The sequence below is a fragment of the Perissodus microlepis genome, chromosome 7, assembly GCF_051167445.1.
Source record: "Perissodus microlepis isolate ML-2025 ecotype Zambia chromosome 7, ASM5116744v1, whole genome shotgun sequence".
In the NCBI taxonomy this organism is placed as follows: Eukaryota; Metazoa; Chordata; class Actinopteri; order Cichliformes; family Cichlidae; genus Perissodus; species Perissodus microlepis.
Window position 1 is genome coordinate 41,937,507 of NC_140467.1, and position 280,777 is coordinate 42,218,283.

Sequence of the window (280,777 nt, forward strand, 5' to 3'; positions counted from 1 at the left end):
AAGTATTTATAGACCCTTGGACTGAATATCAGGTGAATCTTGGAGGCAGGATGAACAACAGGAAATAAGCACACTGAGCATGATTCGTCCTGACCTCACTGGAAAGTTTGACCAGCATTTTTCAGGTGACTTTGATCTTTGAAATGGACTCATTTGGTTTTTGCAGTCTTTCTAACCACATACTCACCACATCCATTACATCTGACATCTGGATTTCATGGATTTTACTATCAAACACAGTTTTGCAGTTTCCTTGAAATTACTTGTTGGGTGAGTGGAAATAAGGACATGTGCTTATGTGCCCATTTCCAGTCAGCCACAACTGCATGAGAGAGGTGTTAATTCCTTTTCTTTCTTTCTTTTTTTTTAGCTTAAACTGCTTAATTTCCACCCACTCCGAAAACAGTTTCATCACAGTAAATGGAGGACTGGTGCAGTTCAATCAGTTTTTCCGTTAGCACGCTCAGCAAGTGGTTTTTGCTCTGAAGGTGAAAGTGGGATAAAACGTAAACCAACTCAGTGGGGATTTTTTTAAACCAATGAAATATAAACAAATGCACGAACTGTAGCAGCAGTTCAGTGAAATGTGAAGATTTTATGACCACGTTCTAAATTTTTATAAAATGGGAACATCAGAAAAGAATCCGAAATGAATGGTTTTAATGGCTATTGTTGGCTTTTATTACTTCAAAAAAAATATATCTCAGACATAAAAACAGCAGCACATAATGTATCTTGACTTCATGCCTTTCACATTTTATTTTGTTCCTTCGGCAGGATGGAGAAGTTTCATCGGTATCATTTTGCATGTTAGTGCTTCAGCTGTGAACTGCAGCAAAGCATAGTTGCATAAACGTGTTGGCTTAAAAGAAACAGATATTTTTGGGGTTATTCAATAGCTGCGAATTCAGAACACACTCCAAGTGATCTTGAATGTGCTTGTGCATCTTTTTCATGCTCCTCTGTTTCATTTCATCCTGTCTAGTTCCCAAAGAAATGTACTTGTCTGAATAGAAGAAAACATCAATTTTAATTATGATCTGCCAGCCTATAAGTGCACTCTAAAACATTAAGACATTAAGAAAAGTGATGCTAATTCTCTCCTGGAGAATGAAAAGTAAGACTCTGCAAAAGGATGATTTAAAAAAATATCCCTTGAACTAAAAGCTGTGAAGGTGCAGTGGCGATGATGGCGGATGTGATTGACTAGAGGCTGGCATGGTGAATTTGGGAGGTGGGGGTAGTTATGACGCATCAAGGACATAATAATAACCACGAGCGATTTATAGGAACACAGCGACCTACAGTATGATATCCTTCATACACCATCTCTGTGTGCTTACATAAGTGGAAATCATGACACACTTATATGCATTTTGTAAAGATTAATTACTGGAGCGCAGCAGAAAATAAAGTGATTCAGCTCCTTTTCAGCGCTGTAGGCACTCAAACCCAGCTCAGATTTTATTACGTTTGTGGTTATAACAAAGCCAGCGCGACCTTAAAGAACTTTAACATGCATGTGGTTTTGTTTTTTGGAGGCGCATTACTTTTGATTATTGCTGTTTTGCACATAGCACAGTCCAAATACTTTAATGCGTAACACCAGACATTACGGCTAAACTGGAGTAATATACTGGGGCGATCGTGGCCCAAGAGTTGGCAGTTCGTCTTGCAATCGGAAGGTTGCCGGTTCAAGCCCCGGCTCCGACAGTCTCGGTCGTTGTGTCCTTGGGCAAGACAGTTCACCCGTCGCCTACTGGTGGTGGTCAGAGGGCCCGGTGGCGCCAGTGTCCGGCAGCCTCGCCTCTGTCAGTGCGCCCCAGGGTGGCTGTGGCTACAATGTAGCGTGCCGTGAATGTGTGTGTGAATGGGTGGATGACTGAATGTAGTGTAAAGCACTTTGGGGTCCATAGGGACTAAGTAAAGCGCTATACAAATACAGGCCATTTACCATTCAATTGTATGTGCTTTTCTTAATTATGAAAATGTATTCTACATCTAAAACCCCAATTCCAAAGAAGTTGGGATGCAAAAACCTGAAAACATGTACAATGAGACATTTTACTATTTTGTGAATTCAAAAAAAAGCTAATAGCTCATTTGAAATTTGATTGCAGCAACATGTCTCAAAGGTTGGAAACAAAAGACTGTAAAACATTGTACTAAGAAGAAACAGCTGGAGGAACATTTAGGTTAATTGACAACAGGTCAGTAACATGTTTCTCAGAATTTCTCAGAAGTAAAGATGGGAAGAGGTTAAAGAAAAACCAAACTGTGTCTTCAAACTGTGGGACAATTTTTAAAAAACTTTGAATATCCCACCAACTACAGTACACAGTATTATCAAGAGATCAAGAGAACCTGGAGGAGACTGTGCACAGGGGACAAAGCTGCAAATCAGTACTGGATGTCCACGATCCTGAAGCAGGACTTCATTAAAAACAGGCATCATCCTGTCACGGAAACCACTGCAGGGGTCAGGAAGACTGTGAACACAGTTCACAGACATGTTTCCTGAAAAAGAGATCCACACCTCAACAACAGCATGAATGTGAACTTGCCAACATCATCGCTATAATCTCATGTCCATTTGACCAAACTAATGCCTGAATGAAAATGTAAAAGTAAATAAATAAATTAAATGTATGAAAATGTGTGAATGTGTCATCTTTGCTCAGTCATAGGAGTCTGGATTTTTATCTCTGAAAGCGTGCACACCATTTCCCCCTTGTGTTGAATGATAGCTGGCCCTTTGCTGCAGTGGCCATAATCATATGAGTGCTCTCTCAAACCATGCAATGTTCAGATCATGTCATATAAGACATACAAATATCTGCATATGTATTGCTCATTATAAATATCACTTGCACCTCTTCTTAAAGTCAATAAAGATTTCTTTTTACTGATGGCATGAAACTGGCTTTTATGTGAGTCATAAAATCTTGGGGTTGATATTGTTACAGCATCACCTTGATCACAAACTACACCACCATCGAACTAAAACACAAAATAAAATTCAATGAAATAGGAGGACGGGTGAAATGGAGACAAATAAATGATCTATATAACAAACAAAACATAACTTGCTGCCTGACCCATGCTTTGAGGCAGAAATAAGCACCTTACAGATACTTTTAAGAACCAACATGCAGTACAATAGTTCCTACATGAGAATTTCCACAATAAATGACCTAATGACATATAAAATATGCGTAGTGCAAAAAAAAAAATACATTAACTAAAAGTATGGCAGTAAAAATAATAATGATAACAGTAATCCAATAGCAGGAACAAACACACTCTCCCTTGGCTTGGGACTCATGGCTCCTGTGGTGCAGTGGCTCTTGCTCCACCTAAGAGTCAACACACAAGGCGGCGACAGTCGATGTCAGATTTTTTTTTTAATTTTGAGCCTTAATGAGTGACTGTCTCACCTGAGGTCACTAAACATACTGGAATCTGGTGACCCTCTTGCCATAATTTTTATTATACGCTTGTGCGCAGCGTCTTTGTTTGCTATTGTTGGACTTCACATCTGACTTCAGCTGATTATATCCCTGAACATACCAGCCCTCACTCCACTGTTGGCTCTTCTTCTTGACTTTACAGTAGCACTACCCACTCAACCAGAAAGCTGACTATAGTTACACATTTCATCAAGATTTGTGTTGCAGTTTCTGTAAACATGGTGTTTCACTTTCACTGTAACTGAGGCCTATGATTACTGATACTGCGGGTCTAAAGGGGGAAGGAGAGCTAACAAAGGAACTGGGCTGGAAAAAATCTCACAAACCGGTCTGATAGCTGTCTTGTAAAATATGAAAGAGAGCTTTATATGGGACCTTGTTTCTGCCACTGGAAAAAAAATACCTAGCATACCTAAGTCAATACATTTGGGTTACTATCTCAAAATTTGAACTTAATAACTTGAGACTTAAAGTTATTTTCTCAGTCTTGAGTTATTTTGTCAGAAGTTTGAGTTAGTAAGTCAAACTTTTGACAGAAACAAGGTTCCATACCTTTATGTATGTGTACTACTTTAAATATATCACATGACTTTGCCTGTTCCCTCCAAAGAGGGATCGTGTGCAGTTATCTCATGGATTATCAGGCTGAGCATGTGGTCGTCTGGTAGATTACCAGGTCTGCTCGGCAGAGAGGAAGAAATCCAGTCTTGTTCCTCGCTTCCACGGTGGCCAGCATGGTAGAAATGCAGTGATCCAGGGTGGAGTTTATACATCAGGTTTGTGAACAGACTGTCTGGGATGTTGGACAAACCACATGTTCCCTGTCTGGGTTTTTTCCACTTTTCACAGCTTAAGAATAGACTGGCCATCTGGTCATTTCATGTGCTGAAACAGCAAAAATATAAACAATGAAATCCCTGTTTACCTTTTCTGTAGAATGATGGAACCATGTAAGAAGCTAAGAATTAATCACATCTTGTCACTCTTTCTCTTTCACTTCAGAGACTTGGCTCTGGTAATTCTGATTCACATGTGCTGCAGGCTAGCTACGGTGCACCTCTACAACATTTCAAAAAGAGGGGAAAAAAACCTTAAGATGTTTTGGAGTTGAATGGGTAGCTATGCATGCATGAACAAAGAAATGAGACAACATTCAGAGCTTCACAATGACTCACAATAACTGTCAAAGTGAAATGACAATAAACGCTAATCCATGTCCTCTTGTTGTTTCTGTCTCAGTCCACTGAGCAATGACTTTCTGTCATTGCCACAAGTTTAGCCTACTGCAGGAAAAAAGTAAAAGGTACGCTATATTTCCAAAAGTATTTGCTTGTCTGCCTTTACATGATTATGAACTTGAGTGACATCCCATTCTTAATCCACAGGGTTTTATATGACGTTAGCCCACCCTTTACAAACAGCTTCGACTCTTCTGAGAAGGCTTTCTAAAAGGTTTAGGAGTTTGTTTATAGGAATTTTTGACCATTCTTCGAGAAGCCCATTTGTGAGGTCAGACAGTGATGTTGAACAAGAAGACCTAAATCGTAGTTTCCACTCTAATTCAACACAAAGGTTGAATTAGATTTGATTGAGGTCAGGACTGTGTGCACGCTAGTCAAGTTCTCCCACAAGAGACGCACTCATTCATGTCTTTACGGACCCTGTTTTTTGTGCACTGGTTTGCATGTTGGAACAAGATGAGACCATCCCCAAACTGTTTGCACAAAGTTAAGAGCTTTAACTTGTCCAGAATCTCTTGGTATTCTGAAGCAGTAAGAGTTCCTTTCACTGGAACTAAGGGGTTGAGCCCATCTCATGAAAAACACCTGAAAAAACTGCACCAAACTAACAAACTAATCCCCCCTCCGCCAAACTTGACACTTGGCACAAGCCAGACAATTAGTGTTCACCCAGCAACTGCCAAACCCAGACTCATCCATTGGATTGCAGGACAGAGAAGCTTGATTCATCACTGCAGAGAACATATCTCCACTTCTCTAGAGTCCAGTGGTAGGATGGTTTACACCATTGCATCCAACACTTTGCATTACGTAAGGCTTGTATGCAGCTGCTCACCATGGAAACCTGTTTCATGAAGCTCTCCACAAACTATTCTTGAGCTGATCTGACGGCCACATAAAGTTTGGATGTTTGTAGCAATTGACTCTGCAGAAAGTTGGACCTGTGCATATTATGTGCCTCAACACCTGCTGATTGTGATTTTACATGCCATACCCTCCCACACAGTTGCTATTGTTCCCAATCGCATCCACTGTGTTACAATACCACAAAAAACTAATATAAAAATATTAAGTAAAAAGGAAATTTCATGACTTGTTGCATGGCTGGCATCCTATCATGGGATTATGCTGGAATTCCTGAGAGCGACCCATTCTTTCTCAACCATTTGTAGAAGCAGTCTGCATGCCTATGCACTTCATTCTACGGCCCTGCGTCAGTGGAATTGATTGGAACACCTGAACTCAATCATTTGGATGGATGAGTGAATATTTTTGGCAATATGGTGTATGTGGATTTGTCCTGACATATCAGTTTAAATGTTTTTAAAGACATCTATTGGTAAAAAGTGGAAATCAAGGACAGTATTAGTGTTGGACACTTGTGAAATGTAAATGTGTTTTTTCACCTACCTCTGCAAATAATTTGAAAAACTTGTAAGTGGACATTTACTGGAAATTGATGTGGACAGGCTTGGGGATAGTGCATATTATTTTACATACATAATTAAAGGTTTTAGTGTTGAAGTCAGCAAGCCTGCTGGTGACTCACCATGAATCACTGATTCCCAGACTGGATTGGCTCTCACTGCAGAGCTCACTTCTCTCTCACTGTAGCTGTTGTGACTGCTTGCAGGAGTTGGAGACAGGTGTGATGGTGTGAGAGCAGAGCTTCCCAACCTGGAGATCAATCCTGTCTTCTTCTTTTTGTAGTTCTGTCTGCTCTAGCGACCCTTGAGCCTCCCTTCCTTCAGTAATGTATAACTCTTTAACACATTCACCAAATAAAAGATTATTGTATCTGGGCCATCTTACGTCAGTGGAAGATGGCCAATTTAAGAAGAAGGCTGCAATCATGCTGCAGACATCAGCACTCAGAACTCTCCGTCTTCTCTCCTCCCACTTTCTGTCTCTTACTTTCTGACTGGATTCCTTCTGTCTCTCTCTGTGTGACTGTTTTTCTCTATCTCTGCTCCAGCCCTCAGCCTCAGGCTCAAAACAATCAACCATGCCCATGCCAGTGTCACCAGGTGGAGGTGTTTTTAGTGGACTCCAACACACTGTCAGACCACCAGTTTTGCTCTGTGCATTGATCTTTTTGTTTGTTTGTTTTTTCCTTTCTTTTTGGGTTTGTTTTTGACTTTTATTTTATTTATTTGAAGTTAAAGTACAGACTTTCTTTACTTAAGTAGAAATACAGATACCTGTTGATGGGTCTGTCTAGCACAACCCTTCGCTGGAACAAAACAATCCTACTACAACAGCAAAAGGAAGATGCAAGTCATCAAAGTTATTTGTATTACTCGTGCACGAGGAAGAGAACTGTGACAAGCGTGTTCCTGTCGCTCACCCCAGTCGCTCTGCTCCCTCGTAACACTGCTCTTTATTGAGGTTACATGAATATGCATAAGTTCATTAACATATGGCATCTCAAAGAGTACCAGTCTGTGCATAGTGTAGGTGTGTGTGTGTGTGTGGGGGGGGGGGGGGACTCCTCAAAGCTGGTGCTAGGAGCGCAGCGGTCCACCTAAACAAAGGGCTCTTATACTTAACCAGATGACAATCAACAATATAAACCTAACACCTGTGTTTAAAAAAGTACTCCAGTAAATCTTGAAGTACTGACTCCACTTTACTCAAGTGAAAGTGAAAGTACAGACTCTGAAATATACTCAAACTAAGTAATTAAAAACTAGCTCTTTGAAGTAAAATTCTACTCACCATTTTTATACAAAGGTAACTGAACCTTGTGCTATATTAATGCAATAATAAAACAAAGATATATTTTGAAAAGTCGAAAGTCCACATATTTGTGTAAAGACGTAGGGAGCAAGGGCAAAAGGTTGTTTGAAAAATAAATACGTAAGTACAGAAACCTGAAAATTCTAGAGCATTACAGAGTAATGAAGTATTTGTACTTACTTCCCACCTTTACATGAGAACAATTGCAGACACCTATAATAAAATGAAATCAATAAAAAGACAATAAAATATCGAAAACTATCTAATGTTTGCGCAATGAAAATGAAAACAAGAACAGATTCCCAGTGATAATTTTTTTATTTAAAAAAAATGTTTATACGTCTTTTAAACTCTGTAAACAACTGAGAGAGCTTCGTAATGTCTCTCATGATGAGCCTTCTCTAAACGAACTGATAGATAAGGTGGAGGAAATGACGTCATGAGAAAGTAAACTATGAATAAACTGTTTACATAACATGTAATCTGATAAATAGGTGTTAGAGTTTTACTAATCTGAATGCTGTGGACTCCTTGAAAGTCATCCTTGTTTTGTTTTGTTGTTGTTGTGGTTTTGTTTATTTGTTTGGTTGGTTGGTTTTTGGTTTGGTTTTTATTTTGTTTTGGGGGTTTTTGTGTGTTTTTTGGTGCAAGGTTTTTCTTATTCACCGCCACAAACGGGAACAGAACCTCCCGTTCTTCAGAGATGTAAATCTATGTGTCCTATTTCCTGTCTCACAGTCTGTGCGCCCCTCGGTTCACTTTTTCTTGTAGACTCCTCGTGCGTAAAACCATGACAGCTTTTACGCACGGAGTTGTTCTGTGTTGCTGTTTAATTTGTCTTACAATGTCTTACCATCCAGAGGTCAGTTACGATGGCGCAATTAAAATAACAAGTGGGAGCCTGCTGTGGTCTTAATGCAGATGAGTTCAGCATCTGCGATATCTCTCTTTAAATACCCCAGTGTCACAGCTGGGTCGCTGACACAGAGTTCACCTCAGACAGTGTGGTGGATGTCTGACAGCAGGACACTAGTTTTTCACACACTGAGGGTCAGAGTGGGATGTTCTAGAGAGTGAGAGGGTACAAATTTCTTTTTAATGTCGCATCTTTAGATCATTTATCGACATTGACGTCACTGAGTCGAATGGAAATAACCCTGCATTTCCCGACTTGATTATTTCCCACCGTGGTCATAGCTAAGTCCCTCTTGAGATTTTAACATGACATAAGAAGGACAATTAAGGTTTAGTGGCATGCTGTAGTCATTGTACTACTCATCCGGTCCTATCTTCAGTTTCAGTTTAGCCATTTCTTAAAAGAGGCTGGTGGAGGCAGAGAGGGAGGTAATCCACGTTTGGATCATTGGGCAGACCTCGCTGAACGCGTGCGAGCACACTGAGTGGCAACAAGAACAAGTTCCTTCGGCGCAAATTTTCCCCCTCAGAAAGTCAAAATGGCCAAATATAAGCCCTGGGTGCTGTGGTGCTTTATTTTGATCGGTTTTATTTGCATCGTTACGCTCTTGTGCCTGTGCTTCACCTCGTTTCTGGACGTAAGATGTTCCAGCGACAGCTTCAAGCAAGCGGCGGTGGCCGCAGACTCTCAGATTTGCTCGGAGATTGGCAGGTACGTTTTTGTCTGTTAAAGTCCTCTTTATAGTGAAAAGCTAATCCGGGGAAGAAAAAGAAAGTATTGAATTCGACTGGATTTTGTCTTTTACACTAATTCTTTTTAGAAATAGTAAGGGATTTTTAATTATTATTTTATTGTGTGTTTATAGATCTTAGATACAGTATTTTCATTTTAAGCATGCTTTCATTCATGTTATATGCAGTAAGACTGTGCGTGCTTCCTTCTGAACCCAGCTGGCACTCCATGAGGAGCCAGTGTGCACCTTGTCCCACTCAGCAATCTGTCAGCCAACAGGAAAGAAAATAAATAAATAAATAAAAAATTTAAAAAAAAAATAGACTGTACAACTTGGACAGGAGGAGATGGTTAAACAGAAGAAAAACACCTCTATCGCCAAACCAAAACTACTCACTAGTAGCAGCAAAACAACTCCAGCCTCACAGTCAGAAGCTCAAACAACGCATACCACTGCAACTTTCTACCCTCAGGGTGCTTCACAACTGACCTGTAGCGCTTACCCAGTGCTGCATGGCAACAATTCACAATACTGTTTGACAGAACTATTAGACTGGACCTTCCAACTCTAAAGAAAAAAGCTGAACTGAGCAATGTGATAAGCTGTTTAAGAGATTTAATAGGCAGTGAAGAACAGAGATAAGACCTGCAGATCAGTAAGCATGCAGCACACTGTACCTCAGTACTTGTGCTTGTACCTGTAAAAGAAAAACTCAGTAACTGATATTAGCTTTTCTGACTGGGCAGTGAAGGTCTGAGCTGTTTCTCTAATGCACTCTGTGGTTGAGTTATTTGTTCTGCAGTGAGCAAGCCTTTAATCAATCAACACAGTAACTGCAAATAAAGCTCAGCAGATTATTTTATTATCCCCCCCATCCCACCCGACTAGATGTGAGCATACCCTTTCCTGCTTCCTGCAGATAGCTATATCTCTGTCTGTTCTCTGCCAAAGTTTAAAGAGGGTTCATTTCCCACTTCAAAGCCAACACACTAAATTTGTTCAGGCAGGTAAAACCACCAGGCACTGTGCCAACAGGACACAACTTCAAGTAATCAAAGAAACCTGAAACACATCAGCTTTTTGTTGTTTAATCATACTGACCCTGTTCTTCTACAGTAGATGGGCGACAAATAGAGCTCTTTATATGTCTGTGTGTGCACCAACACTCACTGCGGACAGATGGGCTATCAAGTTTCAGTTTGAGTTTTCAAACCTCCAAAATTCTTTAAGCTCCCCCACCCCGTGAACATCCCCAATTTTTCCCAACTCATGTTTCATTGTAAAGCTCCTTTGGTTGCCTGCTCTGTGTTACTTATGCTCACAGATTTGTAAGATAATCACTCATTCGGTCAGACCTTATTCACTGACCATCAGAAGCAAAACATTCCCAACAGTGCTTCCTCTTGTAGCTCAGTGACTACACTTGATCCCACGCCAGGCTACTGGTGAAAGGGCCCATTCAGGGCTTTTCAAATACGGTCCAGTCAGGATTAAGTTGTTTATGTCACAGCTAACTTAGATAATCCGAGTGAGAAATGTGAGTTACATTTCTTTTTTTAGTGCCAGGTTACCTTCTGAGTTAAATAAAAAAAAGAAGAGAAAGAAAAGAAAGAACACTACCACTATGGTCAGCGACTTCCTGGTATGTTACCTGAGGTCGACCTCAAACAGCAGGATGTGGTTTGAACATGCCCACTGGCAGCCGTCACCGTACTGTGTCATCTTCAAGTACTCAAACACCAGGTTCAATAATTAAAGCCATGTGTAAGTGGGAGCGTGTGCAATGAGTGTTTACACATTTCCCATAAATAAAATGAAACCCTCTTCCAGGAATATGCTTCAGCAGGGTGGATCAGCAGTAGATGGCGCCATTGCAGCTCTTCTGTGCACATCTGTGGTCAATCCTCAGAGCATGGGGATTGGAGGGGGCTCTATAATAACTATAAGAGATAAGAAAGGTAAGTCCCCTACTGACACGTGTTTCGTAAATTGTATTTCTCCACAGCAGTGATTGATTAGACCAACCAATTGGATTTCTCATCTATTTTAAGGCAACGTTAAAGTCTACAACTTCAGAGAAACTGTCCCACGGTCATTCAGACAGAACCTGTTAAAGGAGTGTCCCACTTCCTTCAGTTTTTCCACAGGTAGGTAGATTTACAGCACTTGTCAATATCCAGTTACAGATTTTGTCCTCATGGTTTCTCACTTTACAGAAATTTATTTATTTATTTATTTAATTTTAAAAGATGCCCTGTTTTTATCCACTTATGTACTTAGTATCACTATGTATTGTTTATACAGTGATTGTAGCTTAAGTTGTTAGTGCTCTAGTTGTGCTGGTAAGGTTAGATCTTCCTCATCAATTAACATTTTGTCATATTTTGCAAACAGTTTTCCACCATTAGTCTAATTGACCTGCACTACTTTTCTCATTTTTACATTGAAGGCAGCCAGTGGATCGGCGTTCCCGGAGAGCTGCGAGGCTATGAGGCAATTCACGAACAGTACGGGAAGCTGCCCTGGGCCAGGCTATTTGAACCAACAATTAAACTGGCTAGGGAGGGCATCCCTCTGTCACCCTATCTGGGAAAAATCGTGTCCTTTGTGAAAACAAACATACAAACATCGTCTCTCTGGTACAGCTTTTAATTACTCCTCTGTGACTTAAGATTTTTTTTTTTAATTAATAATGCTTGCAAAGAACAAATTGTGTTTTAAGTCACATGTTTGATGGCACCAATGAACTAAAAGCATTTGTAATCCTTGCTGGAGCCTATTTCATGCAGCTGTCACTGCAGAAATCCTGGAGCGAAGGCCTCTCCTGTAAATCCCTGGTTATACTAATTTTGTGATAGTTTTATGTAACATCTCAAAGAGAATTTAACTTTACACATTGCGTAATAGTTTAGGCCAGGCACCACGCTCATTGTTCTCAGTGAAGCATTGTTATCTTTAATGACATAAGAGTGCACATTGTTTTTCTTAACGTGACTCAGGACCAGGATTTACCAGCTCAGAGACAAAGGTAGCATTAACCTTCATCCAAAAAATGTTTGCGAGACGCAGCCAGGACTCAGGTATCATGGGGAATACCTGAAAGATTGCATTTCCTTTGGATGCCGGGCCAAAAGTGTGTGCACAAACAGAGTTTTTTAATGTTTACGATAGCGAAGGGAATCAGAGGAAAATAAGTGGTGATTAGAAAACCTATTGCACTTGGATCTTTAAAAAGTGCATCACTGTCAGGTGCAAATCTGGATTCCTGTGAGATTGAAGATAAAAAATTTTAGTAAACACCAAGTGACCCAATTCTACTGTAAGGTAATCTCAGAAAGCTTTTAAACTAATAGGTAAAATTATGGAGCACTGCATAGATGATCAGAGGCAAACCTGCTTCGACTCACTGCCCTCAGGGTAGATTTTAGCTGAGTCAGTCATTTAAAAAGGCGTGTTTGTTGAAAGGGAATGATTATCTTTGTGTTTGTCAGTGTCTCAATCTGTAAGAGGGTTGATGGATTGAGTACAATTTTGTGCGTGTGGGTGGTTGAGGCACACACTCGGCTCTAGGTTAAGGGTCAATGACGAGTCTTGTTTATCCAGAGTTTCTTTTGATTTGGGTCTCAGTGATATATGCTGCCTCAGCAGTGCTTTCAGGGCATTCACGTCAGGGCCATTTGATCAGCGTGTTGCATTCCCAATGCATTCAAGATCTAATGTGGTAACAAATATGGTGATTAGCCATTTTTCTGGAGCTCTTTTTTCAGAGTTAGAAATGCCTTGTCTAATCAGCTTTTAAACTGAAAATGGTTTTCTAATCAAGACCAGTGAAGAGGACATTTTGGGTGCAAGAATGAAAATGGCTGCTCCTAATGCCAAAGTGCAATCAGTTCTTCCAAATAGAGTCACCGACTTTATGATCCAGTTTTGTTTTTGTTTTCCTTTAATTATCAGCTTTGTCTTGTCTGAATCTCCCTCAACTTCCTGGCTCCTCTGTTGTGCTTGGATTGTTGTTTTTTTTATTTAGTTTAATATTCTGAATTTTCTGAGACCTAAGAGCATAAGAAAAAAACCTAAAAGAGACTTGATAAACTGTCAGCTATCAACCTGGCTTCAGTTTATACTGCAGTGAGTCTAACAAACCGTCTTCTCTGTCTGCCCAAAAATTAGATGCTCTCCATCTTTGTCACAAGTTTAAACAAGCACTTCATCTCAGTGGACTAAGAAGTAATTTTTTAAAATTTCCATCTTTATATCAAAACACTCACCATAAACATTTATAATCCTGGTAGGATTGGGTAATAAATAAGAAGTAGAAAAAGAGTTACTTAGTTCTAAAGCAAGTTACTTAGTTCTATAGCCGCAGATCCCACACAGGGCAGATCTCGATCCATTCTTCTTTGCAGAAGCGGTTTAGCTGTGCAATGTTGTTAGGATGCACAGGGTGTAGTGCTTTGACCCTTCATCAGTTTTTGGTTTTGACAGCTCTCTGTCTCTTTTTCTCAGCTCTCCTTTTTGCTTAGTTTGTGTTTTCTTTTCTTTTTTACAGTGAAATTTTTTGCCACAAGAACAAAACTGTTCTGAGCACAGGCAACATCGTAAAGTTTTCCAAACTTGCAGAAACCATGGAAACCATTGCAGAGAAAGGAGCAGAGGATTTCTACACTGGCGAGATAGGGCATGACTTAATCCAAGACATAACAGCTGCAGGTTGGTGCAATGTCAGCATTAGCAGCCTGAGGGTTTGTGTTTGAAAAGGAATTAAATGGAAAGGAAAAATGACTTTTACTCAGTGTTATGAAAAAAATTGAATCTAATTTAGGGCAAAGTTTGTTATATACGTTCTGTGTGTCTGTCTCAGGTGGGACCTTGACTATAGAGGATTTGAGGTCATTTGAGGTGCAGGTCCAAGATGCTTGGACTGTTCCTTTGGGAGATGCTAAACTCTACATCCCTCCACCCCCTGCTGGAGGCGCCCTGCTTGCCTTCATTCTCAAACTCATGGAAGGTGTCGTGTTTTGTCTGATTTTCTTTTTGGCTAAGCCGCTGTAACAGCTGGATGAAATTTCAATTTAAAGAAACAGTTAAACAGTTCTTAGCTCACAAAAGCTTAAAAAGATTATCACTGTCTTTTCTGCAGGGTTCTCGCTGACGCCAAACTCTCTGGTTGGTGACAAGAAGATTGAGATGTACCATCATTTTATAGAGGCAGTTAAATTTGCTAATGGACAGAAGAAGAGCATTTGTGATCCAAAGTTTAATAACGGCAAGGTTGGGATCTGAAATATTTTTTTCTTATTGGAACTGGGGACATTTTTAATACAGGGCAAAAAATTGAATTCTAAAGTCTAGCTATATATTATGTATTATTTCATGTATTTTATATTTTATTATATTATTTATATTCACTGCTCAAAAAACTCAAGATGGATATCTATAATATGTTAAGAATGATGGGACTTTGCATTGTTTGATGGAAATGAAAACAATCCATCTACAGAGGGTACAGAGGAACTGAGGAGCCCAGCAGCTGGTCTCCTCAGTTCCAGATGTTTGCAGATTGTTGATAAAAGAAGAAGTGGTAAACACGGCCCTCTCTGAACGTTTTTGAGACGTGTTACTGACATCAATTTCTAAATGACCTCTTTCTTTTTTTAATAATAGTAGATTTTCTCACTTTAAACATTTGACATGTGTTCTGCTGTGAACAAAATGTGGGTTTATGACATTTTCAATGTGTCTTTCGAAACATTTTATAAAGCATCCCAACTTTTAGGATGGGGTTTCTACATCTCAAACCAGTAATATCTGGGATATCTTAGAAATGTTTAATGATGCTCTCCTTTCAGTGTGCAGAACACTTGATTGATCCCACCTTCATTGATCGCATCAGGAAGATGATTTCTTCAAACATGACCCATGACAACTCTTACTACAACGTCGCACCTTCTTCAGATCACACTGGGACGACACACGTGTCTGTCCTGGATGAAGATGGCCTGGCCGTCTCTGCCACAAGCACCATAAACCAAGTGTGAGCAGGAAGAGTTGTGTTATAGGAAACATACTAATGTCGGGTGTATCCATCATCCCCTCAGCTGACTGAGTACCCTTTGTTCTGTAGATTTGGAGGAATGATTTACTCTCCACGTACAGGCATCATCCTCAACAATGAGCTGGCTGACTTTTGCGGGAGAGCAGACACACTGAGGGCAGGTGAAGTTACATACGACAACTAAATTACAGACGTTTCACGATCTCATCACCGAGTCTGATTTCCATCTGATGTTTTATTTTTACGTAGGCGAACGACCTCCATCCTCAATGAGTCCAGTGATACTGGAGTCAAAGTCTGGAGGTCTTCTTATAATTGGTGGATCGGGAGGAAGCCTGATTACGCCGGCAATGGCCTTGGTAATTCAATAATTAAAAACTCTATTTGTTTCCTTGTTTGTATACTTCTTTGTTTGTTTACTCACAGTTCTTTTATCCTTGCAGTCTATAATAAATCACCAGTGGCTGGGGATGAGCTTGAAAGATGCCATTACTGAGCGCATAATCTTCATCGACTCAAAGAACAACGTAAATTTTGAACCTGGTTTTGATGAGGTGAAGTACTTCCCTTTATCCTCGCTATCCATTAATGATATTCAAATTCACTAGACTGTCTATCAGAAAAAAATCATCTGTAATAATGGATTCTGAAGAAGATTAGCGGTCCATAATCCTACAAAGGCAGATTTAATTTTTCTGTAATCTCTTAAGGATAAGTAGTATTAATGTTTTGTCTGTGTGCGTGTTGTGTACCCTCAGTCTGTGTCAAAAGGCCTAAAGGAACAGCTTAAACACAAAACCGGGAACTGGCAATACTTTCTCAATGTGGTCAATGCTGTGGAAAAGGAGAACAACTGCATTGTTGCTGTGTCTGACAGCAGGAAGATGGGAATGTCAGCTGGATACTGACCACAAGGATGCGTGACCTTTCCACTTATCTCTGCCCTTTAGACTAACTGACCCTTCAGCATTAAAAGTAACCATATGTGCTGAAACACTGACAAATAAAAGGTGAACAAAAGGTGCTCTCGCTCCATCCAACTGGACCAATCAGGAAACTACTCACCTTAGAGGATAACTCCAATTTATAATTGTTTCAAATCCAATCACTCCAGGCTATAGAAACCCAATTTATGTTGAGGTGAAATCTGCACTAAATATATAAATATAAGGGTGTTTAAATTTCTATTCATCAACTACATCTATGTAGATATTAGGAAATAGGCACACACAGGTGGAGTTTGTTTCCAGTCGAGCACCATTGAGCTATTGCAGAAAAGTGCCCTGAGATGATGTAATAAATGTGACACACCGTTTCCAGTGAACTTTGCTTTCATCCATGTGTCAACCTTTCTACCTTCAGCGGGTGTTGACAAGTTTCTGTATGTTTCTTTTTTTATGCAGTCACTGAGAATTCCCACAAAAACAATGAGATAAGAAAATACAGTCGCTGTGTGTACCGGGAGCATGCACAGCTACAGAAAGTTCAGGACAATGTTCAGCTAGGAAAGCGGTCTCTAAAGTGTTGTGAATGTTTGAAATGCTCCGTCTTAAGTACATACGCTCTTGTTCGTTTTTATGGCACTAGCCTCGATGACAGTAGTCAAAGAGGACGATGGCTTTTATTGGTTTGTCAAAGTTTCTGTCACAAAATTCAGCCGACCACACTGACTGTTTGAAAACTGCTTTTGGTCGACCGCGCGGGCCGCCTGCCTCGTCAGAGCTACTTTTAGTGTTGCCTATGTGTGCTCAGCAAGAGTAGGGAGCTAAACTGAAATGTTAATATCTGACCAACGGATACACAAATGATCACTCCAGCCACAAAGGTGCTCGTATTTGATTTCATGCACTGTTGGAGAAATGTGCACTGAGTGTGTCTGCTAAATCAGTTATTGAAACATGTAATTCTTTGTAAGAAATATTAACTCAAGATGAGCCATATAACCTTTTTAAAGTGACATCCTGGCAGCTTCCTTAACAAGGAACTTTTACTGTGACCTTAAAGGTGTTACTCTATGTGAAATAACCTAATCCAAAAAAAGCCTCCCCCAAAAATGTACTTTATATATTTTAACACACCTTGAATATTTTGGTTTTTTATGTTTTATGAACATATTTTGTATTGTTTGTAATAAAAATCCTTCTAAACCACAAACTCTTTCTTTAAACACATATTCCTGGTTGTTAGTACAGTATGATGGGAATAATTCTATTTGGTGCTTTCCTCTTTTGCCTTATGCGTTTATACAGAGCAGCAGTGGAACAAAGAAAGCAGTAATGAGATACATTTCAGCAGAGAAACTTATGAATTAGTAATGATTTCTTAAGTGGATTCTGCTCCGTTCTCCTTTGAGGCTCTAGATGAGAGTTATGAGAACATGCAAATTTTACTCCGTGTGAAGCACCACTTTCTTTTGTTGTATGACAAATGAGTTAATCTGGATAAGTTGCAACTTCACGACTTTAGTGCCACGATCTTGCCCTCTTTGTATAAATAACAACCACTTAAAGTGAGCCATCACTTTAAAGGGTGCAGAAATAGTCTTTCTCGCTCAGAGCGGAGCGGTTAAATAATCCTGTGATGATTCAGCACACTTTCGCTCACAAAGTCCTTTGATGAGGCAAATTATCTTAACAGTAGTTTGATGCTTTTATTATGTCAGTTTTTGTGTCATTATATGCATTTGTCACAATGCCATTCGAGGCAATGAGTCAAATTAAAACTACATGTAGACTCTCATATACACAGAGAATTGCTAGCCTAGAGGGTTAGTCAATTGGTCTGAGTTGCATAACTTTGAATTTAATCATATGTGGAAGTGAGACTTTGCTTAATTGGGCCCTGAAGGAAAATTTTTAGATTTTTTATTTATTTTTTATTTTTTGCAGCTTCTTCTCAGAGCAGCTGTAAGCACAGGAGGTAGCAGCTCAGGATAATAAAAATAAAATAATTGTGAATTCAAATAAAATTGTGGTATGTTAAATGTAATATTGGCACACATGGTGGGATTGCACTTTCTCCCCAATTACTGTAACTCTACACCTGCTCCTGCCACTACTGGCAAAACCGCCAATGGATGGTAATGGTTCACAGGTGAGAGAGTGCCCAAACACCAGATAACAGACAGCGATAAAAGTCAAAAATACATATCTCAAATCTCAGGCGAGAGGTCATTACATCATAACATTATATAACAATCAAGACCAACTGTTCAGGTAAAACATAAAATGTACGTGGAATATCTGGAGTGGAAAAAACGAAGCAAAAAACCGTAGCACTGTCTTACTCGCCACAGTACACTAATCTACACATTTTTTATAGTTCTTCTATTTTTGTTGCTCTTCTTTTCTTTTAAAATATGTAAAAAAAAAAAAAAAAAAAACAGAAATTAGGTCAGGTTCAGTAAGAGCCTGTATGTGTAGGAAGATATCTTTGTGAAAAATGATCTTCTCTCTGAGGCTTACATCAAAGAATTCGAGCATCAACATGGATTTTGCAATGCGAATGAGTCTCACTTTAATAACGACACGCACACAGACATTAAATCATACCTCTCGGCAGGTAGTTCTCCCCCTATTTCCCCCTGCAGGAGACATTTGGCTTTATTTATGTAAAATAAAACCACTGGCTTTTATCCAGCCTTGAGCAACGTTGTGAAAAATAGCACTGCGTCCGAGGTTTGTTCCAGGAGCGGGAATATTTCAGCGGCGAAACATTTTTTCTGATGTAACTGTAACTGTCAGAATGGGGATATTAGCCTGCTTTGTGTGCCCATTGTAGTTTAATGAAAGTTAAAGACCTCACCTCCGCTGTACTGAAGCTGTAAGCTAGTGGTAGTCAATATGTTTGCATGCAGAGAAACAAGTACAAGCAAGTTACAGTTACAGGCAAGGACTTCAAACGGCCTCTTGAGGCTGGCTCCAAAAGCAGTTTTCACTTATACAAGTTGGCAAGTTTTGGTCCCTTTGTGAGAAGAGAGGATAGAGATGAATTTGTCTTTTAAATGTTTGAAGCTATGTGTTACCTTACAGGAGTATAGGCCCTTTGAACTTGTTCAGTGTCCTCATAAGTCATCCTAAAGACATCAGTATACCTGCCACGTTGGTCACGTTGTGTGCTGCCGCTAACGTCATGGCACACTCACATCCATGTATGCTCACCAATACACTACAGGTAGCACTTGCAGTATTCTCCTGAAGGATAGGTGCCGCAACTCAGACAGTACCGCAGAATGTCCTTGGGCAAGATGCTAGCCCCAAGTTCCTGTCCGATGGATCCATCAGCATATGAATGTGTTTGAATGTTAGATAGAAAGCACTTATGTAGATAAAGCATAGAAAGAAGCGCTTGTATGAGTCGGCAAGTCATGTAAAGTGGTCAGTTGGAGTACAAAGGTGTCATTTGCCATTACTAATCATTTACCCTGTCGACACAGAGGTGCAGCAGCTCTACTCTGAGCCCCTTTCAAATGACTAAACTCTTCAGCCTATCACTAAGAAAGATGTCAGCCACACTTCAGAGAAAGCTCATTTTCACCACTTCTATCTGTAGTCTCGTTCTTTCAGTCACTATCCAGAGCTCGTGACTATAAGGTAGGGACGTAAATCGACATGCTCCTCTCTCTTTTTACCACGATGGACCGGTACAGTGCGTGCATCACTGCAGATGCCGCCCCAGTCCGTCTGTCAATCACTTGCTCCCCTCTCCCCTCACTTGTGGCAGCATCTCATCACTGACCCAGAGTGAGCACTCCACCCTTCCCTGGCTGAGGACCATGGCATCAGACTTGGAGGTGCTAATTCTCGTTCCCGCCGCATCACTCTTGGCCGCAAACCGCTCCAGTGCGTGTGAACTGCTGAACTACATCATCTGCAATAAGCAGAGATGAAATTCTGGGAAGAAGAAAAAAGCAAAGATTTCCACTGCCAGTGTCACAGCTGGGGTCATGTTTACTGTAACTGTCTGCAAGTAGATCATGACAAAAGTGATTTATTCCTCTGGGGGTGAAAAGTGAAAAAGAGAAAAACAGAGGAAGGAAAAAAAGTAGCAGAAAAAGGATGTTTTCATGAGTAATTACAGTCTGGTATCATAAACATTCACTGACCGTGATGTTAGTTAAACATGAAAGTGGCCTTCATTTCACTCAGTGCATGACGAGGTTAGTTTACGTTGTGTGGAAACCACAGAAATCATGGCTGGAAACTTTATCTTTAGCTCACTAGTCTGTTCACAGCCTTACAAACAGCTCTGGTCATCACGTCTGATGTTACTGAATAACATTCATCGTTATATGAATGGTACTCGCACCATCGAGGCACCTCAATATTTGATGCAAGGAAATGGGCACTAATTTGGGAGTGGTTTTGTGTTTCACAATGGCTGTAATTGGGTTGGGTTCATTGATGACAGGTGTATTTGATTGCACTCACATGCAAAAAATTGTCTTGCTGAGCCTGGAGTGGTTGCTGGACTACTCTGTACAGGATGGGAGGACAACAGCTGATCCCTGTTGAGGTTATCAGCCTGTGGGGTGTAGCTGATTTGTGGCATAGCTATCCCTGGCCTTGGACTGTATTGTTTATCCCTTTTGAAAGTGGGAGATTCAACTTTAATATGATAAATATTGTAGCTGCTGGGATTGTTTCCCGTTAATCTCATTGATTTGACTAATGAATTATATTTTAGAATTAGTCTGAGATGGTCAGAGTTAGACTCTTGCTACACAAGTTAAACTGTAAATATGACTTGTTACTGATTAGGCTAGCAATGAAACGTTGCCATGGCTGTCTGAACTAAGGAAGTGCTAGTCACATATTAATGGGCTATCCTGTATTGACAGGTTGTCTCATTTTGTTTGTGGCTTGCATTGCCTCATTTTGAACACATCACATTAAGTTTTCCTACATACGTTTGTATTAAACTTGGTTGTTTTTTTGCCCTTGTTTTTTATGTAATAAAAAATATTTAGGCTTATGTTAAATTGGAATTGTTTTGCCCTTTTGTACAAAGTCAATAAAAATTGTTAACTTTATTTGTGTAACTTTTGTCTGCTGGTTTATTTTACTGCTTTCCTGCACGGTAGTACACCATGGTAATGGTTGTCTTAGATGCACAATTAACAATTAAATGAGGAGAATGGTTAATAATTAATGGTGCCATGTGGGGGGTAGGTGATGTGTTTAGCTGGGGCACCTAATAAAATTCTGCTTAGGGCTCCATAACACCTTGACCTGGCCCTGCACTTGATTTATGACCTCAGAAAACACTTGATGGTGTCAGTCGCTAGATTCACAACTTAAATTCAATACAGAATTATGTTCATTTGGTAAATTATGGTCCCAGCTCTAGTCTAATAAACTATATAACAGGGTAAGCTACTGGGCTGAATGTTGTGCAACGAGTTGTTGAGTGATAAGAGTGCACAGTCTTTGTCAGTTCCATCTTCACTTATTAGATCTGGTGTCAAAACACCAAGATGGATTCATGGTTTAACGTTGTAAACATAGTTAATGATCCAAGTAGTGATACAAAAAAATTAAAAGAGAGAACAAGATGGAAATAGCCAAACGACACAGCTCTGGGCTTCAAAAGTTGCAATTTCTTTATTTTTCAATAAATATATGGTAGGTGCAGAGAACAAGTCCCAGCTTTGTTTTGAAACATTGGTTCTATTACATATGATCCTCATAGCAAATCTATTTATTTCTATATATCTAATCTAACACTGTTATGTATTTAACTTATTATGTAACTCTAGCTGAATGAAAGGTGAAGATGGACGGCAACAGCTGTAATGTTTTTATGAGGTCATTAAAAGCCAATGAATTAGGGATTCCTGGATGTTGTTATGTGCAGTGTTTGAAAATGTTTGATCCTGAGGTGTTGCAGTTTCTTATTACAGTAGCAGATCTCAGTTTTGTGGATGCCATGTGTCAAAACAATAGCAGGAAACTGCTTTACACATCTACTAATCTGTGCTTCACAAATAGATTGAATCATAGGCGCTCGGTGTCTGAACAGTTTTGTTTGTTTTTACTGTTTAAATTTCTTTAATTTAAAAGTACATAACAAAAGATATCTTTTTTAAAAGATTTTATTCACTAGATTGATGTGATCATTAGAATGATGTGAAGTTAAGAAGACTCAGCCAAGGCACTCAGTGTTAAAGTATAGCTTGTACTGGTTAAAGGCTTGTACAGCTGGTACTAGCTGTTTTGTACAATCAGTACAAAACAACTGGTGCCCAAGACAAACGCCCATGTTGGCTGAATCTTTATCAACTTTCTAATCTTTGAGGTTGTCCCACTGGTGTCAAGGTTCACAAAACTACAGTATCTCTCCATAATCATAGGTGTGTTTATAACTTCAGTATCCTGCTGCATACCCCCCCTTGCGTGGATCGGACTGAGCATACACCTTGTCATCATGACACAGTACTGCCTGCACCACGGCTCCCGTCGATGTGAGGAGTTCTGTCTCATGGTTCTTCCTTGCCAAACCATCCAGGACATCCTGGAAACCAAAGCATGAGTGAAGACAGACTCTAAGCACAAAAACATGACTGACTAGGCGTGCCATGTAAACATGTGGGGAGGGGTTGTCTGTTCATTGTTTGTCCATTAACACTGCTGTTTTTGCATGAGAGTAGACAGGATTATTTTAATACTTTTTGCATTACACAGTACTTGTAAGCTGTACTTGTAAAGAGCACTTTTAATAAGAGAACTGGAGTGCTGGTCAGCAATCACCCCACATGTAATGGTGCAACCAAGTTAACTATGTAAGAATAAGAATATAAAACATGAACGATCTTTGGACCAGGAAGTCAGTGTCTGCTGTTAGAAAAAAACAGATGCAGAATTTAAAGGGGGTGGAAGTTTGAAATGATTCAAGCATAAAACTCAATTACTGAAACATTTTTTTCTTTTCAGGTATGGAAATTCATAATTGTAAACTGGTGCCAATAAAAAAAAAGTGTGCTACATTTTTTTTTTTTTTGCTTTTTAGTCAAACTGAATTAGAAAATTCAGAACAGCAATACTTATATTTTTGCATTAAAATATCGTTATGATTGGTGGATTAACTGTAACAGAAACAGAGAAATTTTGTAATTACCAATACTGCTAATTCAGAGTAGCTGTGGTAGTAAATTTACACCAGAAAAAATAAATTTGTCAAGCATTGTATTTGTGATGTACAAATATATCACCTAAAACCGTTCTTGTTTTCAGTTTTCTCTTCCTCTCTCCCTTCTTCTCCTCTCTGTGTAATCTGATTACAGAAGTATGGCTCTAGAATCATGAAATCATCTGTAATTGTTTCTTCTTGCAGTCCAGTTTTCAGCTCCACCACATCCCCAGATTATAAACTCAGTAAATATCAGCTTTGTTCCAGCCTTTTATAATTGTTCTATTCTGCTCCAGCCTAGCCTCTAAACTTCTCACCATGAATTAACACACATGTTATGAACACTCAGAGAGTCCTGGTCTGGTGTCTTGTTCAATTTTGTGAACAGAGGTGAAATGCCACAAATTAGACCATTAGCATAACCCTAGTACAACCATTTCCTCCCTTATTGTTACGCTGTTTTTACCCATGAAGCTAAAGATGAAACAGTGTTCCCAGTTCTAGTCATGACTTTGGTTTATACAGTGTTTCTTAGGGTTGTGAATAAAACATAGTTTCCCTGCACACCGCACCACCGCCCAGTTGTTGTTTACTGCTTGTGACACTCACTTTGTCAAAGCCAGGCTCCGCTACAGTGATGTTAGGACTCAGCTGGTTGTGGACCCTTGGATCTAACACAGCTTCTTTCAGATCATAGTTGAAGAACAGGGTGTTTAGAATCACCTAATAAGTATTAAATAGAAACCAAGTTATTAATTAGTTTCTACATTTAACGAGTAGAAATGAGTGTTTTACATAGGTATCGGTACGCATTTTACCTGAGCAACAGAGGTGGTGATTTTTGTTCCTCCTGAACCTCCGACCACCATCTTCACTTTGTTGCTTTTGTCAAAAAGGATTGTTGGACACATTGAAGACATTGGCCGTTTCCCTTTTTAAAATGATATGTTGATAATAATTACTTTCTGAATGTCTGAGTCAGAGCAGATTCATGTGCATGCACACAAGATATTATTCAGTAACCGTCAATAACCAGGCTGACATCTGCATGACTTTTAATCACTCTGTCATTAAAAAGCTCATCTGTCTTGCAGAGTCGCTGGTTTTAAGGCCCTCTTATGTGTGTTCTCAGTCTGTACGAGCGTGGTGGCCATAACCTTACCTGGCCTGATGAAGTTGTTCGGTGAAGGAGGCACACCGAAGCTGTTTGTGATATCAGGCGAGCTGAAGTCGTCCATCTCATTGTTGAGAATGATCCCTGTTGATGCTGACATAACTTTGGAGCCCAAACTGCAAAAAACAAACTCAATAACCAGTAAGAAATCACATAAGTTGTACACACATGAGTGATTAACTTCATGAAGTGTCAGTTAGGAAGTCGTACTATACGTTGATAGTGCTGGTGGCAGCCACAGCACTTCCATCTTCAGCTACTACCGAGAGGTGCGAGGTCCCGTAGTTTTCAGGCAGATAAAACTCCGGCTCGTAGTAGTTCATGTGATGTGTGGTTTCATCGGTAATCTTTTCACGGAGGGCATCGGCATACAATTGTGAAGTCATATTCTGGATGAGCTTTGGGGGAGAAATATTATAATTATACACATGCAAAACCTAAAAAGGTTTCCTATTATTCTGTCCTCAGGTTTTAAAAATTCTAGCCTAATCAGAATATGCAGGGTAATTTTGTTTTTCTCTTTTCAAACAGTGTCGAACAATGACTCTCATGGAGGACTAACATCAAATTTGGATTAATTTCAATTGTTTTTTAAATTTGTTTGATTTGTTTCATTATAGAAGTGATGTCAAAAACTCCTTTAATATTTAGATTAGTTTTTAGCAGAGATACTAATTGTATAATCTATAACCTTACATCTGTGATGTTGAGAAACTTCCGATCTCCGAGTATGGTTCTCTTTGCGTAAGCGAAACGATAGGCCTCCACCATGCGGTGGTAGGTTAGGATCTTTTTCTCAGTGCTTGCCACGCTATCTGAGGTGAAGTTGTAGCCTGCAGAAAATACAAGAATAAGTACCATTTCATTTAAAGCGCAGCCTTACCCACAAATGGTTGTTCAGGTAGGAAATGAGACACAAAATGCAGGCTGTTCCTGTGCTTTTCATTTAGTCTAAAAGGGAGCTGCGATCAGACCAGAGCTGACAGCCACATGAGGAAACAGGGAGATGGCTGAGAGAGCCAGAGTCTGGGTCTGATGGGTTTCAGCTGACAGCGGCAGGAGTCACGGTAAATCAGCCGGATGGAAGTTTTTGGACAGTGAAATGTGTGTGTGTGTGTGTGTGTGTGTGTGTGTGTGTGTGTGTGTGTGTGTGTGTGTGTGTGTGTGTGTGTGTGTGTGTGTGTGTGTGTGTGTGCGCGTGAAGCCTCCACCACTCAACTCTGTCCAATTAGAGATGAAATAGTGAGATTAATGTGAGTGTGTGGGAGGCAGGGAGGAAATAGTGAGGAAAGGAAAGATTAATATCTTTAAAAGGAAGATTTGGGATCTAATCGTTAGAAGAAGAGACTGTCTCTGACCTAAAAAGTTACTGAAGCAGGGAGACAGTGTCCTCCTAGGCAAATATTTTAGATATTATAGCATTCCCCAACCAACAAGGTCAAGGTCAACTTTATTTATATATCACACTGCCAACAGTCCATGCTGCACAAAGTGGAGCATGGAAATAGCATCACAGATGTAAAACAGACAATTATCTTTGGATCTTCACTACTTCAATAAAATTAAAGCTCTTTTAATCCAAATCCCCACATTTTCAACCTGGAGCACTAATTTTTATTTTTGGCATAGTTATCCCATATCTATATGATAGTTCACTGAAAATCATCCCAAAGGTAGATCTGTGCTTTATCCCGTCATTCCAGCTGCTCTTAGGTAGCAATAAGTCAAAGGTGCTTTTTATTGAAGTGAGACTGAAGAGATTTAGTGCACAGTAGATCAGCTTGTTGAGTCTTTTCTGTAAGACTGACTGGTAGTGTGAAGGCAGCTCACATAAAAGCTTATTCTCTCCCACTCGGGATGTTTTTTTGGACAAAGCATCAAGGCTTACCATTCAAGATGTTTAATATCAGCGAGAGCACAGGGCCGCTAGCGGGGGCATTGGGAACAACCATGGTGTACTCCCCCACGTTCACCCTTAAAGGGTTCTCATCCAAGACAGGCGTATAATCCTGCAGATCCTCCATTGTGATGATGCCGCCTAAACAGATTGACAAACACTGTGAACGCACACTTGGACAGAACTGCTGCGTTGCACAAATCCTCTTTATCCTGAAAATTAGATGTGCATAGAGGTGTATGTAGCTATTTAAAGACTAAATATAAAGACTTTTTATGGAAACTGTGTATATCGGGTTTTCTAGGTACAGAAACATGATTTTAATTGCAGAAACTGCTGTTCTCATAAGTCTAACCCTTTGACTGTAAATCTCAAAACTGGGAAGATAGTTGCGACTATCAGCACAGGAGAACTGAACGTTTGCTGCCAGACTCAAATCAGTTCAGTCCTGATGTTAAGTGCTGGTGAATTTCTATATATGTGACTCCAACTCATCTGTTTTCCCGTTTAATTAAAATGTCTGCTTATTAGTGTTAAAAACTATACTTTGTAAAATAAAAATAGTACCTGCTGCCTGGATATCTGCCACAAGCTTCTGAGCCAATTCTCCCTTGTAAAAAGCATCAGGACCCTCTTCGGCTATTTTTCTATAGGTTTCCGCGAGCTTGGTAAATTTAACGGTTTCATTTTCTTTTAGGACGTCGCTTTTCTCCCCGCAAAAAACTTGACTGAAAGAAGAGAAGATGATTTACAATGGCTTTAGTCACTGTCTAAATAATGTCACAGTTTTTATAGGTATAGTTCCCTTCTTCTCACCACAAGGTTGGGTCCTCCATGATGGTTTGCTTATTACTAGACAAAGCTGAGGCAAGTGCCTTTCCCAAAGGAAATCCTTTCTCTGCAAGTTCAATGCTTGGCAAAAACAAGTCTTTCCAAGGCAGTTTTCCATGTCGCTGGTGTGCCATCTGGTAACCTCGAATCTCCCCTGGCACAGCAATCGCCAACCCTCCTAATAACAATGAGGATCGGGCACAAGGAAGTCTTAAAGATTTTATTTTGGTACACTGAAGTTCTTTAGAGGTTTTTTAAATAATTTTTAATCTAAATGATTGTTTAATTATTTATTTCACAAGCAAATCTTTAAGAAATTACACTCTCTGACACTGATCACCCTTTTCTCCATCACAATCACAAAGTCATCAGCTTCCCTCAGTTTGTTGCCATGTCAGATAGTGCTGGTTAAACATTACCTTTCTGGGATAGATCTGTACTGTTCCCAAACATGTTTTCTGTTGCATTGTGTGGTGCCGTCTCCCTGGCATCAATGATCTCAACTCTCTCTGTGCAGGTCAGGAAAAGCATTTAGGGGCCCAATGACGTGGAAGCTTTATGGGTTTGTTGTGTTAGTGGGAAAGTGTAAGAACAGAGTATTTGAAGTAAAATGCATTTAAGATGGAAGGTGTACCAGTCTTTGCATTATAGATGGTGAAGAAAAGTCCTCCTCCGATACCCATACTATGAGCATTCATCAGTCCAGTACACAAAAAAGCAGCTATAGCAGCATCTACTGCAGAGCCCCCTCTCTTCAGCATGTCCCTGAGGTTTGAAAAAAAAGGAGACAAAGTGGGAAGGGAAGGTGCTGGAAGTTTTACAGTTAAGATCCTCAGAAGTATCTTGTGGACAGATCTTACCTGCCGATCTCTGAACATGGTCCAGCGTCTGCTGCCACAGCTGCCTTAGAGTACCCCCTCTCACTTTTTGTCTCCCTTCTCCCCACACCAAAGTAGATGCCCACAAAAGTAGCAGCTGCTGCCAGCAGCAGTATTGTCAGTGCCACAATTATTATCTTCTTTTTCATTTTTGTACCTCAAACACAACAAATAATTTCTTTAATACCTCAGAAGACTTGGCTTGTATTTTAAAAGTTGCAATGTTGAGCTAAAACAAAGCAGCAGGAACATGCAAAACACTGAGATTATACATCCTCTGACAGACATACAATACATGTTTAAATATGCAATTATAATGCCATACTTTGTGCAATGTGAAACCAAACATGACTGCTCGCACCTGTACCAGCTACATAAAGAGGTTGTAGATGAAATTAATTCAGCAGAGAGAAAACTAAAAATATATATCATGTCCAGTGGGTAAATAATTTAGAAATTTAGTCATCATTATACAGCTACGCTCATCATGTATTCCCATTTGATCCAGGTCAGCAATGCCAGTTTGAGGAAAAGATTTGTAGATTTGATAAGTCTGAGGCACAAGATTTCCAACGTTGTGTAATATTAACATAACCACAGTAAGAGCCCTAAGAGAATCCATTTCTAATACTTCCCTGAAAAAACGTCTTGGAAATTGTAGCCTGCAAAGCTTCACTACACGAATAAAACCAGAGAATGTGACGGGAAAGCAAATTAATAGCTGCGCAGCACATTTAATATTAGTGCACATCAGTATAAACTGACTAGTTATACAAAGCTGTCATCTGTTTTCACACCTCACACACAAAATAACTTCAATAAACTGAAAACGGCCCCGTTCTTCAATTTAAATTGAACATTTTGCTTTCACAGATATGAATCAATCACCTCTCTTACTTCAGTTCCTCTCGGGGTCTCAGCAGCAGGCTGCACGCTGTGCCACGGTCTGCAGGAGTTGAACGGTAAAACGCTCACTCAAGGTCTCGATGTGTGATTGTCACAGAGTAGTTAAACTTTAAACCATTCCACCATAAAACACCATACTTGTGTTTTTGATTGGGGTGAAAGATGCAGGCAGACGAAAGTAAAGAAAATGAAAAAAAAAAAAAACCTTAGACAGCTGCTTTCAAATAATTAGTTTTCTGTATTCAAGCAACTTTCTAATATCCACAGACAACTGCACAACCCTGGAGCTGAGAGTAAGAAATAATCGCCAGATGAAAGGCTCTTTATCTGTGGTAATACTTTATCTGTGAAAAAGATTAACCAGCAGTAGCCTCAGTTTGCTGATGGTTCACTTTAAATAAATGCCAAACGTTTTATAGTTAACACAGGACCTGTTTCCTTCTCTTAAGTAACGCAGCGCCTGCAGGAATGTCATTGAGTTTTATTTCTTTCTATGACTTCACACAAAACCTTTAATATTTAGGTTTTTAAATAAAGTGCCTCCTCATCGGAAAAGTGAAGGCTTTCTCGGCTGCGAGGGAGAAGATCTGCCATGAGGCGAGGAAACAAACTCTCTGAACAAACTGCAGGAGAACCATGTGAACGAGTGCAAAGCTGACTGAGGAAGGTCAGTTAAGTAAGCATTCAGGCCGAAAGCAGCAGGGACACGATGGATTACCTTCTTATGTAAGAAAAATTGTGTATGTTTCTGTTCTGTGTCCTGTGTACTGTTTGTTTGTATATGTGTCTTTTTGGCTGCTGTTACAACCAAATTTCCCCTTGTGGGACAATTAAAGGATTATTCTATTCTATTCTATTCTATTCTTATTTTTGACTGATTTGAACCTCAAAACTTGAATGAATCCAGGAACATCTTTACTTTAGCAAATACACTTCTAATAACTGAATTAAAATATGGTGCACCTGGTGTTGAATTATGCTAAACTATGGATTTTACATTCAAATACGTCCTTGTTTAAAAACCAAGGATTTTTTTGTTAGAAAATCTACCCACATACATGGGTTTTTGCAGTTTTTATGTGAGCAATAAACTGCATGATTGCCAGATGTAGCTAAAATGATAGGATTTTTAATTTATGATAAAATGACAAACTCATATATGCAAATTGATATATTTTTTATATATGTATTTATATTTCGGATGTCTATTTAGTATATTTGTGTGGATTTCTTAAATAAGCACTCCAGTTTTTTGTTTTTTGCTTTTTTAATTGAATTTTCTGGTAATTATTTAATGGTTCGGGCTTCACTGGGTTAAATTCTGTGTAAGCTTTCAGTGTAGCTCATCACAGAAAACACACACAGGTGGAAATGAGTGATGTAGCAGCTCCAACCTATTATAGAATAGAATCAAACAGAATGTGCTTTTTACTGATAAGAGGCTGATTCGTTTAAACTGCTGAATTTGATTAATCTGAATCTTTCCCCAGAGAGCAGGGCAAAGAATCAGTGATGTCCGGGTGGGTGTGATCCATTATTATACACCTGGCTTTCCACTGGAGTCAGGGTGTCGCGCTGACCACCACCTGCCCTCACCAGCTATGCAGCTGGCGAACCACACCACGCAGCAGAGGGTCCGAAGGCTCTCTGCTGTTGAATGATAGAAGCTGCTCAGCAGGTAGCAAGGGAGGTGAACGTGTTTTAGCTTCCTCAGGAAGCAAACGCCTCAGCTGGGCCTTCCCCACCTGACAGGAGATCTGTGGTTCAAATGAGGTCAACCTAAATGTGAACACCAAGGAAACTAAAACTATCTACCTGCTCTACTTCTTGAAGTCCACAATCATTTCCTTGGTTTTTGTAGTGTTTAAATCCAAATGATTGTGATAGCAATAACCTGTGAGAGGCCTGACCTGCTCCCTGTAGGTGGTTCTGTTATTATGTAGAGTTGTTCACCTCAACTAAAATAATGTTTCATTCCATCCTAATGCTGGGGTTTGTTTTTAAGAGGCCAGATTGAGATGGTTTGCAGGATGGCTCTGGTCATTTAGCTGTATTTTCCCTATGTGTGTTTTAAATTCTGGATCCCTTGTCCCATGTGGCCCTGTGGAGAGCATCCTCACACAGAACATCACCTCCTGGTGTGGGAATAGCTGTGTTCAAGACTGAAAAGCTCTTCAGAGAGTGATCCGTGCGACAGAACGCTGCTGCAGGTCTCGTCCCATCCCAGTGACGAACTGTTTCGACTTCTGCAATCAGGCAGAAGTTTCCACACTATCAGGGCAAAAACAGAGAGACTCAAGAGGAGCTCCCACTCCCACTTCCCTCATAACATCACCCAAAGTGACGGAAACAGGACATTATATCATATTCTTGTCACGTCCCAGAACTTTTACTGTCATGTTTCATATCATATCTGATTTATTATTACATCACACACTGCTTCACTGATCATACTGCTTCACTACTATTTATATTACTCTGGTCACTCTGTTTAATTATCCTGTTAAAATACTCTGTTTACATTACTCTGGTCACTTTGTTTTCTCTGCTTTCATTGCTCTGTCAATACATTGTTGTGCTAATATGGCACAAAGCACTTTAACATTAAGTTCGCACATTGTACTTTTTTCAGATTTAAATTTAAAATTTCCAGATTTTTAATTTAAATGTACTTTTTTTTTTTATATAATGTCTTGCACAGTCAAAGGAGCAGTTCAGGACACATTTGACTGTGTGTTGTACTTGTATCACTATGCATGTGACGAATAACGAATCTTGAATCTGTGGAGCCGCAGCTATCAAAGCACTCAAAAATCCAATTTAGGCATTTAAGGAACACAGACCTTTGACCTTTGAATTGCCAAACAAAACAATTATAGTCTTCTTCTTCACAGCAGGAAAATGGTGCCTTCATAATGCAACAAAACATAGAAGAGATGGGATATTGTTCTTTCCTTTTCACAAGAACAATGAAGCTGTAGATTTCTCCTCAGGCTCCACCCAACTGACAGCCATCCGCCAGACAGATTTTTTTTAAAGTTTGGTTTAATGGCGTCTTTAATAAAAGATGTTATTGCAGAACTGTGGGTGAGTCAGATTACTCTAAAATACAAATTGCACTCCAAGTTTTCTAGTTAGGTTCCACCAGACTGGTTGTGGAGTTTCTGTTATGGAGTTTGCATTGTTCAACCTGTGGCCTGCATGGGTTTTATTAGCATGATTAAAGTTCAAGGAGTAATTTCAATATACAGTGGAACATAATCAGAATCAATCTGAATCTAACCACGTAATCAGGGATTAATCAAGCAGTTCTTGTCAATCTAAATGTCATTATTTTTTCTGATTGTGTAAGTTAGATAACATTTTATTAGTTATTAGCCAGCCCTGTGAGGATGAAGGCTCAATATGGAGTCTTCATTCATATAGTGTGTAATTTTTATCTTGTAAAGGCAGCTATGTCTGTGTCATGGTCAGTTTTAAGTTTGTCGGAGGTTTGGGGATTTTTTTTTACATTCTTTTTTGGGGATTTTTAAATTATTGTGGAGTTTAGTTCTGCCTGAGAGTCTTACATCTGGGTCCTTTTCTGCCTTTCCTCACACAGCATTTTATGACAGTCTGGCATACAAAAGCATATAAGGAGCTCATGGCAAAGCCTGACCCCAAACCATCTATGTGGTGGTGGTGCAACACAGGTTGGTAAATCAGTTCCTGTGTTGCATGCAGGTATGTTGAACCACTGAGACACGTCAGCTAAGAAGCATGAGTGTGGCTGGGAAGGTAAAGGAATGCCTCACTCCACCACCATAAAGAGCAGTGAGCAAAGTGAGCCACAGGTGTTCTCGCAGCACGCTAATGATTCTCCTTGAATTTAAATGTTAGCCCACGTCTCATAAACCACACGGTGACCGTGGTGTCCCTCAAGCAGAACAGAGAGAATGAGGAATCCAGGAGATGAAGCTGCAGATCATTAAAGATTTTTTTCCGTACACCTGCTGCTCCTGGAGTAGGCCTCCGCCTGTGAGCGCCGACACATCCCGCAGCACAGCATCCCAAAGGCTCTGCATCAGTTTGGAGACACAAGGGCAGATGAAAGGTGAGAGCCACAGTAAACAAAGAGTTCGATTTCGTTCTAAAAGTCCACTTGCGTCTCTCTTCAAGGATCTGTATAAGATTAGTATGACTCTTCAGTACTGCTACAGTAAGTCAGAAATTATAAGCTTTCTCATTACCCACTTCAGTTTTAGAAAAAAGGTCTAGATTAATAAACTAATTTCTGTGTTGTTGTTACTCTTGTGTTTAGAGAAAGTGGCTGTTACCTGCTACCATAGGCCATAATGATGGTGTCAAGGCAGAATTAAATGCAAGATGAAGGGGGGACAACCCCTCTAAATTAGATGCTTGGCAAGGGTTATACTAGGTTTCCATACAAGGAAAGAAAACATGTCTGTAGGTTCTCAGTCATCCAGGTCATGGTAATCTAAGGAGCTGACATTCCCTGACATTGTTCCCTGACATTCAAACACAGCTGTTCAAACTACATGTCAGTGAAAAAGGATTTTTTTACCTTTAGCCTCACTCAGCCTCACAGGTGGGTTCTCCAGTTCCACTTTCACAACTGCACCTAAATACATTTTAGGTGGAGGGTTGTTAAACAACGTTAAAGGAAAGTTAAAGGAACGAGATTTAAGGGCCCACCAGCAATCTGGCAGTACTCGTCACCGGTGCATGACAGAGAGCACATCCAAAGGTCTCCACGATCCATTTTTGTAGTGACGGCCCATGAACTGTTCAAACAAGGATTTGCTGCTGGGACATGGAACTTCTTTGAGGTCCTTGTAAAGGGTGCACTGGGTGGTGTGGGAGGAGCCCTAAAGAGGAAGGCTAACGGTCTGGTCAGCAAAGGGACAGACATTCCTGATGCTGCAGAACTGTTTGCTGCGTTACAAAAGACAGAAACGGCAATCAGGTTGTTTTTTGCCAATGATGATGCAGTAGAGAAAGCAGTTCAGGAGATGCCCAAAGATGTGCCATCAATTCCATCCACTATGAGGATACATCAGGCAGTGACCATTGCCCAGGAAAAACTGACGTGCAGGGACGTCGGGTGCCTGTGCACACTAAATTCTGATCTGTGAGTGCTTTAATGCAAAGCATTTCACACTCAATCATTAACAGATAGCACCCAAAGCCACAGATATTCTGTGGCAAAGTCCTGAAGTTGTTGGCGAATGGTGTGTGGTGAAGTAGTGGTGACCTCCAACCAGGTGTCATCACAGATACACATGTTGAGGTGCATGAATAAAACTGGGGTAATCCCACCACTGAAGGCAGTCACAGCCTGCTATATGGAAATTGGAAAAGAGGTCCAAACTAGAGAGGGACTCTTAGAAAAGGTTACATAAGTTTGTTTTCACACACACTCACACACACACTGACACTTTGCTTTGTTTCTGCAATTATGTTGCTTAATAAATACGATGAACTTGATGTTTGTGTCAACTTGAACTGATAAATGTACCTTTGGATCTTTTAAAAACACAATTTTTGGTCACAAATATCAGTTATTTGACTTTCTTGACTTTTCTTGGAAAGTCAGTGGAATTCGTCCATGTTTTAAACATGTTTTTGGAGTTTTGATAACAGGACTGAAAAAAATGCAAGCATCTTTGGCTTACAAGGCTTGTTAAACTTGTTAACATGACAGCATTACACAGTTGCTGCAGATTTATCAGCTCCACGTCCATGATGTGTCTCCTGTTCCACCACATCCCAAAGGTGCTCTATTGGACTGAAATCGTGTGACTGTGGAGGACATTTGAGAGGACATTTGAGAGGACATTTGAGAAACCAATCTCAGATAATCCAAGATTTGTGATGTGGTGCATCACCCCGCTGAAAGCACCCATCAGAAGATGGGTACACTGTGGTCATAAAGAGACATGGTCAGCAGCAATACTCAGGCAGACTGTGGCATTTAAACAATGCTCAGTTGGTTCTAAGGGGCCTAAAAAAATGCCAAGAAAATATCCCCACACTGTTACACCACCAGCAGCCTAAACTGCTGGCACTAGCCCAGATAGATCCATGCTTTTTTTTTTTTTTTTTTTCAAAGTCTGATTCCTACCATTGTAATGTCACGGTGGAAATCAATGCTCATCAGACCAGGCAACATTTTTCCAATCTCCTGTTGTCCAATTTTGGTGAACCTGTGCAGATTATGACATTTATTTTACTGTTTTTAGCTGATAGAAGTGCTGCTCAGTGTGGTCTTCTGCTGTTTTAGCCCATCTGCTACAAGATCCAGTGTGCATTTAGAGATGCACTTCTGCGTACCTTTGTCATAATGAGTATTTATTTGACTTACTGTTGCTTTCCTATCAGCTCAAAGCAGTGTGACAATTTTCCTCTGACCTCTGACATCAGCAAGGCAATTTCACCCACAAAACGGCTGATCACTGGATATATTGTTTTTCAGACCATTCTCTGTAAACCCTAGAGATGAGTGAGTGGGAAAATCCCAGTATGACAGTCTGACTGACACCAACAGCCATGACACGTTCAGTCAAGTCACGTAGGTCACATTTCTGGCCCACTCTGATGCCCACTTTGAACATTAACTGGTCGTGATTGTATATTTACTTTAATAAGTTGAACATGTACCTAACAAAGTGGCCAGTGAGTGTAAATACCACTGAAGGCAGGTGACCCATACAGACGCCCCAAATCTCAATAAACAGACGCATCAAAGCATCATGTTGTGATAACAAATTTCACCAAACTGACAAAAACTCAAACTAAACATATTTTCTGGATGCTTTTATTTTTATTCACTTTATTCACACCCAGTTTCAGATTGTAGTTCAGCTTTAGCCAACTCTAATAGCTATGCAAGAAAACTCAGCTGAGTATTTTCCTGCACTCTCAAGCTGTGCAGCGAGTACCGATCTGATTGGCTGAGAAAAAACACCATCCCCGAGTAAAGCGAGGGATGCCAGAGTGCTTAGGCAGTGCATGGACAGATGCAGACTGAGAGAAGACAGCGGCGAAACCAGCCGCACATTTACGGTGGCGATGCTGTGCGGTTGGTTAGTAGCCTTCAAACTTTGAGGCACTATTTTATGCATCTCCTCACATTTCAAGTTAAGTGTGATGTTTTGGCTGCACGCTGAAAATTCTCCGCACCAACAGTGACACATCCTCCCAGGAGTGATGGGCTCTAAGTTGACCAGACAGAGAAGTCTCGATTTTGATAGCAAATTGTCAAAAAGGAGACGCCAGAGGAATGATATTCCTGGAGAGAGCGAGAGGAGTGGCGGCAGGAGCGGAGACTTCTTGTTTACCTCCCTGATGCTCAAGTCCGACAAGCTTCCAGGGATGCTGCGGAAAACCAACCACAGCCCATATGTCAGGCGGGTTGCTTGGGTCCGGGAAATCCAGAGGCTTCTCCGGGAGCAGAAGATGGAGCAAGCGGCCGAAGTGCTGAAAGTGCTGAGAAAGGCAAGAGACCGAGCTTATTTTAATCATGCATGCGCTTACTGTGGAAGCTTGGGGGAGGGGGGACTACTTTATTCCTAGTGTACCTGAAACTTTGTGACTAAAGGATGGAGGGTGGTTTTTAAGCAACTGGCCTTCTTAAATCGCTAGGAAGCTGGTTTTGCGTGAAACTGTGTGCTTAATGTTTGAACCATCCACAAGTGCATTTGTAAAATTCTGTAGTTCAGTTTTTGCATGTCTGCTAAAACCTGGTCACGTCTAACAGAACATTCACTAAAAGCAGAAGTTCAGCATAATGATCACACCCCAGCTAGTAATAGCCTTTGGCCATCAGCGTTTCTGATTTCTAAAATCCTGTGCAACTTCTCCTCAAATGAAGGCATGCTGAATAGTTCCATAAAGTCTGTTTCTTTGGTTAAATTCTGGTCCAATCAAACATTATTATACTATAAATAATGATTTTATTTTGTTGTTGTTGTTCGGCATTTCTTAACACATTGTTGCAGAGCTCTTCACAATTAAAAAAAAAACACATTAAAGATAAGTATACACAACCTATCATGCAAACACACAGGCACACACAATCTTTTGATTGTGTTTTTTCATAAACGCATAGTTCTGTGCATCCATTCGGTTTGAGTTATATCACAAAAATACTGGATGAAAGATTAGAGAAACATATGAAACCACAGAAATTAGTTCTCAGTAGTTATTTAAAACACACCCACTTATTCAGCTTACCTGATAAGCTGAGGGGGCTGTTCTAAAGTGATGTACTACAACCTCAAAAGAGTTTACAATAAAGTCAAAAAGATTTCAAATTAGAGCTTGGGTCAGTATAAAGACTCTGCTCAGATGACCGGAGCCTGGAGCCTTTGCCATACAAGGCTATAAAGGCTTTATATGAAATTAGTAACACTTTGAAATGAATTCACAAATTTCACTGGATGTCAGTGAAAGGGAAGCCAGGATAAGAAGGGTGGTGGCCATGTTTTTTGTGAACAGCTGCAATTCTGGATGAGCTGATGATGGGCTAAGCGGGACTGAGGGACGCACATAAAATGTGAGAGATGACGAAAATTAAAGTGCGTACTAAAAGCTCTAAATTATGGGTGGGTCTAAATGATCTGTGTTTGATTTATGCATTGTTTTTTGGTTGAACGAAATAGGTTTGAATGAGCTTAGAAATGTCAGATTAAAAATTCAGATGCTGGTGAAATATTAAGATTCAGATGATGAAGATGGAGATGATAAACTCAGGCTCAATATTTTTATCAGCCTTTTATATTAACACTGAAAGTGTGAGTAGGCAGACTTAAGAACCTGGGGTGACTCTGTTTACCAGTCAAGTTTATAGAGTATACAAAGCCTGTATATAATGTAAATGAATGGCATGTCTGTTCACTGTTTTCATTGTTAAGAAGGCTTAAGAAGCAGTTTATCCAAAAGTCTTGGAGGTTATAATACACCATTGTTAAAAATAGCTCTAATCAGTCCCCGATCGAAACACCTTTCTTTCCCCAGCTTCATAGCTCTGAAATAATATACAGGTCTAGGGTAAGAGAAGGCTTTCTTCTCTCATCTGTTACACATTGCTGTGTGTTGCCATCTCTGGTTTAATCCTTGCTCTAGATTTATACAAACTAGAGAAATAAGAAAAAATAAATATTTTTCAAGCTTGAAGCCTGAGCTTCCTGCTGCCTTCTGTTAGCTGTGCATTGATCAAAGGGAACAGTTCTGAAGTTCAGACAAAAGCAGTTTTGATCAAGAGGGCCTCCTGTCATGAAAAGTCCCTGCCCATCTGTAGGGTGCCGTAGAATAAATTATACAGATGTGTGCAGATTAAAGCAGGAAACAATGCTGATGGGAAGCTCTCAAAAGTCTGAATTAAAGACAGATTTATGGGTATCCTTCTGCTAAAACCAATAGCTGAGCACAAAATAGGATGAATTGTTAAGCTTCATACACTATTTGCATGAAGCAGGAGGGATGTGACTCATACATATTCCTTTAAGACTTCAAAGTGTCTATGTTTATTAAAGCAGACCTACAGTCAGTCATTTCTTTTTATTTTTTTTAAAGGATTTTAAAGATCAACATGTAGATTTGTTGGTCGTGTGCAGGGGCTGCTTTCTCCATAGCTCGGCATTTAAACTGCTCACGAAGCACGAATACTCTCTCCATCACTCAGTGAGGTGAAGCCAGAGCACTGCTACGTTTTTGGGCTGAAGCCAAGTGTCTGACTAATAATACTTCAAGACTGGAGGGGAAAAAAACTGCCAGTTGATCTCCTGTTGTTGTTCTCTAGCAGTAAAGCAGCTTTTCCTCTCAGGGACGGATGGTTTTGGAGATAATCACCTCGAAGTGATGGATGCTGGAACAAGTGTCTTTCACATCGAGGAAGTCGTTTCAAAGAGGAACCAATAACATCAGCCCCCACATGATATCTCTGTGGTAGATCTGCCTTCTGGGCCATTAAGTTAATTAGTTTGGGATCTTCTAGATATTTATTAGCAAACAAAGAATCAGCAAATACTAATATTAATTACCAATATGTAGCTATGGAGAAAACAGTAATTAAACTGCTCCACATTATTGTATGTGACCTTTTTAAAGATTAAGATTAGTTGTCAGAAGCACACTTATTTTATTAACTGGAAAAACATCCTAAATAACAGTGGGCTAAAAATGGACATAAAAAAAATACATGGAAATACGGCATATAAAGCAAAAACATAATTTGTACAATTCTAACAAGCTTGAAAGTCGATATTTGGTATGACCACCTTTAATTTTTCAACGCAGCCTAAACTCTCTTAGACAAGTTTTCTTGTCATTTGTTTAAGTTGTCTTCAGGAATAGTTCTCCAGGCTTCTTGAAGGATATTCAAAGCTCTTATTTGGATGTTGGCTGACTTTTGTTTCGCTCTCTGTCAAGATGATCCCACACTGCTTCAGTAATAATCAGACTCGGGGAGGCCAATCTATGACTGATAATGTTCTGCTGTTTGTTCTTCATTGGCAGTGTGCTTCAGATCACTGCTGATAAATGCACCGGATGCTTTCCCAGTGGTATTGCATGAAGAGTCAAAATCTGACTCTAGTTTTCTACATTCAAAATTGATCAATTTTGACAAGATCTCTGACACCAGTGGTTGAAATTCATCCCCAAAACATGACAGAGCCTCCGCTGTGTTACACAGATGGCTGTAGACACATCACTGTTGTACCTCAATGTAAACTGACGATGATTTAAACCAGAAATTTAACATTTGGATTCATCATTTCATAAAACATCTTGCCACCAATTTTTAGTCCAGTTTTTGTAATTTTCATCCCCTTCTTTAAGAATGGCTTGTTGACAGCCAGCCTTCCACTAAAACCGTTTTGATGCGGGTTCAGTGAGCAGTAGATGGATCAGCTGAAGGGTCAGATGCATCTCTCGGGTCCTGTGTCTGATCTCTACAGGATTTTTCCTATTTCTTAATTAGATGACTTTCAGATCTTTTTTAGACCTGCCACTTCTTCTTTTGCTCACCACTTGTCCAGTTTCCTTTTTTAAGACACGCTACGTCAAGTTTTTGGCTCTTTGGGAATCACCTCATTGGTCTAAAAAAGCTATTTTATGCCTGCTAACTGTGTTATCTTTGGCAATTTTTGGATATACAAGTATGAAGTGGGGACATGGTGTGTTTTGCTGCTGGTAAGAAAATTTGGCTCTTTGCTAAGTTGTCTGTTATGCGTAGACACAATACCAGTTATTCAGTTGACTTAAAAGCCTTTTAATGATTGAATAAGTCAGAGGTTGGTGGTCAGTGGCTTAACAGAAAACAAAAACTCTGAAATTGGTCAGGTGAAAGGACTGGACTGAAAATGAGTGCAAACGTAGTCAGTGTCCACTGTTAAAGTTTAAAATGCCTTGAGAAAGCTTGGAAAACTATTCCTCAAGACCACTTAAAAAATTACAACAGCCTGGCTCCTTGGAATTAAAATATAAAAGAAAATCAACTTGCCTTAAGTTTGTTAATATGGTAATAACAGTATAGCTGAATTGCAGCCAAGATGCAACCCTCTTAATGGCAGCATTCTTGCTTATGTACATGCGAGGTAATGTTTTAATAGTTTAAATAAAAGCTTCACACTGAATCACGTCGGTGGGCTGCTTTGAATGGATTTTACAGTGTGACTGGTCCTAACGCTGATGAGTTAGCAGCTAACAGAGCTCTGATTAGAAAATCAATTATTTACATGTGTAGGCTATTTATTGCCAATCATTTTCAGTCAGCCAAATTAGATAGATAAGATAGATAACTCTTTATTGTCATTACACAGTCATACCTAGTACAATAGTACAACGAAATTGGTGCCACGTCGGCACCAAGCACAACACAACAAAAGACAACACAACACAACACAGTAACTTTAAAGTGTTTTTTTAAGTGCAAGAAAGGTATGAGCAAAAAATGAATGACTTAATAAATAAAAGAATAAGTGAATGCTTATTGTACATTATTTTTATTGCACACCAAAAAAGTCAAGGGAGGTATCCATTCAGGTCAGCTGTTAGCACTGATTAGGGGTATTGCCCTGTTGTAAAAGATGTCCTTGAGTGTGTTTGTTTGTGACCTCAGCAACCTAAATCTCCTGCCAGATGGCAGCAGCTTAAACACCCGGTGTCCTGGGTGTGTGAAATCCCGTAGGATGCTGCGTGCCCTCTTGAGACAACGAGTGCTGTACGGGTCCTTCAGGGAGGGAAGAGGATGTCCAATGATTTTTTGGGCCATATTAATGACCCTCTGAAGTGCCTTTTTGTGTGCTGAAGAATTATACAGAGATGCAGTATCTCAGCACACTTTAACTTGAGCAACAGTAGAAGACGATCAGCAGCTCCCTCTTCAGGTTCATTTTTCTGAGGATTCTCACAAAATGGAGATGCTGTTGGGCCTTCTTTACAACCGTCGAGGTGTTTGAGCTCCATTAGATGTCTGTGTCTATGTGCATATCCAGGAACCTGAAACTGGACACCCTTTCTACACACTTCCCGTTGATGCTGATGGGCTGCAGCAGGGACTTCCTCCTTCTGAAGTTGACTACCAGCTCTTTTGTCTTGGTGATATTGAGGTCCAAGTTGTTGTCTACACACCAATCCGACAGCCTCTGAACCTCAGCTCTGTATGCTGTCTCGTCGCCCCCAGAGATGAGCTCCACCATCGTGTCATCTGCGATGACTTAATAACTGCGTTGACTGGGAGCTGATACAGTCATGTGTGTACAGAGTGCAGTGTAGGGGACTTAGTACACAGACTTGTGGAGAGCCGGGGTTAAGGCTGAGGACTGAGGAAAGAAGGGGACCCACTCTAACTCTCTGTACATGGTCTGACAGGAAGTCTCTGATCCAGCAGCAGGTGGTAGAAGGAAATCCGATATCGAGCAGTTTAACTATTAGTCTGTCCAGGAGTATCGTATTAAAAGCAGTCAACAAAGAGCAGCCTGGCATAACACCCCTGTTGTTCCAGGTGAGAGATGGTGTTTTGGACAATGGCGTCTTCAGTTGATCTGTTAGCTCTGTATGCGACCTGGGGCGTGTCGAGTGTGAGTGGCAGGATGGACATGATGTGGCATCGGACCAGTTTCTCGAAACACTTCATTATAACAGGTGTTAGAGCAACTGGTCGGTAGTTGTTGAGGCTGCTAATGTTGGTGCACTTTGGCAGTGGGACAATTGTGACCGACTTTAGGCATGGCGGGATGCAGGACTGGGACAGTGAAGTGTTGAAGATCAAAGTTAAGACCCCAGCCAGCTGGTCTGCACATTCTTTTAGGACACTCCCACTCACCCCGTCTGGACCGGCGGCCTTCCTGGGGTTCACTGCCCTCAGTGTGCACCTCATCTCATATACCTGCACCATGAGGCTTGGGCTGCTGCTGTTGTCCGATGTTTGAGCTGCGGCTGCCTCTTGTCCCTTCACCGTGAAGCGTGCAAAGACGTGGTTCAGTTTTATCTGCAAGCGCCTTGTTGCCCTCAGCCATCGTGGTATTTCCAGGCTTGTACTTGGTTAGGTGCTGAACTCCCTCTACATCTTGTTTATTTGACTGTGGGGGTATGATAGATCTGAGCACAGTGAGTAACATTTAACCTCCTAGTACAGGGGAGGGCAACTCCAGGCCTCGAGGGCCGGTGTCCTGCAGGTTTTAGATGTGTCCTTGATCCAACACAGCTGATTTAAATGGCTAAATGACCTCCTCAACATGTCTTGAAGTTCTCCAATGAATGAACTCATCATTTGATTCAGGTGTGTTGACCCAGGGTGATATCTAAAACCTGCAGGGCACCGGCCTTCGAGGCCTGGAGTTGCCCACCACTGTCCTAGTACCTGGCTTCCACATATGTGAACATCACATTTTGTGTCGTCTAGAAAATACTTAATTTTACTCTACAAGGGCTTGATATCCACTTAGGAGGACATTATACTGCCACTGGTTTATCAAAATTTAAAATGAATGTCGTCATATGTAGATCTCATTTTTCTCAGAAAAAATCAGGTAAAAAAAAAAAAGGTAATTCTTTGTTTTTACATTCATCAGGTCCCAATCAGCCCAAATAGCAAAGATAAATTAAAAATGCATGTCATGAAAGAGTTCAGGTCTTAGGAGGTTAATGTTTCTTCCAGAGTGCTAATGTGCAGCTATGATGCTAGAAATGCAGCACCAAGCTAATGCAGGGAAAGTCTGGCTTTGTTGAACTTGCTTCATAATACAGCGACTGAGGGAAGGACGTAGCTCAACTCTGTCTGAGAGAAACAAAGTATACCAGCAAGTGTCTTTAAAGCTTGCTTGCTAATTAGCATGTTATAAATTTTACAAATAAGTTATAACTTCCTGAAGTTTCAGGTGACTAACAGGGCGCAAGAAGTTTTTTGTTTATGTAACAGAACCACAGAAGACCTGTCCTCGTTTGCATACTTTTCAGCATCTTTATTCACGGCTGTTGAAATGTACACACCAGCTGCAGCTCTTCAGCAACAACAGTCAGAGAGCACAGACTTTAAGCCGGCGAGTCATGATTGCGGATGCCGTGCAGGTGCGTCTGCCTCCCCTGCAGCGGCACCGCAGACTACACCCCGCCACACTTTGTATCTAGAAACAGTTTGGTTTCTATACACAGGCTAATGATCAAGCTAGTTTCAGAAATACTTGACTTTTTGCAAAGCCAAGCTAGCATTGGATGCTAGCCTGAATTAAGCTAAGTGTCTACTTCAAAACCAATATGCAGTGACTCATGTTAGCGTTCCCATGTATCAATGTATCAGCGAAAAGCAACAACAAAAATATCATAAAATACAGAAATAGTCATCTTACTGTGTCCTGACACCTCTGACCAAACATACAGACTCCATCCTACCCTTACCAAAGTGTTGTTTAAGTCTTTACAGCTTTCATTTTCATATTACAGCCATGATATTTTGAATTTAGTCCAGTCAGTAGGTTAGCATAACCGGAGTTGGAACATCCTTCACCTGACAGCTCTGGCATGTTTCTTCCTACATAAAATGGTGGGACTGGATTTGTTGCACTCTGCAATATATTTAATTGGATTCTAATGAACTGCATGTGTGGGATGATGTTCTGCGGTTCGGAGCTCATCGCTCGATTCAGACTTTTTTGTGACAAAGCACACACCAGATTAGATATGCAGCTTTCACAGGGGACATTTGTCGTGGGATCTGAAGGCACACAGGCGTATGCACAGGCATCGTCTCAGTGAGAAATAGCAAAACATTTCATGCTTTTATAATTAGGAATCGGTCGGATTAATCCACGGGATCAGATCTTTTTTTTGCGTAGTTGAAATGTCTTTCGATTTAGCTGTGAATGCTCCACAAAGAAAAAAAAATCATATCTGATGCTGCAGCTGCACTATGGTTAACACGCATCATGATCATAATCTCCAAAATCCTCTATGCCTCCACTTTTAGACGCATATGGCACCTTCTGTCTCCAATTAATGAGGTTTATTGAAAGGAGAGCTGGTCTGGAGGATAGCCCAGCGTCAGGGAATCCCACAGATCTCTGCTGTAATAAATCAACACAAAAGCTGGAGGAGGAGAAAATGCTGATGGGAGTTTTCCTCTTTGCTTCCACTGTGCCCCACAGTGTTATGGCTGTCAGCACATATAGAGCATGTCTTACACAGTTTCAACCTCCAGCCTGCAGTTTGAAAAGCTTTTCAGTTCATGTAGAGTTGACAGTATTTATTTTTAAGCTCCACGGCCTCTTGTTGCATGCTTACATAAAACTGCCATCACTGTAAACTGTTAGAGGAAGATCGGCCAGTGAAACACGATTTTATATTCTTTTCGTATTTAAAAAAAAAGGTCTGTAGTCTGTTGATATATCTGAGTAGGGAAACTTTTTAATTTGTCTTGAACTAGGAAAAGACGTTGATGCTTTATGCCTTTAAAGACCAGATTTCCTTTGACTTCCTTTCCTTTTGCTGCCAGCCTTTAATCTTCGGATTATTTGGTCTCCTCCGCTTCGTTCATGTCTTCTCCGCCGTTTGTTGTTTCTTTTTTTAATATGGCTTGTTGTGTGTTTACGTGCATGTGTCGGCGTCTTCATTGAAAAGGTGGCTGACACCGTGCTGCTGGGGTTATTCAGCGCGTCTGAAAACATTACATCTCAAACACTGGCTGTTAATGACACGTCAGTACCTCAAGACACAGCTTCAATATACTCTATTTACATTGTCGCCGCAAACGAAAATAAAGCCCGGTCAAAAAATATCATCAGCCACCCCACTGGGGATGTGACCTGTTTTATGGTTTTATTAAAATCTTCTGCACATCACACAGTCTTCTAGTTATGAACTATGAAGATCAAAGAAAAGCGACGTTAGATTGAATCAAAAAGCATTATCCTCAAACGGATTAGAGGTCTTACATTTTTTCCCATTTCAACTGGTTAATGTAAGTGTCCAGCTCCAAATATCACACTGATTGCTCATTTTAGCATCCCTGCATTCAGCCCTTTAGTGGTGCACCTGTGACAGAGGATCTGTTGTCTTCACAGCATTTTTGAGGAGGGGGGGGGTTATTATACATGTGACGTCTGATGCATCAAACAGTTGAGAGGAGATGCAGTTCACAGCCTCACACCATTTCCTACAGTTTCAGGGAAACATCTCAAACCAGCAACAAAAACCATCCTCTTAGTTGTGACTGAACATGCTGCAAGTTTTATCCATGTTGCAAAAGTTCTTTTTCGGTGTCTGTAGCTTTAACTTTGTTTAATGAAATAACCCTGGCCTGAGAACCAGGCAAAATAAACTTGTGTTCTTGCAGGTTGCACAAGTATAGCTATAGTCCTCTCACATGTTAACTGAACCCTGGAGTTTACCTGTGCGTGTTTTGATTAAAAACCCACATGAAACTCTGGCAGAAATTGCTACATTACGCACAATGTTGTCGGATGTGGTGGCATTACTACTAGATCTTCATTTCTCAGATGCCTGGGGGGAGTGAAGACTCTCGCATGTACTTGTGCAGGCAGAAACAGTTAAAGTTAGCAGTCTGACAGGTTTGTCTCTGCAAACAAAAAAAAGGTTGCACTGTGGATCCCGGTGCGGTGTACTGAAAGCCTGAATGAGGACAATCGTACATTGTTATATGTATGTTTACAAAGCTGAACACATTTTTAAGGTCCATAATCGCTTGTTGTGTCCTTATGTAAATCTGCCATCACTGTAAACTGTAAGAGGATGGGCCAGAGGAACATGTTTTTCTATTCTTTTCATGCTATAAAAATGCCAGTATTCTCTTAATATGTCTGAGTAGATCAACTTCAATTAGTAAAAGATTGTGATGCTTTATGCTTGTGTGCACGTCTCTGTAGATCAAGCTTTTTTAACATTTGCAAAGCAAATACAAGGCAACAGAAGTTTCATTTTCTCCACCACTGTGTTGCTATAATATAACAATGGTGCTCCCCACCCGTAGCACCACTCCACAAAATCTGCTCACGAACAGCTTGAGCAACATGACAATGAGGCACTGATCTACCCTGCAAACTGTCTAGCTATCAGTCCAAATGAGCATCTGCAGGATGGATTGAAAAAAGCCCAATCAGCAGAGGCACTAACCAATAATGATCCGCTTGCCAGTGTCTAGATTGAAGGTTTAGCTTCAGCAACATTATGTGCCCAAAAATGAGTTTGGCTGACTACCTAAACATACTGAATGACCAGGTTTGTACATCAGGTGATATTTTCTCCCCTGATGGCAGAGTCATAGTCCAAGATTCACTGAGCTCAAAATGTGCAAGAGTGGTTCAGGGAGCATGAGTGGTCAGATTCTTCCATCATTAATACAAGATGTTGGCAAAGAAGTAATGAAACCGTGGACAGAAATACATTTTGTGACACTGGATAAGTGTTTGACTTTTTGGGGTTTTCAGGCCAGAAGGTAGATAGTCTTGAAAGAGTGACCAGACCCTAAAAAATAATGAGTCATTTCTGTTTTGTAGTCTTTCATGTGGAAGAGTATTAGATTTCCTGGTACCAAATGGTAACACTTGGCAAAGAAGCTTTGATCCAGTTGTGTAAAATACACTTTTTGGCAATTAAAAGAAGCTTCTCCAGAAGTCTGTAGTGTAAATGGTAAATGGCCTGTATTTGTATAGAGCTTTACTAATCCCTAAGGACCCCAAAGCGCTTTACACATCCAGTCATCCACCCATTCACATACTGGTGATGGCAAGCTACATTGTAGCCACAGCCACCCTGGGGCGCACTGACAGAGGCGAGGCTGCCGGACACTGGCGCCACCGGGCCCTCTGACCACCACCAGTAGGCAACGGGTGAAGTGTCTTGCCCAAGGACAGAACGACCGAGACTGTCCAAGCCAGGGCTCAAACCGGCAATCTTCCGATTACAAGGCGAACTCCCAACTCTTGAGCTACGACTGCTAGCTACTGCTAGATGCAACTCTCTAAAGGATAGGCCTAAGAGGAAAACACCAGGATCGTTTTAAATTTTCATTTTAAATATTCTACTATGTTCCTTAGATATAAATGACCACAAGCTGGAAATCAATTTACTCCCAGAAGCAATGAAAATATGTTCCCCAATCAGAAGAGAACAGAGGAGGGAGAGAGCAGTTGATCTTGTACAAAGCAACAGGGGTGATATGCAATCTGTGAAGAATCTCATACTGAGTCGCTCTGTCTATTGCATATGAGGGCAGATTTTATAATGCTCCCTGCCAGTCATCCTCTATATATTCTGTGCCTAAATCCTTTTCCCACTTATGAGCAATATTAGGCAGCTCATATTCATCAGAGGAACAGAGAAGGGAGTAGAATAGTGAAATAAAAGACTTCCCAGATTAAGGCTCTAAGACAAACCGCTCTATGATGCTATAGGTAGGTAACTGAACCCTGTAGGCAGGTAGGTAGGTTAATAGAAGGAGAGGTGAGATTAGAAGATAAAAAGTGCCTAACTTTCAAATATCCAAAGAATTGTTCCTTTGGACACATTATCTCCAAACAGGTCTCCAAGTGCACGAATCCCCCGTCCCACAATAAGGAGAAAACAGATGAGCCAGTGCCAGCAGGAAAGTCAGCATTTTGGACAATAAGGGACAGCAAGGATTTCATATTATTCCTTCCAAGGTATTTAGTAATATAGTGCCAGTCTTTAATACTGTTATATAAAATAAGATGGTGCTTTACCACTGGGCTTATATTACTGACATAACGTGACCAGACTCCATAGGAAGCTTGGTGAACTCCAAGCAATACATGATTCCAATTTAAGATTTGCATTAGCCAAGACCAAAGATGTGAGCATGGCAAGTCTGGTTGTAGAACAGTAATTTAGGCATGGAAAGGCCACCCATGTCTGTATGTAACTGTAAAGGTATAAGCCTCTGTCTAGGTTTTTTGCCATTTAGAGAAGGCCTTTTGTATATCCTGAATATTCTTCTGGGCAAGTACAGAGGAAGCATCTATAAAGTTTATAAAATATGAGGGAGGATATTCATTTTAATGAAACTAATGTGGCCTATCAGAGAAAGTGGTACGTCATGCCAAGGTCAATGTCTTTTTTTTTTATTGAGGAATAAACTGGAAGAAAAGGTCCTTTAGGTTTGGCTATGTTTTGATTCCCAAGTAAGTAAAGCCAAATACAGACCATTTGAAAGGAAAATTTGTTCATTATAGTTTAGTCCACAAATTTTAAATAGGTTTGAGGTTGGCGCTTTGCTAAGGCCATTCCAGTAGGTTAATGTTAGCCCACTTTATCCATTGCAAAACCAGTTTGGATGTGTTTGGGGTTATTGTGTCCAAGATTCAACAACCTACCTGTTGTTTTGAGGTGAAGTTGAAGAATTTAGAGGTATCACGCTTTCTTCATTATTCCATCCACTTTGTACAGTGTGACTGGCAGTACCAACCTCCAACAGCTGGTATAGTTCTTTGGTTTGAAAGCCTCAGCTTTACTCCTCTTTTATAATTGTTCCTATTCCCACTCAGTATTGGTAAATCAATTGAATCATGTCAAACAAATTTTTTGAACGCAAAGAGAAACTACAAATTGTAGTCGATCATGATCACCAACTTGAAAATATTAGGTCTTGTTTTTCTTCTTTTTATCTTCTTTTTTCTCTTGTTTTTTAAAGTCATCAAAGATGTATGCTGTATGATTATATTACAGTGGAAAAAGAACAGTTCAGAGAGCTCATTAAATGCCCACAATTACAAAGACATTTGGCAGTGATGAGTGGATGTTGACTACAACTGTATACTCTATATACCGCCCAGCACACCCTAATCAGCTACATTGGGTGGAGAAGCACAGCTATGATGGGAAACACTCATCAGCTGACCTTGTGTTAAGGAGCCGTGATGAAAGGGAATAATGAGCATAGCGGACAATACTGAAAGTCTATTTTCAGTTAACTAGCTATGAAATCTCAGTTTAATATTTAAAGTGTGGTTCAGTTGAATCAAATTCTGTTTTTGAAATTCTAATCCATGGGTTAGAAAGAGTAAATTGAATCACTCACATCCTTTTTCTTTTCTCTCCTTTAGGATTTGGGACTTCAGGGAACGTCACTCAATGACATTTTGTACAAAAATGCAGCGTTTCTAAACCTGGTGGACCCCATTTCCCATGAATTGCTGCTCAGCCTTGCCCGGGACCTGCAGTGTCCAAAAAGGGTATGAATAAAACAGTTTTATTCATAGTGAACATTCAAAGCAGCTGTTTGTTTACAGACTTGACACCAGTAAAAAGGACAAGCAGTACATTTCACACAGAGGCTACACACACGCCTTCATTAGCCACGCTTAGATGCTTGTGTCATATTCATTGTCATGCTATTGCAATAACAATGAACCATCGGTTTGCTTTGTGCAGACACAAATGCAGAAGACAGGAAAAATGGAAAATATTGTAAGTGCTGACTCATTTGCATGAGAGGTTAGGGATGAATAGTAGGGCCAAACAGAACCAGGGTATGACTCTTCATTGTTACTCTGCACTCGGTTAGCCCAGTTGCAAGTGGGAAGCAGCTGTGCACCAGTACCTGCAGGTGTATTAAATTACCTGCTCTGGTTGGGTTATACTGGAAAGCACAGTCAGGTGCCAGGCAGCTAGAGGTCAACAGGGCTGTTGACCTCTAGCTGCCTGGCTTTAGGGGGCTCATTACCCTGGCACTAACAGTGAGGGAAGTTTGAGGGCTTTGATAAATAGCCAGAAAAATCAAACTGGGGAAGGTAATGCTTTCCTCTTGGAACTGGGAAATCTAGGAAAGAGCAAAGAGAGATTTTCCAACACATAATTTGAATTCTGCCCAAAAATCAAAGCCACATTTTTTTTTCTTTGTCCAAACTGGCGGTCGGCTCGTTTACTTGCAGCACAGCATACAAATCAGACACGTTGAAATTCAAAGTACATTTCAATCTAAGGTAAGAGGCTGAAGACATTACAGAATCTACTCAGAGTGGCTGTAAAACATGAACCCAGAAGCTATTACGGATACAGTTATGAAAGAATGGCTGCCACAGGGGGGAAAAAAGTCCTTGTGGTGTAGTTATTACTTACTGAGTTCAGATGATAATCACCTGGAAGAAACTCTAATCTTATCTTTGTTTACTTCAGCGAGGAAAGCCCTGGAGGTAGGGAAGAAAAGTGAGAAGCTGGCAGCAATGTTCTCCTGACTGGCTGGCGACCCGTGGCAGGATACTGTGTTAAACGTGACAAGGTTGTATAGAGGCAATGTGGTGAATATAGGGCCCTGCAGGTGCTTCTGTGGCCAGTATTTTCCACCTTAGATTTATTTAGGCTGAGCATTCAAGGGCATACTGTGGGTTAAAACATACATCATATGCCAGTGTCTTGTTTTAATGCAGACCCGTTATTAATGCTTAGCAGTGCGTATAGAGTTACAGTACTGCACTCTGTCAATAACTCTGGAGCACGCATTTTTCTAAGAACACTTTTGCTCTGTAAATCAGCATGCACTGCTTAACATCGTGCTCATTCATCCAAGTGGCTGAAAGAGAAGCACTGAATGTTTTGAAGCGTGTGACATGTTTGTTTGTCACCCAAGAAAAGAAGAGGCAGCGGGAACGGTTAATCGCCTTAAGGTAAATTGGCCCTGTCTTTTTTCCTCTCTCGCCGCATTGCCTCTTTCTTGTTGTCGTGTTGTACCATTAATTAGATTTAGCCTGCCCAGCGCAACCCGTTCCAGTGTTTGACGGAGGAGGGAGAGCGAAGAAAAAGAATGTAAAGAGGTGCCGGAGAATCAGGAAGGAACAGGAACGCAAAAGAGAAGCTGAATTACTGAGTCATGTGGAAACTGTTTCAAGCAAGACAAAGAAATGCTTTGTAAACATGTAAAATTTGGTAGTTTCACAAGTATTTTTTTTTTCAGCAGTAATAAAGGAAGAAAATATTTGCTAATTACTGACTTTTAGGATATCTAACATCTGGAAAAGCTGTCCAGTATCACATTGTTTGCTTAGTTCCCTGTTTCAGGTGTGCTCATGCATGAGCAACAGTTTGTTTATAGATTTGTGGCTTGCTTTTCTGTCCCTCATTTGCCCCTTTTGTGTGTTGCAGGAGACTGACTCGTTCAAGTCTACTAACAAGATATGTCGCCAGCTGATTTACCACCTGACCCCTCACTCCAAGTGGACAAGACAGAGCGTGCCCAGGAGAAAGTCCCAGGCCTGGTGAGTGTGTTCTCTTGGCTACCGCCCGAAACTGTCCCATCACACAGTAAATATATCCTCACCGTGTGTCTCAGTGTGATTCACAACCCTCCGGAGCATCTGTGGAATAAAGGAAGTGTGGAACAATCTCTGTGTCTAGGAATATGTTCCTTGACTTCTTGCTAAGCCCTGCTCCTCTTAGCTCATGCAGCTAATCTATCTCCAACTTACCATGAGAACAGTGCAGATTTAAGATCCAATCAGATCCCCTGGCAACCACCAGTCACTAGGGGAAAATGTAAAGTCCTCAACCAGCTTGCAAGTGTTTTGCAAGTGGAGGTTGCAAGGATTTTGGGTTGCTTGGGGTTCACTGACCAAGCTCTAGATTTTCCAACATAAGGAGCCCAGACAGGAGAAGAGAAAAATCAGCGTCTCATTTGTAGAGATAAGCTGCTGAATTTGATGGCTGGAATGATTGTGTGCAACAGATTTTATAACAATTTGCGCACTAATAAAGCTACACAGCTAAGATAACTGCTCCAGTTAGCAGAAAAGGGTTTCTTTGGCTCAATTTTAAATTGTTCTTGCTGTTTTGTCTTAAAATAAGTCTTAAATATGCTACTAATTAGACAAAGTAAGGTTCTTTCTCAGTGCAGAGTGAATTTAACAATATGGGCTTTAAACTATTCAAGATCTGTATCATCAGAGCTGATCGGATCATTATCATTTATCATGTCATTTCAACAACAATCTGTAGAGCTCATCCTCTGACTGTGAATACATTTGACCTGCCCTGTCTGGATTTGTTTTCCATTTGGTTATTAGGTTATGATGTGAAAGCTGGCAGTTGGAGTGGGATTTATGTTTCCTGCATGCTGCTCTTCTTAAAAACATTATTTCCTTGCTTACATTAGCCAGTCAGGGTTGCATTAGTAATACAACCAAAGGTACCACGACCACAAGGCGTAGCTTGCACTTCTAACCCACAACCAATCACAGGGGAACACTAAATGACAGGTTTCATTTTTTCTTTTAAAAAAAATTGTTTTCCTGATGTTTTTTCTTCTACCTTCTTTAAATAACATTAGAGCTGATATGCCATTACAAATCCTTGTGTGTAGCCAGTAATGATGTTTTTGTATCATTAATCAACACAAAACATAAAAACAAAAAATGTAGTATTCCACTGTTAAGGACATTTCTGTGCTTTTTAAGTGTTTCTTACATTCATTCACATAGTTTTGCTTCAGCTATGAAGCGATATGGTAAACTACCCACACTGACATCGGCTCAGGTGGCAGAATGCAGACTTTTAAAGGTCGTCAGTTCATTACATGCAGCAGAAGGACCGATGAGCTTATGCCACAGAGAGGCATCCCCCATCAATAATTCACAAAAATCGCTGCTCCCCCTACGTGTCGGTCAGAATTTGATCAAACTTGCATACAGAAATTACTTGATAGGTCTTCATCTGTGCAAACTGTGCTCAAGGTCAAAATCACATATGTTCAAAAACCTGTGAATTGTAATGGCTCGTGAGTCAAATGAGCATCACTATGGTTCTGGTCTTTACCACTTATCCTATTCATGGCTGTTGGTGGACTGCGAGCCTATCCCAGCTGTGATAATAACACTGGGATAGGCCGATCAACCGCTCTTTAATTTTTAATTTGTACTGACATTTATCTGATCACACCCCTGACCAAGATCCTTCCTAAGAAAAATAGAAGAGCATCTTTAACGTAGTTCTTTTGATCTGAACTCAGGTTACAGTTTTCCACCTTGTGCCCTGTATTTGTTTACATGGACATGTTTGTGATCCAAATCAACTTTCAGTGCATAATCAGTCAGTCTAACACCACCACTAGCCTGCCTGTGCTCTCTTGCTTCATTTACAGTACATTTCTTAAACATTGAGGTGATTGACGTTTTAAATACAACATATTATATCTGTGCATATGTACAGGTAAGAGGTTGTATTATCTGCAAAATAACAAAGTCAAGAATGAATAAAGTAATTATGAATCTTTTACTTTTGTTGTTTTACTTACTTTAGTTATGAAAAGTGAAGTTTTTCCTGGTAAATGTAATTTTTCTTGTTGTAAAATAACACATCACAATGTGTGCTTACTGGGATGTGTCCGTTTTCTCACTTGCCTCTCAACAGCAATGCTTCTTTTTTCTCTCTCTCTCATCCAATACTGCTGTGACTGAAACACTGCCAGTGACAAGTTTGACAAACCCAGAGTGTTAATCGCCCTCTCGTTCCCTCAGTAGTAAAATCTGCTACAAACCTGTCCCGTGTCAGTTCATACACTGTTTTGAGTTTTATAAATAATTACTACAACAGTTCCCTGTTGTATTATTTTATGTCTCTAGGTTAGTTGTAAATCGCTTTTCATTAGTTCCCTTCCTGTAACCTTAGTCATCTCTTTGTGCTTCGTCCTTTTGTGTCTCCTTGAAGTCTGTCGTGCCTCCCGGTTTGTTTACCTTTTGTCTATGTCAAGTTCATGTGTATTAGTCTCTGTCTGTGTTTGTGCTTCCTGTTTTGTTTTGGTGATCTCTTGTTCATGTGCGCCGTCTTGAGTTTTGCTTCCTTTGTGTCGTCTGTTATGATTCTGCTCATCAATGCCTCGTTCTCCCCAGCTGTCTCCACTTCCCCTAATCACCCTCCTGTGTGTGTGTTGTCTGTCTCTCTGTCCTTTGTCAGCATCTGTTTAGTTTCTTCTTGTGCTTAGTGTTTTCTCAGTCCTAGTAACTCCGGTGTATTTCTTAGCAGTTTATAGTTTTCTGTTTTCCCCTTTTGGACGTTTGCTGCTTTTGTTCATTTTTTGCCATCAGTTGAATAAAGAGTTTGCTTTCTGTTAAACCCCGCCTGCTCGTGTCCGCATTTGAGTACAACTCAGCTTCCAGTCTGCACATCCTGCAGATTATGACACAGATCCCAAAGGTGCTCTAATGGATTTGAATCTGGTGACTGTGGAGGCCATTTGAGCACAGTGAACTCATTATCGTGTTCAAGAAACTAGTTTGAGATCATTTGAGCTTTATCACCTGTTGTGTTATTCTGCTGGAAGAAGCCATCAGAAGATAGCTACACTGTGATAATAAAGGGATAGATGGTCAGCAACAATAATCAGGCAGGCTGTGGTGTTTAAATGATGTTGGTACTAAGGGGCCAGAAGTGTGCCAAGAAAATATCCCCCACACCGCTACACTACAGTGTCATCACCAGACAATGTTTTTCCAATTTTCTGTTGTCCAACTGAGGCTATAATTTACAGGGGAGCCCCTGTATATTGTAGCCTCTGTTTCCTGTTCTTGGCTGACAGGAGTTGAATCTAGTGTTGTCTTCTGCTGCTGTAGCCCATCTGCGTATTGTAATGAATGGTTATTTGCATTACTCTGTCCTTCCAGTCAGCTTGAGGCAGTCTCGCCATTCTCCATGACATCAACAAGGCATTTTCACCCAGAAAACCGCTGCTCACTGGATGTTTTCTCTCTTAAACTAGAGATGGCTCTGTGGAAAAATCAGTTTCTGACATACTCAGTCCCGCCTGTCTGGCACCAACAACCACATAAATCAAATTTCTTCCCCAGGCTGGTGCTCAGTTTGACTTTGACCATGTCTGCATGTCTAAATTGAGTTGCTTCTTTGACTGGCTGATATTTTAACCAGCCCCTAAACTGATGTACTTTGTGAAGTGTGCTTTAAGTGTGTTATCAATGCTTGAGAGGTAGAGAGAGAGCGAGATAAAGGATGTAAAGGAGTAAACAAAGGACACTGATTTGATCAGCTCGAGAAAAATCCGTGTAAACAAATAAAAATGCTCAAACTCAGTTAAGTAACAGTTACATTTGAGGAAACATTATGGGAAAAAAAAGAAAAGAAAAACTGTGCTAATCATAATAATACGGCACTCTCCCCGAACAATTAACCCAGATCAAAAGATGGTTTGACAGCTAGAGTTGCCTTCCCGCCCGAGTCTCTTGGTTGCAATGTTTCGAAATAACACTCAACAAAACAACAAGGCAGACACTCCCAGTGTGCTCATTAGCAAGCTCTGTCTCTCTCACAGCTCCGGCTGCAAACATCCACACAGCAGCACTTTACTGTGGCTGTCTCTCTGCTGCTGGATACGATGCTGTCTGAAGCATGCAGAAAACGTGGCTGTCTTTGGATTAGATTAAGCATCGGTTTACTTGATTTCAGATGCTTTTCATTACAGCTCAGTCTTCTCTTTCTCAATCCCTCACTCCTTTCTTTGGCAATCTTCTCGCCCACCTTTAAGCTCTTCTCTTTCAGTAACCCCACCCACCCCCCCGACCTTCAGTTCAACCTATTTGAAAATCCCCTTCTTGCATCGATTTTCTCCCTCTCCCCCTTTCCTGTGGGATTTTTTTCTCTCCTCCTTGTGAGAGTCCATTTTGTTCAACAGTTGCCACACCGAGCGGTTCTGCAGTTTGAGCCGAGGCTCTGGGGAAACGCTCTGGGGGAAAGGCCTGTCAGTGAGAGAGAGGGAGAGAGAAAATCTGGAATCAGTGCAAGGTAGCAGATTAAAAGTCACACGCAGCCCCCGCCTGCCCTCCCGTTCTTCCAGACTCACTTTGAATCGATCAAGAATTTGATCTTTTTATAAAATGAAAAGGCGATAGCTATTATGTAAGCTGCATTGTACCCTCGCAATCTCATTTTCTCCATTAATTGATAATGAGAACCCATCTGTCGAAGTGTCCCCGTGGCACACGGGAGATTACTTTCATGAAATATATGCAAGTGGTTCCAAATGTTCAACAGATGACATATAAACTATAATTCAAGCTTTATTACAGAGTCCTGTTTTTTTTTCTGTAACACTGTAAGTGCAAAGCAAGTGTGTCACGCATAATATATTATCGAGGCAGTTTCATTCTTACTCTGCAGCTGCTTGTGCCAGCTTTCTACAGTATTGCCAAACATCCAGTGGAGTTTTTAATGTTACCGTAATTGGTATTGAATTTCAGATTAATCAAGCTCATGCTTCATATTGCACTAAAATTGCGCCTCCAGCACATTTTGAAGAGATTGGAATCCAATTGCAGATTGCTATTTCATTACTCGTCTTTACTGCAGGGCAATAATTGATGCAATGCTCTGGCAGCAGATATTAGAGGCGTCTTCAGTTAAAATTACTATAGCTCAAGAAGAGCACTCATTCTAATAGGATAGAGAGAAAACCATCCAAGTATTGGAAAAATATCAGTGGAGCTGTTTTTTTGGTTGTTGTTGTTGTTGCTATATTTGAGTCAAGATTTAACTGAAGCTCATCTTCAGTTTTGCTCGTCATGCTGACTAATGCTGAAACTAGGCGCGGCTGTGACAGCTGTTTTGAGCAGGTGGGAACAGCTGCGGATGAGTGTTGATAACCCAAGTCCTGATATTTGACCCAGACCTCACACTACTCAAACTAAACTGCTTTTCCACCCACATTTCACACTGTGAAGGATGTCCAAATGCCAGTTTCATCACTTTCATTTTGGCTTCAAGTTTTAACAACTGACATCTTGCAAGGTCTTCTTCGTCTGTAAGTACTCACGCTTTCATAGTGATGTAGCAGTGATTTAGATGTGTTTAGTGTGTTATGAAATAGTCAGAAAGAAAGCATCTGGAAACATCTGATAACATTTAACATCTGAGATCACTTTACTGTTGCACAACTCAAATATTTTGTAATAACACAAATTTACAACAAAGATTAAAAATGCCACGCTTTCATCAGGAATTTCAGTGGAAACCAGCAGAGTAAAGGGAAAAGAAACAAGAGGCAGATATCTATAATCTTGAGCTTCAGTATTCATGGCTGGGCCATCGGTTATGCTTTGTTTTGCTCATTTTCAGCCTGATTTCTGGTCATACCTCAACTGAAGTCCAATCACAACATGTGAAATGTGCACCTGTCTTCCACCTTCTAAATCAGCAGCGAGAGCTTCACAATCAACCCCCTCAGCTGACTGCAGCACATACCCAGCAGCCTACTGGATCATAGACAGTATGGGACTATATTTTAATGAGTTGTTAGTTGGCTGTTTTTGCATAAACAATTTCGACATAAACATTAGATCTCAACTCAAGAAACAAGTACACTAATAGCCATGATCTGCCTAAATCTTGCATCTACTGCACAAAGCTCACAAATGTGTCATTCTCCTTTCTACCAGAGTTGAAATGCCCTTCCTACTTTAACAAGATCACCTTTTCCGTGCCTTTGCTCATAGGCTGCACTTACACAAGTGGCACTTCATGTCATGTTGTCACTTCGGAATCACACCCCTGCAGCATTAACGAGTGAAAAGCCATCCAGGCATCTTCACTATACAACAAATTTTGGTTGAGTAGTGAAAATTCTCTAGACATCTCTTTAACAGTTTGGATGCCCATGACCACTTTTACAGCTTCAGCCCCGAATCTGTGACAGCTTTTCACTAATCACAAGGGAAAAAAGCTCAGTGGGATTTTCTAACTAGCTTTTTTTCTGCTCTGCTCAGCCTCATTTGCTCTAATCTTTAAAGAACTCCCGTCTTCCTCGTTTCCTTGCTGTTATTTCGAGAATTCCCCTTTTGCACAATCCTTGCAGAGCCACAGCAATATTTGACTCAGAGCTTACCTCAAGACAACATTTACACTGATGTGGTTTTAAAAAATGTCTGTCTTTAATTTATCTTTCTGGGAAAGTCAGACCAGGTGGGATATTTATGGTGTTTTTAAGGTGAAGTTCTGAAAGGACACCATGATGGAAGCAGAGCTACTCTAAGTGTTAATTTTAAGAAACACAATAACAAAACGCTGCTTTGACTCACTGGCTTTAAAAAGGCTGAAATGCACCACTCAGATCAAATAGACAGCAGTGAGAAATGCACAGTGAGGCGCTCATAAATTAAACCAGACAGTGATGAGAAGAACAAAGACGGAGACACATGAGGACACATTCAAGTTTTTTCTATTTATTATTATCTTAAATGTTTAACTTAACTCAAAATTTCAAGTTGTTTTTCAATTTTGATTTAATTATTCAGAAGTCGAATCTGTAAGTCAAAATTTTCAGCTAATAAATCGATATTTTGGCTTAAGAATGGTGAGAAATCTTTTTTTAATGGCAGAGACTTCCTTAACACACATCCTGTGAGATACAGGGAAAAGGGGGGAAACTGCTAACATGAGCAAGGGCAAAGAAATAAAGAAATTTCAGTAATCTTAAACACACTGACCATGAAAGTTTCTTGGCTCCCTGACGATGTATTCTACTCACTTTCATGTCATGATGTCCTGACTTTACCTCTGCTGCTGTGATGAATTGCTGGGAACACCAAGTGGGTCTCAACTTGGAAGTGATGTAACTCAAATGTGCACCAGGGGATGGAATAATAATGCTTACCGACATTGGATGGCGTGGGAAACGTTAACACCGAAAAGAGAAAGCAAATAAAAGCAAAGAAAGCTGGATATGTTCACTTCAGCCCAACTGTGACAATGAGAAACTTGTTTTAATTGTGGACAGGACTTTAGTTACCGGCCAGGTTTTTTAAACACTGCAGGAGGAAGTTCTTGGTCTTTGTGCAGAAGGTCTTTCGACTGTCAGAGTTCTTAGAAACGTGTTTTCAGTGGTGGTTCTAGAGTCTGCTGGGGCTCTAGACAAAAATTCAGAGGGGCCCCTTTTAACCAGCGTTCATCACCACGTTGTTATGAAACATTTGAAAGCATCAATAGTCTTATAAAATGTCAGTTCAAATATTCTGCTAGAATTTTTCAGCCTGCTACCTATGCTAACATTTGGACTCAGTCTGCTGAGTCTGACTCTTCACTTGTCACTCGTCTTGTTTTTTTGTCCTTTTCCTCTTTTTTTCCTCTTCTTTCTTTGTTCACTCCCAGCAGGATAACTCCTTTTTTTCTTTTTGAGTGAAGGGTTTTCTTGTTTGTCATTAGGTTGCTTAAACAGACTCATGTAGCACCCTTATGGAGTCACTTGAGTCCTCCTTAGGTAGGTTCCTCTTCTGTCATTGAAAACTTTGCAAATTGCCACTACTGTAGTTTCTGTGCACTTCTGCATAATATTTAGGGTATTTTTATACATATTTATATATTCATACTTTGTGGTATCCAGTGTTAAGGAAAGATATTTCAAAAATGTATGCAAACATAATCTGTTTGAAAGTAAGTGAATGAGAGGGAGATGGGTGGAAATGCAAACTGGGGCCAATCATCCAAAGCAAGAGAAGAGCATGCGGGCAGGGTGGAGCGGTTGAAGACAAGTGTCGGATTTCATGTGTGACAGAAAGAGTGAAAGAGAGGGTTAACAAGATGGTAGTGAGACTTAGTCTATTGTTTGGAGACAGTGGCACTGACAAAAAGACTGGAGGTCGAGCTGGCGATGGCAGAATTGAAGATGCTCAGGCTTTCATTGGGAGTGAGCATGATGGATAGGATTACAAATGAGTATATGAGAGGGACAGCTCAGGTTGAGCAGTTTGGAGACAAAGTCAAATATTCAAGAGTGAGATGCTTTGGTCGCATGCAGAGGAGGGATAGTGGATATATTGAACAAAGGATGTTGAAGAATGAGCTGCCAGGCAGGAGGAAAAAGAGAAGATCTCATAGGAGGTTCATGGATGTAATGAAGGACGTCCAGAGTCTTGGCGTGACAGGAGAGTATGCTAGGCTGAGATATGGTGACCCCTAAAAAAGAAGCCAAAACAACACGATGATGTAAACACGATCTGTGGAGACAATCAAACAACAGTGTTACTTTAACCTTTGTTAAAGTTTTTACGTCTGTATAAGGAAATACAACACAATGTCAACCGAGCAAGGCAAACTGGTCCTCAGCTCACAACCTTGGCCTTTCCGTGAAGGGAAACTGAAGAAGCTGACTGGAAACATGTGAACATATGTTTCATGCAGTGTAATGGTGTTATAGCGACAGTATAGCACTACACATTTCAACCCTGCTTTGTGGTTGAAACGTTGCCTTTCTCAACACAATACACAGGACAGCGTTTGTATAGTAGTAGCAGCAGCTATACTAGTAATCCAATCATATGTGTGTACTAAGTGGTGCAAATACACGGAAGAAAAAGCCTTTAAAGGTGTGTCGTTCATGGGAAAGCACCCGATTAGGCATTTAGTCCCAGACTCTGGTCTGAAAGCACCTTTTGGTTACTTTCTGACTTTAGTTGTTGTGCTTCCTTGACCTATTAAAACCATGAAACTGTGGACAGACATTTTTTTGTTCTTCTTTAAGCCATCAACAGGTGAAACTTACATCTAACACTTTAGCGTAGAGCTAAATATTAAGCTGTTACCAATAATGTGCACATCTGCTGCTGGTAAAATTAACTATCTAGTTCTTCTTTAATGTTTTTAGTGTACTGTGACATCTGAAAACTAAGTTGTGTGTCATCTGCCTTTAAAGCATGTGTGACCTATTTGTCTGGAGCCAAATTACCCCCCTGAAGTGTACTCTGGCAGTCCAAACAGGCTCTGACACAGCGTGCCTGACCTCTGACTACGCCGCAAGGTCAACGCATAACTGAGGAGGGGAAAGAGTTTGTGGGAAAATATGAACTTGTGCTTTTAATTCTAACTACAGATGTCTGTTTTTTGTGAAATGTGACCGTCCCTGTTTTTATTTCCCTTCGGCGATGGAGTACTCTACTTGAATGCACGCCACATTCAGTCTCCTCGATCTCCTGTCTCTCTGACCTTCACTTTTAATACAGCCTTAAAGATCCATCCACCATCCTTGTCCATGAATAATTGAGGGCTTCCCGTGGAGATCCTGCAGAGTGAGGCGGAGGGAGGAGGCGGCGCTCAGTGACTTCAGGGCAGGGGTCGACAATTAAATAATTAGAATGATTAAATGTGTTGATCTTTTAACTGAAGATCGCTGGTGTAGTTCGTTTAACTGAAATAAAATCCTCTTTATGCATTTCAAGAGCTTCTTTCTGATGGTTTCTCCTCTCCTAACCATTCATGTTTTTAACTGTGAATCAGAGATAAGGCTGCTTCACTAAAACATAAATAAGGATTGTTGTGTTTTTGATGATCTGCGGGGTCTCCTTCCTTGAAGGCTGACACAGATCACTCCACACGATCAAGCCCCCGGGCCTGTGTTTGGAGCCCTGCATTTTAATGCTGGTTTCATAACTGCGCCGTGACACGGTGTAGCAGAGACAGGCACACTCCTCCATGATATACAGTTATGTAATGCAAACTGTTTCTATGTGTTCTGTCGCAGCGCTCTTTCCTCCCAATCATCTAGTTTGTCACATGAAATCAAATCATGGGTGAATTTATAGCTCACCCGAGAAGCACGTGTTGCTTCTGCCACACTGCGCAGTTGAATTGTGGTACATCCTGTACCGAGAGGTTTAAGTATCATCAGCACAAAAACGAACGATATGCTTTTGGTTTGAAGTTACATGTCATTAGAAGAGATCCGCATCATTGCGTCACTGGGCCGTTTGTGTTATTTTTGGTGTAAAATGAACATAACAGGGCGTTAATGTAGTGGTATTTACATGGGAGTCAAAGACATTTGGTTTCTTTTGCGCTGTACTGTACATTACTTACATTTTTTGGTGGGAAATTTTTTTTTTTATGAGAAAAAATGTCACTCCAGGTTGTGCAGTCTGACGTGTTTTCCACATCGATGTGTGAAGAGACCTCTGAGAGTTGTGTGATGGAGTAGCTTATAGTTGTGGTTTATAGAAACTCGACAGACCCTGAAGTCTTTTTTGTTCCTGTTTTTCTTTGTGCTAATTAAAACTCCACCTTCAGACTCGTACGAAAGGCGGATGGTGACTAATGGCGCTGCATCTTTAAGGGTGTGATTGTAAGTTGGAGACTGTTCGACCCGTGTTTTCCATGATTTGTGTCTTTCGGTGAGATGAGACAAAAAAACAAAACAGAAAATAGCGAGAGCCTTTCTCATTTTAAGGGCACACGCTGTCACTTCTTTCTCAGTCAACACAGACGTTTCCCCGAAACTTCGAATTCAAAGTTTCCAAGAACCAAGTGAATGATTTGAGATGTCAAAACACTGCACAGCCTCAAGCTGCTGCATTGACAGTGTACAATAGAGGCAGCCTTAATCAGCCCATCCGCTAAATGTTTCACTGAAATTTAATCCAAATCCAAATGAGCTTTGAGGCTATTTTTTCCTTCCCAGAAAATGTGCCATTATCCCCATGAAACTGGAGGACTCTGGATGGTGTATGTAATCACCACTTTCATGTTTCCTTGTGCATTTTCTGCAGGAACCGTAGTATCAGTATGACAGTTGCATAGTTGTGCAAATTCAACTCCATTTTTAGAGTCGCTGTAAAGAATCCTCATTAACACGGGCCAAAGTAGCCTGAGGCGTAAGAGTGACACATAGCCGATGCTATAACTGAGTCAAGCTCCACAAGCTGGTGGAGAAAATGTTGAGCCTGCAGTCAAAAGGCCTGAAGTGACATCTGCAGAGAACTGAAGGATTGGCCCTTTAGCAGCTCACTTTTCAGCGATGAATTTGTACAGTACATTGGACCCTTGTAAGGCCCTCCCTGACTGAGACAGACTACCACGCATGTATTATAAAAAATGCCCGGAGGCAAAACAGTTCAGATCGATCTGAGGTATAAACAAGTCAAGACCAAAGCGTTGATGAAGCAGACATTGATCTGGTCGTCCCACGGGTCTGTGGTACAGCATCCACATCCAGTGTTTCTTAAGTGCTTTTATTTTATTGCCCTGAAATGAATCTGGTGTTTCTCTGCATGCTCAGCGGGAAAAAATTCAAATCAAATTTGTAGGTCAGAGAAGTTTCTCCTCACGGCTGAGATACTGCTCGTTATTCTCTCTGATGTGATCACGGACATGTTGAACTTGGTCAGAGCTGTGCAAATGGACCACAGACCTTTTCTAATAACATGTTCTAATAAGACAGATTATATAATATAAATGACTTATTAATGGGCTATAATTTGTAATAAAGTATTCAGCTTTCATGCTTTTAAGAGACTGAAGAGAATATGGATAATGCCACCATCAAATCACCCACAAACCTCAGCTGTATGGCCCACACAGACATATCTGCTTAATAATGCTTCAAACCAAGAAATTAATAAATTTCATAACAGAGACTGGAGGACAAACTTCTTGGATGGGCTGTTAGTGTAATTGATTGCACAGCAAGACCTTATTTGTCAAAAGAAAATTAAATAAAATAACGCTATGAAAACACTACTCAGAGGTGCTGTTAGAGGATTATAGAGGTTATGGTTATAGGTTAGGGTAAGAGTTTTTTATAATTAAAGAAAAAAGTAAGAAAAGTAAGAATTATCACATTAAAATTATGAGGGGGAAAAAAGTCAGAAATCTACGGTGGCCCCAAGGGGTCAAATATACTGTAATTTAAGAAGACGCTTGTAAATTAACAATAACAATTGCTGCAAAAGCACACAAAACACAATGGAAATTGAATAAAAACACAATAGAAAAAAGAAAACATCTGAGGGACCGGAACAAACTTAAGAGAAGCAGAGAATTCTTCAGTGTTGTGAGGGAGAAAAGGGGTAGTGTGTGTTTAAATCGCATAATTCATACAAAACCAGCGCATGTTTGCTATTAGCAGTAAAATGTTAGCTTGTCATTTCTACCGTCTCCACAAAAACACTTCCATTGTGTTTTGTGAGTTTTGCTTTGTTTTGGGGGGGTTATATTGGATTTTTATAGATTTTTTTTTTTTTGTTCTGTTTTATTTGAGGTCAGAATTTTGACTTTCGCCTCAGAATTACAATTTTTTTCATCATTCTGAAAAAATAAAAGCCCAAATTCTGTGATTAAAGTCAGAATTTCTCACTTGAGGAAGTTACTTGGAAAGAAAACTCCCTTTTAACAGGAATAAAAATGCAGTAGAAACAGGCTCAGGGAGGGGCAGCCATCTGCCGTGACCAGTTAGGGGTCATTTTAATAACTTATAATAACAGTGAGGCATATTTAATAATATCATACATCTCATTATTGTTAGCAAGCTTTTTTAATTTTAAAAAATAACTGCTTAACAGTAATAGTTCGTATACAGAAACTATATGCAACTGCATGAGTGAAAAGATGAATCGAGATGCCAACCATGCAGTTAGCATCACAAGAAACAGATTAATGATTTTTCCCAGGTTCTCCGCTTTCCTCCCACAGTACAAAGACATGCATGTGAGGTTAACTGGTCAGTCTAAATTGGCCGTAGGTGTGAATATGAGCATTGTCTTTCTCTTTACGTTAGTCCTGTGATGGACCCGTGACCTATGCAAGAATACCCCGCCTCTCATTCTATGCCCAGCTAGGGTTGGCTCTAGCTCCCCAGGATAAAAAGATATCCATGTAGTCCATGAGTCATGAAGTCTGCAGATTAGATTTTCCCCACATTTCTCACCCTATCAGCTCTTTTTAAATGTGTTCATCTCCTCAGCCTTCCATCTCTGCCTGGTTCAGTGCTGAGAAAGTGTTTGGTTGCATTCAAGCAAAAATTGATTAGTACATCGGTGAAGGAGGGAAGCTGCAGACTAATGATGGGCACTTAACTTTTTGAGACAGCTAGACTGAGTGGAGACTAACGGGGAACAGAAAATGAGTGTGAATGCAGAAATCAATGGACCTGCTACGACCGAGCCTTAATGGAGAGGCTTTAATGCTGTCTGGGGATGTATAGAACAAAATTACAACTCCTACATGTATCTGGTAAATGTTTCAGTGAAAATGGGAAAAAAGCCAAAGTTGTATATTTTACATCTGGAAATAAAAGTTGCAAATTGAATATGAATATTTTTCTATTCATTTTTGTTTAAAAAAAAAAAAAAAAAAAATCAGCCACAGAAGTCGCCGGGCAGCCTAGACTGAATAAATCTCTGTCTCAACAGCAGCAGATTGTGCAATAGATCAAGCCACTGTAGGTTTTTTAATCAGCATTAACTCCATCGCTGTCTGAAACACGCTGAATCACTCTTGTAGCTCCTAAACCGAATTCTCAAAAATGTTTCATTAAGTCATGATTCTTTCAATTTGTTCTGACCCTTTTTGTGCACTCCACTCTCTTTGCCTGCACTCATTTTTAACGTCACAAACCCCAGATGTTTTATTCTCCACCTCTGGGGTTTACGTAACTACAAAGCAACAAGGACCCTGGTTCAGTGGATAAAAGTTAACAACATCCCAGAGGAAAGACGGCATATGAAAAGCAATTAGACAGCCTGTGTGAACCCACATTTAAGCAGCCAATAGTTTGACACATGAGACTCAGCCATTATTGGATTCCTGCGCTGTTGTATCAGTTGCTCCTGAAGATGTCAATAGATGGATTTTCCTCAGTTATTTGCTTTTAAATTGGTCCCGAAGCTGGGGACGCTCTCGTTCACATCATATTTATGGGGACGTGCTAGCCTTTGAAGTTGTTTGTGACTGAGCTGGTCCAAGAGGAAACGCACCACTGCCTACAAGTGTGCAACCACATCAGAGAGAGCAAAATAAGACATTTTGTTGTTTATGTTGTTATCATTTTCATGCTGACGGACAGTTGCATACACTGTGGCTTTAGAAATCCTACTTATGCCCCCTGGGCCTGCAGCTAACTAAGGAGCCCGTGGGTGGAACTGAGCTCACAGAGCTGGGAGGAAGCACATTTTGGGGGATTGGGGGTGGGGGGGGGTGTCTTTACTCTGTCTCATTAAAATCATATTAGAGCCCCACCTCCCCGTGCACCACCTACTCAGTTGCAGCACCTACTGTGCCTGTCTCATGAAATAGCTCTTTCTACATGAATGCAAAGGCACCACAGGTGAGAGGGAAAGGTTCTAGCAGAAGCAGGAAAACCTCCTATAAATAAGTCAGAGAGAACAATAGTCACTTAGATGACAGTAAAGAGCAGAAGCTGCACAGTGGAACAGAAAACCTGTGGTTGATTAACCCAAGAAGACTTAGCAATGTGCAAACCTCATTCATCCTTTTCTGTTTTCTGTATTATTAAACTGAGAAAAAATTATTGAATAGTAATTTAATTGTTAACATATAAGAGATCACAGAATTTGCCAAGAAACTAACTTCAAATATGAGGAGCGATCCCCAAACTAGGTGTAACAGGGGGACAATGAGAACAAATCAGAGGGGGACCATGGAAAATTAAAAAAAAATATTACAAATTAAACAATGAAAATTGGCATAGAAGACTTTGGATAGTTTTCAGGCTCCTGTGCTGTGTCACATGCACTGGTACAGGTAGAACATAAAAAGTACATGAAAAGTAGCACTGAAAAAAAAAACCTTTGTTTAACTGAATCTCTGCAAATTAGCTTCTTGAAGGTCAGACATACACTTGCACATCAATTGCCCTGGTTAGGATTTTATGTTGTTATTATGCTAGGTTCACTAACGTTCACTGTAATCAGCCAATCACATGGCAGCAACTCAAGGCATGCAGACGAGATCAAAATAACCTGCTGAAGTTCAAACCAAACATCAAAATGGAGAAGAAAGATGAATATCACTTTGAATGCTGCAAGACTGCTGGTGCCAGACGGGCCAGTTTGAGTATTTTAGAAACTGCTGATTCTGGATTTTTCACACACAGCCATCAGTTTACAGAAAATGCATTAAAAAGGCAAAAATATCTTGTGAGCAGCAGGTCTCTTGGTGAAAATGCCTTGTTGATGCCAGAGGTAAGAGATGAATGTCAAGACTCCTTTGAGCTAATAGGAAGGCTAAAAAAAACATTACAACCAGGGTATGCAGAAGAGCATCTCTGAACACACAGCATATTGAACCTGCAGCAGCAGGAGACCACAATCGGTGCCACTCTTGTCAGCAAAACCTTTGTATGGGCTGAACAAGAAGATTGGTGTTGCCAGCTCTGATGACTCTCAATTTCTGCTGTGATTTCCAGATGATAGGGTTAGAATAAAAAAAAACATGAAAGCATGGATGTGTTGTAGTACAACCCCAACCTTTTTTGCACCACGGACCGGTTTATGTCCGACAATATTTTCACATGTTGCGGAATAATACAACAAAATAAAACCAGTACCGGTACCAGAAAAAAGAAGATTTATTTATAACACACGGGAAAAGACCCAGGGAAACCAAGTTAACGATAAAAACCCTGAGAACCATCAATTTCACACCCGAGTCTCAACTCTCGCAGCCCGGAGCAAACAACTCGCGGACCGACACCGGTCCGTGGCCCGGGGGTTGGGTACCGCTGTTGTAGTATAATGATGTGGCTATATTTTCTTTCTTAGCATTGTTTAAATGTCACAGCTTACCTGAGTATTGTCCGTGACTATGCCCGTCCTTTTATGACCACAGTGTTGTGATGACCGTCTTCTGATTGCTGCTTCCACCACAATAACTCGCTGTGTCATTATCTCAAACTGGTTTCTTGAACATGGCATTGAGCCACTGTAATCAAATGACACAGTCAGCAGACATCAATCCCGTTGAGCATTTTACCCCTCAGCAGTACAAGACTGATGGGGTATTGTCATCACCCCGCCGGGCGGGCGGCCAGGCAAGTGGCGTGGACACCTACGTTTGTGAATGCGATAACTCGAGGAAGAGGAGAGGTAGGCGTTTAAAATCAATAGCATAAGTGTATCTACTAAAAATATTGGACGAGTTCGAGTCTGACCTCAAGGTCAGAGGTCATGTTTTCTGAAAATCTTGTGAATGCGATAACTGGAGAACGAGGCGATGTAGGACTTTGAAATTTATACCATGCATGTATCTACTAGGAGGCTGCAGTGTAGCGCTGGCAGCTGCCAGTATTTTTAGGATGTGATGGAACGGGAGATTCACTTCGTGGATGTCCCCTATAATACGTAACCCAAAAATACAAATTTCATTCTCATATGAAAACTGTTCTAGGTCTTTTAATCTGTTAATTATTCGAGGTTTAGGTGTACTTGGTGCGTGCAATTCAATAACCTTTTGAAGGGAGCCATTCAAAAATGAGAGAATGAAGGGGTGAATACATTTGCTTCAGCAGATCAGATTTAGAACAGGAGAGACGGTGAGGCTGTGAACAAAACAAACCGAAGAGGCCAAGAAAATAGAAAAGAGCAAGAAAGTGAGAGGCAGTGAGCAGGAGTGAGGATATGAGGGAGGGAGAGATGAATTATAGCCTACTCCTCAAATCAATAATCTTGCGAATCACAGCCCCGGTGTGCTACAGATCTTCTTCTTTCCCTTAACCGAGCAGAGAGGGTGACAGATGTAAAGAGCACAGCCTGCCAATTTATGAGGCTCCCAGACAGACCAGAGAGCAGAGAGAGATGTAGGGATAATCCTTTACTGCGCCTGAGGAGGCAGAGGGGCGAGGAAAAGCAAACAGGACTAAGACAAAAACAGAATGAACCTCTGGTCGCTCAAACAGAGCGTTTTTCTGCTGTTTGTTGATTTTTTTTTTAACTAATTCTCCATTTATTTGGCATATCTGTTTCCTCTGACTTCTTCAAAAAAAAAAACAGTGTTCTGCAGCAGGCTCTGTCTACACACTCCTGTACTGCCCTAACATGTATGTTTCCTCCTTTTAGCTCAGCTATCCATATTCAACCAAGTTCTTTTATAGAGCAAATGTTTTGCTGAGCAATTCCATGACAGATCTGGAAGTCTGATAGTTAACTGTGTTACTATCACTGTGTTCCTGCTAGATGGAGAGGTTCCGTAGTATCCATGTTTTGTCTTTATATAATCCTCTGAATGTTCTGATTGTATTCTGTGACTATGATGGGTCAATGACGTTGTGGCAGGTGTGGTTTGTGGTGAGCTGCAGTGGAGACTGACACCTGAGTTTGTTGTTGTTGTGGCATATGTGTGGCTGGCAGCTGGGAAGCTGCAGCCGAGAGTTAAAAGAGCAGCAACCGGGAATAGTGTTACAAAGTGCAAATATGTGGTCGGGTCCGTCCTTACTGCCACAAACTTGTTCTTATAAATGATGCTGTACTTCCTGTTATTCTTATAACATGCAGATTGCATGGGGTCTAAAATCAGGAGACTCTTTCATGAATGTAAACACAGGGGGTGCAAGGTGCAAACCACTGGTTACAGTCAAGAACAAGAATGCCAGATTAGACTGCCAGAAAAAACCTAATAGACCCTGCACATATATTTGGATGAAACCAAGATGAACTGATGCACACTGCAAACATGTGGAGGTAATGTTACAGTATGGGCATGTATGACTGCCAGTGGAACTGGGTCACTAGTTTTTATGGATGATGGAAGTGCTGAGAGAAGAACCAGTGCTGCAAAACCGATCAGATGGCACTTCATGGCGCACAGGGATAATGACCCAAAGCAAAGTGCGAAAACAACCCAAGAGTTTCTCAATTCAAAGAAATTGGATATTCTTCAATGGCCAAGTCTGTAAACTGATCTCAACCTAGGGGGGCAGGTTTTTAAAAAACTGAAGACAAAACTAAAGGCAGAGAAACCCACAAACAAGCAGGAGGAAACCACGTTTGGTAACATGCACGGGTTCTACACTTCAGGGAGTCAAATGCATTTCCTCCAACTATCAAAAACATATATTATATATTTAAAATTGTGTTCGTTTGTCCAGTTACTTTGGATAAACGTTCTTAAAATGTTAACGTTTATAAAAAAAGATTGTAAACAGTTAATACGAGGCTTTTGTAAAACCCCTTAAATTAAAGCTGAATGTCGGCACTTCAATCACATCTTGACTGCTCTGGTCCAACGTGGCAAACTATAGAAGCAAAACCACAAGAATTGAGTCTTTGTCCAAAAAGTTATGGACCAATCTGCATAGGAGTTTCCTTTCAGATGGTTTCACCCTAACATCTGTTATCCACAGTTTGACTGACATAGATGGTGACGTGTTGCTTTTATCACTTGTGTGTCTTGCCTTTTCGAGACTGTTTGTACGTGCATCATCGACTCTTTTATCCTCCTGTCTGTTCTACACAATATCCTAACAGCCATTTATCAAATCCTGACAGGGAAAAGTTCAAGAGAAGTACACGTATTTGCCTTCTTGCCGACAGTTTGTGGAGAGGGACGATGCATCTCTCAAGTGTATACATTAAATTTAAAGCTAACGCCAGTTTCTGGCTAAATTAACTTAATAGGGAGTCAGTCCAAAGGTAATCATCGCCTCTAACGCCCAACTTTTCACTGTCTGTATTCTTATAAAGCGTACTGCAAAATGTGGCGCATCCTAATGCTCCTGGCATAAATACTCAGCTGCGAATACTCTCATCTCTAAACTGCATTCATCTCAACTCCAGTGGCTTATTAACCTGTCACTCACAATATTTCAAACACAAGTGGCCCGATTTTCTTTTTTCTAATCCCCAAAAAACCCAAACTTTCCACTGAATCCCTGTTTTCAAAATAATCCGTGTCCCAGGAGTGACGCTACAGTCCCAGATCATAGCAAGGAGACCCATTTGTCAGGGCAACATGTTTACTTTTGCTTTGTTCGCTCGGTTTGTTTAATCACAAATATTTTAATTTTCTTGTCTCTGTGGGGTTTATTTTATGGATTTTTTATTTACTAGTAGAACTGGAGGTGACACAGAGGTGAAAAAAACAGATGACACTCAAAGCTGAAAACACCTGGCGCCTTTCTACGCCGCACATTCAGCACCGGAGACAAAATTTGTTGTTTGAGAGCCTCGGGACGAAACATAAATGCAAATTCTCTTCTGCGTGTTATTGAGGGCTGAACTCAGCCTAATGCTGTTTCTTTTTTTGCAGACTTTTTTGCAGCAGTGGAACATTTAGAGTCTACATTATGGAGCCCTTAAATCAATAATGTCTGTATCAATAAGTAACACCTACTTGTGTTTGCATAACTAAGCATTTTCTTGCACATTTAATGTCTGCAGCAAATCACCATTTTGTACCTCGGAGACCAAACTTTTGAACATCGTGATAATGATTTGTTTTTCTTTTAAACAGCCTGAAAACCACGCTGAAAAAGAAGCTTTCGGGAGACGTGGTCAACCTGTCGGGAATCCCGCTCTCCGGCCGGGATGTCCACCGCGTGGCCTTCTACCTTCAGAGCAGCAGTGACATGGTGTCCGCCGTAGACCTGAGCTTCACTGAACTGCAGGACGACAGCTTACGCATGCTGCTGCCCTATCTCAGCTGCTTGCCGAAACTCACCATACTTGCTGTTAATGGCAACCGTCTGACAGTGGCCATCCTGAAAGACCTGACAGATGTAATGAAGGAGCCCAAGAAGTTCCCCACGCTGGCCTGGATTGACTTGGGGAACAATGTGGATATCTTCACCATCCCGCAGCCGCTGCTCGTGGCGCTGCGGCGCCGCTTCGGTTTACGCAGCAGCCTCCCCACCATCTACGAGTACAGTGAGGCGCAGGCATTCGGTAGCTATAACCCGAACATGGAGACCTCTGTGGAGGAGCCTAGTCTGTACGAGGAGGGAGATATAGTAGAAGATGATAGAGAGGAGGAGGAGGAGGAGGACAGACTGGAGCTTCAAGCCTGGGGCTTTGGAGAAGAAAGCATGTCAAAAAATGTGCCGGTGCACTTCTGTGGGAGGTGATCGCCCAGAGCTGCTTTCTTTTTGACTGGCAGCCTTGCATATCCCTCTGTATCACCTTGCTCCTCCTGCGTTAGCCGATGTCAGTGTGGTAGAAGATGCTTACAGTGACCCACACGTTTCTGAAAATAACTTTAAAATAAGTAAATGTGCTGTGTGTCCCTCTGGATGCTCTGACTACTGAAATTAAATGTGAGAATATGTTTGTGGACTGATTTATCCTTCATTTATCCAGGGGAGTCTGAACTGATCCAGCTTCCAGCGCTTCATCTTACTGAAGTTGTGTGCTTGTCCCACTTGGAAGCTGGAGCAGCTGTGGATTAAGTGCCTTGCACGAGGGCACATCAGCAGTAGCTGCTGAGGAAGAGGGGAGTGTTATTAATTCACTTTCTCTAAGCACATCCTTTCTTTTTTCCATTCCTTGCCTGAATATGTCAGGGTCTGATATATATGTAAGTAACTATATATCCTGCATAGGAAACACTTAAGAAACAGGAACATTTAACTTACTTAGAGAAGAAAGAGTGTGGAAAGTATAAGCAACAAGTTGACTGTAATGAGTCGTTCATCAGCACTCCTGATCCAAGACTGTACACTGGGTAATTATTCACTAGAGCCAGCTGGAGATACTGTATTAGTGATTAGTTCATAATTATCCATAAAGTGAGGGGTTTGATTGAAACACAAAGTGATATAGTCACGAGGAACTGCTGAGGCCACACAGACAGAGTAACAAATGTTAAATATTAATTCGATTTTTAGTAATGAATAAGCAGTTATTGTTTTGGGTTGATGAATATTTGGATCAGAGTTGATGAATTTATGTATGATTATGAACCAGTCCTCCTCCCCCTCCTCCATCCCACCCAATCCCTAACATCCTGTCACACCAACCCTCTGCAATTACTCCTTCACTACATCTTTGAATCTCTTTTGTGGTTTTCCTCTTTTCCTCCTCCCTGGCAGCTCCATCATTAGCATCCTTTGTCCATTATCTCCACTATCCCTCCTCTGCACATGTCCAAACCATCTCAGTATTGCCTCTCTAACTTTGTCTCCAAACTATGAGTACCACCATCTCCAAGTCATACACCACCGCAGGTCTCACTACCTTCCTGTAAACTTTCCTTTTGACTCTCGCTGCTATCCTTCTGGCACTCATCTCCACCCTGCCTGCACTCTCTTCTTCACCTCTCTTGTGCACTACCTCTCTCTTTGGATGGTTACCCCCAGGTGTTTCACCTAATGACACACTAATATAGTATTTTCCAGCTGGTTCTGTAGGAAGTAATTGTCAGAAGTTCGGGTGGGAGAGCACTGATGAACGACTGATTACATATCGGTTCATTCCTGAGTCATTCCTCTCTTGTTCTAACTAAGCAAGTTTTTTTCTGCCCTTTATTGTAAAATCTTAGAGCTTTTTTGTGATATGTATGTTTTATCTGGAAATAAATTAAAGTAATTCTGTTTTCATTAAATATGATTTCAGTTTTGCTACAGCTGGCATTTATTCAGGAGTTATTTTTTTTAATCGATCAGTTATGATAAGCTAATAAAGCATACTGAATGATGCTTCAAGTCCGTGCCGATGTGCCGACAGAAGCCCTGATGCACGCATGGACACATGCTGGCAGGAGCACACAGAGTTTGTGAGCTGCTGATGAACTGGTTACTGCCTCTATCAGGGCTCGTTATGCCCCTTCAGTCAGAGACGGTGTACAAAGGATCTATTTTTTTCTCAGCAAATAGGACTGCAGCCCCAGATCATTTCGTCCAATGGCGATCACCGTTTATGAATCAGACAACAAGAAACGAGAAGGAAACCGCCTATTTTGAAGATGTTCTCACAGTTTTGTAGACTACAAGCAGTTCTGCTTTTTCTTTCCCTTTCTGCTGTTACGCTCCCACGGACTGATCAGATTTTGTTGTGGCATGAGTTTTGTTTGTTTGTTTTTATATATATGGGTGGCTGCCACCCTTTTGTATTGGTTTTAACAAGTGGGCATGACTGTTTACTGTAACACAGCATCAGAACCCGCAGACAGATAGCATCTACGTGTGCACTACATTTCCAAATACATTTCAAATTCTTTTGAATGGGGAGGTTGATGATTTTTTTTTTTTTAAACTGCTGTCTGTGAATACAGCTCACACTTTATCCTACCAGTATTAATGTGGTCTGTTCTCTTTCAGTGCTGTTATTCATGAAATTCAGAGTATTTGTGTTTACAGGGGGACATTAATGAAATGGATCCTTGGCTTTTGTGTGTCTGTGAGATGGTAATTAGACTGTGTGCATGAGTGTGTTTTGAACATGCAGAGTAAATTACTACCTTTGATCACAGAAATTAAATGTTTACTCATTTGCGCAACTCCGTCCCTGAATTTGCAATCGTTCCTGTTTTTATTGTTGATATAAAAATAAACGAGTGACTCAGCTGCATAGCAGAAATGAAAATCTGTCCACATCCTCGATTTGATAGATAAGACGTTGACCTTCCTGGAAATTCACTGCGGTAAAGTCGTTTGAAAGTTTGAATAACATTTCCCTTTTGTGGACTTGTTTATCGCTAAAGTGAGAAATAATTCTGTTTGGTGAAGCATCTGGATCGCTCTGCTTACATAGTTTGTCTCCTTAAGAAGAAGGAGAGCGATCGCCCTTATTTACTCTGATACTAGTCATTCCTTTACCGTGTACCCACATCCATCCACGCTGACTTTAACAAGCTGCAGTTTTGACAGCTCGCTTGTCTAGTTTAGAACAGGGGTGGAAAATCAAAACAGGGCACTCATGGGAGCGTGTGACCAGTATAATCACTGGTTCGTTAACACAAAGGACCGGTTTCACACCATAAACATTCATTCGTTACTCTGTAGAAACACTAAACAGTCTCTCTTTGTTTTAAGCCTGCCATGGGAAAACATACCCACATTTCTGTTTTTCAGGTTTTACCGGTGCTTTATACTCTGTCAGTCTTATAACTGGGAAATTTACTCATCTGACTGGAAAGATGTGTGTCAGATCTATGGGGGCATAAGGTATATTTGATGTTTGTATTTTTATGACATGCACGTATATATATATATATATGCTTTAAAGAGATATATTCCTGCCACCACAAGTTGCACCTAAGTCACTCTGCCTGGAAAGCACATGCATACTCTCATTCATCAGGAATACTTTAAACATTTTCAAGGGGCTCCAATTTCAGCAGCTGGTTTCCATGTCAGTTTTTAGTGCTGCGTAGAGATGAGAACGGTTCCTTGTACGGGCCTGTCAGAGGCACCACCGTATCAACATCCTGATGGCTAGTTGTGGCTCTGCTTGCAAGGCATTTTTATGTTTGCAGGAGCAGAGCCTGAGGCTGTCCATCTGTGATTCCTGTCTGTCCCTCTAAAGGAAATACGGGAGTGTCAGATAACAGAGGATGTTGTTCTGGTTTGTAGAGGACGCCGAAACACTAGCAGACATTTACAGAAAGAAAGAAAGTATACTTTATTGATCCCCGTGGGGAAATTCCTCTCTGCATTTAACCCATTCACTCAGTGAAACAGTGGGCAGCCATTGGGCGCACTTTTAGCTTTGATGGCAGTGCACATTTGTCATGATGTCGCATCGGTAAGATTATGCAGTGTCACATTTATTTCTGTCCAGAATTGCATTATGTTTTCACCAAGTGTAAAGTCTTCTCCAGAACAATCCCCAAAATTCTGAATCGGGTCAAAATGCAAACTCTGTGGTGGCCAATGCATGTGTAAAAATGATGTCTCTCACATTTTTAGCCAGATGAAACCCAACATTGTCATCCTGGAATATGGCATCCGGAAGAAGAAAAATCCCTGATGGAAAAACCTGGTTATTCGGTATGTTCAGAACCCTTTTTTGGCCAAGAAGTATATATAAACATGTATTCTTCCTCTTTCTCTTTCTCTTAGTTTGACGTCATAGGTAAATGTCACAGACATTTTCTACAGAATTTGGAAAGCAGAAGACATTAAAGACTTCCCATTCATCTAAACCGAGGGTAATTCCTCAACAGGTTTTACTATGAATCTGAAGTTCCCTTAAACAAGAGAAATCCACCAGTAAAGCTTTTATGGATTACCTTTGAATTATCAACCATTACATCGTCCACCTAGTATGTGAGCAGCGGCATTAAAATGCTGCTTTCGTGTCAGTCCAGGAATCATTTATCACCAAGTTTTAAAATGGAGCTTTTGAATGTACGCCACTGGCATGTGCTGTAGCCCCCTGCTGAACATGATGTACATGTGATAAGGCAACGTGAGAACATAGCTGCAGTTTTATCATCTCACAGTGTTTGCACATATTTTGGGATAGATTGCCCTCCAAGGTTTTCTGAACCAACAGTCCAGTTCATTACTCATTGTTCTGGGTCTTCTCAGGCATGAAATGCATATTAGCAGGTTAGCAAACACACTGCATTACAGTCATGTTTCATGTTGGCAGCAAAGGGAGTTTATTCATTCACTCAACTTTCAAAACAGGGAGTGCTGGATTTTCTCTGGAGCTGAAAGTAACAATAAAACATTTTAAAAGACGTCATAGCTACAGTGTAAAAATCTGTTCGTTTGTGATAAATTATTATTGAGTACAAATAAAAAGTGAAATAAAAATGATTTTTCTCCTATTAATTGCATGAGCTAGAGTATAAGTATAGCACAGTTGTATTTCAGTAGATTTGCTCCACTCAAAATAAATTGTGACTAAAACTGCTTTTTCTGTGTAATAAAAATACAGTACACCAAATACTTGAATATTTGTTTAACTTCTCCTGAGATGTGCATGAACCCAAGCCTTTAGTGAGCAGTGGATTGCTCTTTTCTTGGAAAGCATACATGCTCCATCTAGTGGCGTTTGTTGGCTGCACAGAGCCAGCTCCGGATGTCAGCTGAAAGAAGAGCTTGTTAGTGCAAGCAGCAGTTCAGAGTTTATTCCATTCATCCATGCATTTCTGATCTCACCAGGAGAACAGATGAGAAACTGCGGTAAATGTGTCATTAATAAAGCAAACACACATGGCTTATTTCTTCCCTACCTCAACAAAAAGCGATGGGGGGACCGATCAGTCATTCCCATAGTATGCTTTGTTTCACAATCCTGGAGACTGATAGCTTCTGGACTCTCTCCCAGAGTTTGTAGTCCTTGAGTTTGAACTTGTCATATGGTTCTCATCCAAAGTTAATTTCTACAGACAAAAGAACACAAACCACCTCCAGAAATGCGGGGGTTCCAAAAACACTGCTTCGAAGGTGGTCTTTGCTTTGGTCTTCCTCATTTGTGGCAGTCAAAGAATACAATTTATTTCTCACGGAAAAGCACCTTGTCCACTAATGTTGATTTTCTATCAGTGACAAGGTCTTCTTTTATAATTTGCATAACTAGCAGCGTAAATCAGTTACTAAATGTGTTCAGATTTGAGTGCAGCTGTGAGAGTAAAAGGCAAATGAGGGGCATGCTAAGAGGAAAAGAAGACAGTGTCCAGTGTGTGAGATGAAACATTAAGGTGAGAGCTTATTAATCAGTGACAGTTTTAAAAAGTAGGTTAAGGGAAAGCACCGAAGATAATTTGGCTACAGCCTGTGAAATCTGAAGATGTGCTGCTTCTCCTTATTTGGATCTGATAGACCTGAAGATTTATTTCCCTTTCACTCAGAGGTGAGCTTTGCTTTTTGTCACTTTGATATTTTTAAGCTAATTCACTTAAAAAGGATTTTTTAAAACCCACCATGCAACACTAAACTACTGATAGGCACCATCCATGTACCTGAATGACATATAGGAGTGGAAACATGCTAGTTTAGTACTCCTGTGTCCAGTGTGCCATTAAGTTACAAATGGAGTGTGTCCAGATCTGCTGATGTTTATCAAGTACTTAAGATGGGTTGAACAACACACGGCTCAAAAACAATCTCCAAACTTTTCCTCTTCAAGCAGTTTCCCAGACAATCTGAGCACAAAGAGAAGCAGGTAAGTTAAGGTATATGAAACAGGCTTCACTAAGTGCGGTGATTACAACGATTACAATCGCTTCTTTAAGAAGAGGAAGTCAACAGCCTCAGGTGCATGATAACCCACAGGTGCAGGGAAGCCAGAAGGCGGGAACACAAAACACCAAAACCAGCACACCCGATGGTTACTGTACTTTACAATGTATCACTTTAATCTAATAATGAATTTGTGTAAAGTTGGAGACTGTAAAGTAATGAAAAGTTATGCCTTGCACAGTAAAGTCATGGTCCTGGGTCACTTTGACCCAGCGCCCTTGGTTTTCTGAATGCAACTGACACCCTCGTCTCGACGAGAAGCCTGGGTTCGGGAGAGCCCACTGAAGACATCCACCTTTTTGGAACCATGATAACAGGGTTCTTGCTGATCGGCGCTGGCTTGTCCCTGGCTTATCGAAGAATAAAGAAAGCGGAAACGGCTGTTCAAATCCCCACAAGGCTGCCCACTATGTTGATTGGAACGATGGAGCGAGCTGTGGCTTCTCAGAATGGGCTCATTAGATGCAGCATGGATGACATCTTGGAGAAGCTTGCGGCTGCGTTGAGTGCTGAGACTCTGACAACGTCTTGGAGAGGCTCACGGCTGTCGTGAACACTCGTGCTCTATGAGCAAACTGGATAACATCTCAGTGTAGCTGGATAACATCGTGGAGAGGCTCACGGCTCTCCAACGGGAATGGTGAGGAACCAGTGATGGACTTTAGATCGACTGTAAAATTGATATGCAGTGGTTCGCATATGCGGCTACCATATCGGCACCAGCTGCGGTCTCAAGGCTGGAGCTGAACATAACAAACAACTTCTCCCCTGATAACAAACTGTGTTTGGACTCTTCGTTCCAAACGCCCTCGTATGCTTATCTCCAAGGCCGAGTCGGACGGCGGGTCTGGCCCAGCGCTGGATGAATAGTTGCAGGGCAGGATGGCTGTGTCTGGATCGGCTTACTTCTCACCCCTTACCCACCCCTGTTGCTTGTCACGTGCTTCATGATGTTGTGATGTGGACATTTATGTGCTCTTTGTGCAGAGGAGGTTTTTTTTGTTTTCTGTTCTCATGCTGTCCCCCCATAGGAGCCCACCATGAGTAGAGGTCTCTTTTTTCCCCTCCTCGACTTGCCCATTGTATTGTACATTTCAGTGTTTTTCCATGGTACTACCGGTCTCCTCCCTATGTGATGTCTGTGTTGTGTATGTAAGGTGGGGGGGTCCCATTTCGCTGCAGGGCAACTTGCATGTGACAAATAAAGGCTTTCTTGACTTGACTTTCTTGTGTTTTTGTATTTTGTTCTTTATTTATTCCATGGTTCCTAGGTTGTTTGGTTAAGTTTATTAGATTTCCCCCATGTCTTTACCCCATGTGTCGTCCCCCCCCCAATGTATCTGTGAGTTCCCATGCCTCGTTTCTCCTCCTTGTGTTTTATTCCATGTTTTCCCCAGCCCGTTATGTCTGTGCTCTTCCCGTGTTCTCTCTCCCTCCAGTCTGCTTCTCTGTGTACTTCCTGTTTTACTTTGATAGTCTCCCGTCAGTATACGTCATGTTGTGTTTGCTCCTGCCCTGTCTCGTTATGATTTGAGCCCTCACACTAGCAGATTTTAGTGCATTACTGTTTTGCATAAAAACATTTAATTTAATGATGTTATCAGGATATCTAGAGAAAACAAGCTGATGCCATGATTTTCAAAGTCATCCTTTATTTCATTTTTAGGTTGTTATAGCAGATAAATCTCACTTAAAGCACAAATTTAGAGAGGTGTCAAAGAGAGAGTCTGTAACTCTAATTGCAGAAGAGCGTAACAGTTGAACAATTACTTTTAACTAATAAAAAAGCAACCACATGAACTGATTACCACACATCTTCTGTCAGTGACAAGCTAACTGTAACAATGTAAGCCAGGATCCATCTGTGGTCACCACATCAAAGACTTTATATAAAATCTGTCCTGTTGCAGAAGAGTATGCTCTTCCTGTAAAACTCTAGAGTGTACCTCTAGAGTTTTACAGAATAATTTAACAAAAGATTTGTTTAATAGCCAAAAATGAAAGCACACAAAAGGAAACAGGGTCACAAACAATAAAGCAGAACATCACAAAAGGGACCATAAAAAGCAAAGAACTTAACAGCCAGACAAAGACTTGGAAACACATAGGACTACAAATATATAAATATATATCTCAGGGAACTGAGACAGAATGAGGGAGGGGCAAAAAAATCACAAAAGGAAAAGGAACAGAAAATAAAACTGTGTGACACAACACAGAACAGACGTTGGACGTAAAACAGGATATAACTCCCAGAAAAATAACACTGAGACGTGGGAACCGCACTACACTAGAGGACAGAGAGAGGTCAAAGCCATTTAGACATGACCAGATCAGAAGGAGGAAACACAGATGGAAATAAATTAAAACAAGCGATCACACACAAAGAGAAGAATTCAAACGCTTTAACACCACTGGAACAAAAGAGCCTTTGTTCGTGGTGGCTCTATCAGATCAGAACTTAAACAACTAGAAGCAGCAACCACCAAAAGGAGTTTAAAGATACGTCGAACATGCTGGATTATATGTCTACCTCTACTTGGTTGCATGTTTTTAACATGAAAGAAAAAAGTAGAACTCTTCCATCCTGCAGTGCAGCCACACAGTGCAAAAAATATTCTGGTCGAATCTAAAACTCTAAAGTGTGTCACTGCTGGCCTGAAGGGATCCACAAATTCATTTTAATGTGGCTACGTGAAATAAAATCACCATAAGGTCACTGTTTGATGTACTACTGTGGATGACAGTGAATTTAAAGAGAGTCGGCGCTGTACTCACTTCACACACAACAATGCGTCTTGTGTAGTTACCTCAGATGCACTTTTTCTCTCCTGCACCACTGCTGCAGCAGCTGCGCATATTTCAAAGACGCATATTTTCTGTATGATTTCGTAATATTACACACTAAGAACATCGGGAGCATCCTTCATGCCTGCGGCTTCCTCGTGTCTGAACGATAACTCACTGAAGGCTATCTGCTGCCCCCTGCGGGCTTTCAGCAGGTACTGTCTATGTGAAGAAAGAAAACCCCTCTAATCTTCTTACTGCAGACGATATCCTTGTGCGCACACAGACGCACACGCGCGCACACACAGAGAGAGGCTAAATGTGTCTGTAAATAAGACTGTAAACGCATTTAGTTTTGGTACAAACAGACAGAAATAACACAGCGTGTGCTGGTGCGGAAGATAAGCTTAGTTTTGAAATCACCTTTTCCTGCAGACACGACCCCTTCAAGCTGATGTGTTATATTTTGCGATTTCAAGGAGTTTTCATTGTGAAAGGCACCAAATTTGTGTGAGGGCTGTTAAAGCTGAGCACCTTACTAAAATGCTTATTGCTGCTAAGTCACCAGAATAAACCAACGCTGAGGAGAAAAAAATAGCGTGATTCGTCTGGCACGCTCAGATGCGTCCTTACGCACAGGCGTGAACGCCTACTCCGGTGATGTGTCGGGGCGGATTGGCTGCTAAAGATACCAGCGCCCGTGTGCTCTTTGTGATTGGCTGTGGCTCTCTTGGCCATTACGTTATGCTTACTCCACACACACTGGTAGCCGGAGAGAGGGAAGACGTAATGGTTTGATTCCGTGTGCACTTGCAATGGTCGTCGTTCTGACATTACTCGGCAAATTCCTCAGACGAGAGGTGCAATGAAGGTATGTGCCTGTTTCTGCAGCTCGTTTGTGATTTGGATTGTTAAGGAGGCTCATGCGGTGCCGTGATGTGCAGGGGGTGCTGCATCGAGAAGCAGGGAATATCCCCATCCTAATGCCAGTTAATTTCATTTGTGTGCAGTTGTATCAACAGGCTTGAAGGCTGCAGACACTCTTTAATTTTTAACTTGCCATCACATTTCATTACTCGCCGCTGTCATTCCAGCGCCTGACAGTCTGGGGTTTGCATTATTTTCCTGTCGAGGGTGCAAGCCTGGAAATGCTTTCCCCACGTCTCCAGCCGTCCTGATAAACACTGGGTACAGTGTGTAGCCTTTTAATGAGCCTGCTTTGACCCCAGAGTGCTAGTTCAGTGGACTAAAGTGGCCAGAGCGACATCCATTCATCGTCAGGCTTTAATCCGCTCTAACGAGATAGAGACACTGCGGCCGGTGAGTGAGAGAGCGTGGGGATGTTCGGGAGACGTCTCGGGATACCGAGAGGGTCACCTCTCAGTTTCCAAGCTGTGTCAGGCTGTGCAGGAGTCTCCTTCCTCTCAGTGTGCGCTTGTGTATATGCGTGTGTTTGTTTGTGTGCGCCTGTGCTGTAGCAGCTACAGGCTGCAGCACAGGAAGGAAAGGTGATGAAGCTGTCTGGCAGCTTAGGACAGATAATGATGAAGACTACAGCGATGATGTCATTGGTCCTCTGGTGGTGGCAGGTTTCTGGTGGCAGTCGGTGTGAAAGGTGAAGTGAAGTGAAGGCAGGGCTACAACCAGTCCTATCTTCATTATCACCATCAAACAGCAGCAGCAGCAATAGGAACGTGAGTGTACACAGTACGAAAACTGTGCTGCTGTCGGTGGCAGTTGACACTTAGTCATCTGTTACAGTTAAAGCTGACTGGATGATTTTTTTTTTTAAAGCTCATGGCATGCATCAGTGATTACCTTAAAAGGGAAATGTCCCCTTTTTATGAATAAAGCCGCTCTTAATTCCAGAGGTGCAAAATGACCAAATACATAGCTTTTTAACTCCTCACTAAAGCACTGCTTTGGATTGGCGTGTCTCTTTTTTTCTGTGAAATCCTTTTCCTATGATTCATAGTGAAATGATATGTTCTTTGTGCCAGGTCAGGCTGTTTCTTTAGTCACCCCGAAGTGGCCCAAAACACTGAAATAGACAAAGCAAACTTATGGAAGCATCATCAGCACTGAAATGCTGCAGGGATTTCAGCAGATGGAACATTTTCTGAAACATGCCACTGAAACATTTAAACAGAAGGGCGTTTTAGCTTCTTGCGTGGTTTGTGTGTATGGTCACATTTTCTCACTTTGCAGCATTTCTTGTAAATGTTGAACATGTGTTGGCCCATCACCCCGTCGTCTGTTTTCCTGCACGTTTTAGGCTGCAGTGTGTTGAGGAGGTTTAAAAAAATAATTTAGGTTTTGCCTGCCAAATTTTTACAGTCAAGTCTCTAAAGATTGCTGGACTGTTATAATATTTGATGTTTATTTGTGTTATGTAGGTTTTCTTTCATTAATCCCCCTTTTTTTTTCTTGTTTTGGAGCTATGCTGCTCTTCTGTTTAGCTTTGGATTCATCAGTGTTATTGTAGCTTCTCCTTTGACTCTCAGTGGGTAAAAAGGGAAATATTTTTTCTATAGCTGCAATTAGTGGTGATGCACCCATCTTGAACTTGTGAGCCAATTCTGATGCTTAAAATAACCATTTGGCTGATTACCAAAGAAGTTGTTTGTTTTTGCAGTTTTCCTCCTGCGTGCTAAGAAAACAAGGGAATAAAACTCCCATCATATCACTATATTCAAACATTAAGCAGGTGCAAAATTTATGTGGCACAGCAGAAAAGACATTTTGGCCAGAGTCATCAGTAAATGTCATCCCATTTGCTGGCAGGTTGATGGCAGCGAACAGGGACGATATTGACGTTTGGCTGATATATCGGTGCATTTGGAGCTCTTAATGGTTGCTTTTAACTAACTTGATTTTATGTGCAAGGCCCGTCCTCGTAAAATAGAAGCTGTTTTGGAGAATAAGTGAGCTGGGGTTCAGGTTGAAATCACAGAGGACGTGATTTTTGACTGAAAGGCTGTTCTGATAATCATTAATTTTTTTTTTTTTTTGCAGATTCAACTAAGACCTTTTTTTTTTTTCTTTTTTAATGCCTCCCTCCCTCCTCTCCTGTTTATCGCAATATTGTGGCAGATAAGAAAACAGACGGCTTAACTCTGTGAAGTTAATTTTCCCGAGGCACATCATCACTCGCTGTGTCCCGGGAAAGCAAAATGGATGTGACGTTTTATTGACTAATCTGGTTTAAATTGAAAAGCAGCTTTTCTGCCCCTGTGGACGGGACGGCGCTGGGTTGTGTAAGCATGCGTCTCAAAACGGGAAAGACTGCTGTACAGTCTGTGCTGCCAGTGCCATTTTATTCAGAGTTAAACCTCTGACTTAAGTGGTTGGCTTTTTCTTTTTTTTTCTTTATTTTGCATTTAAAAATTCTCGTTTTCACGGCCATCTCGAAGCCCATACTGGGCATGGTGGGAGTAAATAGTCACAAATCCCTGCTTCCAGTGTATCACACTTTGTTCCAAATGGGACTAAACTGACTGAAGCTATAAAGAATCAAAGGGGTGCACGAGATTCCTGGTGATATTTCATGACAGTTTTTATATTGCAGGACTCGGCATCTGTTTCCAGGGCTAAATCCAGCCAAGTCGTCCTTTGCCTTCAGAGTAGACTTTGTCAATTTCACATTTTGCACGCACAAATCCAACTTTGCCTGTAGCAGTTTGATTTGCACATGCATATTTCTCCAGACTTTGACATCTGCATCCTCCAGCAGACATCACTGACTGTATTTGTGTCATAATTTAAATGGAAAAATATCACATTTAGCTCCATCATCTTCAGACAAATGTCTAAAGGCATTAAATCAATTAGTTGTTTTTTTTTTTCTGAAACCATTATCTCCGGTATAAACAGGCAGCCAGCTGAATTCACTTTTCACAGTGTGAGTGACATTTGCAGTTGATACAAGAGGGGGGGGAACTGAGAGAGATTCAGGAGAGAGAAAGGAAATGAAAAGGCGGGAGAGAGGTGGAAGATTAGCGTTGAAGGCCCCTTCAATAAAATGTATGACAGTGCACAGTTTTCTCTCAAAAGTCATAATAGTCTCTGGTTGGTCCACATGTGCGTGCAGACTTGCAGAAGTCAGCCTCAGGTATCATTTAGACAGATGTAGCCAGAGTACTTTGGGGTTTTTTTTTTTGTTTAGATTTCACTCCTTTAACAGAAGAATAATATCCACTTTTACAGATTTCCCTCTGTTTATCAAAGCCTTATGCTTACATTACCACAAACATCATTCAGAGGTTCACATTGAGTACTGCTACAAGAAGCCAAGACCCAGCCGATGACTTAATTCAACAATGCAACGTGCGTCAGTGCTTTCCGAGTCCTGCATACACTTAAAATACATCTTAAGTTTTGCAGTCGTGTTTCTTGCAAGGGGGAAGAGGTAAAGGAAGAGGGATGGGGACGTGACATCAACAAAGGTCACCATCGATAATCAAATTATGCTATCAGGGCACTGCAATGCACCAGTAAAGCACTGAAGCACTCCCATTTAAAGTATTTAAAGTTTCCTTCTAAGCTGAATTCCATTATTATTATTCAATTCCTACATTTCCCATAGTGCAACTTGGGTAATTTTATTAGAACCCCATCCTCGTGTTGTTTTTGTAGCTGGCTTGATGCATGTTAGTCTATATTCAAAATGTCAGTAATAAGGACAGAAAATAAAAGTAAAAGCAGTGTCAGAGCTCCAAGTAAAACAAAGTCATTTATGTTAATTATATAGTCCAATTCATGTGCACTTATGTAATTTCAGCTCTGCGTGAGAGTCTCTGCTGCCGCTTTGCTGCTCTCCTGTGCTCTCTGTTTCACTGTGGGGTCAGCGTGTTTGCTTACTATTACATATCCACGTCCAGAGAAAGAGAAGATCTTTTGTTTGAGAGACTGTTTCTTCATTTGATGTTTAGTAGTTCAGAAAGTCATGCACAAACGCTATCAAAAGTCACCCAGTACAGTTTGAAGCAAGGTTAAAATCGTCTGTCTCAGTATGTGACTCATTTCTCCAGTTTGCATCAGTCTGTCAGTGACCCATTTAAGCCTCATCTAGGTTCTCATCCCGGTTACACTTGTGGATGCTTGGGCAGTTTTTAAGTTTTGATCTTCTAGGCTCATTTTATGAGGTCGGCTAGCTGTTTGGCCACACAAGGCTCTCCCCTGTGGGTTTTTCTATTTAAATCCATGCCTCTGTTAGATTTTGCTACTTTCACACTTTAAGCTTGTGTGTAGGGGCTAGTCAGTGTGATGGCTGAACCCCAGCAGCAGTGTCTGAAATGTGACAGGTGACAGGAATGATAAAAATGCACAGTACAGTATCCCCAGAGGTATCATTCAAGTTAACAGACTGTTGAGTGAAGATAAAACAAACAAAACAAAGCACAAAAAAAAACCTAAAACGCTGCCCTACATGTGATGTTTGCACTTGTCACTTGTTTATTCAGGACTCCCTGCCTACAGAGCTCGCAGTGTGCTAATTGAAGTGACACGGGGAACTCGTGCTGCTGGCTTAAAGCCAAATAAGACTGTTTTCATGGCCAGGCTGCAGTGGCTCCTCATCCTGGAGAATGCAGTAAAATTCCTTTTAGTGGCTTCATTCCCTTATGAGAGAGGTTTTATCTAACCGGAGACTTCTTAGCAGCTAACCACGGGGTCAAGTTTGTGCCACAGGCGAGTAATACAAGATTTAGTGTAACTCTACATAAATATATCTGGATAACGTGAGCAGCTTGTGGAGGAATGTACCAAGGATAAGCAGCCATCTATAAAAAAACAAATAAAACCTATATAATAAAATTAAAAATGTACTTTTATTATATAGCTTTTTTTATATATATGTTTATAGATATTTATTTCATTAATATAACATAATATACTGGTGGATTGGTAGCTACCTGGCTACCAATCCACCAATAATGCATGGATGTATGGTTTGTTTAAGTATTGAGAAGGAGACAGTGAGTGAGGCATCTGGGGTCATCCTCTACAACAAATTTGACAATCAGAAAAGTTCAAAATCTCTTGTTTATTTTTATTTTATTTTTTTTACATTTTTCTACAATATGTAATTCATCCAGTCACCTGACAGCAACTCGGCAGGTTTTGACATGGTCAGGAGGACCTGCTGGAGTTCAAACTGAGCATCAGGATGAGGAAAAAACACGATTAAAGTGACTGAACGTGGCGTGGTTGTTGGTTCCAGAGTATTGTAGAAACTGCTGATATACAGGGATTTTTCCACACAACTACCTCTCAGGTTTACAGATAAAACTGGTGTGATAAAAGAGAAAATATCCAGTGAGGAAAAAAAACCCAAATAACCTCTTGTTACAATCAAGGTCCACAGAAGACCATCTCTGGACACACAACAAGTGAAGCGTTGAAGCAGATGGGCTACAGCAGCAGAAGACCACGCCGGGTGCCACTCCTGTCAGCTAAGAAAAGGAAAATTGGAGATAATTCGGCATAAACAACTGCGAGCTATGCGTTCAAGGATTCGGGCTGGTCCTGGTGTAATGATGTACTCAAATGGCCTTCCGCAGTCATCAGATCTCAATCCAATAGAGCACCTTGGGGATGTGGTGGAACCGAGATTCACATCATGGATGTGCAGCAGCTGCGTGATGCTAACATATCATGTCAATAAGGACCATATGGAGCAGAATCTCTGAGGAGCACAACTCCCTTGAATCTATACCCATGCGGCAATGGGAGGGGGGTGTTTGTATCACTGTAAAAGGAAAACTTCCAGGGTTTTGGAAAGACGAAACAATCTCTTCAAAATATCACCTCGGGCCGAGAGTAATGGAGGAAGACATTTTCCTCCATACTTCATTTTACAGGCTAAACAATTTATCGGTTAACTGAAAAATAATGAACCAGTTGATGCCATGTGAATTAAGTAGTAGCCTCAAAAAATATGAATTGAAATCGGGCAAAATTGTTATTCATTAATTTAATGACAGACAAACAGAAATGCAGGCAGGGAGACAGAAAGATTAATGGTGCCCACCGGAAACAGTCATTCATTCAATTAATGAGATTAGTTAATGATTTGAACTGTGGAGCGGTGGAAGTAGACTTTTCCCCTCCGCGTCCCGAGTCCACATTTAGTGTGTCTTTTCTAAGATTACATAACGCCATCCTTAAGCAGATGGGTGAAGTCAGATCACAGGGTGTTTGTGACAAGTCGGAGCAGAGGGCTGTCTTAAGAAAAGATGTGGCAGGATCCCGTGAATTCCTTTGTTTTTCCTTTGGAGCCATGAACCAAAGAGGGCTTACATTATGCTCATGTCAGCTATTGATTCAGCAGGCTGGGGAACAACAGAAGACATATTCTCTCCTCGCTGTCCTCCCCCCTCCTTCCTCCCCGCATCAGTATGCTCCAAGGAGCCGTAGCTCCCATCGCACCATCTTTGCTCCCCGTCTCTGGGCCGCTTTTGAGATCTGCAGACACATCCGATTTATTCTTTCTGCGTGGGGCATTTTGCTTTAATTTTACATATACCAACTTAAGTCTGGAAGCTACCTCGGGACGTTTAGAGTATGTATTTACATCCACCTCTTCCCATTTGAGCCACACAAGAATAGCCGTTGTATGGCTTGGACTCTTTTAACGTGGCTCAAAATAAATGAAATTTATAAATTTAAGCCACAGCGCTGTTGGTAAAAATGTCATTAATATATTTTTGAGACGTCTTCTTTCTAATTATCTCTGACCTGCAGGAGCACTCTCAATAATGTGCTTCTCTCTCTTTCCGGTCATTGATCTCCCCTGAGCACAGTATTACTCAAGCGTCGTACTGTAGTTTGATATTTTATATGGGTCTTTATGCAATATTGTACTTTATCTTTATTTGTTTCATAACTTTGTAGGTTCTAATTAACAGTACAGTAATTATAATTAGTAAAGAAATTATGGCGTTATGATGTATTAAGATAAGATCATGCTTAATTAATCTTCACAAGCTACCCAGAGGTGTAGTTTTAAAGTAATTAAAGTTGGCTCTACCTTTATCTGCTCCAATGTTAATGCTGTTTCTACAACATAGGTTCTATTTTTCAGTCATTTGAAAGTAAGTTAAAAGACCTAAGTGCTGTTCTGCTCTTCCCTAGCTCCATATTTCTGTTTCTATCGGGGGGTTCGATTGATTTACAGTTCAAAATAATCCTTATTCACCCTACTGACCTAAGTGCAGCCCCTCAGTTCATCCGATCCCCAAAACTAACCGTTTTAGCTCCTCTTGTCTTTCATGCGACTCTGTCAACAGAAGGGCACAAACAAAAATGTTTTTATTATTACATTATTACATCTGCCTGAAAAAGAATTTAAAATAAATTGTCATCCTCAAAAGTCATTAATTTCATCGATGATAATACTTAAGTACTGTATAAACTTCTGTACTAGATGTCTCTAAAAGTCATATCTAAGTCATGTGGGTGTATTTCTGTCTGTGTTGTTATAGGCAGGAGCATCGTCCATGTGGGCGTCATGCTGCGGGCTGTTGAACGAGGTGATGGGCACGGGCACGGTGCGGGCCCAGCAGCCGGGGTTTGGAGCAGGCGCGGGGCCCTTTCGCTTTGCCCCCAGTGCTGGGTACTCCACCTACCCCCCCACCAGCTCAGGGAGCGCCGGGCAGCTGTGCAAGGCCTGCGGACTGGCCTTCTCGGTCTTCAGACGCAAGGTAAACACGCATGTCAGCGAGTGACATGTGACAAAGCAGTAAGTGGAGCCTATCCCAGCTGTCGTAGGGCGAGAGAGTCACATCATGCCAGTGCTATATAAAAATGAACTCGCAGAGACTGCAAAGGTGCGAAGTAATCCCTCACACTCAACATTTTACACACCTTTTTTCAGCCTTGTAATCATTCTGTGCGGTTGTGAGCGGCGACTTTTCCTTCCTTGTGCATTCAGGAAAACGCATCCTAAAGTTCGGAGTCATCTTTTTTCTTTTCTTTTTTTTCTTTTAAATCTTGCAAAACATTTAGAAGTTTCTCAACCTTAAAATCCTATTTATTATATTTTAATATAAACCTAATAACTTATAAGATTTATACATACAATATTATATTCAATCCACAATAAATGATGTAATTCTTTACTATTTTTAAAGGGTCTATGTTGCTCTTCTTAATCAGCACAATCATTAATTTGAGATACCTTTTAATTTAAGGAGCAAGGCCAAATTTTCACTCTTCTGTTCTCATTTTCATTTTCTCCTCAGTTCTCATGGCTCTCATTAGTACATGGAGCTCTGCCCAGCTCTGAGGTGCCCCCACCAGTCCTCACCGAGGCCTTCCCCAAACCACAGTCTTAGGCATAGATCCATCTTTGTTACAGCAGCCGTTCTCTTACAAGAAACATTGTCAATCTAATTGGTCCCTGTTAGTGAAGAGTAATATTATTCAGACTGGTCTTTGATACTTGTATATATCTATCCCATTTTGGTGCAAGTCAAGAACATTGTTTTGCACTATTGACAGAAACCCTTTAAAGAAAAGCTCAAGCTGTGCATGATGAGGCAGTTGTATTATTTTCCTACTTTTAAACTTTTCATAATGTGAATATTAGCCTCCGCGTAAACGTAGCCATTGAGAACTCACGGGCTTGTCTCTTTTTGACGTCTCGAAACTCTAAAACTTCAGATTTTTGAACATTTCATAGTATTTATTCCTCTAATGTATCTTTATTCGCTGGTTTCTGCAGCAAACGTGCTGTTTTAGAGTAAAACTATTTTTAAGAGGACTCGGCTAAACAGCTTACGTGGTTGTGTTAGAATGTGCGCCGTACCTTTCCAGGGTCTCTGCACAGCTCAACATGTTAGCATGGCAGAGTTTTATCTGCCTGGCAGTCAGACGGACTGATTAAAACTCTTCCTCTTTCCACGCAGCTTCACAGATGCCGGGTTGACTTCCATTTCACTGTCAGTGTGGTATTTTTATGGTATCTTTATAAAAAAGAAGGGGGAAAAAAACCTGTTGGGGGATTAACAACAACTGATTGAAGCAAAGTATCTGTTACGGTGCAAATGTGCTTCTTGTGAACCAGGAGCACATTTGTGCACAAGCGATAAGAAAATGTTTACAGCCGTGGCCGACCCGCTTTCCTGCCCATTTGAAGTGTCAATCTACTCAGAGGCTCTGTATCAGGAGACAGTGTTAAGCCTGTTAAATGTCAAACATCACCAGGAGCTACAGATGGTTTACGTCTCTTTTCTGGACTCTCTTTCCTAGAAATGACTGGGCACTGTTTCAGATGGGACTCTGTGTTCGTGGTTATTAAGGTTTCTCTTTGTCAGGGCGACTCCTGCATGCAGTATTTAAATAAGTGGCTATATGGGGACATGGCTGCACTCAGTACTGATTAAAAGGAATGTCTGTCAAAAGCTAAACTTTGCCCATTTTTCAGAGGTCTGATCTGATTAGATTTCTTTCAGAAGGTGTTTCCCTTATTATTTTTTTTTTTAAAGTGGCATAAATGGTGAAGAGTTTATAAGTTAACAGGCCAGACATCATCACCCTTATGTTGCTGAAAAAGAATAACTTCAAGAACAAGTTTGTTTGCGTCAGTCAGAAGAGAAAGAATAACTGATCACATCACATCTGTCTTTCAATCTCTCCTCCCCCTGCAGCACATCTGCTGTGACTGTAAGAAGAGCTTCTGCGCTCTGTGCTCGGTGCTGCAGGAGAACCTGCGCTGCTGCACGACCTGCCACCTCCTGCGCGGCACGGCCTTCCAGCGGCCTCGGCTCATGCAGCTCAGGGTGAAGGACCTGCGCCAGTATCTGCTGCTGCGCAACATACCGACCGACACATGCAGGGAGAAGGAGGACCTGGTGGACCTGGTGCTCTGTCACCAGGGCGCGAGACAGGGCGCGAGGCAGACCCCGAGAACGGTGATGGAGGAGGATGAGGAGGATGAAGAGGAGGAGGAGGATACACATGAAGAGGAGGAGGAGGAGGAAGATGAAGAGGAAGAAGATGAAGGGGGAGATGACACAGACAGCCTGCACTCGCTCCCGCACTCACGTGCCGCCTCGCCCCGTTCCGCAACGCGCTCCACCTCTGAACAGTCGGTCCTGTCCGCCTCTCAGGGAGACGTGCTCAGCCCAAGTGACAGCTCAGGGACCACCAGCCAGGTCTGTGCTCACAAACGCACCGCTTTCATTCAGAGTGTGTCAGCATCCTAACAACGAGCATCCTGGCAGCCGCACGTGCACAAGCATCATTCCCTGATTTACATCCGCCATACTTCCTTCACATCTGTCCTCATTCTGTCCGAGATAATTAATTTCAGAGGTGAAATCAACATATTAAGTTTCAGAGTGGCTGTTTTAACTTCTTCTGTTTTTAACTCGCTAACAAACAAGCACTCTCGTGTGCATAGAGGGCTTAGATGCCTGTTTCATTTGATTTCATGCTTTACTCTTTCCTTTGTGCTGCTTTCTGTGTTTTGTTTTGTTTTCTGGTCTTGTTGCTTTGTTATGAATGAAAAATCGACTCCATTGAAGGGAAAAAAGGTTAACTCTCCTCCGTGGTACTGGTGCAATGTTCAGCAAAATATCCATGTGACAGCTGAAAACAGCTGTGTTAGCTATGTGTGCTAGCTCTGTGTGTAAGTGCAAAGCCCTCAGACCAGCCAGCGAGGCAGATTAAGCCCTTTGCCTTTTTTTAGTACTGTTACATGTACTGAGCCTGTTATGTAACAGGAGCACAGGTTGAGAACTCCCCACAGCGTCACAGCTGCAACCAAACAGCAGAAACACCACTGTACACTCCTCCTCTCATCTCTTCATGGGATGGGCACTGTGCAAATTTTAGTTTGTGGCACTTTAAATTTCTTACCACCAAATTTTGACACAAATACTACAAAGACAGTCAGACAAGAAAGCAAAAGTCATCTGAGACATTTGTGCTAACTTCATGAATTATTGAGAAAACAATCTGTCAAAAATTTGGGCGGTCCAACTAGATCACTCCAAACTGCACTCTTAGACTAGACATATGTAGGATATGGGGCTTTTTGGGGGGTGAGGTCTGAACTAATCTAACGTATGTACCAGATATATTTGTGCCGTGGTCTTCCTAAAATATACCTCATCATTAAAATTAACTGAGAATTAACAGGCATCATTGCCAGTAAAAGTGTGGTGGCAGACGAAACTTCCACGTATAGTTACAAAAGCTCAGTGAATTAACATAAAGACACACAGTCACTTTTTAGGTACATCTGATTTTTGCTGTTTGAATATCAGCAAATCACATGACAGCAAATCAGTGCATTTAGGCCTTTAGACAAGGTCGGCAGCTCAAGTTCAAACAGAGCATCAGAATGCCGAGCTGAGCATGTCAGAAACTGCTCGGATTTTCCTGCTCAATCATTTCTACGGTTTACGGAGAATTGTCTGAAATAAAGAAAATATCCAAGAATCTGCAAACCTCTGGGCAAGAAGATGCCAGAGGTCAGAGTAGAATAGCCTGATACGAAGGCAAATGCAAGTCAAGTAACCACTAGTTAAAACAAAGGTATGCAGAAGAGCATCTCTGAGCATGCAACACATCAAAACTTGAAGCAGATGGGCTACAGTGGAGTCTCTATTTCTGCTCCAGCAGAAGGAGCAATGAGTGACAAGGATGCCCGGTGCTGGAGTTGGCACCATTTCAGCAGGACAAGCCCCACAGATCCTGCATGTTGCAGATATATATGTTATATGTTGAGATCTGTGGGGTTGTGAAATAATTCCTGATAATGTCCCTAGTGTGGTGTCTGCTTTTGTTTGTTTTCTTTTCTTTTTTTAAATGACAGTGTCCACTTTGCTCAGGGCTCTGCTTTGTGACTGATTAGTGGTTGACATCACTTGACGTCTATTAGCTTTAGCTTCTGAAACTACAAATTGCAGTGAAATACCTTTTTGGGTGATGCAGTTTTTTGTGTGATAATGCAAAGCCACTGCATGAACTGAGTAAGATTTTCATGCTCACTTAGATATTCAAACTCTCGAGTTGATACCACTTCAACCATTTTCACAAAAAAAAGGACCGTACACATCGTTGCTTTTGATGAATAACCCATTTCCTCTGAGGCGATGTTTGGGGGATATTGGTGTCACTTTTCAGACTGGAGCTGGAAAATAGACTGAATATCAAAGAAAGGGGGGGAAATTGGATCAGTTGCTTTGAGATTTAACATTTCAGTGCACAGGATGATTGACAGGATTGTTTTATCACAATATAATGTCAAAACTAGAAGCCTCTTTGTTTGACAAGATGCTGTAATTTCTCTTTTAAATTTCCTTGACATTTGTAGCTCTCTGGCATGAGATATGACGATATCGGCATCCGTCCAGGAGGTTATGGCCCTTGAAAATGTCTGGACATTTTTTGCTAACATTTGGTATCAAATCTATGAATCAGTAAGCATGTGATGGAACCTGACACATTTCAAGGAAATCCTCCTGTGCAGAGCCAAAATAAAAACTATCTAGCCCGTGTATGTTTTGTTGTACACAAAAGCCTTCTGAACGTTTTGTCTTACTATAATAATATTGTTTCTGCTTGTGCTTCTGCAGCCTTGCTGGTTAATTCAAGTGCTTTCTAGTACTTTTATGTCATTTTGATGGTTGAATAAAATCTAACATCATTCATGTGTTCCACTGAGGCTCGGCTCTCTGTGAGAGTCGAGACTGCAGCTCATGTTTGTGTCTCTGAGGAGTGCCGTCTGAGCAAAAGCACGATGTCTGCACAAAGCGTTAGGCACCTAGCAGCGCTCCTGATGGATTCATTATTAACACGTCTTTATTCAAGAAAGACGATGGTCTGCGGGAATGTGCTGAAGCAGAGAGAGGGAGTTTAGTTTTTATGGTCTAGAAGGAGAGGCGCTGAACTCAGTGGTATCAATTAGAGCTTATTTCAGTGCCTCACGAGTTCGTTTTGTCACACAGGTAAAAGAACAAAGAGGGCAATATCAGCAGTGATAACACAGCTACACAAAACAGAGCCTAAACTCTTCTGCAGCTCCTTTCGTTCTCTTATTAAATACAGCAAATTCCTGACCTCCACCTTCAAAGAGAATAATTAACTGCTGAGCTAAGAGGAGCTGTGACAGTGTTTAAACATCTCTGTTCATTCATTGGCTTTCTGAGCAGTTAAAGTCACAGATAGCGGTAAAGTAATTGCTTTTATCGTGGCAATGATGAAACCTTGTCACACAGAGCAGGAACAATTTATTTTATTATGCTTTCCATAAAGGTTCCACATTGGTTACTTTGACCAAAAGAGGTCTAAGCCATCAGGTAAAATGGCAAAGTATGTAATGTTTATCTCTGCAGTGTCTTTTTTTACTGCAATAACCGAGTGGTTCTTGTATAGGACTTTTTATTGTGATGTAACATTTTATGCATTCATTCAATAGTGTTGTAGCACATGTATTCTGAAAGAATAGGTTGTTCTAACAAAAAGTCGTGTAAATAACTTCAATTCAGTTTTATTTATGTAGCACCAACACAACAGTCGAACTCAAGGCGCTTTATATTGTAAGGTAAAGACCCTACAACAATACTGAGAGAACTCCAGTAATCAGATGGCCCCCTTTGAACTAGCTTTTGGCAACAGTGGGAAGGAAAAACTCGCTTATAACAAGAAGAAACCTCCAGTAGAACCAGGCTCAGGGAGGAGCATGAATGTGCATTATATACCTGAGATTTTTAAAGTATTTTTACACAGGGAAAAGAACTAATATGGGATGTGCGTTAGATCTTATGAGTTAAACTACGAAAATCAGTCATTGTCACACCTGAGAAGTCTTTGGTATTTATCTTAACAAGTTCAAAATCATTGTGACAGTTTGATCTGACTTAAGTTAACCTGACTGTTTGTCTCCACTCACACAGGAGCATGATGATACTCCAACAGCATCCCTCTTGAACCTGGAGCCCACGGAAAGTCTCATAGAGGTGTGAGAGCCGCTTTTGTGCACATCTACAGCGTCGAACTGTCCATATCTTTAAAGTCAAAGGAAACGCTATCCTGTTGCTCTGTAAGTGATTACGGCTCTGCTGCTGTGTGTGGATTGCAGGTCAGTCCGGCGACACAAAGGAGGATCAGAGCCTCGCTGTCTGATCTCGACAACGAAGAGGCGATAGAAAACCTGTCCGTCCGCCAGCTGAAAGAGATTCTCGCCAGGAACTTTGTCAATTACTCTGGCTGCTGCGAGAAGTGGGAGCTGCTGGAGCGAGTGCATCGACTCTACAGAGAAAACGAGCAGAACAGGAAGTCAAGTGAGCGCTTTGAATTTTCATTGTTTCTTACAAATTTCACTATTTTTATTTTTTTCTTGATGAACACATTTTTTTCTCCTTGTGCTTTAGTGGAAAATGTCAACATAACTGCAGGTAATTTACATTTAATTATGTCTATTCATCTGTGATTACAACAGTGCATTTATGCCGCTGATGTGCTATAATTATGTGAGGAAGCATTTAATGCAAAAAAACCTGCTTTATTTGCTGCTTCACTTTTTATATTAATGAGCAAGTTCACGTCCCCCAAACTAATCTTCTTTGTTACTGCCCCTTCTTAACTATATAGTGGTTGCATATCCTCCACCTCTCTGCAACAGTGGAGTTGGAGGTAAGATGTTTTTCTAAAAAAAAAAAAAAAGCCACATCACACACTATTTCCATCTCCTCCATGATCGCCATTGTACTGATTCTGCATTTGCAACTCATCTGCTAGACCAGTAAAGGCATGCTGCAGCTGCTTTTACTCACCCCGTCCTTTACCATCTTACTCTTTGCAAGGGTGCTTTTTATTAAGTCATTATTTCCTGCCTGGTTCGGTGTCTCTGCATTCTGTCACTCATGCTTCTTCTCCTGTGTACGTCATCTCTGTTTATTCTGAAGGACAGCCTCCCATGCCGTCGTTAATGCCCTCTTTAAGGGCTTTTACCTCTTGATGAGCCGTCATGGTGCTTCAGTGGCAGCATGTCTTCAGGTGTAATTGCATTGTCAAGCGTCCTCGTTGACATGAAGGGCTTGCGGATCACATTAGCTCCTCTTATTAGTCAGCTGTGCACAGGCAGCAGACAGGCTGCAGCTGCATTGGTCTTTTCCTGTCACGCTAGATGTGAGCAGCAGGACCCAGATTTAGGCCAGTCAGCTGATCAGTCAGAAATCATTTAAGTGTTAGTAAAACCAGAGCACTGATACAATTTGCCGCTGTGATTTTAAATGGTTTTGATGGGAGAGGCTGTCTGCCTACCATCAGCATGTGTTGATCATTATGCATGGCTCTGTTCACAAGCTGTCACAGGACGGCTCAGCGCTTTCCTTTTGTTAGTATCGATATTTTATCTCCATCTCAAATAAATAAAACCCCTTATTTTGCCTTGCACATGGAAACATTTAGTACAGACAGGTTTATGTTGCTCTATTTGGCACTAACACACACATTTCAAAATAGAGCCTAGATTAAAACCAGAGCACAGACCTCTTGACATGTCTGCTAGTTCAGTTAACCATACAGAAGGCCATATTGTTTGCAATATACAGGGCTCCAAAAGGAACCAACACCACAAAGACAGTCAAGCAAGCCTCGTTGGCATCGACATGTCAATCAAAGTTGCCGTACCCCTAATAATGCCTGTCTTTAATCCTTAATCAGATTTAAATGAGATGGCAGCATCTTGTGGCATTTTAGAGCTTCACCCGTTTTTAGCACCTCAGTACTGGCTTCACTGTTTCAGTCCAAGAAGAGGAAGGACCACATGCTTTTAAGTTTTTTAGTTTAGTTTTTTTGTTCTTTGTGTTTTTTTACTTTGGCATGGAAAGTGCAGGGATTTAGATTAGTCCGAGAACTAACTTGTCACCAAATAAAATGAATGGTAATATTTTTAATCGCTGGTGATGGAGAGCTTCCACCTCACAAGAAGTGTAGATATAAATATCTGCAATAAAGCTTCTTACTTAGGCAAAGTACTTTATCATTTTAAATAACATCTCAAACCCACAGGGAGTGTAGGGCTGTAGTTTACTGGGCCGAACATTGGTGATGGTGTTTGTGCTTATTATTCTGTCTTGCATGTGCACCTCAGCGCTGATCTCCATACACTCTTATGAGCCCACAGCAAAGAAAGATTGCTTATTGAAAATATTTATTATATATATATATATATATATATATATATATATATATATATATATATATATATATATATATATATATATATATATAATATATTTATTTATTTATTTATTTATTTATTATTCCCATCCACAGATGGCGTCAAAGCTCAGCTGGCGGCTGATGAAAACCTGTGTCGCATCTGCATGGATGCCATCATCGACTGTGTGTTACTGGAATGTGGTCACATGGTAACTTGCACCAAATGCGGAAAGAGGATGAGCGAGTGCCCCATCTGCAGGCAGTATGTTGTGCGGGCCGTGCATGTCTTCAAGTCTTAAAACTCAGTGTGAGCGTGGGTGAGTGGGTGAATGTCGGCGCGGCTCTCAGGCGTGGCCCGAGCCCTGAATTTATCACTGAGAATGAACTGCTGTGCATGACGTCTCACAGGGCCTAATGCTGCAGCAGGCGTGAGCAACTTCTCGGTCTTAAAAACCAGACTGTTGTCTCTGGCCTACCACGGTTTGCCCCCCTGCCCTCCTTACTAACTTATGTTCCAGTCCCCCTTTCTCCACCCTGGTGGACCGGCATCGGCTACATCGGGACTTTCATTTTCTCTGTCTTTGGTCGTAAAACACACAGCAGAAGCCCCTGCCATCACGTTGTACTCGCCAGTGTCTGTTTAGATTCAACCCACAAGAGAGGAGTGGGCAGGAGGTGGTCCTGCGGGTACTTGAAGTGGACCGCCTTGTTATTTGTGGGGAAGAGAAGCAGTTAAAATATAAGATCCCAGGGTTTGAGTCAGTATGGTTTACACAGTCATGCCACATGGCATTGTGTCATTCTCCTTCAGTGTTGTTTTGTTTGTTTTGTTTGTTTCTTTTTAGGATGTGCAATATCAGAAAAAAGTAAAAAATAAAAAAGAGAAGTGTTCTTAGAAAATATTTATTATGCACCAGGTCGTCTCACACAGGAGCATGTAGGGTGCCAAAAAAAATCATGCCTTGAGTTGATATTTGGTTAAGTTTCACAGTATATGCATCACATAACCAGCAAGCTTGGTGTGATACCTTATTCTTATTTTTCCATTTACTCAAATGAACTTTGGGGAAACAGAGTGTGTACACGTGAGCCGGTTAACACTTACTGTGTGAAGGATCGTTTCTCCGTTGTCTCATCCAAGACTCCTGCAGTTTACCGGTTAAGTCACAGTGTACATTCCTGCTAGATCTACTGTGCGAATGTTTATTAAGACAACGACAACAAAATGAACTCAAGGCCCACTTTCAAGCTTGTTGTAGAGCTTTTTGCTGCATTTTACAGTCTCTGTAATGTGATCGTTCATTGATTTGCCATTGACATGTTCCTTGATGTCACATGACTTAAGGTGGGAGATCATGTGAAAGGCCTCCTTCTTCTCCTGTGTACATTTTATTTCCCCACGTCCTTTCTCCTACTGGTCCATTTCTCCTCACAGTCATCGTTAAATGTACCTTAGGAGCTAAACTGATTTATAAATATCACACGTCCACCAGTGATTATAGACAGGATGCACGTGAGACAGTTTTATTCCATCATCTCACAGTAACTCTAACACAGTGGAATATAATTTTACTGCAAAATTGTGTAGCAGTTGTTACCAACTACGTTTCCTGATACAAAAAAGCAGAAGAGAACATATCACTTGTCCATGAAGGACTTAGAAGATGATTAAATCAACAACTGTAACACAGCTATAAATGCACAACTAAGTTAATCAGTTTAAGTCTTCTTGCATTTTACCAGCTTCTAAGGGAATTTTTCTGTGGACAGTAGAACCAGTCGGGCTGACAAATGATCCTGCTGTGCAGCCTATCATAAATAAGTGATGTTGCCTAATAGGACTGACACAATGAAAGCAAGAGTTTCTCATTTGGCAGCTTCTGTACTCAAATCTCTCTCCCATCTTTGCCGGGAGGAGCTGAGAGGTGAGGACGACACAGGAGCGAATGAAGTGAGCAGCTTCATTTAATGAAAACAAACCCATGACATGCTGCTGGACGTCCCAGTAGGAGGTACTAAGTGGACCTTGAGTTTAGCCCCTGTATTTATCTACATTTTAAAGTTGGTTTAGTTTTCTATAGCTTTCACCAAGCAATACCGTTTCATTTCCAAATTGATCACGTGTTTGTGTCATCCTTTTTAATGTCAGATCGTAGGAAGGTAACAGGTGCTACTCCTCTTTTTTTTTTTTTTTTGTTTTTTGTTTTTTGAGTGAAACTTCCTCACGCAGACGTTTTGCCACGTCGTTTCCAAATATCCATCACACAGTAAGAGGCAGCCTGATTTACTTTAACCTGTTATGCAAATAAAACATTTTGTTCTTGTCACGAGATCCAGTTAACTCGGATGTCACTGAAGTATCTGTGTGTACAGTATGCCTGTGGTAAATAAAATAACTGCAATTTAATCGCTGTTAAGTAAATTGCATAGATAGCTTTTATTGTTGTTTACTGATACTTTATTAAATGTATATTTTTCCATTTATCTTGGAGTTGACATGATTAAAAATTCTAATCATTACAAAGGTTTAAAAAAAAGAAAAAAGAATTTACTGTTTTTCAGAATGTATTTCTGCTGGTTATGGTCACATGAGTTTGATCATGTCTCTCACTATTAAAGTTGCATCATAGTCTTGCTTTCTACAACCTTTCTGTTGTCTTCTGCTTCCAATTCACTCGCACCGTGCAATGTAGCAGTCGCTGTAACTCTGTCAGTTTGTTGTTGCTGCTGTCTCTCAAAGATGTCACTCACGGGCAGCTAAGGTATTATCAGAGTGAGAGCACATCATAAGCACTCGTAATCCTGGATCTTTATATTTTTGACTGTTCAACCTTTTTATTTTGGTAATCAAGATATTAAAAAAAGGATTTATTAGATTCAATAAAATGCAGTACTACAAACCAGAATGTAAAACCCTGCTTTTCATTTTATAAAACTGTGATATTCTCACTGATTGATATACTGTTTAAAAGTCTTGAGCCAATCCATGACTGATAGTGTTTTTCTATCCAAGTATGCTTTTACTGCATTGGCGGGGTGTTTGGGATCATTACAATACAAAAAAATTAAGTTAATCAGACACTTTCCAGATAGTATTGCAGCTATAGTGTCAATGGTTTGGGAATCATCCTGTTGAAGTAAAAATACATTTGTATGCCTGTCAAACTGTGTTATATTGGATTTTTTTTTCCAAGAAATGGGAACAAATGATGGAAAAAAGAAACTTTTCTGTGAAAATGGTTACAGAGTAGGACTGGACTCAAAATTACTGAAAAAGTAAAGTAAAATTGTATTTTACAGCACCTTTTAAGAAAAAGATAAGTCCCTCACAAAAAAGGAAATCGTTACCTAAATGAAAATCTAGAAAGTTTTTAATTGCTGGTCCTTGTCCATGAAGAGCTGTAAAAGTCAGAACCATAATCTTGAAATGGACTCTCAATTTAATGGGGAGCCACTGCAGTTGGATCAGCAACATAAACTAGGCATAAATCTCTCAGGGGCTCAAAAAGGGGCTTAATGACGAAAAAATAAAGTTGGACAAGGCTAGGCACTTATTCAGGATGTGCAGCTTAGAAACATCTTGGGGCTTAAAAGAGATATACAAGGGAATATATAGCAAATGCCCTCAAAGGTGCTCAAAATGTGCTGAAGAGGGAGCAGATATAATAGAAATATTAAAGGTCCTAGTACAGAACCTTGTGGCACACCATAGCTAAAGGAAGAAGACAAGGACGTGAAGCAGGAAAGCTTCGTTCAGACAGATGATGCGAACCACTCCAGAGCAGATCCAGATATACTCACCCAACATTTTAGCCTATAAAACAAAATGTGGTGGTGAGCAGTATCAAAAGCAGAGATCAGGTCCAATATTAGTAGACCAGAACAGTCTCCAGCCTCAGTCGGCATCAAAATCTCCCTGGACACTAAGAAATGCAGTTTCAGTAGAATGAGCTCTAGAAAACCAGATTGAAATTTGCCATGTAAACTGTATTTGTCCAAGTAAGCTGCTTAGCCACAGCCTTTTCTAAAATCTTAGCAATAAATTACATTTTAAAATTGGTCTCTAATTGCTAAGAAGAGAAGGGTCAAGCTTGTTTTTTGTTTTGTAAATGGATGGATGACAGTGTTCTTAAAATAAGCAGGGACTTGACCAGAGAACAGCGAGGTGCTGATTATAGTGAGCACAGAGGGACCAATAGAGTTAAAGACTTTTTTGAAAAAGCAGACAATTTCCAAAATCAAACTTTGAAAGACCTCCAAAAACCCAGGAGAAATATTGCTCAAGGCCACTTTTAAAATTCTCAATAAAGTCTGGCTCGTTATAAGTAAAATATAAAGAAATGAGGGGTGGCTCAAGAGTTTTGCACAGGACTGTATAGGAGCCAGCGTGTGGTAAATATTCACTTGTGAAACACAGAGGTAAATCTAACATGACCAGCTTTCCAGTATAAGATACTGGAAAGCTACAAACCTGTTACTGATTAAACCCAAAGGACGAAACTCACACACTCATCAGTATTTAAAATGAATTTAATATCTCAAAGGTCGACTCTGAAGAGGCTTTGCGTGTACATTATGTACAGATAAATAGATCTGAAGTAATGTACTAAAATATTTCATGGAGACACGGCCTTTTAATAAAAACATAAAATTTTAAATGTAAACCCATCCACTGAACTGTATGGACTGGAGTGCTATTCAAAAATTACGCAAAAGACTTCATTTTAGAAAAATCTGGAGTTTTAAAGAGGAAAACGAAATTCTATTAATCACTAAACTCATGAGTCAGTCAAAACTTCCAACGACTTCTGAATGTCTTAATACAATTATAAAGAGTATAGGTGCACAGTAAGAACATTGCTTATGAATTTGAAACTTTATCACTGAATGACAGGTCACAATGTACTTACATCAGAAGATCAACTCAAAATATCATAAAAAAAATAAAAAATAAACCAGTGTTAATGTGTTTTCTTTTGTTTTCAGTGAACTTTCTGGCTAACAAAGAAAAAAAAAGCCTTTTTTTACTTTTATATTTTACAGAAATCTTTCATACAACCCTCTGCTGACCTTTTCACTTTTCACCTACACTGGATACAGTGTATTTGGTCTCATGCTGAGTTTCTGGTGAAGGCCTCACATTTTGAGATTGGAATGGCTTCACTGTTATTGGTTTCACTTGTTTTCTCAATGTTGTTGTCAATTTCCTTGGAACATGACACTTTAGGCATATAAAGCCCAAAATAAGAGCGATTTACAAAGTAGAGACACTCAGCTGCATTTTTCATTTGTATGTCTGATCCTCTTTTCTAAATTTAAACCTTATGGGCTTTACAGATTCTTTACTTCTTGCATGATTCAGCACACAGTCTCTTCTTTATGGTAACGTGGAGTTCAGCTGGAGTAAACATGGTTATATCGTTTAACTGTTACTAACTCTACTGACAGTGGTGTAAACATGTCTGCATGCAGAGCTCAAACGCTTCCTTCCACAAAGCACCGGGAATACTAAAGAGTAATGGAGATGTTTTTATCTTATAATAGCCCAGTTACCTACAAGCTGTTAGTAAAATTAGCAGAACGTTTTAGTGTTTAAAAAATATGCTTTATACACTGTACACTGTATAGTGTATGTAAGAATACATTCATGTATTCGTATTAACCGCATCAGTGCAAATAACTAGATATTTCATCCAAACGGACATGGAAAACAAAATATACAGTACCTTTATCTAAAAGGAAGCAGAACTCTGGCATATACAATAATAAAATATAAAAACACCCACACAAACAAAAACTACCATCCTACAAGTCTGGCAACAAATCGTTAGACCTTTGCCTCTCGACAATAAAAAGCTTAACAGTAATGCCAACTAATAATCGCTTTCAGTGCTGTGATACTGTACAGTGGTGCATTTAATAAAAGCTACTTTTAGCCACTCCCTTATTGGAAAGGGGTCACCACAGCGGGTAGCTCCGCGTGTTTTAATTTGGCTGTTGTTTTTCTTTTTTTTATGTCCAAATGCCCTTCCTGACGCAGTCCTCAAAGGGATTCGTGTCTCCTCCCCGGATACTGGGGGTTCCTTCGCTTATTAGGCGAATTTGAAAACCACTACAGCATGGAGCCACTACAGTGGTCCATTTAATACTGCACATAAATGTATGAAACACTTTCTGATACAAAAATATTCTTCTATAATGCAATAAACTTTGCATTGAAACAAAAAATAGTCTATAAACACCAAAAAGATAACCAGGATACAATACATAAAACAATCAATATAAAGAATAAATAACGTATAAACAGGTGTGACAACAAAAACTTATATATATACATATATATATATATATATCCATTACTGGACCATTTTTACATTCTTGCTTAGCAGCGCAAACTCCCTTTATATCAGTTTTCCAGGAGTCCTTCACGCTCTCTCACACACAAGTAAGCAGTCTTCTGCTGCCTCCATGTGGACGGCACTTTTACTACTTGTGAAAAAAAATAAAAAAATCACACCAGAGTTGTCCGTGTGCCTAACTGATCTTCTGCAGCAGTTTATCCTCAATGAGTTCAAACTGCACACTGACGGACATTTCGGCGATGAACTGGTCACATCCTTCCTTGGTCACCTGTTTGCAGTATCGCAGGTCGATATGGCAAATGCTTCCACAGCGCTTGAAATAGGTCAGCGACTGGTCTGTGACCCTGTTACAGACTGCAGGGAGAAATTGGGTTGGAAAAAAAATTAAATGGTGTATAACAGGTCACCTGCGCTGAAACAGACTCTGCACACGCATGGATTAATCAGCCTTTTGGGACAGGAGCTCAAACGGTCTCAGTATGGTGAGGTTTCTAAAATGGCCCTTTGATTTACTGCGTTAAACATTTAATAATATTCTTGGAGGAAAAGTATTGAGTTTATTTTATCAGTTCTGCACAGGCCACTGAACAAGATTTCCTCTCCAAAATTACAGTACTGTGCAAAAGTCTTGACTCACCCCTTATTTCTTTATGCTTTGGATCCGAGGAGCCAGATTTTCTAGGAATTTCTTCATGCAATCTTAAGCAATAGGCTTTGTGAAGGCATTTCAACATTTTTCTTACACACTGGCTGCTTTTCACTATTTTTCAGTCCAGTCCTTGTATCTGACATTTTCAGAGTAATGTTTTTGTTTGTCTGTTTGTTTGTTAAGCCAAAGCCACTTAAGACTGACCTATGAATCATTTAAGAACCAAAAAGGTACCTAAGTCTATGGATAAACCAGTGTTGTGTCAACACGTAACAGAAAGCTTGGCAAAAAAGAAATTAAAAAAACATTACTAGTAGCCAGTCAGCTCTGCCTGGTGCGCAATGCAAAACTAAACAAGCACAGGACCAAAGAAGAAGTGGCAGGGCTACAAAAATCTATCTACAACCCATAAACAGTATCTGAAAGCTGGGTCCTGAAGAACTAGGAAAACATCCAAAGACTGAACACAGGACCTGAGACATGCATCTGGCCCCTCAGTTGATCCATCTACTGTTCACTGAAGCCTACTTTGCGGTCTACAAACATCAAGTCAGAATCAGTCTCAGTGGATGGCCGGCTGTCAAGACGCCACTCTTAAGGATTTGAAATCATCAATTATCATCATCGTTCGTTTGTATGGAGATACAACAGTGAGTGTCTACAGCCATCTGGTATTGTGGATCTTGTCAAAATTAATGGAATTATGAACGCAGGAAAGTACCGTCAGATTTTCATTCACCATGTAATACCATCTGGAGAGCATCTGATTGACAGCGGCTTCATTTTTCAACATGATGCACTGCTAATACAGTAAAAGCATACCTGGATAGACAAACACATAACCAAAACACCATCAGTCATGGATCAGCCTCCTCAGAGCCCAGACCTCAGCATTACTGAAGTAGTGTGGGATTATCTTGACAGAGAGCAGAACAAAAGGCAGCCGACATCCAAAGTAGAGCTTTGAATGTCCTTCAAGAAGCTTAACCCTAAGAGAGTTCAGGCTATGTTAAAGAATAAAGACCGAATATTGACTTTTAATCTCATTAAAACTGCACAAACTGTTTTTGCCGTATATGCTGTACTTCAGTGTATATTTGCACAATTTTTAATAAACTTCTGCACCTAATTTCAATTTTCCCAGCAACATATAAAGGAATGAGGGGTGATGGGAGTTATTTGCACAGTACTATAACTGCATTATTTATTAATATTGGACCTAAGTTTTCTAAAGCACGGTGTTGCTAATGGGGCTAAATATCAAGCTGTTTTATACATTCACTGGGATTATCTACAGGGGACAGAGGTGATAATTCAGTATTCAGGTCTAATACATTTTGATTTCAGCCACAAGTCAGTGCAATGAGTCTAATCCAGGCAGATTTAGAGCCTACAAAGACAGACTCATACCTGACAGATTGATGTCAGTGAGTGAGTCTCTGGTGGTTGTCCCCGCAGCAGTCAGGATGTTAACCGACTGGTCAGTAACGTGGTTGCAGTAGCTGAGGTCCAGCTTAGATAAGAGGGGCATGTAACGAATGATGAGGCGCAGAGACGTGTCGGTGATGTCCAACCCTGCCAGACGCAGGTCCTCTACGTTACGCAGTTTACTCCTGTTGTCCAACTGACCTACAAAATGTGTAAAAACACAGGGGAGGACATTACCAGAGGGATTAAGTAAAGAGAGATGATTCATGGTATATAGTTAATGAGCATGGAAAAGAAACAAATCCCCCAACAGTGAAGTAATCCTACTAACAACTGCTGTCTCTGGATCTAAAGCCTGACATAACTCATCTCTCTGCCACAAAGCTGCATTGTTGTCTACAAACAACATTAAAGGCACACATCGCACATCTGGATGACATGTTCCTGCAACATGGCTGCTTTAGCCAAGACTCCAATTTTGCATTCATTCATGGCTAATAATTCTGCATTCAACAGGAAATACACCAGTTACAGCGATTTGCTAAATTGGAGAGGCCAGACTTTTTAAATGTATGCAGGTCTTCAACAGGAACCAGTGGGTTGGCTCTCGGTCTGAGTTACAGACCAGGTAAGGAAGTGGCCAGTTATTGATAGACTGATTAATTTGATGTTTTGTTTTGGTTAGTTATCAGAATTTGTTGACACAGAGCTCTTTTCATTCATTTCTGATACTACTCAAAGGTCTCAGTTTGGTTTAGGTCAGGATGCTGCCTGGACAGACCATGCAGGACCACTTTAAAGTCAAACAATGAATTGCTCTGTCTTCACATGGGTTCAGTAAGATATCAGACAAACTAAGAACTACTGAGCAGGGAGAGTAAAGTATGTTTAAAATCCAGCCCGAGGCAGTATTTATAGTGTACACATTATTTATGATAAATGCAATTTACACTACTCTTGCTCAATCTCAGTCTTACTTTTTACTCTTCTTTAACTTTGCCTCATTTTTATTTTTATTGGGGGGGTTTTCAAAGTCACTGTTGTATGCAGATTTTGCACACACCCATCACACAGTAAAGGCCCTTCACTATGCACCTAAAACATTTAAACTTTGTTATTTATCTACAGTACACGGTACTATTGTTATTCTTAATGCTGTAACACAATAATTTCCCTTTTAGGATCAATCAGTTAATCTATGCACCAATCAATCTACTTTTTCTATCTATTATGGCCAAACACCTCCACTTTGGTCTCAAAGTCTTGTGGTTTGCGCAGATGCAAACCTAAGCCTCTTTTTTAGAGAGAAGATACGTTCCCCTGGCAACCCTTTCAAAGAAGTCATACTTGTTCAGTCTTTTTTCCAATTTTGCCGTCACGAGCTTTGACATACAAAATGCAACAGAGACTTGTAGACTCTGAGATGTAGCTCTTGGGTGTTTTGCAGTTTCTCTGCACATTGCACAGTCTGACTTTGGGGAGAATTTGCTGGGACATCCATTTTGCCACTGAGGTGCTCACACTTGCTGATGATCACTTAATCAAGTGCTTTTTTTTTTAGCAGCACCTGGCTGCTACTGACCTTCTTAATCCCTATGAAAGCTGTAACAGTGTATTTGGCTTTCACAGGACTCTATGCAGTCCTGTGAAGATGTTCTTTTTCAGGACAGATGGAAATCTTTTCCACAAACAGGAAAAAAGGGAAAATTCATGTAGTTGAACACGAATCGGTAGATTAAAGCTTGTGATAGAACTGCCATTTGACTGTGGAGGCTTTTTAAAAACAGTTTTAACAGGTTGAGATAAATTCAGGGGAAGGGCATGTGTGAAAACAGCTCTCAAAGATATTTAGTTTAGTACATAAACTTCATCTGAGCTTGTCTTTAGATGAATTTGTATTCTACCATTGTCAAACGGAGTGACTTGAAGTATAGTGATTCAGAAAAGAAAACACAGACAGAGTCACTATACCAACAATCTCCTTTCCCCCCCCCTCTGTAATCAAGCTCTCTCACTCAGTCAATAATGTTGTCCTGGTGTTCTGTGACAGAAAAACGGTTGGTACCTGGCCTATTATCTGTGGGAGGCGACAGCAAGTCTCTCATCTGAGCGTCTTTCAGTCCCTCGACCCACTGAACATCCAGAGTTCGCAGGAGAGGACAGCTGGAGGTGCAGAGAGCAGAGACGGCTACCCATGAGCATCCAGAGAGAAGCAGCACACGTAGACCTGCAAGGACACAAAAAACCTTGTTATAGACGGTTCTTAAAGTTTGGTTTGGTGTTTGATTTCATGTGGACAAATGCAACAATGTGGCATCTGCTTCTTAGTTTTCTGGCTCAGATGCAGTATTCTTGGTGTAGCAAAGAAAAAAAAGATCCTCTACAAATGTCAGCACAGAAACATTACATTTAATCAAATACTCCACTCCCCCCCCAAAAAATAAATAAATAAATAAATAAAATAAAATAAAACGCACATAATGAATGGATTTGAATTAGAAATTCTCTGGAAGATTGAACGGTGACATACCATCCACACAGAGAGGCTGAGCTGTGCTCCGATACAGTATTATACATTATAATGTATACAGCTGCTGGCAATGACCACAGGGTGAATCAATGCACCCTCGTGGCTACTCAGGTGTAAGTAAAACCTGTTCACATCACTCTTCCAGAAACCTTATGAGCTGCAGCGACGACTGTGGCTGCGATTTTGGCTGTGTCTGGAAAGGTTTAACACCAACTACATGCACTGGTTGCATTACATTTATGTTGCAGTATTTCTGAACTCTTGGAATGCTAACACATGCTAACACGTGAGCTACATAAGGACCACAGATCTAAATAATTTTATTACCACAGAATCAGCCATAAACTCCAAACCATAACCACATTTACCTCCACAACCAGGCAGAGCAGCTGCTGCAGAGCTAACAGGCATTAGCTCCACACTGCGGCCACTCTGCCTGTTGAAACATCCTTTCAATAGACTGCAAATATCCTCTAACAGTACAGCATAAGCCTCAAGAGAAAAGAAAAAATGATTCTGAATGATTCCCAAAAGTAGTTTGAAAATATTTTCCCCACATGCAACCATTAGGGGGCTCTGTAACGTGATGAGCTCACTACATTTGGTTTTGCAGTCTTAAGTGAGACAAACGTGCTGACCCAAAAAAAAAAATTACATAATATTGCCGTATATGTGGTTTATTTGCCACAATTATGACCAAAGGGTGGTAAAACTGGTTTGCAGCGAGTCTCTTTCTTTTCACGACTAAGCTAAGAGTGAAGACGTAAGCTTGGAAAATAAGGACAATTACAAATTGTCCCAATCCATTTTGAGTCAGTCCTCAATGGACTGACTCAATGGACTGACACTACATAATGAGTTAGTCTCACTACATAATGAGTGAGATTAACTAGTTTTAAAAATGTCTCTTTCTAAAGCCCGTCAGACCAACTCCCTAAATTGTGTCATGTTTCCGGTGTTAATAAACAGATAAATACACAAAACTGCCACATAAAATCCTTCATCATTACCTGCACATGTCACTGAGGCTGTTTCATACAGACACAAACACACCTGTGTATTGCTGGGTGGATTTACTTACCTGGAAGTCTGTTGATGAGCCAGCTGAGCTGCTTCTTGGAAATGTTGGTCCAACTGAGGTCTAGGGCTACCGGCTGTCTGCGGATGATCCCGCTCAGCATCAGGGGAGTGATGGACTTGCAGCGGTTCAGATTGATGTGCTTCCAGAGCCTTTTGTCACAGCACCTGATGAGAGAGACAGCGGACGTTTTCGCTGGACTGCTGTGTGATGAAGTGCAGAAGGCACGTTTTTCATCTCCACCATCTTTCTACTCACCATCTGTTCCAGGTCCGGCAGACACGCATGCAGACGCAGAGATCTCTGTGACTGAGGTGACCGAACACCATCATCCAGGTCTCTCGCTGCATCACATGCGCTTCGCCGTCGTTCAGGGGCAGTCTGTCGGGCGGGGGGCTGATGGGAGGGGGCCGGATCACGTGGCGCTCCATTTGGATACACTTCGGTGGCGACCGGCAGGGAAGCGGTCGAGGGCATATTGGTGCGATCGGTGTGTTTCTGTTCCAACTGAGCGGCGAGTAGCCACGCGGCATCCCGTTCATCTCCCGCCCCCGGTGTCGCAGCCAGTCGCCCAGGTCGCTGCTGCCATTATTAAGAGGCCACCTGGGCTTCTGTTCGTCCACTTCACTCTCGGGCTCAGATTTCACTGGCCTTTGATTCTGATTGGTCAAGCTGTCTTCTGTTTTCAGCGGCAGTCTGTTTTGATTGTTTACGCCTTCTTCCATTTTAAGGGCTTTACGACTCGGATTGGCAGGTGGGTCCTCAGTTTTTAGTGGTTTTCGGATCTGATTGGTCAGGGAGTCTTCGGTCTTAAGTGGTCGACGATTGAGGTTGGCTGGGCTGTCCTCCTCCTTCTTCACTGAGCCCAGCTTCTGGCTGCTCAGACAGTCTTCTATCTTCGGAGTCTCCTGGCTGAACTCTTTGCTCGCCTCCTTGTTGGGGAGCCGCTTACGCTGATGTCGTGCTTTAAGCTGAGCGGAGCTTCTCTCTTGGGCTTCTCCCGACTCACCGCTTGGTCCCGCTCTGGGAGAGTTAGAGGATGTCTGGTCACTTTCTCTGGCTGCGGACGTTCTCAGCAGCGGGCTTAGAAGGACCTTAGCTTTGTCCTCTGCATTATTGTCCCTCTCTTTTTTCACCGTCACCTCTTCCTCAGCGTCCCCATCTTGGTCCTCGTCGTCATACTCATTTTTCTCCCTTAAATGCATCCTCTCCAAGGACAGCCCATCTTCTTCATGATCCTCCTGGTCGTCTTCTTCATCACCGTGATCATTCTCTCTCTTAATATGCTGAAGCAGCTTCGAAGTAAATGAATCATCCGGTTTTGAAAGCTTCTTCTAAGAAAGAAAAGAGGGAGCGTAATTATGTTTTGAAAGCAGACAGAATTATCAGCTTTTCCACATAAAGATCAGGACTTTCAATTAAGTTCTTGTTTCTTTGACATATTTTAAATATATTCGAGTTTTTAATTAAACATCTGCAGACAAATATTTGAAAACTTTAGTGCCTGTCTGCATTTTATGCAACATCTTAAACCAAAGTTGACAAAAAAATATCGTACTCTGCAAAAGTCTTGAGACATGCCTCATTTCTTTAATTTTCATTGGAAAATGACCACCTTTATTCTCAAACACAGCCTGAACTCTCTTAGGCAGCTTTCTTGTCATTTCTTCAGGTCTTTAGGAATAGTTCTCCAGGCTTCTTGAAGGACATTCAAAGCTCTTTTTTTGGATGTTGGCTGGCCTTCGTTCTGTTCTGAGGAGGCCCATCCATGACTGATAGAGTTACACTCCGTGTTTTCCATCCTGGTATGCTTTTACTGCGTGCTTTCTACATGAGATTGCATGTTGGATCAAAATCTGACTGTAAGTTTCTGCTTTCATAATTCCAACACCACTGGCTGAAATGCAGCCTTAAACCATGACAGAGCCTCCACCATGCTTTACAGACTGCTGTAGACACTCACTGTTGTATCTCTCCTCACCTCCTCCATGTGTATAGTTGTATGGTTATCATTATAGTATTGTATAGTTAGTAGTTATTACCTTTGTATTAGGGGTGGGTTTTTATAATCGATTTATCGATTAAAATCGATTCTGGCTTGGATAACGTGAAATCGATTCATTAAAATCCTGAATCGATTTTTTTAATATAAATTTATTTTGCCCGAAATGCCAGAATCTCAGGTGAAATCTCACAAAATTTCAACAACCACCAAACAGCTAAGACAGTAAATGACACACAGCGCGAACCCGCGGATCAGAATCAGTGAGATGTCGCCTTTCTCACCCGACGGCACGGACACGGTCGGGGCTGAAAGCCGACAGCTCGCTGATTCTGATCTGTTGGCGGGTCCGCGCTTTGTTTTCACGCCGTTTTTGCGCTGATTCTAAAGCTGTTAGTTTTATCTCTCTCCAAACAATATTGACCGAACCAGCAGCAAAAGAAGATCCAAACTACGCTTCACATAAACATCGTCATGAATTCCCTCTGACTTTTGCTGTTTTGCTTCCAACACAATAAAATCACACTTCATGCACAGCTCTCTCTCTCTCTCTCTCTCTCTCTCTCTGTACTTCAAGAACAGTTTCCCGTCTAAAAATCTGTTTTCTGCATTATTCGCTTGCTTGTTACGCACAAGTCTACCGTTGTTTACAGCGCTGTCGGCCGCCGTTTTTTTTTCTTTTTGTTTTACATACTTCCGAAAAGAAAGCCTCATTTCTGCCGTTCAATACTGAACAAATTTTAACTTTTTAAAATTATGCAAAATGCAAAACGCTTAGCCGTGTCTCTAATAAAACCGCTGTAACGTCAGAGGTAACGTTCATATGTTGATTAATGGTTTTCTTTCGTTTTTGATGTACTGCAGAATATTTTTATAAAATCCCAGGCCAGGAAAAATCACCTTCATGTTTTTCTGTGTTTTATCTTCAGCTACTTTGACACAAAGGCATCTGCTGTGACGCTTACACCTTTGACGATACCCAGCCCTACTTTGTATCCCTTAATTTTACCAAAATTTACCACGTTATTTATTTGTAATTTCTAGTTTTATAACTCTTGGAGATATATCTTTTATATACTTATAAATGCACCATGGGGGCTTGGGGTGAAACAGAATTTCGGTACACTGTATACTGTGTATACTGCTGTATTGACAATATGAATCTTGAAATATATTGATAACAATTAACTAAAACTAAAAACTTTATCACTGCATAAGACCCGTTGTCACTGATTTTCAGTCCAGAACTTGTGTAGTTTGTCATACCTCAGTCTGTTTCCCTTCTATAAGAATGGCTTCTTGACAGCCAACCTTCAACTAAGACCCTTTCTGAGGCATCAGTGAAAAGTAGATGGATCAACTGATAGCTCAGATGCTATGCAATGTGTCAAATCTTTGCTAAATGTTTTCCAATTCCTTGAGGACATGACTTTTAGATACTGTTCATCTGCTGTAGATAGTTTTGTTTTAGGCACGTCACGCCTTCTTTTTGTCCAGCTTCCTCAAATGTTTTAAGGACATATTGCACAGTATTCATTATGCTGTGAATGCATAAGGCATATGGTTTTCAGCTAGTCGCTCTTTGGAAATCACCTTCTGGGTAACGACATAATTACTACTTTATTTTTATCAAACTGTGTTTTCTTTGCCATTTTTCATAGATTCACCAAAATAAATGGGAACAAATTACATGTTTTAGAAACAGCCCACTAGTAACAAAGTGCCAAAATATACAATTTAAAATGGTTTTCGTCTGTATTGTCTATTACGTATAGACACAGCATTGGTAGGTGCCTTTTTTTTAACCTTAATGATTCATAGATCACTGTTAAGCAGCTTACCCGGCATTGAAGAAACACTGATTTAAAAATGGTCAGATACAAAGACTGCTCTGAAAATGAGTGAAAAAGCAGCCAATGTCCAAAGAAAAATTTTGGAGGGCTGTAACAAAGCCAGGTGAACTATTGCTCAAGACCACTTAAAAAAAAAAGACAGTCTGACTTCTTAGAAGCAAAGTATAAAGAAATGAAGGGTGGTTCAAGAATAGTTATATTCTTCCATTTTTGGTTTTCTGCATCTTCACCGTTTGTAACATTTCCGACAACATTAAAAAACGATTTTAAATATATTTTTAAAAAGCCTAAATAAAAAACTTTACAAAGAGACATGAGTCTTACCTTCTTTTTAACAAAGCTAGGCTCATCATTTGTGTCAAAAAGTTTCCTCTTTTTCCTAAGAGGGTTGTCCTCCAATCTCGGCCGGGGCATACCATCTAGAGAAAGCAAGGGGGGGCGTTTTTTAGGAGGCTCCTCGTCATTTTTCTTTGCGATTACATCCCGTTCCACCTTCCTCTTCACAGCAGAAGTGGTAGTCAAGGCAGCAATAGGTGTTGGCGCCACCATGGGTAGGTCTGGCTCTTCCTTTGAATCTCGGTTTAACCTCGGTTCTTTGAGCAGCGAGCCAGGAAGGTTGGATGCATACTTAAACCCTGGGCCTCTTTTTTGCTTTGAGGCCAAAAGGTTAGGAAAAAAGAGAGCACAACTTTATTTTTCTGGTTCTTAGATTCTTAACTAAAACTCGGCTGTTTAACAAATGCATCACACACACACACACACACACACTCAGAATAAAGTCCATACTGATGCTTACTTTTCCAGTTTTCCCAGCATGGTTACATTTTGGGCACTCCCAGCAGTTTGGCAGCTCATCATTGACTACTCCATTTGAATCTTTAATCTGAATAACAAGAAACACACTGGCTATTAAACAGTGTTTGACATGAAACGAGCAATTATTCGACAGCTGACTGACACTCAGGTCTTCACCTTGAGACAGTTAGGGTGAACGATCTCGTTACAGATGGAACACTCCATGAGCATAAGGTTAAACTTCTCTTCCTCATCCTCCACGGTGTCCTCCTTGCCTGCCTCGCCACAGACGAGACACACTGCCGTGTGGGGTAGGACGGGCTGGAGGAGGGAGAAAAAAAAACAAAGAAAAGACAGTGCAGAAGATAAAGGCTCTGCATCAGCTCACTCTCGTCTTTTTAAGCAATTCTTTGTCACAACAAAATTTAACCCACACTTTTTCAGAAGGGTGAAACAAAGCAGAGCTGGAACTATTTGCTGCCATGGCTTTCAACAGCCTACTCCTCATATGACTCAACTAAGGACCCAGAAAATTTTAAATCCAATCTGAGTGATGGAAAAATGTAAATGGACTGGCATTTATATAGCTCTTTTCTCGTCTTATCGACCACTCAAAGCACTTTACACTACAAGCAACAGTCGCCCATTTACACACACGTAAAGACAGATCGTTTTATTCTACACATACAATACTTTCTCCATCATAGACACACACAAATCACTCACTGGAGGCAATCTGGAGTTCAGTTCCCAAAGATCACATGGACCAAACGCACAACATCAAGCCATTTGCTTCAGCTGCCAGCTTGCTCTATCTCCTCTGAGCCACAGCAACCTCAAAGTAATAATAATGTAATATTGATGGAAGATTGACTTCACTAATTGCTAAGACAGTAGCTGGTTTATAGAGTTGTATAAGCTACCCTTAATTGTGATCTAAAAGCCTGACAGCTCAACTTTGCCACCATAGCTTTAAAAAAATGACCTGATTTATTCATTCATTTATATTCCATATGAATCCAGAGTGTTATAGCCCTAACAGCTAGTTCATCATTTACCGTGAGCTTCCAAACAGATTTACAACAACATTAGCCAACTAATAAATGGGCTAAAGCAACAGAGTCGCTCTTGATGAACTGTGTGTAATCGCTGGCTCTGATGACTGCTCTCTATCTGTGTTAGAGTAAGTTAATATGAAGGGCGAGTTAAGCATGTTTTGCATTATTTAAACATGAGACACGGTGGCTAAAAAGCCCAAGACCCGAGTGCTCTCTCGCTATCTTTTAACTAGCATGATTAACCCTTGTGTTGTCCTTGGGTCATTTTTGTCCTCTTAAGAAATCTTTTGCTATCAAAAATGTGTTTTTCATCCATCAAATGGTCTGAAAATAACAGAAGTTATTCATTACTATATTATGCATGATTGGAATAAGTTTTAAGTAATTTGATTTATTTATGGGGTTTTTATTGGATTTTATAACACCTGTGGTCCTCGTGGACAAAAATGACCCCAAAGTACAAAGTGTTGCAAAGAGCCGTATTTTCACAACATACTGCTTTCAAACATCTTTGATCTTGGATCACTGATGTGTGGGGTCAAGCACTGGTCATAACAACAACAACAACAACAACAGGCAGCACAATGAGGAGGCAGGTGCTCTATATTCAATTACATTTTATTTATACAGCGCCAAATCACAACAACAGTCGCATCAAGGTGTTTCGTATTGTAAGGTAGACCCTACAATAATACATACACAGAAAGTATGCTCAAAAGCCTCCATTGCACTGGAGATTTGCATACTTTGATGAGCATACTTTTTTTTACCATGTTGTGCAAAGCAATGACCAGTAGAACAAAGCACATATTGTCCTCTAGTATAATGAGGAGGAAGAATCAATGTTCAGGAAGATCCAGGGTTAGAAGATATAGAAAATATTGCCAATATTTAGAGCACATGTTACCCTTTGTCTGAAAAAGCCCATCACCCACCTGCAGAAGTGGAAGAAGGCTATGAAGTGAAGGAAAGTGATGAAGAATCTGAACTATGTTCAAGCAGGTTCTCAGGCATCCAGGACATGGTAGTCTGAGGAGCTTGGAAAGAAAGTGACTGGGCTTCTTGAAGTTTCTTGAATTTTCAGAATGTGAAACTGAAATAGAAGACGTGTCAGAGGACTGCACATCTTCCATTTCAATTATGATGAAGACAAAGAATCAAGCAGGAAAGAGGAGTCAGCTGAGACAGAGGAATATTTGCAGTAATGTGAGGAAACACTGATCTGGTCTTCTATCCTTCCCAGTGACAGACGATGCATGACTCTCTCATGTGCCACAGAGAAAGACGATCTACCACAGTCCAAGCACATGTGCCAGGTCCCATACTCCTTCAGTGGCTTTGCTACTCGAGCACTGAAAGCATTATACACAGTGTATTCTGCTTGTATTATGCTTTTTAACGTTCACATGCCAATAGATGCATCAGAGACCAAGTTGGGGTTCAGTAACTTGCCCAAGGACACCTTGGTAAGAACTCCAGACTAGAGCACACAGAGATTGAACCAACAACCATCCAATTAGCAGATGACCTGCTCTACAGCCAACTCAATGACGAACAAGGAGGGACAACGAGAGAGGAAGAAAAATGGACCGAATGCAGCTGTAGGCATATGTGGGCATGTTGATTCTTACTGCCGCGCATCCAGTAGAGTCGCTACGGCCAGTTTATGACATCCTGAGTCTGGTAGAGAAGTTTTAAAGGTGACACACGATTAAACAGAGAAGCACAAAAAGGAAATAATTTCTTGATAAAGACACAATAGATGATCGTCGTTCATGACACAAACGTGCTCCCATTTGAGGTGTATGGAACAAGTGGGTGTTTCTCCTGCTGTGATGTAAGATCCTGGTACTGATGTGACTGTATGAGCACCAAGTCCCCTTCAGAGGACTCTGTCCCCTCCAACAGTACATCCAAGTAAACCAGGGAACTGTGAGATACAAACATGGGCAGCATGTGATGCAGGTCCAGCTGTACATGGAACATGCTAGTGTACGATGGCAAACCGTCTGTCCTGCAGTCAGGACACGCGAGTTGTCCCTAACATTGCAGGTTTCCAAAAGAAAACAATCACCTGTAACAGCTTGTTTACTGTATATGACCCCTGGCCTGCAACTGCAGAAAAGAAAGCTGTCCATGATGGGACCAGTGCAGAGGAATAAACCTGAGCTTCCTCCTGCACTTGTGTCAAATATGGACACGTCTTTGTCCTCATGAAAGTTTGCCTTCACTCAGACCCATGCCCTGGTGTTTCTACCATGCCAAAATATAGAAAACTGTCAGGTAATGAGTTGGAATAAAGTTGAATAAAACCTTGAAACACAGAGATGGATGATATTCTATACTTATTGCTTTATAAACAGTCAAAGCAAACGGGGTCATTTTTGAGCCCAGAGGACAACAGATGTGATTATTTGCTGCCAGTAAAAAACTTGAAGTAGTTTAAAAACAGCTTTCTAAATTAACTTTGACATAAACCCGTCTGTGATCATCTGTTAAAGCAACCGACTCTGGTTGTGAAACGATCCTCACGATAACTGATGATTTAATTTATTTTTTACCTGAAAACAAAGAAAAATTTTTTTATTTATTTTTATGAGGTTTTTATCAGACTTAAATTTGAAATGGAATAAAAAAAATGTTTAAAAATGTTTGAATTAAGTTTTAATTAAAAGTGGGGGAAAATCCACTTCATAGTAATTAAGTATCAATCAAACCAGATGGGGACATTTTTGACCCCTGAGGACCACAGGTGTGATTATGTGCTGCCATTTAAAATTTATAAATGCTTCAAAAAAAACTTTCTCACTAAAGTTCAACATACAGCACTCTTTAGTTAGACAAATAGTCAAAATTATCTAAGCAATTAAATATTTTATTTTCTTGTTTTATTTTCGCTTAAAAAACAGGGTGTATTTTTTGTAAACAAGGTCTGGTGGCCCTAAAATGTATAATGTTGAGTAAATTTTGTGTTAATGTGTTGGTCTTAAGTAAAACTAAGGTGTAACACTGAATTGATTGACAATTTATACTTTATACTTTAAAAAACAGTCAAATGAAGTGGGGACATTTTTGACCCCTGAGGACCACAGGTGTATGGAAATCGGGAGGACATTATGAGGGTTAAACATTAAAACACAGTCCTTCTCATCATATAAAAGGCAGAAATAATCAAACTCAGCCTCTCTACAAGTCTCTGTCCTTGGTACTGAAACATTTACACCAGGCCATTATCACTTTCTCCGTGCGTCTATATAAATGCTACTGTAACAGGTAATATCTGATACTGCTACTTGCATTCTTTTTATTACACAGCTACAACAAACAGCAACTAAAAAAAAACTAATTATAATAATTATAAGAAAGCCACGCTTATTAATGAGTTTCTCAGTTTCTCAGTCATTGAGGTCATGAGCCATTCGGTCTAGCATTTGAGTCAAAGACAACTGGACTTCTTTCTATAGGTTCATGAGGATGTTTCACCTCTTCATCAAGTGGTATCTAATCCTGGGATCTTTATGTTTAAGGTCACATAAATGTGTGAATGACAGCTGAAGCACCTGGAAAAGGATCTCAAGAATTGTCTTAAATGTGGTACCAACATCTGAAACTCTTCAATCAGTTCTGAGAACTCACCTCACTCGAGAGGCTTCGCGAAACACCTTCACAAACCTAGTTTCCTTCAATGCTTAAGACTACCATGACCTGGATGACTGAGAATCTACACAGAAAATATTGCCTAGGGAGGGAGGAACACCCTTCAATTGGTGCAGGAATATGAAACAGTATCAAGGAAGTTGACTAAAGGAACCACCTCTGCTTTAACCTAATGTGCAGACGCCTTGGGTCCACAGTCGAGGGACATAAAGCTAAGCAGAACCAGCTGCTGAGTGAAAGGATAACACTGGTCTATGTCACTACAGATGCACTCAAGGACAATAAAGTGATACTCTGAGACTTTTAGTTTAGCTAACAATAGATACAACAAACAGCTATCCTAGCTCTGTAAGTACTTTAAAGCTCACTGAGGCATTAGAAGTTGTTTGTTTAATCTGTAGAGAAACCAAGCTGTCGTTTGATCAGAGGTTAAATACTTGAATTGTTTCTTGTCGAGAAGCTTTGACTTCTACACTGATAGTGACACCAATATGCAAGAGACCTACATTTAAATAACTTCATCATCAAACAAAGAAGATACAGTAAGTTTTAGATAGCTTATGTAGGCGTTTCCATTCATTTTCAGTATTCATCCAAAGCTAAGTGAATCACCCACTGGGTGTACCTTCTTATTTCAAAAAAGGCTTTGAATTTGCTACCAATCAGGGACTTCAGAAAGTTAAAACAGTGAGTACCGTTTATATAAAACAGAAATGGAAATGTGAAACTAACAATTTTGAATATAAGTATATGAAACTCAGCCTCGTGGAGAGTCCTAGTAGATATGTCACCACAGCTGTGCAGACGCCTGCTCAGGCTCTTCAAGGTGCTGGAGGCATGTGGCTCCCAGGAGGCCAATCATTATCACTTGTTGTCGAGCTTCGAGGAGCAGCATCAGTGACTATATCTGACGAGAATTACTTTCAATTGGAAAGAGCTGCTTGTTGGATTCCTATATTTGAAGCAGTGAATACAGCTGCTCTACTGGTATGAGTTTGGTGAACTTTTGTGATGGAAAGGAATCAGCTCTCCCAATTTTATTTTATTTTTTTTTACATTAATGTGTGTTTTTTATGATGCTTGTTCCCCTGTAGCCAACAAGCATACCACGATTTGTTTGTGCGTTCTGCAATGAGCACAAGAACCAATGTTCATTCGTTAACCAATACTTTTCCTCAAAGATTCTTTTTTTCCTGATGAAATTAAGATAATAACGGAATAAAAACAACAACAAATCAAAATAAGTTGAAAGTACTCAGGACAGATGAGATCCAATCAGAAATAATGAAGCTGTGATGAAAGGCGGGACAAGTCGGAAGTGATCCAATGAGAAGAAATCTCCTTGTAATTGTGTGAGGAAGGAGTCAGCTAGCATCCATGCTTCCTGTTTCTAATGAAAACGCGACAACATGTCAACGCTTCGGAACAAGAAAAGAGAAGATATGTGGAAGCGCTTCACATTTGATCTCAAAGATGAGATGCTTTGTAAACCGTGCTGAGCGAACCCTCACAGCCCAACATTTACACTTTATATTTTAATCAACTGAATCAGCTTCAGATTTAGCCTACTATAATGATATTTAGTCTAATAAAACTATAAGAATTTAGATGCCTAACTTATGACTAAAACTAAATGACCTTTTAGTCAACAGACTAGAACTACATCGAAATTGCTGTCAAAATTAATGCCCGAATTATACTTCAGCAGGAAATCTACCCTCTTTTAACCCTGCGGCATAACCTTCCACGTACCCTGACATCTATCTCCCGAGAAATTTAACTACACGTCAGGTCACGGCGTAGGGCTAAGATAGGTCATAAGTAAATTTCCTGCAGAAGCCTAAATCAGGCACACTTATGAGTACATCCATCCATCCTCTTCTGCTTATCCTTTTCAGGATCACAGGGGGCTTGGAGCCTATCCCAGCTACCATACGGCAAGGTACAGCCTGGACAGGTCACCAATCCAACACAGGGCTAAAACAGTAAGAGAGGCAACCATTCACACTCACATTCACACCTATGGGCAATTTAGAATCACCATTTAACCTAACCCCACTAACTGCATGTCTTTGTACTATAGGAGGAAGCCAGAGTACCCAGAGAAAACATGCAAACAGAAAGGCCCCAGCCAGATGGTGGAGTCGAACTGAGGACCTTCTTGCTGCGACCCAACACTGCTAACCACCGTGCTGCCCACACTGATGACTACACCACACAAAAGTTCACTCACACACATCATACTTACAGCAATGCACTGCCTCATGATGCAGGACTGCTTCATGCGTCCCGGCCCGCCGAACTTCTTCATGTCTTTGCAGAAGTGACACTCTCCGCACTCCGTCCGCAGACACGCCTCGCATTTCCGACAGCGTGTCCGTCTCCTCCTGGCTCCAGATGTACCCCGGCTGGCCGACAGCTTGACCGCTGATGCGGGAGATGCTGCCATCTTAGGTTTCGGCCGGTTGGGAGGCCGGGGCTAAGGGAAAAAAAACAAAAGAAAAAGGAAAAAAGAAATGGTAAATGGCCTGTATTTGTGTAGCGCTTTACTTAGTCCCTAAGGACCCCAAAGCGCTTTACACTACATTCAGTCATTCACTCATTCACACACACATTCACACACTGGTGATGGTAAGCTACATTGTAGCCACAGCTGCCCTGGGACGCACTGACGGAGGCGAGGCTGCCGGACACTGGCGCCACCGGGCCCTCTGACCACCACCAGTAGGCAACGGGTGAAGTGTCATCCCCAAGGACACAACGACCGAGACTGTCGGAGCCGGAGCTCAAACCGGCAACCTTCCGATTACAAGACGAACTGCCAACTCTTGGGCCACGATCGCCCCAAGAAAGACAAAACAGAGAGGAGGACAAAGTGCGGTGCATCAGTAACGATAAGCCAACAAGTATGCACTTAAAGGTCAGATAGAGTCATGTGTTGGCAAAGAGTGAATGTTCAAAATATTCACCAAGTACATGTTAAGCACGCAGCGGGATGCAGCGCAGCGCAGTTAATTAATATAACAATTAGGATGTCATTGGCAAAGTACTCGCATCATTAGCTTTCACTACCTTTGGTTTGCATTGTTAATAACAAACTGCTGTACATGTTTATCATCATTCTGATGACTGATTATCTCCATTCAAATAATGAAGCTCTGCAGTCGAGCGGCCCTTTTAGAGCACACTTACAATCACGTTACATAAAAAGAAAAAAAAAAGAAAAAAAAACAAAAAAGAGGCTATTAAATCCAGCTGCGGTTGGTGCTACAGCTGATGTCTAAAGTACTGCCTGGACCCTTCTTTGTTTCCCCCCCATCTCTGGGTCAAGATTTCCAGGCGCAGACGAAAGCAAAAAGGAAAAAAAAACACCTGCATTTATATACGCAAAAACAGCACATAACACGTATCCACAAACCTGATCGAAACATGCTGCGCATAAACACATTATTCACGCCTGGTATAGCTCAGAGTACGAGAGAAAACAAACACATCAAAAACGTCCCTGGAGGCGTCTTCCAAATTTAGCACCTCAATTGCTTGCATGTTTCTACTTCAAAGAGGAGCTGCACTTATGGCTACATTTCACACATGGATCACTAGGATCTATTATTCCATGATTTACAGCCGTGCGCGTTATTAAATGTGCTCTATTTAACAGAAGTGGCCAATTGAAATGAGGGAGTCTTTGATCAGCATCATTATTTTTCTTGTGTCATATATATATATATATATATTTTGCCCCCACCCCCTCGGGCTCACATCCCCACCACAACAATGTATTTTTAACATGAAAACCACAAGTCAAAACACTGCCAGCCTTGCCACATGAAGAAAAAAATCAAAAATAAAAAGAGTGGAGTGTGTGAAATGAAATAAACATGAACGAGGAGTGCAAAACACTGCAGCTCCTGGAAATGAAGATCAGATTTCTTTAGTTACATCGGCAGTGCAGATTTTCCTAGTGTCAGCATAGCAACAGCCACGTCCCATTCCCTAACAGAACAGTCTATGACACACGGACTTGTAACCAATAAGAACTGTAATGAGACAATCTAACAAAAAAAAAAGAGAAAAAAAATTAAGTAGGCTCTATCTTGCGCACATTGCAATAATTTATTCCAACAATAGCCACAGAATTGACTGACATAGGCAGTCAGATATGTGGTGACCAGACAGGATTAGTGGGAGATATTGGTGTGTGTGTGGGTGTGTGTGTGTGTGTGTGTGTGTGTAGGATGGGATGGTTGGGGAGGGGGTGGGATTAAGAAGAGAAGAAACAATGAAATGAGACCAGATTACCCAGCAAAACAACACACATGATGTTCTGCAACTCAGCTTTTGCCATTTTAAGTGTCAGCTGATGGGCTGAAGCTGCAATAGATTCACATGAAACAACAAGTAACCAGGCCGTGCAGGAACACTGTCTCCATTCATGTTTGTTTATGCCTGTGACATGAACCACAAGGAGGCAGGTTTTGGATTGAAGTCTATATTTTCCACCAATTCCCCCTCCAACTCTGCTCCCTCCCTGCAGACTGATAAGTGGGGTGATCTCTAAAGCAGATATCCTTCTGACACACAATTTTCAATCACAGGAAAGGCTGGCAACAGCAACATCACCAAAGACAACCAACTTCCCTTAAATCTCAGTAAGTACTCCCTGTATCTGCTCATGTTTTTGTGCAATGATATCCAAGAACTCCTGACAAGAAAATATGTCACCGGTGGCAGCTAAGCCTTCATCAGCATGTTTCAGGAGAAGCAGCCAATGAAATCTGTATTATGTAGCGTGTGTCTTTTTACAGCAAGAAGGATGCACATTTGTCCCCTTTGTGCAGTAACAAGGACAGCACGGGTGACCCGCTAGTGATTTCTTAGCACTACAGAGCTCATTCAGCTGGAAAATATTGTGAGAAGCAGACCCTTATGTTCAGTGACACAGCCCTGAGCTAGTAGGAAGATACCCATCATTGCAGTGAATACAGCACACACACGAACACACACTGCACACAATATGGCAAACTTCACAATCAGATAGCTGACAGCAGTAATACATGGAACACTGTGATGATCTAAACTCTGCACTGACATAAACACACCACGTTCGCGTTGCTCTGATGCAATAACGGTTCCCGGTATTCACAATTTCTCTTCAAGGGGATATAGATAAGTAAACTTTTCAATGGAGATCAATTACAATGTCAATCAGTTTTAAAATCTCCATATATACAGAGCATGCATTGGAGATATTGAGACCACACAGCACAAGCAGATAATCGGGCAGTGATATTTCACAAGTTGCTCAGGTTGAAGCTGAACTGCTATGCTTTGGAGCAACGCAGTGATTTAACAGTTATACAACCTGCTGTGGACGTAATACATCCCAAAGATGTTTGAATAGTTGAACTTTGGGATAAAACTTGGAGGGGGGAAAAAGCCTTTTTAATATCTGTCAGCAGAGCAGAATTGACTCATTCATCTGCAGTCAGCATTTTTTAATCTAAATGCAGGCACAGGCTTAATGTAAGGGGGTGTGGTTCAGAGTAAAGAGTGTAGGGGGGAAAATATTTGAATTAACAATTTCCGTGCAAGTCCCATCTTCTAACGTTTTCACCAAAAATTATGTCTTTTCATTAACGCACACTGAAAGAAAAACCTTTTGTTTTGGTTTACCATGACATGTATTCTGATATCAATCGATAGGTTTACAATCAAACCGTTAGAGATTCAGCTCCTGCATCTTCACACAACCAATAGCAACCTCGAGGTACATAAACAGAACCTCCTATTGCTGGATTTATCTGATAATAAAAATGCAGCATGCACGCACACATAAACAACAAATCTACCACAAAAAAGAAGCAAAAAAAATAAAAACAAAGGCAAAAAAATAAAATAAAAAATCAAAGCCCAAGCACAGAAGATAAACTGAATCAGTGCTTTTGTCTTCAGGTATCTCCATTACTTCACTGCCCTGTGATGCTGCACACTGCTCTGTCTCACACAAGCATTCCTCTGGCGGCCTCCTTACGCCTGCCTGCAGGGCTTTTAGGGTGCTAACCTGCTCGGAGTCTGAGTCGTAGTCCTCATCATCGGCGCTCAGCGACATGGCCATGGCTGGTTTTCAGATACCGTCCAGCTTACAGCAAACTGACATGGCTGCAGTCTCCTCCTCCTCCTCCTCCTCCTTCTACTCCTGCTACTCCTGCTACTGCTGTCAGGCCTATAGCCCTCCCTCCTGCTCCAAAAGCTCCACAATACCACAAGCAGATGTAGGAAACACATACAAGCCTGCCTCATTAATATGGATCAACTCACTGAGGAAGAGGAGGGGGTGCTGGGCAGCGCAGAGCCAATGGGAGGCTGCTGTGAATCAGAATATGCACTCGGGGGGAGTCTGCCTCCATCCAATGTGGAGAGAAAATGCAGTAAAGGTATTATCATATTTATGATGAGTAGCAGAGGGAGAGGAGAGCAGGCTCTGCACAGCCAGAGCCAGATGGCATCTCATTACAAAAGGCAAACACAAAGAGGCCCCACGACCAGCAGCTGGCCTTTGGAGAGCCCGGTGGGGGAGATCCTGAGGGTTTGTAAGACCCATACAAACTTCACTTTCATGCATTCCTGTAAAGCACATCTCATTCTTAAACTTTCAGCTGAGGCTCCGATGTCTTGTGTGTTTGTTTGGATACATTTTTAATCACACATATTCAGCGACTAAAATAGAGCAGCACCGTGGCATATTTAAACACTTCTAATTAAAATTGCAACCATCACACTGATTAAAGCCATTTATTCACATTTTGATTTGTTTTGGGATATCTTATGTTACACCGTGAGTGAGATAAGAATTGTACTGATATTAAGGAGCATGGTTTTTTTTGTTGTTGTTGTTATTATATTTGGATAATAAATGAAAAGCCTCAATTATGACCTCACAGTCTGCTGCTCAGCTTAGGGCTAGAGAAACTCAGGTAACATGACATCAAATGCACTTCGAGCCTTCTGACATCAACAGCCATTTTCGTCTTACGATATCACAATTTCAAATGAACCGTATCGCGGTGTTTTGAACAAATGCGAAACACCGCATTTGTGGAATTCGACACCACTCAAAACATATGACAGCAAAAAGGCTAGCGAGGGCAATATTTCTGGATCTCTGTAAATATTTAGTCCCCCCAACGTAAAACGCAAAGGCTGTGACATGGTGAGACATGCCATATAATTTCTGCTCTTAGTAAACAATGTTTTTATGGACACTAAAGGCTTGCTTTGGATTCGGAAGGCACACCAAAAAGCATTAATGACAACAAAACACATGTCAAATTATGCAGAGGAGCAAAAATATCTCATCATTTACTTTATTAGGCAATACTGCAGCCCGTTATGACAAAATTATGCAAACCGTTAAATCTCCTGCTAAAGGGAAGGAGTGCAGTGAGTGGTGGGATGAGTGAGGGAAGACAGGACCTTAGCCATTAATAATTGTCCTATACCAGATATGTACCTGTATAACATAGGTAAAGAAATATATAAAATATGCACACCTGTATTGATAGGTAAATATCTATTTAAAATATACTCAGTGATGTTGCTTGCACCACAAATTTAAGCAAAAGGTGCATAAGCTTTGTACTACACAGGTATGTAGCACATAAAATGATTCTCAATGCCTGAAAATTAAGTAAAAACACTATATTTGCTGGAAAACAGATGTATTGCAGGTGACACTATCTTACCTTTATGGTTTTCTTAGGCCAGTACACCACAGGATATCCAGTGATGGCTAATTTAGGGTCATCATCAGTATGTTCCTTTAAGACAACCTAGACAGGCACAGAGAACAAAATCAAAATAGGGCCGAACTATGATTCCTGTCTGTTAAGTAATCTGATGGCATGCAGCAAACATGTTTGGTTTTTTGGTTTTTTTACCTTTAAGTCATCCAACAGCGCTTGGGGGTTCTCTATTCCCATTGGAATACATTTCCTATTTTCCGGGAGTGACTCGAGCTTTTCAATCAGCGTCCTTAGCCCTTTCAGTTCAAACTCTGTTAAATGAATCCATTTATTCTGAGGCTCTGAGTTCGGAGAGTCTGAAGGAGTTTTAGGGAAATCTAAAGAGGCCGAGCTGGGGTTACAGCTGTCCTCCGAGTCGATGGATAAAACAGCTTTGAGATGTTGGCCCTTCCCATTGTCGGGTGTGCAGGGTCCATCCTGAGGAACTCTCTCTAGTTTTTCACCCTGCTCATCTCTGACATGAGTCCCACACGAGTCCTCGTTCATGTCTTGACTCCTGGAGTCAGAGGAGGGGCTTTCTGTCTTTGACTTTGTCTCAAAATCTGCAGGGATAAAAGCAGATTTCCTATAATGGATGTTTTGATAACAGGCATACCAATGAATGCAAATAATTTCTCTAGTTTGGGGAGCACCTGTTAGTAATCCTGAAATTATGGGTCAATTTGTAGGTTAGCACATATAACAAAGCAACAACAACACATCCAAACCCCTGAAACATTCACGTTTGATCTAAAGTGACTTCCTGTGACATACCAGCTGGGTTAGGCTCCAGTCAGTGCCCCCTCCCCTCCCCGGCAACCACATGTCGCTGGGGAAAAATATGTATTACCCAACCAGCCAGCGAGCAGTTGCTGGTGGTTGTTGGTCACAAAGAGGTATAGAGTGCAATTACTTTGGTGCCGTAATTGAGGTTTTTCACTCACCCATAGATTCTTTATGGATCTCCTGAGAAAAGTAGGACCGTTTGGTAAGGCAATGCAGGTATCTCTCCAGGACATACCAGCATATCTCATAATAGAAGGGGAAACGAAACTTGGAATGAACCTGAAGGGATGCCAAAAAAAAAAAAAATTAAAAATGACAGATTCAATTAAAGAACCATTAAAAAGTAAATGAAAATCTCAAATGGATGCTTTCAATGATTGGTCATTTAAGTAAGGTTAAAACAAAGTTGGCCTTCCATTACCACAAAAGCTTTAATGCATATAAAAAACAGCTTAAAGCGTAAGTCAAACTATAAAGGACTATAAGGAACGAGGCAGCTGCTATCTGTAGCAGTATCTTGTGCTCTGACAGTCAGAGGCTATGCAGAATTCTCAGTAATGCAACTGTAATCCCAGCAGACCAGCTCACATTTAACAGGAAGTGGAAAAAGATAGCCACAAAGATGTTAATGCACAACGCAAGTAAAATATAGAAAGAACCCAAGAAAGGGTTACTTTATCCAAAAATTAGTTTTGCAAATGCCCACACCTCTTATTCTCCTGTCTCTCTCAAGGGTAAACTTTTCACCTTCCCCTGGTTCTCAGAGAGATTAATTTCTCCCACGTGGAGTTTACTATATTGTAGTCCAGATCAGAGTTAAGCCACAAAGTGGAGAAAATAGACTCCTACCTTTGTCCTGTTCTCTATCTCATAGATGGTAAGCTGCATAGGAATGTTAAAGCTGTGCAGAATGTTGCCTCCAAACACCAGTGTGTCCACGGGAGTGTAGACAGCATGGATCCACCCTTAATTACAGAGAGTTAAATGTGTTATAAAATGGTCAAATATTCAAAGCTGAGCATTAATGCAGCCTAATCTATTCCTGCTGGCTACTTTAAGACAACCATGCCAACACACCAGATGGGATGAAGAAGGTGTATCCTTGTTGAAGCTCCACTCTCTGGCATCCATCAGCTCGGTCTCCCAGGAAGACATCACTCTGCTTGCCTGACAGGACCCAGTCCTCATACAGGGCAAGGTTATAGGGAGTTGGAGGCACAAGCCAGAACACCTGAGGAGAAGCAGTCATTTCTACTTAGAGTCTGTAACTGTTAACAACATTCAAAGCTTTGAGGAATATTAGCAGACGTCTTCGTAGGTGTGATCAGTATATCCTATAGAGGCAACCAAGCTTTACAAAGAAAGAATAAACTTACTTTCTGTCCCTTGAATACGTGATACCAAACTGAAGTTCCCCCAAAATCGATGTGGAAATCTGTGTAGCAGCCCTTCACGCTCATCAAACAATACCTACAAAGGAAATTAGAAAATCATCTAAGAGACAAGAAGTAAATAGGTAAACAGAAAAAAGTGGTAAACACAACATGGCTAATTACAAGGCAGCAATAATCTCAGGATGCTACCGACACAGGTAACTCTCGGGAGCGACACAGCGTAGAAAACACTTCATAATAAGGCAATTCTCCTCTAGAAATTAATTTAGGAATGACTAGCACCCCAAGACACAAATGATTTGCCAATTTAGCTAAAGAGTATAATCTCTAAGAGAATCCCCACTGACTTGGAGACATTTAAAGGAAAGCCCTTCCAAGGACATCTTGCACACGATGATACTGTGAATGCCACTGAGAGAGAATCTAACACCTTCACAAATAAAAAGAAGCTTGAATTTTGCCAGTTGAACCATCCGTCAAACAGCTAAGCCAAAATTTAAAAAAAAATAAATAAAAAAATCCTGACATCATTATTGACTATTTCACAGCTTTTTAATTTAAAGACTTGTGTGTTATCACCGCATGAAAGAAGACAGTTCATAGTGAATCATAAATGAGAGCATATCCAGGGTAGCTTTCACTGCAACAATAATAAAAAATTTAACGCTCCACAGCTATATCACGAGTTTCACCTCACTAGTTCTCGGCTGGACCCCGTTATGCCTTCAGAGCTGGCTTAATTCTTCATGGAATAGATTCAACAAGGTGCTGGAAACATACCTCAGATGTTGGTTCATATTGTTTTTGGGGTTTTTTCCTGTTTTTTTTTCTGAACTTTATTTGAAATTATAAAGCGAACAGTCAGTCATTCCAGTTCAGATGTTGGTTCATATTGATGTGAAGCCATTTGAGTACAGTGACATCAATGTCATGTTTAAAAGAAAATCAGTTTGAGCTACGTGATCTGGCACATTATCCTGCAGGAAGCAGCCATTAGAAGATGGCTGAACCACTGATACAAGGCAGGATGGATGGATGGATGGAAGGATGGATGCTTTCATGTTGGTCTGACCCCATCTTAAAAATATCAGTGTGGTCTTCTGCTGCTGTAGTCCAAGATATGCATTCAGAGATGCTCTTCTGCATATCTTGGCTGTAATAAGAAGTTGTTTGAGCTTCTGTTGCCTTCGTATCAACTCAAAGCAACCTGGAAGGGTTGGCTGTGCCGTAAATCGACATTTTCATATGACCAGCGAGTCTGGGACCAGCAACCATGCCACGTTCAAAGTCACTTATGTCACCTTTCTTCCCCATTCCCCACTCAGTTTGAACATCAGCAGGCTGATTAGATATTTGTGTTAATGAGCAGTTGAACAGATGTACCTAACAAAAAGCTGGTGTATATAGATATATATATATATATATATATATATATATATATATATATATATATATGCCAATTAAATAGAACAGGAGGTGAGAAACAACATGGGATGTGTCTTCATGCAACAGTATACTAGATTAACAATTTTAAAGTGAAGCCTCTAGGCAAAGGGGAAACCAGTGAGTGTGCTGAAGGGAAAAATACAAGAGTACAGATGACTGAAATGTTTCAGTTTTGAAAATGGCTTTATTTTGAGTAATAGATTCTAAACTAGCTTCTGCACAGTGTGCTGAAATTGCAGCAGTAAAATCGTCTTGTTTGATATTCTACTCCGTTACACCCTAAACCACTGCCAGCATCTCCCTAACCTCTATGAACAATACAGGAGATTAGCAGGGTTTAAGTGTAACAGTAGAAAATATGGGCAGCTGACATTAAAAAGACAGGCAGCCCTGGTTTTGATTCATTTTGACTCTTCAACGGCTGATTGGCTGAGAGGTGTGTGTGTGCAGTCAGACCACAGTTGTTAGAAACCTTTCTCTTATGCGAGGAGGGGGAAAAAAATCCTGCTGCCTAGCAACAACAAGGAGCACGTACAGGAGCTGACAGTATGCAGTACTCTACCGTGATGGAGCGATGGATGAGAGATGGGAGGAGAAACAGACATTTTCTACAAGTGTTTTCTTTTTATTAGTATTTATTTTCTTGCTCTACACACAGTTTTTTTCACCCCTCATAGACTGACACACAGCTCCAAAGAGAACTTCATAAAAACAAAAGCACAACAGTGCAATGCATACCTTTGCACTTTGGGGTATTTCATCTCTGAGATGATATTGGTGGCTTCAGTTTGGCTTTGTTTCAAACCAGGAGGCCACATGTTGTCCACCCAGTCCACTTGATCCACCTGTAAGAGCAATCAAAGCAGCACCATTCAGCAACCAATCACAGTGTTCTATCATCTTCTATTTTTGTCATTCTTCTTTGAATCTTTCACCAGATTTGTGACATCTATCAAACCCCTTATAGTATGATACACAGCGAGGGTCGGGGGCAGATTACCACTGTTGGACGCTTGATCAGGTTCTCCAGCTTGGTGTGGCTGAACTCCAAGCTAATGACATTGAACAGTTTGTCCCGCTCTTCCTCTGGCGTCTCATAATAGCGGACAAACTGAGCCATGCTCATTTCAGAACCTTTCTGAGTGCTCACATCCATAACGTCCACAGACCGGCGACTGCCTGCGAAAAACAACCAGGATACGATGAATTTAGCCAATGAGATCGCACGCATCAACATCAACACGCAATCCAGTGCAGTCTGTCTGTAAGTCGGCGTATGCTTCGTCATATTTATACACAGAGAAGTTGTACTGTTGCAAAATATTCTACTATGAACAAGAGCAGTACTTCTTATTTGTAATTCCCAAATTTAACCACTAGATGGGGCAACTACACCCCAATCATACCCTGGCTCAATTTCTTCCAGGGCACACTTAACACAATTATATTGCACTGCAATAGAAAAGAGTCGCAAACAGAAAACAGCATGATGAGACCTTTAACATAACCCCACAACATGAGCAAGAGGCCCTGGGTGAACCTATCGTGATGATCCTACACACATAACACAATAGTACAAGAGGTAGACACAGACAGAGATACAGGCATACAGCAGAGTGACTAACAGATGCATGCTCACTAAATAACTTATTTCCTAAGAAAAATACAAAAAACAACACTGACGTATTAACATGCATGATTAAAATCAGACTTTTTTTGACATTCTCTTCTATTTTTTATGTCCATTTCTAGCATTTGGCATCGGCAACATCCACTAGATTTGGATGGTTGGTAGGCAGATAAGTAAATAAATCATTTCTACTATATCTTTCAAGTTAGCAATTTCTATAATATCAGATAAAATTAGCAAATTGTTATGACAAAACTAAAACAGCTACTCATTATCCTGAAACTTCCCACATGCCTAGTCATAGTTAGTGCAGACTGAACATGTTTCATCATAAATTAAATTAAAAGGAAATTTGACCATGAAACACGACGAAGTCAGCATGGAGCCTCACCATATCACAGACTGTTTTGGGGTTTGTTTGTTTTTTTTTACTTTTTACGACAATGCAAAAGCCCTTATTCTCTGAACAAGATGCAGATATACTTTGGTCGTGTTTGCACCCAGGCTAAGAGTAATAAGTATATGCACGGGTAAAAATATGCATGTGTGTGCATCGGTGTCTACTTACCAACTAGTCCTTTAATTTCACTGACTGTGAATTCTGGATCTGGCATTCTGCATAATTATAGGAAAGGGATGCATGTTGTTTAGTTCCCAAAGACTTAAAACCATAAATATATATATAAATAAAATAGAAAGTAGGTTGAATCTACAGCATGTGCACAGGCATTGCACATTTAAAGGAAAGGCTTCTCACCTGATCCCTAATTGATCTTTCTCTTTAAAAATTAGAGGGATCCTTAGACCCTCCCTTTGCACATATTCATAAGTGAAGTCTGCAAGACAGTAGTTTTACATTTAGGTCCCCAGCAATTATTTGAAAACTACTGCAGTCACATGTAACCTATAAGAAAGCTGATATGCACCGTGCTGCTTTACCTTTACCCTCCATCACCCGGACAAAGTCTGCGCTGTAGCTGTCACTGAGGACCTTTTCCTCCACGCTGAACCCTCTGATGTTTACAATTTCCTCCACGTCAGACAGGTCCTCGTTTTCGTCGTACATCGTCCGGGAGATGGAGCGCTGCCATTGAAAACGAGATGTTTTACAAGACAAAAACAGAGCCACGCGGAAAGAGAGAACTCTTTCTACCCCAAAAGGCCACTTTCTGCCCCCCTTGAACGGTCATTGTGACTCGTGTGAGGAAACCGATCGTTAATTTTATGTGTGACTTTCAAACTGGAGCAGTGGGTTGTGCTAAAGTTTTGATAGTACTATAACAGCAGTCATTTCTTTGAATGTGTGAACCAGTGCAAAAACTACTAAGCCAGCTGTTTGTGATATTTTATGGAAGCGATTGTAAAATGTTTGCTCGACTCCGCTGCTCCAGATATTGATTTATCTCGTTTTAATTACGCTACGCTCGCTCAACTACTGCGATCAGAAAAGAAGTTATAGACTCTAAAATGCGACAGTTAGCCGTTTTTCCTCGTTTTGCTTAAACTTGGACATCTCAAGTGACTTGACAAATATCCCAACGCTCACAGTGGCGAGGGTTAGCTTAGCTAACTAATTAGCTCGCTGCCAGTCTCGCCTCATAAGCTAACGTTTAACACGGCAGATGGTACACACCAGCCTGCGTCCGGATTCAGCACACGTCTCTGCGGCCTGAGCCATCGTCTTTTACGATTGTTTTCCGGCCACTCAGTTTCGCGAATGCATCTCCGTGCGTGGCGAAGTTGAGAGAAAACACTTAGCACGCTTTACGGGTTCAAAACAAGGGAACCATGTTTTTGTGTATTACGTCACCGCCAGGAACCAAAACATTGTTGGACAACGTCACGGCATGTCAGTACGCTTTTTAACCGCGCTCACCAACAATAAACATTCCCCACGTCACACGGTTTTATTGTAGTAGTGGGGGGGAAATGATACTAATACTGGTTAAACCCCCTGTTATCGAATAGCGCTGATATCTATTTTAAACATCAAGCAATAAAAAGGAGGTATATTTACTCCCTTTTATTAAACTATAAAGAACGGTTCATTTAACTTAAAAAGTTTATTTTTTATTTCCTTGTTTATAAGTTTTACACGTGCAATTCTAATAAGCTTGTTTCCACCGCTGAAAAATAAGATAAAATGTAAAAAAAAAAAAAAAGTTATTATCTTAAAATGTTAACTAAATAGCTTGAAATTTCAAGCTATTCAATCAGGTTTTTTTTTAATTTTTCTCCTTTTTCCCTAGTGCGAGGAAAGTGCAGAGCTAATTCAAAATTTGGGGTTATTGTTGCAAATTTTTTAATTTCATAACTCGAAACTGTTAAGTCACTTTTTTTTTTCTCTTTGAGTTTCTCAATTTTTTTGAGATAACTCACCTCCCCCCGGCATCATTTTATTTTTATTTTCTACTTATAGGTTAACTTAAGAATCTTGACTTACCAACTTAAAGCGCTGAGAAAATTTTGAGATAATAACTCCAAATTTGAACTTACCTCTGCCTGGCATCATTTTTATTTATTTATTTAAAAAAAAAATTCAGTGGCGGAAACAAGCCTCCGTTAAGCGTAGCTAAGCTGAATTTTCCGGTTATTTTCTCAACATTTCAACTTAACATCTCGAATTTTCAAATACTTCCTCAATTTTCTAGTTATTTACTCATACGGTTGAGTAAGTACCCGCAAAATGTGACTTTAGCCATTTTTTAAAAAAATGTATGTATTTATTTATATTTATATTGAGTTATATATTCCATATATAACTCCGTAGTTACACTATTATCGCTGACTAATTAATGAGTAGCACCATGTTTTTAAAGCAAATGCTCAGCAGCGGATGTTTCCATGGAAGCGCGCAGACTTATGGGTAATGCAAGGTGCAGGCGGTACAGCGGCACGCTGAAGAACGACAAGAAATTGCTTCCGCAGTTCAGTTAGCAGGCGAGGTTAAATGCTGTGTAAGTGTACGCTGTCGGAATCTCCTTTTTTAAGTAACAGAGTGTTTTTGCTAAGTGTCGCAGTATGAGTCTGAACGAGCATTCCCTGCAAGCGCTGTCCTGGAGAAAGCTGTACCTGAGTCGAGCTAAACTGAAGGCTTCCAGTCGGACCTCGGCTCTGCTGTCTGGATTTGCTATGGTAACACAGTCTCCTGGCAAGCACGGGAACTCTTCCGAATCTGTTAGAGGACATTACTGACCTGTGTTGTAACGTTGTGTTTCCTGTTTCCTTCCGTCTTCTCAGGTGGCTATGGTAGAAGTGCAGCTGGACAACAGCTACCCCTACCCACCTGCCCTCCTTATTGCCTTCAGTGCCTGCACCACTGTGCTCGTAGCCGTTCACCTGTTCGCTCTGATGGTCAGCACCTGCATTTTACCCAACATAGAGGCCGTGAGCAACGTCCACAATCTCAACTCGGTGAAGGAGTCTCCACATGAGCGAATGCACCGGCACATTGAGCTGGCGTGGGCGTTTTCCACAGTCATTGGTACTTTGCTCTTCCTGGCAGAGGTGGTTCTACTCTGCTGGGTTAAGTTTTTGCCCATCAAGCCCAACAAATCCAGCAACAGCACAGTTTCCTCCGGAGTGGCTGCTGCCATTACCTCCACCTCCATTATGGTGCCCTTTGGTTTGGTTTTCATAGTCTTCGCTGTGCATTTCTATCGCTCCTTGGTGAGCCACAAGACTGACAGACAGTTTGAGGAGCTGGAGGAGCTCTCCAACCTCACCAGGCTACAGAATGAGCTTGATAACAGAGGAGAATCTTCCATCTTGCAGTCGCCAAGCTCACATTTCCCATAGTCGGGTCCAGCTGATGCACATCTGTGGTGGAACTCGTGACCCCTTTGGGAATTCTCCAAGTCAGAAGCCTCGTTATTGGCTTCCATGGTTTTTACAGGAATGAAGATTAATCTCACTCTTTATTGTGAAACTTATTTTGTGAAGAACAGTTGTATTTTTTAGAAAACACACTTGATTGACTGTGAACTCGTATATCCGCCGTGCTGCATGTAGCTTGAAATCGGAAAGTCTTAACAGTGGTAGCTGCCTCACTGATCTCCAACGGTATGGGAGAGATGTCTGAACAGTAACCTGGAATCTTGTCTGTTGCTGCCTGCTGTATTTATTTAACCGTCTGTCAGTGAATACTTCATTTGTTTATGTATATTACCTTGTGAACCATGTGTATTTAACCCTTTATTTACATGGTCTTATTGTTTGTTTGTTTTTTAATGTTCACCATTTGCATTCAGAATGCTCTCCATTTGTGTCGACTAATCAGTTGCACAACTTACAGTACAACTTCAGTATGTTTTGCTGTCTCGTTTTGCACAGGCTGTGGTGTTCAAATAAACACCTTTTCACAAAGTGGTGTTAAAAGTTAACGATCATAGCAAAAATCAAAAACGTGACTGCGTGTGGAGAGTCTGGTTTGGGCTTCGTGAGGATGCTGACTTGCCAATAGATAGATGTTCTGTCCTTATATTACACAGACTTTGCACTATGGAGCTGGCAGGATAAAGAGCCTCTAATGTCAGAGCAAGCCAGACATTTGTGTTATCACACACTAGATTATCTAGAAAAGTATGCAGTATATGTATGAAAAAGAGCTTAGTCCTATCTGTTTGCCTTAGACTGCTGACATTTTTATACACACTAACACAGCTTTATAATCTCACTGGGATCTCTGCTGGAAACTTAATGTTAATATTAATTGTTAGTGCTGTATTTTGAAGAGTCTGAGCACTCCACTTGTCTCACATATTCTGAACTGGCATTTTGTCTTTGTGATTCAGTCTTGAAGTACATACTGTGAGCTTTCCAATTGTGTTTTTAACATAAAAAGTGATTATTTTGAATTGAGAGTCTATGTGAGGCTGTAGTCCAGATGTGGTCAGAGATGTGTTTACTTAAGCAGCTGGGACATTGATAGATGGCCATAATCCAGTTGCTAGTGAATTCTAAAAAATTAAAATATAATGAAAAAGCTTTTTGTTTTTTTGAGTGACATTTTAAGCATTTTTTTTGTTTTGTTTTAATTTTGATGAGTATGGCTTGTAGCTCATGAAAATCTGACATCCAGTCTCCTGAGTTGGCTGACCACTTGCACACGGTAACGGCAGAGTCAGCACACCTTGTAGTAGTATGTTTGGCTCTGTGGGAAGGGGCTGAGTCCTGCTGGAAAAGAAAATTGGCATCTCCTTAAAGCTTGTCAGCAGATGGAAGCATGCAGAGCACTGGAAAACCCTGGCAGACACCTGTGTTGATTTTGGAGTTGATGTAAAACACAGGGGACAGACCAAAACAGCGGCAGATAATACAGCACCCCAAATCACCACAGACTGCAGAAACTTCACGCTGGACTTCAGACACTATGGAGTCTGCGCTTCTCAGTTCTTCCTCCAAACCTCTAAGACTGTAATTTGCAAACAAAATGCAACATTTGCTTTCGTCTTAAAAGAGAACTTTGGACCGCTGAGCAAATTCAGTTCTTCATCTTTAGCCCAGGTAAGACATTTGTGATGTCTCTGCTTCAGGAGTACCTGAATATCACTTCCTGAGTCAGCTGTTTTTGACAATCCTCTCAATGCTGTGATTATCTCTTTTGCACCCTTTCTTGCCACACTAGCAGTCAACTTTTTAAATCCTGTGATGCAGCACTCTCAAGAACAGCCAGCCTTTTCAGCAATGACTTCCTGTGTTCATGCGCAGTGATGATCATCATTATCTAGTCAACTGTCAAGTCAGCAGTCTACCACATGATTGTGGTTGGTGGTATTGAACTAAACCGTGAGATACACTGTATTTATACTGTTTGAATAGTAATTTACTCAAACTCTAAATTAAATATTCTAATAATTTTAGATACAGGATTCTTGACTTTCATCTATATTCCATAATCACCAAAATTAAGAAAAAAAGAAATGTAGTGAAATATATCACTGTGTGTGTGAATAATATAGAATAATATGAAATTTTATCTTTTTGTATTTCTTTGAGAAGCAGTAGTATTTTTCAAGGTTTAGATGTGGTAAACATAGCAAAATATCATCCTCTTACAGACTGGTTGTTAGGACTAGTGTTTTATTCTTAGGACAACTATACAAACTATAAACAGAACAAAGCTGCTTGTGTGTCAGTTACAAGTTCACAAGGATTTACACACTCAAGGCTAATGTGTGATCAGACACCATATGACAAACAGATGGATGTGTAATACTGAATTTATCATATGACAATCTCTTTCAGTTGTGTGCTCATATTTTTATGAAGTCATCCAATATAATGTTTTCAATCTTAAGATATATATATATATATATATATCTATATATATATAGATATATAGATATATAGATATATATATATTCTGATGAGGCATTCTTTTCCTTTATGATCTATTATCTAAACACTTTTAATTGGCATTGGCAACAGATAAATTTGTCACATTAATGGATGATTAAAGGATTTTGCCCCTCTGACAAGGACAAATAATCTGTGTGACAAAATGGATACATGCTGAGAACCCATTATGCTTCTTTTTTTTTTCATTCTTTATCAGCAAGCATGCGGTGAAGTGGAAACTTGCTCTTGATCCTCTTGTTGTTTATCAGAACAGGCCAAGGTAAGCTGATTCGGCTTCCCTTAAAACCAGCTGTGTATCGATCAGGTGTACCTGAAAGTAGAAGTGCATGCTTTCATGCACAGTAGTACAAATGGAACAGGGCTTTGTTGTCAGTGCTTATATGATTATGTCATGTAAGCAGTGTAATGTAATTAGTCGTGTAATTTAATTTTGATCCATGGCTGTAACAGTCAGAAGCAACGCTGTACCTTTGGAATTGGATATTTTGCAGGCATTGGTGCTCCATCTCTCCCAAAATCAGACAGGGTCCCACATTTTGGCACTCCATCCACCCAAAGGCCTTCATAAAGCTGGCCTTTGTCACAGTAGTAGAACTTTCCACGACCATCCTTCTTCCCCTCTCGCCAGCTACCTTCATACCTGTTTCCATTTGCTTAAACAAAAATGTGAAAGTCGCATTATAACATCTAAATTATAATCTAGTTTTGATTCACATGTATGTATAGAAAATTTTCTCTTACAAAATATAAAGATTCCTTCTCCATGATTCTTATCCTTCAGCCACTTGCCCTCATAGATGTCTCCATTTGCATAGTACATCTTTCCCCAGCCACTCCGTTGGTCCTCGCTCCACTCCCCCTCGTACACTGATGAGTTTTTGTAAAAGTATGTGCCGTACCCCTGAGAAGCCGGACAAGTACATCACTGACCATACATACCGATATGTCTTGTAGTGTGCATGTGAAACATTATGGCAGATACATACATGCTTCTTTCCATCTGTCCATTCACCACAGTACTTCTTCACATACTTCTTTGATTCTGGGAGTAAAATGCTGTAGGTACCATACCCGTCACGTTTTCCGAATTTCCACTCTCCATTATAAATGGCACCAGACTTCTTCCAAACCTGATGTCCCTTGCCTTATAAAAATAAATAAACAAACAAGCAAACATGACAGCTGCACTATACTTCGAACCTCTCAGGAGTTGAGTGGAAGCTGATGACAAACTATATCTCACCATGCTTCTTATTGTTCTGCCACTCCCCGGTGTATTCGTTTCCACTGGCTGAGAAAACTGTGTGCCGCAGTCCACATTTCTGTGATTTAATATCCAGCAGTGTTGACAATAGGGGACTAGTTGGAGGTCTTTTGAGAAATGGCATTGCTAGTTGTAGCTTGATGAAACCTGTAAGCATTAGAATGAAATTTAAAAAACAAATACATGTTTGCTGTCTTTCTGCCACTGAAAATGAAAACAAATATTTTTATTTTTATTTTTTGCCATCCATAAGTCAAAATTTAAAGTTATTGTCTCAAAATCTGACTTAATAACTCAAACTTTAAAATTATTTTGTCATGTTTGAGTTAGTAAATTGATATTTAATTTTTTTGAGATATCTAACATACATTTGTATGGAAGCCCGTTTCCGCCACTAAAAAAAAAAAAAAGGATCCATAACTCAAAATTTCGAGTTATTTTCTCGAAATTCCGAGTTATTTTCTCAAAATTTCGAGTTACTTTCTCGAAATTTCGACATATTAACTCGAAATTTCTATTTATTAACTCAAAATTTTGAGAAAAGTAACTCGAAATTTCGAGTTAGCGCTGCCAATCAGTAATCTACGTGAATGACGTCATTTCCTTGTTACCCGGAAGCTGAAGCCCTCAGCTACAAATGCTACAGCTAAGCTACCGGTATTACATCCAGTCGTGAATGCACAGATTGCTGAGTGTTTTCAGCCTGGCTTCACAAATGATGAAATCCCTGTGTTATTAGCTGAATCACATGGTGTTACTATCAGCAAACGTACTCGCAAAAGCGCCAATTTGTTGGGATCCGTTTTTGAGTGCGCGTTCCTCTGCGCCATATGCTTCCGGGTAACAAGAAAGCGACCTCATTCACATATATTTTTGATTGGCAGAGCTAACTCGAAATTTTGAGAAAAGTAACTCGAAATTTCGAGTTAATAAATCGAAATTTTGAGAAAATAACTCGAAATTTCGAGTTATGGATACTAGCTTTTTTGTTTTTATTTAGTGGCGGAAACGGGCTTCCATATTTTTGACTTGATAGATGTCAAAAAAAAAAAAAAGTTTTGTTGGTGGCACAAACAGGCTTCCATACCCATTAAGCAGTACATATCACCAAATTCATACAACAACAACAACAAAAACACTGCCCTTCTTTGAGGTTTTAATTAGGAATTGACAGTATTTTAAACACACTCGCGACACTTTTCCATGATGTCTAATTGTATATCAAAACTGTATTTTCTAATTCAGAATATGAAAAGTAGCCACAAGGTAATCTGAGGAAACTAGTTAAGCTCTCCAGCTTAGTTAGCATTACAAGTAAAATAGAAACGTGGAAAAGCAAAATAGCAAAGTAGTTGTACCTTCGCGGAGTTTCCAAGCGGATAACTTACTGAAACTGAATCCGCTTGCAAACTTAGCCAAACAAAAGCCATTCATTTACCGAAGAAATCAAGAAAACATGTTACACGACTAGCCGTACACAGCTTCCCTGCTGACCAGCAGCAGCAGGCGAGCAAGTTTGTATGCTGTATCCTAGCAACAGCAATGTGTACAGTTATTGGTGACTTATAAATGTAATTGGGAGACCATTTAAAAATTCGAGTTTAACATGTTTGGATGTCATTTTTAATCCACAAGTCATGTTTTATTTGTCTTCCGTTAGTTTTTTTTATTTACTGCTTGATTGCTTCAACCGTGGTTAAACCACAGCGTTTGGTCATGACGGCGGTTTACGAAGTGCGCATGCTCCGCACAGGACAGTTAAAACTCGCCTGAGTGGCCGGAGCAGGAGCAGCCCGTGGGTGAAAAGCCTTGTGAACGAGTCTTCTTCGCTGAATAAGCTACAACACTGCAATGTCCAAGCCGAGGTTTCAGGCGGAGTGGGAGGAAATTGATGAGGAATATCAACAATTACAGGTGACTGAAAACTCTTAAACGAGTATAGTATCATTTGTGCTAGGTTGGTAGGAGTAGCGTGCCGTCGAGGACATGCAGGGTTCTGTAGCAATTTGTCTAGCTCTTTCCTATTCGCCATTCATTCTCAGGTCATCCGTAAACCGAGCATCGAGCCAATAAGTGCGCTGTTGGCAGCAGTATCCGAGGGATGCAATATATTTGCCGTGCGTTTTATATTTTTTCTGACTTTACTGTAACATCGCTGTGTTGTAGCCGCTAACATTAGCAATAGTCTTCTTAGGGCTAAGGTGCTTTGCTGCTAATAAGCAGATACAGTAACTTAGCTAACCGCACACTGCATTGTTGTGCTATTGACTAATGTTAAATCATTGCCACCGAAGTTGAGGTAGAGGTTAAAGTGGCTTCACAAATTAGGTTCTGGGTCTTTGGCTTGGGTGATTTATTTAGGAGTCCTTGGGGACATCAGCAGCCATCGTGAAGTTGACACGCTAGCTCACGTTAGCCATAGTTTGCTAACTTTGAACAACATGAAGATAAGAAACTGTATTGTTCACCTAAAATCTCTGATTCTGAGACACCTCACAGTTTGTGCACACGTGGTTCTGAAACTGAGCAGAAACCGCCTCCCGTTCATATTATAGCTTTTATATTTCAGCTTTATTTACATCTTTCAAACAGCTGCAGTTCTGTAGAGAATGTTAAAACACATATTTTAACTAAACTTTTACAACTATAAACAAATGTGTAAACAAATTTTGAAACGATAAAAGAAAAATGTCGTAAAGCTTTAACACGTACAGAAATATTGAGCCCACTTCAATTAAAAAACATAAGTCAAGGGTGTTTTTTGTTGTTGTTGTTGGGGGTTTTTGAAGTGTCCACTGAGGTGGAGTCATTCACCTTCAGACACTGGGGCCACGATGGCTAAAAGCTGATTCCTCCTGTGTGTATAGATCTTGGGACCAGGAGGCCAGCTGCATAGCATCTGAGTTATCTGTTTATCTGTATATGATGATTATGTGATCTCTGAGAGAGAGACTGGTGCCAGACCCATAGAAGGATTTAAAACAGATTTTTGCATCGTTTTCATGTCAGTTTGAATGGACGTGTACTTGGATCATGTGCTCAGTACTGGCTGACTGGTATAACCCGTTCTTTTAACAGGCCATGTGCACCTCATCATAACTGATGTCAGGAAATGATCATGTGATAAAACAAAGAATGCAGAAACACAACAAATGAGAACTGCATGTAGATTGCTTTCTTTTACCTATTAATTGCTGGGGAGTTCTCCCTACTTTTTGTAGTGTCGCTAACTTTGAATTATTTCATCATAAGGACACTCATGAGGACAAGTATTAAACAATTACTGTGCTCTGCTGAAGCGATCAGTCCTGCTTTTGTGATGGTGTGCTTAATGAGTAAAAGAATGGGGCAGGAAAGGTGTGCTGATTCAGAAGTACTGGCAAATCATGTGGGTGGGGTATAGTTCGCATGTAGGTGATAAACAAAGACAAAGGTGTAAGCTCAACCTTGAGGAAGATAACTTTTGGGTGATTAGATTAAGGACTTGTGAGTGATGGAGGTACAACAAAGGGGGTTGAACTGGCTCTAAGGGGGATAGGAATCTGACCCCTGATTAGCAAACTTACATGTAGTTTACATGTATGACAATAGGATCTGCTTACGGGGACTGTTTCACTGAAGAACAGAGTATTAAAGGCTCAAAGATTCAGAGGATAGTGAGTCACTCTCAGCATGAATGGATGAATGAACTTTTATTGTCATTATACATAGGCAAACTTTCATTGTACTTTCTCTTGGGATTAAAATGACAATAAATGAACAGAATAAATAAATAAATAGGATTAATAAAAATGGGTATGTAATTAATGATAAAAGAACTTAAACTTAGAAACATGACTATATATGGGTGTGTCATCAGTTTTCAGTGTTTAGCCAGGACATTTCTATTTACATTTTGGAGTCTACTAATTGTTTGAACTGCAGTTCGTATTTCCAAATGATATAATTTACTTTTAATTAATTTATAATTGTTATTGAAGCTGTCAGGTAAAAGACAGACGCAGTAGCTGTAATTGAAAAATGTGTGTGTGTGTATATATATCAGATGCTTCATGCTTTTTGATGGGGACAAAGTGATGACAGTGTAGCTACGAACGCAAGTAAACCTGAGTATTTATTTTACTAAAAAATCGTGTGGAATTTGCGGTTTGTCTTCATACAGAAAGGTTGGACAGTTTTTCCACTACTGCTGAAAGAGACTATGAGCCAAAACTTTCCTCTTGTTGTTTTGTTTGTTTTTTAAAGCTTGGCAAAGACTTGTGTGGGATAATAATGCATTTTTATTCTATCAAACAAGGTTTTCAAGGGAATATGACAAATTTCAGTTGAAGTTAATCTGTAAACACCCACTGGCTTTTCTTTGTATTTGTATTTTGATTCAGTTGTGGCTGTATTTATCTTTAAGTCCTAGCTGGTTGTGCTTAATCCTTATTTCTGCACGTCAGCAGATGTTTCTAACCAGACATGTATTTAATTTATTCACAGGAAACTCACAAAATATACAGACAAAAACTAGAAGAGCTCACCAGTCTTCAAGCAACTTGCAGCAATGCCATCAGTAAACAGAGGAAATGTCTGAAAGACTTGAGGCACAGTTTAACCAAGTAAGTACACCTGCTATAAAAGTAGTCAAGCAAGTAGTCGACGGATTCCCACAACTAAAATAAGCACTGAAATTATCCTTCGTCTTTTCTCTTTTTGCCCTTCTGCTTTCCTTACAGGTGTGCACAGACGTGTGACGAGAAAGAGCTGAAACTAATAACTGACATCAAAACACAAATAAAAGATAAAGAAAATGTTTTCTTTGACATGGAAGCATATTTGCCAAAGAAAAATGGGTGAGTACTATTTGTTGTTAGTGAGCGATCTGCTGTAATCACTAAGCTTTATTTCATTAACTTGCATGTTTTTCGTTTTCAGACTATACTTGAATTTGGTCCTGGGCAACGTGAATGTAACCCTTCTCAGCAACCAGGCAAAGTATGTGTCACCTTTTAGCCTCAGAAGCAGGTTCACGCTGTGGGCTCAGATTGGTTTTTATGTCAGTCTCTTATCATCTCTTTCTTCCGTTTATGCACACAGATTTGCCTACAAAGACGAGTATGAGAAGTTCAAGCTTTACATGACAATAATCCTGATGTTCGGAGCAATAACCTGCCTCTTCTTTCTAAACTGTCGGTGAGATAACCTCCCTCCCCTCGAAGCATGACTGGTGGTGTTATTTTATTAAGGATTGGCTTCTTATTTATTTGTTTTCTGCCTTGTTTAGGGTCACTGATGAAATCTTCAACTTTTTGTTGGTGTGGTACTACTGCACATTGACCATAAGGGAAAGCATCCTCATAAACAACGGCTCCAGGTGTGTTGCTACTATCGGAGGATTTATCCTTTAGTGGGTTATTTTTAAATTAAAGCCTTTGTCTATGGAAGATTTTTAGTTGGGAAAATTTTCAAGTTCTTCCTTTTTTCTTTTCAGGATCAAAGGGTGGTGGGTGTCTCACCATTATGTCTCCACCTTCTTGTCTGGTGTTATGCTGACATGGTGAGATATTGTCTTTGTTGATTCAGCATTGTGTTGTTTTTATTTTGGGAAATGTGAATGAGTTGGTCTTTTCTTTCCTCAGGCCAGAAGGACCTATGTATCAGATGTTCAGGAGCCAGTTTCTTGCCTTCTCCATCTATCAAAGTAAGATGAATCCATGAGATTTATTCATTTACTTAGTGGTGCTAAATTAGCTTATTTATTTACACTCACTGGCCACTTTATTAGATACAGATGTTAGTACCAAGTTGGGAACCCTTTTGCGTTCAGATCAGAATTCTTCATGACATGTAAGATTCAATATGGTCCTCGAAACATTTGCTCCATATTGACAGTTGCTGCAGATTTGTCAGCTGCACATATGTGATGCAAAACTCCAGTTCCAATAAATCAAAGGTCCTCTATTAGACTGAGATCTGATGACTTTGGAGGTAATCTGAGTAGAGTGAACTCTTTGTGATTTTTAAGAAACCAGTTTGAGGTTATTTGAGCTTTCACATGGGGCGTTGTCTCGTTTTTGGACCATTTTCTGTAAACTCTAGAGATGGTTATGTGGGCAAAATCAGAGCAGCTGAGTAATTTATGAAATATTCAGACAAGCTCGTCTGGCAGAAACAACCATCCCACAGTCAAAGTCTCTTAAATCTCTCACCTTTCCTCATTCTGCTGCTCAGAACTTCAGCAGGCATTCTTCTGTTTTTCCGACTCCCCTTCCTGCGCTTCTTTAAAAGCAACAGTTCAAGATTTAATAGTTCAAAGTCCAACATAAACAGCTCAGTTACATCATGACAGCAGAGCAATCTGGGCACACCACTGAAAAGTATAGATGAAGTACAGTACTAAAAGTACTTAGGGTTGACTTAAACCTCAGTTTAAAAAAGGGGTTTTAAGCATGAAAGCCTTTCCTGTTTGTTATAAGGAACCTCATAACAAATAATGCATTTCACATGGTTTTCTGTTGTTTTGTCAAACATTGCCACACTTCATCACATTTGAGGCACCATGCTGTCGCAGTGCCAAATAAATGACTACCAATTGCATCAGTAGTTGGCAATACGGGTGTCTTCCTGGAGACGGAGACAAATATATTTTGATTATTTGCGGAAGTAAACAAAAAAATGTTAAAAAGCAAATTGTCAGACTGGAGGTGCTTCTATCACATTTTATTTGGCTTTTGTGATATTTAAGGGATGAAAATAATATTTTCTGCCTTTTGGCCAATTATTGCATAAAACTGTGCATGGAGAGAGAAGATGCACTTGAGCTTAAGGTCTAAAATCTGGGATTTTAATTAAAAAAAAGAAAGAAAAAAAAAAAAGAGAGGGAGAGAGAGAGACACACACACACATTCTGTAAATCAAAGCTCTAGTTGAGGACCCAGAGGGGGTAAAACAAACTTCAGATGCTTTCATCACTATTTTCCCTCGAATGTTCCCATGTCAGACGCTGACATGCAGTCACACTGTGGTGTGATGCCACACTGTGCCAGAAGAGGGCAAGGTCAGGTCACTTGCAAAACCAAATTTGTTACATAACCCCCCAATAAAACTAAAACTTTGAATGACTTCAGGATGGGGCAGCACTTAAAGGTGATGACTTACAAGTTTGTACTACAAAGAAATACAGTAATTAGAAAGTCATATCACAGTATCTCATGTTCACAATGATGTTGGAAAAACTGGATTTGAGTACTTTTCCTTTCCATTTGTAGGCAGCTAAGATTTATTAGTGCGTGTCTGCAACTGCTATTGCAAACGTGTCTCTTTGTATTATGTGTCTGTATATTTACTCTTAAACGGTACAACTCATTGGATGGAGCCATAGCTGAGTCCCACAAAAATAAAAAGCTGTCAGTGAAGAGCTTCATTAAATCTTTGTTGTAGTCTGGGCTTAGACTTGATCTGTATTTGCAGAACTTGCTGTAAATGTCTGTAAAAAGGTTCTTGGTGAGAACCTTTTTAAATAAGAGCTTTAATAATACTGATGATTTAAAGTTGATAGTTGGATTTAATAAGGTTGTAGAAAGGCCTAAAAACTAACCGGACTATAACAAAGAGCAGTTTATTTAACAGTGATGGAAAATGATGAGATTGTAGCTGCTTCATCAGCAGTTGTTAAGCAGTGCAACTGGCGGTTGCACTTGTTGCTATGTATATCATATGCAGACTCATGAGGTGTCAACTCTGTGAGGGTGCTCTCTGGTCAGGGTTTTGGGTAACAGTCAAATGTTTGAAAGCGTAATAATTAAAAAAAAAAAAAAGTCTGCCTGACGGACTCAACTGAATGTAGAACTTGTGTTTTTGAGCCAAACTTCACATGGAGACCTGCAGTTTGTTGATTGTTATTGTTGCCATCAGTGCTCTACAATAAGAACGTGGTTATAAAGTGCAGTGATGAATAATTATTTTTAATCTTTTTGTTCCTCCAGGCTTTGTTCAGTTCCTTCAGTACTACTACCAGAGCGGCTGCTTATACAGGCTGCGAGCTTTGGGAGAGAGAAATCAGCTGGACCTCACAGTGGGTGAGCTATTTTTGATGATAACCATTTCAGTTGTTTGAGTCATCTGCAACATCATGTCTGGGTGGGGGAAATGGGGGTAAAGGTGAGAGATGGGGGCAGTTGTTAACATCAGCGTGCAGGGTCACAGATGTCCCAACACGCTGGAGCACCGATGACACAGATCTGCTTTCTCAAACGTCTCAAACGTCAAGTTGTTGAGCAGTGAAATCAGAGTGAGAGCACTCCAAAAAAACAAAACAAAACATGACAAGTGACTGTTTTACTGTCTCTGCAGAGGGATTTCAATCTTGGATGTGGAGGGGACTCACGTTTCTTTTGCCTTTTCTATTTTTTGGCCATGTAAGTTTTCATGTTTTTCTACTTGTATCCAATATAAAACTTCTATTGCTCGATTGCGCTTTTCAGGAGGACTGCACAAGATCCTCACTGGGCATTAAGAGCATAAAATGGCCTGGCGTTTTTTAAAAGAAACATGTGTCTGTGCAGCAACATCATGAAAGATGATGCCTCCTCTTCTTTCACAGTTTTGGCAGCTGTACAACTCGGTGACCTTGTTCCGCTTGGCAAGCCATGAGGATTGTAAGGAGTGGCAGGTAAGGATCGCATTTGCAGTTCAAGTGCTTAAATGTCAAACCGACATGTTGAAGCAGAGCTCAAAGATAATTTTATGTAAGAGGAAAATGTTTGAAACGCTTCTTTTGGATCTCATTTGTACATTCCTCATGTATATTTGGTAGCAGTATAAGCTAAGTCCACATTTGGGGTCGTATTCAGAGTTATATTTACAAATTCTGACCCTACCATCAGAGTCTCATCATCCGTCTCATTTCCTCTAATCTCTGACATGAAGGCTTTTTAACCTAGAGAAGTGCCGCTCACTGAATATTCTCGGTTTTCGGACCATTCTCTGTAAACCCCAGAGATGGTTGTGCAGGAAAGTCCCAGTCTGACACTAATAACGGTGCGATGTTCAGTGTCGGCTACAATCTGTTGAACTTTGCTCACGCTGTGCCTGCACTTTCCTCATCACAGCAAGAACCGTCTGCGAACACAAGTGTTAGGAAATGATGCGTTTTAGAACAGTCGTCTTCATTTTCGTGTCCTGTTTGAAAGGCACACAGCTGCACATGCCATGACTTGTAACCCTTTTTTCTTCTTTCAGGTATTCATGCTGGCTCTAACATTTCTCGTCCTGTTCCTGGGAAACTTTCTCACCACGGTAAAAGTCGTCCACCAAAAAGTTCAGAAAAACCCGGAGAAGGTCCAAAAAACTGACTGAGAATAACCTCAGCGAGGCATCTTTAATGGCCAGTCATTTTGAAGTAACACGCACAATCGCTTGATGGACTGAACAGAGTGTGATCAGGTCGAGAGACGACGAGGCTGAAGCCACCGTTTTCTCTCGGGCAGCAGCGTCCGGCCAAAGTTTCTGACAAACATGTTTTTACATATGTATGACTGTGTTGATGTTCATATGGGCACATCACAAAGTGACGTTCACCTGATAGATTAGTCTCTTTAGTGTGTGTGTGTGTGTGTGTGTGTGGAAAGAGTGCGTTTATTTGGGTGTTTGTGTCTGTGCATGAACCTTAGCGGAGAGCCTCTGTTCAAATCATATGCAAGTAATGAGGGAAGGTAGCATCGTTTAACAGAACAGAAAATAGTTTGCCTTTGAAGACCTAACGTCTGTCACACACATGCTTCATACTTCTGTGAAGTAATGATGATCAAAACGTCTCCCAAAAAAATTGATCACTTTCAGTTTGAGGCTGTACTTCACCACCTTCTTTTTGTCTCATCTCCCTGTTGTGTGATATTATTTTTACTGCTAGTCTTTAGGTCCTGAAAATCTCAAATGTAGGTCCAAAGCTTAAAAAAAAAAAAAAAAAAAAAAAAATCAAACTGATACTTGAGTATTGAGAATTATCTGAAAGGGTGGAGGGGAAAAAAAGAATCCCTCTGCTGTCTCGAGTGAGAGCAGCTGCTCTGTCTTTACTGTTACTGTTTTGTTTCCAGATGAGATGGGACTACAAAGGGAGCGCTACATTGTTTGTCTTTTTGAAAGCATCGGTTTCAAAAGCCATAACTTTTTTTTTTTTTTTTTAATCCCAAGAAGACGCACATAACATTTAGCGACACGGTTTTTGGGGAAGATAGTTCAAATTACTGTTCTGTGAGTTCCCGTTTTGTTACATGTTGGAGAAATGTTTTGATTAAATGCTGCTATTGGCACCAGTACTGTGAGACTGATACTGAATTATGATTTTTTTTTTTTTTTTTTTTTTTTTAATGTATTCAATTATTTTTCTAATCCCAATCCACAGACCCATATACCCTATAATATTTGAATTAATTTATGGTGAGACCTTTCACTTTGCTTCACATAGTTTTCTCTGATGCCTTACTTTTTATTCATGGGATGGGGGGAGGGGACAAAACAACACCACTTGTATTGTGAAAATGGTTTCATTGATTGTGTCATGTCTTGTGCAATCATGCTCCTGGAGAGAATCTCAGTATCTGTGTACTACTTTTTTTCTTTTTTTTTTCTTTTGAGGGAAATTGATCACATCTGATGTGATTAAAACACTTTGTCTTTAACACAGAAAAATTGTACGTAGCCATTTTTCAAGAATGCAATTTGCTCCCTGAGTTTTTCATTCATGTGTCCGTTATGGTTAAATCAGCACCTGATTAAGAACAGTAACTCGTTTTTTTTCTTGTTCTCACAGGTGTTCACTGTATTCATTACATTGTTTCAGTCCAACCTGTGATAAAAGCCTAAATAAACTGTGCAGCTGCTCTAACGCGTTATGGTTTTTCAACTCTAGTGGGCGCTATTAGTAAAGCTAAGAGCCGTGCTTCAGACTGACGGCCACAAAACAACCTAACAGTCATGAGTTGGGTTTTTTTTTTTTTTTTTTTTTTCTTCTCCTTCACTCCTTTAGGTTGTAAAAGCTACATCACAATACAAACAATAACTCGGTGCCTCCAATAAATATGTTTTTGGTAAAATAACAGTACAAAAGTAGAGACAGTACAAAATTCCTCAGGAAGAAGAAAATACATAAAAATGCCAGACATAACATATGAAAGTAAAACCCTCCAAAAGAGGGTGTTTCAAGCTCCACGTTGCAACTTGCAAAATTGTCTTTCCTGTTGTGTCATCAGTCATTTCCTTGTAACACTGAAGGATCATGTGCAGGCCCCCAACTTTCAATCTCTGCAAGACACTGAGCACAATCTGTCTCACTGAAGAAGAGGGTTCTTGTGGCTTTTTGTCCTTTTTTTTAAAAAAAAAAAAAAAACTTTCACAAAATGATACATTTCTTCTTCCTCTTGTTATTCCTCTGTTTTCGGTTGAAGGCCAAAGCCCTCTTCGTTGCCTCTCTGAAAACGTCTTCCACGTTCTCCTGATACTTCGCCGAGCACTCGAGGTAGAGCTCTGCGTTCATGTGCTGGCGAGTCTCCTCACCCTGGGTGAGAGAAAAAAGTGAACTAAAATCAAAGCAAGTTTTAGACTGTAAAGCTGCGAAGACATCGATCAGTAAAGGAAGAAGGAAAAAACATGTATCTGAAGGAACTCTGTAGCTTTTAGATGTGGTGATGGGTTCTGGTTAGCGTGCATGCTCTTGTATCCTGTAACATCAGTGAAAACATGTTTACAGAGATCAGTGAACGTCTGCATGGTTCGCTTCTTACTTGCATGTAAGTGACATGAGCCAGATTCATAGCCTTCAGCTTCCTGGCACACTCTTTGTCCTTCCTGAGGTCAGTCTTGCAGCCAATCAGGATGACTGGCGTGTCCCGACAGAAGTGCTTCACCTCTGGGTACCACTAGGCAAACAGAATAGGGAGTTTAACGGTGTGATACAGTCCATGTCTGTTATTTCCCCTATTAGATTTTTGAATTATTTGGCATTACTCTGTTTGTTTACAGCACTGATTGGTCCTGTATTGTAATCCTTGCTCACATGAAGGCTTGCACAACATAAGAGTTAATAATATACGAGACAATGCAAGCCAGCACCAACATACCAGGCGATTAATGACTAATCGTAAACTGGATCTTAAACAAAAAACGAGAACATTTGGCAACATTCCTGTGCCTGCATGTGTAACTTGGCTCATTGTTAAAGCTTATTGTAAAATAGAAAAGGATCACCTTTATCAGGACGTTCTCATAGCTGGTTGGGTTTGTGACATCAAAGCAGACTAGAACCAGATTAGCTTCTTGGTACGAAAGTGGCCTCAGTCGATCATAGTCGTCCTGTCCTGAAAGGAGAAGGGCAAGAAATATGGGTTAGCCGATAAATGTAGAAGTGTGAATACACCCATACGCTACAAAACTCTGTGTGTGCGTCTAAAGGAACACAAGGACAAAGATTCTGCTTTAAATGCAACAGTCTAAACATAAAAATGCTACAAAGTTTATGGTAGCTATAAGAAACCACATCCTGGCTTCAGTTTCCTCTGCAGCTGATGTAAGGCACCCTACAGCAGATAAGCTGACAGACCAGACTGCCGTGGTTTTTCCTGACAATGAAATGTCTTCTTAAAAAAGCTCTTCAGATAACATGGAAATGTGTTAAAACTGTCACTTTTGAGTCACACTGCCCACTTTACGAATCTAATTTTGGTACTAGCAAGTCGACGCTGTACAGCTGGCCATACGTGCTCTGTTTCAAAACATATAAAATACTGTTATTAATATATATTAAAATGGTTTGACGAAGCAAAAATACATAAAATTAGTCCATAAAATGTTTTGAGGGTCTAATCTGAGACTCTAGGTTTACTTCCAGTCAAGTTTTTGGATATTTACTTGATTGTAGGTGTTTCGTTTGGTTTATTTACCCTATAAAAAAACCCTCATATTAACAGCTGCTTAGTACACTTATATTTTAGACAGTTCCTGAAATATCGTGATGATGATGCTCTGACATGAACGTCAACCTTTACTACTTCCTTCTACAGTGTTTCTCAGAGCACGAAGATAACAACCGAATTCACAAGATGGGAGTGTGGTTGAACTTTAATATCTTAAAAAGCAAAAAAATAAAAGGGTGTTTCTCTTCCTCTCGCTTGATAATCACATTAGATTAGATACTTCTGTTTTATTCCACCCAGAGGACAAATAATGTGGTCTCTGAGCTAAAAAATAAACCCTGATGTCTTCTCATACAATGTGAAATTTAAGTGAAGAAAAGAACCCTGAATCACAGAGATGATCGTTGATCTTACCGGCTGTGTCATACAGGTTGAGCTTTATCTCTTTTCCTCCGAGAGTGATAGTCGTGGTGTATTTTTCAAACACTGAAGGTGCATACTTCTGTTTTTGACACACAAAAAAGAAAGATTTCCAACTTTAAGAGACAGTGTCATGTTTATATATCCCTTCATTTATACCGATTTGAAGTGTTTCAGAGGTGTGCCTCGTTAATCTTTGGAAAGGCAGCTTACAGTGCTGGGTGTGACAGGTTACAGTCACACATCAGAACTGCGTTCATGAATTCAGAAAGCTGTGATGAGTGAAAAGTGACACGGGAGCTCTTCTTACCTCTGGAAAATCACCTTTGGCATAAACCATCAGAAGAGATGTTTTCCCGCAGCCTCCATCTCCCACAATTACAATTTTAAGTTCATCTCCCTTTTTCGTGGTGCCGCTCCCGGCACCGTTTTGTGTCATCTCGCCTCCAAAGTGTCACGCAGGTGCTCCCTCCAGATTTAACTTAAATACATGACACAGCCTAGCGAGTCTATTTTTTGAATGGTTGAGATGATTTACAGGGAGTGTCAGGCAGAGTGAGGAACAGCCAAGCCTCATGTTTTACCAGGTAGCTCACTCTGCTCACCACTTCCTGTTCCTGTCACACTGTCTGCCTCCAATTGACCCCCCACTTCTCTCCTCTCCTATTATGAGCCTGTTCACTGAAAGCATGCCGCTCTCTCGCCGAATTACACATGTGAAGCGACTGAGTCTGGCTGCTCCTACTTCCTCTACCGCAATGTGTTTGCGTATTTCATTTTCTGGGTGGGTACTCAGTCTGAAGCACTGCCCCCACTGACCGTGTGGCGTGTGTGTGCGAGGGATAACACTGAGAAATGCTCACTTTTCACGCTGATCCTACTGATGCAGGATCAGCAGGTTTTTGTTGACGCTGACAGCTGTCACTACAGAGGTTTCTAGACTCCTGCCTGTGGAGGTGTGAAGCATTGTCTTGGTGAGACTGAGTGGGTCACTGGGTGCACCCATCTAAATGTGAGCTTTTTCCAGGTAAAAAGCCTGTTTTGGTTATCTTTTCCACTGTCAGGCTGGAAAGATATAACAGTTGGAACCTTAAGGAAGCATGCAAGCAGCTTGCAGGTAGAATATTTAATATATCTGAAACAGAAAACAGAGCATCTGAGCACCAGCGCTTCCAGATTAGATCAAAATAACTGTATATTACTTTAAAATTAAAGTGTTTTCTGTACCATGTGATCGTTTTGAGTCCTCAGCAGGATGTGAGTAATGCTTCTCTGCTGTGACATCACAGATGGTACCATCAGGACAAACTATTTTCTCTCTTCCCAGGGTGCAGTTTATGGATGTGGGGTTTTTTGGTTTTTTTGGTCTTTTTTTATAATGTGATGAATCTTTTCAAGGGCGTGAGGATTTTTTTAAAGTTTATTTTTGTATTTTCCAGTGTTTTGGGTGTATTTTCTTGTCACAAGGGTGAGTGTTACAAACTAGAGCTAAACACTGACGTGGCTAGATATTAAAAGACAAACACAGCAGAAAGTGTGAGAAAGCAGGTTTGGGAACGTGTTTCATTCGGCAGTGTAGATGACTGGTTATCAGTGACTGTGGGTGTCGGGAGAGAGCAGATCACAGGGAACAACCATATATGATCACAAAACGCCAAACACTTAAACATGCTGATGTGGACTAAAAAGTCAAATTAAACCCAGGGGTGTTTAATGATATGTTTAGCTGGATCATGGAAGTGCTAAAAATGTGCGCAACCTGTCCCTTTAAGAGAAAAGGCTGACACCCTTCCTCCATTTCAAAAATTCAATTCTTAAAATGTGAATAAATTGGCACAAAATAAACGTGTTTCTACTCAAAATTCCTCCAGAAATCTCACCCCACAGCATGTGAAACATGCAGTATATTGTGTCATCACAGCTAAGGCACAGTTTTAAGGATGGGCCCAAAAATTCAACAAAATCTCCTTTTAGTTTCCATAAAAAGAAAACAATAAAATTAATGCATAGTCTATTTATTTCATCATCTCACAAACACACACGCACACACACACACACACACAGACAAGAGGTAATAAAACTTGCAATGAGAGTATGTTACAGATCATTATGTGGAATAGTACAGCAATACACTACACATGCAAATATTTAAGAGCTAAGAAGAAGAAATCTGGCTTTTTTTCCCCCCTTTACAGTACCAATCAATCTCTGCACGGGGAAGAGGGGAAAAATCCTTGAAAAAGCCAACTGTGCCCATAAATAATGAAAAACACGACTCCGAGGAATGTTTGATTTGATTCAGTCCGTCAGGATTTAAAGCTGAAAGTACAAAAAGCCATAAAAAATAGACACAGCAGTGTACCTGTCAGTTTTGTACAGTATTTAGCGCAATAAATTTTAAAAGAAATATGTTGAATAAGTTACATTTTTTTAAAGTGCTTGATTGACTTACAAGGTGTAACTGGCAGTATAACATATGGCTTAAAAGGATATTAAATTGTCCTTACATATCCACACGCATACAGCCCATTTTCATCAGTTAATAAAGAAAGAACAATTGTCAAAATATTATCACTCCGAAGAGAAAGAGACAGCTGTCCTGCAGGGGAAAAAGGCCAGTCCTCTCTGTATGGAATATTCCAGACTGTCAGCGGCAGCGCTGAACGGGTACAACCCACTCGGGAAGCTTTTTTTTTTTTTTTAAACAACAGAAAAAAGAAAAAACAAAAGGCCTATAAGTAACCCAATTGGTGTCGATTTAATCGCAAATCCATCTCTAAAGTAATGTCACATTTTCACTTTTTTGTTGTTTGTTTTAAACATATCCATAAAACCCTCTACATAGCCGTAACCGTGGACTGGCTGTGAGCAAGGACAAGCTTAACATAGAGAGAGGGGGAGGGGGGAGGCTATTGAAGCCCTGTGACCTGAATGCGCGCGCCCGGCAGCTTAGGGCCGGCAGTTGATAACAAGAAAAACAGGCCTCTGACACGCACACTGACACACAGAGAAAGACTGCACCATTTAACTAAAGAGGTGTATCTAGAGACCCCCCCGCGCCCCCCTTCCATTTTACGTACGTGAATAAAGACCCTCCCCTTCTGTATATTTAACTCCTTCACCGAAAAAAAGAGGTTCACATCTTGTTTGTCTAATCTGGTAAAGCAGCCGTTGATCCGCTGGACTTTGAAGCGAGAGATCACGCGCACGCTGCGTGCTATTTTCGCCTAGATACCAAACAACAGAGCTGCCGCTGCAGTGGATTCTTCATGACCTTATATGGCAACGGTGTGTAGGAGGGGGAGGGGGTTCCAACGAATGCGCTCGAGCTCTCGGCGCGAGTCAGCCTAGCAACCGACCGCCTGACTACGCCGGTTTTATGAAAGTTTCCTTCCTCACACGTAGTTGTCGTCTTTTCTTCTCTTTTTATATTCGTGTAAAAACAGCCACCATTTTGGATTAAATAAATAAAAAATAAATCACCCCCCCAGTGGCGCTTAGTGTGGTTACTTCCAGTTGAAATTACCCTCGGATAAAAAAAAAAAAAAAAAAAAAAAAAGCCGCTCTCCTGAGCCTCACCCAGTTATGGCGCAGCAGCTTTTTCACGGCACAGTGCTCTCCTTTGTCTGTAAAGAAGCCATTTTGAGACAGAGAACAGCAGAGAAAACCACTGAACAAGTGTTGCCTACATACCACTAAAAAGGTCTCTGTTTGGAGAGGGGGAAGAAGCAGTTTAAAAAACACAAGATTTCTTCCCATAAGATTCTTTTTTTGTGGCTCGTTTAACACTTGGATTACATGTTTTGAATACTGCCTGTAAGTTTGCAATATCATTAAAAATGTGGGTTACAGTTACTCATTTTTCCCTTTTTTAACAATTACGCTGACGTCGTTTTGTATCAACTGCTTCTTTGATGTCTGCTCTCTTATGAGACTATTTAATGTAGACACATAAAGCTGGCAAATTGAGTGAAATAGCTCAAAAATCCATTACCTGTCCAAAACATTATCCTTGCAGTTTTAAGTGAAGTGTAGATCAGCTAGAAATGTCGAAAAAAAGCAAGAGAGGCTATTATCGACTGCAATCCTGTCTTCAGGGAGAGAGAAGAGATGGTTTTGCATATTGCCCACACAGATGATGCTTGAAGATGCATAGTCGCTGGCTGAGAGAGGCAAAGCTACCACTGATCAAAAAAAAAAGTTATCAAAAGAGCTCTATCTTTTCGTGCTAATGGATTCCTTCCTTTTCAGGAGACGCATTCCCACCCCTTATTAATGCCATTATTAGAGGATCCGAAGATGGAGCTGAAAACATTCCTCCTGCCCCTGCGTTTAGGCCTGTTAACTGCTGAGGTAAATATTTTCAGCCTGAAAGTTTTCCCTCCATCTCTTTAATCTGAGGTTGTGTTTTTAAAAGGAAAAAAAATCGCTGTAGAAGCTGGAAAAAAAATTAAATAATTAAAAATGGTGGTGGTGATGGGGGACTTCCTAAGTGGGCTTCTTTCTAAATTTAAATTATGCCCTTGAAGTAAGGTCAAGTCGACAATTGCACATTTGGCTCTTTCTTACTTGGACAGCACAAACCTAGTCGATTCAAGCTGTCTCCACAGTTGCAGTACAGGACACAACAGGAGACACCAGGGTGTTTAAAGCGTTGCTGTTGTGAGAGGAAAAGTGGGAGACGTTGTTAATCAGAGCAAATGGATTATCAGTCAACAAACTATTTAACAAGCGGCCATTAGGTCTCCGTGGCCTGCTTTCAGTCATCTGAGGAGCACTGATGTTACAAACCCTGCACCTCTAGCCTTGTATGTTTTAATGTCAGCATGCCAGTGGACATATTTTTTAAACAATAAAGCTGCAGCATTTTTATGTGATCACATAGCTCAAGTAGACAAAAGTGACAGACATACTTTTAATAACATTAACTGCATGCCTCACATTTTACATTAATTTGTTAAATTTAAAAATAAATTATGATAAAAGACTTGAACTTACTCATTGCAACTCATATCCTACAAGGCCATAAGTGCAATGCCAGCAAGCTGCCATTGCACATTTTGTCACTTTGTGTTTTTCCCCCACCCCAACCTCTATCATTTTAAACATCTCCAAAAGCATAAAGCTGTTTATTCACAACACTTTTGGTTTCTTTTCACTTAAGAAATATAAATACTGTTATATGGGTGTGCCATGACCTAGTTAAGACAAAGATGGATTCCAAGGCAGAGGAAAAAAGGCTCAAAATGTCACGGGGTAATTGCATCCAGCACATTCTCTTCCTTCTTCTCAATCCTTTAAAAGGAGGAATCATAGTTTTATCATAGTCCGTGAGAGATGAGGAAATCAAATGTAAGATCCCTTTGGAACAAAGGAAACCCATATAGGCCATTGAGTCCTGTTTAAGGAAAATGGCTGCCGAGAGCGCTCAGCCCCCTCTCTCTGCTCTCTGTTGAAGGACTCCTGAGCCGTGCCTCTAATAGCAGACGGCTCCTCTGTTGCTGCGCTCTGATTGGCTCGTTGAGCTACCGCTGTTAACCAGCCAATTGCCCGAGCACTGCAAACAGCATCAGGCAATGTCAAACAAAACCAGTTTGTCCGATAGCAACGCACCTCCACTGAAATAATTTACAAACTAAGAGAAGCACAGTCAGGTTTATTATTATATAAATAAAAGCGCCACCGTTTTTTTAAATGCTAGCATAACATTAATAATTTTTAAAAAGAGGACAAATGGGGAACATAGGCGACGGATTGGCACTAGTCTGTTGCTGTAACCAAACAAACCGCCGCGTTCCAACGGTTATATAGCCGGGTAGCGAAATCGAGCTGCCAGACATGCGAGTGTTCGTATTAAAATTCCAATTCCCGTGTTTGACATTTTTATATTAGCCGCCATCACCTATTGCCGTGTCGCCGTAATGACTCTTTTACCCTAACATATCAACCGACATGTCCTGAATGTACAAACGCCCGCAAGACCGCACAGAAAAGCTCGCCACCAAAGCAGTTTTATTAGCCCTTTAGTGGCAGTTAAGAAGATATTACCCCCTGTGTCTGTCTTGTGTTTGCCAGTTAGGTAAATACAGCCGGTAGATTCAACACTATATGTCGTTTAGAGGATTTTTGAGACACTAAACTATCGCCAGACCTCATTTAGTCGCGGATATAAATGGGAGCGTTTCTGCGTGGCCTGCCTAAAAACACGTTTATTTTATTGTAAGGCTAATGCAGCGTTAAATAAGCTGCGGCCATGGAGGCAAGTTTGTAACGAAAGTGCCGTTGGAGGTGGGCAAGCCTAGCGGTGTATTGTGGGAGAGACAAGCAGCTACAGACCAGAGGCACACAATATGTGTTGGCTCTCGCCGAAAAGGAGGCAGTATTCTTTAAGCTAAATCATGTAATGTAAGCGGCGAAAGGAAAGCGATTTCGTCTTTTCATCAATTACAAAGAAAACAACACTCGATCGGACGAACCATGTCCAAGCCAGGGGAGAGGAACAGATTGAACGAAGACCATGGCAGAAAGCAGAGTTCAAGTAAGCTTGTTCTTTTTTCCTCTTTCTCCAGCCCTCCTAATGCCTGTTTTCCGTAAGTGGGATATACACTAGATCCCATTTTTCGCTCTCGCTTGGGGTTACCCCGCCACCGAAGTCATGCATCTGTAACGTTTGGCTGTTTTAAAGTGTTGGAGGAGGTGGAAAGGGGGGAGGTTTTGCTGGTAGGAGAACCGTGCTTAGCGCTTGGCTCCCGATAACGTTAGCTCTCCTCTCCTTGTCGCTGCCTGTCGTTTCAGGTTTGGCGAACGGCATGGACAGTCATCCCGTCTGCGGCTCAGCGGAGAAGCGGAGTCACCACTGGAGAAGTTACAAGTTGATAATCGACCCGGCGCTTAAGAAGGGATCTCACAAGCTGTATCGCTACGATGGACAGACTTTCAGCATGCCCGTAAGTGCCGCATTTGACGCGGCGGAGCGGCTACAATAGTAACCGAGTAGCCGACCTCCATGATAGGTTACAATGTGGCTGTGCTGGCCGTGGGTTTGTCACGGGCACGTTCAGCATCTTGAACACGGTGCCCGGAGGTGTTCGTGTTGATTCACCGACGCAGGACAACTTTGCAACAAGTTAGTAGCGTGTGGAGCTGTGAATGGGATGGATAACGGCATTGTGTGTGTGTCTCCCCCCTCTTCTCCCACAGAACCCCGGGATACCACCGGTGGACATCGTCCGAGACCCCAGGATCGGTCGTCTGTGGACTAAGTACAAAGAGACGGACCTGCCGGTGCCAAAATTTAAGGTATCCACTCTGGCTTGAAGATCGATGCCACACTTTTCCTTGCGGATACGGGGTGCTGTCAAAAGTTGCAGACACACCCCCCTCTCACTCATCTCCGGGATGCGAAGTGAAAATGTGCCTGTTGGGGACCAAAATAATACGCTCTGCTCTGATGCATGTCTGCTTTTACGGACTCGACCGAGTGCATCAACGCGATCTTTGAAACTTCTCCTAGCAGTTGTTATCTCAGCTGTCAGAAATGACCCTCCACACACGCGGTGCAACATTAACTCCTGTCATTCTTCTTCCAGATCGATGAGTGTTACATCGGCCCTGTGCCTCCAAAGGAGGTGACTTTCGCCAGGCTCAACGACAATATCAGGGAAGGATTTCTTACCGACATGTGCAAAAAATTCGGAGAAATCGAGGAGGTCGAGATCCTGTACAATCCGAAGAACAAAAAGCACCTGGGGATAGCCAAAGTTGTTTTCGAGAGCGTGAAAGCCGCCAAAGTGGCCGTGCAGTCGCTTCACAACACGTCTGTCATGGGAAACATCATCCACGTGGAGCTGGACCCGAAAGGTAAACAAGAGCTTAAGTTTGCTTTAAAAAAAAAAAAATCAGAATCATATGTGTTATAAGAGTCGGGAGCACAGAAATATGACAAGCCGAGTGTTACCTTTAGGGTGACAGCGTTCACGTGTGCACATTTACGTGCGTTGCCTGGTTACGTGGATAATTGAATTCATTCATTGAATATAAGCCTGCTCCCACAAGCCCAGAGCTGACGGTGCTGTGCACTCCCACTGTGCATAATTTCAGACCTGCAAACAAACACAAGCCAATCTGTCCGAGTCCTCTGTACTTTAAATTGTTTGCATTTAACTTAAAACTAAGAAAAGAAGTTAGTTTTTCTGTTGTTAACACTGTTTGAATTCCAAGTCCATGCATGTTCTGTCTTGTTATTTTTTTTACTGATGCAAAACAGCAACTTGAATGCATCCTAACATACCACTTTAGCAGTTTTGCTTATTATTTAATGTTATAAATACTGGCAAATATTTCGATTCACAGCTTGCACTGTTTTCATTGTCCGTAGTAATGTCTTAATGTTAAAGTATTACCCCATATTGATGGAATTTTTTTTCCTAAGTGTGATTGATGTCCTTTTAAGAAGTGCAGTTAGGGTTTGCTTTTTTGATAAATATGCTAAAGGCATGCATGCTTTTTTAAATTAAAATATGCTGATCAGTGGTATTTATCCCAGAACATAATGATGCTTTTGCAGATACAAATAATAATGCATCATATTAGTTTGCAAACCCCCCTCCATAAGCACAAGTTGCAGCTTTAAAATATTTAGTTTGGAGTTCAGCTATTGGAGAATAATCACTGTCACTTAAATGATGCCCGATGAAGTCTGTTGGCTTTGTAAACCTGGCATCAGACCCAGACATGTTTACTGTTCTGCAGGTGAGAATCGCCTGAGGTACTTCCAGCTCCTGATGAATGGCAGCTACACTCCACGGACGCTGCCTGTTGGTGGAGAGGAGGCCAGAGAAGTTTCCCCTCGAAGCCTGGCAGAAGCCTTACTGGTAAAAAAAACAAAAAGAAATAAAGCTTAGGTTGTGCAGTTAAGAGTAAAATAGTAATTCAGTAGTAGTTTTGTGATAGTTTGTTGAAGGTCAGTTTGGAGGAACTGTTGCACACTCTTGTGTAGATGCTTTATTGTGCTTTGTAGAAATGGTTCAAGATGCACCTGAGCAGGAACTTTGTGACTTTGTATCTTGAGATGTCCTCACACTGCTGTGCCACCAGCTTGCTATTTTGATTTTAAAAAATCTTACTTGCTTTAGTTGTTTGAGAAACTGATTTAAAGAACCTTCTCGAACCTAAAGATGTTCTCAACAAAATGCCCAAATTAGAATTTGCCTCTAACAATTTCATATTTGTGTCCTCTAAGGCTTGCGAGCCCATCCGCAGGTTATCAGAGAGCAGCGTGTCTGCTGGGGGAGGAACATTGCCGCCCAGCAGTTCCTCCACCCCCCTGACCCTGGAGACCGGCTACTCCAGCCTAAGACAGGATACGCCACAATCCCAGGGAACCCCTCATACCCCGCGCCAGGCTGGTACGCCTTTCTCTCAGGACTCTAGTTATTCCAGTCGGCAGTCCACGCCTGCCTACCAATCTAGCCGTCCTGAGAGCTCCGGAGGTTACAAATCTCGCCGACACGAGAGTAAATTTCAGGATGCGTACAACCGGAGACCGGAGAGGCCTCAGTATCGCAGCAACATGTATCGAAGTACGCCTGAGCAGCCTCCTTTCAAACAGCACCAGCTCACACCACCTGAACCTCCACCTTCCACCACTTCTTTCAACTACACAGCGCCTCCCCCCGCTACACCCAACTTCAAGTCCGCCTTCTCACCCTACCAGCCCCCTTTGCCCCCTGCGTTCCCTCCAACAGAGCCAGCTTTCCATCACCCAGCCCAAAGGGAGGGTGAATACCTCCGACCGCCAGAGCCGCCTCTGACGGCTGCTGTTGACTTTTTGCCCGCCAAGGAGCGACCAGAGACTCCTCCGATCCCGGAGCCTCCGCCACCGGAGCCCGCTCCTCATCCAACCACCCCTCCTCCTCAAACACCAGAGCACTGCCCTTCACCCGGTTCCCCCATTCTGGATCCAGAGCGGAACAGCCTGGATTCTCGCATTGAGATGCTGCTCAAGGAGAAAAGGACAAAACTGCTGCCGTTCCTGGACGAGCGGGACTCGGACAACGAGGTGCGAATGGAGGGAAGTCCGATTTCCTCCTCGTCCTCGCAGCTATCCCCGATCCCTCCTTACACAGGTGGCTCTCAAGGTGGTCAGCAAAATTCCCGTCCCTCCAGCACAGGTTTGGAGGACATCAGCCCCACGCCACTGCCGGACTCGGAAGATGAAGAGCCAATTCCCGGGACTGCCTCACTGATCAAGAGAATCAGCTCTCCTGTCCACGAGAAAGAGAAAGAAGGATCTTTTGGAGGCCACTCTCCCGCTGAGAAAATGGACACGGTAAAGCAAATATTTATTTTCTTAATTCCCTGATATTTGTGTCCAAATAGCGCCATATTTACCTCCATGCTTGTCACATTTGACAAGAAACGGCGCACAGGTGCTGCTTCAATTACCTCTCATTAATGGCACTGATTAAGTTGATGGAAGCGCGGTGCTGATGTTTACGCGCAGCTGTGAATGACAGTTACACAGAGGACGCAGGAAGTCGGGTCTAGTTTCAGTGTGCGGCGGTAGTAGTAAACCTTCCCTTTTGTTTCATTCTTTTTCTTCTTCTGCTTTGTAAAGGAAATTCCGGTTTCACAGCAAACCGTGCTTTAAAAAAAAAAAATAGGGGCCATACCAAAAAGGTGTTTGCTCCTCCAGTTTACCACTGGCATTTTTCTTTATTTATTTTTCTGCAAATTAAAAATGAAGAATAAAGCACCTGTAACCTTCTGATGAAGCGTGTTTGTTTGCCTCATGTGCGCACAAGCACTCCTTGTCAGGCGCAGGTAAAAGAGTTGCAGTAAGTTATGAATGAAAAAGCTTTCGGTGCAGCCTTACAAATGCCTTCGCATTCATGGGAAGACAAACCACCTCTCTTTGTTTTAAAGTCGCAGTAGCACCGTCTGGCCTGTCAGGTTGCGTTTCAACACAGCGTGCTGCGAGGAAGAATAACAGCCTCTCTGCTGTTGGGGAATTGAACACTCTTGTTTCCTCTTTCTAACACTCGCAGCACACGCTCACATGGACGAAAAGCACGGTTTGGCTGTTGGCCCCTTTCAGCACGCCACATTTCCTGGTTTAGCTGAGCCTGACAGTCAGGATTGGCCGAGGCGTCTCTGTTCTCATATTTCAAGTTATCACAAAGCAAACAGTACAAACAGGTCATTTGGGTAACAACGCCACTCCCATGCTGAGCTTTCCCTGCTCGGTTTCATTTCTGCAGCAGCTGAGACTTATGAAATAAAACAGAACAGATGAGAGTTCAGTGCTCAGATGTTTTTCAGAGTATTGCATTTGTGTTTTGCACTGCGGCGCTTTAGTTCGGTGCCTAAGCAAACATCTCGGTTTGGTAACACGCTGACCGAAGACTCGGGTCGGCTGTGTTTGACTGTGACTGAACTTTGAACTCAGACCAGGTGTAGAATCATTTAGTGCTCTTATTTTGAAGGTGCTGTGAGTCCAAGATAATATTTGGTACAGTCTGAAGTTTTCCTGTAGCACATCAGTGAGGGCAATAAAAGAGAGTTGGCACTGAATGCCTACTGAGATTTGTAGGTTTTCCTTTTTTAAATGTTGACAAATGTAACATTACAAAACCAGTGTTTTTGTTGTTTGTTTTGTTTTTTAAAGTGGTGTATCCCAAGAAATCATCCCTTTACTATCATTATGTTTTATTCAAACATCTCAAACATTTCCACACAATGCCCAGCGCTGTTATTATTTAAGGGGCCGCCACATTTCTTAAGTCGAGGTATACTCATTTTGCTTTGGTTTGTTTAGTTTTTTTTTTAGTCTGATAGTTTGACCTCATTTTAAGGTCTTCATAAGAAAATAACATTTACTCAGGTGTCAGGTGAAAAAGGGCAGGTGATTGCACAGATTTGTTCAGTCCTGACAGGCTGTCCTGTCTCCACACAGGGTCAACAGTCATCGGGAGAGGATATGGAAATCTCAGACGATGAGATGCCTGGGACTCCGATCACAAGCGGAGAGTGTGGCAAAGGCATCGTTGTGAACTCTGCCGTGTCCCCGATGCAGACCATGGCCATGCATCCTTCCAGCTACCACCCCCTGTCCCACCAAGCCGGCTTTGCCATCGCGCATCATCCCCTGGCCCCTCACCTGGCCGCCCATACCGGAGTGCCTCACCCCATGCTGCCGCCCATGGGTCCCTACCCTCCAATGCCGGTGGTGCCTATGGATCTGATGAGCTGCTTCCGGTGGGAGCAGTGGAGCACTATTCCGATGTCCTTCCAGATGCAGCAGCAGATGCTGAGTCGCATGGCTCAGACCAGAGGGCCCTATCCCTATCCACATTTTATGGACAATGGCGCTTCCGGACCTTTCGGGGGACCCTATGCACCTCTTTCCATGGGTGCTACACCTGCAGGCAGCACAGGGGCACCTGGACAACAATGGCAGCATCCCAGTTTACCAAAGTTCAACCCTACCGTTCCTCCTCCTGGATATGAGACTAAAAAAGAAGATCCCCACAAGGCCACTGTTGATGGCGTGCTCCTGGTCATTGTCAAAGAGCTGAAGGCCATCATGAAGCGCGACCTGAACCGCAAAATGGTGGAGGTTGTGGCTTTTAGGGCCTTCGATGACTGGTGGGATAAGAAGGAACGTTCTGCTAAGGTAAGCTATCAAGAGCTCCAGCGGGAAAATCTGCATGTACTGACTGCTTATTGTACTAATTTTGAATTACGATCAGTTAAATAGTGAAATAAAATTAGATCCATAGGATATGAATTAATTATACGTACCAGAGGCCACAGACTGCAGTGACATTAATGTTGGATCACGTGATGCGTTTTGAAGATTATTAAGGAGAGTAATGAAAAGGCACGTTTGCAGCTGATTTTCCTGTTTGTGGTCCAGCGTGCTTACACAGCGAGGAGATTTGCATTAATACGAGATATTATTTTGACAAGTGTCATAATGAATTCATCTGATGTGGTAATGCATTGTTATGAATGCAAGAACAGCTGAAGAGGTCAGGCGTTTCATCTTGTAAGTTAACTATTTTTTTTGTTTAAAATCACTTAATTCATTTGCATTTTTGTGCCTGTTGATTGGATAAAACAAACAATCAGAGGATGAACAAGTAATTTAAAATCCCTTTTCTTTGATCACTGAGGAAATCTGACTGAGCTACTTTTTGCTGTTCGTGGTAATGAGAAACACAGGGTTTCATTTAGTTGACGTCTTTCTTTCCAAGGCATCTTTGACTCCAGTAAAGGGCGCAGAAGGGAAAGAAGAAGAGAGACCTAAACCCAAAGAGACGATTGGTTCAAGTCTCCTTGAGAACTGGAACAAGGGTGAGGGGCTGGGCTACGAGGGTATGGGCCTAGGAATCGGGTTGCGAGGGGCCATCCGCTTACCCTCCTTCAAGGTATTATGATTTCTAAATTTTTTTACTGAACTGTAGAAGGAAGCATCATCTGCACCAGGTGTTTAAAATGGTGCATGTCATGCTCAGGTCAAACGGAAGGACCCTCCTGAGGCCGCAGCTACAGGCGACAACAAACGAGCCCGACCCTCCACGCCTGTGGACGACGAACTGGAGGACGAAGGTAACCCTCCACCGTTTACACTCTCACTCGGTCCTCCATGCGTGCAGTTCTCTTTCAAAACCCAATTTATCTTTTGGTAATTTTCTGTCAGACCGGGAACGAGACCCAGCTGAGCTCCCCTCAGATGATTCCAAACTGGATGGCGACGGCACGTCAGCAAAGAGACGCCACTCTCGACCGCTTGAGCTGGACAGTGAGGGAGAGGAGGAGGTGGACACCTCAGGGAAGGAAGAGTCGCTGTCTGACAGGGAGGAAGAACCTGTTAAAATGGAGGTTGCGGAGAGGCTGTCGCTTGGCAAAGTAAGTCGCCTCCAAAATGAAAGGGGGGGAAAAAAGCAGCAAGTGTACAGAAATTTTGTGTATCATAAACCTTTTTGTTCTGATTTCTTCCAGGACAGTGGTGATGAGGAGGGCGAAGGTGAAGATGAGGGAGACTTATCCAGTGAAAGCTCCTCTTCAGATTCGTCTGATGATGGTACTTCAGATATTTGACAGAAACAGCTGGTTGGCTTTATTTATTTTAATGCGTTTCCAGTAGTTATTCATTTGTTTTTGCCTCTTTTCTTACAGAAGCTGAGAGTTCGTCTTCTTCCAAGGCCAGCTCAGACTCCTCGTCAGTAAGCTCTGAATCCTCTGGCTACGGGTTAAGCTCGGAAGAGGAAGACGACGATGAGGAAGAAAGGGAGGCAGCAGAAGATGCGGAGGTTGACGGCAAAGATGCCGCGACCTCCTCATCTACTTCATCCTCTACATCTTCATCTTCGGAGGAGGAGGAGGAAACAGAAGCTAAGCCTCCGAGCTCTCCTGCAGTACCGCTCCCAGAGGTCAAGGAGGAGCAGATACGCAGACCTCCTAGTCCTGAGGAGCCGTCAGCAGAGGACCTGAAGCCACCGTCACCTCAACACATCCCTGGTAAATGTTTGCTCCCATTTCTGTAGTCTAGCGTGCATCACTTCAACAAAAAGCATTTCTAATTTTTAAAATGATGCTGTCAGAGGTTAAATGAAAATTAGGAAAAGGGAAAAAAAAAACTGTTTCTTGTCTTTCAGTCCAAGAGCGAGACATCAGTGACAGCCACATTCCTGCAGTGAAGTCTGAACATCAGGAGCATGTAGCAAACCTTCGGCCACCCACTCCCACAGGCGTCCTGTTTGACAGTGACCAGGAGACAAAAGCAAAAGGTAAAGCAGAGCCTGAAGATGTAGCCAGCACCCCTGGTCGATTAGCTTCCTCCCAATTAGATTCAAGCATGGGTCTCCCCAAATCGGCCTCCGCATCTGTAATGCACCTCCCTCTCCCTCCTCACCCGGCAATAGAAGGCCGATCCCTTCTCCATCCGCCTCCAGGCCCCCTGCCCGACTTCCCTCAGCGGCCCCGGCTCCCAACAGATGAGGATATCCCCCGCACGCCTGGCAGGGACCTCATGGAGCGTGCCCGAAGTCTGGGTAAATCCCAGAGCACCGACACAGTGCCCAACACACCAGGCAGTGATGCTCCGCTCACGGGCAGCAGTCTGTTGCTTAGTTCCCCTCACATCCCTGGTAGTCCTTTCTCCTACCCTGCTCAGTCCCCTGTCCTTAGCGCTGGAGTGCCCCGTACTCCAGGAAGAGACTTAACATTCGCCCCTGTCTTCCCTGACCCTGCAGCAATTAATAGGAAAGTGTCCTTGGAGAGCTTGGATGATAGACCAGTTTTTAAGGAGCCGCACATCAGCGCTGTGCCAGGCCAGGTCCTGGCAGCCGGCACAGAGCACTCAGTCAGCATCCCTGAAGATCTACCTACTGGTCTCTCTCTAGATGTCCCTGTGCCGTCCGATGTCACGCCGTTGAAGAAGAAACCTGGACGACCCAGAAGCAAAAAGCTGCCAGCGGCCTCTGCGGCTGATGAGTCTTTGGAGCTCTCATCCGAGTCCATCCATCTGCCTGATGAAGCACATCTCGAAGCTCTCTCTGTACAGACGATCTCTGCACGGTCCCCCAAGCACTCGAGTCTGGACTTCCGGGAAGGAGAAGTGGAGCCTCAGACGGTGTTACCTGATGAAGACAACTTCCTGACCTACAAAGACGAGGCACCCACTGTGGTCTCAAAGCCGGCACGAAGGGCACGGCGGCCCTGGGATGAGATCCTGCTGGGAAGCCTGTCTCCTGTCACCACGCCTCCACGGCCATACTTCACCCGACGCTCTGATTTTGAGGAGATGACCATCCTGTATGACATCTGGAACGAAGGCATAGACGAGGAGGACATACGGCTTCTGCAGATCACCTACGACAAGATGCTCCAGCAGGACAACGGTAACGACTGGCTCAACGACACGCTCTGGGTCAACCATCCTCATATCCTTTCATTCTCAAACGTCGATGCTCAAGTCTCTAATTTATATCACAGAGAGAAGCAACATAAAAGTTGTTATTAAAGGTTTTTTTCTTTCTTTTTTTGTAAATGAAATTGTATTGCACTGTATTTTGAACAGCAGCACCCTCTGGTGGTGAAAAAGAGGAAGTTGGCAAATTTTGAGTCAGGGTTCAAGGATTTTTCTGGCTTTCTGGAATAATTTTAAAGGTGTTTTTAGTCCCTTCCTTGACTTCCCTGCACCTACCAGCATCCCTGGAGTGAAGAAAAAGAGGCGAGATGACGGCATGAGGGATCATGCGACGGGCTGTGCGCGAAGCGAGGGATACTACAAGATCGACAAGAAGGACAAGATCAAGTACCTTCAGAGCACGCGGCTGCAGTCGGAGGAGCCGCCGGTTGACACACAGGTGGGCAGGACGTGTGGATTGTGATGGTGTGTAACAGAAACTTGCTGTGGGTGAACACGTTTAACTTCTCTCTGTCTCTGCAGGGCATGAGTATTCCTGCGCAGGTCCACGCCTCAACCAGAGCTGGCTCGGAGCGGCGTTCGGAGCAGCGACGCTTGCTGTCCTCTTTTGCATGTGACAGCGACCTGCTCAAGTTCAACCAGCTGAAGGTAAATATTATGCAGGAGAACCTGTGCAGAGGTTGCCTTACTCTACAGTTTTTACCAGCAGACACTTTAAAATGTTATCAAACTTCCTGTGACACCCCAGTGTTTGTCTGTTTCAGTTCCGTAAGAAGAAGATCAGATTCTGCAAATCACACATCCACGATTGGGGTCTGTTCGCCATGGAGCCCATCGCTGCTGATGAAATGGTGATCGAATATGTGGGACAGAACATCAGACAGGTGAGAGGCAGACAGCTGGTTTGTGTAATGTGGGTTTTCTTTCTGCATGTATGTAAACAGTTTTTTTGTTTTTAACCTACTTTTATGTGACTCACATGTGTCTGATTAACCTAAAGTATAGAATAGCGATGGACCGATCCGATATTACCTATCGGTATCGGTCCGATACTGACCCAAATTACTGGATCTGATATCGGGGAGAAATAAAAAATGTAATCCGATCCATTAAATATCAAAAAAGCACCTCACAAAACTTGCTACACAGCGTAACTCGGCTCATAACCTAGCACGTCGCAGCAGTATGCATCACGTGACAGAGCGGCTGTGTGTATTTGTAGCTTCGCTACCAAACCAGCATTTCATCTCCGAGGAAGTTTTCCCAGAGAGAAGTAAAGCAAGTGTGTAAGTTCATCTCTGAATGTTTGTAAAGCATTTTAGCGTTAAGCTTAACAACAGATATATGGAGCGACTGCTTCTCTCTCTCTCTCTCTCTCTCTCTCTCTCTCCTGCTGCTACTTCAATCGTGAAACTGATCAATGATCAGCTGATCAGCTTTTCTGTCGCGAGTCTGTCTCTCTTCTTAGTTTTTGGCCCACTTCTCACCAGAAAGAGGAAACCAGCGGCTGAACAACAGCAGCACTATTAAGCTTGATAAGCTGTTGTTAGAATTTATTTAATATTACTTTCTACACCAGGATCTTTTTCTACGTAGCTGGTAACTGTGCAGGGGCGGATCTAGCAAAGTTTAGCCAGGGGGACCGATAGGGCATGAACAGGGAAAAGGGGGCACAAAGACATACTTTTCTTTCTTATTCTCATTTAAAATGTCTAGCTTTTAATAAATAATTATCTGAATCTTACACCCAAAGTTTTAATCTGATGTAAAATATATAGAAGTCCATTACTGTATATAGTAACTGTTAAGTCTAATATACCCTAGTAAGCTATACTACTTTTTCCTTTGGGAAGATACCATTTGTGCAGTCTGCAGTTCTGTTGAAGAAAGATGTTGAATCTATTTAATTATTCTTGAAAAATAATTTATTTCTGTGCATTTTTCCCCCTGCATCAAATTAAATTTGATTACATCGATTAAGCATCATGAGGTGGGGGGTGGTTCCCTATTTTTTTTTGCTGGGAGTTTGCAACCCTATTAGTTAGGTTGCTTAATATTTCTGCTAAGTACTCTTTAAAATACCAGAATAGGGAGGATGGAGTAGGTTTAAGTTTATTAGATTGATTGGTTTTGCTGAACTATGAAATATTTTGGGCGCAGTGTATTTTTTACATACAGGTATAACAGAATAGCTTTAGTGTTGTTATTTATTTAAACTTGAGTGTAAACTTATACAAAATGCAGCAAGATATTAAAAAAACGTTTTATTGATTAAAAAATACACTATATCGGATTCATATCGGTATCGGCAGATATCCAAATTTATGATATCGGTATCAGACATAAAAAAGTGGTATCGTGCCATCTCTAGTATAGAAATAGTGCATCATGAGGAATTTCAGTACCACTGAAAGTAACCTTTCCTCAGGTTAGTCCAGGTAACCAACAATTGTGACTTGACAGAAGCCAGAGGTCTAGGTTGTTAAGCTCTTCACCAGTGGTTCTAAGGAGTGAAGCTGTTAATATGTTCACGGGGTGTCAGCAGATATCTGCAGTATTAACATACCATCTAATGATTGACGTTCTTGTCTGGCAGGTGATCGCGGACATGAGGGAGAAACGCTATGAAGAAGAGGGCATCGGCAGCAGTTACATGTTCCGTGTCGACCACGACACCATCATAGACGCCACGAAGTGTGGCAACTTTGCTCGTTTCATCAACCACAGCTGCAATGTAAGGCAACATCTGCATGGGGAAAAAGGTTTAGCAGCATGAATATAAAAAAGAAAACTTGTTCTTATGCCCTTCTTTTTTTCCCCCCCTCTCCTCCCTCTTGCAGCCTAACTGTTATGCGAAGGTCATCACTGTGGAGTCTCAAAAGAAGATCGTGATCTACTCCAGGCAGCCAATCAACGTTAACGAGGAGATCACGTACGACTACAAGTTCCCCATCGAGGACGAGAAGATCCCCTGTTTGTGTGGGGCAGAGAACTGTCGGGGAACGCTGAATTAATGTCAAGTCGAGGTCAGAAAGAAAGGTCTCCCCCAGCTTCTCTCTAAGCTCGCCCCAAACTCAGCGCAAACTCCGTGCTTGAAATCTCGGATCAGGAGGAACTGAAGAAGGAACACTTCGTTTGGGAGTGAGGAGAAGAAAACCGGCAAGTCACCCGGACAGAGTTCAGCTACCTGTCTGGCCCTCTTCACATATTTAACTCTAGATTGTTTACGAATTATGGTGCTCTTAACATACAAATTTAAAAAAAAAAAAAAAAAAAAGAAGAAGAAGAAAACTTCTAGTTTTTTATGTGCAAACACTTGACTTGCGGGTGCAGTGTCTCCTCCCCTCCTCTCAACATCGGACAGTATTTCAGCGTGGCTGCTTCTACACCTGGCTCGTACAAGTTTTACACCTTTTTTTCTTCTTCCTTTTTTCTCATTTGTCTCATAAGCTTTACCCACACCACACGTGGTACATAGAAACAACACAGACTCACATGTTCAGCTGCTCACTAACACTGTTAAGACGCACAAGCCCACCAGGTAAAAGCCACCCTCTTCCCCACTTGTGGGACGAGAGGCGGATGGCAGACGGTGCCGTTTCCACGCGGGTGGTTTTCCTGGACGTGAATCAAACTAATGAAACAAAAGGAAAAAAAAAAAATCAAGCTTACCATTGCAAAATCTGGAATATCCAACCATCTCCTGCTCTCACCAGCCAGCGACGGATCATGCTGCTTCCTCTTAGTTTATGCAAAAAAAGCTAATTAAGATGTTCAAACTTTGTATTGATGATATTCCAGTGTTTTGCAGTTTCGTTTAGGTTCTCTTCTTCCTTCAAAGACACTATATTCGTGTGTGAATGTGTTCGTTATCGTGTCCGGATAGAGCGCGAGACTGTGAGTGCACTGACCCCCCCCCCCTTCTTCCATGGGCCACAGCGTGGAAAAAGCCAACCAATCATGCAGAGCAAGAAAGACTAAAGATTAATCAAGTCTACTTCCAGAGCAAGTGAAGGTACAAGTTTTCAGCTTTGGAGAGAGTAGTTAGTTCTCAATTTAAGTGCCATATGAATGCGTTACTGTCTTTGTTTAACCTGAGGAATCCAGAGATGCGTTAACATGGATGTGCACAGAAATGCTTCCTGTTTTTGGCTGATGGAGGATTTTTCTTTTCCTTTTTCTATCTGGGTTCACCGTCTCGTGTTTGTGTGCTCACAGATTTCTCTCCTTGTTATACTACCAGTGTTTAATGTTCCCCGCGAGGCAGAAGAGAGCCGATTCTTTCTTTATAAACTCATCGCAATGAAAAAGACAAACTTGTGAATGCACTCGGGGCTTGCACTTATGCTTCCGCCCCCCCCCCCCCCCCCCCTTTTCACCCACTCAGTCCTCCTGCTAAGACCAAGTCTAACATTTTGCTTTTCATTCAGTTAAATTGAAAATGGAGATTTTTTTTTTCCACCAGTGATGTTCATATTGTAAATGATGACTTGTACAGAAGATCTAATGCTTTTTTTATATACATCTTCACAACTTTTAAGATGCATCTTTCTCTCTCTTTGTTTTTCACAAAAGACTGAGTATTTAAAAAGACAAACAAACGTATTTTCAGGGATCTGTAAAAGAAATCTGATGGTTTAAAAGGTTGTTTATTTAAAGAAAAAAAAAGGTCCACTGTGTACAGGACGAGTCTCCACCTCCCTTTGGAAAGATTGTTTCTTGTAGAAACGTCTTCATTTTTCTGCCCATTTGCTTTGTAATCCTAATATGTGTAAATAGTGTAACTGTGAATACTATATAAATAAATATATATATATATAAATATATATATATTTTTGTTCCCTGGGATTTGCTACATAAACACGGCTCGGACATCTATCAGATTTGGATGAGCTGGTAGCAGGAAATTCAGCTTGTGTCAAGCTTTGGGGTTTTTTTTTTTTTGGTTGTTTTTTTTTAAATTTTCTGTTGTAAATTCTATGAAAAGTTTGCGGTGTGGAGAAAAGAAAGGTGCAGAATCGGCATGAGAAGAGGACTGATGTGTCAGCCTGTTTCTCCTGTCTATTTATTATACAACAAATGTATGAAAAAGGAAGAAAAAATGGAAATAAAGCATTTTTGCATACATCCATAAATGCTGGTGGTTTGTTATTCCTGAGGCTGCACGATGTGAGATAGAAATACGACTGATGGACTGAAGCTCGTCCTGCTGATGCAGGCGGCAGCTGATCAATCACTCTGTGTCAGGCTGCTTTGGCGAGGTCATGCGACTCAGTGCAGGTTTCATAATACTACAGGTGAGGGGATTCTGCTTACGCTCATCATGCACTCCACTGCTACTGTCGAGCCACTTTCAACTCCCAAATTCTTGAATGCTGAAATTTCTCAGGTCCATTGCAGTGCTGTGCAAAAGTCTTGAGCCACCCTTAATTTCTTTACATTTTGATGGGAAAATGAAAACATACATGGAAATAAGGCAAAATCAGAGATTTTACAAAGTCTACCAAACTGAGGCAAGTCTTGTCATTTCTTTAAGTAGACTTTAGGAACAGTTCTCCAGCTTTTTGAAGGACATTCAAAGCTCTTCTTTGGATGTTGGCTGCCTTTTGTTCTGTTCTCCGTCCAATATTTTCCCACAGTGCTTCAATAATGTTGAGCTCCGGGCTGTGAGGAGGCCAATCCATGACTGATAGTGGTGCAACAAATCTCAATCTTACCTGCACTGCAAGGTGTAAATTTGAATGACAGTAAAGTCTGACTTTGTCTATCTCAGTGGGTTTTTCCTCTATCCAGGTATGTTTTTACTTCACTGGCAATGTAGAAAAATGAAGATGTTGCCAATCAGTTGCTTTCCAGCATGTTGGAACAAAATGTGATGGTTCTTTTCTGTGTTCATAACGGCATAACTTTTGACAAGACCTCTAACACCACTGGCTGAAATGCAGCCCCAAATCATCACAGAGCCTCCACCGTGTTTTACTGATGGCTGCAAACACTCCTCCCTCCAGCCCTCCTATGAACGTATTACTGATGATTTGAACAATATTCACATTTTCAAACTCCGATGGACTGATGACCTCCCAGGCTGTACCACATAACCCTGAATTTGCTGGATCATTGGATAGATGGATTGCAGAGAGGAGCCAAATTGTTTCTGGGAGAGGTTTGTTAAATTTCACATGACCATAGGTGATTCAACCTGACTCTAAAATAATTCAAATTAAAACTGTCAACACGCTGACTTTCTCTCTCGCTATATACACAAACATGAATGCAAAGAGACTTTTAGTCCAAACCAGGTCTTGCGTCAGTTCACTGAGGGGTCAGTCACAATTCTCCATGAGCAAATGGCAAGTCAACATACATGCATGGGACTTGTGGCCTGAGGGTTAGAGGTGGAGGGTGCCCTTTCATCCATGACTGCTCCTACAGATCTGACTGTGGCTGACAGCGAGTACAGCACCCTGGCAGAAGAAGCATTGTAGTGAAGCTCATCTAAATAAACCCCAGAAAAGGCATTAGATTTTTTTTCCAAGGCTTTTTTTTTTTTTTTTTTTAAATAAAACATTCACCAAACCAACGAGTTGTCAAAGCAAGACTCCAACCACTTTGATTCAGTGCTCCAACCCTCCTCTCTGTAGTTGGGATTAATAATGTGTTTGATCAGTGAATTTAGAAGCTTTTGTGTTTATCTGCAGTGAAAATCTGCAGAAGCCTGGATTCACATTCACACAGTCCCCAGGGAGACAGAAAAGGCTCACAGTGTGGTCTCCCTGTGTGCGCGCGCCGCCCTAAGGCCGTGACAGGAGGAGGATGGTGTGACCACAAGCGGGGAGGCTGGGCTCAGAGAGCGAGCTTAGACAGCATGGGAGCCCAAGTCGCACTCGTCGCCATCTGCTTAGCGAAATCAAACACAGGATCTGATTGGTTGGTCGTTGTCGCTCCAACTGTGCTGTCTTGCTTTGCCGGTCATCTTTGCAGCTCAGATCGTCTTAAAATGTTTTCTTTGATTCTTTTGGTAATCCTTATGAAAAGGGCAGTTAGAAAATAAAAGCTGAAAGAAAAACTGATATTTACATTTTACCACGTAAGTATTTGGGGATGATGTGCAGGTGTGCTCAGGAGTTTACACTCACTAATCATGAGCATGAAGCTCAGGGTTATTTTGTTGCTGTTAAAGATTTCGTGGAGTTGTTCTGTTTCCAGGGTGGAATGATTGTACAGCGTACGCCTTTAACAAGAACTGAGCACACAAGGTTTTCACAGTTTCACAGTTTTCATGTGAGACTGGTTCCCTGTATCAAAATTTCAACCATCTAGCTGTTGATTTGACATGAAGTTGAAGATTTCGCAGGTAGTTTTTCACTATTCCATCCACTTTGTGTAATGTACCAGTACCACTGGCAAAAACAGCCCCAGAGCATGATGCGGGCAGGTGCAGATGCAGCTGCAGATTTTAGTTGACTTTGAAGGCGTCAGCAGCCTCTCAGGCTGGTGACAGTAATGCTGTTTCAGCAGTTTCCCGGTCATGGCAGGGAAGAGACCTTTCCAACTTGTGTAAATCTACAATTCAGCTTCTTACACCTTCACTGAGGTTCTTGGACTGTCCTATTGCTCGGAGCATCGGCCTATCCAGTGAGTTAAAACAAATCCTTTCTATGCTGGCAAAGAGAAACTACTAGTTGTAGTCAATCATAATCCCTAATGAGAAGATAACAGGCCATGTACATGCCAAGTTAAAGGACACTGTAGAACCTTTAGCACCTCTTATTAAAAGATTTAAATGAATGTATGTATATAATTTGACTGTGTGGCCTCAAGAAAATAAAAAAAAAATACAGCCACGTGCACCTAATTCTTGCCATTAAAATAATTAATGACATATGCTGTACAATCATTCCACCCTGATGTCAAATAAATAAAGGTCCAAAATTATCATGACAATCATGTCCACGGTGACTGGATGCAAACGTCTGAGCCCAGCTGCAGGTAGCTGCTTGGTGGAGTATTTGCATTCATTTGCTTGTGTTATAAAAGGCCTGAAATGCTAAATTTAGAGAGATTTACATCCCAGACTTGGTACATGATTAAGGTCACATGGATGTTGTCATAGTGGTGACCATGATCACCATATATTCTACACCTGTGTGAGTCTGCTGGCATGTTTCACCATTTATTGCCGACCACAGTTCAGCCACATACTTTCAATTTTCTGAAACCTTTTTGCATGAGGAATAACAAAAAAACAACAGCAGCAAATATGATTTTAAAGAATGATTTTATTGTTAGGATACACAAGTGTTATAAGGGAGCGAGTCACACTTTAAAGAACAGTCACACAGCAAATATTAAGGCTTTTGTTTCCTTGCTGATTTCTTTTTTTCCTGGTGTAACCCGCAGTCCTCCTTTACACGACGTACGGCCACACTTCAAAATTCAATGCAGACTTGAGCACTGAGTACAAACTAATGTTTGCATGTTTTTGCGTGACGCTCGTAAATTGGCTCATTTAGGCAGCCATTACTGTGCTATATTCTAGCACCTTTCCTTAACGCCCTCTTCTTTTCAAAACAGACCTTTCCTCCTGCTACTGTAGGAAAAGCAGGTGAGGCACCATGCAAAATAATGTAACTTTGGATTTCAAAATGTCTGCAGTGAAAACGTACTGTTGCAGGAATAACCGTAAAGCACTAATGTTCATCCCAATCAAAGGCTAACAGTGCCCAGGGGGACATTTTGCTTTAGCCCAAGTCATTTGGAAAGGAATGTACAGGCCTGCATGATGTAATAGTATCATAAATCTTTTAAACAGCCAGCTTAAAGTATGGCTAAATCTATTAGAGTTGAAAGGGTTAGATTTTATCGCTAACCAACACAAGCACACAGTTAAGCAATGAGTAGCTGGCTCAGTGGTTAAAACAGCTAAGCATCCTCTCCATGCTCTCTTGACTACTTTCTGAACTAAAAATGAAACCCTTAGAAAACACACACAGTTAACCTTAATCAATAATGTTAATATCAGAGTTAAGGTGCTGAAAGTAGTTTGGAAAATCGTTAAAATAGCTATGAGTAAATTATAAAGAAGTTAAATCCTTAAAAGTATTGCATTACATAAAAAAGCTGAAACTAATCATGTTAATATATAACTTACACTAATGAGTAAATAGGAAATAGCTACAAACGCGGACAGTTTAACGAGGACGTTATACTGCCACTGTTCTATCAAAGTTTAAAACGAATATCCTCAAATGTGGATCTCATTTTTCTCAGAAACAAAATTAGGTAAAAAAAAAAAAAAAAATCTGCTAATTCTTTGTTTTTAAATTCATCAGGTCCCAATCAACCCAAATAGCAAAGAAAAATTAAAAATGCATGCCATGAAAGAGTTCAGGTCTTAGGAGGTTAATATTAATTAATATGAATATATTTTATAGTTTTGCCTCATTATAACACAACAGTGAATCAAGAAATGATTGAAGGGTAAGACCTTCAGCTTCATATAGTGGCTTTTCACTGTAATTTTAAATGTGAGGCCCATAAAGGTGGAAGTACAAGTAAGGGAGACCTCTGTTAGCCTGAAATAAATAAATCTATCAGAGCGATAGCAAAAGCTTTAGGAGTGTTCAAATCAGCAGTTCAGTTCAATCTTAAAGGGAATAAATACTAGGCAGCTTGGCGACATCAAAAAGGTCTGAAAGACCACAGAAATGGTGAAGTGGATGACCACAGAATTATTTCGATGGTAAAGAAAAAACAGTTTCACATCTAGTCACACTCTTGAGGAAGTAAGAGTGTCAGTTTCAACAATCTTTATGTTTAAATTCATATGGTTTGTTCAATTAATTAAAAGACGGTATATAAATTTTATAAAACGTTTTTAAATTAAAACTGAAATTCTCATTTAAATTAGATCGAATTGTATTTTTCTTTATATATTTCTTTACTTTTTTCATAAATCTGCATTACTGCGTTATTTGGGCATATTTTTAAATCATTATCATCAGCTTAAAATGCCTGACCAATACTTTTAATTTTTCAAATGTTTTATAAACAATCAACCTTGTTAGCATGCTAACATGCTATGCTAACCAACCAAGTTTTGCTTTGACTTAACTTCGCTTTTATTTTTATTTTTTAATTGCTCGCTACAGAAAAACAAAGGATATACGCATGTACATTAAGTTGGAGTTTTTAAAAGCACACTTTGAATGCAAAAGGCTTCACATTAAACGGTTAGCAACATGCTAATGAAATCAAATTTCCTGAAAACACGAGACGTTAAATAACACTTACAGTACTCTTCTTCACAGTTTGCTTGTTTTTCCTAGAGTATTTCTAAATGTCTGAAAACTTCTCCTTAAATGAAAAGTTCAACTAACCTGTTCTTTATTCATTTAATTTTAATTTTGGTGTTGTACTATTTCACGCCTTGGATTTAACATGGTGCTAAAGTCCAGATAAGAAGCCTCCCAGTAAAAGGACTGGAAGCAGATGCACTGATGTAGCAGACAAGAGGGTTCGACCAGCCGCTCCTCTGAGGAGTTTGGCATCTATGGAGGCTGAGACAACACGACTGAAGATGTGATGAATGTGTCTGAAATTGTTCTGGAGAGGGGTCACCTGCTCTGCGTCCTCCTCTGTGGAGAAGATCTGCGAGGTAAACTGAGCCAGCTGAGGAGACAACCAAACCCAAAAATAATATTTTAAAGCAACAAGTAAGTCTTTAAAAAAAAAATAAAACCTGATCTGGACCTAGGCGACTTACTTGGGACCATGAAATGTAGATGGGGACCTCATACAAAGTCCACACAACCGCTTGAGAACATGGAGGGGTGGTAAGGCTGCCGTAATATCGGTAATACTGACTCATGTTGTGCTTCGGCAGGAGGCTCATTAGAGGAAATGGCTTTACTTTAGTTGCTTGCCCTGGGGGAAGGATGCACAGACATAATGAGAACATTGCTACGACTAACACAAGAAGGCAGGAGTGGATTTTCCTTAAGGCTCCACTCACCTTTGTAAGCAACAGAGGAGAGTTTCTGTGAGATGTGTCCAAAGTGCACATTATCTGCATACACAACCTGAGAAATATGATAATGTCTTAATAGTTTTGCTTTAAAAATTCTTAAAAATGTAGTTCAGGACTAGGCTGAGAAATAAACTGACATCAATGAAGAATCCAAGAACGGCAAGTCCCGTTGGATCGTCGAGGGCTGCAGACAGATTTGGATGGATGGACTTCATGTTGACTATGTGCATCTGGAAGTAAAGAAAGTCCACAGAGACATTAAGGGAAGGCTGCACTGCATCTGTGTGCTTAGACAGGTGGCTTGTGACTGTGTAACTCCGTCTACTGACCATACTGTACCTCCATTGGGTATCTGCGTCTGTCCACAGTGTGCTCTGAGCCGTTGGACGCCGGACCTCCCCAGTGGAAGTGCAGCTGGATGGTGTGGTACACATCTGGAAGACCGCCACCACTCACCGCCATGCCGCTGCCGACCTGCAGTATGACTGAGAGCAACAGCGCACGCGTCACCCCCAGCGCCCACGCGACAAAAACGCGCTACAATATGCGGGGTATTCACCTGAGTGCCCGTCATTTTTGAGCGTCCAGTGGCCTGTTTGCGTCTCCTCGAAGCCCTCTAGATACAGAGCGCCCAGAGAGGCGTTTCTGACCATGTGTTCGTCCAAGTTGATGGGAGAGTGATGGTGATTAAGTAAAGAGTAACAGGAAGGGACCATGTCTCCCCATGAGTAAGGATCTGAGGATGTGAAAGAAGACTCATGAGCTCCAGACAGACAACTAAAAAGTGTAAGAGAAGAACCTTGCTTGCTTAACCTTAAAATCAGCTCACAGCAATCAGTTTTGGACAACCCATGCTTTCCGAATACCTGATATTTTGGCTTTTATTTTGAAAGGATACTTTAGACCCAGGGTCCCCAATCCCAGTCCACGAGGGCCGGTGTCCCTGCAGGTTTTAGATCTCACCCTGGGTCAACACACCTGAATCACATAATTAGTTCATTACCAGGCCTCTAGAGAACTGCAAGACATGTTGAGGAGGTCGTTTAGCCATTTAAATCAGCTGTGATGGATCAAGGACACCTAAAACCTGCAGGGACACCGGCCCTCGTGGACTGGGATTGGGGACCCCTGCTTTAGACTTTCAACAGTAACTTCAGCTTCAGATCATCTAATATATAAGTCTTTTTGCCTTCAGCATTGCCTTAACTCTTCATGGCAGAGATTGAACAAAGTGCTAGAAAAATTCCCCAGAGTTTGGTCCACACTGACATGCGAGCATCACATCCATGATGTCAGTCAGCTGTTCCAGCACATCCCAAAGGTGCTCTGTTGGGTTGATGTGGTCAGCAACCATCCGGCTGACAGGCTGTTGAGTTTTAATGATGCTCAGTTGGTACTAAGGGCCCCAAAGTGTGCCAAGAAACCCACACCATTACACCACCACCAAGTTGATACAAGGCAGAATAGATCCATCCTTTCATGTTCATTTCTGATCCTCGCAGGCAAATGTTGCAGTAGAAATCGAGACTCATCAGACCAAGCGTCAACATTTCAACTCTCTATTTTCCAGCTTTGGTGGGCTCATGTGAATTGTAGCCTCGGCTTCCTGTTCTTAGCTGACAGGAGTGATACCTAATGTGGTCTCTTCTGCTACTGTAGCACATCTGCTTCAAGATTCACACACTTCTGCACACCTTGGTTGTAGCAACTGGTTATTTACGGTTGCCTTTCATTCAGCTTGAAGCAGTCTGCCTCTTTATTCTCCTCTCTGCTGCCCACTTGATATTTTGTCCTTTATTTATTTATTTATTTTTAGACCCCGTATAGTAAACTCTAGACATGGTTGTGTGGAAAATCCCAGCAAATCAGCAGTTTCTGAAATACTCAGTCAGCTCATCTGGCACCAACAATCAAAGTCACTTAAATCCCCATTTTGAACTTCAATATGCCCCCTTGACCGTGTCTACATGCCTAATAGCATTCAGTTGCTGCCACGTGACTGACTGTTGTCACATTCAGATGGTCAGAATTTGGTGTGAACCATATGAAAGCATGAACTCATCCTGTGTGGTATCAATGGTTCAGGCTGCTGCTGGTGCAATGGCAACTGAGCATTAAAGCACTACTACCAGAGTATTGTTGCCGGTCACGTCCATCCCTCTATGACCACAGTGTGGCCATCATCTGATTCCAGTAGGATAACTTGCCATGTCACAAAGCTCAAATCATCTCAATTTCTTGAACATGACAATGAGTTCACTGTACTCAAATGCCCTCCACAGTCATCAGATCTCAGTCCAATAGAGCACATCTGTGATTTAGTGGAACAGGAGATTTGGATCATGGGCGTTCAGCTGACAAATCACTGAGTAGTATTTCCAGCACCTTGTTGAATTGAGGCAGATCTGAAGGCAAAAGGGGTACGAGCAAGGTGTAACCAAAGAAGTGGGCATTTGGTCTGTATTGTGCACTGTAACTGTGTCATTGATGGAATTTGATAAAATCCTTTCTAAAGATTTCATACTATCATCGTGAATCCTTTTCACCGTTCTAATCATAAAGTGAAAATGTGACATCGTGACAGCGCTTGTTCTAAAATTAAAAAACAAATAAGTTACTCACCACAATGTGGCTCATCATAACAGTAGTCATCTGCAAAATGAAAACGGCACAGTGACGACAAACATCACCTTTCTTTCCCTTCCATTCAATTACACGAAATTGCGCATAAGAGACGTTCGCAATATCTTTTCACCCCGCGAGACCCGAGTCGTGCCCTCACCTGAGTCAGCGTATGAGCCGACGATCACGAGGAGAGCTGCGGTCCAAATCATCCCAGGATCCCGGTGGAGCGCACAGTGAGGTAGACTGAAACAATCGAGGGCGAACGTCCGGCTTAAATATAGGAAGGAAGGTGAAAGCTGAGATTTACTTTCTCCTGGGCTGATCAGTCAACCGTGTCATCACCAGTCTAGTGGTCTTTTCTGATAAACAGGCTCATTGATGCAGGGAGAGCTTCACCCCCCCTACACCCACACACACCCCCACCTCCCCAGCTGCTGCTGTAAGCATAGATGCCCAGTGACTAGTAACAAGACCCATTCATCTCATGGGAAAGTCAGAGGATGTGTTAGGAGGCTGGATTAGAAGTGAACAGAATATATATGACTCGGTATAAAGAGGCTGTAAAAATGACACCGTGTTTAAACTTCAGAGGTTCTCTTTTTATTTTCTCATCACTGCCCCACGCTTTACAGTGGAAGGGACCACCCTCTAATCAGTGCCAAGCTCTGGGAATCCAGTGAAAAACCCTCAAATTAACACCTAATTTTACACTTAAACGCATGTTTTTAAGTGATGTTACACTTCCTCTCCTAACAGCTCAGTGTTAAGTGTTACGCGTTTCCCATCCAGGAATAGATTGTGCGACTCCGTCACTACTCAGCCTGCATGAACAAAGCCTCTTTTCTCCGACGGTGCTTCTCGGCTGGGTATCACTCTCTCCTCTCCGCCTGCCCCCTTGTGAGTCACCGCGAGGTGCACTATATCCGCTTTCTTTAAATTATGAGAATCTTTTCATTGCCGTGTATCGGACACTGGTGCGAGGAGGCGGGGGGATTTCCCTGCATCCCACCTTAATCTAATTTGACATTTGGTGACCGCAGGCGAAGGAATTTCCTCCTCAAAGCCTCGCAGACCAGCTAAATGTCACGATGTAGCGAGGTTCAACGTAAAGTTCAGCATGTGTTCAGAGCCACTGACGCACAAGCTCGTCCTTCATGGTGCAATTTATTTGGCATTTGATTAGATGTACATCTACCTCAGAAAAAACACAAGCTCCCCTGCAAATTAAGCATTTCTTTTTTAAATGGTAAAGGCTATGAAATAAACAACAATGAAATGTAGCATCTGCTGTATTGTACATAAAACATTTCAAACCCCGCTCCCCCTCCAAATCCAAAAAACAAGCTCTCACGCCACCATCAACACCACCTTCTAGCACAGAAACTACAGTGTAAATGCAGCCGGATGGGTTGTGGTGGGCACGTTTTGGATGCATACGGGGATATTAAACTATATGCAGGAGTCTTTTGAGCCTACTGTACAGGACACACGGTTGAGCATAAAACATTTTTGTCCAAATCAAAAAGAACAAAAACTAAAACTAAAAATCTCTCAGCATGCCAAAAGATTAAAAACATGCACCACAGGTCAAAAACGCAAAATAAAAGAAAAAGAAACTTTATTTAAAATAAGAAAAAAAAAAAAAAAACATAATAAGAAAAATCAAACTGAATACATCATTTCCTAAACACACATGAACACATTTCCACAATTTCTGTGAACATGATTTTGTTTCTTGGATAATCCACTGTGGATTGTCAAAGTAAAGAAAAAAAAAAAAAAAAGGGGGGGGGGTAGTTTAAACAAAAAAAATAAAATAAAAACAAGCAAAAAAACCCCCAAAAAAACCAACTTCTTTTTACATACAATGCATTCAAACATAAGTTATACAGATGTGCACAGTCTGACATGTTTAAGCCGTTTTTCCCTCCTCGAGGCAGATCATGAGCGGCTTGGATGCTGGTGGTTGCGGGTCAGCTCTGATCTGCAGACGATTACTCCTCTGATGATTGACACCGTAATTCTCCCCAAGTATACAGACCCTCATCACTGACACATTAAAAAAAAAACAAAAAAAAAAAACGCCGCTGCAGTTGGTGACATCCCATCACTAACTGAAGACAAACCTCAGTAACGGAGTTGCAACTGCACAAAGAATAGCACAGAAACGCGCCTGATCCAACCGAGGGAGGAATTAAATCACCAAGAAAATGCAGAATTATCCTGGAAAGAGTTGGTGATGAAACAGAAGCAACTCTGGGACCATCTGGATGATTATACGACTTAATGATTGGAGCATTTAACTCATATAAATGATTTTTTTTTTTTTTTTCCCAAATTTGATCTTCACATATACGCTCATAAAGCCTTTGTCGCTTTGTTGATGGACAGGGAAAGAAAATCAGCCTATATCTATCCCACAATTAAACAATCAAGGTAACGACCTGCAGCCATAAATTATTACCAAAAAAAAAAGAAAAAGAAAAAAAAAGAGCACAACATCCTTTGACACTACGACGCCACATGTCAGCTTCGCCCCATAAAAACCCCACAGCAGGAAATTTAGCCGTATCTCACGAGGTTGAACCTCTCAACTACAAAACATGTTTTTCTGCAAACTTGCTCTAAAAACCTGGAAGACAGCTTCGTGTGTCAGACTAATAAACGCCAGGGGACAGTTTCTGTACGCGCTGCGACAGACTGTGGGGTGGATGAGAAAGTTATCGTAGCCTGAACACTGATTGATACGTATGTGTTTGAAAGCCGCAAACACAAACAAAAGTTGGCTCTTCTGTCCGTATGCGGTTATTTTTCCTCGTGCTGTTACAAATCTGACCAAAGGGTGTATTTACACTAGGGGCTTTGTTTTTTTATGACCAACAGGCCCGTTTTGAGATGTTTGAAAAGCTTTTCTCAGTCTGGGCTAAAAGCAGAAGTGTGGCCTTCTCGGCCTGGATGTAGAATTTTTGTCTCTTTGCTCCTTCAGATGTCATCGTCTTTAAAAAAAACAAACAAAACAAAACAAAACAAAACAAAAACACTCTGATGAGTCTGTACAAACTGTAACTGTCCTCTGCAGTCAGCATTTTGTGCTCCTGGTGCAGAAAACATCTACGACCCTCCTCCAACTGTGGGTAACGTGCAGGTGTCTGCCCACAGTCTTATACCACGGTGCTGAGGGAGGAGGCGCAGTCTGCAGGCATGGAGGCGGGGGCGTGGCCATCTGTCGGTGTGTCGGGCCCCACCAGGAGGGTGCTGCTGTCTATGGAGTCCTCCCTCTCCTGACAGGACGGCGCGGAGTCTGGCACCGGGCCTGTCGCGTTGGGAATATTGGCCTGGAGCCCGTCACCCATGGCGTTCATCTGGCTCGGCACGATGGAAACCCCACCATGCCCTGAAGATACAGACGCAGACAGAGAAGTGGGAAACGAGAGCGTTTATCACTCTGCACATGACGATGTTTGAAAAGAACAAGAGAAAAGGATGTGAGCCTACCGAGGTCCACGTAGAGGAGGCTGTCTGGGTTTATAGAGGCTTCGTATGGAGGAGGGGGGTCGTCGGGATGCTGGATGTCGGGGTATTTGTAGGCTGCATAAGGCGGAGGAGGCTCTTGGAAATGAAAAGCGCCTCCCTCCCCATCATCGGACAGATGCAGGGGAGTGAGACCGGTGCCGAAGGCGTCCGGGCCGTAGTCAAAGCCTGGGACTCGTCTTCCAAGGTTAAAGTGGTGCACTGAGATTAAAGCAGAGTTTAAAGTTTAAGGTGCATTTAAAGTGAGCTTTTTGGATTATTCAGACCATCTCTGTCTTATTGCTGTTTTATCGCACTTAAGATGCTTTGAAGATGGCAACTGACTGAGAGTGGTCGCAGATCTGGTCTCCGTTTCCAAAGCAACCACTTCAAAAACAACAAGATTGTAAGTTGTCACAAAAACTTTGTGCTGCCATCTCCAACAACCAATTTCCCCAATGTGACTGCAGCAACAGCCGAGACTGTTGTTACCCTCATTTGTATGAAGATGCAGAAAAATAGAAATAAATGTAAAATAGAAATTAAGAAAAAAAACCAAACAAATACATTTTAGATGTATAAAGCATAAAACAAGAGGGAAAATTAAATGAATTAATAAAAATAAGTAGCTTAAAACATAAATATCAATATTTAGAATTAATTTCAACATTTATTTTATTTATTTATTTCCTGTTGTTTGTGGCCGTTTTTGCCATCCTTACGAGTTTTCATTTTTAGAAAGGAAGATTTTTATTTCAGCATTTTAAATCGTTCCTCATACAGACAAAGATTAAAAAGTGACCACAGGTGTAAACTTTGGATCTCAGTGCTGCAACACTTTACTCACAGTTTCCTCCAATCAGCGTTTCGATGCGTTCACGTCTTCTCTGACGGAGTCTGTGTACCATGAAGAGCAGCAGAGAGAGGATAAGGAAGGACGAGATGCAGCTGACGATCAGCCTCATCCCGCTGGCCATCGAGTCAAACAGACTATTCCCATCTGACGGAGAAGACGGGAAAAATCTAATCAAATCAGGATATGTCCTTGCAAACGTACTTCGTTAAAAACTTTCTTTTGCTGAGCTTCGAAGGAAATTCTGCACCGTTTATGTGTGAATGTGACACAATTTGCACATTAAACAACACTTTCACATCTTTTCCTTGCAGCACTATTTAGAAGAGAAGCAGGAGCTAATTGTTTATATAAATGAGGCAATTTGAATCCTCCTGACTCATTTAACTTAATATACTGAATATCAAACAGTGCAAAAATGTGTAGGTGACGAATCGTGATGCAGAATAACATCTTATAGGACTACGAGCACTGGAAGGCTTCTAATCACTGATGATCATTACACACTGGTGGTGGTTTGTAACCAGTGGGATGTGTTCGGATGCGGTGGTAGTACCTGGATCGAGGCAGGTGAACTTGCAGCACTCTTTGGGATCCTTGCGGAAGTGCTGGCAGCCTTGTGGCCGCTCACACAGCGCGGCGACGCACATCTCAGGCTCGCCGTCATGACACGTGCAGCTGAGACACGGGTCGTCTCCCTTGGGGGTGAAGTAGTAGCCCTCGTTTACGACATTGTCTTTTATATCCACGCACGTTTGCCCTGTGGCACAGAGAATATCAAAATAAACACATGGCCCCAGCGGAGCAAATAACTGACACATTTTTGATAACAAACAGAAAATTAACCCATACTCCTCTTGCACAGAAACGGAAACTTCTTGTAGCAGTTCTCAGCGTGCCAGCTGTGCAGGCCTCGCTCGTTCATGCTTTTGTACTGAAAGCGCTGCAGCTGCGCACAGAAGACATTGTCTTGGGTGGCGGAGGCCTCCCCCAAGTCTTTCAGACCCTCAGGAGGCAAAAACACCTGCATAGAGCCTGAACACAAACAATTCACACATTAAAGCATTCAAATAAATTACAGAAGACAAACAGCACATGCAGGTACTTCACAAAACTGAATCTTTTATACCTTTGTATGCTACTTCCCAGCGGCCATCCAAGGAGTGGCTCTGATTGGTGATCACATACTGGTAACCCACCCAAAATCTGAAACAAACAACACCACTTACACCATGTCTAGTGATTACGCATTAGCTACTACCAGCCACTAGATGGCCTGCAACCAGCTACAGAGCAGTATAACATCTAAAACAACAAGCACACGCACTTCACTGCAATATCTTCCTTATTAAAAAAACTAAACAAACCAGAATTAAAGCGGAAGTTTAAAGACTGAAATGAGATCTTTGTTCAGGAACTGAAACCTGACAGCTTATTTCTGTGGCAATAAAGAAAACTTACTTGCACTGATCTCTGCACACTTTATCGTCAAAGTCCACCTCGATCTTCAGTATGAACTGCAGCTCCTCGTTGGTCACAAACGTGGCCAACGAGCCGTTGACTTTCTGACACGTATCCACGGCCTGCCAGTAGTTCTCGTTCTTCAGGTACACTTTGTAGCAGCTCGCTGTTTTCTCGTAGTGATGCCACCCGCTGGGGCATTTCTCTGCAGACAGAGAAGACAAGAGTGAGCACATGATCGCCATGCAGATTAGATTCAAATAAACCTGCTGAGAGCAAAGTGAGACGCTTACTGTTGAAGCGCACCGGCTGAGCCACACCGATGACGTCTTCCACCTGGTCGTACCCGCTGCCATAACGAAACCTCTCCTCTTTTATAACAGCACAAATGAAGACAAAAAGGTTAAAAAAAGTGGACTTGTTTGTACGTTCTGCCATAATAAATGTAACTGAGAACAACAGATGGTGTTTTCAGTGTTTAGGATAATTGTTAACAGCCCGCGATAATATTTAGAGGTCAAAACCACCACACATCAGTGAAATTAAAATATATACTGAGGCTGATTTTAATCTGAGGAATATGAAAGCAGAAGCAATGTGTTGCTGACCGTGCAGATAGCATCCTCTACTATGTTTTATCAGGAGTTCACAGAGACTAAAGTCTAGACTGAGGGAAGCACCCCAGTACCCTCTATGTGCAACACAATATAATATACACTTTTTAATGACAAAGTTTAATTGTTAATGTGATGGCTCTCTTGCTACTCTTTGACTAGCTAGTAAGAAAATAAAGCACGTAGGTATGTTACAAACTATAAAGAAAACACACTGTCTCTATTGTGGCATCTTTACTACTTTTTCTTAGTATAAACTAGAAGAAAAAGATCAGATTTAAAAACAGGGAATATGCTTGATCTCTTGGAGCACATATGATATATCAGCAGATAATAGGTGTTTACCGATATTGGCATTTATAACAGCTGATAAATGAGCATTTAAAATGTAAAAAGACAAGAGAAACAGCCTTCAACTGCTTTTCTGTGTTGATGCTGCATAATCTGTCCACCAGAGGGCCCTCTGCAACTTCCCTGTTAGCAAAACACCTCTGGCACAACAACCAGAGGTGTGTTGCTTTTTGTGATGGTGGCTATATTGGACAACGGATGCTGGATTTGGAGCTGGCAGGAAGGAAGAGAGGACGACCTCAGAGGAGGTTCATGGATGTGGTGATGTAGAAAAGAAGACAGGCTGGTGTGAGACAATGGCGACCCCTGAAGGGAGTAATGGGTAGCAGATAAAAAAAAGACAATTTCTCTGTTACATGACTCAATGAGATTTTGTTTTTGACTGATGCTTCAAAAAGGAAGGAACTGCAGGCTATAAAAACAGCAAATACTGAAGAACTTAACTGAAAAAACACCACCAAATTTGAGGAGCATGCACTTTGTTTACATTTATAACAGCATATATTTTGATTTTGCACTGAGATTCATGACAACTAGAGATGGCACGATGGCACTTTTTTTTTTATGTCCGATACCGATATCATAAATTTGGATATCTGACGATACCAATATGAATCCGATATAGTGTAATTTTTAATCAATAAAACTTCTTCTTTTTTTTTTAAATATCTTGCTGCATTTTGTATAAGTTCATACTCAAGTCTAAAAACAAAACAAAACACTAAAGCTATTCTGTTATACTTGTATGCAAAAAATACACTGCACCCAAAATATTTCATAGTTCAGCAACACTGATCAATCTAATGAACTTAAACCTACTCAATCCTCCCTATTCTGGTGTTTTAAAGAGTACTTAGCAGAAATATTAAACAACCTAACTAATAGGGTTGTCAACTACCAGCAGAAAAAAATAGGGAACCACCCTCCACCCTCTGCTTCGTGATGCTTAATCGACGTAATCAACTTTAATTTAATGCACGTGTAAAAGAAAATGCACAATAAATTATTTATTTTTCCACAATAATTAAATAGATTCAATATCTTTCTTCAACAGAACTGCAGACTGCACAAATGGTATCTTCCCAAAGGAAAAAGTAGTATAGCTTACTAGGGTATATTAGACTTAATAATTAATTACTATATACAGTAATGGACTTCTATATATTTTACATAAGATTAAAACTTTGGGTGTAAGATTCAGATAATTATTTATTAAAAACCAGACATTTTAAATGAGAATAAGAAAGAAAAGTATGTCTTTGTGCCCCCTTTTCCCTGTTCATGCCCTATCGGCCCCCCTGCATAACTTTGCTAGACCCGCCCCTGCACAGTTACCAGCCGTCAGCTGCGTAGAAAAAGATCCTGGTGTAGAAAGTAATCTTAAATAAATTCTAACAACAGCTTATCAAGCTTAAACGTGCTGCTGTTGTTCAGCCGCTGGTTTCCTCTTTCTGGTGCAAAGTGGGCCAAAAACTAACAAGAGAGACAGACTCGCGACAGAAAAGCTGATCAGCCGATCATTGATCAGTTTCATGATTGAAGAAGCAGCAGGAGAGGGAGGGGAGAGAATGAGAGGCAGTCGCTCCATAAATCGGTTGTTAAGCTTAACGTGGGAATGCTTTACAAACATTCAGAGATGAACTTACACACTTGCTTTACTTCTCTCTGGGTTAACTTTCTCGGAGATGAAATGCCGGTTTGGTAGCGAGGCTCCAAATGCTCGACCAGACCGCCGAGAGGTCTCGCACGCCACAGCCGCTCTATCACGTGACGCATACTGCTCTGATGTGCTACGGTTATGAGCTGAGTTACGCCATGTCGCAAGTTTTGTGAGGTGCTTTCGTGATATTTAATGGATCGGATTACATTTTTTATTTCTCTCCGACATCCGATCCAGTAATTTAGGTCAGTATCGGACCGATACCGATACGTAATATCGGATCGGTCCATCTCTAATGACAACAATCTGTAGCCACAGTTTTCACTGCATACAGTGACTGGCCTTCAGCTGGGTATTTTCCACTTTTCAGTTTCTCAACTGTAAAGTTGAGACGTTTCTTCTTGCATCGGCCACTCTGCTGTTATTATAAGATTGAAGGATTGCTTCACCTTTTAGTGTTATTAAAAAAGTCAAGTGCCCTAACAAGAACAAAGACTGCTGATTAACGTGACAATAAGCCCTTGCTGTGACTTGAGTAAGGCTTGCATTTCTCAGTAAGCTCACACTTAAAAAAACAAAAGGTCAGCAGTTGTCCCTCTAAACATGCAGACTATCAGATACATGAATTTGTCCAGTTTTACTGCTGAATAAACAGAAAGAAAAAGAAGCAGAAGGAAATTACTTCTCAACTTCTTAAGCTGTTCTGTTAAAAATGTGGTTTTACTGCAGAATGAATAGACTTCAGTGTGAACCCTTAATCGTTTAACAGCAGTGCCGGCATGGAGTGTTAACTCGGAGCGTGCACGGCTGCTGTATGGAGGTCACATGCTGCACTCAATCCTTTCACTAACTCCTGTTATGCTGTTAGAGATCTCGGGATAAGGTCTTTCTAGATTTAAGCGGAGAACAATAGGATTTTGGTCAAAGGCTTAGTGACATCTATGCAGTGTAGGACAGATGAACCAGCAGTAAACAAAAACAGAGACACATGTGCAGCCACTCAGCCTTTAACCCTTCTTCCCCCTGCCATCTGACGCTGTCAATAGAGCGGACTCACTGTGAGGGACTATGAGGACTACAAAACCACATCTGAGCTGCTGAGCAAAAGCAAATTAGTGAGACAGGACTGTTTATGTGGGTGGTTATTGTATTAAATGCAACTATGCCATGCTGCAGTTCAGACAGGGACGCAAGGGCCAAGATTTACTATTTTTACGTTTGGTAGGAAAAACCTCTGTGATAAAAACAAAGCTATTGTCAGTATCTGTTGAAGAGGTGCACTGAAAGGAGTAGACGCAGGTATTTAAAAGTCATAAAGCCTGATCTACTAATGCTAAAGGCAGGTGATTTTACTACCAACTGTGCTCAATTTAACTCAGTTATCTGGAATGAGAAGGAGAGATGGCATGTGTTCAAAGTAGAAAAACTTAAGGCTGAGCGCCGCATATTTCTGCCCCTCAATACTACCGATATTCACCCAAGTGACATGTAATTCCTAATTTTCCACTTCCGAACTTGCTGAGTAACATACATACACACTGAACACCAAACGTGTGAATGCTCAGTGTCAAAAATAGCACTGTGAAAAAAAAACCCCACTGACATGGGGCCATGATCAGCTGGCCCTGATTTTTCTGAACAAGAAAAGAAAGAAACAGATATTCTGGCTTCATCCAGTTCAGACCCAGTTAGTATTCCAACGGTCTCCTGTAGTGCAAAAGCATGTTTATGGATGGTGTGCGAATTGCTATGTATCCGTGTTCCTGTGGGATTACGCTTTAGCAGGAAATCTACAACCTAACTATGTCGAAACTCAACGCATTAGCCTTACATGCACCTCCCTAGAAATGTAACCACACATTGGGTTAATGCAGCCCACAACTACTCTGATTGGTCAATTATTCCTGTGTATGTCTGGCTACTTTTTGGTTCAGTTTTTCAAATTTATCAGTGAGAGCATAAAATCATCGCCTCAATGTAAGGAATAATAATCAATATTAGAACTCACAAATATCAGCAAATTCCTGGAGGGAGATTGTTGAAACTATCAGAATGAAGACGAGGGAGTGTACAAAGAAATGGAAAAAGTCCCCTCAAGCCCCCGAAGAACACTGACCACAACAAAGCATTGACATTGCCTGGCATCGCATGGAAAACACCAGGACACGACCACACTGTAATTAACATGTAATGCACCAGCACAAGAGTAAGTGCAAGCTGTGGGCTCCACAAAGCTTCCCTGCACAGGTCTGGCGCACTGGCGACCTGTCCAGGGTGTAGCCAGGTGGGATAGGCGGGATAACTCCAGCCTCCCTACAACCATGAGCTGGATAACCGGTTTAGATGGAAGGAGATTACCCAGAAAACAAAAACATATTGATTTTCCTTCAGCTGCCTCGCATTGATCTGAGCTGCCATGCTCTTTCAAAGAGAAAGCACATGTCCTGTTCATCCTGTTCTTTTACTCCATCATATTCCTTAATACACACTCAACTCTTCTGTATGTAGATGGCACTGCTCATTAATGACATGGACTAGCAGCGTCTTTGTTTACAAACTGAGGCACTGATGGCTGATCACCTGCAGAAAACTTCTATTTACCCTGTATACTAAATCTGTGCATATATTCACCTGAACGTCTCTCAGTTTGGCTTGATTAGATTGCGCTACATCCTCCACACCTGTATTCAGAGCTGCTCAGCTGTGGTCTGATCATCCAAGCGTGAAAAGGTTCTAAAAGGTTCTGGGTGTTGCTAGTCTTTCCAAAAATCAATCATGTTATGGGTGTTAGGTAACAGACTGGGTGTGAAAGGGCTTAAGTGAGCCGTACTCACGGGGACAGTCCATCTCGTCACTCTTGTCCTCACACGCTGTCCAGCCGTCACACTGCCAGGACATCGGGATACACTGCATCTTCCCACTGCGGCAGGCAAACTGCCCGGGGCTGCAGCGCTGCTCTGAAATACACACAAAAAAAGAGGGTTTATGTGGTTAAACCTGCACATAACCAAGGCCTTTTTCCTAAGAAGAGAAAACCATTTAAACTCAGAGTGCAGCGTCTGAATGGCGCCGTGTGAGCTTTCAAGGCAGTTAATAAAATAAGATGTCTGAGATGGCGAATGGGTAAATGTACAATTAGAGCTGCTTGATCACGGCAAAAATCATCATCACCGTTACTTTGTGAGTATTGACATTGGGATGATTTAACACAACTGCTTACACGCTCAAAACAAAAACAACAACAACAAAAAAAACATAACAGGCCAAATGCAAAGGAAAGGGATGCACTTTGTGGCCAAACAAGAGCATTATTGGAAAACAAACAACGTTATTATGTTAATAAATGAGTGGAAGACAAAACTGTAACTGAATAAAAATTCAATCAACTGTGCTTCCTGTGATCGTGACTGTCCTAATTATTAAGCAAGGGGTACTCTTAGGACAGAGCTACTGTCCTAAGAGTAGCTCTGCCACTTTAACAGAATTTGTCTGGTATTTCCTTTGACGTAGTGGTGTCATTTCTGTGTGTTTGCGCAGCCTAGGAAGTAATAGTGACCCGTAAGCCCCTTGCTTAAGGGGCGGAAAAAAGCCACAGCCGCTAGCGATCACGTATGTTTGGATTTCTTAAACTTTATCAGAGATGTCGATCAACTGTAAGGAGGAAGATAATCTGCCGAGCCATTTCATCATGTCTGCAAGGCACTGCGTTATGTTTATAGCCTGACATTAATAGAATCTGCTGCTAAGAGTATTTCATGATATTCAGTAACATTAGAGCGCTGAGGATAAAACAGTACTCCTGCAAGCAGTTCAGTGATGACAGCAACTCAAGAAGAAGCCTAAGGCACACAGCAGACAATACTGAACTTCTATGTTCTGTCTGTTTAGCAGCCTATGAAATAAACTGAGCTTTCCCGATGCAGTTAAACAGCTCAGTGGGCAGTGTCAACATTACTGATCATCAGATCAACAACTTATCACTATTTGCTTGTTTTTAGATTGTTATAGAAAAGGGTAAGTTCAGCATACCCGGGATATCGCTTGCCTTTACTTAAGCTGTCATTTGAAAGTACATATACTTCTGTTAAGTGTTTCCAGCTGGGCGTCGTGTACCTGGAGTCGAATGTTTTAACCGATGCATGACACGATACATTTTCAGACAAAAGTGGTAACGGCCGCCGTTTTCTTTGTGAGTATTTATTACACGGCGTGCTGCGGGGAAAAGCCTGTTCTAACGTTTGAGTCTAAGGTTTATTTTTTAGCACCTGACGACTCTTTTTTGCTTCTCATCCGTAAACACTCTGCATACTCTTTCACGTGATTCAGTGTATTTTGAAAAGTCTCAACAGGATCTTGAGCTTTATTCTGAAAGGTTTATGTGGAAAATAAATAAGCGGACACCAATGGTTTTATCGTTGTTGTTGCTAACCACAACATAAAAACAGGCGCTTGTCCGTCCGTACTGTGATTATATTAAATATAAGAGAAAGAGAGAACTTTAAGAAATTAATATAGCCACTACAGTGACCATCAAAACGGTGAAAAAATGTTGCTGTAAACAGTTTATTTTGCGACACCACGAAACAAACGATAGCGTAAAATGAAACGATAGACGTTTTTATATCGTCATTCAATATATATCGTTAAGATAAGATAACCTTTATTAGTCCCACACGTGGGAAATATATCGAACAGCCCTAGGACAGAGTGAATGAAAATAAAAACTGAAATTTAAGTTCCTTTCCTTAATACAGGGTATTATTTTCAAAAATAGATTTAACAGTCCTGCCCATTAGAGATCAGACTGTGCAACATGAAGCCCATTAACTAAAATCTGTTTTAGCCCACCTGGTTTATATTAAAATATAAATTTGACTGCTTTAAAAGGACTTTTAGTTTAATACAGGGTGACTCTTATATTGAAAATCTGCTTGAAAACCCCAAAAACATACTGTGCTTACCTGACAATAATCTTGCCAGAGCTACCCGCGGACCTGAAACAAATAGAAAAAAAAAATAGAGTGACTAGCCTGTATATCAGTGTGTCGTCTTTCAAAAAAAAAAAATGTAAAAATATATTTCATTTAATCCAGTCCGATTGAAAAAAAAAAAAAAAAAAAAGTTAAATTTTTTTATCCTTTTTATGCTGCTCGTGATTTTTTTCTTTATTTCTTACTGTCACCTGTTCTCTCCACCCTCTTGTTTGTGAGGACACAGGTAGTCATGTAAACCTGCAGAGGAGCTGCATCACCCACTTGCCTGACAAATATAGCAGCGCTATTTTTTTCTTAGAAGAGAGAGAAAGGGAGAAAAAAAAAAGCTTATTTAATTTAAAACCAGACCTCCAGCTTTGAAAATCAACACAGCTGCAACCACAACCTACACTGGACTTCAGTGTTAAATATTATTTATTTGTACTACAGGTGGTGCAAAATAAATAAGCAATTACAAGAAAAAAAAAATCTGATTTCCCAAATAAAAGCTGTCAGTTAGTTATAAGAGTTAGTTTTTATGTCAGATTTTCAAATTAAAAGTTATTTCCCAGATGTCTGACTTCATTACCATCATAGTTCAACTTTTATAGCCAAACTATTTAGCTACCGTTCTTTTGCAACAAGCATTAAAGCCCAACAACACCACCGGATTTCCAGAAAGCCTAGTTCTGATTGCTGCAACCTTACTGCACAAGGATTTCTTAGAAACTAACAACACTGTGGGAACTTCTCACTGGGCTTTACACCATGATTTAAGCATTAAAAAGTTTTTTCTAGTACTGGACTATACATCCCTATTTTATAGGGAAGCAGGATGCAGAAAAAAACCCCACACTGTGGCTGGGATGAATTCATTGCAATTTGTTCTTGGAAATATTACAAAGCTACCAGTTCATCTATATTTTAGTGTAATGCTTGTCCGAGGGTTAAACAGCACCAGAGTTGTTAGTTTAAGCTTAGGAAAGCTAATGTTAGATCAAAGCAGTGCTACTGAACCTGTAACCCTTAAGGTTAACAAGATCACACAGTCCACGGGTGTTTTAATAGCCATCTCACACAGAAATGTCACCTCTTGGTTAATGCTAAGTGGATTGAGGTGCATTACAGACACATCTCAGTCTCCAGGGAGTGAGTGCATCATCAAACCTGAATGTGTGTCAAAATGACAGATAACTTTAAAGACATTAACAATTAAACACATTAGAGGGAGCTAATAATAATAATTTATCCTTAAGTTTATGATAAATAATTGTTGGCGGATGGGTTAAAAAGCTTTGTTTAATCAAACAGGGGCAGAAGGTGACGGCCCTTAGTTGGAAGCAGGCTTGTTTTAGAGTCTGATTTTTTAAATCTAACGCCCCAGTTTAATCAGTGCATTGAATGAAGCCTCGCTCAGATTCCCTCATATTTGCCCTCTTAAAGTCATGACATTATGACTGCAGGCCATCCCATTTCAAAAGTGAGGGGATTTCCCCTTTAAATGCTTCCACAGGGGGGATTTATACACTTTGGGAGGGATCAGGGTCAGTTTGAGCGTGCTGTGTTGGGGTGATAAGCCGAGTGAGCTCAAGACTGGAGGTCCGAATAACCGATTAGTAACATGCAGGTCACTGGTTTGAGTCCCTGTTCAGATGAAGGCACTTCCTGTCTTTGTGATTAAGTTTGTGAATATTATCCCTTTTTCTCCAGAGTGTGATCCTAGGTGTCTTAAGTAGATTTAGATGTCTGCACTCTGTCAACTTCACATCTTTTAAGTCTCATAGAAACATGGAAGGAAAGCACATCAGACGTTGTCCACATTGGATGTCAATTCATCTTTGGAGCAATTTGGACCAGCCATTCTGGACCGGTGCAATGCTTTTAATTGTTTTGGGTATTTTCCTGCATTATAAATGCTAATTTGAGGCCCTAGTTTCTGATATATAGTATTCTCCATGTGCAGGAAGCAAACAAGACTTTTATTAGCAGTTCTGGTTTCTATTTTGAGTCTTACTGACTAGCACAGACTTGGAAAATAGGAATACATTGGCTGAAATGAATCTCAAACACATCAACACTTGGTCCAATGACAATTCAGCTATTTATTGAGTTTAAATAAAAATCTCCTTACTCATAGTCAGACTGTAAACAGTGACTGAAACACAAAAAAGGACATCCAGACTTATGTGTGATTTCTCTTTTATGTGGATACCCACCGGCTATGGTAGTAACTCTGAAACTTGTTGGTTGTTATAGCTAAAGATTTTGGGAAGTGGCGACCCTGAAATTTGATCATGAGGACACCTTGACTTTCCATGCTTTTTATTACAGAAAGATAAATAAAACACAGCCCAATAAAACGTCTGATAAAACCTCTGATAAACCACAATAAAAGCTGCTTCAAATCAAAATCCCTAGTGTTTCAGTGGACACCAGCAATGCAGTTTATTTAAACGCGCAGGCTTTTATTGTGAAACATTTTCCTGTGTATTAAATATATTACAAACGAATTAACCAATTACCTTATAATGTACATGTTTGCAGACTTGCTAAAGAAACCAAGCCTCTTGCTGTGTGTAGCTGAATAAACACTTTCATCAGAGAAGGATGTGAGCTTTTTCCTCTTCCCTACAAGGCTGCCAGATAATTGTAGCAAATCCTCCGACAGGGAACAATATTTTAATTTAAAAATTTTTCCCCATACATTTCCCACTAATGAATATTGCAATAAGACTTGTTGCTAAGGCTAAGAAGCAAACAAAGCCAAATCCAGCTTGTTACTGGCTGACTCTTTATATAGCTACATGTGCTCCCTCAGAACTATAAAATACAAGCATATGTGCTCCATTTGAATAATGACTGTCTGTGCACAGCAGTATTCATGCTTTCAGTGCATATCTGGTATATGTACTGCTCGAAAACCCACAAATGCTACTGGAATCAGAATAAGATGCCAGCAGCTGCCTGCTTTAGGTTATCAGACATTACAAGCTGAAATCAGGGCTTGTGCATATCCAACCTGTTCATATATCAGAATAACAATGATTAGGCAGTTATTGTTTTGTTACTGCTGCGGGAAAACACAAGGTCAGAAAATCAGAGATCTCAGTTTAGTTAAAGGCAACAGGGGCAAAAAAAACAACAACCAAAAAACCCCATCCCTTGCTGAGGCTTTTTTTCAGGATTTTATGACCTGTACATGTTGACAAAAGAATCAGCGAACACTGGTTACCCTGAGCAAAGTGAGCCTCTGCATCTCTTATATAACCGACAGGAAAGCACAATAAAGACTATGAGACTGCCCCAGCTCGGTCCTGCTCAAGTGTAACGGCACAGTGAACCGGCCTTGTGCACACGCTGCATCATCTCCAGCTGCTGATGATTCATATCAGCACTGAGCTTTGCCGTTAAAAGCACTGTGTGGGTATGGACATTCATTTATTTCTTTTTTCATTGCACCTTCTCACATTAACAAGCCATATTTTTATCCGCACCTTGTGCATGAAAGCACTGCTGGTCAGCTTCCTGTGATAATTAACCAAAGTAAAGCGCCTTTCCTGTGCTAACACTGTCAGTTCAGCTGTGAGACACACTTAATATTTAAAATGGTAAACAGAGCTGTGTGACTGGAAGCTACAATGTTATTAGAAAAAGTTAACACTATTTCCAAAGTAAGTAGTGTCAAAGGGGCAATACGGATTATCTCTGTAGACCAATTCACCATGTTAGCTATAAGACGCCTTATGAAATCAGTCCTTGAGTCACTTCTATATTATTTTAAATTCCTCTACAAAAGCAGTCCCCAGCAAACCAGGACGAGAAGTGTCAAAGTGAAAAAGTTTTGCTCTACAGCCAGAAATGTGAAAGGGGATGAGGGCTGTCTTACAGCAATCCTGCAGAAGGAAGTAATTCACCTGTATAGACACTATTTACCCCATAAAACAACCAAATGGAAACCATAACTTAGCCTCATGTCTGGACAATGTTGACATCAAATTTCACGAGTTCTCTCAAGCACCATATTATCTCATTTACTGCTTTTCGCTAGCTGCCAGAATACACGTACGCAGAGTTGTTTTACCCGCATGTCATGTTTCAAATATTTGCCTCAGTGACCTTTCAATAAACTGCATCACTGTATTATTGCGTGGCTGTACTTCAAGTCTACCTGTTAAAATCCTCAAACGATAAATGGCACAGGTTGAAACACTGCCAATTTTTTTGTGAAAAACAGACTGCTGAACAGCCGACAGTGCAACACAAATCGGCTGCTCAGACCCACAGACAAAACCCAAAGATTAGCTGACTGCAGCTCAAGTTTAAACTGATGGTTGTGTCAGTCACACTACACAAAAACAACCAAGCTCTGTTCACTTTTATACGCTGTTGGCTGTGCTTAACCTCTTGACTCTTTTTTTTAGAGCGCAGACTGAAGTTTTTCACTCTCAGACAGCTCGGTTCACCTCTAGTCTCTGTAACCCGCAGGACACATGCTAACCACTGGGCCTGTCATGTGCATTTCTGCTTTTATCTTAACCATACATACTGCTTCTAGCATGTATTGTTATGCATCATGCAAATGCAGGAAACCTGCTGATTTGCCTTATTTGCACGTGAAACTCAGCTGGCCAATTGAGATGATCCCGATCACATACATTTGCCTTAAAATGTGTGACACTTCAGTGTTGCCTTCCTCATTGGAAAATGCATAATCTGAACCTTTGAGAGTTTGCTGGAGTCAGCTGTGAAACAAATGTAGAAAGCAGGTATGCCCTTTATAAGTGTTAAAAATGTATGAGGATGATGTGGTTTAGCGGGTTACATCAATACCAAGTTAATGTCTCCACAACAGGAAGTCTTAAGCAATTATTTACATGTACGTTCAGATTTGGAGTTATACTCCCGCAGTCTTGATCTCAAGTCAAATGACCAAGTCATGGTTGAAATAGTGACAAAAAAAGCCAGCCCAACTTATAAAAACACAAGATGATGCATTCACTCGTGAGCATTTAAGAAAATCATGACTGTACTCTTTGGAAACTCCTAATATAAATAAACATTTGCCCAGGGAACAAACCTCGACACAACTGATAAAAAGCATGCCCTGTTTGGTGTGCCAATTGTTTTCTAGGTGGGAGGTTTCTCCTTTGGATCGAGGCAGACAATAAAGTGTTTATTCATGAGGCTGAACTGATAGTCTGAACTGAATGTCAGGATCACAAGATCGGGATTAAAGAAAACCACAAGACGCATTTGGCCTTTCCCTGCTCAAATGGACATCTAAACAGCACCTTAGAAACTCTGCATTTGAAACAAAAGTAGAACACACTTACAGCAGAGACAAATAATAAAAATTTTTACCTGTTTGGATTTCTATGACCTTCCAGGTGTATTTTATAATTATCCACTGTCACCAGGGGGCAGCATTTTACCAGTGGATGTGCTCAGGTACTTTCAAACAAGAGCTGCTGTTTAACTGTTGGCATTTCTTTTTAGGTACTGCTGTTTCCTTTGTGCCAGGCTGCAATTATAAAAAGCCTCATTAAAGGTTACACTGACTCACTAAACCATCTTCGGGTTTAAAATGGTATTACACAAAAGTATAGCCCAGCACTAGTTCTTATTAAGTGGGCATCTCTTCAACACAATACACACAAGTTAAACTGGTTGTTCCTAAACATCAGTTGATAATCTCTTACTTTGGGTGGTTTTTACAGATATGAAACAATATTGTGTTAAAATGGAGAGTAGTTTTAAACAAAAAAAAAAAAATGCATTTCTTTGTTTAGGGATTTGATTGTTTCTTTTGTGTGTCCTGTGCAGGGGTGCCATGATATTTAAAACATAAATACTGCCATGATGTTAATAATAGACATAAATCAGGGTTCCTTTAGCTCAAAATGAGCTTTTGGCAGTGACTTTTGATATTGATCAGGGAACATGTAGTTAAGGCAAAAAGCCTGTGTTACCTGATTTAACAAACATTTTCCTTTTATTGTATTTAAACTTAAATCAACTAAACTCAGCTTTAGAAAACTGATTTGCAACACACAATCCCCGTCTTTTGTGGAATCTAAAATATATATAATCATCTAAGAAAGGTGTTTTTCTGGCTACACTCCCTTACCATCACCCTGCACTAATGTGCTGCAGATTTTTAGTGCAAGCAATTTGTCAAAATAAAACAAAACATCCAATAAATGAAGTTAAACTGAATTTTTCTATATAGATGTTTTTTTGACCACTATATTCATATAGTGGCACCACTAGCCCTGAGTATTAGCTTACGAGCTTATGTTGCCACAGAGACATATGACGCATTACCCTTTAATCTCTATTCATCAACTAAGAAGTTTCCTTTAGACAGCTTTATCGTTTTAGTCATCACACTGGTGTGTAGTGCGATGTGCCTGGGCTTGCAGCTCTATGATGTGAGACAGGTTTAGTGATGCAGGAGCATGAATCTCTGACATGCATTTCAAATTGAGGCTTCACGGCGGAAGCGGAGACCAACCCTGGAATGTAGTGAAGCCTAAATACACCTACATTGTTTACAAAGCTTTGGATTGAGCCAAGATATCGTTTCCACCTTGCGTAAGCACAATTAAGTGAATAAATGATTATGAGCTGTATCAAAAGGTCAAAACTAGACGGTTGACTCGAAGCGACCTTGTTTATTTTGACAACAACACACAGCCTTACTTGATTTTCAGGTGAAATAAATTATAATTTCGTTTAGAGATTTCAAGCTGGTGGGCATTACTTTAAAAGATTAAACATAACAAGAGTGCCAGCAGCAGCAGTAAAGGGGTCCTCCCCGCTGTCCAGCAGCAGCAGCAGCAGCAGCAGGAAAACACGGGTTAAAAAGTACCGGAGTCCCCGGCTTGTGGAGCAGGCCTCCCCGGTGAACCTGCCGCCCCCTGCCTCCGGCTCTAATCCGTTTCTCCCACTTTCTAGCAGAGCCCGGGGGGAATACATGCACAAGAAAAACAACTCGGAGAGGCTATTTACCTGCCCGTGGTGGGTCCGTTAAGGTGAGGACGAAGAGAAGAGAGAAGAGGACGAAACTGCTGCTGTCAGCTTTCGGCAACATTTATCCTCCATTCATAGTAACTCCTCTATCCAGAAATGTAAGATATATTCCGAGGATCTGCACCGCCGCCGCCCTCTCCGAAACTACACCGCGAAAAGCTGAACGCAATTTGTGCCCATTTTCACGCAGTCAGAGTGGCAGCTGAGGGAAGAAAACAGCGTGTGCACAAGCATAGTCGTACCGCTCAGCGACCAGGGTCGTGCTTGCGAGGGGCTAACGTTAGCTAGCTGAGCCGCTCCGCCGTTAACGTCCCGTCCCGCTGCTCGGTGCCGAGCGACTCTCATCCAAGATGGCCGCGGCCTCCCATCACAACAATCCCAAACATGCAGCGCGCACACACAGGCCATCAGCTGGAGGAGCCAGGGGCGGGGCTTACTGCGCGCGTGCGTGTGTGTTTGTGTTTGTGTGTGTGCTGAGGCCATTCAACTCTAAATATTATCGCTAGTTAAATATTTTCTTTGACTCAAGATAAAACTAAAAAGGCACAAGATGTACATAATACAATTATTATTATTATTATTATCTCTGGGAAATAATAATAATATTTAACGTGAGAAAAGCGTTTTAAGACTAATGTATCGAATATAACGTTCTAAATATAACTGTTTTTCTTGTAAATTTAACTGATTGTATTTAGTATTGTCTTTTCTATTTTGTTGTAAATGTATTTAAAACATTTAGTTTAAAGCTGAAAATATTTACTTTCAGATAATCAAAAAATGATGGAGGTAAGGGGAAACAGGTGAGACCTTTGTACGAAAATAGCTGTGTTGTCAGATGACACCTACTTATGGAAGCTCCTTTCCACCACTGAACAAAAAACCAAAAACTTTTTTTGCCATCCGTAATCAAAACTTTGAGATAGCAACTTGAAATGTTGACAAGCTTTCATAACTACACTGAAAAAAAGGGACTGGCCATCTCTTGGATTTATGTAAGCATCTTGCATGTATTTAACACAATTACCTCATGTTTTAAAGATAAATGTAACTATATAGTGTAAAAACTACATGATATGCAGAAAGGCTGTATTAAATTATTCATATCATGTTCAGGTGAAGTAAGTCAATTGACCCTGTGCACGAGAAAATGCTAACTTCCTGGTTTGAGACCGGATGTGGGGTTGTACATTTCCGGTAGCTTTACTTTGCGGTCAATCGCTACTGCGAAGATATACTCCAAAATCATGTCCAAAACTCGAAAACGGAAAGATCGCGTTAAGTTACAAAGAGGAGAAGGTGGAAACACTCACCACTGTTGTGTCATAAAAAAATCTAATGATCAATTTTGACGTTTAAAGAGTTTAGATCAATCAGTTGTTTACATCACTCAACACAAGCAGAACTGCATTACTGCATGCAGAATACACATCGTCCACATTCAGAAGCACATCTCTGTATAGTGACTGGTCTTATGATTTAAACAGGCAAACGTTCAGCATTCAAACTACAGGTGAAGAATAGTCAAACCAGATGTTTCCCCCCATTATGTCGAGATCAGCTAGTCAAGTACACACCTACACAGCATGTTAACAAACCGTGAAAAAAGCCACACAAAAAAAATGAATGATTGCTGGTAAGGGTTTCTATACATTAGTATTTACGAAGAGTATGTTGTGACTTACCTTAAAAATTACAGCGGTCCCTCGCTAATAACGTGGTTAACCTTTCACCTCGCTGTTTCGCAGATTTTTTAGTGCAAGTTTGCATGCCTTTTTTTTTACGTCACATTGTGTCCTGCGTCCTGATCGCTGCAGACGATCTCCTCCGTGACGTCTCTCCTGTACAGTACAGAATCGCTGCATCGATCGCTAGCAGTGTGACTCTGAAGTGCAGTACTGTATGTCCATGATGTCCACGAAACGTTTTGCACCATCAAAAAATAAAATTGGCTACTTGATTTCACCTATCGCTGGTTATTTTTTAGAACATAACACCCGATAAACGAGGGACAGCTCAGAAATATAACATTTGAATCCCTTTTCTCTTTTGCCCTGAGGTGCGGGGGGGAAAGTCGATGAACATCATTTACAGATATATTGGGTAAATGCCCAAGACATCTATAGAAATGTAAATCGCCGCTTGATTCATTCATTTGCTTAACTTGTTTTGGACCATAAACCAGGCGCGAATAGGACACCGGAAACAAAGCTCCCCACAGGAGTTTCCGCACCGGAAGTAGCATATGCTAACGTGCACACAGTCAATTGGTTTGTAAAAATGGTGCAACTTCAGTGATGTGGAACTGGTTTGGTGTTTGTCCATCAGATACACAACAAAGCACATTTTTTGTAGAACATGCAAGCGGGCCGTATTTGTTGGACTAAGGTGCTCGTAAATCTGGGTCCTAAACTCCCTTATCTTCAGGTCCCAAAGTCAAACGAACACTGCAGCATCACTGCCAGTAAAAATCTGATCTTTAATAAAATGGTCAGCATTGCTGCTTTACCATGTGTAACTATGAAGTTTAACATCCAGGCATCCATGAAAACAGAATTGATTACATTTAAGTTAGAAGTTAGCAGGAAGCTAGCGGAAGTTAGCTCGCTAGTTTCGCTACTTACCTAAGCATGATATAGATTGTTCTGACAGAGATTTCTGAAAACATTTAAACATACTGCTCTGCTAACACCTCCAACATAAATGAAGACAGGAAACTAAACAGCAGTGACGTTTGTAAGGTTACTGAAGTTGGGCTACGTGATCGCTAGCGACACAGCTATGTTAGCATAACATAAACAGTGAAGCTGGAGGATGGCCAACACTTTTCCACTTGATAAAAGTTAACGTGAAGGTTCCTGATGGTTAGAGACAAATGCAATCGCATGGCAGGATGCTGTAAACGGACCAAACTTCAGTCAGGAGAACAACTGAGATAATCCATCCACAATATGAGGTTAGTCATTAATATACTGCAACAACATGGGAATAGAGCAGCTGTGATAGAATACAGCATTAATGAATCAATGGTACAGAAGTGGAGGAAGTTGAATAAAGTTTGATTTATCTGACTGCTTTGTTTCGCTTAATGTGCCTTATAATCCCGTGCACTTTATGGTCCGAAAAATACATATTTGACTTTTTTATTTGGCACACTGCAGTTTAATGTTGCAAAGAACCTCTTTTTAACTTGAGTGGATATTATACATGGTTATGCTCAGGATATGTCAGCCCATTTCTACTGGAAATGCCTTTTGGTTAAACTTTCAGCAAGGAATTTGCATTTGCACTGTTAAATTTTTATATAGCTTTAATGCACATAAAAAACAGCTGCTTGTTTAAGTGAAAATAAATGGATGGTGTTTTTTTGCGCTAGTAAAATTGTGGAGTTGTATTTTGTCTAGCATCAATTATATCATCAGTTATAGCGTTATCGCAAATTTTCAAATATATATCGTGATAAATATTTTTGGCCAAATCGCCCTGCTCTATTTCTGACTGAATTATTTGAAAACATAAAAGCATGACAGATCTTTTTATTTGGACCCTGACCCGACTCCTTTAGCACCAACAGATGGGAGAACAAAACTATACGGCTGACAATTCATTATCTGATTGCAAACACAGATTTTAGCCCCAAAAAAGTACATTTTAAATTTAGAAAGTTTAGGAAAGGGTTCTACATCTTTATGATGGTGAGAGCAGGCTCAAGCTTTAATAAAACACATTTTCTTCTCCCATTTGGAAACACGGCAGCCGGGGATTCCTGCTGTAATAACAACACATTATTTTGATTAATTCCTGTGAAGCAGAGAAACTCTGAAATATCATCTCATTTATCGGTGAATTTTTTGGGAAAAACGTTCAATGACAATACAAATGATTTAAAATATGCAAATATTGTCTGTTGAGAATGTCAGTCTGTTAGAGTAGCAGGAGCTGTTTAAAAAAAACAAAAAACAAAAACCCTTGCATGCGAGATAAAGACAATAAAATCAAAATAGAATTCAGACATTCAAATTATTTCTCTTGGACCTACAATGAACTTTGTTGCATTTTAGTGCATAAAGTTTTTATAGTCTCTACTCCACCATTTATTTCTTTTTCTAGTCCTCCAGCAAAATGATGTGCTCTTTAATGTATATATTAAGTCTTTTTTTTGTACAATCCAAGCAGAGAGGCGCTGCTCTTAGAAAAAGTCCGATGCTTTCCGTCTTTTGGGAAGCTGCAGCAGATTGTCTGTGAGCGACGTGACGTCCTGAGAAATTGGAGTCTTTGCTTTGTTTGGCGTTGGCGTTCCCGAAGGAGTCGCCGGGCCCCCGAAGGGAGACTTGCATGCAGCGAGTCTGTGTGAGGGTGATGGGGTGTAACTTGCTCGCAGTGCTTTGTCTGTGTATTTGCTGGAAGTCCGATTTACGAGCCTCTGCAGGGCAGGTGAGAGGGCCGGGCTCAAACCTTTAGGCGTCAGGCTGCAAGACAAAGAATATAATGTTAGTTTCATTTCTTCAAGACTTCACAACTTTAATTCTGGTGGGAATGAAATGACAGACGCAGTGAGCATCAATACCTTGCAAGGTTCTCTGTGACTTTTCGTAACGCTTCCTGTTTCTTTGCACGGTTCTTAGCGGCAGCCTCGTTGGCCATCTTTAAACCAAGCCTTTCTCGTCTCCCTGGTTCTGGGATCTTTAACAAAAGGTAATTAAAGTCAACTATTTTACTTAAACAATTACAAATTAACCATCAATCCACCGGTAAATTCTCAGCACCTTAAAAGAAGGTCCATGATTCCTCTCAACATACGGGGTGTCTGATCCATCCAGACGAAATGGTGTGCTCTCGATCTCACCCCAGGTCATCAGAGGTGACTCGGCTACACCTGAAAGGACAAATGCATTAAGAGATCTAGTGCCAAAGCAGCTCCAAGCTGATTGTGGAAACAGATACTTTGGTATTCATGCTTTATCTGCTGTCTATCAAATACCACAATCGCTAACAATGAGGGGGGAGGAAAAAAAAGTTTGATTTTTGGCAGCAGGCGAAGCGAACAGACGAAACGTAGTCACATCACGTCTTTGATAAGGAAACGGTTCAATGTGGTAAACTTTTAATTCTTTAGCTGCCCCAGTCAGATTATGGAACAGGTCTGTTCTATGCAAAGCACAATAATAAGATTACTCACCAGGTGCAGGTGAAGGAGTTTTTACGTAACCAAATCCATTCATTGATGGGGATTCATGTGGGATAAGCTCTTTCCCATCAGGACCTACTTTACCCTGTTTGAACTAAAGAAACAACACAACACATGTTCTGCATCATCAAGAAATCCACTTTTTTGCCTCCCCTACCTCTATTTGAACAGACTGGCATGCAGTGCAAGCACTTCATTCAGAAATAGGTGGTACATAAAGGCAACGACAGTCATTGTTTTAAATACAGTATCACATTAACAACACCTACCTGTGCATTGAGAGCTGCTGCCTGCTGAATCTGGCTCTTGTTGAGAGCTTTGCTGAATGGGTCTCCAACAAAGCGGGTGTTCTTGTGAACCACCTCCCTTGGTTTCTTGAAGATGGCATCATCATCTTTAACACCTGATTTTAAAAAAGGAAGAAAATAATAATAATTGTAGAACAAAATAAAAATCTCACTCACTGACACACACAAGTGAATTTAGCCAATTTTGTAAATTCACACAACATCACTATCGAAGCTCGAGCCTCCTACCCTCTGGATAATACATCAAGGCATTCTTGGCTTTGTACTCCCAGGTCTCCAGTCCAGCTTTGGTGCATTCGAGTGCTGCCTTCTCTACTGATGGTAAGGCAAGGTTCTGCTCATGACGCTGGAAAACAATCACAAGCTTTTATAAATGATTTGAATGCAGCCAAGAGGTAGGATCTATTAACACTCACCTAAGTCTATTTGGTGACTCAATTTAGCATGTTTTAGGTGAGTGGTTTACTACTTGACAAGCCTGCTGCTCTTATTTTGAAAGACTGTGAAACAAAGACTCCTGTTAGGAGTCTATCTTTAGAATAAGGGACTCATACTCATCCTCTTCAACTCCAAACTCTTCTCAAAAGTTACACTACGTCACACTAGCATTACCTGGTGAAGTTTGAACTAAAGTTTATTTACATTTAGTTTGTCTTTTGGGGTTTTTTTTTTATTTTTTTTAAGGAGTTCTGCATAAGACTGTCTTGGTAAAAATCTTTATAAAAGCTATCTTCTGTTTGTACAGTAGCATCTGGGAAATAGTTAGCTTCATGTTCTTATTTATTGGCAGCTGACAAAGCTTCTGGCTGCACTAACGTCACCTTCTGGTGGCACAAGTCTATTACGTCATACCAGACATGAGTTTTTTTTTTTTGTTGTTGTTTTTTTAAAAGAATGGAAAATGCTGTTTATCCTTTAAGACAAGAAACAGCTGCACAAATTATTTTTTTAAGCAATGTAACCACTATTAAAGGGGGGAATAAATCCTGAGTATAATTTAATTAGTTAGTATATAATTAGTTAGTATATATACTAAGTGAATATATAATGCACCTCTACCAGAAGGAAGTAGTATTAATGGTCCTACAAACTGTTAGCTGACCACCATGCGATGAGCAAATAGAAGAAGCAACACATTAGCTTCCATTTGCTGGCAGACAAAAGGCATGTGGCACAGTCAGATGCGATGCTACTATATAAAACAGGGGAAACATGCAGAGCCAAAGAGGACTACAGCCTGAAAAACAAAACAAAAAAATCTGGTTCACCGCAAACTCCACCAGGTAAAGCTAGAGTGAGCAATCTCAAAAAAACTGTTTCTAGTTTTTGGTGAATAACAATTCTAGTTTAAATGGTCATCCCTAATATACGTGCTCCACACTGCCACAAATTATGAGTTTAAGTCTGTGGGAAACTAATGCAATGATTTAAATACTTTTACAAGTTTTTGTGATAAATTGACACTCGTGAACATATGAAAGCCCCAGAAAACAGATCAGCACACCTGCATTTACACAGCTAACCATCCATACCTGTTTGAATTCAGCCTCAGCCTCATACAACCAGGCATGCTTCAGTTTCTCCTTGTCTTTTGCCAGATCCATTATCTGTTCAAAGGATGCATTATCCTCACTGGTATTCTTAGCGAGGAAGCGGTCCAGGCTGGGCAGATTTTGTTCTTCTGTGTCGTCAGCCCTCTTCTCTAGAAAGAAAGAACAAATACCAATAATTTCTCAGTCGATCAATTTAGTGCCAAACATGTTAACCACTAATGAGAAACAGAATGGTATACAATATGGGAAAGCATGTAAATGTCAAAAGAGGGATTAACAGCGAGACGTGGATGTGAAGCTTTAACAAATTACACATTTACTGCATGACGTTATGTGTTCATCACCCTGCTTACTTACCTCCATCTACAGCTTTAGCAGAATAAGTGGAAGCAGGGGATCCCAACTGGCCCACTGGTGTTTCAAAGCTAGCAGGCGTCACATCTTACACAAACAGAAGAGAAAGAAAAAATTTGAATGAGAAAAAAAAACACCTGTTGAATTCAAGTATTTTATCATTAACAAGTATTTTACTTGGAGAACACATAATGTCTTATTTAATTCCACTTCACTCACATGGTGCAGAAGACTGCGGTGTAGATTTTGTCAACGAAGATCCGTATCGGATGGAAATTTCTCTCATCCTCTCCAGGTCTCCATTTTCCTCTGCTTCAAGATATTCCTTCTGTGCCTGCAGCTTTGTCACATCTGGGAAAAAGTCCCTCTGGATAATTTTCTCTAAGCTCTGTCAACAAAAACAAAACACAAGCAGAAGGTTAATACAGAGGACATATTACCAGGAAATATGGGCTTATGGCACATAGAGATAGGGATGTAAGAAAATATCGATACAACGAAATATCGCGATATTTCGTGCAATGATACTGAATCGATATTTAAAATCAGTGTTATCGATTTTTTTAATTGACATGCATTTGCTGTTTATTTCTTTTGTATGTTGGAATTCAAACTCCGGCCACTGGTTTGCAGTTTTCACCGCCTTTACTATGACGTAAAAACGAGGTCTCGCGATAACTGTAGAAGCGTCTAGTTTGCCAAAAGAACGAAGTAGAACAGTGGACATGTGTGGTGCTAGCTAACTGATGACTGAAGAGGAGAGGATACAGCCAGCCCCCGCAGCTTTCAAAGCTGATGTGTGGACTTATTTTGGATTTAGGACAAAAGAAGGCAGTAAAGACTATGACAAGAGCTATGCAGTCTGTAAAATCTGCACCGCCAGTCAAATATTCCGGTAACACAACAAATTTACGAACACACGTGTCTAGACACCATAGCGACGTAGCGTCAAATGCTAATTTTAAAACGAAACGAGGTGATCCCTCTCAACGGACAATTGGAGAAGTTAACTTTTCGAAACTACCAGCAACTTCAACTCGTGCAACAAAAATAACGCAGTCAGTACTTGTTTTTATTTGCAAAGACATGCGCCCTCTGAGTGTTGTGGAGAATAAAGGATTTCGTAATATGATTAAAACGCTGGAGCCCCGTTACACCGTTCCTTCTCGACAACACATCACGGACATCGCTCTGCCTAAGTTTGTACCAAGAAGTCAAAGCGACAGTGCTGGACTCTCTCAGCTCGGCTGAGACAGTTGCTCTGACATGCGACGCTTGGACTTCGAGAGCCACTGAATCGTACGTAACTGTTACAACACATCACATAACGGACCAGTGGAACCTTCAGTCTCATGTACTACAAACCCGAGCCATGCATGACAGTCACACAGGTGAGCACATTGCAGCGTTACTAACTGACGCTGTGGCTGAATGGGGATTGAACGCAAAGGACCTTGTTGTTGTTACCGATAATGCACCAAACATGGCTCTCGCGGCTAGACTTGCAGGCATGACGCACATACAATGTTTTGCACACAGTCTGAATCTCGCCTCACAGAAAGCACTGAAAATACAATCCGTGGTGCGACTTCTCGGGAGGATCCGACGTGTAACAGCCTTTTTCAGGTGCAGCACCACAGCCAGCAACCAGTTGAAGCAGAAACAGTGCCTCCTTCAGCTACCAGCTCACAGATTGATCACGGACATAATTACAAGATTGAACAGCTCCTATGATATGATAGAACGATTTTTAGAACAGCAACCAGCCATCTGTGCAGCTCTGCTTTCTGCAGAAGTTAGGAAGAGTGAAAAAGAAATTTTCACATTAAGTGAGTCTGACATCACATGTGCAGAAGAAGTTGTCAGGGCACTCAAGCCTATGAAGGACGCCACCCTGGTGATGTCAGAGGAGAGTATGCCAACCCTGTCCATCATTGCTCCTCTTCATGCCAAGCTTGTGATGGGTGCACCAGAAAGTGTTGATGATACACCGACAGTAAGGGACATTAAGACTGCCATAGCAGAAGATCTGGGAAAGAGATATGTAAATGAGAGGGAGACACTATGGATGGCATCAACTGTTGATCCTCGGTTTAAGGACCTGCCCTTCCTGTCTGAAGCAGAGACCAGTGAGACCTATTCCAGACTGTTGGACACTGTGGTGACTGTGATAAAGAAGGAAGAAAATGTAAGTAAATAAATTAATTTATTTGGAAAAATTCAACTGAAGTTATAAGCAAGTGAATAAAGTAAAAAGCAAAAAAAAAAAAAAAAAAAAAAAAATGCATATTGATGACATTTGTCATCAAATATTAGTGAAAAACAGGGTGAATCTTGGATTTGAATTTTGACTTTCTGACATTAATACTATTTGAATTTAATGTTTTTCAGCAGCAAAAGAATGAGGAGACTGACAAACAGGTGGAGGAAGAGAATGCCCCAGAGGAGGCTCATCACCCACATATCAAAGACAACTTTGACTCCATCCCTCGGCCACCCCTAAAGAGACAGAGGACCTCATGTGCATTGGTGGACTTGCTCGGAGCTACGTTTGCCTCTACTAGTGACAATACTGCACCAAAATCAGAACATGATGTTGCTGCAGCTGAGATCAAGAGGTATAGAGATGAGACCCCTTTGCCTCTCACAGGAAATCCTCTCAGTTGGTGGAAGGACCATGAACATGAATACCCTCAGCTATCCAAAGTAGCAAGGAGTTTCCTATGCATTCCTGGAACAAGTGTCTCTGCAGAGAGAGTTTTCTCCTCTGCAGGAGACATAGTAAATGCACAGAGAAGTGTCCTGAGAGCTGACCATGTCGATCAGCTTGTATTCCTGCACAAAAATCTGGAAATAGAAAAATAAACACTGAGAAAACACTACACATGTAAAATCTCTGATATGAGAATGTTTCACATTTTGGTTGAGTCTCATAAGCACTTTTATTTAGATGAGTAAATTCCTTTTTTCAGGTTGTACTAAAAGTGTTCCATTGATGGACAATGCAGAGCTGTACTTTATTTTATTAACACTTAATTGTAATAGCACTTTACATTTTTTGTTAATGTTTACTTGGATGGATTCTTCAAGCAATTTCATTTTTGATTTATATTTGTTTATGTTAAGGTCACATAAAAAGTACTTTGTTTTGATGCTCCATAGAGCAGTTTTTGGATAAGTATTTTACAATCATAGTACTTAGAAAGACTTCAGTGTTACATGTTTACTTTTTTCATGTTAAAAAAATACTTGATATTTCAGTAAAGTAGTTTTTGTTTGTTTATTTGACATGACTTCTAATAAGGCAGATGTTAATTTCTCCATTCATTTTGAACTTAGAGAGAGAGTGTTTTTGTTTCAGATGTTTCATGTCAAGCATTAAACAGTTTGGACTGTTTACTGTGAGTTTTCCTAATTAAATTTAGTCCTACTAAACACAAATATCGTCTGGCTTTTAGTATTGCAATATATCGTATCGTCTACCCTGTATTATGATACATATTGTATCGCCAGATTCTTGGCAATACACACCCCTACATAGAGATGTGTTCAGGCGTTTACATACACTCATCATGGGCATGGATGTCATGGTAATTTTAGTCTTAATTATTTCTTTGAATAGTTTGTTTCCATGGTGCAATTACTGTACAGTATACGACTTTAATCAATTAAAAAACAACAACAACAAAAAAACAAGATTGTACACATTTGAATTTTCTCTAATTCAAACAGGGTTAAATGTATGTATACAGGTTCAATATATACACACACTAACTTAAATCTTTTGAGTGTTGCTAAAGGTTTAACAAAGCCAAAACAAGGGCAAGGACACAACAAGGACAAAACTTTGTGTAACTGATCACGACTGACTACAACTGGTATTTTCTCTTCACCAGCATAGAAAGGATTTGTTTGACTGTAGTCACTGGATTGACCAATACTCAGAACAATGGGAAGGTCCAGTGAACACAATGAAGATCTAAGAATGAGAAGTTTAGATTTACACAAGTTGCAAAGATCTCTTGAAGCCATTTCTAAACAACTGCAGATTACAAGATCATCAGTTCAAATAACTGTACGTAAAAGATTAACAGATGCGTCACCACTTTGCAGAGGTCTTAAAGAAAATCCAAACTGTCAACCTCAGATGACAGGAAATTGGTTAGGCTGTTCAGGAACAACCCTGTAACCACCAAGGCATAAAACCTGCCATGAACTGAAAACTGATGAAGAAAAAAAAAAGTTTTTCCATTCACTGTGGACCAAGTGGGAGCTGACCAAGAAAGAAGCCTCTGCTCTAAAATCGATACCTTTAAAAACTCGACTTAAATTTGTTGCTGCCCACATGGAGAAGCCAAATGCCTTCTGGAGAAAGGTTTTATGGTCAGAAGTGACAAAGTTTGAGCTCACTGGCCACAATGTCAAGAGTTACGTTTGGAGGACTAAAGGTGAGGTTTCCAAACAGAAGTTACGAAGGTAATTATGGTTCTGTGAATTCCCAGAAGACTGCCAGTGACAATAAACAATGCAGCTATGTCTTCTTGTGCTCAGTGCAGGTTGAGATTTCATATAAACAAAGTCAATTGTGTGACCTGTAGGCTACCTACACGTGTACACTATAACACCCCCCCCCCGTACCCTACATCAGATCTCTATAAATGTTCTTGCACTGAGAAGTGGAGTGGGTCCTGAGACCAGATTAAGTCAGGTGACTCTAGCAAACGTGTAAGGCACTGCCCAGGATTCTGCTGCACAGATTTCCCCTCATGGAACACCTCGAATTACTGCCCAGACAATGTTCCTGGTAGTGTGACAACTAAGATCTGAAGAGACTTTTTGTACGTCTGTTTTACTGTGTCAACAATCCGGTGGGAAAGCTCTGTTTGGGCAGAGCTTTTCCCTTTTTCTTCCCAATATAACATATATAGCCCTGCTCTGAGCTTAAACTCTGAGTTGCCACAGTATACAGACACACAGGACCCCACTCACCAGACTGAGGAGTGTGGTGAACCAGATTCTTGATGGCCATCTAGGTCCCATCAAGAGACCCTATGGTCTGACTGCCCCACTGTGTGAAACAGTGGCATTATTAAAAGACCCTCTGGATGGCATTGTGGCAATGGGCTGTGTGCTCCAACACAAGAAAATTTGTAAAACTTGTGGACTACGGTTAAAGCCACGTCTGTGCCAGGAACCAAATCAGTTTAAATGAACTCTAACAATTCTTCTAAGAAGAGTGATCCAATATCGAGCTAGATTTATTTAGGGCTTTTTGATAGCTACTTAAGTGTCTTGTCGTGGTGCAACTAGTTAAACAATATTTAACCAAATATTTTCGGGGTATATGCATGCCATTACCATGCTATTCATGTAAATTTAGTAACTTTTGCTATTGCACTTTCATATCGTGAAGTACTGTCATAACAAGCATCTTACTTTAAACTAGGGCTGGGCGATATATCGAGTTTTTAAAAAATATCGATATATTTTCATACGAGATATAAGATGTGACAATATCCTTTATATCGATATAGTCTATGTTACGTTATAATTATACTTGTGGAGCCACAAGTTTGCCTCTCTTTCGTCCACTTTTGTCTCTACGCAACGTTACTCGGCCTCGCCTCTCCTTCACTGAACACAACTCCCCCTCCTCCCCCATCGCTTCACCTGCAGGCAGCGACAAGATGGACACGGAAATCTCCGTTAGCGAGTTGTGGGGCTGGACGGCGTCAACGTGTTAGCGAGCTAACCGCGCTAACGAGCTAACCACGCTAACGACATGCAGCCCACAGGGGCTGCACGGCCTAAAATCATTTCATTTTCTCAAAAGTTGACAGCGCGCCTTATGTATGAATTCTGGTTGTGCTTACTGACCGCGACCCGATTTTATGTGGTACACGGCGCTCAGCAATCTGTCAAAAAATGTTTTAGTACGACTTTGGTAAGCTACGGAGCTGCAGCGCTTGATTGATTGTCGGAGCATTACGGCTACCGTAGTCTGGAGCCTCGCGGAGTGATACGTACTGTGCTTCAACGTAATATTACCGTATTGTGTGTGTGTATAAGGGCCATAAATGGCACCTGTTAAGAGACATGGTTACAAAGAGGATTTCAAACTCCAGGCTGTCAGTCATGCAGTAGAAGTTGGGAACAGAGCAGCTGTGAAATCTGTCTTTGTTATTATGCTCAGCGTCTGTTAGTTTACATTTTGACTGCACAATTATGAGCTTTCTGTTATGCACAAAAACAACATAGTTTTCTTTTATTTATGGAGCATTGTTATTTAATAAATGCTGATAATTTATTTTTGAGTAATTTCTTCATGTAAATCTATGCTGTATGTAAATAAAAATGCCTGTGTGACATCTGGGACACTGTGACTAAGAACTCTCTTTTTGTTCTTAACTTATGGCTTTAAAAAAATATCGAGATATATATCTTATATCGCCACCCAGCTAAAAAATATCGAGATATGGATTTTGGGTCATATCGCCCAGCCCTACTTTAAACCTATACGTAGATTTGATAAGTAAACACTTTTTCCACACTGACTGCATAATATTTGGAGCTGTTATACACTTCTATGTCTGTCCAGACTAGTACAATAAAGTCTTTAGTCTAAAGAAATTTAGCTGTGTTGTACATTACCTGCCTGCTAACTTACAGTTGTTAGCTAACACAGTCGCGCCTGTCTGCTATTATTTACCTCAATGTACTCCTCCTCATCCAGGACGTTTCTCTTCAGCGTTCCCTTCTCCTTATCCTCTGGTTGCTGTTGAAGAGCCACTGTTGAGACCGCCAAAGGGACGAGAGTCCCGGACAGTGCTTTCCTCACGCTGGCGCTGCCCTCCATTGTGGTCCCTGTTAGCCTCCTAGCCAGATGGCTAAATAATCTTCTACTACAAATAGCGACGAAAATTAAGCTATTAGAGGGTGTTTCTTTCAGTGGGTTAACACCGTTTAAATAGTTAACCAACAACGTAAAAACCCGACACTTAAAAATTCCCAACGCCACCAACTCTAACACATTAGCTGACTTTTAGCCACCAGCGTACAAACAACGCACAGCCCGAACGATTACGTCACCGGAAATTTACGGCTTCGCTAGAATTTTCCAAAATAAACCTTGAAAGCCAACAGCGGTTTGATAGTTCGCAGACCTTAACTTAAATAAATAAATTATATATATATATATATATATATATATATATATATATATATATATATATATATATATATATATATATATATATAATTTTTAAAAAGGCTATAGTTTTTGTCATGAAATAGACTTACACTCCATTTACAGTACAGAAGACAAACTCTAGTGTCCTGTCTCACAGTGGCTTTACAAAAGCACAAGACCTTCACATGTGGAGTTTTTAGTGCCTAACAATTTAATATTTTTTTAATATATTTATTTACAGTGTAAACAATTAGTCAGAAGTGATTTAAACTTTTGAAACATTTTCATGCCTGTCATCACCAGAAACGAACAACATTTTGTGGGAAAATTGATATTAGACATACTAAACATATTAATGACTTCATTGTAATTTTCAGATATAGCAAACCATCCGCTGAGCCATGTTGGACTCTTTGGCGGGCTAGTTCTGACCCCCGGTCGCTTGTTTGACAAAGAAATGCTAAAGAAATCGATAAAGTAAGGTGTTAAAATTCTAAAGTAATAATAATAATAATAATAATAATAATAATAATAATAATAATAATAATAATAAGTTAGCTGCATTTTCTATGGGTAGCACAAAAAAGGCATTTATTCTTTTCTTAAAAAAAACTGTATTTTTTCTCAAGGACATGTTTTTTTTTAACAGTCTGTGCAAACTACAACAACCCATTTACAAATTCAAGGTTTTACTTATAGTAATAGTATCAATACATGCCAGGATTTTACATATATGGTTACATATAAGAATTATATGTTACATATAGGTATATGCAAATTATTTTGATTGGATCACACAGAGCCATGCAAACTTCTTCTTTTTTTTCTTTTTTTTCACTTTTTTTCTGTGTTTCCCACAACAAATGAAAGTCTTTTCTGACGTCTCCACTTGGCTCTTCTGTTTTTAAACCAAACCTGATTGACAGAAAAGAGGCAACATTGTTGAGCTGTCATTTTATTAAATTCAGTATCTACAGTAGTTTTTATTCACATTTACATTATTAGCAGACCATCATATTTAATAAAAACAATCATGTGATGCTGCAGTGTTACCTCCACTCTCTCTTCTCTTAAGTGAGTGCGCTGTGCGAGTTTCTCTCTTGTGTTCACATCTGGGTACTGGTTCTGCAGGAACAGCTCCTCCAGTGCGTCCAGCTGTTCCTCGGTGAAAATGGTCCGGTGACGCCGGGTTCGCCTCTGTTGACTGGGTGACTGCTCCTCCCTGTGAGTGTCTCCCAGCCTGCACGAATCTGAGAGGATTGCTGGGTTCCAGCCATACTGACAAGCTGCAGGGAGGAGGTCTGATTTAAGGTTGGGGGAGCAGAATCAAGCTCAACCACAGACAAAAGCGGAAGGTGTGGTCCTACCTTCGTGGATGAAGTCAGGCTGGAGTATGCCAGCACAGTGGGAGCAGTAGCAGCAGCACAGGCAAGCATGATGAACCGCCTCTGTTTGGCCTCCAGCAGGACTCACTGTCTTCTCTTTTAAGCCAAGACCACTTGCTCCGTAGGACCGTTTATCTCCACTGCTGCTTGGATACTTCAGGATGTTCTCAATAGTAAAGGGGAACTTCTGCCTCTCCATCCTGATCAGTCCACCTCCAAAGAGGTTTCAGTGAAAGCTCAAAAGCAGTGGTGATCACAGGATATTGTGACACACACACACAGAGGACTTTTCGAGCCTCAGTTGCTCTTCTCCTTCTCCTTCTTCTCTCTACAGCAGCGTGTCAAGCCCTTATAGTGAAATTGGGAGGCCAAAAAAAAAGAAAAAAAGAAGTAAAACCATAATCCCCCCCTATGGACCAGACACATAAAAACGGTTGAAACTTAATTCCTTGCTAATCTGGGCAGTTTTGTGAAGAGGTTAGGGAGGACGGCAGATTCAGTTAATCTCGCCTCATTCCTTTCTTCAAAAGAAATCAGATTTCGCTGCATAAAATGAGAAGTGGAGAGCTCCTAAGATCCTTATTGTTAAGGTTTTAGAGGAAAGGGGATTTCTTGGTATTAGAAACCTGGATTTAAAGATGAGCGTTCTTGGTGTGGTCACAGACTTGTGTATGCTGAATCTGAGGATTAGTTCTTCAAATTCACTTCATAATGTCCCTTCCACGTATAGCTCTGTCAACAAACGATCCTGCATAAATTGGTATATTTATTTACACAAGCTGGGGCTACACTGTCAACAACAATGCACACTTAAAGTGATTACAAAGTGATTAGGGAGCTGCAGATGACAGGGTGACTCATTTGGCCCGTGTCAGCGATGTATGGTGACACTGATGGATCTGTATGTTTGCACACAGAGAGAGAAAATTCAGAGAAATGGATCCATCCCAGTCGTTTGTATTCACGATCGTGCATCATGTGTCTTATCTTTGTGCTGCAGTCTTTTCAGTCTGACTTTTCTGACAATGTGTGCAGCTGAGGTAAAGCTATTACAGGTTAAATTCAGCCCCCCCACCACCACCTCCAACCCAGACAAATCCTGTGATTTCATACAAGGCAATACACCTTTTTTTTCCCCCCTCCCAGAGAATTAATGGATTTCCACAATCTGTCCTAAGCTCCCTTTATAAGCGCTTTTTGAAAACAGATAACAATAAACACCATCTCATCCTTTTCACTCGGGTTTAATAGCATCCAGATTGTTGATGTATAGTTTGCGCAGAAAGTGAGATCCCTATCTGCAGTTATTGTGGTTCTCAATAGAAGGAATTGTACTATATCCATGTTGGTTCAAACAGTTCAAAATTCATTACTGGGGATTACAACAATAAAGATCCATTTTATCGTTGTAAGCAATATTTGGTACAAGGAGTAAAAGAGAAAAGAACCACAGCCGATGGATGGGTGGCAGATGAATTCTTTTCTGCATTTTTAGGAGATTCAAAAATAGTATAAAACTCTTTGTCTTAAGGAAAAATCTTTCTTGATATGCTGGAATTTATTACATTGAATATCACATGAATTGTACAATGCATTTTTAAAAGTGCTTTATAAATAAAGTATGTTGGTATGGTATTATAAGGTAGTTGTGAATGAATAACTGTTCAAAATAATCATTTCATAATCATAATCATTAAAATGGACCTTGGCTCAGCACCTCTGTCAACATTCTTCTGATTGGCTGCCTCTACAATACACAGGTGGACAGGTTGACTATCTCCAGTGCAGAAGGTCTGCAGAAGTCTGGGGGGGATGTATCTACACAGCATCAGATAGTAGTCTGTAGGATGGCTTTGGAAATCAACAAGAGGAAGCGAGTGAAGGCAGAGGCAAGGATTAAATAGTGGAGGTTGAAAAAAGTAGAATGTTGTGCAGATAACAGATAACTGTTAAAGTGCTGAAGGAAACTGGCAAGAAGGCTTTTGCTGTATCCTCTGGGCTGAAAAGCAAGAGACTTGGTTGTGAAAATACAGGAAAGTATTTAAAGGAAGGAGTTGGCAAAGAAAAAGTGGGATAATCGAAGAGATGAAGAGAGGAGGCAGGGGTACCAGGAGGCTAGGCGTATAGCAGCAAAGAGACAAGAAAAAGGCTTTCAATGAGTTATATTTGAGGCTGGACGCTAAGGAAGAATAAAAGGACTCGTGAGAGATTGAACTGATGGTCAGGGTGATTAAGGACAGAGATGGAAATACACAAAAAAGTGAAGAGAGTGAAGGTGAAGAAGCAAAACAGAATATGTGTGTCAGTGAGAGGAAGATGGGTATAACAGTGAAGATGCAAGGAAGAGAGGTAGTGAAGGTGAAATATCAGGCTGTACCTGGGCTCAGTCATCCAAACCAGTGGACAGAGCACAACAGAGGTGAAGAAGAGAGCGCAGGAGGGTGGACCGAGAGAAGACGAGTGTTAGGGGTGATTTGTGACGGAAGGATAACAGCAATAATGAGAGGATGACTAGACGACAGTGAGACCTGCTGTGATGTATGGTTCGGAGACGATGGCACTAACAATAAGACGGGAGGTGGATCTGAAGGTGGAAGAGCAGGATGCTAAGATTGCTAGTGGGAGTTATAGAGGCAAGGTTGAGATGGTTTGGACATTTGGAGAGGAGAGATAGAGGAAAAGAGGAAAACCATAGAGCAGATTCATGGATGTAGTGAAGCAGGACATGCAGAGGGTTGGTGTGACAGAGGAGGAGGCTGGGGAGACGATGAGATGAAGGCAGATGAACCCTAAAGGGAGCAGCTGAAAGAAGAGAAGAAGACGACGCTGTCTGTGTTTTATGAAAAGACTGAATAAATAAACTAAATGAGGCGGAGGGTGAATGAGACACTGTAATCATTATAATAACTTCTTTTTTGTAGTGGGACACTGCATTTGGAATACAGAGCCTGGAAAATATTAGTTGCCACACAGAATGTTGATTTGCTTGGATGCTTCTGAGCGTGTGCGCTCTTTAGGGTTACGTGTCACGGTCTTATATTTTAAATGGCTATTCAGACAGAAAGCGCGTGGGCGGAAAAAATGAGAAGATTAAAGGACACAAATCAAATCAGTGCACATCAGACAGGAGACACTGGATTATAAATACACCCACACACGGACTGTTGATAAACGAGCAGGGAGCTGTGCAAGGCAGCAGAACGCTGACGTGTGAAAATGCTCAGCTTCTCTGCTTGGTGTTTGGACCCAGGCCCAATACCTCCTGCAGAAACAGAGATTGAATCAGGGCGACCGGGGGATCACACCCTCCTACTCTTTCTGTTTCCTCCTGAACTTGTGCAGAAAAAAAAAACTGTAGACATAATGCACCAACAGGGAGGAGGAATCTGGAGTACCACCCCATTGTTGCAAAAAGTATTTTTTTTATTGCATTGCACAATGTTTTTCTTTATTGTGTTTTTAAAAAAAATATATTATATCCCCCCAAGGACCTGAAGTGGGATCTGGTGTTTAGTTTGTTTTGCTTCAAAATCATGCCGCAAGACTGAGCTTGCAAGAAAAAGATGGAATCAAAATGGGAGTAACAGGGAAAAATTGCGCAATTTCTTTTTTTGGTCTGCTTTTTTCATTCTGCAGCTCAGGTTATAGAGCCTCGCTTCCTCTTCACACTCATATTTACAATTTTATTCATTTCCCAAAAAATAAATAACAGCTAAACAGACAAAAAACACATTAAACAAATTACAGATTCGATTTGTATCATTTTCATTTCATTTCACTGACAGCTCAAATGCACACATAAACAAAGACTTCAAGAGGTTTGTGCAGATGTTCTGCTCTTTATCACCTTTTTATTTATTTTTTTTAAAGGAGTGCACACTTCACTGCGGATTGATCGACACAGGCCCTTAAAAGGCCTTTTCAAGCTTTTTCCAGTCACTTCTGAGGACCTGTGAAAGCTGTTGTGTTAGATGTGCACTTTGAATTTAATCATACTCTGTGTGCATTCATGTAGGGGAAGGGACGCCCCTCCAGCCCACGCTTCCAGTTTCACCTCTTACATTTGGGACACTTGACTGTTGGAGAACAACAGTTGGAGAAATCTGTAGCACAGGGGTTTTGGTTCACTTAATATTTTTTTTTAGCCCTGCACCTTAATTGATTACTCGTGTACTCAGTAAAGACATGAGAATAAAAGCACTGAGTACATTATTGATTGTGTTTGTCTATAACTGTGACTTAGATGAAGATCTGACAACGTTCAGTAATAAATGCAGAAATCCTGTCGGTTATATGCCAGGGTTTCTTTACCTTTTTGACTTTTGACTCCTTAAAATGAAACAAAGTCTACTTGAGACCCCCAATCACAGGTTAACCTGTAGAGATGCCTCAGTATGGTGATGACATTACGGAAAGCCTAGAGTGCCAAAATAACTTAAGTAAGTACATCATTAAATAATGAATGAAATGTGTCTTTAATTAATAAAATATTAGGTGATTAGCTCCCAACAAACTAAACAAAGGGCACTTCTAATCTCCCACGCTAATCTGAAATCCGGGTATGTATGACTTAAAACATAAATACACATAAATCCTACATGTACAGTTTTACAGTATATTTGAATGCAACTTTTCCAGCTAGGTAAATATTGTAAGCCAGAAATGAAGCTAACAAAAGCTCCGAGGACTGCCTTCCTACAGCTTCAGCCGGCATCTTTCCTGCCTTTATTGTAGCTGCATTTTCTTTTCTTTGTGGAAGTAGCTTGTTGCTTTGTACTGTGTCAACATTTCCTCTCTTGGGCGCCGTTTAGGTGCAGGAAAAGTGGTGAATGTTAACATGCACTTGACCCACAATGGCAGTCTTTTGTGCCTTCTTCATAGCCACTTTAGAAAAGTGTGTGCCCTGCAGTGTTGGCTTCTGAATACTAGAGGTAGTCTGCATGTGGTAAACTGTCTTAACTAGATTGTTGATTTGCGTATCTGTGGTTTTGCATATTTTTCTCTTCCAGGTGTTGTGCTTTTCTAATTATGTTCTATCATTTTATTATATTTTCTCCCCTTTTCTTTTTTCTTCCAGACTTTTCCCCCAATGTGCCAGCTTTGATATTGTTATAATACACATTAACCAAGTAATAATAATAATAATAATAACAACAATAACAACAACAACAACAATAATATATATATATATATATATTTTAATGAAAATAAAGAAATGTGACAAAGATGACACTGGTAAACTGCAACAGCTACTATTCTGTAACATCTCTAACAGGAAGAAAACTCAATGGCTCCCTTCAAAGCATCCTATGTCACAAGACATTAAAGCTGTACAATAATCATAAAAAAAATTCAAATAACAGACTTTCTGATCAAAGTTTATATTTAAAAAGAGGTTTCAAAAAGAAAGATACATTTTTTGAAATTTATTATTGTTATTATTAAGCATACATATTAAAGCTTCCCCGCTCAATAGTTCAGGGCTGACAGGTGACGTGCGCCCCCGTGTGGCGGAAGCCTGCAGTGTTGACAGCAGAGCGGCACGGTACGGCGCGGCAGGCGGCCCGCCACTCGCGATAACACGCGCTGGCAGCAGCTGCTGGGCGGAAAAGGCGGGAGAAGACTGCCGCTTCCGCGTCCGCGCAGCACAGACGACGCTGGGGCAAAATGGACGATAAGTTAATATTGGCTGTATTTAATTACCCGGAGCTTTACAACGTTACACTGCCGAATTACCGCTGCACGGAAAGTCGGACAAATGCCTGGAGAAGCATCAGCATGGAGCTGGGACTTCCGAGTGAGTGTGCCGCTTGTTTTTTCTGTTCGCTACAACTTTAATGGCAGTTATTAGTTGTTCAGCTGTTTTCGGCGCGGAGGGCTGAAAGGACGCGAAATGTTAACTGCGCTTTTCTGAGAGCTGCGGCTGTTTCTCACACTGATCTGGGGGCATCTGTAGTGGTTTTCGCGTTTCTCTGCACGGCTGACCTGCGGTGTGGATGCAGTCGCGCGCACCGTGCTAGCGGTAGCGGCTCGCTCGCACGCCGCCGTCGTGGGCCCGAGGTGCGCAGGCCGCGCTGCACCGAACCGCACGGCCCCGCTCCTCCGCGCCGCGTGCTCAGCACCGCGCGGCGGAGGAAAGAAGATACCTGCGCTCCGGTACGGAGTCGTAGAGCCGCGTGCCTCTTTCGAAAGCTCTTGGGCAGGGAGAGCCCCCAGCCTTAAATACAAGCAGGTGCACTGCTTCGCGGCCAAGGGTGAACTCATGACCTCCAGACTTGGCAAGGAAAAAGGAGCACAAATAAAAATTATACAAAGAGATGAAAGTATCATCAAAGCGCGTCACTTTTCTTTATAAAGAAAAATTCTAAAAAAAAAAAAAGAAAAAAAAAAGAAGAATAGATTAGAAACGTCCTTTATTGTCCCTCATTGGGCAAATTCAGGTGTTTCAGCAGCAAAGTGACAGACATGGAAAATCACTCAAAAGTAAAGAATACAAAATTTAAAAAGGAAGAAGAAAGAAATAAGAGGCAAAGAGTTAACCTGGAGTGTCTGGTGAGACATTTGGCCCTCCCCTAGACTAAACCGCATGAGATAAATATAATTCCTTTTGTTAATTAATTAAATATGTTACTTCAGGTTCACTGTCTTAAATACAAGCAGAACTAAGTATGGATATAAAAACAACAACAAACCACCTAAAAAGGCCATTTCTGGGCCAGGTAAAACTCTGGTCTAGTATAAAAACACACACTCACCAGTGTTGTTAGGTACAGACATGAAAGTATGGATCCATGCCACCTTGTACCAACACTTCAGGCTGATGGTGCTGTAATGAGGTGGGAGATGTTTTCTTGGCGCACTTTGAGCCCCTTTGTATCACCTGAGCAACAGTTACATGGCACAGCCTACCTGAGTATCGTTGGTGAACATGACCATCCCTTTTATGACCACAGTGTTCTGATGGATGTGGGATAACACACCACACCATAAAGCTCAAATCATCTCAAAGTGGTTTCCTGATCGTGGCAATGAGTTCACTATATGTTGTTGAATCTGTGCCATCAGGAGTTATTTAATTTGAAGCTCAAAGGGGGCCAATTGTTAATGAAACATCATCAATGATCAGTAGTGTCAAATATAAGGCTTGGGGTAAGCACTCCAGTAAGCACTCCAATCTGACCTGCTGAATGGCTTTGAAAAATATGAGGGAGGGCATACTTTAAGCACCTTTGCTGATAAAGAGCTCCCTCACAGCCATTCATGCTGATAATGAATTAAATGACAGAAAAGGGCCTGTTTTTTACTGTCTACTATAAAAATGTTGGTTAAAACTAAATTTTCATCAATTGAGAAAAACTGCCAAAACTTTTTTTTTTATACACATGTTGAAAAACTGAAATGTGGTGTTGAAATGACACTTCTTTATTTCATAGTAAGATATCTTAAGGATTAAATGTGCAATTAAATGTCTTTACACTGACAAAAATAGTTTCACTGGGCCACTTAAGATCAAAGTGGGCTGTATGTGCCCCTCGATGCAAAATGACTTGACTGATCAAGTCAGTTCCCTACCAGTGGTAGGCTTTACTCTAGAGATGAGGAGAGGAAAATCAGTTCAATACAGTAGGTCTGCATCATTTCAGTGAATAATTTGATTATAAAAAAATTCTCAACAGTTATTAAGGCACGGCTTTGTAGCACGCAGATGGGCTAAACGATGTAAACGCGAGCATTTCACCCACATTTGCAGCTAAGAATAGACCTGCAATGCAAACAGATTTAGGAGCATGTGAATAAAAAGTTTGACAACATTAAGCCCACACAGCCCCCAGTTTTAAACAGAAACACTGTATTACACGTAAATACAATTAAAGGTTTTAGTTGTTTTATTTGACAGATGTTGTATTCAGTTTTTAAATATTTCTAAAACGGACAGCAATGAGCAGTTCATTTCAAAAGACCATTGTTTTTTCTCTTCTGAATATTTATTATTGCTCATTAATAAGGCAAAAGTTTTTCTTATCTGATTAATTGATATAATAATTAATAGACTACTCGATTACTTAAATAATCAATAGCTGGTGCCCTACAATAGAGAATTGGGACATTTGAAATGATCCTGTGGCTTCTTGCTTCTTACGTTCTGATGTTCTACTTTTCAAGCCGAGGAGTGCAAAAGAAGATGGAAGAACATGAGAGACAGGTACCTGAAGGAGGTCCGAATGGAGCTTAAAAGCAAGAAGCAGGGAGAAAACGTTCAAAGCAAATGGAAATACAGACAACTTATGAACTTCATCGCGCCGTTCACTGGGTCAAGAAGTGGACTGCAGGAAATCTCTGCCAACAATGATGAGGACCACGACAACCCTGAAGACTCTAGCAACGTGGATGGAGAAACCGCTTTGTCAGAGGCAATCAAAACACCACAGAGTGCTGTAAAGGTCCCCGCAAGTCTGCCCGACCTCAAACCACAGGTGACATTTGTAACGCAGCTTCCTCCAGCGACTCAGGACACACAGGTGGCTCAGCTGGCCGTTCTGGCCAAGATACCATCATCCCCACAGGTCTCGCCTGTCACTGGCGTTACTGGACAGAAACGGAAACCGGCCCAAGAGCCGCCGTCTGCACCTTCCTCCCAAAGTACGCCCATGCCGACAAAATGGTTGGTCAAAGACAATGTCCCCTCTTTTCCCACTAAGCCGCGGGACGAGGATGAACTGTTCCTGCTGAGCTTTGTTCCCGCTCTGAAGAGACTCGCTCCACAGAAGAGGTGCGAGACGAAAATAAAGATCCAGCAGATTATGTACGAGGCAGAGTTCAACGTTACACATTCAGAGTCTCAAGAAAAGAAGGCGGAGACAGAAACACAGCACTGATTACATTTAAACTTTTAAAAAATACTTTATTGTATTTCTTTTATATAAACCTCTGCCACAGAATTAGTAAAAGTGGTAGATATTGAAAAATTTTTTTATGTGAAGTAGTTTGTATCCCCCTGATTAGTGTATTTATTAGGCAATAAAGACTTAGAGGCAATGAAGTCATTAGATTTACACCATAAACAGACAGTTAATCTTTATTTACATAACTTTATTATCAATAGATTTCAAACATATTTCGAAAAAGCTGTTTCTTAGTCAACCAGTCTTAATTTTCACTCTGTAATAATTACAGTATTTTACATGTAATTACAATTGCATACAGTAAACTGATGAGAATAAATGCGTAGGTGAACACTGTTTAATGAATGACTCTTTCTGCTTACATGCTTCTTTTTAAATCTAAAATAAAGATTCTTGTATTCTGAAAAAGTGTCCATTTGAAGTCACCCACAGCTATTTAGTGGGATTTATGCTCTGATCAGGTAATTTCATTTCGAGCAGTTCCTGGACAGATTTGTTTTTTGTTTTTTTTTTAAGGTCACTACCATCTGTAAAGGTCGACACACAGTTCAACAGCTTCAGATTACATTTAAGTAATTTTGTTATGTTGCAAAACTCAGTTAAAATAATCACTGGATCCCCAAAGTATGTCCCAAAGGACACGCTCATTGTTACTGTAGCCAAATAACTTTAACTGCAAAGTGCATCAATCCAAAAGTCCTGTTTGGCAAACTGTTTTTTCTTTTCTTTTCCCAGCATGCCTTCCATGCAGAATAAAGTTCTGTTTTCTCTTTCTGGCTGTAGACCCATACACTATGTCGCCATCACTTACAAGACTAAACCACTAATTGTGTGATGAAACTTTGGGGTTTCTGAAAACTTTTTTTTTTTTTTTTTTTTGCAACAAATGATCAGCACTGAGGTTGACCTTGTTTCAGTGACCAGACCCAGGAAAAAAAATTAAATACAATTCCAAATAATCTGGAGATCTTTAGATTTAGATGGCAACAATAACAACATACACTTCAATAAATTTAAACACTGTACATTTCACTCATCAGTCCCTAAAGAATGTCTGTATAAAACTTTGAACTGCTTTTATAAGTAGGATCATTTTGCTTTTGCTTTTTATTATTTACAGCATGAAAATGACAACATTTCAGTTATGTGTCATTTGTTTATGTATAATCACATTTATTGCAAGAGGGGGGGAAAAAAGAAGTATGAAAGCAGAATCACAGATGTGTCAGATCTATTGAGTTTTATGCAATTAGCAGCCAAAACATGATCACGAGAGCCACAAAGAGGAAGAGTCGAGACAGAAACTGCTCGTCCATGTGCTGCGGTGTCCCCGGAGCCGCTGCTTGGGAAATTGTTTAACAGGAGGTTATTTGACATGCTAAATGCTTGGAGCGGTCATAGTGATGTGTGACAAACAAATACCTGGAGGAGGTCTTCCATCATTGATGTTAAAAGCTGTTGCAAAAATACCAAACGGAAAGGCACCGATCCCAAACGACATTTGGAAGCCTCCATCTCCAAAGCCAAATCCCTGAAAACCCTGTAATACGTATCATCAAAAGTTACGAAAGTCTGAGTGAGCAGACGTGTCTTTGCAATATCTGAGGTACAGTTTAATGTACAGCAAGTGAGACGTGACGCAACAGCAAGTGCCAAATGATATCATTCTCTGGAGACGCGCTGGCTCTCCACACTTATTATCTAACAGATCCCGGTGGGGAATGTCAGTCTGTTAATGGATACAGCAAACCTACATCACTGTATGCAATGGTTTCATCATGAATTCATAATGTTACTGGGCAGCTTACAGGGCTATAAAACACTACACTATGTCTAAATTCTTTTTTAAAAAGAGCTTAAAATTTGGCATACTTCAGGATGATAATAAAAATATACCAGGGCTCTAGACTAACTTTTTGCCGCGGTTGCACTGGTGCGCCTAACTTTTTTTCTTAGGCACACCCAAATTTTTCAACTGCATCGCTTAACACTGCAGTTTTACCTGTTTGCTGCTGCCTGCTGCTGAAAGGCAGAGGGGAGAGGGGACACTTGGGCAGTGCATTTATCGCAGCATATAATGTGTTTCCTGGGTACACTGTGCTTTTTCCGAGTTCAGAGATTGATGGCTCCATGTCAGAGCACTGGCTATGAATTTCAGACGGATCAGGTCTTAACTTAACAAAAAGGTTATCAATCGTTCTTTTGATCTTTTCTGTGTGGTGTGTAAGCATCACTGCAGATGCCTTTGTGTCAAAGTAACTGAGAATAAAACACAGAAAAACATGAAGATTTTCCTGGCCTGGCTTTTTATAGCAGATAACCTTAAAAATATTCTGCAATTTTGCATAATTTTAAAAAGTCTAAACTTCTTTAGTATTGAACAGCAGAAATTAGGCTTTCTTGACAGACAGCGGCCGACAGCGCTGTAAACGGTAGACTGGTGGGTAATAATACGCGAATGAATAATGCAGAAAACAGAGATTTGAGATGGGAAACTGTTCTTGAAGTACACTTTGGTCGCACTCTAGAGCCCTGTATACTGATCTATAGTACTTACCCCACGGTTTTCTGGCTCGGGCCTTTGTCCTTGTGGTCGTGGGGGTGTTTTTTCTCTGTAAAACATAACCAGAATTACCCAAAATGACTCCAAATCACTAATATTTAATACTATCTAATTATCACAGTCACCAATTTTACCCACCTTGGATCCTGTTGACCTGTACTTCCGCGCCCATATATGGGGATTACTTTATCTCGGCTGATACCAGCTTTGCATACTGGACACACTTGTCTGTTGGGTCGAGTCTCCAGCCACTACAAAATTTAAAAAAAAAAAAAAAAGTGAAGAAGCTAATCGCTTCCTTTATCTGTAACGATGTGCTTGTTCTGGTGGAGTGCAAAAACAAGAGGAAACAACGGTTTCAGCTTACCTGATGCAAACAAGGCCAGCTAATCAGGAGGAGATGCAAATGAAGATGGGAGAAGCTTGATTAGTTAGATATTAAATGTCCTTGAGCACCTATGAGTCACAAAGCAGGAACTTAAATTTGCAATTTAACTTAATTTTGCCCAGAAGGGGTGTACTACAAAGCAAGTTCAATAGGGTCAGGGTTTCTTTGCTTTAGGCCGGGATTATGCTTTCTGTGTCTGTAAGTCTGCTGGGGTTTGCTTGGATCCTAGTAATGTAAAGTTCATCATCAGACGGCGAGAGCCTGGAGGTCTGTGCAGACACTTGCATGCTTGGGTATTTTTTGTGAACACAAAAGACTCATCCAGTGAGAATTTACACCCCAGTGCACCAACTACACAGGCATTCCAGGTGGCTTCAAAGTAGTATAACACTTCACCTGTTGCCTACTGGTGGTGGTCAGAGGGCCCGGTGGCGCCAGTGTCCGGCAGCCTCGCCTCTGTCAGTGCGCCCCAGGGTGGCTGTGGCTACAATGTAGCTTACCATCACCAGTGTGTGAATGTGTGTGTGAATGGGTGGATGACTGGATATGTAAAAGCGCTTTGGGGTCCTTAGGGACTAGTAAAGCGCTATATAAATACAGACCATTTACCATTTAGTATAACAGGAACGACTACTCAACCAGCAGGTCTCCAGCTGTCTGTGTACACAACAGGTACACTGTGTATACTACAGGAATAAAGATATATCAAACATAATAAAACTGCAGAAAGGAACGCTGGAGCTGCAAAAATGTCAGGTGACAGAGTTGTTGTGAATTCATAAGTTGATTTATTTCTTTTAGCACTCCTGGAGCTGCTTCTTATTTGTGACAGGACAGCTGCACATTGCTTTCAGAGCCCTTGGTGTTGTCAGGTCAGGTCAGTGTCACAAAGCCTCATGAAGAAGATCTGGTAATCACTCAGTTTGTGGCCTAATCAAAGGGAAATACATTTGACTGATTTAATATTCTCTGTGATAAAGAGCTTACCAATAAAATGTCCTTCTGACTGCTCTTGTTTTTCAGGAGGTCACCATGCATATTTGATTTTGCACAGATTTCATAACAACGGCCAACCCTGGCTCAACCGTCCTAATATTCGTGGGAGTGCACGAGCTTGTGAACCCCCAGGGCTCGGTTTGTGCCTCCTCCCCGTCTCATATCAGAGAGAAACTTCACACACTGTAAAGCCACTTAATAGCCCACAAATACACTGATTAATTTTCTAAAACAGGCTTGGCAACTAATAAGAACTAAGAATCAAAGCACATGTTTCACCAACTGAATGCATGATGCATGGTTTGCTTCATTTGGCAGTGTTAGTAAGGTAAAGGACCAGAATTAGGGCAAATGTGATACTTATTTAAAGCAAAACTCTGAATATAGCCTGTTATGAACCAGGTTGTGTGTTCAGCGTAAGTTACCAAAGTGATCGAGCCACATCTGAGACACTTCACTTTATAGCACACCCCTTGGCTATTCTGTGTGGACCGAGGTTGGCCTGTATTACATTCGCAGAGGCTCAGAAGTGGAGGTAAACTCAAACCATCCCTGTTTACATGTTGGATGTCACACTGCACATCTGAAATTTTGTAGGACCTGCCTCACAATTTACTAATAAACAGGCAATATTAACTACTACTATTAACTTCTACCAAAACTTAGCATTTCCGTTCAGTGTTTGCCATGTATGATGTGATAAGTTATGCATGCTTGGAAACGATCTCGTCATGTTTGCCAGTTACAAACTGATACTGGTCTTTAGGAGCTATGCTGATGTGTCCCCGACTCACCTCTGGCTCACAATCAAAAATATAAACGTGTCACAGACAGCAGCACGCTTCTTACCAGAAGAGGTGTCCACATAAACTAATCACGGCGTCCTTGGCGGTGTCCAGGCATATGTTACATTCAAAGGTGCTGTCCTGGTTGCCACTGTCAGCGGCAGCCGAGCTACTAGATCCGGGACTTGCGTTTTCAACGCCCGGAGTCGGAGGACCAGCGTTGGCCATTTGTCACAGCTTAAATCCTCTAAACAAGTAGCTGGGGTGACTACAATGGCACCCGGGGTCTCAATACATACACATAAAGAGGTCCAGTGGCCAGGAAGTGGAGCTAACGAGAGGAGAAAGGAGTGAAAACAAACAAAAATACCCTGCTGGAAGAAACGTCCATGTCGAACATTTACGCTAACGTTAGCAAACAAGGAAAACTAAGCACAAAACGACAGTTTCACAGAGATTAACCAACAGCTGAGCGACAGATGTTAAACGGTATCACTCAGAAAATGATTCGATGGTGAGTGACACTCATAATTTGTTGTGAGGAGTCTAGAAAATAGCCTTACAGACCTTTGCATCACACTTTCAGCAACGCCACTTAACCGGTAGTAGATCCCTGGAGGGGGCGTGGCTAAGACTGAATCCGTGGGATTTTGTGGCCCTCAGTTAAGCCTTTCAGGTGAACCTGACAAAAGGTTCCACCACTTTTAAGCAGATCTTTAAAGATGAAGGACATTTTGTGAAAGTTTGGTCTCATTTAACTGTGAAGAAGAGGTCAGAGGTCTAAAGTAACCACCATATATCATTTGCTGCATGCCTATGTTGTCAATCAACGCACAATGGAAGTAAGAAACAGCAAATAGCTCCATATGGCATTATTATCACTTTGACCTTCAAATCAGTCTATAGACCTTGAAGGAGAAGTCAGAGTTCAAATGTGACCTGATATTTAAAATCTTCATGCAGTACTCTCTATATACACCACACATGTAAGAATCATAGTTTGTAAGTTAAAAGGCATTTTATCAATTTTTGACCAATAAATAATTTGCTTGACCTTGAAGACCCTAGTGGATGAAAGCCAAATTTTAATGGATAGTTAACATGACCTCACTCTGGACCCCTACAAAATTTGATCAGAATAATTAAAAAAATTCGAGCTCTTTAATGAACTGAATGACACGCACGCACACAACCGCTACCAAAGACATAGCTTCCTTGGCAGAGGTAAAAACTATCTACAAAGAAAAATAATCTGCAGGAACTTCAAAGTCAGGTGATAGTTTGATTTTTACTGGAAAAATGAATACAGGTGCACTTAATATTTATTAATTAAAAGTACAAATATAAGTAATACAGTAATTTAGAGCAGACTTCCTTGACTGTACTTTGAAATGTAAGTCTAAGTAGCTTGGAAAGAAAAGCGTCTGGACTAATCACACGAGCTAAGGTGTGAAAATGGGTGTAGGTCGGGTGTAAGTTTGAAATGTAAGAACTTTAACAGAAGAAAGTGACAATAAAATACTACTATTTGTCAGGTTCCCTTTAAGGGAGACTGAGTGTGTATCTTTTTTTCAGTATTTTATTACATTCATTAGTGAGTCCACAGTTTTTGGCACTCATATTAATATTTACATGCATCACTTTGCTCCTCACAGTTCATCCATCTTCCCATTTTCTCGTGCTTATCCATTTCAGGGTCACGATGGGCCTGAAGCCTTTCCAAGCTGCCAGGGAGCGAGAGACGCAGGTACACCCAGGCCAGGTCACCCATCTATCGCAGAGCTAACAATGCAGTACAATAAGTAAACTTAAAATATGAATTTCAAAAGAAACATGACAATAATCAATAAGACAAGACAGCCATTCACACACACAAAAATACCTGAGCAAAGATATGCTTTGTTTAACCTGAATGGATTAAGAATTAAGAGCAGTTTCACAGATTTCTGCTTGTCTGAATAACTGATTGTGATCACTTTGTCTTTAAATGTGATATTGTGCAAAAATCAATTAAAGTTACCATAATAACTTATTAGTTCAACATTCAATATTATCAGTGTCATTGAGAACGGTAATCATATTTATGCACTGTGATGTACTCCTTAGTAAAAACTCTAATTTAGGCCAGTTTCCATTGTTTTGGACCTTGAGTGATTGAGACCACCTGTACGAATATCCTCTGCCAGAGCATCCTCAATCCTTGATGATAAAGACCGCCTTAGGGTTTTCTTAAAGTCATTGCCGATGAACACATAGAGAACTGGAGATAGGAAGCTGTTTGCTGCAGCCAAGGTGGCCCCAACTTTTAGTCCAGTTTTATGGACCTCCAGGTTGTGGTTCTTAAAGTCTATCTCCAGCAGGACAAAGGTGTGGTAGGGGACCCAGCAGGCGAAGAAAGACAAAATGAGCGCAGCCATGATTTTGTACGGCTTTGTTGACTTGTGGGTCAGACTTCTGAGCTTTATGGCAAGCACAGAGCAACAGAAGACAATCATTAGGATAGGAATCAGGAACCCACAAATGAAACGGGTCAGTACCACCGCTTTATGTCTGAAAATAGAGAGTTTAAAGTTGCTTGTGCCGTTGGGTGGACTTTCTCACTTCTGTTTCTTGGGCAGTAGTACTCAGTAAGTACTGACGTAGGTATTTTGCAACAGGAAACTAGAAGAGAAAGGGAAAAAAACTGCTGTAATATCCAAAAAGAGATATCCTCCAAAAAATATCACATTTCTTGACCAGGATTGTGCCTACAGATCATTTTAGTGGAATGGAAGCTATTGTGTAAAACTGTAATCTGTGGTTGAGCTCGCGTTAGACCTCAGAAATAATTAAACTGGTATACTGCAGATGGGAGACATACAATACCACAAATATTACACATGATATCTAAAAACATTGAATTCCCACATTATAAAAAACAGTTTACAGAACATTATTAGGTAGAATCAGCTATGGCTCAATTAGCTCATGTGTACACGACATTCTGAGTTCTGTGCTAATGTTCCTTTTGCAGTTCCCCAAAATCAAATACCAAGCTGTTATGCAACAAACCAAGTGGGGAAAAAAGATGAATAAACAACTTTCATTTCAGGAATCACAAGACAAGGAAGCAGTAAATAAATCTCACTCACGACACATTTTAGATCAATATTGGTACATTTATACAGCTCCTCTCTATTTCTTATTAGCAAAGCTCAAGGGTGTGGCTTTAACCTAGCAGCAAAAATACACAAGCCTGTGACAAAGTGGCTAGGACAGAATTCATTTGCCATTTGTCACTTGCATATATTGTTATTTTGTGTTCTGTTATCCTATAGTCTATCATAATGCTTTAATGTAAACACAGCACATGTAACCCTGGCTCTACATACTATCCCGGGTCTGTTTGTGGTAGCATTGGTTATATTCATTTCATCTGTGCAAATGTACTTAAAGCTAAATGTCACTTCATCATTAACTGATTTGGATCTTTCATCTGTTTATGTAGTTTGGTTATACTTACCATTGTCTGTTCCTTTGAGCAGGTCCTATGTGTAAAACAGGTATGTGGGAAGGGCCGCCCCAGTACTTCCTGATTTTATAGGATATGATGTCACTGATCATGTCACTTGGGTGTAACCAAATGAAGGGGTGTTTCTTTTGTGTAAAATTGTTTATTTCATTTAAAATAACCTCATGAGTCAGATTAAGTGAAGAGATTGACTTTTCAAACTGTTTAGTTGGGTGAATGAGTTTGTTAAGTGGAAAAATGATTTTACTCCTGTTTCTTTGTCTAGACTGTGTTATTTAGTCTACCCTGTTTTCCCAATGGTAGAGGTTAATGAGATCCAGGTGTGAGTGGAATTCTATATAAAGCAGGTGAGAGTTTGACTGACAGGTTCGCTGTTCAGTGGGTGGAAGATGTGAGACCACTACATGCTGGCATTTGTTCAGATTCAAGTTCATCATTGGTCAGTCTACAGCATAGTCACTCAGACAGTAGAGCAGATGTTTTGGTGGAAATTCAGCAGTCACTTTTCCGGATACGCACGATGGGACTTGCAGTGGTGTTTTTATAGGTTCCAGTGCACTATGGAGTATGGGCGAATGAAAAGGCAAATAGAGTTGCAAAGGAGGCCGTAAAACATGGGGTGGTTGACATGGCTGTTAGTTTTGGCCAAGCAGAGATAAGGAGTATGGAAGGCAAGATATGAGAGCAAGATGGCAAAAGCAGTGGGAGGAGGAAAGGAAGGGACGATGGTTGTATAAAATTCAAAGGAGGGTGGGAGGAATGAGAAACGCAGGACGGACTAGGAGGGAGGATGTGATCATATCCAGACTGAGATTTGGACATACTGGCTTGAATAATACATTATTCGTGATAGGGAAACATAGTACCGGAAAATGTGATTACTGTGGGGTAGAGGAAACTATAGAACATGTCATGTTGCAGTGTCAGAGGTATCAGGTTGAGAGGAGACAATTGATTCAAAATCTCAGTAACCTAAAAATCGAACTGGATCTTGTTGATTTGTTGCGAAAGGAATTGGGAAGTAAATGTTATCAGGCCTTATTTCAGTTTTTAAAAGAGGGGAACCTGTTTGGAAGGATATGAGGATTTTTTATTTATTTATTTATTTTGAGCGTCGTTCCAGACCATACTCCCTACCAGTTGGTGGCGATAATGCACCTTCCAGTTGTTTGCCAACCGCCAATACAAATGTAAGAAAGAAGAAGAAGAAGACTGACAGGTTCAATGATTAATGATGTGTTTAATGACATAGAGGGTGGGGTGGGATGTTAACTTTTTGCTGATGATGGAGCCTTATGGAGGAGAGGGAGGAATGTTGGTTTTGTTGTAAAGAAGTTACAGGAAGCGGTTGGTAAAGTGGAAGAATGGTCGTATAGGTGGGGATTCAAGTTTTCAGTGGATAAGACTAAGACAATGTTTTTTTACAAGGAAGAGGGTTAATGAGGAAATTAAGATGAAGCTATGTGGCATAGGATTAGAAAGAGTGAGGAAATTTAAGTTTCTGGGGTTGTGGTTTGATGAGAGGTTAACTTGGGTTGCACACATTCAGGAATTGGTGGATAAGTGTAAAAAAGTTTTGAACATTTTGAGGTGTTTGGTTGGGAAGGGTTGGGGAGTGGATAGCCCCTGAGGGCTATATACACTGGATTGGTGAGGTCAACGTTAGATTATGGTTGTGTGGCATATAATTCGGCAGCAGACACTTCTCTTAGCAAGCTAGATTTGATTCAGTATCAGGTGTTGAGACTTTGTACAGGGGCGACTCCCACTGTAGCCTTGCAGGTGGAGATGGGGGAAATGCCACTAGGGTTGAGGAGGGAACAGCTTACATTGACATATTGGGCAAACTTACAGGGTCAAGGGACGGATCACCCTGCATTAGATGTACTTAGACCTTGCTGGGAGAAGGGCAGGAGGGAGTTAAAGAGCTTTGGATGGGTGGTGGGGGGAAGAGCTAGGGAACTTAAATTGGACCATTTAGACATATGTCGGCGAGTGCCGAGGCCTGCAATCCCTCCATGGATACTTCCTTAAGCAGCTGTAGATTTTTCTTTGTTGCACCAGAAGAGTAAGGACGGGGCAGGCGGTCTAGACTCTAATATAGTTTGGGGTTTCATAGATCAGTATTATGGGTATGTGCAGGTATATGCGGATGCTTCGAAGAATCCAGCTAGTCAAGTGGGGGTGGCAGTGGTAATTCCGGACTTTATGGTAAAAATTGAGAAGAGGATTAATAATGGTTTGTCTGTGTTTACAGGAGAAATGATAGCGATTCTATTAGCAGTGCAGTGGGTGGAAGATTTGAGGCCATTGAACACAATTATTTGTTCAGATTCCAGTGCAGCCTTGGTTAGTCTACAGAATGGTCATTCGAAGGGTAGGTCAGATATTTTATTAGAGGTTCAGCAAACTCTTTACAGGATACATATGATGGGTCTATCGGTAGTGTTTGTATGGGTCCCGGCTCACTATGGGGTAAGGGGGAATGAAGCAGCGGACAGGTTAGCAAAGGAAGCCACTAATCATGAGATAGTTGATCTGGCGGTGAATTTTGGTCAGGAGGAAGTAAAGAGTATTATTAAGCTAGAAATGAGGGGTAGATGGCAGAAACAGTGGGACGAAGACAGGAGGGGAAGGTGGTTATATAAAATTCAAAGGGGGGTGGGAGTGAGGAGATCCACAAGAAGGAGTAGGCGAGAGGAGGTGGTGGTGTCAAGACTGAGATTTGGGCATACGGGTTTGAATTCCACACTGTTCTTGATATGGAAGCATGCTTCAGGGAAATGTGATTATTGTGGAGCGGATGAAACTTTGGAGCATGTTATTTTGCAGTGTCGGAAATATATGGTAGAGAGGAGACGGTTGGCCCGAAATCTCAGTAGCATTGATATGAACCTTGATCTTGTAGGGTTACTACAGAAGGAGTCGGGGGATAAATGTTATCAGGCATTGTTTCAATTTTTGAGAGAAGGAAAGTTGTTTGGGAGGATATGAAGTGTTTTTTGTTTTTGTTTTTTGTTTTTTTGTTTTTTTGAGCGTGATTTCTGTCCACACTCCATACCAGTGGTGGCGGTAATGCACCATGCAGTTGTATGCCAACCGCCAATAATACGTAAAAGAAAAAGAAGACTGAAAGGTTCTTATGTTTTTGTGAAACAATTGTTGAAAGGCGACGCCAGAAAATAAAGAACACTTAAAAGAAACTTGAACAGTCTGCAGATGCTGTTTTCCTATCACTTTCCATGCTGCTATGTTACGCTACTTCACAAATGGTGGCAGCAGTGGCTCCAGGCCAATAGGTGATAGCAATGCAGAAATCAACCAAGTCAAGGAAACCTCAAGGGCCAACAGATTTTCCCCCAGAGGAGGCCCCAGATGATGGCAACCTGCCAGAAGCTACGGGTGAGCACAGCACCGAATCACAAAGTCTCTCTGAGCTCTCAACTTTATTAAAAGGCCTGATGCAACAGCATGCTGACCGTGAGGAAAAATGGGAGCAGGACAGACAACGCCAGGATGAACGGTGGCGTAGAATGCAACACCAGTTCAGCCAACTGCAGCAGGAGGTCCAGTGGCCACAAGAAGAATGGGCACTGCATCTGGCTCCACTTCTTAGTGGTAAAGCACATGCAGCATATGTTGCTATGGACACTGAAGAGACAATGGACTATGATAAAGTAAAAACCGCCGTTCTTGAAAAATTTGAAATAAGTGCTGAGACTTACCGAATCAGATTCCGCGACATGACGGTGAAGGACGATGAGACACCCAAAGAGCTGCGAACGCATCTTAAAGACCTATATGAAAAGTGGATGCTTCCAAAGGAGAAGACAAAGGACCAAATAGATGTCATAGTGATGGAGCAGTTTCTCAGAGTTCTTAACCCAGAGCTGAGGACGTGGGTGAAAGAGTGCAACCCCACCACTTCAAAAGAAGCTGCAGAGATGGCAGAGGCTTTTCTTGCAGCCCGACGCCCACAAAAAGGCTACATGGTAGGAAAACCCAGTTCAGCCCCTGTATTTGTGGGTAAGTCAGGGGGTGGGAATGGGTCCAGAGCTAAAGGCCCTAAACAAAGTTCTCCAATCACTAGCAGTAGCCGCGCTAGAGAAGTAAAGCAGAGAGGCCCATTGGTATGTCATGCTTGTGGTCAAGCAGGTCACTTTAAGGCAGATTGCCCAGATCAGCAAGTCAGTAAGACTTACTTGTGTCTTTCACCACAGTGTTTTGACTTGCTAGAGGAGGAAACTGAGTCTCTCGTACCCTCCAGTGATCAGGAGCACACAATCTGTGTGTTGCCCTCTTGGATTCAGGCAGTAGCCGCACACTTGTCAGGCAAGATTGTCTCCCTAGCGACACCACATTTTGTGGTAAAGTTAAAGTCTGGTGTGTTCATGGTGATAATGTTGATTATCCTATTCCCAATGTTTACCTTCAAGTTAATGAAAAGGAGTACGTACTTATAGTTGGAGTAATGGATAAACTTCCCTACCAGATTGTGTTGGGCCGGGACATGCCAATTCTTGGAGAGTTATTAGCAAAGACAGAGAAGGACAGAGAAGAGAAGAATCTGCATGTTGCATGTGAAGGTCTGCTAGTAGTCATTAGGTCTGGTAATAGAGCGTCTCAGTCAGAGCCAGGTTTGAGTGAGTTGCCCTTTTCAGACAGTGAAATTCCGGATGTTGATGGACTAAGTAGGCCACATTTAAAGAAAAGTAGAATGCAGAGAAGACAGGAAAAAGTGAGGGGGACAGAAATTGCTGAGTCACTCCCTGAACCAGAGATTGAGGAGCTCCTGGTTGTCCCAAGCAATATTGTCCAACTCCAAAGGGAGGACCCCTCTTTAGCACCCTTGTTTACTAAGAGCATCCAAGAATCAACACAGATTACAGACAGAGTACGGGAAGTATTCATTGTAAAGAACGAACGACTGTATCGTTGTAGTTAAGTTGGTGACCAGTTGGTTGTTCCCAAAAGCTGAAGGCCTGTAGTCTTGCAGTTGGCTCATTCAGTTCCTTAAGTTAAAGACCTTACAATAATACAACGAAAGCATGTATGGAGGAGTTCAGGAGAGAGGTACAACAGTGAGTGTCTATCTGTCAAACATGGTGGAGGCTCTGTCGCGGTGGAGACAGTCCAGCCAGTGGTGTTGGGCATCTTGTCAAATGAAATGATAAAATTGTGAACACAGAAAAGTACCCTCAGATTTTAATCCACCAAGCAGTAACATCTCAAACTACTGATTGGAAATAGCTTCATATTTCATCATAACAATGATACACAAACAAACTGGCAATGCAGTAAAAGCATGGATATCAGTCAGCCTCCCCAGAGCCCAGACCTCAACATCACTGAAGCAGTGTGAGATCTATCTGACAGAGAACAGAAGAAAAGGCAGCCAACATCCAAAGAAGAGTTCTGAATATCTCAAAAAAAAAAAAAAATGTTTCGTCTCACTCCCATTTCTTCTTGTTGCATGTTGAAGCTTGACTTGGAACCTTGTTAAGATCCAACCATACACAATATGATTTTTTTTGCCATTTTTCAAGTGGACTTAAACTTTTGATCGGGACTCTATGAATATGGAGCTGCCAGGCAGGAGCAAAAGAGGAAGACCACAAAGGAAATTCAGGGCTGTAGTGAAGGAAGACATGCAGAGGGCTGTACGACAGAGGTGGATGCTAGAGATAGGGTGAAATGCAGGAAGATCTGTTGCGCCAACCCCTCAAGGGAACAGCAGCAAGAAGAAAAACCCACATATAAGTTGAATGTAATCTTTTGACTCTGTTGTGGAGAACATAAAGGTTTTCTTTAAATACTAGTGCGATGCAAATATCAGTATCGATCTGATACCAAGTAAATACAGGGCCAGTATTGCTGATGCAGCTTATGTAGTGGAGAGCAGTGTGTCTTGATTTATGACATGAATCATCATCAATTAGCAAATTCTGAACACATTTTACTCCCTACTAAATCATTGTCATTTTCTTTCAACTTCACAGAATAATTAGTTAACAGAACAAAACCCACCTTTCAGCTTTTTCGTGTATTTTGAAACTTGTTTTTTGTTTTTGTTTTTTTTTTAACGTGACTGTCTCGTATTTTGGGTCAACGCCTGCCATTTAAATGCTCCTTAGGCTATAAATAAAATGGACCTGACAGTCAACACAAAAGGGCTCAGGAATTTTTCAGAATTCATGTCTGAGGTGTAGTTTTTCATTTCCAATAAAATAAAGTATTTAACACAATTCAGTGGGCTGAATATATTATTTGAATGTCTGAATATAGTCTATTGTTAATCAGTTAGCAAACCTAACAGCCAAGATGACCAATAACACTTTATTTTTATAATTAGTTAATGTCAAAGTGACTGCATGAGTGGAGCAGCGATTGCCCAGGCATGTTTCTTTTTTGATGAACCTTAGAGGACAGAAATAAACTAAAGTATGAATCCTGTGGCACTCCATATTTGTCTTAATCTACCCACCTCTACTAAATGCTTGATAAAGACTCGTAAAGAGAGATAATTTGATCAATTAAAACACAAAGAGAAAAATAAAAATAATAAAAATCAAATAAAATATAAACAAATGAAAGTCCAATTGTATTGTATTATCAAAAGAGCGTTTTTTGTAAATGACATCAACCAGACATGCGCAGATGTGATTATTGTAGCTCCTCCTCCTGTCAGTGACGTGTAGTTCCATTCTCTTGAGCTGCGAGCTTTCTTAACTGCGACATTGGATCAACATGGCGAGCACCGTGGCGAACAAGTGTCTCAGTCCTCTGGCTTTCCTCACCAGGAGGCTCTCCGCTCCCGAGTTCATCACTCAGTGTTGCTATCACAAGAAGGTAAGTGGTGCAGTCTGTAGCTTCTCTTTAACGGGGAGCTCGGCTTACAGCGTCGCAGCTGCTTGTTGGTTCATGTTTACTCCTACTGAAAGCATCCTGGAGTATATCAGCTAACTGATCTACTAAACACGAGCAACCACGACTCTGTAAGATCTTTCTGCTCGGGCATTTTGTTGACAACCATAGGACGGTGGCTTATATTTAGCTGGCTGCACAAATGTTTCAAGTTACATCAGACTGCCTTTACGCTGGTTATCTCAAACCCTTCACCTCCATGATGCTAGACCGTTAAAATGAACAAATGTATTGTTTCATTGTAGCTATTTAGCTTACTGAAGGCTGGAATAACGTCACTAATCTGCAACCAGCTGTCCACTGCCACAGTTTTAACCATATCCGAATAATGCGCTTTAAAGGGTGGCAGTATGTTGTGCTAGAGTCAGGTAAATGTTATGTGATACCTGTGAAGGTGTACTGATGCAACAGGAGGTTAACCGGGTCATGGCAGCCATAACTGTGATGTATTTATGTTTAGCTGGATGTTTTTGGCTGATTGTGGAGGTTTAGACATTATATGCCTTTTATTAAAATTATTTCTTGGATAAGAGGTCATGTTTTAGCCATCAGCTGAGGAATCTGGCTTTAAACCTTTAATTTCTGATGAAAAATGCAAAAGGTTTTGCGATGCTCGGCCACGTCACACTGTCTTGGTCAGAATGACTCAGCAAGAAATAGAGTAGGAGGGCTGAATGACAGTTTGCACTGTGTAGACCATGAAATCCAGCCCTAATCTGCTCATGCCAGTGTCAGTTATGCAAGTGAGTCAAGTTGTAGTTGTGTAACAAGGATGCCAAGACTTGTACGCATTCTTTTTACCATTGTATCTGAATGTAGATGGCATTTCCTTCCTGCAAATATGGGATTGTTGAATTCTGGCAGCAACAGGAAGAGTGCATTTGGCCTGATGCTCCTTTTCCCCTCTCTGTTGTCTGAAGGTGGTGGATCATTATGAGAACCCCAGAAATGTGGGCTCGCTGGACAAAAACTCCAAGAATGTTGGAACTGGTTTGGTGGGTGCCCCGGCCTGTGGGGATGTAATGAAGCTTCAGGTATGTTTGTTACAAAGTGTGTGTGAATTAAAGGCGTTTCTTTTTGTTAGTTTAGTAGGGATACATTTTTAAGAATGGGAGAGATTAAGATTGTTTGGGGGGTTTTTTTGTTGTTTTTTTCTTGCTCATTTTTTTGGTCACATGAGTAACAGTCAAAACGTTTCTCAGATTGAGGTGGATGACCTGGGGAAGATTGTGAATGCCAGGTTCAAAACTTTTGGCTGTGGTTCTGCCATCGCCTCAAGCTCTCTGGCCACCGAGTGGGTGAAAGGCAAATCTGTGAGTGAACACATTACAGACCTGCATCTCAGCTCCTTTGAATGTTTAATCTATTCAATATTTAGCGTATTCTGCTCCGCTCATGGCTGTGTGTGGGCTTTTATTTTCAGGTGGACGAAGCTTTGAAGATAAAGAACACAGACATCGCCAAGGAGCTCAGTCTTCCTCCTGTTAAGCTTCACTGCTCCAGTAAGTTTTCTTTTAATACGTCAAGGCTCTTCTTTTTCTTTTTTCCAAACTTCTCTGCACACGTGCACATTTAACCTCCAATTATTTCCTGTTCAGTGCTTGCCGAAGATGCCATCAAGGCAGCCCTTGCTGACTATCGTCTCAAGCAACAAGATGACCAGCAGGAGGCAGTCAGGGCCAGCAATTAAATGGAGCGCTCACGCTTTGTGCTGGGCCCGGTTTGGCTCCCTGCTGCCAAGAAGAGAAATAGTCCAGCGTCAACACCTCACTTTCCTGCGGCACTGATGACGAGTCCACCACCTTTCAACCCTCTGTAGCAGTGTTACACCAGGCTGTTTTTATTAGCCTGTCACGTAAACGCACAATATAAGCACTGTTTTGGGTTGTTGGTACAGAGATGAGCCTTATTTTGGAAATTGCTTTGTGCAGGTGGAGTGTTTTTTATTTTGAAAGGTGTGATGGAGGTATGGATGAAAGCTAAAAGCTGTTTATACCCTCTGCACTCTAAACGCACTGACCTGTTGATTAAGCAAAGTGGCTTGAACCAAAGAAAGGGGGTCCAGTAGTTTCAAATGCAACTTATATTTACAAATGCTTCTTTAAAAGTCTGTAATAAAATTATCCCTAATCGTACTTTTGGAATCCTGTTTATTATTTAAACATTATTTGACCCTCCATCTACAGAAAAATACAGGCGTAACTAATGAGATTATTTTTAATTCACTTTAAATAAGTCGTCCTTGTGATCCATTTGAGTAAGCTGCACATAGACACAGAGCCTGCAAATACGCCCGTGCACTTCCTGCTGCAATAACGCACCTGAAAAAGCTCTGCAGCTGAGATCCGCTGCAGCCAAAACACACCAGATTGTGGTTTTATACACTTGACAAATCCTGACTGTGCTTCGCTTTATCTCAGTGTCTCAGCGTCTCTCTCCCTCACACCCAATTTCTATTTCTCTGACTTACGTGCACACAATTTTGAAAGGCGCTTTTGCAGAACACAGCGACGTTCAACATCATCTGCATCATCCGCTTTATGTCTGACCCAATAATCCATGTGGCACTGAATGACCGAGCCGTGGACCGTGGTTTTCCTGTACATAAGTGAGGGCACTGTTAAGAATGCAGAAAGAACCCACATGAGGATGACGGCTCCAAGGGCTTTTCCTACTTTGCGGTGGTTGTGCGACCACACAGGAAATAAGACCATGATACAGCGGTCAGTGCTGATGAGAACCAACAGGAACACACTGCTGTGCATGTTGAGAAACAGGGCGGATGAGGCGAGCTTGCACAAGCCTTCTCCAAAGGGCCAGTGTGAAGTTATCATGTACACAACTTCGAAAGGCAACAAGGCACAGAACAAAAAGTTTGAAATGGCCAGGCTGATGTACCAGATGGTGATGACTGTGGTTTTCATTTTCCATCCACAAATCCAAATCACCAGGGAATTTCCTGCAAGCCCCAAAACACATATGATGATGTTGACTGCCACCAGAGCATAAGTTGAAGAAGACGAGGCGCTATATAAATTTAGGGTTCCTTCAGTGGTGAAGTTGCTATCGATGTCTGCGGTGTAGTTATCATAATCAAAATACTCCACGTCCATGATTGTTCCTGAAATATATGGAACCACGACTTTTAAAAATACAAACATTTACACATGAGCTTTATAATTATAGGTTATAAATAACACAAAGGTTTTTCATAGAGAAAAAGATACTTACATAGGGATTTTATGTCTCGTGTGAAAATAGAGAGTTTAAAGTTGCTTGTGCCGTTGGGTGGACTTTCTCACTTCTGTTTCTTGGGCAGTAGTACTCAGTAAGTACTGACGTAGGTATTTTGCAACAGGAAAGTAGAAGAGAAAGGGAAAAAAACTGCTGTAATATCCAAAAAGAGATATCCTCCAAAAAATATCACATTTCTTGACCAGGATTGTGCCTACTCTCAGAAAAATTATGGTTCTTAAATGGTTCTTCAGATGTCTTCATGGTTCTTTAAAGAACCATCATACGTCAAAGAACCTTTTTATTTTGTAGATGGTTCTTTAGCTATTACAAATGGTTCTTTAAAGAACAAAAGGTTCTTCATCCGTAGCTATCTAAGTTTGATGGTGTAAAATGGCATAAATATTTATTCACTATAATGAGGGTGTGAATTATACTGTGTGTTTTGTTTTTGTGCATGTGTGTGCGAAGGGGGAGGGCGGGTTACCTGGTGATTACCCTTTAAGAGCAGATGGTAGGAAACTGAATATTGAAATAAAGCTAGAAATACTTGCTTAAAAATATACTGGTGGCAGGGGTGGGGGCCAAAGCCTAAAGACCCCCCCCCCCCACACACACACACACCTAACCTAACCAAACCCATTGATCACAAATAATGTGGTAATAGAATATGGAATTTATTATTAGGATGTTTATGAATATGGTGAGTTAACAAACAGTAGACACAATACACACATTCAAATACTGTACTGTTTTAAATTTTAATAAAGTATTACTATTATCTGCTTCAAGGCATTACTTTTGAGATTATTATATATATTAGAAAATATAGCATAATGATAATACTAGTTATTGTAAACTTTACAAACCACCCAGCAGTATGTAAAGTCAAATTATAAAATACAAGTAAATAACAATTGCACAACAGAATGTCAGTGTAATGAACACACTTACCAACACACTTACTTAGTTTTGACAAAGCACACTGCTTAGGTAAATGATCTGAGTACTTGTTCATCACTGAGCAATTTGTTAATATGTGTTTTGAGCCAAATGACAGGGAGAGAGAGAGAGAGAGAGAGAGAGACGTTAGAACACGTTGTACTATGGCAACCTCCCGGGAGCGGACAGAGGGGGCCAGTCGTTGGGATGCGCATGCGCAGGCAGATCGCGCGAGCGGTGGGCCTTGAACTTTCTAAGGGAAAAACACTTTCTCACGGCCGGTGACAGCGAAGCGGATAACAGTCTTGAGCACCTGCTGGTCTTTGAAGCTCTGGATTCTGGGACCAGGGGCGATTCTAGAATCAGAGCTTTAGGGGTGCTGAGCACCCAGAGAGCTGCCCAGCCAGGCAAGATAAACCTGTCTCTGTCAGTCCCTGCATCCTTAAATGTTGTCCCGAGTTCTCTCTGACTGTCACTTTGGACGATGAGGACGATGAGGACAGGGAGGAACAGGGGGTTACCCTGTTCCTCCCTGTCCTCATCGTCTGTTGTCTTCGTCTCTGTTATCAGTCATCATAATTTTACCATCTCTGTGCAAGTCTGCAAATTTCTTTATTAATATGAGATTCTTAAATTCATCAAGTCTCTCTGTGCCTGGGTCCTCGTCACAAAACATGACATCACTGTTTTGTACATTTTAACACTATTTAATCCCCACATTTGTGAAAGAAAAGCAAAACACTTTTTTGAAAAGTCTGTAACAAAACCATCAAATCTGATCAAGGTTATTTAAATGCTGCAAAAGAAGAATGATTGGAATAGAAAAAAATACATATCCTAACATTAATTGCTGCGGGAGAATAATGAATGATGCTCATAGTGAGTAAAAAGTAAACTGAGTGCATTTTTTGGACAGAGATTCACTTTTAATGTGTATGTATAATATAATACAGATACATAAAAAACACTCCCAAAACAGAATTATTACAAATAAATTGTTACAAAATATTAATAAAAACTATAAAAATGGAGGCAACTTTGCCTGTGGTAGAATGTATACAATGTATGAAAAAATCTTTACTGCAGATACTAATTTTACTAATTTAATAATACTAATTTTGTGTTGTGAGATTTATGAGTTTCATGCTTTCATAGTGGTACTTAGGAGAGCTTGACATTTTTATCAGGTGGTACACACTGTAAAAAGTTTGAGAAACACTGATAAGTTAAGTGTATGTGTGCTTTTGGAAAACATTTAAAGCTGCTGTACAGAATCTTTGAAACAAGCTTAAAACATTTTTAGAATATAAACAGAGCACTCTGCTTCTCTCTACAGCTCCTCACTCCACCAGGGCTGTTTGGCACTTTCTGATAGTGTGCAAATGTGATGTATGTACTGTGGCAGTCATACAGACAACTGGACGGTCCAAAAGTTGGCCTACCTATTACTGGCTGAGGTTTCAGTAGAGTTGTGGCTGAACCACATAAAAATATATCATTAATTTTAATCTCCCCAATCAATTATAATGTTATGTTTGAATGTTGTTAAAGAGGGTCAAAAATGTTTCAAACCAGTTTGTTTTGCAGATTCTGTATAGCAGCTTTAATATAGGGAGAACACAACTTCCAGATTGTGTGAGTAAAATCAGGTTTTTTTTCTCTTTGTCAGTTTAACAGTTTCTGTTGTGCCTGTCACTGTTCCCTGTCTGTTTTTCTTACCTGGTTCTTCCTGAACTTGTACTTTCTCCTCACGTTCCCCTCTTTCCTCTCTCCTTCTTTGGACTGACAATCATACACAAATAGATTGTATTCAATTAGATGAAAAATTACATTAATATGAAAAAAATTCTATTAAGATCACTAACAAAAAGTCCTCTCTCAGTGTACTTTCAACCAAAAGGCAAATAACCAAACCACATGAACATCTAATAAAAGATATAAATATTGAAACACTGATCCAACCTTATTCTTGATTGATGGATCATTTGATTTTACACTTTTACCTGAATGTGGCTCCTTCTTTTGAAAAAACTTCCTTATATCCATTATGAACCTGGCTGTCTCTCTGTACACAAACACACACACACAACAGGAGTTATAAGGTTAATGGGCATTCAGTCAGTTAGCTAGTTAGTATCCATTTCAAACAGGACAGTGGTAACAACAGTAAGCTGTTTTAAGTTTTAGATTTTAAATAGGCTGTATAAATTTCAATGGGAGCAACAGGACGGTCAAATGTCGCTGAATTTACTACAGAGCAGGACTGATTGAAGAGTAGCAAACATTGTCGGAAAACACGTTTTTAACACTGCAGGTTACCTGGGTGTAATGTTTTTCAGCTAAAAAGAAACATGTTCTGACTCCTACCTAACTATATAAAGAGTAACTGAAGGTTAAATGTAGCTAATATGTCCTGTTTTAAGCCAGGCACTTCCACCTCCGCTCCGCTGCGTCTCAGTCACCATTGCTCTGGCAGCAAGAGCGCTAGAGCCAGAGCAGGGGAGAGGCGAGTTGGAACAAACCATTTTGGGAGGGGGGGTTATCTATACTTTTGTTGTTACAATGTTACGTCTCAAACAAGTACAGTACTGTATGCTTTTTATATTTTTAGTAGTGTGTCACACAAACAGCAAATATTGTCAAAAAAAAGTAAGAAATCTTTGGGGATGCTTTGATTCATTTTGGGGGTGCTGAAGCACCCCCAAAAATGGGCTAAAATCGCCCCTGTCTGGGACTGTTGGAAAAGGTAAAACATTTTCATTATAACCTTTGTACTGTTTTGTTTTTGTTACTCGTCATTGTAGCTTGCTGTTAATGCTGTGCTAACAATAACGGTTAGCTATGTTAGCTGTTAAAGTTAACACAATGTAGTATCGGTATACAGAACTGTTTTCCTAAAAAAAAAACCCCCACTGTTATAATTAAGTGAAGGTATTCCTAACTGATTTGAACCTTTGGCTTCTAAAATACGTGGTTCTATTGCGTGCTGCATACATAACTTAATGTCAGCTAGACCAATAATAATATTGTTAAAATCACTAAAATGGCGCCTGAAGCCTGTGATGTGAGCTCTGTGTCTGCCCTAGAAACTCAGAAATTCAGTAGAGTTGAGCCCTACATTAAATACTCACATCAGCCTGTACTTTGAATTCTGGAAGAGTGTTTTGAAGTGTTTTGAATGAATAGAAAAAGACACACCTTCTCATGTGTCACATAACTGTTACTGTATAACTTATTTTCAGACTAGTTGAAAATTATGCTCCAAGATAGATGTCCTTTTGTAATATAGTTAAATTTTCTTTGTACATTTCATTTATCCATCATCATACATTAAGCCAAGAAGAGGTCGTTATACTAACAAGAGGTATAAAAGCTGGGCCAAAGTTCAGCACGTGGTTAAAGTTTGTAATCCAGCCAGGGTGTAAATATCACTCAGCAGCCAGTCATAGAGCTGAAGCAGGTAGCATCAACACATAAATCTACCCGGCTTAAATCACAAGACCACCTCTGACCGAAGAGCTGTAGATTTTTCTTGTTTGCACAAATTAATTCACACTAATTCTGTTCAAAGCTCCAACAAAATGAGGAAGAGGAGGGGGAGAAACACAATTAGATTGAATTACAATTGGATGGAAGTCGAGGACAAGGAGAAGCAAGCTTTAGATGAGGAGGAAGAGAAGCAGCAGGAGCATCTTTAGGGATCTCTATGATGTCATTGAGGTTTGTTTCATTAACATTGTCCTCTCACAAAGAAAGATGACTTGTTTTAGTTCACCTACTTCCTGTATTAAATAGTGATGTTCAAAGCATTGTGGAAAACCACGGAGCAGGCACGTATAGGGCATCTGCAGGTAAATGAACATCAAATCTCTCAGACTAAAATCTGTATTATACTTTTAGTCTTAAGACCATATGTTGTATATTTATCACCCTTATGATAAAACTGATGTCAGCCATTGGTTTATGGACATTGTATTTTGAAGCCTCGACATTTGCTTTATTGCTATCGCTATGTGGATTTTTGTGAGCCTTTTGGGGCCATATTAGGATGAGGGATCAGAATCTGGAGTCGTGCACACTACTGTGTCATTTAGCGTGTATCCATAAGATTTGTACAGCAGATCCAAGTTGTGCCTTGAAAACAGGAACGTTGTCTGCATAGAGGAGAACTTTAATAGCAGGCTTGTACAAAGTGAGGCTTTGTGCTCACATTTGCTGCAAACGCTCGTTTTAATTCTGTCACCCTGTTTTGATGCGGAATTCACTTGAAATCAGGCAAGAACTGGACTTGTTTTTTATAATGTGTTCTTGTGAATTAATTGTGTATCGCATACATTTGACTTGACTTTCTGCGAGACAACAGTCGTCCGCTGGCCAAAAAAGTTTTCCAAATACCTCCACGTGATCAAGCCTGGATTTAGAAAAGAATAGCAAAAAATCTGCACCTCCTGCTTCACATGCAATTTGTGTTTGTGTGTTCAGAGGCGGCGGCGAGAGGCGAGACCTCGGATCATCCAGCTGGAGAGCCTGACCAGGAGGAGTCAAACATTAACTCGGCTCTTCCAGGGCACCCTGCAGACTCAGCTGCTGGCATTGGCGAGGGAGTGCGGCCGCCGCTGGGATGACGTGAACACCAAACTGGAGTCCATTACAGGTCGACTGCAGGTATGCGAGTCAGACCTTCTGAGGAGGGTTTCACTTTTCTCTTTTCTTTATAATTGACTCTTTTTCTCTCTCTCTCTCAGCTCCTTGTCTTAGAGTGGAAGGGATTTGAAGCACAAAGGGAGGAACTTGTCATTTGGTTGGCTGATATGGATATCCGCCTGAGTGAGGTTGACCAGCTGACAGGAAACACCTGTGAAAAACTGAAACAACTGCAGGTGTAGGGTTGTTTTGATATAACATATATTTGATATGATACATACGTCAGAGACATGGTCCTAAACTGGACTAACAAAGGACCATGAGTCCAACATGAAACTTCCCTTACATAACGCTGAAGTTCATTGATAATTTTAATCAAAAACTTGTTTTTGAAATATTTTTACTGAACATGGAAACATCTGCTGATGACAATGTGTTGATTTAATGGTCTGTTATGAAGCTATTGCTATTTCTAATGTGTTTTTATCACTTTCTGATGTTTTATTAATTAAACAATACATGTATTAATTGTGTTATCTATAGATATAGTATTTATATATATTTATTTATAATATAGTAAAAATATTGAATTATTACTGTTTAAATGACTAATATGTGACATGTATTAGTAGTGATGTTGTGCTGAGGGTTAAAATGCCTTTTTGTCTTTTGGTAACTACGAAATGGCAATAAACCATTAATGTATGTCTATGCTGTGCTCGTATTTATTTTACCCTACTCAAATTCAATTTAGGATACATTTTATTTTGAAAGATTTAAAATGGTTCTTTAAAGAACCACTCAAAAAGGGTTCTTTAAAATGTTTTTTTAAAGAACCATTTGAAGGACCTTTTTAAAATGGTTCTTTAAAGAACCATTTTAAAAAAGGTTCTTTGAAAAACCATTAAAGGTGCCCCAAAGAAACATTTCTTGATGGTTCTTTGGGGCACCTTTAAAGGTTCTTCAATGAACCATTGTTTGAAAGGTTCTTTGTGGCACCAAAAAAGGTTCTTCTATGGCATCAGTCTAAAGAACCACTTTTGGTTCCAGTTGGCACCTTTATTTTTCTGAGTGTACAGATCATTTTAATGCAGGGGTCGGCAACCTGCGGCTCTTTAGTCCTTTTAGTGCGGCTCCGCGTGGTTTGGGAAAATAAATTTTTTTTTTTAAGTAATTAGCTGAAGTGTATTTTATTTATGTTAGTTCTTTTTTTAACTTGTAGTTCTAAATTGGAAGATTATTGTGATATTGAAATATAAAAATAAAATTATATTCTATTATTTTTGTGATGCTCAAAATAAGCGTCACACTTGCGGAAGCCGAAACGCCGTGCCTTTATCGAGACTTTCAACCCCAGGTAAGCCAATTATGGATCTTCGGATCCACATTATGTCAGCAGCTATTCTCCAAACACCGCTCACGCCTCACAGATGACAGCTTACAGTCCTGCGTAAAGATGAAAGTGACTTCGTATAGCCCCGATTTGCAGACGCTGTGCGCAGAGGTTCGGGACCAGAAGTCCCATTGTAAACATATCACGGCAGACCCGACGATGTTTGCATGAACATGCTTTTCAGCATCTCTTTATTGACCGCTTTTCACACACGGTTGCTGACGCATACAGCCGGTGTTAAAGCTCACAGCCCGACACATACCAACACAACTGCACAGATAGCACAGACGTTAAGGCCGCGAGGCGTGATTGCGGGTGCCGCTCAGGTGCGTCCGCCTCCCCTGCAGCGGCGCTGCAGACCACGCCCCGCCACACACATTAACCAGGTAAAATACATATTTAGGCGGAATTCTGCAAATATCTATTTTTCATCTTTTAGCAGCATAGTGCTTTTTTTCCAATTATTTTTTAAAAGTCAGTTCAAGGCTCCAAAAGCCCAAAGGCGATATAAGGTTGGTGGCTCACAACAGTTTTTGTTTGCTACATGGATCATTTTAGTTCAGCTGGGTGTCTTTCATTTTGTTATATTTCTTTAAGAGTTCAAAATGTGTTAATTACATAACTAAAATGTAATTTTCTCTGTAGCACTTCATGGATTTAAGCAACACGCCTTAGTTGTTTACACAAAGCATAAAGGTAAAAAAAACCCCCAATATATATACAGTGTTATCTTCATTTTAGATGTCAAAAAGTATTTGCGGCTCCCAGTGTTTTCTTTTGCGTGGAAATCGCGTCCAAATGGCTCTTTGGGTGTTAAAGGTTGCTGACCCCTGTTTTAGTGGAATGGAAGTTACTGTGTAAAACTGTAATCTGTGGTTGAGCTCGCGTTAGACCTCATAAGAAATAATTAAACTGGTTTACTGCAGATGGGAGACATACAATACCACAAATATTACACATGACATCTAAAAACATTGAATTCCCACATTGTAAAAAACAGTTTACAGAACATTTTTAGGTAGAATCAGCTATGGCTCGATTAGCTCACGTGTACAGGACATTCTGAGTTCTGTGCTAATGTTCGTTTGCACTTCCCCAAAATCAAGTACAAAGCTGTGGGGAAAAAAGTGGGGGAAAAAGATGAATAAACAACTTTCATTTCAGGAATCACAAGACAAGGAAGCAGTAAATAAATCTCACTCAGGACACATTTTAGATCAATATTGGTACATTTATACAGCTCCTCTCTGTTTCTTATTAGCAAAGCTCAAGGGTGTGGCTTTAACCTAGCAGCAAAAATACACAAGCCACATTAAATAACATTAAATAATAATTGAAAGCCACATTACACAACTACTGTGTAATGTGGCTTATTGGTTCAGATCATTGTCAGTGTGTTCAGTTCAATTCAGTTTTATTTATATAGCACCAAATCACAACAACAGAAAAAAAATGTTTCGTCTCACTCCCATTTCTTCTTGTTGCATGTTGAAGCTTGACTTGGAACCTTGTTAAGATCCAACCATGCACAATATGATTTTTTTGCCATTTTTCAAGTGGACTTAAACTTTTGATCGGGACTCTATGAATATGGAGCTGCCAGGCAGGAGCAAAAGAGGAAGACCACAAAGGAAATTCAGGGCTGTAGTGAAGGAAGACATGCAGAGGGCTGTACGACAGAGGTGGATGCTAGAGATAGGGTGAAATGCAGGAAGATCTGTTGCGCCAACCCCTCAAGGGAACAGCAGCAAGAAGAAAAACCCACATATAAGTTGAATGTAATCTTTTGACTCTGTTGTGGAGAACATAAAGGTTTTCTTTAAATACTAGTGCGATGCAAATATCAGTATCGATCTGATACCAAGTAAATACAGGGCCAGTATTGCTGATGCAGCTTATGTAGTGGAGAGCAGTGTGTCTTGATTTATGACATGAATCATCATCAATTAGCAAATTCTGAACACATTTTACTCCCTACTAAATCATTGTCATTTTCTTTCAACTTCACAGAATAATTAGTTAACAGAACAAAACCCACCTTTCAGCTTTTTCGTGTATTTTGAAACTTGTTTTTTGTTTTTGTTTTTTTTTTAACGTGACTGTCTCGTATTTTGGGTCAACGCCTGCTATTTAAATGCTCCTTAGGCTATAAATAAAATGGACCTGACAGTCAACACAAAAGGGCTCAGGAATTTTTCAGAATCCATGTCTGAGGTGTAGTTTTTCATTTCCTATAAAATAAAGTATTTAACACAATTCAGTGGGCTGAATATATTATTTGAATGTCTGAATATAGTCTATTGTTAATCAGTTAGCAAACCTAACAGCCAAGACGACCAATAACACTTTATTTTTATAATTAGTTAATGTCAAAGTGACTGCATGAGTGGAGCAGCGATTGCCCAGGCATGTTTCTTTTTTGATGAACCTTAGAGGACAGAAATAAACTAAAGTATGAATCCTGTGGCACTCCATATTTGTCTTAATCTACCCACCTCTACTAAATGCTTGATAAAGACTCGTAAAGAGAGATAATTTGATCAATTAAAACACAAAGAGAAAAATCAAAATAATAAAAATCAAATAAAATATAAACAAATGAAAGTCCAATTGTATTGTATTATCAAAAGAGCGTTTTTTGTAAATTGCATAAACCAGACATGCGCAGATATGATTATTGTAGCTCCTCCTCCTGTCAGTGACGTGTAGTTCCATTCTCTTGAGCTGCGAGCTTTCTTAACTGCGACATTGGATCAACATGGCGAGCACCGTGGCGAACAAGTGTCTCAGTCCTCTGGCTTTCCTCACCAGGAGGCTCTCCGCTCCCGAGTTCATCACTCAGTGTTGCTATCACAAGAAGGTAAGTGGTGCAGTCTGTAGCTTCTCTTTAACGGGGAGCTCGGCTTACAGCGTCGCAGCTGCTTGTTGGTTCATGTTTACTCCTACTGAAAGCATCCTGGAGTATATCAGCTAACTGATCTACTAAACACGAGCAACCACGACTCTGTAAGATCTTTCTGCTCGGGCATTTTGTTGACAACCATAGGACGGTGGCTTATATTTAGCTGGCTGCACAAATGTTTCAAGTTACATCAGACTGCCTTTACGCTGGTTATCTCAAACCCTTCACCTCCATGATGCTAGACCGTTAAAATGAACAAATGTATTGTTTCATTGTAGCTATTTAGCTTACTGAAGGCTGGAATAACGTCACTAATCTGCAACCAGCTGTCCACTGCCACAGTTTTAACCATATCCGAATAATGCGCTTTAAAGGGTGGCAGTATGTTGTGCTAGAGTCAGGTAAATGTTATGTGATACCTGTGAAGGTGTACTGATGCAACAGGAGGTTAACCGGGTCATGGCAGCCATAACTGTGATGTATTTATGTTTAGCTGGATGTTTTTGGCTGATTGTGGAGGTTTAGACATTATATGCCTTTTATTAAAATTATTTCTTGGATAAGAGGTCATGTTTTAGCCATCAGCTGAGGAATCTGGCTTTAAACCTTTAATTTCTGATGAAAAATGCAAAAGGTTTTGCGATGCTCGGCCACGTCACACTGTCTTGGTCAGAATGACTCGGCAAGAAATAGAGTAGGAGTGCTGAATGACAGTTTGCACTGTGTAGACCATGAAATCCAGCCCTAATCTGCTCATGCCAGTGTCAGTTATGCAAGTGAGTCAAGTTGTAGTTGTGTAACAAGGATGCCAAGACTTGTACGCATTCTTTTTACCATTGTATCTGAATGTAGATGGCATTTCCTTCCTGCAAATATGGGATTGTTGAATTCTGGCAGCAACAGGAAGAGTGCATTTGGCCTGATGCTCCTTTTCCCCTCTCTGTTGTCTGAAGGTGGTGGATCATTATGAGAACCCCAGAAATGTGGGCTCGCTGGACAAAAACTCCAAGAATGTTGGAACTGGTTTGGTGGGTGCCCCGGCCTGTGGGGATGTAATGAAGCTTCAGGTATGTTTGTTACAAAGTGTGTGTGAATTAAAGGCGTTTCTTTTTGTTAGTTTAGTAGGGATACATTTTTAAGAATGGGAGAGATTAAGATTGTTTGGGGGTTTTTTTTGTTGTTTTTTTCTTGCTCATTTTTTTGGTCACATGAGTAACAGTCAAAACGTTTCTCAGATTGAGGTGGATGACCTGGGGAAGATTGTGAATGCCAGGTTCAAAACTTTTGGCTGTGGTTCTGCCATCGCCTCAAGCTCTCTGGCCACCGAGTGGGTGAAAGGCAAATCTGTGAGTGAACACATTACAGACCTGCATCTCAGCTCCTTTGAATGTTTAATCTATTCAATATTTAGCGTATTCTGCTCCGCTCATGGCTGTGTGTGGGCTTTTATTTTCAGGTGGACGAAGCTTTGAAGATAAAGAACACAGACATCGCCAAGGAGCTCAGTCTTCCTCCTGTTAAGCTTCACTGCTCCAGTAAGTTTTCTTTTAATACGTCAAGGCTCTTCTTTTTCTTTTTTCCAAACTTCTCTGCACACGTGCACATTTAACCTCCAATTATTTCCTGTTCAGTGCTTGCCGAAGATGCCATCAAGGCAGCCCTTGCTGACTATCGTCTCAAGCAACAAGATGACCAGCAGGAGGCAGTCAGGGCCAGCAATTAAATGGAGCGCTCACGCTTTGTGCTGGGCCCGGTTTGGCTCCCTGCTGCCAAGAAGAGAAATAGTCCAGCGTCAACACCTCACTTTCCAGCGGCAGTGATGACGAGTCCACCACCTTTCAACCCTCTGTAGCAGTGTTACACCAGGCTGTTTTTATTAGTCTGCGATCCTCTAACCGTGCATACTGTATCTTTTAGCCTGTCACGTAAACGCACAATATAAGCACTGTTTTGGGTTGTTGGTACAGAGATGAGCCTTATTTTGGAAATTGCTTTGTGCAGGTGGAGTGTTTTTTATTTTGAAAGGTGTGATGGAGGTATGGATGAAAGCTAAAAGCTGTTTATACCCTCTGCACTCTAAACGCACTGACATGTTGATTAAGCAAAGTGGCTTGAACCAAAGAAAGGGGGTCGAGTAGTTTCAAATGCAACTTATATTTACAAATGCTTCTTTAAAAGTCTGTAATAAAATTATCCCTAATCGTACTTTTGGAATCCTGTTTATTATTTAAACATTATTTGACCCTCCATCTACAGAAAAATACAGGCGTAACTAATGAGATTATTCTTAATTCACTTTACATAAGTCGTCCTTGTGATCCATTTGAGTAAGCTGCACATAGACACAGAGCCTGCAAATACGCCCGTGCACTTCCTGCTGCAATAACGCACCTGAAAAAGCTCTGCAGCTGAGATCCGCTGCAGCCAAAACACACCAGATTGTGGTTTTATACACTTGACAAATCCTGACTGTGCTTCGCTTTATCTCAGTGTCTCAGCGTCTCTCTCCCTCACACCCAATTTCTATTTCTCTGACTTCCGTGCACACAATTTTGAAAAGCGCTTTTGCAGAACACAGCGACGTTCAACATCATCTGCACGTTCTAGCTTTATTGGGCTGTTACATGAAGACCTGACATGCCGTCCGATTGCCGTTTTGATTAATTTGGAGGCTTTTCACAGAGGCGGCTGTGTTGGAGTCCCACTGAGATGTGTACGGGCCCACATGTTTAAGCGGTCCAGCGTGTGATGTGCAGTGATAAATCCAGTCAGACGGGCTCCGTAAAAGTATGGAATCCTAAGCGTGCACCCTAAAAAGAGAAAAATTTCAAACTCCACAGTTTTACTCTTGGAGTCTGCTGGAGTAGCTTTACATGACTCGCAGGTCAAAAATCATCATACTGGTTGTTTTTTTGTTTTTTTTTGTTTTTTTTTAAAGAGCATTTCCTCAATGCATCTACTTCCTGAAACAAGCCATTATCAGGAATGTGTACCCTGGTGATGTCACAGAGTGCTGATCCTTTGTTTCACAGCCGTTACTTGTACATATGCTGAACTTTTTATTTGAAACTTGGGACATGTTTAATATAAAAGTCCACCCTACTGTAGCAGTGTATATATGACAGAAAATGGAGAAAAGTATAACAGGTTCATATTAAAAATTCAAAAACGGAACTGAGTCCTAGTTGTCCAATTTTGTTTGTTTTTTTTGCATAGAAGCGCACAGTAATTGGGACCACACCACCTACTGTTACCAGCAGAGATGTTTAAATTCAAACACAGGAACACAAAAAATCCTAACACTATTTGTGTACTGTGAAACTTGTACAAAGGTGCATAAAGAGAGTATCATGTATCATCTTCAACTCTGCCTGCTGTATCTTTAGTAACTTCTCTGCATTTCCTCAAATAAAATCCTGCAGAAATCTTTGAAGGTTTTCTGCACAAATGTGATTTCTTAGAAGGCAGTTTTCTCTCCTGCGATGAGCTGAAGTGTAGCAGAGTCATTGTGAATGTGCAGAGAGGAGGGCCGCAGACTCCTGCCCGTCAAAGGCTCTTGTGAATCAACTTCCTCTGACCGAGGCAGCTCAGGAGGACTCGGCTCTGAGCTGCCCTCTGTGGTGGTGGCCTCACTGTCGGAAAGCTCGCTCGGCTCATTTTCCTCTGGGAGACTTGGGAGCTGATGGTCTAGGATGCTGTCATCTGCTTTTGAGCTGTCCTCGGGACTGTGGTCTGCTACTTTCTGACTGGGATCGCTTCTCTCTGCAGCATCAACAGATTTATTTGGAGTGCGCAGGCTCTTGGCAGCCCTCATAATGTCAGCCTGGAGCTGCTTGTGAGAGTCCACTGGCTCGCTTTCCTGCCCCGGGGAAGCTTTTCCTTGAACTTCGTTAAAGGGTTTAGCACCTCCACTTTTGTCCCTGTCATCCACATACATCTTTGAGGGGAAGGAGGAAGGATAGTAAGCGTTGACTTTGCGTCTGTGGCTCATGAAAACTGCCCCGCAGATGATAAGGAAGACGAGAAGGATGAGACTGGCTGCAACGAGGATGAGGAGCATGTTCTCATTAAGAAAGTTCACAAGCTGATTCAGAAAGTCAGTTTCCTCCTGGGCTGTGTTGGCAGGTGCGGTCTGGTACTCCGTGGAGACATTGGTAATAGGCAGATAGAAATTGAAGTTGTTGTAGTCTTCCTCATCTATGCTTCCCTCCAGAGTATCGGAGTAAGGCAGAGGTGTGGACAGGCTGCTACTGATGCAAAGCACCACGCACAGACCAATGTGATGAAGGGCCATCAGGAGCGGCATTTCCCCTCGGAATCTGTAAATAACACTTAACATCAGTGACACACGTGAAGAGAATATGTGCTTTGTGTGTATTTGGGTAACATCTTTTTTTCAGAAAGTAAAATATCTGCTCATTTAGTGCCGCTCTTAAGACATTCAGTCTGCAAAGGAGAATGGCCAGACTGCTTCAAACAGATAAGACGGCAACAATAAACTAAAATGACCACAACCGAGGTATGCAGAAGAGCATCTCTCTTGAAGCAGACTGACTACAGCAGCAGAGGACGACACCAGACAAGAAGACAAGCGTGGAAAACATTGTTTAGTCTGATGAAATCCAGGTGTTAAGGTCAGAATTTAGCATGAACTACATGAAAGCATGGATCCATCCTGCCTTGCATCAATGGCTTAGGCTGACGGCTTCTTGGCACACTTTGGACCTAATAGTTCCAACTGAGAATCGTTTAAATGCAACAGCCTACCTGACTTTTGTTGCTGATTATCTCCATCCCTTTTATGCCCACATGCTCCCAGGAGGATAACGCACAGCTTAGATCATCTCAAATTGGTTTCTTAAACATGAGATTGAGTTCACTGCACTCAAATACCCTCCACAGTCACCAGATCTTGATCTCAATGGGATGTGGTGGAATGGAAGATTCACATCACGGATGAGACACAGCTGCAGCAACTGTGTGCTGTCATGGTAATATGGACTAAAATCTCTGAGGAATGTTCCCAGCACCTTTTTGAATCTCTGCCATGAAAACCCTGAAGTGCATCCAACCCATTACTAGCAATGTGTATCTAAGGAAGCGACCATAGAATTATATCTAAAGCAAATTAACCAAATCTCTGCAAATTAAAATTTTCACTACACCTTTTTACATATTAGAATAAATTATATTGAGCGTATCATTAACCCGAGAGGTGTTGATTTAGCAGGAAAACTTCCTGCTCAGATATAACCAAAAGTATCTTACATGGCTTTCTACAACAAGAAGTATAAATAGTATGTGTGTTTGCAACTTGATTAATTCAACCGAACAACCAGAATTCAACCAGAACTTTGATCACACTAAGCTACGTGCTCAGTCTGTCTCCCAAATCTTTCTGCGCCATCTGTGTGCAAGCTGCGAGACATGAAAGTCTGGGAAACGGGTTCTGATGTTGTTGTTTCTTTCTTTTTTCCCAAATCAATCACCCTGCTCACCCTGGACCTAATATACACTGACACAGTAACACGCACAGAAGGAGGTCACAAGCACACACAAATCTTCACTCAGCAGATTTAATAAGTGCGACTATTTTATTTGCAAACATAATGTCTAAAACTTTTAATGTCTAAATCTGAACCTTGTCTCTACTTTTTTATTATCATGTTCCTGATTCCTGAGTTTGAATCCTTCTATCATGATGCTGTCAAACAAGATGTCAAGATGCTGTAATTGAATTTTAAGGACAAAACCTTATGAAATGACACATTTGACTCACCATCCACTGCAGAAGAAGAGCTGTCTGCTGAAAAGCCCTCAGAATGAGGAGGATGAGACTGGAAAAAAGTGAACTTAGCACAGCAAAGAGCGGCGAATGCTCGGTGAAGCACGCCCCCTCCGTGAGTTTCAGGTTTCAGTGTGGAGGTTTGTCTGGGTATTTAAAAAAAATGCAGTTTACCATGAGGAGAAATCCCTCCTTCTGCCTCTCCACTGTTCTCCTCCCCCTCCAGTTTCCCCGAGAGTGTCTGAGCTCTCCGTCCTGCACACAGATTGTTCTTGTTATGTGGGAGTTTATAATGTGCTGTGGGGGCAGGGACCTCTTCTCCACTCTGATGTTTGGCTCAGTGGATGTGGAAAGCCAATTCCACAAAACAAAATTAATTCTTAAAAGCTATAAAAGCATCACAAATAAATAAACCCTCTAAAAATAAAACAGAGCCTCTGACTGACAGCCTTTCCTTCGTTTTACCCCCTTAGTCCCTCACACTGATGAATAACAGCAAACCTCTGGGGCTAAAAAAAGAGTCAGAGAGCAGCTTGTATGAGTGATCTGCCAATGCAGGAAAAGGTTAATGGTTCCTGTGTGGACAGCAAAGAGAAGGGGGAAGGTAAAGGCCACACGCTGGAGACTGTTAGAAACAATGTGGAGCATTTTATCCAGAGACGAGCAATTAAAGTGTGTGTGTGTATGTGTGTGAGACCACTTAAGGGAGAGAGTGTGACTTTGTTTGAGTGATTGCATTTTTCTTGCATGTCTGTTTTGCTTTTGATCGCTCACGACAAACGTAGCTTTATATGGTCATGAGAAGCGTGCGATGGGTTCCTGCATCCTCCAGGTTTACATTTGCCTCAGCTCTGTTGATAGTCACCGACGTCTGTAAATGTCGGGGGAAAATTTAAAAAAGAGAGAGAAAAAAAATGTGGTCTCGTGGCCCTAATATGTATTCAGGGAATTGTTTTCTTTTCTCAGGAAAGGAAGTGAAATTGAGATCCAGTCAGGAGCAGGAAAAAAGCCTTTTTTTGTGAGGGCTTTCATAAACGAGGGCACTGACGGAGATCACAGAAAGTTTATTTCTATTATGACTGTTTAGAAATTTACAGACAGTTTTTTTTTTTTATTAAAAAGGCTTTTAATGTTGAAAATATTCATAACACTAAGCACAATATGGATTGCAAGGCATAATCGTTTTGAGGAAATCTTTCAGATAAGTTCCCCAAACTTTGGTTGTCATGAGAGAACCACAGAATATGTTTAACTTCTACACTGAGAAGTGATCAGTTCTAAGTTTGCAGAAATGTTTTATTCTTTTTTTCATTATGACTCTTAACCTGAAGAGTTACTAAAATGTTAAAGTTAACAAAGACATTTATTTAATAAATTATCAGAAAGTAGATCTCTTCACACATACTTAAACAACATGAAATTAGTTTTGTGCATTGTGATGACCCCCATGTCGGTTTGTTTTTATAGGTCATGTGATACTCAGGTGGACAGAAGGTGGCCTAGTCGGGTGACCCCATTTTCTTACAGGCTTGCAGGGAGTCCATACAGAAGAGGAGAGGAGAGGAGACACAAAGAGTCACCAGGACTGCTCCTTATATGCCACAATCAGCCCCTGATGAATGAAAACCCTACAACTAAGCCATGTTAGCTCCATGCCAGGGTCACATGACCTACCAAGACAAACTGACAAGAGGGTCATTACATCATCAAGCGTTCAACCATCTATGTATCTGCTCATCTTTTGGTGTGAATTGCACAAAATTGGTGATATCCATCCATCCATCCATCCATCTCTTGTTTTTTCTCTTATCTCACTTTTTTATTTAATATAATGGTGCTAGATATTAAAATTATGGTGCTCACAGCTTCAAAAACTGTCTTTGAAACCTCCCTGGCTCTTATCAATCATAACAACCCACTTATGGAAAATAAATCCACCATAACGAGCAGTTTTGTGTGGTTACATTTTCTTTTTTCTAAAGTGCACCAGCCAATTGCATCACTTTGCAGAAGGAAGTGTGCCACTGCACATCGACGTTGTGACAGGATGTAAACACAGATTGTTTCCCCCTTAGCTGAGGTGTGATATTAGCTTTTGACTGGCTGATGCAGTTAGGTCGAAAAGACATAGTTCCTGCATAAAACTGCTCACAACACCATTTGAGGATGATTTCTTGAAAAAAGACATTTGCAATGAGTAGCAGAAGTCAGTTGTAACCTGGTTCTGGTATATTCAAGACAAGGAAGGCAACTCTACAGTAAATATCTGCAAACACCGGCACATCAGGTGGACAAAGAGCACTACAGGCCAGCAGAACAACATGTAAATTTGACTTGAGGCTGAACTGTCCCTTTAAGCGTTCAGCCACCTGGATAGTTCTTGTAAACTGAACAGTGTCTGAACAGAGCAATAATATCCCTTTGCACAGCAAGCCTTCCTGTCCCCTGTCGTAAAGTGAAATACCAGCAGGGCTCAGCTCCGGATGAAAAAAAACAAAAAACAAACTTTGATCACTCTTCATCCTGTGGAGGCTAAAGTCATGCAAAAAGCACAGACCTTGTCAAATACCACATGCAGTTACAGGCACTTGCACATAAAACCGTGAATGTTTGTCAGTTTGTGGTTTCTTTCTTCCTCCACTGAAATACAGCAGGTACTGAAGCAAAACCACTAATATCAAAGGGGAAGCAGGAGTTTATTCAAAAAGCAGCTATTTCCATGCTGACTGATAGCAAACAGATGAAAGCATAGTAAAATCCATCTACACGTAGCGATCATTCTCTGGAAGGAAGCTGCTGAGAGTCAGATTATCTCCCACCTCGTCATCGCTGTCTTCAGCCCTTGGCATCACCAGGATGCCATTGGGCACCGGATTGTGCTGTCTCGTATAGTTGTAACTCCTCTCGGGCAGCAGAGCAGAAATGCACATCATTTCCGTTTCCTTTTGAGGTTTGCACCTGCGCTTCCTCGATGACAGTTTGGCGCAGAGGACAATGGTAGTAAAGATGAAGATTGTGCACACCAAAGCCAGGCAGGCGATGACAATGAGGCACTGCTTCACCACGTTCTGGGTCAAGCAGGGTTGAACCTCGGTGCTGGGGGTTGATTTTGAGATTTCACCGTGTGGCGATTTAGTAGCTGGGGCTGGCTTAGTTATTGGATGTGGTAACACCGTGGGCCTACGGGGGAACGGGATTATTGCAGTGGTGGAGTTGGAAGATTCAGTTGACGTTGAGGTAGCATTTGACTGTGTGGAGATAGAAGAACTCGAGGCAGAAACGGACTGAGTTGCAGATGAAATCTCAGGGCTGGTCTTCAGTGTCTTGGCTGTTGTGGGGGGCAAAGAGGTGGACACCTGTGGCACACGTGTTGTCTCTGAGATCGACTCTGCTGTCAATGGGCTTGCAGTAGAAACTGAAAGGCTGCTGAGGTTCTGAGTGCCTGGAGCTGCAGTAGATTTCTCAGAAGAGAAAGTGGATGATAACACTGATGTCATTGCAGACTCAGTGATGGATGTGGGCTGTGGAGAAGACACAGCTGCTGTTGATGAGAATGTTGCAGGAGCAGTGGTGTCTGGCGCTGTGGTTGACTGTGGATGGGACCCGTCCTCTGCATGTGTTGGTGTTTCTTTCATGGTCACTTGGTGGGAGGGTTGAGTTTCAATCAAAGCTGTGGAGGTATGAAGTAACTGCGGAGCGGAGCTGCTTGTGACTGCTGCTGCAGGGCTTGTAGGAATCAAAGTGACTACACTGTCACTGGAGCTTTTAGTTTTGTTACTGACAGCTGCCGCGCTAGTTTCCACTGTGGTTACCACTGTGCTCTGTGCCGCTGCAGAAACGGTAGTAGCTGCAGGTCTGTGAGTTGTTCCCCACACTGCAGGGTGTGAATCTGTTTTATTGTGAAACGCAAGTGCAGTTGTCAGCTGGGCGCTTGTCTTGTTGGGCTCAACAGTGTTGGTAGAACCACTGGTTTCTGGGGTGGAAGCAGCCACGATGAATATTCCCCATAAAAAGGCTGGAAATGTCTTCATGGCGAGGAGTGTCATAGCTGCGTTGAACTAAATCTGAAATTGCAGAATGAGTTAAAAGTAAAAAAAAAAAAAAGATACATGGAAAAAAGATACATGGGAGGAAAAATCATTGTGTCAAGTGTACCAGTTACATCGTGTGATGAGGCAATCATGTGTCTGTCACCACACCCTTTGCTTTATGTTCACACCAAAACTCAAAAGTATAGCACTGAATATTAAATGTGAAAACTTTTAAGCAGAGGATTCAGATTTTGTATTTTCAGTCAGAGAAAATTCTAATCTTTAAAAAAAAAAACCCAAACCAAAATGTAAAATATGTAGAGAGAAAATAAATATGATAAATCGGACTCCTGTGCCAGAACTTATCTGGGACCATTAAACATAACGAGATAAGCGGTAGATCCTTAAGTCAGAAAAGTTTAACCACAGCAGTGGACGTGTCTTACCTGTCTGCAGGTGGAACAGAGCACGGGTGAGGACGAAAAGTGATAAAAGTTCAGCTCATTTCAACCACTCTCAGAGGACAGTCTCGCAGTACTGACTTGTCGACTGTAGGTGTTTGACAGAAAGAAGAGAATAAAAGAAAACAGGAAATGTTCACACTTTTTTTTTTTTTTTTGAAAAACCCAACACGGCACTATGTAATGTTTTCAGATACAGACAGTTCCTTTTGAAGCACACAGCTTAAGCTTGCATCAGCCAGGAGGCAAACCGTTTCACAACCTTGTTTCGTTTTTATCATTTTTATAAAAAATAACATTTGAAGACATAACCAAGTCCTGTCAGCTATAATCGGGCAGAAGATCTGTCTTACCTTTCTGATGTAAAGCTCAGAATAGATCAGTTGTTGCTCTTTGGCCAGTCTGATTACTACTTCATCTAACGTAACAGGAAGTACTCAGTTCTGCAAACTGCTCAGATGCTTCCCGCATGTCACCCTATGGTCACATTTCTGTCTAAGATTTAAAGCTACATGTCATGCGCATATCATGGTTAACCACAGCGACAGGACACACAGTTACATATAAACGTATAAACGATGGATGGATCATGTGTAATAGACGGATACCTGATTTGGTGTCTTATGAATTGAAAGCCTGTCACCTTGTAACAGTCACCTCACAAGAAGCTTGGACACCCACATTTGCACGCTGGGGAAACTGAAATGCTCATCTTCTGTGGAAATGATAACTGTCACTTCCTGTACTGGTGACTCACACTGAGATGTGGCTACAAAAAAAGCAAAACGCAAGCTTTAAAAGACAGTGACACAAAAATGAGATTTTTTTTGTTCCGTTGCCAAGAAGTGAACAAAACAAACACACACACACACACACACAAAACTACCAAATTGAAAAACTGACAACATAGATCTATACAGATCATGCAATGAAGCTCTTTATGTAAAACATTGAGCAGTTAGATGATTACATGTGGCTTAAAATAATCCATCAATATTGGCTAAATCTCACTGTCAATATCTACAGTTTGTCTTCTATTATTGTATAGTGGATATTTATAGTTAGGTGCCAGTGCTGTCAGATATTGTTAACCTGCTTTAGACGAGAAAATTCACTGAGTAAAACTGTAACTGCATACAGACTTTTTTCTTGTTGTATTTTTGGAAGAAATATTAAGACTAAAGAATACAACTGTGCAGCTGTATCTTCTAGATCAGACTCAAAATTGTCCAATCATGGCCATACACTGTACTTATGTAGTGCCTTTTCGACTTAATACAAACACGTCTAATTGCTGAGGAAACTTCGACATGCACACTACGGGAGCCTTGTGATCAGCTGCTCCAATGTCTGAAGTATAAGTGCTTTTAACCAGTGCTTTATTTTATTTATTAATTTTTTTCTGGAGCCAACAGTGATCATACCAGGTGTGTTTAAAGAAAAAAGAAAATCCTGGAAATCAGTCCAAAAAAACTTTAAAAAAAACCCTAGTTTTTTATCTGGCTGATGCCTCCTTCATAGTCACCTCTGGACCATTTTAAGTGTCCGTACTGTTTTTGCCCCTATGCATACGTTATGGGCCTCTTGTACCCGTGCCTCTTCATAATGGTAAGCCTCCAGCTTTACTAACAAGAAGTGGCCAAAGCCGCAGAGAGGCAGATTTGGAAAGTAGGTTTAAGGTGGTTTTGTTGTGTGTGGATGAAAAAAGCTCACTTCCTGGGCACAATGGTGGGCTGGTCTGCACAACAACTAAGGCTGTTTCCTTCTGAATGTCCTGCCCCTCACTCAGGGTGCACTGACAGCCGCACTCCAGTGTTGAAATTCACAGTGCATGACCCTGTTAATTGTATTAAAAGATGATGCGTACGCTCTTGACCTTACTCCTTGTTCCTGGAAATGCTGGACTCTTCAAAGTTACAGTTGGAGAAACTGGGGTCAGTTTGAAATAAACAAGTTTGTTGCCGTCTAGAGAAATGACCTTCAAATTGAAATCAGTTAAGGTTTCTGATTTGTATGGGAATTATTCTCATTTCCAGAACTTTTTAATCACACCGCATATTTAGACATAGGGTGGATGCTAAATAAAGCAAGCACCATCCAAAAGCTCAATTAATTAACAATTAATTAACTCAAAGTAATAGACTGATTAACCACAAGAATTTCACTCACTCACAGTCTAAACCACACAGCAGGCCATAATATTACAACTATAACTCCAGTAAAGGCACCACCAGCACAGTCAGAGGTTCAGTGACTCACAGACAGCGGTTTTACGTGCAAATATGTGAGGAATGACTCGCTTTTGAAGTGAGCCACAAATGGCCATTAAAGAAACTGCGGATCACCTCCAAAGTCGCAATTCAAGCTTGTGTGTCCATGTGCATAGATATTTGGCCATGCAGAGTGAAGGACTCCAGGTATACAACATACGCAGATATGCAAAAACCCAACATTAAGTAGGTCACAATGGCTCTTTGTGGATGATGTTGTGCACAGAGCTAATGCTGATTGGTTGAAAATTGGGCCTGAACAGTTAAGGGAGAACCACTGGAGTTAACCACTGAGGAGAGGCACAAAAACCATTTAAAAAAAGACGAAGAAAAGACCATTCAGGGCCTGCAGTGGACACATTTAGTTATCTTTAACACTCAGTTTCACTTGAGCTCGTTGCAAGTTTGAACTTCAGTCGTCTGAGTGATGGACCAACAACAGCACAAACACAAATAGCTCACAGTCCAGTTGGTCCACCTCACTTTTTTTGCCCCCTGCTGACAGTAAACATGTTGACAGTGGTCCACAGAGCTGCGTGTTGGCTCTGCACAGAACTAACCCATAACTGTCCCTGCCCCTTTATACTAAAACAGTTGATCGCAAACATTTTTTCTGACATTCCCCATCTTTACAAGGGTCAAGGTATTTAAAGTCAACACTACAGCAAAACCAAATTCTTGTTAATTTTCCCTTTAAAAAAATCATTTTAGCTCAGCTTAGCATAGGTTAGTCCTCCACTTCTCCCCTGTGGAGGCTCTGTGCTCTGCCCTCATAGTTTGAGAACCTCTGTTCTGAAAGCAGAGCCCAAAGTTGGAGCAGGAATCTAGTCCCTCCTCAGACCACTTCACAGGCTACTTTAGATTTAGAAAAAACATAGCCTGACCTTTTCTTTAAAGCACTCATCACAGTGCCAAGGGGCCTCCTGGATTATCATTATTGGTCTATTTACACATTAGAGAATTGTAATAAAGGTGCTGGTCAGCTCAGAGTACAGGTTAAATGATCTTGATGATCACGGGGGCCCACAGGCCATTGTAGTGCTAGCGCTGGTACCAAGCCTGGATAAATAGGAAGGGCATCCTCCATTAGACTTCCATTGAGTATCGGCTGAGGCCTAGAATAACAATGACCACCAATGATACTGCTGTGCTAGTGGAAGCTGTGCTACTGTTGACTAAAAACAAAGGAGGAGAGGAAGAAGGTATGCATGGAGGCAGCGAGAGAGGAGGGAAGACAGGAGTGTGGAGGCGAGAGTGATTTGAAATGTAGGGACTGCAAACGACACAGAATATAGATCCGCCAGGCAGGAGGAGAGGAAGACCACAGAAAAGATTCATGTACATGGTGAAGGACGACATGTAGAGGACTGGAGCGAGGGGGAACAGATGGAAGCAGCCAAAGGAAGATGATTTCAGCCAAGTAACAACACATTTGAATGCAAAATGTTATGAAATAACTACAGCTGTCACAAGCAAAATGGAATCTGGCAACCTTGTAAGATTACCTTGATCTTGTAAACCTGAGATGTAGGAAAGTGGTGGAAATGCTAAATAGTATCACACTTACAGCAGTCATCAAATGTCCTTCTTGCCAACAGTGACTGATGCGCAGTGCGTCTCCAGATTAGGCCTGTAAAACTAGCCTGAAATGCTACGCTTAATTTTTCAGTGTGAGAACTTGAATCAGACAGCATGATGGGTTTGGATTGACGCACCGAAAAGATCAGAATAAACGGAGGCAGGTGGAGGGTTCCCATGTGTAAAATCTTTATTATGTGCACAGAACTGTTCGTCAGGGGGAGGGGTTTGAGTGAAACACGAGCTGGGTGAGTGGTCCCTTCCTAACACCACTATACACTGGACAGGGCAACCTTTGACCCTTGACAGTGACGAGAGGCACCACTACATTTGCACAACATTTACACCAGAGAGATGCACCCCTCCCACCCCTCTCCCTCGATTAAAACCCCAGTTAAATTTAAAGCCCAGAAGATCAGGAATAAAATGTTTTTTTAAGAAGGGATTCTTTCACATTCATAAATCTGATGGATTATCACTGAGCAAACTGATGGGAGGAAGAAGCATATATTGTTTAAAAAAACCCCAAAAACAATCCAGGTTGGCTATATCATTCTACCAGGCTGTGACTGGAATGTACAACAGGAGAAAGAAAACAAAATGTAAAAGCAGTGCATGAAATGGCACACAATCCATATTTGGCAACACAAAAATGAACAATGGAAATACTGATGCTACATACAGTTGTAGAGTACAAACGTTACATAAGAACCACGATTTGAAAAAAACAAAACAAACAAAAAAACAAAGAAAATAAAAGAAAATTAAGACTGTTCCTTCAACAAAAATGTCTTTGCTTCAGATGTGTACACGGGCTGCGAGAGTTTTTCCTTTTCCCGCTGTGCTGTCGGGGCGAAATGTGAGACAGAAGGCTTTGATGAGGAAAGATAAAAAGTTCATCTTGGAATGTGGGCTTGGAATCGTCACGGGGACGATGCCAAGCTCGATGAAGCCGAATCTGTTGAATTTGGCCGTGGCTGACCCCATCTGGTCGGTTCTCTCCCTAAAAACTACGAGCGGTCCTGGGAAGGGGCCGCGTCTTACATGGCGACCTTTGCGACCTGCTCTTCCAGTCTGGCGATGCGACGGTCCTGAAGGATGACGCGGTCCCTGAGTGACTTGAACTCTCGGAGCACCTCTTCCAGCTTGTCTTCCATTTTCTGGTCAAAAAACACAGAGCGAGTTAGCTCCATGAAGCCATTTAAAAATGTCGTTTATCATTTTAAACATTTAAAGAACTTTTTGGAAACAGTGATTTTTATTTCTTGACTTCAGGCAATAGAGACCCTGCAGCAGTTAACATTTTCCTTTGCTGTTACACTCAATTGTGACTCCAACACCCGAGTATGTGCTGATCCATAATTTTAGTGAATTGTTCCAACCATAATAATTACTGGGATCGGAGAATTGAAAAGTCAGCTAAAAGAGGGAGCAGTAATGAGACGAAGTTACACAACACAGATTCGGCTTTTCAGTCCCGACACTCACTACTGAGGATTGTGGAGAAGCGTGCTTCTGGACAGTCGGGACGTTTTCCACTTTTGTGGCCGGCTTGCTCTCCAGGACATTCGTCTTGACCACTTTCAGGTCCCGGTTCTTTGTGGAGACGTAGCCATCTTTCAGTGAGATCAGGATGGGCCCACCGTTCTTGCCTGCAAACCACCCCTCCGCCTCCAGGGAGGGATCAGGGCCGGCCGTGTCTGGGTACAGGTCGTCCTGGAAAAGATCCGACTGGGCAGGTGCAGATGATACAGGGAGAGAAAAAAACAAAAACAAATGTTGAGGTGTAAAAGAAGTTAGATGACCTGGTCTTTAGAGCAGGAAAGGAAGCACGGCAGGCAGGTAAAGCTATATAAACAGACTTACCTTACGTGGGACTGTCATGATGATTGGTTCGCATTTTCTCTCGTGTAATTTGTAAAACCTACAGAGAAAGTTAATATTAGACAAGAATACGAGCTGTCAGAGGAGCAAAAATATCAAAAGAATTCCTACTTCTAGTTTCTAAAGCAGGGCCAGGGACTAAAATTGGCCTGACAAAGACTCCAATCCGGACAACTGGACAGCTTTAGAAAATATAAAGGGGGACATAAGCTTGGGACTTTTAACTGCATTTTCATAAGTTTTACAGCTTTTCCAACTGATAAAAGCCTTCCACATTGGCATTCATTCATATTACATCAAAGCAATAGACATTTAAACATTTGAATAAAAAGATGTCACTATTATAGAAGTTTTTTTTCCCCCCTTATGGCTTTACAGTAAAAACAAAACAAAAACTTTCCATAATGTTAAATGAGTTTTACATGAAGTCTAAAGTGTGAATATTTTGATACTGAACATCTGTGGATTGTTGGTCACATAAAATATTATCTGAAACACAGATTTTGCTGCTTTGGGCTTAGAGTGAAGTTTGGATTAAGCTAAAAATAGAGTTATGAACTTAACGCACTTGTTTTGCTGGCATAAATAACCACCACATCTACATACACACACACATTTTCTATGGTATACCACAACTACATTATTTATAAAAAAAAATATTCTGTGATTCCCTCAACTGTGAGTCACATCTCCTTGGGGACTTTCCACTTTGAGAATTACTGGTAAATCTAATTTGGGGAGGCTGCGGCTCTGGAGGTAGAGCAGGTCGCCTACCAATCAGAAGGTCGGCGATTCGATCACATGTCTACATGTCGAGGAACCCCAAGCTGCCCCTGACACACGCATTGGAGTGCAAGTGCGTAAATGTTGGGTGAAATGGGATTAGCCTTAGAAAAAAAAAAAAAAAAAAAAAGCACTTCTATGCATATGGGTGAATATGTAGAAAGAAGGTCCTTTGAGTGCTCAGTCGACTCACAGACTTGCTCGTCTCAATAAACACGTCCATCAAAGACTCATCAGGCAAGCTGTAGTAAATTTTTGACAGAAAATGAAACTAATGATATTTCCTTTATATTTTTATTTTATTTTAGTTCATTTTTCCAATTTCAAAAAAAGAATTTAATTTAGCTTACTTTTTTAACATGTCTCATATTCATTTTAATGAACTAAAATGGGTTTTCACATTGAATCGTAGTTTTTAGTTCATTTTTAGTTAATCTTGGACATCGAGTAGAAATATTATTACTGTACCTTGCTATTTCACATTTGTTGACATCCAGACCTCTTTTCGGCATGTACCCCATGCCCCTCTGGGGCTCCTTGGTGGAAAAGGTGTTGAGGTAGTGAACAAATGGTGCCTCATCAGTTATCTCAAAGTACCGAATGCTGCTGTCACCCTGAGGACACATTCACAGCTTAAAGTTAAGTTTGTGAAAAGAGTGATAAAGGGTAATTCAAATAAAAAGAAAAGCATTTGTAAATAAGAGATTGATGTACCTTTCCACACAGGTAAACTATGTTGGTGTCGGGGTCATAGAAGGGCAGCAGGACTCCATTACTGGTGTCCATCTCTTGAACACATATTGGTTCATCCATGCTATCCTGGAAACACAAAATTCCTCCCATGTAGTGACAGCATAGTGTCGGATAACATTTACAGATCTAATAGATCTGCCCCTGTTAGACTTTGATTTGACTGCCCCCAGCTGGAGATGAGGTGTCATAGCCTCAGAGTACAGATAAATGCTCCTCCTGTACCAATCAGGACAGGAGAAACTGACGATGCCCCTGATATTTTGACTTGTATTATTGGACAGAAAGCAAAATTCCCTAACCTTAACATTACTTTAAAAGACAGGAGTGTCGTGAGGATAACAGTGTAATGTGATGTATCAGTGTGTTCAGTATTAAATGACTTCAGTGACATACAGTTTTCCAGAGGGCTAGCTGGCGCTCGCTCATGCGGCTGAATCCAGTGGTGAAAATGTTTCCATCTGCTAAAAAGATTGCTCTCATTGGCCGAGCTCCCTCGTGAGCTTTGTCCTTCTCCTTAAAACAGAAACACACTGGTCAGGTTTGGCGATCAATGCTTTGAAGTGAAGCGCTACGGCCCCCGAATCCCTCAGGGCTTTCACTTACCGCCACGATCTTTTTTTTACGAGGGTCAATGACGCGGACCTTCTTGTCCTTGCAGGCGGTGCAGAGCAGGCTGCCGTTGCGGCTCCAGCTGACACTAAAGATAACATCAGGGTGCATGTCCTCCAGGTTTATCATAGCCTCTCCTGTGCCCACATTCCAGATGATGATCTGATTGTCACACCCTAAAATGGACACGCACAGTGTGAGTGCACACGCCTCTTTGTCCGAGTTTATTTTCAGCACTTTACACCACACGGAGCAATGCAACGACGGTAGGGGGTCGAGATAATCGGTCAGATCTGGAGTTCAGCTGTGTGCAGAGGATGAGTTACCCATGCAGGCAGCATTACTGCACTTGGAGGGAATGGATTGTTCCAAAGCTTCAGGTAAAGGTTACCTGCGCTGAGAAGAACATTGCGTGCGGTGGGGTGCCAAGACACAATGCCAACCCTTTTAGAATGGCCCTCTAACACAACCACAGGCTCTGAAAGGGGAGATTCCAGCCCGTTCTCAGGTATCTGCCAGACCTACACCGGACAAAGAAAGTTAGAGAAAATCTGCTGAATAAAGATCTTTTTAAATAAATATTACACAGAAAGTAGTGCAAGCTTGACAGCGGTACATTACCTCCATTCTAGTTTATAACAACATCCTATTTTCTCTTATATTATACAGCACATAGTTTACAATACATAAACTGTAAAGGGCAACTGCACTTACAGTACTGCTCTGTTAAATACTAAAGCATAAACCATAAAAACCCCAAGAAAAATCAAATGTCATGTTCTTACCATGACTGTGCAGTCCTCCGAGCTGCTAGCAATGACATGGTCATTATGAGGACACCACTCGATGTCCAACACTGGGCCTGTGTGACCACATACTGTCGGGTAGGCCTTGTCTATACGGCCAGTCTACAACACACAGCACAAGCTTATTATAAAGAGGTCAAAAAGTGTAAGCTAAGGCAGCGCAGTCAAGTCTAGCTAGCTGATAGGAGTTAAAAATAGGCAGAAATTGCCAACAGAAGCGATTCAGTCCTGTTGAATTTTAGTAGAAGACACATGTTCATTCACAAAAGTCTGTTTAATCACATTTAGTCCTTTACAACCCGTAAAAAGAGCACCTAACATTTCACGATGTTTTCCAATGACTGAATTCATTTGTGGCCGAAGTGGAGGTGGTGAACTTTGATATTCAGCTACAAAACAACTTGCTGCAGACGGGAGATCAGTTTAATGCTTTTTGGGTATTTACTTAAAATCTGATATCCAAGTATCATTTCTGTCTTTTCCACATGACTCAAAGTAAAAGCACTTTACTCCAGATGTAGGACACTGAGCAGTGACTATAACCTAATCATCCAAGCAGCCTAAAATAATGTCAGAGCAGCTGTCCTCTGTGTGGATTATGTGTTGACTGATACAGCTGTAACATGACACAAACTGAATGCCTTTAGAATCGTGCGAATTTAAACATTGATTATCTATGGTTTTTACTACAGATATGACGCCTCAGGCTAACAGCAGGGGCGCACTGAAGAGCCGGTATTCATGGTTAATTCACCACATGTTCTGAATGACAGAGTGTGCTGCAACACCCCCTGCGCCTCTGGGTAAGCTTTACACTCTCAGTGTCCAATTTTTGAACCAGGAACAGTTTTCTAAAAGATTTTTTTTCCGACCTGACATTTAAAGCCACAATTTTTGCCTTTGATATTAAGACCAAAAACATTTGCAATGTCATTATGAAACACCTCAATCACATCATATCCATAAGTTCAAATGGGCCTTCAGCCGAGTTCGAAGCTGGGCTGGTCTGAGTATTTAAGAAACTGCTGGTCTACTAGGATTTTCCCTGCACAACTATCTCTTGGGTTTGCAGACAGTGGGAAACTATCCAGTGAGCAGAATTTCTTTGGGTGGAAATATTTTGGTGATGTCAGCAGTTAAAAAATAAATTTAAAAATAATCTGTTAATATATAACAGATCAAACCTTGAAGCAGATGTGCTACACCAGCAGAAGACCAAACCAGGTGTCACTCCTGTCAGCTCAAAACTAAACTAAAACAAAATGAACCCAATTTACACAGCTGGAAAAACACTTCTTACTCTGATGAGTCTCAGTTCAGGTGATAGAGTTAAAATTCAATCTAAACAACATGGTGGGGGCGTAAAGGTACAGGAAACGTTTTCTTGGGAGACTTTGGGCCCCTTAGTACCAACTGACCATCATTGAAACTCCACAGCCTGCCTGAGTGTGCCCATCTTCTTTTGGCTCTTCCCAGCAGGATAACACACCATGTCACATATCTCAAATGGTCTCCACAGTCACCAGATCTCAGCCCACCCTACTTAAGGTGGTCCAAGATTCTCGTACTAGAAATACTTGAAATGTGCAATCCACTTGTATTTTTATTTTTATTTTATTCCTATTTATTCTATTTATCCCCTTTGTATATTTTTATCTATATATGTCTTTGTATTTATATATGTGTGTGTGTATGTATATATATATATATACACATATATATATATATATATAATATTCTGTAACTCTATAACTTCTGTCGGTGCTGTGCTTTTTTGGAACCGAATTTCCCAGAGGAACCCACCCGAGGGATTAATAAAGTTTTATCTTATCTTATCTCTTAGAGGGCGATTGTAGCTCAAGAGTTGGCAGTTTGTCTTGCAATCGGAAGGTTGCCGGTTCGAGCCCCGGCTCGGACAGTCTCGGTCGTTGTGTCCTTGGGGCAAGACACTTCACCTACCGCCTACTGGTGATGGCCAGAGGGGCCGATGGCGCGATATGGCAGCCTCGCTTCTGTCAGTCTGCCCCAGGGCAGCTGTGGCTACAACTGTAGCTGCCTCCACCAGTGTGTGAATGTGAGAGTGAATGAATAGTGGAATTGTAAAGCACTTTGAGGGTCTCGAAAAGCGCTATATAAATGCAATCCATTATTATTATTATTATTATTATTATTATTACTAGTACCTAATAAAGTGGCCGGTGAGCATATCTAGTTATAGAACTTAATATTTCTTTGATGTTGCGCCCTGACTGGTGCTGCTTATATGCAAACATTCTCTCAGTAGATCAACTAATTGGTGGTCACTGAGATGCCCCCCCCCCCCCCCCCCCAAAATCTTTTTTTTCTTGCAATTATTAGTGGTGAACTCTGAAATGTAACAATTACATATATTCTTATTCATGAGGTGCGTAAAGTATAACAGCTTTCACACTGTTGTTCAGTAGCTGTTTCTATCTATTCAGTGTTGCCGTGGTGTTAGCTTGTTTGGCTAGTTCTGAATATGAATTACCACTTGGATACTGTGAGCTGCATTTAAAGTGAAAAAACGCTGCACTATCATATCACATGAACATCATTTGAGGCACATTTTGTAACAAAATGATTTCCCACCACAGTGGAAGAAAGAACATCACAGATCACATCACACGACTGCACACTTCTATTCTCTCTTATATCATTTAAATGCATCTGCCCTCACAACTCTTTGACACCGATGGAAGCAAGGCATCTCACCTTTTGGAGAGGAAGTACAAGAAAAGCACCTCCCCCGCTGGCCTCTATGATGATGGCGACAAACTTGGGGTTGACGGCACAGAAGGAGCTATCCCACGTGACCCTGGACACGCGGATGTCATCGTAGCACTGGTCGTTCCTCACGGCCTGGCCGAACACGTGACGGAACTTGCTCTGTCGCACAACTCGCCGCATCATATCTGCAGAGAGGATGTCAGGGTTTTGTGCATTTTTCAGGCAAATGTTCTAATTAAATGACGACAGTTTGCTACACAAGTGAAAACCAAGTGTCCTCTTGGTCTGCACAAATCTGACAATGAGTATCCCGGAGAAACAAATACCTCGGGGTAACTTTGGTTTAGTGCCAGCACAGACTCTCATCTCACATTATGCTCATTAACGGTGACTAAATTTGGTCCTGTGCATGCAGAGGAAACAAGTCGGCTCTACCTACTGGCAAATGCTATGAAGTTAAACCATAGAAGAAGACACATCTTGCATGCCGAGTGTGACACGTACACATTAGATGGGTATATTAAAAACAACCCAAGGCGGTTCATTTCAAGTCCTAAACATGTACATACAAAATGTATTTTTGGGTCTATTGATTCAGATGCAGCAACGAAAGTTCAGCCCCATCATCGCGGATGTTATATTTTTAAAGTGCTGCATCAGTTCCTGTGAGCACACCACAGATGGCCTGTTGTTGCTCCAAGATTCTGGATATGATCTGAGTTGTTGATGCACGCTGGAGCTCTGTGTGTCTTTAAGCACATTACCCCCGTTTCTTATTGAATTCAGCCCCGTCATCAGGTAGTAAGTGCAGACATCTCATGAAGTTAACCCTGGCTTGTCTTAGGCACAGTCTATTGTAATTCCTAAACTCTCGGTATTCACGACTTTTATTCCGTTTTAGTGACAGGCTTTATTGTATAATTATGTGGGAAACATCCTGTCTCAGGACAGTAATTAAGGCGCCAGTCTGAACCGACTGAGCGTTACACAAGCTGCAGGCTTTCTTTTTTCCCTCTTGACATCCACAGGTCTGTCAACACACCAAACCCACCTGCTATCACACGTCGAGCCACAGATTCTGAAAATGGAAAGCTGAATCATGCATTATTTTTGACTACCATCATTTTTTGGTAGTTTAGTTTAAAAAAAAAGCTTTGCAAATAAGTTTTCCAGAGTTTTACTGATTTTAAAGACATTTAAAGCAGAATGAGCTGCTCCAGTCTCACCAATCTCAATGTGTCAAGATAAGATTGACGCTGTAAAGCCCATTTTACACCCACACTGAATAGATGTCTTTGATTATTCAGGCTGGTTAGACTTCAGGACTGTGCGCATGTGTACAGATCAGGACTGACTGACACTCTTCTGTAGTTTTGCTGCGTCACGTATAATAACATGGCTGCTTTTTAATTCATATTTAGTGTGTAAATAACTACCTCACCAGCCACAGTTTATACTGCCCATATGGAGAGCACTGATAATGCCTTAAAAGCACTTCTATCTGCAAATATTATCACACCTTTGTGCAATAAAAGGAAGTGGTGAATTGCTCTTCCTAGAAATACAATGCTTGCTCTGGAAATTCCCATGGCAATTCCCAAAGCTGCAAACACTGACCACATTGCTGCAGGGCTGCATAATGCTTGAACAGCAAAGCGCTGCTGTTTACAGCCCATCGGAACAGCATGTTCCCTCAGTCAATATTAGATCTCCATTCAGCGGCAGTCACCTTCACTCCACGTATTCACCTGACAAGATGAGATGCCTCACAACCCCGCAGGCTTTAGTTGATGCTACTTATTTAAAATGATGCTCTCTGCCCTCCACCACCCAACCCCAGCACACACATCACTGAGCATCATGATGGTGGCCTTACAGACAGCAGAGCACACAGTATTTAGCCTTGACGCTGCAGGTAAAGACTAGTGCTAACATTTTGTGGTCCGAGAGTCAGAAGGGGGACAGTTTGGTGTGTGATGCTAAAAAGACTCAGTTCACAGCCCCCCAAGGTGTCTGGCCTCCCTGGCTGCTATACTCACCGTCTGGGCAACTGTGATTAAATGGGTGTGTGCGATACTGCCACTTTAAATCCAATTCAGCTTTTGTTTATAATAATGGCCACATACATGGGATATATATTTTAAAATTAAAGGCTGAGTATTTCATGTACGT

General features: G+C 41.0%; 23 protein-coding genes and 2 pseudogenes across 31 annotated transcripts in view; 12 read left to right on the top strand and 13 right to left on the bottom strand.

The window, feature by feature from the left end:
• Positions 1-8,454: 8,454 nt before the first annotated feature.
• On the top strand, positions 8,455-17,308 carry ggt5b (gamma-glutamyltransferase 5b). The gene is made up of 12 exons (XM_084935144.1): positions 8,455-9,077; positions 10,930-11,057; positions 11,151-11,246; positions 11,549-11,738; positions 13,649-13,809; positions 13,961-14,107; positions 14,240-14,370; positions 14,949-15,133; positions 15,224-15,315; positions 15,404-15,513; positions 15,598-15,708; positions 15,913-17,308. The coding sequence occupies exons 1-12, from the start codon at positions 8,905-8,907 to the stop codon at positions 16,060-16,062; spliced, it is 1,674 nt and encodes a 557-aa protein (XP_084791270.1). The 5' UTR covers positions 8,455-8,904; the 3' UTR covers positions 16,063-17,308.
• A 4,962-nt stretch (positions 17,309-22,270) lies between these two features.
• On the bottom strand, positions 22,271-28,210 carry ggt1b (gamma-glutamyltransferase 1b). The gene is made up of 12 exons (XM_084932597.1): positions 28,044-28,210; positions 27,818-27,948; positions 27,603-27,692; positions 27,169-27,361; positions 26,920-27,080; positions 26,344-26,493; positions 25,152-25,288; positions 24,666-24,853; positions 24,444-24,571; positions 24,100-24,212; positions 23,891-24,004; positions 22,271-22,666 (listed from the first exon to the last, which is right to left on the bottom strand). The coding sequence occupies exons 1-12, from the start codon at positions 28,208-28,210 to the stop codon at positions 22,520-22,522; spliced, it is 1,719 nt and encodes a 572-aa protein (XP_084788723.1). The 3' UTR covers positions 22,271-22,519.
• A 4,516-nt stretch (positions 28,211-32,726) lies between these two features.
• LOC146383728 (uncharacterized) lies at positions 32,727-34,369 on the top strand (annotated as a pseudogene).
• A 1,578-nt stretch (positions 34,370-35,947) lies between these two features.
• lrrc75bb (leucine rich repeat containing 75Bb) lies at positions 35,948-74,710 on the top strand. The gene is made up of 4 exons (XM_084935146.1): positions 35,948-36,464; positions 49,547-49,675; positions 51,582-51,694; positions 71,661-74,710. Exons 1-4 carry the CDS (start codon positions 36,177-36,179, stop codon positions 72,268-72,270), a joined length of 1,140 nt encoding a protein of 379 aa, XP_084791272.1. The 5' UTR covers positions 35,948-36,176; the 3' UTR covers positions 72,271-74,710.
• Positions 74,711-81,855: 7,145 nt separating this feature from the next.
• rnf34b (ring finger protein 34b) lies at positions 81,856-100,946 on the top strand. Of its 2 annotated transcripts, XM_084935148.1 has the most exons (8): positions 81,857-81,994; positions 89,607-89,825; positions 91,773-92,279; positions 96,030-96,092; positions 96,215-96,416; positions 96,507-96,530; positions 96,727-96,768; positions 98,416-100,946. In XM_084935148.1, the coding sequence occupies exons 1-8, from the start codon at positions 81,989-81,991 to the stop codon at positions 98,598-98,600; spliced, it is 1,248 nt and encodes a 415-aa protein (XP_084791274.1). In that variant the 5' UTR covers positions 81,857-81,988; the 3' UTR covers positions 98,601-100,946. The 2 variants fall into 2 exon arrangements, with proteins under 2 accessions (XP_084791275.1, XP_084791274.1); XM_084935149.1 differs by lacking the exon at positions 96,727-96,768 and having other exon boundaries at positions 81,856-81,994.
• A 1,867-nt stretch (positions 100,947-102,813) lies between these two features.
• On the bottom strand, positions 102,814-134,639 carry kdm2bb (lysine (K)-specific demethylase 2Bb). The gene is made up of 21 exons (XM_084935147.1): positions 134,387-134,639; positions 133,693-133,837; positions 133,511-133,589; positions 133,322-133,368; positions 132,124-132,302; positions 131,862-131,968; positions 129,660-129,753; positions 129,361-129,514; positions 129,133-129,248; positions 128,442-128,562; positions 127,654-128,060; positions 127,459-127,545; positions 121,962-122,192; positions 115,176-115,319; positions 115,000-115,086; positions 114,528-114,854; positions 110,607-111,682; positions 110,352-110,515; positions 108,806-108,967; positions 106,723-106,941; positions 102,814-105,017 (listed from the first exon to the last, which is right to left on the bottom strand). The coding sequence occupies exons 1-21, from the start codon at positions 134,429-134,431 to the stop codon at positions 104,836-104,838; spliced, it is 4,173 nt and encodes a 1,390-aa protein (XP_084791273.1). The 5' UTR covers positions 134,432-134,639; the 3' UTR covers positions 102,814-104,835.
• A 915-nt stretch (positions 134,640-135,554) lies between these two features.
• On the top strand, positions 135,555-138,614 carry orai1b (ORAI calcium release-activated calcium modulator 1b). The gene is made up of 2 exons (XM_084935151.1): positions 135,555-135,888; positions 135,994-138,614. The coding sequence occupies exons 1-2, from the start codon at positions 135,775-135,777 to the stop codon at positions 136,549-136,551; spliced, it is 672 nt and encodes a 223-aa protein (XP_084791277.1). The 5' UTR covers positions 135,555-135,774; the 3' UTR covers positions 136,552-138,614.
• Positions 138,615-138,817: 203 nt separating this feature from the next.
• Positions 138,818-141,901, bottom strand: morn3 (MORN repeat containing 3). Its single transcript, XM_084935150.1, has 6 exons — positions 141,736-141,901; positions 140,357-140,524; positions 140,100-140,257; positions 139,855-140,014; positions 139,582-139,766; positions 138,818-139,423 (listed from the first exon to the last, which is right to left on the bottom strand). Exons 1-6 carry the CDS (start codon positions 141,809-141,811, stop codon positions 139,358-139,360), a joined length of 813 nt encoding a protein of 270 aa, XP_084791276.1. The 5' UTR covers positions 141,812-141,901; the 3' UTR covers positions 138,818-139,357.
• A 214-nt stretch (positions 141,902-142,115) lies between these two features.
• On the top strand, positions 142,116-150,342 carry tmem120b (transmembrane protein 120B). The gene is made up of 12 exons (XM_084935154.1): positions 142,116-142,291; positions 144,863-144,981; positions 145,099-145,215; positions 145,298-145,357; positions 145,460-145,555; positions 145,647-145,736; positions 145,854-145,919; positions 146,002-146,063; positions 148,348-148,440; positions 148,715-148,779; positions 148,965-149,033; positions 149,603-150,342. Exons 1-12 carry the CDS (start codon positions 142,229-142,231, stop codon positions 149,717-149,719), a joined length of 1,017 nt encoding a protein of 338 aa, XP_084791280.1. The 5' UTR covers positions 142,116-142,228; the 3' UTR covers positions 149,720-150,342.
• A 1,088-nt stretch (positions 150,343-151,430) lies between these two features.
• Positions 151,431-159,134, bottom strand: rhof (ras homolog family member F). Of its 2 annotated transcripts, XM_084935156.1 has the most exons (6): positions 157,685-159,134; positions 154,001-157,316; positions 153,685-153,772; positions 152,606-152,715; positions 152,143-152,277; positions 151,431-151,916 (listed from the first exon to the last, which is right to left on the bottom strand). In XM_084935156.1, the coding sequence occupies exons 2-6, from the start codon at positions 154,127-154,129 to the stop codon at positions 151,752-151,754; spliced, it is 627 nt and encodes a 208-aa protein (XP_084791282.1). In that variant the 5' UTR covers positions 154,130-157,316; positions 157,685-159,134; the 3' UTR covers positions 151,431-151,751. The 2 variants fall into 2 exon arrangements, with proteins under 2 accessions (XP_084791282.1, XP_084791281.1); XM_084935155.1 differs by having other exon boundaries at positions 154,001-159,134.
• A 112-nt stretch (positions 159,135-159,246) lies between these two features.
• Positions 159,247-174,762, top strand: setd1ba (SET domain containing 1B, histone lysine methyltransferase a). Of its 2 annotated transcripts, XM_084935153.1 has the most exons (19): positions 159,247-160,228; positions 160,486-160,637; positions 160,891-160,989; positions 161,280-161,550; positions 162,442-162,563; positions 162,932-164,020; positions 165,647-166,366; positions 166,950-167,123; positions 167,211-167,304; positions 167,396-167,604; positions 167,698-167,779; positions 167,875-168,216; positions 168,354-168,485; positions 169,101-169,639; positions 169,899-170,066; positions 170,150-170,275; positions 170,392-170,511; positions 172,224-172,361; positions 172,468-174,762. In XM_084935153.1, the coding sequence occupies exons 1-19, from the start codon at positions 160,168-160,170 to the stop codon at positions 172,639-172,641; spliced, it is 4,812 nt and encodes a 1,603-aa protein (XP_084791279.1). In that variant the 5' UTR covers positions 159,247-160,167; the 3' UTR covers positions 172,642-174,762. The 2 variants fall into 2 exon arrangements, with proteins under 2 accessions (XP_084791279.1, XP_084791278.1); XM_084935152.1 differs by having other exon boundaries at positions 168,354-169,639.
• Positions 174,763-177,888: 3,126 nt separating this feature from the next.
• Positions 177,889-183,689, bottom strand: car15 (carbonic anhydrase 15). The gene is made up of 8 exons (XM_084935160.1): positions 183,439-183,689; positions 183,279-183,308; positions 181,216-181,392; positions 180,996-181,141; positions 180,794-180,886; positions 180,642-180,708; positions 180,393-180,553; positions 177,889-180,298 (listed from the first exon to the last, which is right to left on the bottom strand). Exons 1-8 carry the CDS (start codon positions 183,488-183,490, stop codon positions 180,074-180,076), a joined length of 951 nt encoding a protein of 316 aa, XP_084791286.1. The 5' UTR covers positions 183,491-183,689; the 3' UTR covers positions 177,889-180,073.
• Positions 183,690-184,426: 737 nt separating this feature from the next.
• dgcr2 (DiGeorge syndrome critical region gene 2) lies at positions 184,427-204,119 on the bottom strand. 2 transcript variants are annotated; one of them, XM_084935158.1, is made up of 11 exons: positions 203,715-204,119; positions 196,692-196,724; positions 194,565-194,687; positions 189,399-189,476; positions 189,106-189,310; positions 188,774-188,850; positions 188,497-188,679; positions 188,201-188,404; positions 187,639-187,791; positions 186,777-187,013; positions 184,427-186,675 (listed from the first exon to the last, which is right to left on the bottom strand). In XM_084935158.1, the coding sequence occupies exons 1-11, from the start codon at positions 203,794-203,796 to the stop codon at positions 186,443-186,445; spliced, it is 1,608 nt and encodes a 535-aa protein (XP_084791284.1). In that variant the 5' UTR covers positions 203,797-204,119; the 3' UTR covers positions 184,427-186,442. The 2 variants fall into 2 exon arrangements, with proteins under 2 accessions (XP_084791284.1, XP_084791285.1); XM_084935159.1 differs by lacking the exon at positions 196,692-196,724 and having other exon boundaries at positions 186,443-186,675.
• Positions 204,120-206,194: 2,075 nt separating this feature from the next.
• Positions 206,195-218,227, bottom strand: ess2 (ess-2 spliceosome associated protein). The gene is made up of 10 exons (XM_084935161.1): positions 217,848-218,227; positions 211,358-211,526; positions 211,142-211,225; positions 210,764-210,933; positions 209,460-209,577; positions 209,193-209,326; positions 208,915-209,017; positions 208,502-208,611; positions 208,303-208,418; positions 206,195-208,204 (listed from the first exon to the last, which is right to left on the bottom strand). Exons 1-10 carry the CDS (start codon positions 217,992-217,994, stop codon positions 207,925-207,927), a joined length of 1,431 nt encoding a protein of 476 aa, XP_084791287.1. The 5' UTR covers positions 217,995-218,227; the 3' UTR covers positions 206,195-207,924.
• LOC146383740 (E3 SUMO-protein ligase ZBED1-like) lies at positions 211,994-214,003 on the top strand (annotated as a pseudogene).
• A 934-nt stretch (positions 218,228-219,161) lies between the features above and the next one.
• Positions 219,162-219,917, bottom strand: LOC146383741 (visual system homeobox 1). Its single transcript, XM_084932654.1, has 3 exons — positions 219,695-219,917; positions 219,381-219,613; positions 219,162-219,242 (listed from the first exon to the last, which is right to left on the bottom strand). Exons 1-3 carry the CDS (start codon positions 219,909-219,911, stop codon positions 219,162-219,164), a joined length of 531 nt encoding a protein of 176 aa, XP_084788780.1. The 5' UTR covers positions 219,912-219,917.
• A 5,366-nt stretch (positions 219,918-225,283) lies between these two features.
• Positions 225,284-229,493, top strand: LOC146383742 (uncharacterized). Its single transcript, XM_084935162.1, has 2 exons — positions 225,284-225,509; positions 227,876-229,493. Exons 1-2 carry the CDS (start codon positions 225,380-225,382, stop codon positions 228,586-228,588), a joined length of 843 nt encoding a protein of 280 aa, XP_084791288.1. The 5' UTR covers positions 225,284-225,379; the 3' UTR covers positions 228,589-229,493.
• Positions 228,788-234,012, bottom strand: rnf185 (ring finger protein 185). Of its 3 annotated transcripts, none has more exons than XM_084935165.1 (7): positions 233,915-234,012; positions 233,412-233,678; positions 231,546-231,564; positions 231,317-231,429; positions 231,173-231,227; positions 230,038-230,155; positions 228,788-229,954 (listed from the first exon to the last, which is right to left on the bottom strand). In XM_084935165.1, the coding sequence occupies exons 2-7, from the start codon at positions 233,573-233,575 to the stop codon at positions 229,857-229,859; spliced, it is 567 nt and encodes a 188-aa protein (XP_084791291.1). In that variant the 5' UTR covers positions 233,576-233,678; positions 233,915-234,012; the 3' UTR covers positions 228,788-229,856. The 3 variants fall into 3 exon arrangements, with proteins under 3 accessions (XP_084791291.1, XP_084791289.1, XP_084791290.1); XM_084935163.1 differs by having other exon boundaries at positions 228,788-229,957; XM_084935164.1 differs by having other exon boundaries at positions 228,788-229,957; positions 233,412-233,961.
• Positions 234,013-234,490: 478 nt separating this feature from the next.
• Positions 234,491-247,166, bottom strand: LOC146383744 (chemerin-like receptor 1). Its single transcript, XM_084935168.1, has 2 exons — positions 246,325-247,166; positions 234,491-235,895 (listed from the first exon to the last, which is right to left on the bottom strand). Exons 1-2 carry the CDS (start codon positions 246,941-246,943, stop codon positions 235,462-235,464), a joined length of 1,053 nt encoding a protein of 350 aa, XP_084791294.1. The 5' UTR covers positions 246,944-247,166; the 3' UTR covers positions 234,491-235,461.
• On the top strand, positions 235,048-253,243 carry LOC146383745 (nesprin-2-like). The gene is made up of 3 exons (XM_084935167.1): positions 235,048-235,094; positions 252,441-252,623; positions 252,704-253,243. Exons 1-3 carry the CDS (start codon positions 235,050-235,052, stop codon positions 252,842-252,844), a joined length of 369 nt encoding a protein of 122 aa, XP_084791293.1. The 5' UTR covers positions 235,048-235,049; the 3' UTR covers positions 252,845-253,243.
• Positions 243,553-245,917, top strand: LOC146383746 (uncharacterized). The gene is made up of 5 exons (XM_084935166.1): positions 243,553-243,707; positions 244,703-244,816; positions 244,985-245,095; positions 245,206-245,284; positions 245,381-245,917. The coding sequence occupies exons 1-5, from the start codon at positions 243,606-243,608 to the stop codon at positions 245,470-245,472; spliced, it is 498 nt and encodes a 165-aa protein (XP_084791292.1). The 5' UTR covers positions 243,553-243,605; the 3' UTR covers positions 245,473-245,917.
• A 3,458-nt stretch (positions 253,244-256,701) lies between the features above and the next one.
• LOC146383747 (uncharacterized) lies at positions 256,702-259,102 on the top strand. The gene is made up of 5 exons (XM_084935172.1): positions 256,702-256,855; positions 257,851-257,964; positions 258,133-258,243; positions 258,354-258,432; positions 258,529-259,102. The coding sequence occupies exons 1-5, from the start codon at positions 256,754-256,756 to the stop codon at positions 258,618-258,620; spliced, it is 498 nt and encodes a 165-aa protein (XP_084791298.1). The 5' UTR covers positions 256,702-256,753; the 3' UTR covers positions 258,621-259,102.
• A 699-nt stretch (positions 259,103-259,801) lies between these two features.
• Positions 259,802-263,403, bottom strand: tmem119b (transmembrane protein 119b). Its single transcript, XM_084935171.1, has 2 exons — positions 262,677-263,403; positions 259,802-261,216 (listed from the first exon to the last, which is right to left on the bottom strand). Exon 2 carries the CDS (start codon positions 261,201-261,203, stop codon positions 260,355-260,357), a length of 849 nt encoding a protein of 282 aa, XP_084791297.1. The 5' UTR covers positions 261,204-261,216; positions 262,677-263,403; the 3' UTR covers positions 259,802-260,354.
• An 87-nt stretch (positions 263,404-263,490) lies between these two features.
• selplg (selectin P ligand) lies at positions 263,491-267,986 on the bottom strand. The gene is made up of 3 exons (XM_084935170.1): positions 267,528-267,986; positions 267,160-267,262; positions 263,491-266,746 (listed from the first exon to the last, which is right to left on the bottom strand). Exon 3 carries the CDS (start codon positions 266,726-266,728, stop codon positions 265,445-265,447), a length of 1,284 nt encoding a protein of 427 aa, XP_084791296.1. The 5' UTR covers positions 266,729-266,746; positions 267,160-267,262; positions 267,528-267,986; the 3' UTR covers positions 263,491-265,444.
• A 3,203-nt stretch (positions 267,987-271,189) lies between these two features.
• Positions 271,190-280,777, bottom strand: part of LOC146383750 (coronin-1C-A-like) — a 15,602-nt gene continuing 6,014 nt past the window's right edge. For all 3 annotated transcript variants that reach the window (XM_084935175.1, XM_084935174.1, XM_084935173.1), the window contains exons 2-11: positions 278,591-278,790; positions 275,837-275,959; positions 275,443-275,572; positions 275,046-275,227; positions 274,836-274,955; positions 274,404-274,508; positions 274,158-274,303; positions 272,889-272,946; positions 272,511-272,753; positions 271,190-272,182 (exon numbers count right to left, since the gene is read on the bottom strand). In XM_084935175.1, coding sequence (XP_084791301.1) covers positions 272,063-272,182; positions 272,511-272,753; positions 272,889-272,946; positions 274,158-274,303; positions 274,404-274,508; positions 274,836-274,955; positions 275,046-275,227; positions 275,443-275,572; positions 275,837-275,959; positions 278,591-278,790 — 1,427 coding nt within the window. In that variant the 3' untranslated portion in view covers positions 271,190-272,062. The remainder of the gene's footprint in view (positions 272,183-272,510; positions 272,754-272,888; positions 272,947-274,157; positions 274,304-274,403; positions 274,509-274,835; positions 274,956-275,045; positions 275,228-275,442; positions 275,573-275,836; positions 275,960-278,590; positions 278,791-280,777) is intronic.

Excerpts from the sequence above, each read along its gene's own strand:
- tmem119b (XM_084935171.1), bottom strand. The coding sequence starts at position 261,203 with ATGCCGCTCCTGATGGCCCTTCATCACATTGGTCTGTGCGTGGTGCTT.
- LOC146383745 (XM_084935167.1), top strand. The coding sequence starts at position 235,050 with ATGGGCCTGAAGCCTTTCCAAGCTGCCAGGGAGCGAGAGACGCAG. Across the intron at positions 235,095-252,440 it reads CCAGGGAGCGAGAGACGCAG|AGGCGGCGGCGAGAGGCGAG; the intron begins GTACACCCAGGC and ends TTGTGTGTTCAG. Across the intron at positions 252,624-252,703 it reads CCATTACAGGTCGACTGCAG|CTCCTTGTCTTAGAGTGGAA; the intron begins GTATGCGAGTCA and ends TCTCTCTCTCAG.
- kdm2bb (XM_084935147.1), bottom strand. The coding sequence starts at position 134,431 with ATGGCTCAGGCCGCAGAGACGTGTGCTGAATCCGGACGCAGGCTG. Across the intron at positions 132,303-133,321 it reads TGAAATTAAAGGACTAGTTG|GCAGTCGCCGGTCTGTGGAC; the intron begins GTAAGTAGACAC and ends TGTTTTTCGCAG. Across the intron at positions 110,516-110,606 it reads TGCCGGACCTGGAACAGATG|GTGCTGTGACAAAAGGCTCT; the intron begins GTGAGTAGAAAG and ends CTCTCTCATCAG.
- dgcr2 (XM_084935158.1), bottom strand. The coding sequence starts at position 203,796 with ATGTTGCCGAAAGCTGACAGCAGCAGTTTCGTCCTCTTCTCTCTTCTC. Across the intron at positions 194,688-196,691 it reads TCTGGCAAGATTATTGTCAG|AGCAGCGCTGCAGCCCCGGG; the intron begins GTAAGCACAGTA and ends TGTGTATTTCAG. Across the intron at positions 187,792-188,200 it reads GTTCACCTGCCTCGATCCAG|ATGGGAATAGTCTGTTTGAC; the intron begins GTACTACCACCG and ends CTTCTCCGTCAG.
- ess2 (XM_084935161.1), bottom strand. The coding sequence starts at position 217,994 with ATGGAGGGCAGCGCCAGCGTGAGGAAAGCACTGTCCGGGACTCTCGTC. Across the intron at positions 211,527-217,847 it reads ATGAGGAGGAGTACATTGAG|AGCTTAGAGAAAATTATCCA; the intron begins GTAAATAATAGC and ends TTTTGTTGACAG. Across the intron at positions 209,018-209,192 it reads CAGCAGCTCTCAATGCACAG|TTCAAACAGGGTAAAGTAGG; the intron begins GTAGGTGTTGTT and ends TTGTTTCTTTAG.
- lrrc75bb (XM_084935146.1), top strand. The coding sequence starts at position 36,177 with ATGGGCTCTAAGTTGACCAGACAGAGAAGTCTCGATTTTGATAGCAAA. Across the intron at positions 36,465-49,546 it reads TGCTGAAAGTGCTGAGAAAG|GATTTGGGACTTCAGGGAAC; the intron begins GCAAGAGACCGA and ends TCTCTCCTTTAG. Across the intron at positions 51,695-71,660 it reads AGGAGAAAGTCCCAGGCCTG|CCTGAAAACCACGCTGAAAA; the intron begins GTGAGTGTGTTC and ends TCTTTTAAACAG.
- setd1ba (XM_084935152.1), top strand. The coding sequence starts at position 160,168 with ATGTCCAAGCCAGGGGAGAGGAACAGATTGAACGAAGACCATGGCAGA. Across the intron at positions 161,551-162,441 it reads CGTGGAGCTGGACCCGAAAG|GTGAGAATCGCCTGAGGTAC; the intron begins GTAAACAAGAGC and ends ACTGTTCTGCAG. Across the intron at positions 167,780-167,874 it reads TTCAGATTCGTCTGATGATG|AAGCTGAGAGTTCGTCTTCT; the intron begins GTACTTCAGATA and ends CTTTTCTTACAG.
- tmem120b (XM_084935154.1), top strand. The coding sequence starts at position 142,229 with ATGTCCAAGCCGAGGTTTCAGGCGGAGTGGGAGGAAATTGATGAGGAA. Across the intron at positions 142,292-144,862 it reads AGGAATATCAACAATTACAG|GAAACTCACAAAATATACAG; the intron begins GTGACTGAAAAC and ends ATTTATTCACAG. Across the intron at positions 145,556-145,646 it reads CTCTTCTTTCTAAACTGTCG|GGTCACTGATGAAATCTTCA; the intron begins GTGAGATAACCT and ends TGCCTTGTTTAG.
- LOC146383741 (XM_084932654.1), bottom strand. The coding sequence starts at position 219,911 with ATGGAGAGGCAGAAGTTCCCCTTTACTATTGAGAACATCCTGAAGTAT. Across the intron at positions 219,614-219,694 it reads GCCTGACTTCATCCACGAAG|CTTGTCAGTATGGCTGGAAC; the intron begins GTAGGACCACAC and ends TCCTCCCTGCAG. Across the intron at positions 219,243-219,380 it reads TAAGAGAAGAGAGAGTGGAG|GTTTGGTTTAAAAACAGAAG; the intron begins GTAACACTGCAG and ends TCTGTCAATCAG.
- LOC146383744 (XM_084935168.1), bottom strand. The coding sequence starts at position 246,943 with ATGTTTGTATTTTTAAAAGTCGTGGTTCCATATATTTCAGGAACAATC. Across the intron at positions 235,896-246,324 it reads CATGGATTATTGGGTCAGAC|ATAAAGCGGTGGTACTGACC; the intron begins ATAAAGCGGATG and ends CTATTTTCAGAC.
- LOC146383747 (XM_084935172.1), top strand. The coding sequence starts at position 256,754 with ATGGCGAGCACCGTGGCGAACAAGTGTCTCAGTCCTCTGGCTTTCCTC. Across the intron at positions 257,965-258,132 it reads GGGATGTAATGAAGCTTCAG|ATTGAGGTGGATGACCTGGG; the intron begins GTATGTTTGTTA and ends AACGTTTCTCAG. Across the intron at positions 258,244-258,353 it reads AGTGGGTGAAAGGCAAATCT|GTGGACGAAGCTTTGAAGAT; the intron begins GTGAGTGAACAC and ends TTTTATTTTCAG.
- LOC146383742 (XM_084935162.1), top strand. The coding sequence starts at position 225,380 with ATGGACGATAAGTTAATATTGGCTGTATTTAATTACCCGGAGCTTTAC. Across the intron at positions 225,510-227,875 it reads CATGGAGCTGGGACTTCCGA|CCGAGGAGTGCAAAAGAAGA; the intron begins GTGAGTGTGCCG and ends CTACTTTTCAAG.
- car15 (XM_084935160.1), bottom strand. The coding sequence starts at position 183,490 with ATGATTTGGACCGCAGCTCTCCTCGTGATCGTCGGCTCATACGCTGAC. Across the intron at positions 180,709-180,793 it reads TTCTTGGATTCTTCATTGAT|GTTGTGTATGCAGATAATGT; the intron begins GTCAGTTTATTT and ends CATATTTCTCAG. Across the intron at positions 180,554-180,641 it reads CTCCTCTGTTGCTTACAAAG|GGCAAGCAACTAAAGTAAAG; the intron begins GTGAGTGGAGCC and ends TCCTTCCCCCAG.
- LOC146383746 (XM_084935166.1), top strand. The coding sequence starts at position 243,606 with ATGGCGAGCACCGTGGCGAACAAGTGTCTCAGTCCTCTGGCTTTCCTC. Across the intron at positions 245,096-245,205 it reads AGTGGGTGAAAGGCAAATCT|GTGGACGAAGCTTTGAAGAT; the intron begins GTGAGTGAACAC and ends TTTTATTTTCAG. Across the intron at positions 245,285-245,380 it reads TGTTAAGCTTCACTGCTCCA|TGCTTGCCGAAGATGCCATC; the intron begins GTAAGTTTTCTT and ends TTTCCTGTTCAG.
- ggt5b (XM_084935144.1), top strand. The coding sequence starts at position 8,905 with ATGGCCAAATATAAGCCCTGGGTGCTGTGGTGCTTTATTTTGATCGGT. Across the intron at positions 11,247-11,548 it reads TTCCTTCAGTTTTTCCACAG|GCAGCCAGTGGATCGGCGTT; the intron begins GTAGGTAGATTT and ends TTTACATTGAAG. Across the intron at positions 11,739-13,648 it reads ATACAAACATCGTCTCTCTG|TGAAATTTTTTGCCACAAGA; the intron begins GTACAGCTTTTA and ends TCTTTTTTACAG.
- rnf34b (XM_084935148.1), top strand. Across the intron at positions 96,093-96,214 it reads CCACGGAAAGTCTCATAGAG|GTCAGTCCGGCGACACAAAG; the intron begins GTGTGAGAGCCG and ends TGTGGATTGCAG. Across the intron at positions 96,531-96,726 it reads AAATGTCAACATAACTGCAG|TGGTTGCATATCCTCCACCT; the intron begins GTAATTTACATT and ends TTAACTATATAG.
- selplg (XM_084935170.1), bottom strand. The coding sequence starts at position 266,728 with ATGACACTCCTCGCCATGAAGACATTTCCAGCCTTTTTATGGGGAATA.
- ggt1b (XM_084932597.1), bottom strand. The coding sequence starts at position 28,210 with ATGAAAAAGAAGATAATAATTGTGGCACTGACAATACTGCTGCTGGCA. Across the intron at positions 27,949-28,043 it reads CCATGTTCAGAGATCGGCAG|GGACATGCTGAAGAGAGGGG; the intron begins GTAAGATCTGTC and ends TTCAAACCTCAG. Across the intron at positions 24,854-25,151 it reads AGTTTCTCAACATCACAGAT|CTCATCCAGAATATGACTTC; the intron begins GTAAGGTTATAG and ends TCTCCCCCAAAG.
- rhof (XM_084935156.1), bottom strand. The coding sequence starts at position 154,129 with ATGACACAAAACGGTGCCGGGAGCGGCACCACGAAAAAGGGAGATGAA. Across the intron at positions 153,773-154,000 it reads CCAAAGGTGATTTTCCAGAG|AAGTATGCACCTTCAGTGTT; the intron begins GTAAGAAGAGCT and ends TGTCAAAAACAG. Across the intron at positions 152,278-152,605 it reads ATGAGAACGTCCTGATAAAG|TGGTACCCAGAGGTGAAGCA; the intron begins GTGATCCTTTTC and ends CTGTTTGCCTAG.
- morn3 (XM_084935150.1), bottom strand. The coding sequence starts at position 141,811 with ATGAATGGCTTTTGTTTGGCTAAGTTTGCAAGCGGATTCAGTTTCAGT. Across the intron at positions 140,015-140,099 it reads GGACAGATGGAAAGAAGCAT|GGGTACGGCACATACTTTTA; the intron begins GTATGTATCTGC and ends CCGGCTTCTCAG. Across the intron at positions 139,424-139,581 it reads CAAAATATCCAATTCCAAAG|GTACACCTGATCGATACACA; the intron begins GTACAGCGTTGC and ends TTCTACTTTCAG.
- orai1b (XM_084935151.1), top strand. The coding sequence starts at position 135,775 with ATGAGTCTGAACGAGCATTCCCTGCAAGCGCTGTCCTGGAGAAAGCTG. Across the intron at positions 135,889-135,993 it reads TGCTGTCTGGATTTGCTATG|GTGGCTATGGTAGAAGTGCA; the intron begins GTAACACAGTCT and ends CCGTCTTCTCAG.
- rnf185 (XM_084935163.1), bottom strand. The coding sequence starts at position 233,575 with ATGGCCAACGCTGGTCCTCCGACTCCGGGCGTTGAAAACGCAAGTCCC. Across the intron at positions 231,228-231,316 it reads ACAGGTCAACAGGATCCAAG|AGAAAAAACACCCCCACGAC; the intron begins GTGGGTAAAATT and ends TATGTTTTACAG. Across the intron at positions 229,958-230,037 it reads TGATGGAAGACCTCCTCCAG|CAGCGGCTCCGGGGACACCG; the intron begins GTATTTGTTTGT and ends CAATTTCCCAAG.